The 288,358-nt window shown below is 38.5% G+C and overlaps 9 protein-coding genes and 2 pseudogenes across 14 annotated transcripts; 7 read left to right on the plus strand and 4 right to left on the minus strand.

Annotated features, from left to right (window-relative positions):
• Positions 1–34,072: 34,072 nt before the first annotated feature.
• Positions 34,073–100,441, minus strand: vwc2 (von Willebrand factor C domain containing 2). The gene is made up of 4 exons (XM_088351734.1): positions 100,156–100,441; positions 76,494–77,175; positions 69,615–69,744; positions 34,073–34,804 (listed from the first exon to the last, which is right to left on the minus strand). Exons 2-4 carry the CDS (start codon positions 77,094–77,096, stop codon positions 34,653–34,655), a joined length of 885 nt encoding a protein of 294 aa, XP_088207860.1. The 5' UTR covers positions 77,097–77,175; positions 100,156–100,441; the 3' UTR covers positions 34,073–34,652.
• A 7-nt stretch (positions 100,442–100,448) lies between these two features.
• mocos (molybdenum cofactor sulfurase) lies at positions 100,449–136,764 on the plus strand. Of its 2 annotated transcripts, XM_088351730.1 has the most exons (18): positions 100,450–100,602; positions 103,771–103,854; positions 119,180–119,527; positions 127,206–127,344; positions 127,429–127,518; positions 127,598–127,664; positions 127,775–128,419; positions 128,491–128,567; positions 129,971–130,170; positions 130,271–130,387; positions 130,467–130,826; positions 130,899–131,061; positions 131,179–131,266; positions 132,253–132,371; positions 134,785–134,881; positions 135,034–135,163; positions 135,254–135,358; positions 136,418–136,764. In XM_088351730.1, the coding sequence occupies exons 3-18, from the start codon at positions 119,411–119,413 to the stop codon at positions 136,592–136,594; spliced, it is 2,691 nt and encodes an 896-aa protein (XP_088207856.1). In that variant the 5' UTR covers positions 100,450–100,602; positions 103,771–103,854; positions 119,180–119,410; the 3' UTR covers positions 136,595–136,764. The 2 variants fall into 2 exon arrangements, 1 of the variants encoding a protein (XP_088207856.1); XR_015852534.1 differs by lacking the exon at positions 136,418–136,764 and having other exon boundaries at positions 100,449–100,602; positions 134,785–134,867.
• On the minus strand, positions 106,587–124,070 carry LOC148354019 (poly(rC)-binding protein 3). 2 transcript variants are annotated; one of them, XM_088351733.1, is made up of 13 exons: positions 123,560–124,070; positions 120,461–120,570; positions 120,337–120,360; positions 120,220–120,252; positions 120,012–120,128; positions 119,805–119,936; positions 119,255–119,383; positions 116,066–116,155; positions 115,179–115,220; positions 114,705–114,780; positions 112,923–112,975; positions 111,043–111,212; positions 106,587–107,085 (listed from the first exon to the last, which is right to left on the minus strand). In XM_088351733.1, exons 2-13 carry the CDS (start codon positions 120,536–120,538, stop codon positions 107,049–107,051), a joined length of 981 nt encoding a protein of 326 aa, XP_088207859.1. In that variant the 5' UTR covers positions 120,539–120,570; positions 123,560–124,070; the 3' UTR covers positions 106,587–107,048. The 2 variants fall into 2 exon arrangements, with proteins under 2 accessions (XP_088207859.1, XP_088207858.1); XM_088351732.1 differs by lacking the exon at positions 106,587–107,085 and adding an exon at positions 107,901–109,973.
• A 7,049-nt stretch (positions 136,765–143,813) lies between the features above and the next one.
• On the plus strand, positions 143,814–157,476 carry LOC148354020 (lysophosphatidylserine lipase ABHD12-like; annotated as a pseudogene). Its single transcript, XR_015852548.1, has 13 exons — positions 143,814–143,952; positions 146,209–146,321; positions 146,395–146,500; positions 146,573–146,688; positions 149,872–149,902; positions 150,000–150,045; positions 150,265–150,395; positions 152,366–152,403; positions 152,477–152,556; positions 152,633–152,715; positions 152,819–152,897; positions 153,775–153,896; positions 155,746–157,476. The product of XR_015852548.1 is annotated as a lysophosphatidylserine lipase ABHD12-like (transcript).
• Positions 157,477–161,013: 3,537 nt separating this feature from the next.
• tm9sf3 (transmembrane 9 superfamily member 3) lies at positions 161,014–176,301 on the plus strand. Its single transcript, XM_088350684.1, has 15 exons — positions 161,014–161,213; positions 162,548–162,743; positions 163,041–163,163; positions 168,726–168,886; positions 168,998–169,075; positions 170,548–170,679; positions 170,762–170,928; positions 170,999–171,093; positions 171,159–171,289; positions 172,875–173,014; positions 173,172–173,240; positions 173,318–173,464; positions 173,558–173,641; positions 173,726–173,802; positions 174,923–176,301. The coding sequence occupies exons 1-15, from the start codon at positions 161,121–161,123 to the stop codon at positions 174,988–174,990; spliced, it is 1,761 nt and encodes a 586-aa protein (XP_088206810.1). The 5' UTR covers positions 161,014–161,120; the 3' UTR covers positions 174,991–176,301.
• A 43-nt stretch (positions 176,302–176,344) lies between these two features.
• prdx3 (peroxiredoxin 3) lies at positions 176,345–184,859 on the minus strand. Its single transcript, XM_088350690.1, has 7 exons — positions 184,728–184,859; positions 182,016–182,106; positions 181,769–181,910; positions 180,629–180,764; positions 178,421–178,524; positions 178,116–178,281; positions 176,345–176,529 (listed from the first exon to the last, which is right to left on the minus strand). The coding sequence occupies exons 1-7, from the start codon at positions 184,761–184,763 to the stop codon at positions 176,479–176,481; spliced, it is 726 nt and encodes a 241-aa protein (XP_088206816.1). The 5' UTR covers positions 184,764–184,859; the 3' UTR covers positions 176,345–176,478.
• A 274-nt stretch (positions 184,860–185,133) lies between these two features.
• sfxn4 (sideroflexin 4) lies at positions 185,134–192,860 on the plus strand. Its single transcript, XM_088350689.1, has 14 exons — positions 185,134–185,301; positions 185,442–185,507; positions 185,587–185,643; positions 185,717–185,743; positions 185,845–185,899; positions 187,471–187,496; positions 187,585–187,638; positions 187,718–187,780; positions 187,889–187,957; positions 190,059–190,149; positions 190,553–190,668; positions 190,738–190,823; positions 190,892–191,009; positions 191,858–192,860. The coding sequence occupies exons 1-14, from the start codon at positions 185,263–185,265 to the stop codon at positions 191,933–191,935; spliced, it is 945 nt and encodes a 314-aa protein (XP_088206815.1). The 5' UTR covers positions 185,134–185,262; the 3' UTR covers positions 191,936–192,860.
• On the minus strand, positions 192,171–200,350 carry dennd10 (DENN domain containing 10). 3 transcript variants are annotated; one of them, XM_088350688.1, is made up of 10 exons: positions 200,155–200,350; positions 197,880–197,934; positions 197,438–197,634; positions 197,283–197,362; positions 195,884–196,032; positions 195,695–195,806; positions 195,532–195,632; positions 194,112–194,219; positions 193,917–194,011; positions 192,171–193,842 (listed from the first exon to the last, which is right to left on the minus strand). In XM_088350688.1, exons 2-10 carry the CDS (start codon positions 197,923–197,925, stop codon positions 193,675–193,677), a joined length of 1,056 nt encoding a protein of 351 aa, XP_088206814.1. In that variant the 5' UTR covers positions 197,926–197,934; positions 200,155–200,350; the 3' UTR covers positions 192,171–193,674. The 3 variants fall into 3 exon arrangements, with proteins under 3 accessions (XP_088206814.1, XP_088206812.1, XP_088206811.1); XM_088350686.1 differs by lacking the exon at positions 200,155–200,350 and adding an exon at positions 198,086–198,247; XM_088350685.1 differs by lacking the exon at positions 200,155–200,350 and having other exon boundaries at positions 197,880–198,075.
• Positions 200,038–213,512, plus strand: eif3a (eukaryotic translation initiation factor 3 subunit A). Its single transcript, XM_088350683.1, has 23 exons — positions 200,038–200,056; positions 200,262–200,391; positions 201,005–201,195; positions 201,264–201,400; positions 201,485–201,648; positions 201,844–202,043; positions 202,448–202,656; positions 202,734–202,905; positions 202,996–203,100; positions 203,216–203,314; positions 203,406–203,522; positions 203,587–203,772; positions 205,401–205,748; positions 205,857–205,961; positions 206,026–206,139; positions 206,211–206,333; positions 206,419–206,572; positions 207,663–207,844; positions 207,911–207,990; positions 208,057–208,637; positions 210,155–210,275; positions 210,347–210,558; positions 213,037–213,512. The coding sequence occupies exons 2-23, from the start codon at positions 200,343–200,345 to the stop codon at positions 213,204–213,206; spliced, it is 3,819 nt and encodes a 1,272-aa protein (XP_088206809.1). The 5' UTR covers positions 200,038–200,056; positions 200,262–200,342; the 3' UTR covers positions 213,207–213,512.
• A 6,144-nt stretch (positions 213,513–219,656) lies between these two features.
• Positions 219,657–227,477, plus strand: emx2 (empty spiracles homeobox 2). Its single transcript, XM_088351091.1, has 3 exons — positions 219,657–220,494; positions 222,966–223,150; positions 226,540–227,477. Exons 1-3 carry the CDS (start codon positions 220,086–220,088, stop codon positions 226,705–226,707), a joined length of 762 nt encoding a protein of 253 aa, XP_088207217.1. The 5' UTR covers positions 219,657–220,085; the 3' UTR covers positions 226,708–227,477.
• A 7,504-nt stretch (positions 227,478–234,981) lies between these two features.
• Positions 234,982–235,115, plus strand: LOC148354027 (U2 spliceosomal RNA; annotated as a pseudogene).
• Positions 235,116–288,358: the final 53,243 nt, after the last annotated feature.

The raw sequence follows: 288,358 nt of genomic DNA on the forward strand, positions 1-288,358 counted from the left end.
AAATATTAAATACTGTTTTAAATGTAATATTATTAAATATCCTATGTTACCAAAATAAAGGGTGTGGTTATCAAAGAACAGGAACTTGATTAGCCAATGGTGACAAAAAGTGCATAATAATAATAATAATAATGCATTTTATTTAAAAGCGCCTTTCAGGCCACCCAAGGACACTGTACAGACAATGAAAAAATACAATTTAAAAAGTTGTAAGCGAAATAATTAATAAAAACAAGACATAAAATCATAAAAACATAGGAAATGGAGAAGCTATGTGTTGTAGGCAGTCCTGAACAGGTGTGTTTTTAGACGGGACTTAAAAGTGGTGAGAGGTGTGCAGTTTTGGAGGTCCGGAGGTAGGTTGTTCCAAAGCTTGAGAGCAGCGCGACTGAAGGCTCTGGCTCCCATGGTGCTCAGGTGGGCAGGGGGCACTGACAGTCGGAGGGAGGACGAGGATCTGAGGGAGCGAGTGGGGACGTGCACCTGGAGAGGGTCGGACAGGTAAGGAGCCAGGTTGTGAATGGCCATATATGTATATAGGATCAGTTTGTAGCTGATGCGATGCTGAACAGGAAGCCAGTGTAGCTGTTGGAGAACGGGGGTGATGTGCTGCTGGAAAGATGTTTTTGTGATGATGCAACCACAATGAGGTATAACAGTCAAAGTAACGTAACAAATAATATTAAAAACATTGTGGCAGTACCCGCAGTTGCAAGATGGTGAGCCTCTAGTTATGTAAAATCAATACTAATTCCTCAACCTTCGAGTATTTTCCGAATAACGCACGTTTGTATGGTTCATGTATTGTTGCTGATTATTAAAATCAATATTATTTTGTTTTTAGCAAAGGTTTTCTTTTTTAACCACAAGAAGCCGCTAAATCAGACCTGGGCACTCCGGTCCTGGAGGGCCGTATGTTCTGCATGATTTTTGAGGTTTCTCTGATCCAATACAGGTGATTCCAATCACCAGTATCGTTAACGAGCACTTGCTAGCTTGCTAACGAGGTTATAATTTGTATCACCTGAGTTAAAGAAGAGCAAACTTCAAAATCTGGCAGGACGTATGGCCCTCCAGGACCGGAGTGCCCAGGTCTGCACTAAATGATACAAAATGTAACGTTGAGGGTCATTTAAAATCTACTGTACCCTCTGGAGTGGTACGTGGCCTCAGGGGTTCAAAAGGATTAAGATACACACACTAGAAATAAGCCCCCCTTCTGCAAAGCTTGTCTTTCACTAGGAGGCACTAAATAATACACACTGTCCCTTTTAGACTCAGTCTCAACTGCATTGCTCAGGATTCCAACGAGAGTAGGAGGAAGTGCAGAAGACTTTCGACTCAGCAAGTCCTGTAGGCGGTCCTCGGGGGGGCTTTGTCGCTATCTGCATTGTTGGCAGCAACCTAGAATTGTTCTTTGACCTCGCCCCAAGCGAAAGAATTTGAAATAACTCTCGTTTAAAAGTTGTGGAATCATGAATTGGGAGAGTGACAGGTAGCTCGCTGCAGACACCGTCAGTCTGTAGTGATTGAGGTCTTGATTTACTCTCAACCTAACCTGAGGTCATGAGCTGTGAGTAAGCAAAAGAAAAAGATCATAAAATATATTTTCTCCGCAGGGGGGTGAAAAATTGCTCTAAGGAGAAAAGAGGGAAGCTCAGAGTGGAGCCGTTGTTTCTTTTGATCGAGATGCTTGTCAGCGTGGAATTTTTTTCACATGGGTTTTTCGTACTTGGCAATTTCTTTTCTTATTTTACATCATTCTCAGCAGAGATGTCAACATACTTGCGTTAAGTTCTGTCGTAATATTAATATGTGCCTTTACATGCATGTACATAATTGTTTGAGTTTTCTAGTTATATCCTTTTTATTCTTTTAATCATCTCACCAATATGTTTTATAAAGTTATTCATTTAGCGGCATTTATTGCACCTTATAATTACAGTATACCTTTGTTTACATTCTATAAACCACCTAAAAATTGTACAATCCTTAAAGGCACAGTGTGTAATATTTAAGTCAAGTCAAGTCAATTCATGTTTACTTGAATAGTCCTTAACCACAAGGGGTCTCAAAAGGCTGTGCAGACCACAGATTATTGCAAACTACAGACCATTGTTATTGTTTAGATCTCCTGATCTAAAACCGACATGAGGGCAAGGGAAAAACTCAAAAACCTCAACATGAGGAAAATGATGAATCCTGTGGTAATTAGTGCCTCCTTGTGGTCCAAAAACTTTCAATCAGTTAAAAAAAAGATACCATACCAATGTTAATTTTTATAAAAAGTCATAGGTCGAGAAAATTGTATTTCTTTTACATAAGTGGAATCCCTTCCTAGAAGTCCCCAGGTTTGTTGGCTGTCCATATGCTGGCTGTGGCACTGGTTTCCGTTTGCATAAAAAAAACAGTGCCATCTGGTGGTTAAATATTACACACTGTGGCTTTATTTATTCTTTACAATTGCTATGCTAAGAAATTATTTTGTCAGAGCAAAGCAATTTGTTGAGATTAACTTGAAACTCAAACTTGCAAGAGAATTTGGATTGTGTGTATTGTAAATTCAGCAGGCTTATTGAGGTACGCGCATATTATACCGCAACATCTGTATCGATATTTTCAAGTGAATTAATTTATTTCTAGTTTTATTAACTGTTTAACACAGTGCATTCATGTAGTCATTATGCAGTCTCTACATAGTTCCAAGTGGTGTTCTGATTTACTGTTTGTAGGGAGACGTTTAGTATTATCAAACCACTTGCAGGGCTCAGTCTGGGCTGGTGTGAAACTGGGATTGTACAAATATTTTAATGACCTATGTTTTGTTTCATCACAGTTTTTGTCCGTCCCTTTGGCATATAAATGTTTAATAGCAATTTATAAAGCCAAACCATCAGCGCATTGGTCTGTACTAACAAAGGCAGAATATTTGTTTTTATTTGTTTTTATCTAATTTATTGTAGGCTGTGCGGCCCCCGTGTATGCCTGTGACCAGAGTTTGGTCTGCATTAATGGGACTCCGCCAAGGCTGCCCTTTGTCACCAATTTTGTTTATAAGTTTTCCAGACAGGATTTCTAGTTGCAGCCTTGGCGAAGAAGGGATTCTGTTTGGAAGCCTCAGCATTGCATCTCTGCCTTTTGCAGATGATGTGGGGCTGTTAGCTTTCTCAAGCTGTGATCTTTAGCTCTCACTGGAGCGATTGGCAGTCGAGGGTGTGAAGCGGCCGGGATAAGAATAAGGACCCCCAAGTCCGAGACCATGGCTCTCAGCCGGAAAAGGGTGGTACGCTCTTTCTATGTTTGGATGAGATCCTGCCCCAGGTGGAGGAGGGAGGGGGGGGGGGTTTGGAGCCCATCCCAGCCATCTCCGGGCAGTGGGCAGAGGACACCCTGAACTAGTTGCCAGCCAATCGCAGGGCACACAGGAACAGACAACTCATTCGCTCATTCACACCTAGGGACAATTTGGACCGGCCAATTCACCTGAAATGCATGTTTTTTTGGAACGTGGGAGGAAACCGGAGTGCCCGGAGGAAACCCACGCAAGCACGGGGAGAACATACAAACTCCGCACAGTAAGGCCGGGAGCTGGATTTGAACCCACTCAGGAGGTTCCCACGACCTCAGAACTGTGCCGCACACGCGCTAACCACTGCGCCGCCGTGCTGCCCCAAGCCATGAAATAAAAAATATATTTGAATGTAACAAATCACTATTTTCTAAAAAAAAAAATGATTGACAGAGGAAAACACCAGAATAGATTTGTGGTTATGTTGTATTAAAATCAAAAGTACATGTAATCAATAAAATTAACAACTAACTCATCACATTAGTCATCAATATTTTTGGGATTAATTGTTCACTTTTGTTTTAGAAAAATCATAATTCACAAAATCTTAGCTTCTCAGCATAGAATAGGCTAAAAAATGGAGGATATTTCGTATTTAAATATATAGTACAGCGGATGTAATCCTTCTTGTCATTATTTATTTTTACAGACGCAAACTGAAATCTCATTACAAATCATGAATACAGCTGCTAATGCGATGCTAATCCGTAGCATCCCTCTGGGATGTTGTTTGAGTTATTTGGACAGAGCACGAGTTGAGATCACCAGTACTTAACTATTATTTATTTTTATTGAAATTTTAAACAAGTGAGGATTTAGTGTTGTCAAAGTCATGTATAATTGTGTTGTCAGCTTTTGGGTCACATAGTAGTAAGGTCCGTGGAACATTATTGTAAGTTGTCATGTAAATGGCACCATTGTTCATGAAGAATGACGTTTTACCAACTGTTTTTGAGTCTGACTGCATTACGGGACAAAGTCCTGTCCTACACAATTCAAATTTTCAATTCAGTTTTTTTTTTGTTACTACGGGAAAATTTTGTTTTTAAAACGACTTGTGTCATAACAACATTAACTACAGTATATCTACAAGTCTACATTGTATACAGCCCAATCCCTAAAAACTGCTTTAAAATAGCCACTTACTAAAGGAAGTTTGTACCCAATAGACAAACAAGATGCTAAACAACAATATATGTAATTGGATGTGTAGATAATTAAGATAGATATACTGGTAATGCAGATTAAAAAAACAACAGTTTTAATCCATTTACTGTACTTTTAAGCAAGGCTTCGCCGGCAGACACCATTTTTGTTTTTTTGCGATCCTTTCCTTTTACGACTCAATTGTTGTTGCTGTCGTCCACTTTCCCTCCCCCCTTAACACTATCTTTCTTGGGATCTATTACTATGGGCAAAAAAGGCAATAAAACAACTAAATCACAATAAAATAAGATTAGGTCCCCCTTCAAAAACACCATTGGAACGGTGCCTATCGACTGAACAGGAAGAGTAGATCGGGCGAGGAGGGGAGCATGAGGACATCCCTGGGCCATTGCGTGGCTTGGGTCCCTATGCCTGTCTTACGCTCCCTTGCGTTCATTTTGTTTAATGCAGATGTAAGCTAAATTTCTTATTTCGGTATTGTGTTTAGCAGTTCTAAATTGGGCTTATATGCTAGTATATATGGTAGAGGTAAAATCGGGCCGAATAAAAATCCAGCCTGACTGGACCTGCTGGTATTAAAGCACGAACCAGCCCAAGCCTGACTAATTAACTTAATTTAAGTGACTGAACCCGAAGCAAACTCAAATTTTCCTATGTTATTTGTGAGGAGTCGGTAGGTGTAGGGGTGATTTTAGGTGTATCCCTCCCCCGTCTTAGCCATGTACACACTTTGCTGGGTTTGACCGTTGCGGGTTCGACGGAGCGTCACCCGCGCCTCAGAGCATGGCGACAAAATTGGCGCCCCAGCTCTGCATCTGGGGGGGCGGAATATGGATGTGTCACAATCACCCGGATCGGGAACACCTGTGTTCAGGATTTGGCGCCAACAGCCAGGACAGCTGATTGGCGCACCCTGTACATTTAAATCCCCAGCTTCCGGTAACACTTTTATCCGATTGTACTATGCGATCTGTTGCCATCTGCTCAGAAAGCCCGTACCTCCGACTCTTTGCCTGCCTCCTGTTTTTCTACCTGATTTCCGTTGCCGACCCGTTTCCGAATCTGCCTACGACCTGCCCTGCCCTGCCCGCCTGACTCCTGATCTCTCTTTCGAACACAACGACGCCCTTCTTCTCCAGCCCCAACCAACAACACGACGACTACGCCTGTCCGCGACCATTCCCGCCAAGCCTTCACCCGCCTGTCAAGTCTCGACAATCCGTCAAACAACGGATCGAAGATTCACGTCTTGTCATTCCTTCCTTCCAATAAAAACCAAGAAACGAGTGCAATTGATCTCAGTTTTCCCTACATCCTGCCTGAAAGGATGCTCCACCGCACGACACTGAGAAAAAGAAACAAAGAATAATGACAGGTGGATAATGTAAAATACAAATCTTCAAGAGAGAAGCCCGTAATGATTGACATTTTTGTCCTGACCATCCCAATTTTCGATTAAAATTAAAATTCTCATTTTTCATAACCTAAGAAGGAAAAGCACATATATTTGAGTTGAAAAGTAAAAAAGTAAAACATAAATTAATTAAAAATACCAAGGTATGGATACATGAAACAATATAAGAAATTGTAAGAAAATCATTACATTTTTAGTACATTTTTAGTGATTGATTGATTAATTTGTGTCTGTGCTGTGGTATAAAAAAGGGGGAATTTTAAGTCTTTTATTTATATATTTTTTACTATCAGACACCTGCAGAGAGGTTTGCTGAAGACGCCAGGGTTATTGGTTATTTTGGCCATTATTATAGCGCAAAGTTGTTTGTTATTTTGGCTCATTGTTTGTTGTTTTGACCATTAGAAACTGTTTACATCATTGTCTCCATCGACCAATTATGTTGCTGTTCTTTGATTTCCATACCTTAGGGCTGATCTGTTTTTCTTTAACCTTGAACATTTAATAGAAAGAAAGGTCTCATGTGAGGGCTTTTAAAACACATTGGATTTCCTAATTGAAGGTTCCGGCCTCCCCTGTTCTAATTTCAAGCTCAAAATCCATCGATTTCTTCCCCGCTTATTTTTAGTGCCTTATGCATAAACGTATGAGTAGCAAAACAGAAGTATGGGTCGTAAAAGCACGTTCTTACCCCTGTAAATGGAAGAATCACCAATTGATGGATGATTGCAATCACCAGTTTGATTTGAACACCAACAGTCTCTACAGTAGTCACAACCATGCAAAAGCAGTGTCAGAACCAAACAGTGCACATGAAAAGCAAATCAAAACAAGCTCACTGACAACACGTGGACATTTTCCTGACAATCTAGGCCGCTGTGCTGTGACTCAGAATCAACTGGACCGTTGAAGCAGTCTCCCGAAAAGGACAAACGATGATTGATGACGGATCTGATGCCGTTTGCCACAATTTCATTTGAAAGCAGAGCTGTATTTACTCCTGCAACCATGCGTGCAAACTCCTCATCATGCTTTTCCGACACTTTGATGCACGTTTTCCGAAATGAACGTCGACACCGGGCTTCTGTTAGGGAGTTTTATAAATGTCTTCTGATCATGAAGAATTCTATCCATCTGCAATAAAAGGTTCGATACTGATGAAACGGTCTGTTGACCCCAGATTGATTTTATGATCCCTCTGAGAAATTGGTTGAGTCAGAGTGATTTATATTCAAACCATCACAATTATATTTATAATAACATATACAGAAACCCCTCGTTGCTTCACGCTTCAGTTATTCGTTGTTCATTGCTTCACCAATATCAAATTGAATTGAATCGTCTTTTTTGTCATTAATAATAAACATATCGTGCATTGTCTCCTGAGCAGACAGCACACAGGATATGCTATCACGGTGACATGTTCGGAAGGGCTTTATATGTAGTGTAGGCTCTGACTGTGACTAGGCTGGTGTATGCTGTCATTCAAATAACTAGGTTAGGCACGCAGGCGCACATATCAATATGTCAGCCCACCCAAAAGAAACTGCAAATCCGCAGCTACAGAAAAGCGCAAAGAAATGATGATCCCTTGTGGGTGCTCCGTGGCTCGTTATCAGGTCCGAAGAGTGACTGAAGGGGCGTCGGGAGGGAAGGCAGCGAGGCTGCAGGGTCCGGTCACTGCTCCTGCTGGGCTGATAAATCTGTTACGCAACCCCTGCTGAGCCGGTATCCCACTAACACTAGATCCATTACCCATGAAACTGATGACCTAAAGCTGCAACTTGGAGGAACTAACTGCATTCGGGACGGTTTTATTATAATTATCACGGAGATCTGGCACAACATGAGGATACCGATGCTAAACTACTTTCTTGTACTACATTTCTTGTACTGAAAAGACAAGAACTACAATTTAATTGTACCTGGCTGGCCTCCTTCAACATCTGCAAAAAGCTCCTGAAAATATTCTATGAGACAGTAGTGGCAAGCGCCCTCTTCTATGCGGCAGCGTGTTGGGGAGGCAGCGTCAAGAAGAAGGATGCCTCTCGTCTCAATAAACTGGCTAGGAAAGCGAGCTCTGTTGTGGGCAAAGAGCTGGACAGCCTAACAACAGTAGCTGAGAGACGAGCACTGAAAAAGCTGAGGTCAATCATGGACAATCCATCGCATCCACTACACAGCATTATCTCCAGACAGAAGAGCAGTTTCAGCGACAGACTGCTGTCATTGTCTTGTACTACGGACAGACTGAAGAGATCTTTTCTTCCTCATCCCATGAGGCTCTTTAACTCCACCCGGCAGAGTAAAGGCCCACATTAAACCACACCACCTACATTGGATATTACCGAATCTTACTGCAATATGTATTCTGTGTAGCACTATTTAGTTACTCTATATAACACGCTACAGTGGGCATTTGCACGTCACACAGGGTATTTGTATATTGTATTCTTTTGGCTTTATTATTGTACTGTTCTCAGCTCAGGGATGCTGCTGGAAATGTGAATTTCCCTTAGGGGATGAATAAAGTATCTATCTATCTATCTATCTATCTATCTATCTATCTATCTATCTATCTATCTATCTATCTATCTTTGTGGAATGACAATAAACATCATTCATTCAGCTGCAATTCTGTATTTTGTGTTTTATTTATAGATATATAGATGTTATTTTGGTACAGATGTTTAATCTAAGTCGGTAAGTATGCCATCTTGAGGTAAGTTTGACCTTCGGGGCTTTTATGAGGGTACTTTCCTGATTTTCACCATTCGCAGAGTTCTGGTCCCCATTAACCGCAAAAACCGAGGAATTACTCTATCACAAAGTTAGATTTTATCGAGTGGGGGACTACTTGTAGCAAATTAATTATAATTATTAAATGATTTCAGCTGTAGAGTTTCTGTGGGGGTTGGGGTGGGGGGTTACCGGGGTTGCATGGGTTTCCTGCAATTACCCTGTGATTATTTCCTCAAGAAATGAGCATTTAAGGGAAAATGAGGACTCGGTGGTCTATTTCTATGTTTTTCAACCAGTGTGCCCTGAAAACTTGTCTAGTGTGCCGCCAATGTTATCCTTGCAAAATAAAACAATGCCATTGTTCAGTATCTTAGTTTTCTACCTGTGATAAGCAGAGTAACCGAAACGTTTATCCATGCCAGTAGGCGGCACTGTAAATTGTAACCTACATCAATATCCTTGGATTGATCTTTGACAAATCTCACATACAGTGAGGGTGGGCTGATCGATCCAAATATTGATATTAACAGTACTGAACAAGTACCTGGATCGGATCGATACTATTGTCCTGGGATTTTTACTGCGCTAGCACATTAATGATGTTGTTATTTGATTATACACACATCATGGATTTCAAATTGGATCCAATTATGTTTTTACTCTATTTGTACTACTTACTATATTTTCAAAGTATTATGTAAAGGAAGTTGTTTTACTTGTCTAGTTGACTTTGTTATACAGTAGAGTATGAACATTTTTGTTAAATTGCCCTTTTTTTACTCTATTGACTGCTCTGAAACAGTTGTTGTAGTAGAAGTATTCTATTTTTATACAGTTAAAGGTTTTTACATTGTATTGGTTGCACAATTTACACTTTCTGACTTTATTTTCTGAAAATTGCGCAACAGACGTTTTTCATGTTGACGTGGTCATACTTCGTTATGTGGACGCTTTTTTTGGTTTGTCTCTCTTGACTTTTGTTCTGAAACGATCATAATAGATTTATTCATATTATTTTAAAACTATTAAAGTTTGCAATTAAGTTTTTCAGTAATAGATAAAATATGTTTTTGGCCTACTATATTTTTTCTGTGTTCATGTAATTACAGACTAACGAAAGGTCGTGTACCAATTCTTCAATAATCATGACATTCCCACGCAAAAATTATGTATACATCATTACCACCCTGTTTTTACTTGGATCGGATCGATACCAAAATTCCAAGTACAGATGCTGCCCTACTTACAACAAGATCGTTCGTAAGTTGAATTTGTTCGTAAGTTGCTTCAGTGCTACATCGTGTATGTTTAAGGTTTATATAACTTTTTAAAGCTTGTATAAGTAACCTGTGCACTGCAGGAAAAAGGTCTAAATCTGGTGGAAGCTAGAGCTCTGGTTGGTGAGAGGAATGAATGGAGAAGTGTTGTCAAAGGATAGTGGGATGTTCGGACGCGTTCTAAGGGATGGGAAGGGCACCTGTATGATGCGGCAGGGGTAAACCAGTGAAAGCTGCTGTTGAACAAAAGAGTGTGTTGTGTCACCCTGACCCGAGTGACATGTCCGCTTTCTGGTGTCCCATTTCAAAACGAACGACGAAAGCATAACCAACTTGGGTGCCGAGGTGCCTAACTTGTTTGGGTTTTTGGGCATTTGGGTTGGCCATGGTCCAAAATTTTTTGTGTGTGTTTTTGCTCTTTTTTTCCCTTTTTATTTTCTTTGTTGTTGTATGTGTTTGTCTTGCTGTCGGTCACGCCTTTTGAGGGATATGACCAAAGTAGATCGATAGATAGATAGATAGATAGATAGATAGATAGATAGATAGATAGATAGATAGATAGATAGATAGATAGATAGATAGATAGATAGATAGATAGATAGATAGATAGATAGATAGATAGATAGATAGATAGATAGATAGATAGATAGATAGATAGATAGATAGATAGATAGATAGATAGATAAGTAACCTGTATTGTTCTGTACTAAAAATAGACATTTCGTGAAATAATATGCTCAATAAAGATAAATGAAGTTGAGTTTAACTTACTTTTGGAAGATGCGATTCAAGAGGTCCTCCTTTGTGGTAAAAAGTGGCCGAAAAAAAGCGTTCCGACCATTTTCTCAACCGCATCAAGCGTTCTTCATACCTGTCAACCTGTACGTTTTTGCCGTACAAAGTACGTTTATCATGCATTTTAGGACGTGTACGACGTACAAGAAAATCTGTACGGAAAAACGTAAATTTGTCAATGATGGGTACCATCCGGTATACACCGACTATCACGAAATGGCAAATCAATCAAGTCAAACGAGTTCGCCGCGGTAGCCCCTATTTCGGTATGTTTTTTTTCCTTGCAAACAAAGCAAGCGGTTTGATGCTACTGTGCGCATGCATCCACAGCTTGGGGATTTCCCATCATGCATCATTCTGTGGTAGTTGTGTAGTGAAAGGAAGTTTGTCTCTTTTTAGAGAACCGGCTTTTTTGGCTCAACTCATTAAAGAAATAACGACTCACTTGCTTTGATGCATTATATTACGAATTTGATGCATTATATTACAAATTATTATGTTGTATAAAGAAGTTAAGAAAAAAGGGAAGTATTAAAGGAGAAAATTTAAAAAGACAGGTTTGTGGTTATCCCTTTAATCAGTATATTACCAACAATAATTTAATGCAGAAAATGAATTAATAATTTGAATAAGATAATTCTACTTACCGGTAATTATATTTGCATATATTTTTTCCTTTTACAGTGAACGTCCAAGCAACTTAATTTTTGAACTTTTTTTTTAATAATAAACCTCATTCATGTCGAGCAACTCAGTATCTCACAACAAAATGTTAATTAACAATATATAAGATATAACGAAACACTAACAATATAACATGTTAAACTACATAAATAAACACGTTTGAAAAGAAAATATAGTGTTTGATGAGTTTATCTTATATTTTGTAAGGGAAAATATGACACTTTGTAAGGGCATGGAGCCGTGGAGGTTGACAGGTATGGTTCTTATTTCAAAAGAATCGGCTCACCTCTTCTTTACACTTTACTCTAGCCAAATTGAATGGATGCACGAGATATTAAACAATAAAAATCTCAAAGTGCTTAGCGCGCTGGAGATACATTATGGAATGTTTATACACAAACCAGGAAGAGGAAGCGGATTTGTTTTCTTTGGAGTGGATGCTAGGTGACCTTTCACAGTGCCACACGCCGGTAGTGGCGGAAAGGATTACCACAGTAATGTCCTGTACTCGAAAAAAAAGGTGCACACATTACAAAATCTAACTTACAGCAATGTCCGGATATTTTTCGACATCTCGAAAAAAATGTTCGTATCTACCGTTTTACGTAAGTCGAAGGGTCGTAAATAGGGGAGCAACCGTATTGCCTCTCGTAACATGCATGAGTTTCATCTCGTCTGTGACACTTAACAGGCCAAGTAGCAAAAGGACTCACCAAAGGAGCTGTAAACCATGGCGTCTAAAGTACTATGCAAGACACTTAGCAGCATCCTAACACAGATATCCTTTTAAATATCAAAGGAAATTATGCATTAGGCTAAGCAGCAGCAATGATAATGGATTTTCTCTGTTACCCTGGAATATCGACTTGTCTCTGGCTCGTTCGAATGCAACTTCCACCAAACTGCAAAAAGTTTCTCCCTTTGAACCTTGGTGACAGAAGAGAAACCTTCAAGTTGTAAAACCATCGCCTTCAGCTATGCTTTTTTTGTATCCGCCTTGGTGTTTGTAAATAAAATAGGGGAAAAAAATCAACACTGTTGTATGGATTCAGAACTTTATGTCGCAAAGATTCTCAAACACGTCCATGTGAGTTTACAGCAACTCTCATGAAACCAAAAGGTCATGGGTGATGTATTCGGTAGAAACTGTAAGCTGCGGTAAGGTTCATGTCTGGTGAGGCACACTCAGATCCCCAAAATTATTAACACATCATACAGTTTTTTTCATCATTTAACGGATCTTATTTACAAAAAGCATTTTAACATAACAATATACAAACTCAGGGTGAAAAGATACATTTTAGAATATTATCTATTTACATTTACCTCTAAATGGAGTGTCACAATCCTCCACTCTGAGTTAGAGGTAAGATTGGGCCTAAAAAATCTAGCCTTGACCCGGGCTGAGGATATAAAAGCCCAAAGCAGCCCGAACCCAACAAAATAACTTGATTTGAGTGAAAGAACCCAACAAGCACTTGAATTTTCTCATTTTATCTGTGAGGAGGAAAGGTGATTTTTGCCGTCTCTAACAATGAACAGCCCGGGCGTTGAGGTGCGCACTTTGGCTCCAAAGTGCACAGCTTGCACGCTGGCCTGACCACCTCGGAAGGGGGATTTTTGCCGTCTTTGACAACGAACAGCCTGGCGATGAAGCGCACACTTCGGTACCTCAAAAACAAGATATTTGCCTTTTCCAACGACAAACGGCTTGTCGGAGACGGCAAAAATCACCCTTCCGAAGTTGTCATCGTAGCTTGCATACTGTGCAGATCCTCTGCAAAGAACATAGAACAAATAACAAATAGATAATTAAAAAAAAAAAATCAGCGAGAGAGAAAAGCCCAGCCCTGACTTCATGATTGACCCTTTTGTAGTTTATCTTCCTCTCCTGACTAGTCCTCCTTCCTTTTTTAGTACCCCACCTAGGTTCCTTGCTGGTTTGTTGCTGTCCTCGTCACCATTTTCGGCGACCCTCTTGTCTATTCAGTATACCGGGCTTCGAAAACTGCCTGATGAACTTTTGGACTGCTTGGACTCACTCGCTCGCCTATTTATATGGTAAAGCTTGATTGCCCCTGGTGTTTTGGATACTGTTGCCTTGCTGCTAGCCTTTCAGAATGCCAAACCCAAAATTGTATTATTTGTGCTTCTGGATAGGGGTTCCGCACCGTCCCAAAGAGCTCCTAACATGAAGTCAGTGCGCCACTCCTTTTGAATAAGAATATAAATAAAAATAACTTGCTTGTAAATTTAGTTTGACTGTGTATGACCCGCTCGGGTGGTGCAGAAGCACAGTTCAGAAACACAAATTAGAACAGTAAGTGGTGGTCTTTTATCTAGGCATTACACCATCCCCTGATCTTAAACCAACATGCAGGCAAGGAAAACTCAAAAAACTCAGCATGAGGAAAATAAGAAGGGGCCTGCCAAGTGGTAATCCCCCTTCCAGGATAACCAAGGTGCAATTGATGTAGCATTGGGTAACAGTACAAAAAACATAGTGAACATCATTAAAAGAAAAGATGGGAAAAATGTTAAATTTGTCCAGGAAGTACATGACAGAAACGATGCCTCGAGCCTCTAAAATATTCCAAAAAAAGTCCCTTACAGCGACAAAATCTCCTACCTGTAAAATGGTCCAAAACGTCTATGACAGCAGCAACGCAGCTTCCCATCTCTGCCGGCTGGTCAATGCAGACGTTGACATGCATAAGGTCGCTGGTCTGTTGACACATCTTGATATGTCCATCTCCCTTGTATCACCACCAGCCAGGCAGTCAGAAAGGGGCAGGAAAAGACAAGTATGAGGGTATCAACCATAAGTTATTGAATAGAAGTGGTTCTTAAGTCTAGATTTAAAAACTGAGGTTGCAAATCTTATTTCCGGAGGTAGCCCTGATGAAAAATGCTCTTGATCCTGCAGACTTCGTTTTGGCCCTTGGAGTCACAAGTAGACCGTCATTTTCCAAGAGGAGGCTCTGTGCAGGAACATGGGGGAAAATCAAATCAGAGAGATAAGAGGGGGCAAGTCCATGCAAACATTTGTATGTTGGTAAGAGAACCTTTTAAAGTCACATCTTAAGCGGACTCGAAGCCAGTGCAAGTTAGTTAATATAGGAGTGATATGGTCAAACTTTTTTGTCTTAGTGACAAGAGAGAGTCATTATAGGAGGGCAATCAGGAAAATCAACTACAGCACAGGGGATGAAAATTGAACTTGTAAGTGAGTGACCAATTAAGGTTAGGTCGAGACAGATAACGGAGGGGAGAGAGTGGAATAGAGGGAGGAATAAAAAGGGAATGGAGTGACATTGACACGAGGCACCCAGTTCTCCTATCATCCCACTGAGGGCAATAGTGAGGCAAGTGATTGTTAACACTGAAAAAAATGTAACTATTAAATATTTTTTTATTTCCATGATAACAAGTCAGACCCAGCCTCACCTGCCTCCCCTGACTGCATGTCATCGATAGAAGAAAAGACTAATGAGTTGATTTTTCTTTCCTACAAATACTAACTCATAGTTTTAATATTCATAGCAGAGCTGTTTTTTTCTTGACAACCCTCTTCCAAATTTGCAACCTGAAAGCAGTATTTGCAGCATGTGGCTGAATTGACCATGAAAAAAAATCAACAGGCAGGTCACACTGGCTCTGCAAGCTGGTGTTGTGGATGAAATGTTGCCAAGCTGGCCACTCTCAGTCCTGTCACTCTCTATAAAAACCTTCAATGAATTGGATGACCAGCTATTACACAATTAAAGTTTTTACATTGGTGGGGCTGACCGAAGGTACAGATAAAAGCACAGAAAGGCAATTCAACACCTTCAGGAAGGCAGAAGTTGAATATAAAAGGTGAATACCAAATGGCCTTGGAACAGAGCATCAAGAAAAAAACTAAATCTATGAAAAACAATTTGAGGCTCTAGATGCTCGAAGATTGAACTTATATCTTGTAACTTATATGTTGTAAAAGAGTTCTTTTATTTGGACAGGTTTAAGTACAAAGGATGTCAAGTAGCGTTGTAACAATCGTGGTCAATGATAGAGGTAAGAGATCGTTGTCCCAGAAAAAAATAAACAGCACAGGCGATAGTCGGGGAATTCATCAGAGAACACTCGTGATCCTGAAGGGCAGGCAAGCTTTTGGTACACTGGAATAAAAAAAAGTTGAGAAAAAGTGCTTAGGACATGACAAGGAAGGCAAGGAACTCGCACAGTGCCAAGAGGACGTGAAAATAGTGACGAGGAATAGTCGTGATTGGGGTTAAATCAGGACAGGTGACCGTAATAACACTCTTCTCCCTGTCTCTCCTTATTGAAATCTGCAACGAATTGGTTGACCAAAGTGCTGCTCCTATACAGATAAAGTTTTTGCATTAGTGGGACTGACCACACGAATAGATAAAAGCACAGAAAGGCAATTCAACACCTCCAGGAGTAGAGAAGTCGAATGTAAAATGTGAACGTCTAATGGCCTTGGAACAGAACGGCAAGAACAATACGAAATCCATAAAAGGCAATTTGAGGCTCCAGACGCTCAATGGTGAAGCCATTCGCCTGGATTGATCAACAAACGGCCCGATCGCAAGGGAGGCAAAACGCTTGTCCCCGTGGCTTGAGCGCCATACAAACGTCAGGGGGATTCAAAGTTGGATTGAATGGATTTGTGGAGATGGCTTTAGAAATAAACCCAGAAGGTGCACTTAGAATTCTCAACGCTTTTTGGCTGCTGTGACGAGAATTTTAACCTGATCATAATATTGGTGCAGTTTTAATGAAGCAACGTGGTTTGAGAAAATCTTACCTTGGGGCAGAGACTCAAAAGTCCGACTTGATATATAGAAATACAACTTTTTCAGATTCTCACTCGGGGCAGAATTTTACTGATATATTAAAAGCCTTTGTTTGTTTTAATTGATTGTCATTAAAAACTCATTTCCCTTCTCCTCAATTGAAATGAATGCAACGTGTCTGCCATTAAAAATTTAGGGCCTGTGGCTTCTTATTGCTCTCTTCTCTAAAGATAAATGCACAGAGGAAAAAAATCAAATTCCTGCGTGGTCATTAATTTTAGCGGAATGACAAAATGTTTTATTGATGAATCACCATGGTAGCATTGCTTTTCATGTACAGTCGCAGTATTCGAGAGCTACAAAAAACACACAAATATATATTATTATGTAATAATAAAAGTAACAATAAAAAATACATAATGGATAATAATTATTAGTTAATATGAGTTATTTTTTGATTATGACAATCTTAATAATAATTTCATTTTTCTCTTTTTAGTCATGCCACAGCTTATTTCATAAAATTTAACTATGTTGTTATCAATGGCATTAAAAACAATGATAATTATATTTCACATAATTTATAGAATTAATATAGATAATATTTCACAGTATCAATAAAATAATCAATTATTAGGACACATATGATATTGAATTATCATTACTTTTCTTGTAATGGTTGTTTCTCTATACACAACAGTATATTTTCATTTATTATCAATATAATCAACTATTGTAGTTATTAGTTGTCGACATGGTCATAAAGCATAGAACGTTGCTCAGTTTCAGCTGCCGACGGACAAAGAAGACCAGGAAGGATAGAAGGCACAGTTTCTTCTCCCCAGCCATGAAACATGGCAAAACCAAGCCATGTTTCTCCTTTATCTTATCCCTCTGCAGAAGGATGCGACAAAAAGGGATGAAGAGACTTTTCTGAGGGTTTTTTTTCGCCATGAAGTCAACTCTGCCTATCATTTTCCTTGTCAAGTTATGTATTATTCTTATATATATATTTTTTTTGATTTTGTTGTATTTCAGTTTTTATGTTTGTTTCATTTATCTTCTTATTTTTTTGTTTGTTATTTTTATTGCGTTTGTTTTGGGGTAATATTCTCATTATGTTTGGTTTTGTAGTTCTAAGGTTGCTGAACACAAAACATCATAAAGTGGTAGTTTTTAGTCGATATCAAAATAAGTACCTTCTCTTCTGATATCACCCACAGCCATCATGCAATTTTTTTAAACTTTGAATGTAATTAAATATAATTGAGTAATGTGGGGAGTGGGGGAGCAAAGTCGATTTCTCTTTCTAATCAAATTACACTTCTCACATAAAAGCTTAATGATTCTAATTCTACACAGATGAATTCGGAGCGAATGCTAATTGTAATGTATTATTTTCTGGGTCAGTAACCTTCCCATTCATTTTGAATAAATCAATTTGAACATTAAAATAATCGTGAATTAATTCAGTGCAACAGCATTGTGAAATAAAGCAAGACACTTTCAAATTATCGCCGTAGAATATTGAAATCTACCTAATTTATTACTTGTGCTCAACACTTTTTCATTGGAGTTTCAACATATTTCTTGTTTTAAGGAGGTATAACAGGATGACAATCAAATGTGGAAGTGCCTTAATTGTAAGTGGCAGAGTTGGCTGCTTGCAATAAATGTGTAATAAATTTCATCAGCACCGGTAATATGATCAGTGCTGGTGCCTAGGAGTGTAGAGGGGCCAGAGCAAAGTATAACTCTAATTACGGCGTTGCTGCTTTACAAGAGCGTCTCCGACAGATGTGTCCAATTAATGGCCTTTCTGGAGGAAGACTGCTATCGATGCATACAATCTTGGGAATTTGATTTCAAAGTAAAAGATCCTGGACTTGATGATGAAATTTTACAATATGCTCTTTTTGTAGTCATATGGTGAGTATACAGTTAATAGCAGGCATTGGAACTGGGATGAGCAGTTTATTGAATGTTCTATTATCACAGAATGTTAGGAGCAGAAATGAGCTACAGGACAATGTCTTGTATGATTCATGAGTGCCCTGTCAAAATGGCTGACACTTACTTTTATACTGGGAGGATGGGTCATGATGAAAAAACAAAGCTATGGGCAGAAAAAGAAAACAAAAAAACTCACAATGAAATGAGATGTGGACCTTCTTAAACACGATGCCATTGACTGAACAGGAAGAAAAGATCGAGCAGGGCAATGTCGTTCTCACTGTGGAATTTTTACTCCATCACGTCCTTATGGAGTCCAAGCAGGCGTTCGACAGAGTAGGGCAGGACGCTTTATGACCTACCATGACCATTGAACACCTGTATGGCAATGGAAAGAGTGGAGTACTGATCAATGGTACCATTGGAGCATGTTTCGAACCACATGCGGTGTGAGACAAGGTTCGATTCTCTCTCCAACTGTATCCAACATCTTTGTGGAGACGATTATGTTTGAAGCTAAGGGCCCGGTCACACAGCCATTTGTGAAGCAGACGCTGTTGGACGCTTTGAGGTCGCCATACAGACGAGATACAGCAGTGCTTTACACGCGGTCGGAAATTCACACGCGGTTGGCCGCGCGAAAAAGTTTTGCCCTGCTCAAAACTTTAGACCACGTGTTAACCGCGGGCGACACACGTGGTACACACGAGGCAATGACGCGGAACGACGTGCTATGGCCGCGGCCAGGGCGTGGTTACACGTGGGTAGGACGCAAAATTTCAGCGGGTAATCGTGGGTGGAGCACGGTCATAGCATGTTCTGCTCCTGTATCGCGGTGTTATTACGTGAAATTAGCGTGTTACGCGTGTGACGGTCAAACGCCTTTCTCCGCGTATATACAGCACGATTTGCCGAGCACACGTCAGTTGTGCTCGAGACGTCAAGGGGTGAACATGGATCCCCGTCACCGTAGTGACCTCGTCTTAATCCATTTTTATTCCTTGACATTTCTTTTCATTTCATAACAAGATAATAAAATAAAAATTAAAAACTATTACAATAATAACATATTGGCTTCTTCGGTGCCATAGCTTGAAATGTTGATCTTCACGGGACTGTGTCTTGAGCGGTTATGATTTCTACAGCCCGGTGTTATGCCGAGAAATGTATCCCTGCCAAGATTTGCATCCCCTCGCTACTACAACCACTTTTACCTCGTTTTATCTCACTTTTATATCACTTTTAGGGAATGTAATGGCGAACATATAACCAAATCCACTTCGTCTTGCATTTGTTGGGAATGTAATACAACTTAAACCATTCTGTCTTTGTTTTTGTTGTGAACGTAATCGAACGGTAATGCACACCCTATATAAATCGCTTTTGAGAACTGTTATGCACTCTACCGTAAAGCTTATTATGCAGAAAGAAGCTTTATGGTAGAGTGCATAACAGTTTCAATACGAGCGATTTGAATAGAAAAAGGCAAAATAAACATGTTACCTGCTCAAAAGTGATTTGTATACGGCGTGCATTACCGTTCGATTACATTCGCAACAAATACAAAGATGGAATGGTTTAAGTTGTATTACATTCCCAATAAATGCAAGACGAAGTGGTTTTGGTTATATGTTCGCCATTAAATTCCCTAAAAGTGAGATAAAACGAGGTAAAAGTGGTTGTAGTAGCGAGGGGATGCAAATCTCGGCAAGGATGCATTTCTCGGCATAACACCGGCTCGGCAGCTTTTTTACACGCGGAAATGACGCGGAAATGACGCGATGAGGGAGCGGAACAGTCGCCGGCGTCTGTTTTGCGGGCATACCACTGATGAACAGCGGGTTGTTCAGTTTTGCGCATTTTTCATCGCGGGCAACCACGGGCAAAAAAAAATCGCAAAATTTTACCCGCGATACAGACGCAAACGGCTGTGTGACCGGGCCCTAAGGGGCAACCTGAAAGTACAGTCAGTATTCGAGGACACAGTGTCACTAACCACCGTTTTCTTGATGATATTGCTGGATTGACAGGAGAAGAACAGTAACTCAGAGATTTGGTCAATTGGCTGGTCAAAGCATTGCCCCAGTATGGGATGGAAATCAGCACAGAAAAAAACAAGTCATGACGAACAACCCCCAAGGTATCACAACTAACAACACCATTAACCACCAAGATCTTGAACTTATCACCAAATTTAAAATTTTACAGCTGTCATATCAGAATAGGGTCAGAACCAAGAATAATAGCCAGAATATGTCAAACCACTGCCACAGATGCCAGATATAAACCCATTTGGACGGAGAAGCAGTGAAATCAAAGATCGAACCAATGCAAGCGCAAGTTACTTACATTATCCTCGACGCATTTGAAATATTGACTCTCAAAGAAAATCCAGGCCATTGAGATTCTATGCTATAGGAAAATTCTAGGCATCAGCCACATAGCCCATGTAGCTGACAAACGGAACGACCAGAGGGCACATCGGACCCTTAAAAAGAACACTTGTCAATTGTGCGTAAACGAAAACTTCAGGTGTATGGTCATGTCACAAGATTATCAGGACTGACCAAGATAATTCTTCAGGGCAGAATCTAGGGAGGGAAGGAGAAGACAAATGTAGAATAACTGGGCCGACAACATTAATGAATGGTCGAGTGCCAAATTTGCCCCGACCCTAAAACAGGCCAGGAACCTTCAGCAATGGAGAAGTCTGTCCTGAGTTGCGTCATCAAGGGATCAGTAAACCAGGAACAGATTAATTGACCCTCCGTTTTTTCTTCTTATAGCATTAATTTTCCAGGGCAAAGGCATGCGACCCACTGAAAATGGCTCTGTGACCCACTTTTGGGTCCTGACAACCTAGGTGAGAAACTCTGCACTAAACTATAAACTTAACATTTTGGTCCTTCGAAGATGGTCTGGAACATGTCTAGCCAGTCATGAACCAGAACCGGATCAGGACCCAAACGCGTGACGTTACTCACACAAGCCTTTTATTTTACTGAAAATGGGGAGTCATGCACGTTAGGCAGCTTATTAGGAAGCCAGAGGCCGACAAGATCGATACTAATTGCCCGAGTTGATATCGGACGAATGGGCTCGATACCAGACAGGACGGGACAGACAGGATATATAATGAAACAGGATATCAAAAATAAACAGAACAAACTCGACGGGAACGAAACGGAGAGAATAATAAAAGGGAGCAATACCGGACAGGGAATACCAACAGGAAACAGGATGTCTTGCTGGGCAGGGGTTCGTTGATGGACTGACAAAGGAAAAATGAGAGCACTGAGCTTAAATAGACGGAAATCCAATATGTCAATGAGCTGCAGCTGGCGCCTCAGAGGCAGGGCCAATTGGGCGCCATGGCAACCGGTATATAGCCGAGTCCAAGACAGTACAGTTTTCCCTTATTCATCATGACTTTATTTACAGTGACACGTTTCAATATTTAATATTGTATTTTCGATTAGTTGCTGACAAATGATTGCATTTATAGAGTTTCCCCAGTAATATGTTCGCACAGGGGTGTCCAAACCTTTCAGACAGTGTGCCAGAATTGGTAAGCTGAAAATGTGCGAGGGCCGACTTTTCAACCTGGCATTCTATAGACAGTCTTGAACAAGTTCACCGTGAAAGGTTGGCAGTGCTTGGCGATCATCGTTACAACGTTGTAACTCGCCTTTGTAACGTTTTTATTTGAACCGCTGTGCCACTAAACCAGCTTCCAGTTGCTTCATCTTTTCACAGTGTTTGTTTCCAGTTAGCTTTTTGTAGTCAGCATGTTTCGTCTGGTAGTGCCTCTTGATATTTTATTCTTCCAAAACTCTTGGCAAATTAGGCAGTTGTTTCGGATTTCAGTGGAAAAAAGACTCCAATATCCACTTGTCCTAGAAGCAGCGGCCCTCACAGTCAACTTTCCTTTTTTATGTACAGTTGCGTGGAGTGGGAAAAAATTAATTTAGCCAGGGGCCATGTGGCCAAAAGGCTACTGCCATCATCTAGTGAAGGAGTGTTTTTTTTAAATTTATTATTTTGTACACATGTATTTTATACAAAGGTCAACATTACTGGCGGGCCACAAATTATTAACCTTATGACAGAGACCACAGGCCAGTAAAAATTGGATCTGCCCCCGGGCCTGACATTGGACTTGCCTGCCTTAGCACATTTCCATTTCCTTTTTGAATGGTGAATATAGTTATGAGAGGACACTAGGAATTCTTTCTTGTTAGGTCTGACAAAAAACCTAAATGAGTATGAGCCACCTTTCCCCCGGCTGCTCAGAGAAAAACCTGTCGTCTCGCATGTACATGCATTTAGCCTGATTTGCCCGGTATCCCGCTGGCAGGCTCTCAGGCACGTTTCGCTGCTGGAGAAGTTAGACGGTTGTCTGGCAACCCCACCGGATCGCATCCTTTTGCTGCAGGAACCACACATTGTGAGCGCACCGTGCTGTCCGTGCAAAAGACAGTGAGTAAACACAGCAACGCGGCATCTGCATTCATTGATCTGCCGCCTGCCCTTCAGTGCTCATTACCTGGACTTATTATGAGGCATGGCTCGGACAGACACATGCTCTCATTAGCGCCTGTTTTGGACTGCAGAGAAGGAAATTAAAGCGGAATGTCGAATGTGTCCAATTTAATTTCAAAGTAAAGTTATACTGAAATTCCCTAAGTCTGTTTCAGATTTAATGCTTGTTTTTTCCCTTTGTCTGTTTACAAAAAAAGGCTGACCTTTCAGTTTCAAAGTGACATGCTTAATTTGCTGCTATGATTCACTCTGTGAATCACTTTTTGTCCCTTTTGATGAAAAAAAAAAGCTTAACGGGGAAGGGACAGCAGCAGTTTTAATGCCAGATATCTGAAATCACTCACATTAAAGGGACAGTGTGCACTAGATGGCACCATATGGTGTAGTGAAGTGGTCGGCAACCACCGGGCCGCGGACAAGTCCCGGGATGTAAGTTTTTTGCTACTGGCTCGGACAGAAAGAAAGAAAATTGCCTTATTTTTTCTCATACCACATTTAAACAAGTGAACACGCTTTCTTCACCCCCCAAAAAACCTCCAATTTTAGGTGCGCATTATACCAAGGGATTACAGTAGTATTGACCCCTTTGCACCCAAATGACCCAACCACGTGATGACACCATGACGGACGGTAGTAACTCATTGTAAACAGTGTACAAGGGCAGTAAACAGTAGACGAGAACAAAAAGCTATACTATTTAACACCATTGCCAAGTCTATTTAAGCGAATATTGAGTAGCTGTCAGATTGTGGCATAACAAGCGCTATCTAGAGAAACGGAGGATAGCATTAGCAATACTAGCGCGCGAGCGATACAGCCCTCCTCCTAACGTATTTGCACATCTAACCAAATAGTCCACTCTGCCTAACTTCAGTCGACATCATTTGTACTACTATATTGTAAATGGAGTATCCCCATACACCAGTGCTGATCTAAAAGCGTATTAAAATCTGGATGCTTACCAGTTCTTCGTAGCTGGTCCGCGTTACTGTGCTTTATTTTGCCGACAAATGCACCCCCCTTGCGCCAACGTTGCTAAAACGACTTCCTATCTAAATTTGTAGGGAGTGTAATAGAACAGTAGACACGGGGAATTTGCACATTGTACAGTTTGGAGCATGTTTAAAATATTTATTTCGGCAAAATTAATTTGGCAGTTCATTTTGGCGTAATGAGCTTAATGGTAGACACAGAAAACTGCTTTCAGTACGTGTGACATTCGGAAGATTAGAATCGCTGTCTAATCAAAACAAGCCCATTTACATAGTAAGAAATGGCAACGGTAAGAAGCCAACATAGCTAGGTATCACTAGCAAACTTATTATTTTGAGTGTCTTTGACGTGACTCGTACCTACTTAACAAAAAATTGCTCAGGAATACATCAAACTTACCTTGTAAAAAATGTTTGCTGCAAATTCTGGAAAACTTCAGGGCTGACCGAAGGGCCTCGTGTTGCATTTCCGCAGATAAACATGGCGGTCTTCTGTCTTCATCAAAATGGATACAATTCCAAATCGGGATTAGAACCTTGCCCACCCCACAGCAATAAAGTAACATCGTAAAAAGTAATGGTTATATTCTTCTGTTGTCGTTATTGATTTTCAGGGTTGGGTAGGGTTACTTTAACTTGATTACTTTCAATACTTTTGGATTACTCCAATACCAAATATGCTAATAAAAGACAAAATAAACTAAATATGAATAAAATTACTAAATTTTGTGCAGGCTGGGGGAGTAACGGAATACATGGAACTGTCACGGAATGGCGTGGTGGCGTGGAAGGTGACCGGACCAGAACGTAGGCAGGAGGCATGAAGGGAGAACTCAAATGCGTTGACGATCCATAAGTTTTTATTTAATAAAATAAAAGTCGCCCAATACTCCGGGGCAAAACAGAACAATACAGAGTTCCTCCGGCACGAACTCAACAGGACATGGCATAACAGACTAAAACATGACAAGGCATAACAGACTAAAACAGGACAAGCATAACAGACCGGGATTGTGTATAAGAGTAATGAACCAGCAACCGCAGAACCCACAATGCAGCCTTAAGTAGCAGATCCACAATTAGTGGAACTGCTTTCAGCTGTTGCCCAGAGGGCGGGGCAGACTGGTCACCAAGGCGACCGTGACAGGAACGGCAAAAATGATGTTGGCAAGCTGTTTGGATTTATTTTCATTTTGTTTCTGCCGCATTTTACGTTAGTTTTGCCAGAGATCAAAGCCAGGAGAGAAAGCTTACCACGTGTTGTGAGTCATAATTTTATTCATATTTAGTTTCATTTGTCTTTTATTAGCATATTTGGTATTGGAGTAGTCCAAAAGTAATTGAAAGTAATCAAGTTAAAGTAACCCTACCCAACCCTGTTGATTTTTGTTTCAACTCGAATCCTAATTCCAGTGCTGACTGCTATGGTGTTTCTGCCGTACAGCATGGATGTCATTCTGCTGGGTAAGGCAACGTGATGTCACGTGCAAATGGTCAAAATCACCATGATACGGCATACGATACTAAAAATTCATTAAGTTGTTCGTATAAAGTATCTATCTTGAAAGGGACAGTGTGTCATAATTAGTGGGCACTGGTGGTACAGTGAACTTTCATTCCCTAAAAAAAAAAATCAACATTTGAATACTAGGCAAAAATACAGAAAATATCATACCAATGTTAATTTTTATTTTAAAAATTGTCATTGGTCGAAAAACTTTTAACTTTTTCTTTTACCCTGTGGAATCCACACTTAGGACGCCGCCATGTTTATCCGTCTGTGCTCTGTTGCACTGGCCTTCGCTTGCACCGGACAACACAGTGCCATTTAGTGGTCAAATATTACACACTGGGGCTTTGAGACTTACATTCAATTTGCATTTGGTGTTTTTTGACTTTGGTCTTTGAGGCTGAATTAACCAATAAATATGTTTTCATTCGGCCATTTTTTGTATTTAACGATTCTTGTTTCTTGTTGGAATTCGATTGCGATGTAAAAATATGTACCCTTGCTCAATAAGGTTTCGGAAATACCGTTGTATGCTCTCAAGCCCCTTAAGCTCAGCTCCCCCACTCGCAAATATCAGATCATTCCCTCGTGGTCTGCCTTTTGCTGCTCAGGATTTTATCTTATTCGGATTGTCGAAGGGTTTGTTACCTACTGTTTTAAACTTGTGTATTTTCTCCCGTGAAAGACAGCGTTCTGTCGCACCTCTTGTTCCCAGATGAAGATTGATTTTGTGTCTTTCTAGCTTCCCTCCTTGCGTTACCTTTTATTCACTGCAAGGTAGAAAATAGGCTCTGCAAGCCATATTAACATTGAAGTGAGCAATATCCAAAAACAAAGATTGCATGTACCAAAACAAAGGAAACTGCAGACCATAGAAGCTTAAATCCAAAGTTTAATTTGTATAATTGCATTTTAACTGAATTCAATGAGGTGTTTCCCTCGAGTGGGAAGTTCGGGTTCCAGCCAATTTTTGTTTCTTTGACTCCATCCATCCTCTGTGCCGTTTATCCTCAGTAGGGTCGCGGGGCTGCTGGAGCCCATCCCCAGCTATCTTCGGGCAGTGGACAGGGTACACCCTTATCTGGTTTCAAGCCACTTGCAGGGCACACAAAGACCAACAACTCACTCGCTCATTCACACCTAGGGACAAAATGAAACTGCCAATTAACCTGGCGTGCATGTTTTTGGAATGTGGAACCCAGAGTGCCCAGAGGAAACCCAAACAAACTTGGGGAGAACATGCAAACTCTGCACAGGAAGGCTGGTAGCTGGATTTGAACCCATGAGAACAGTGCCGCAGACGCGCTGACCACTGTTTAAAATTCAGTTCTGTAGTCATATAGGACACTGAACTCATGCGTGAACGATGCATTAAAATTGAAATAACTTTTCAGTGCACAATGTTTCCAGTGACGCGATTACACAATTTCGGTCACCATGGCGATCTCGTTCCTGCATAAGTGCATGAAATGTCAATCCTCTCTGCCCCGACTAAGACGAAGAGACTTGAGGGGTGAATTGTCCATATCTTCGCTTTTCTCACCGTACTGCTTTACTACGCTTCTTGCCATATGGGCTACTGATGGAGTTGTATTTATCCTACAGTTGACATTTAATATGTTATATGTGTTTCAGCCATTTTGAAGAGTTCTCAGCCCGTAAAATACTCTTCAAGGCCATGAGTTGTTTTTTTATGTACAGACTGTGTTTTTGTTCTCACATACCAACGAAATACATCCTGACCTGGCATCCCATAACTCAAGATTGTTCTTCACCAAAGAGCCTGGGAAAAAGGAGTTTCCCAGGACCAAGGTCACCTGTCATCATTGGATGGAAAGCAGACCTTCGAAAGAAGACTAATCAACTCTACGTAGCAAAGGCAAAAACTGAATATTAGAAGGGAGGTTTTTCGAGGAGATCCTCAGAGCCAGAGCCGAGCCGAGCCAGAGCGCAGCAAGCAGGGCAGAGCGAGCGAAAAGATGTCTAACAACAGAATCTCGGCGGCTCTCAATATGATGATTAATAAAGTAACTAATTATAAAGAACCGATTCTCTTTGTCCTATATTGCAGAGCGTTTTATTATAAATGTTGGAAACGTGAACCTAACAGCTACCTACACATTCTCAATCACTGGGTACTGGAAGCAACATTAGGAAGTGTGGGCTTCCTCGAAATATCTAATGAAAGCCATTCCTGCCATCTAACGGTAATTTTTCATACTGAAACTTGATACTTACTGGTGAAACGCGCTAAACATTTTATAATGGTATTTCAAAATAAATTTAAAGCAACAAAAACATATTTTGGGCAGCACGGCGGCGCAGTGGTTAGCGCATGTGCGGCACAGTTCAAGTCATGGGAACCTCCTGCGTGGGTTCAAATCCAGCTCCAGACTTCCTGGGCGGAGTTTGTATGTTCTCCCTGTGCTTGCGTGGGTTTCCTCCGGGCACTCCGGTTTCCTCCCGCATTCCAAAAACATGCATTTCGGGTGAATTGGTCGGTCAAAATTGTCCCTAGGTGTGAATGAGCGAGTGAGTTGTCTGTCCCGTGTGCCCTGCGATTGGCAACCAGTTCAGGGTGTCCCCTGCCCACTGCCCGATGATTGCTGGGATGGGCTCCAGCACCCCCGCGACCCTACTGAGGATAAGCGGTGTTTTTGATGAGATGAGATGAAAAACATATTTTTACATTTTGGCACTCAGTGACAATGCTTTTGTAAACACATTTGTAGGTTATGGCATTGAATGAGTTAATTTAATGAGTTAATTTCATGGTATTGGATGAGTTAATTTCATTTTAAATCCCTAAGGGGCCGGTCACACAGCCGTTTGCGGCTGAATCACGGCTAAAATTTTGCGTTTTTTTTTTGCCCGTGGTTGCCCGGGATGGAAAATGCGCAAAATTGGCCAACCCGCTTTTCATCGGTGGTATGCCCGCAAAACAGACGCCGGCGACTGTTCCGCTTCCTCATCGCGTCATTTCTGCGTCATTTTCTCGTGTGGACCACGAGTATAAAAGCTCCCGAGCCGGTGTTGTGCACAAATCCGACTCCTACGCAACACCCACACCGCCCCACCCCCTCGCGTGACTTTTTCATCCACGTTAACAAACGCATTTTGTAGAATACGATCGCACTTTATTGTTTAAATAAACGCATTATATAGACTAGGATCTCCTAATTGTTATAATTAGCTCACTTTATAGTTTTAATAAGCGTTTTATATAGAATACGATCGCTTTCGTTGGAAGCGCAGCAGAATGCACGTTCACGCGAGGGGGGGGAGGATTTTATATACGGTGTGCATTACTGTTCGATTACGTTCACAACAAAAACAAAGACGGAGTGGATTAAGTTGTATTACATTTCCAACAAATGCAAGACGATGTGGTTTTAGTTATATGTTCGCCTCTACATTCCCTAAAAGTGAGATAAAACGAGGTAAAGGTGGTTGTATTAGCGAGGGGATGCAAATCTCGGCACCGGGCTGTAGCAATCATAACCGCACAAGACACATTCCCGTGAAGATCAAGATTTCAAGCTATAGCATCATTTTTATTTTATTATCTTGAAAAGAAATGCCTAGAAATGAAAATGGATTAAGACGAGATCATTACGCTGACGGGGGGAGTTAAGGGTGGTTGTTCTATCTTCTTTATTCATTATCCATTATCGATCAGTTCATAATACGCTACAGAGCTTAGGAGCCGGGACTCTTACTCTCAACCAAAAGGCGAAGCTAAGGTCCCAGAATTAAAGCATTGCTGCGAATGCACCGAAAGAGTTATTCGAAATGAAGAGAAACTACGCTGACGGGGATCCATGTTCACCCCCTTGACGTCACGAGCACAAATGACGTGTGATCGGCAAATCGCGCTGTATACACGCGGAGAAAGGCGTTTGACTGTCACACGCGTAACACGCTAATTTCACGTAATAACACCGCGATACAGGCGCAGAACATGCTATTACCATGCTCCACCCACGATTACCCGCTGAAATTTCCCGTCCTACCCATGTGTAACCACGCCCTGGCCGCGGCCAGAGCACGTTGTTCAGCGTCATTTCCGCGTCATTACTTCGTGTTGACCACGTGTGCGGCACGCGGTTTAACACGTGCTCAAACTTTTGAGCAGCTCAAAAGTTTTGAACGCGGCCAACCACGTGAAAATTTCCGACCGCGAGTAAAGCACTGCTCTATCTCGTCTATATGGCGGTCTCAAAACGTCCAACAGCGCCCAACAGCATCTGCCCCAATGCGCTCGTGAAAGGCTGTTCACCCGCGTTCTGAAGATATGAGCAGCGCAAAACTATTTCGCGCTGCCACCCGCGCGCGAATTTCCGACCTAATGTTCAGCACCGCTGTATCTCGTCTGAATGGCGAACTAAATGCGTCCAATAGCGTCCGCCTCAAAGGCAGAAATTTCTGGCCGTGATTCAGCCGTAAATGTCTGTGTGACCGGCCCCTTCGTGTCATCTTGAACATTTGTAAGTGTCTCGGGGAGGTGCTGTTACACAAGTTGATAACCTACTTAACAGAACTGATTGAGAATTAAAAGAAAAATCAAAGAACTTTTTCGTATAACAGCGCACATCTAACAAAAGGAATTTGGGCCAATGAAATTATTTTCACATTCACTAGAGTGTTAACATGCATCAAAGGTTCTCTTTAAAAGAAGTGCTCACATTTAGTTGGGTTGAAGTTTAGCCAACCAATGACATTCGTTGTTGAACTTTTGTTCATATTCAACTTCTAACTTTTTTCTTTCCTAGATTCATTTATAGTTAGTGCTTAAAAACCTTTTATATGAGGAATATGCTTCAAGATTAAATATCAATCAATTTTTACATACTTCATTCAGCAGCTAGTTTGGAAATTGGCATCAACTGAAAATTACAATACAATTCCTCAGAACTAACAGCTAATCACTGATTTTCGGTTGTGTGAAGCTAATGGCCAATCATGGCTACTTCAGTGGTTAGGACTGAAAAAATAACTGGCATACTGATAGAAATTGCCTATACGGAATGAGCTTTAGAAGAAATATCCACCTGTCTTTATGTACTTAAAATATTTTGAAAATTGGCTTTAAGTGAAAATGACATTACAATTAATCAGAATGAACAGCAAATCACACAAATGGGACTACAAAGATTCGTCAACGGTGTTGACAAAAAACAGTTACATAAATAGTTGATAAGGAAACTTATTGTTGACAATTGTGGCTAGACACCTTTTTCCAACAGAGTGAAGCATCTCTCCATGAATATAATCTTGCTAATGTGCAGTAGTGTCTCTGTCCCGAACAGTATTATAAACATAAAGGAATTGCGGCGTCAACAAGTGGTAGACTAACCAAAACTTCTTACGTTTGGATAAAAAGACTAGAGTGAAATTTGGATTATAAGGTGCACCTTATTATAAGCCGCACCCAGTACATTTTTAAAGGAAAAAACATTTTGTACATACATAAGCCTCACCTGACTATAAGCCGCACCTGACTATAAACCGCAGGTGCCCACATTGAAAGAGAGACGCTACATAGAAAGCGTTTTAATAATACACGGTACCTTAAGCCTTTAAAGTTCCGAGGGCCCGCCGGTGGGCTGCACGACTTTTGATAAATACTCTGAAATACATCATGCCGTACATCATTAGAAAGCTCAAACTCTTGGGATTCAAGATATAAACATTTTAAAATATACTCATCAGCGAAACATCACGATCAGTCAGAAACAAGATACCCAAAATCTATAAAACCCGGGTAACTCACCATTACGTCCCCTGGCCGTCTTCAACTTCTTTGAATGTCTGCGAAAATGGCTTCTTCACATGAAAGTGATACAAAGGACAATGCATAGAATCCAACCATGTAAAATATTTACTCCAAAACACATGCCGACAGATAAATAGAAATAAAAATCTTCCCCAACACTTATTCCACCCATGTCACTCTTACCTTTACTGCTCGGGCCCCTCTGGGGACCGATAGAAAATGCACAAATTAGCCGCATCATTGCATAAGCCGTGGGGTTGAAAGCTTGGGAAGAAGGTTGCGTTGATAGTCCAAAATTTACGGTATTCCACTGGAGGATAATTTTTTAAAATGTACTGGGTGCGGCTTATAATTAGGTACACTCTATTTTTTTACTAGGTTCTAACTTTGTCAAGTATTTTTTTAATAAAAGAAAAGAATAATAAAAATCTGAAAATGTTACTTTGTGTCATATTTAATTATTTTTTGCAATGAAATCTTAAACAGCTTCAAGTTTTGTATTTCCCTGACACTACTTAACGAGCAGATAATTTGTGTATAAAAAAAAAAAAAAATAATAGTTACATGGCTGATAACTGGAAGACAAAAAAGATACTGAACAATGGGCTGTTTTTTTTTAGATAAAATTGAGAACATTTCTGCGGCACACTTGACAAGCATACTAGTAGAGCACAATGGTTGAAAAATAATGATGTACAGTACACAAGTCAAAGTCAAGGCCCGAGGGCCTGATGTGGCCCGCGAAAAGGTTTTCTCTGGCCCCAGAGATGATGTTGATTCACGATTGTTTCATACACCAGGAATGGTCGGGTAATTTTTTCACTGTATGATACCTGTTCTTGAAGAAAGTGTTGTTTATTGTTTAAGGATTTTCGCTTTTAACCGTACCTATTTCAATCCAATTCTATTTTAAAAACAAATAAATAAATTGAATGAATGAGAGAAAATTGCTATTATTATGTTTTTCTTAGAATTCCATCCATTATCTGCGCGGCTTGTCCTCATTAGGGTCGCGAGGGTGCTGGAGCCCATCCCAGTCATCTTCAGGCAGTGGTTGAAGGGGTTGCCTCCCAGTCGCAGGGTACAAAGACACTTACAACTCGCTCGCTCATTCACACCTAGGGAAAATTTGGACTGGTCAATTGACCTGACATCAATGTTCCCTCTAAGCTGCGCGCGAGCGCAATCGCGCACTGCCCGCACATTCTCAGCGCACAAGAAAATATATCCAGCGCAATATTCCCTCTAAGCTGCGTGTGTGCGCAATTGCGCACTACCCAGAGCTTTTCCGCGCACAAAAAAAGTTTTTCGAGAACCGGCTTCTTCGGCTCGGCTCATTAAAAGGAACCGGCTCTTTCAAGTCCTAAACAGCTCTTCAGGTTTTTTTTTTGCTTCTTTAATCCCAACATGACCAAATATTATGTAAAATTATGCACAAAATGACTTAAAGGAAGTGGGGAATAGAACAAAAAAGAAAAAAATAACAAAATGAAAAAGTAGTGAAAAGCTGAGAAAAAAAGAAACAAAAGGAAGAGAAAAAAGAAGAAAAAATTCAGAAAAAAGACAGAAGAAACAAAAGAACAAAGGAAAAAAAGTAAATAGAGAACAAAAAAAGTAACAGCTAAAAATAAACGCAATGAGACTTTTAAAGGAATTAAAAAAAAATTGAAAAAAAAAAACAGGGAAAAAGAAGAAAACGTTTGTGTTGCATTCAAATAATTTCCAATTATACCAAATCAATCTTGTTGCCAACATTGTACTTCCACTAAAAAATGTGATTAAATAAAGTTCTGTATCGTGCAACAGACTAAATAAGCCCCCCAAAATTTTAGTATTATGCGACAAAAGGTACCAGGGGAAAAAAGAAATGAAAATCTTGTAAAAGAATTGTTGTAAAAACAAATGACGTTTGTAGGCTGTACAACCTTTGCAATAATACATTAGTCAATTCATTCAAAAGTGATTTTTTTTTTTTTTGCATTGCCGGATACTCAGCAAAATGTAACTTGATGTCAATTTTTGGACTTAGTTGCCACACTTGGGATTGCTGTTGCTCACTGTTGTTTCAAACATTGCTCACCGACTTTGTGTGAACGCTCAGACCCGTGGAAAATTAGAGGGAACATTGCCTGACATACATGTTTTGGGGAATGTGGGAGGAAACCGGAGTGCCCGGAGCAAACCCAGGCAGGCACGGGAGGACATGCAACTCCACAAGGGGAGGCTGCGATAGTCAGACTTGAACCCTGAATTTGCCTGCTAAACACCCGTCCCACCTCTTCTTTGAAATCAATTTAGCCCAAAAAATAAACACGGCCCGTGGCGCTGATGTGTCTTCCAGGATTAAACCTCTCAATTAAAATAATTGGATAATTGAAAATAACTACACATAATAGACCGCAAAAATATTATTTTCTTCATTATTTTAAGCAGTAAGGTGATACAGTATTTGTATCATCTAGCATTGCTTAAGGGGTCGACTAGCACATGATAGCAACTAACGTTGTTTTAGCAGCTGATATATCAGAAGGCTTGTTAGCTGAAACTAGCACAACATTAGCAACAGGCATTAGCAGCTCTTTCATTTAATGTTCATGTTATAAGGCTTTTCATTTTAAGGAATGTGTCTTTTTTGTTCGTTTAAAAACAAGATTACAGATGGAACAATCAGAAAATATTGCTTTAATATTTATATGATCATATATTTCTTAGGTTTTCAGTAGCTTCAATTACCTTCACTAGACTACATGCTACAATTGAAAAATTGTGAACATTTCATCAGATTGGCCGTCGGCTTATATTTTTTATTCTGCCTTCTGTCCATTCGATTTGGACATCTCTAATGTGGGAGGGTTAATATAATGCTGACGTGAATTAAATAAATTAGACGTTTACTATTTGCATATATTCTGAAAATATATATGAATATATATCACATTTAACAATATGTAGTCTTCACCATCGTTATTCTTAACTTAGATTAATGTCAGAACCACAATAAACCCAAATGTTGGAGTCATTTGGTAGGCAGTAAACAAGCTCTGGCTATCAAACAGACAGATCGGAAGCATCTTGCGAGCACCTGCAGGGCAACAGACTGCCGTTTATTTAAAACATGAATATACAGCACCAAGATACCCAAAAAAAATCAAAGCACATTTGAAACATCCGAAATAGACGAAAGAAAATACGAGTATGAAACAGTCAAGTCGGTTCAAATGAGTCTTTACGGTATCTCTGTACTTAATCGCCTTAAGCAACGGCCCTTTCTGGGTTTGATTGCTCATCTGAACAGCAATTAAGGAGCAGGAGTCTGGTTTATCAGATATTCCAAGAATCAAGATTTCTGTGTTTTCTATACATTCGCTTGTGTTTCTTTGCAGTCAAGGACGCTTTTTATTTTTAAATACAGAGCCTATAAAAATATGTCTACCTAGTTGAACAATGGCATCTAGTCGGTTTTAGTGTATATCCATAGACAATTCAATACATAGATAAATAAATATTCTATGTGCAGATTATAAATCATCATAAAAGCCTTTTGTTACAGACTCCAAATGCTGAGCCGGATTTACCCTGATGTCCGCAAGTCCTGGTGACAGGCAGAGCGTTCGTACGGGCGTGCCAACGTTCCTTTGGGCAGAGCCAGTCTCTAACCGCGTTGGCATTCGTTCTTGCTGCAGGTGGCCTGCCGTTCGATCTGCCAGGTGCCTTCTTCGTATGTGCAGTAGCAGATTGTGCACTCGTTAATTTTCACCTCCCGTCCGGCCGGTATCACCGTCGTGTCTGCGTAACAGTTGGGCCCTGTTGGCAAAACGTAAAATCAAAATACGAAATGGAATTGGAAGGGCTTAAAGTCTGTGTCGGGTGAGTGAATAATTGAAGGCTATTCAAACACAGGGTTCGTACATCTTTTTCATGGCGTAATTCCAAAGTTTTATTTATGGCAGAGTTTCCAATTTCTCCAGTACCATAAGAGAAAAAATCCACTGTGAATTGTGTGTTCTGCAGAGCCACACAATATTTTAAACTTTTTCATCCACAAATCAAGTTAATAAATACAAATTTACAGTGGGAGTTATGTATCAAAACGCTACACTTCTTTCCGTGTCATCTGTGTCAATGCCAGATTGCTAAAGTTTCCTTGAGGAACGATGACAAGCTAATGCAATTCGGGCCAGTACCGCGGCAACCACACCTCACAGAACAGATACCTCTGCATACTGGTCGTCCCCCGAGTCAAAGGCTATTCTCCCAAAGACAGTGGGCAGGGGGAGAAGACCAAAAAAGGAACTGGGCAAACAACATTAGGGATTAACCGGTGCCAACTTTGCCAACCCTCTGAAACAGGCCAGGAACCCTCAGCAATTGAGAAAGCTGTCGAGAATTGCATCCTCAGTGGTCCCCTGATGACCCAGGTTAAGGTATCCATACACTGTGAACCGCTGCAACCACCTATTACAACCACACAAAAAGACACGTATGTGTTGCAATTTGGCACTTCTCTCCACAGTATGGCCGGGGCTGTTGTCTAAAATTATAGGGGTTCACATTTGAAGTGACGCAGCCCCCATTTGTTCCATTCTGCACAGTAGTAAATCTATGCTTGTCTTTGTAATCGCCATCTTGAATGATTCGAAAACACGTGACGTAAACTATTCAAAACAGAACTGAAAACAACCCTGATGAAAACAGCCTCAGGTGTGCGGGGGTACAGCGCTGTCGGCGTTCTAATTTAGTTTGAGGACAATGTTTCAGGTTATCTGCAAAAAAGAAGAAAAAATAAAAATAAAAATAACCAACTGGCAAATTATCTTGCTCTTTTAAGGTATTGTTTATTTATTTATTTTTAGTTTTCATTTCCTTTCTTTTTAAAAATTCAATTTTGTCTATTAGTGTGCCTAGAGATATATTAAATAAAAAAGCTAGATTTGGTTGGAAAACATTGCTGGGAATCAATCTTCATTTTGCTCTTCCATTTAATTAGTAACTTCAGAGTTTGAACGCTGCACTACAGTCAAAGTCGTATTTCTGATGTTAAAGGAACTTTTAAAACCCTGTTAGGCCCAGCGTTGCCAAATGGCAACATAACAGTTTCCAACCCCCAAACATCTCTTAATGGTTTGTTTGTTTTCCCAAACACCACATTTTCCTTTTCAATGGATCCTGTTGTACCTGTGCAGATTGTCATTGGACAGTGGTTGTGTTTAAAAGTCAAGCACTCTGGCCCTAAAGTCACAAACCAAGCAAAATGACTTCAATTTGCTTGTGATTCTTTGGACTGGATCATATCCAGGTAGTTGAAAAGCCTTAAACACATATTTTTTGTTATTTTTACAATGTTTAGAGCATGTACTGTACATATTGCCTTTCCATGAAATAAATTCAAAAAAAGGTATTTTTAGCCTATTATGTCAATGTTACCATACTTTATTGGTGCACTTCTTTGGTAGTCTAAATGTGCGAAGTAGAGACTAGAATGGTCAGACGAGTAGGTTGCTTTTGGGATGAGATTTGAATTGAATTGTTTGGGTTGGGAAGATGTAAATGTCAGAATGTAGGGTGTGCAAAAAGGATTGGTACATTGGTGTGTTATGTTTTGCTGCTTCCGTTTCAGAACGCGACTAGCAGACAGGTCATCGATTCAGTTTGCATTTGATTTCTACCATCCAAGAGGGTGACAGAACAGATACCTCTGCATACTGGTCTGAGATGGAAATAGACGGTTATGAGAATGCATTATTTTTTTGTAGTATTCCTCCATATGTGTTGGTTTGTAGTATTTTTGATTGTTGTCTTTATGTATTTTCATATGTATATTAATTGATTCTGTTCTGATTGGGTCAACTAAATAACAAATAGAGGACGGCCATCCTTTGACGATGGGAGTGGGATACCATGCAAGAAGCTATGTGCACCACCCAAAACATCATGTGGACACCCTCTATTGGATATCCGCAAGGGCCTGAAGGTACATTTACTACTGAAAACATATAAAGGACGCTGCAGGCATTGTGATGAATGGTACCCCAGCCTACAGTGTAGCAAATGCAAAGCTTGCCTCTGGCTCACAAAGGAAAATAATTATTTCGGAACAATCACCTAAAATAAGTGATGTAAAAGGAGGCCAGAATATGGCCGACCGAAGAAGGAGACTAAAAAAATGTTTTTTTACTTTTTGGGATTTTTTGGGGACTAATAAATTACTCATTAAAACTTTTACTTTGGAATTACAACTCTGGATGTCGAATACTCAGAAGTTATAGAGGCTTTTAATTTTAACTCCAGGGTTATTGATACAGAGCATTACTTTACAATAGATTTTTCACATGTTTGAAAAAGTTGTTCAATACAAAGAGTGAACAAACGTGGCTAATAAAAAGCAGACGTGTTTCCATTCACTTCGTATCGCAAATGTCTGCTCAATATCAATTAACTGAGACAGCTTCTTGGGCAGATCAATAAATTGTATGTCTTCAATCAATAAAAATGGGTCATATTTGGGATGTTTTAGCTTTTTAAGTAAGAAGTTCTAAGAATGTGATCGAATTTTTTTATGTGTCAGAAGAAACAATGAGGAAAAAAGATAATTGCTGATCATTTCTTGTTTTTCTAATGGTTTGATCCTGTTTTTACCATTATTCCTTTTTGTGCTGAATTCCGGTTTGATCTAAGTATATAAGTACACTAATTATCATACTGACACACCATAGTACATTTTTTCCTCTCTTTTCAAAAGTGAATTTGCTCCATGAGACAAAAAGCAAGAAGGGTGCTCTATAAATATTTCTCATTTAGGCTTTTCTGTCAGGACCAGAACAGGAAACAGGACCCACTCGCGTAACGTTATTCACAGTTTTGTTCCGGAAAGGAGAAAGGAGCACAGACTCGATCCGGAGATCGTTGGTCGCGGGGAGTAGGCTGCTCAGCCGCGAAAGTTCCGTGGCTAGCAATGACGGTGTCGGGAACGGAAAAAGTCAAGATCAAACAGATCGTGGCAGGAGCAAAACAGGAGCAAAAACACAGGAAAATCTGAGATTCTCAGATGCACCGACAAAAGGCTAATGACAAGACAGCGTTTAAATATTGACAGGGAGCCAATCTGTCAACGAGCTTCAGCTGGTGTCCCTGGGCCGGCCCAACTGGGCGCCATGGCAACCATGACAGAAGCTGGCACCACACGGTGGGGGCCAATTGGGCGCCATGGCAACCGTGACATTTTCAGGATTTATTTTTTAAGTTAGAAATCTGGATTAAACTTCCACTTTTGATTGGCAATTTTTTCTCATTGATTTAACACATTTTAATCCTTTGCAGAGATGATAACCCCAGCCAGCTTCACCCAACAGAGCGGTTCTAACAGGAAGAGAGTGAACTAACTGATGGGTTGGCCTATGATCAACCAATAATTTTGAAGTCACACTCCAGCCTCCCACCTATAAAACCAACACACAAGCTCCAAAAGTTCACGTGCCTCTGGTCAATGCAAGCCCAGCCAAGGCCCCCAGCCCAAGCTACTCCTGAGGGGGGTTCAAGTGGTCATTGGCTGGTATTTGTCTTCCTTGCGTAAAGAAAAAGCAGAAAAGGCCAAAACTCCATGCAGCCATAAACTAAGTCATGCCAAAATACTTTTTGTCCTCAAAAGTAAACCAAGAAAATATTTCACAACAAACTGTTTTGGTGCAGGGGCAAATTAAATTTCACTTCTTAAATGTGATGAAAGAAATCCGGGTCCTCTAAATAAGTTAATTGTTTTAACACCGCAAGTTCTTTACTCGTTTGTGTACCAAGACATTCTTTCTTTAGACTGATCACTGGACAATTTTCATGGACAGCAAAATATATAATTTAATATGTTTTGGAGTAAGTGCATTACATATTAATGGTACCAGCCAAAATCCCAAATGTTATCGTTTTGTTTCATTTTTTTCTCTTTGTTTGTGTGGTGTTCAAGTTTCTTATGCAGATTAGTAAAAAAAAAACTCCATAAATCTAAGAGTGTGTGTGTATATTGAACAAAAACAGTCAAAATAATTTTCTTAAACATTTTTTATGCAGCCAATCCTTCAAATTATGAGACCGAAATTTTCCTTCTGTTTCCCTGATATGATTTCCTGAAAAACAAATTTGGTGCTTCAAAAAGGCAAGACGATTTTTGAAAAGAATAAACTCTCTCTTCAGTTTAATTCGCTAATCGATTATTCGTTCAAATAATTAATTAACGACCCAATTTTGCCACATATTGCTTGAAGTATGCTAAGTCTGTGCACGTTTGAGTTGTCTTTGTTATTATTAATCCCATCACCTTCAACCTTGTTTGCCCGGTTTTCTGCTTTGTGAACTTATTAGCCTTTATTGCATCCTCTGAGGTGTTTGTGCCCGTCTAGACATATTTTTTGTGTTTATCGGTTCAATCCCGAGACGTCATTCTCTTAGTGATAATCATACTTTTGATTGTTGGCCTTAAAGGGTGAGCTGTAAAAGAAAATGTTCTAAAAAGGGTAACCGAAATATGTGATAACCCATAGAAGGTTTATAAGAGTTATCCGTTGCATGAAAACGTATCAATATTTGAACCATTGCAACCAAATTGACTGCTGAGCAGAATAATAAAGTGCCCACAGTAAGCTCAATATAAATAAATCGACCCCCTTTAAAAAACAAGAGCTCTCGTAAATGGTTCGATGGATGACCAAAACTTGAGAAATTGGACTTGAAAAATGTATTGTGCCCTTAATATAATCTGACAGGCATTTTATTTCACTCTTTGCGATCCAGACAGCTCAGATTTGGATGTTGTCTTCTCTGAAGTCCTTCCATATACTCTATTTGCAGGTGGATTTAGTTTAGGACTTTTCAAAATGCTTTTTTGACTTGCTCTGCTGCTCCCCCCATTAAAAGGATTATAGTACATTTATAATACATTAACTACAAATATTGAGCATTGCAGAGACTCTTTCAGTTGAGTAGTATTTTCCTTGCTTCAAAAATGTTTATCACCCTTTTGAGCTGTTCAGACCTATCAACTATTTGCCTGTGGAGTAAAACTGCATCCTTGTGTCTGTTGTTCCTCTTTATAGAAATGGAGTGTCCCTTTGTTCCTTCGCCAAACTTTCCAAACAAGTTATTTGAAAAAGCGAAACTACATTTTGGTGCAGGAAACGACGGCGCTACTAGCTTTCTGCACAAAAAATAACAGCTAGATTGTTGTGTAAAAAAAGTTGCTAGTTTTCAAGAAAGGTACAAGATGAAGTAGCTACTTTTCAGAGTATAAGAGAAGATGCTAGGTTTTGGTAAAGAAGATGACCTTTGATTTTAGTGTCGAAGAAAATAATGCTAGTCTTTGGCACAGAGTTTCATGACATATACCAACCCGTGGTTGGGAAATATGATATCTTTTTTTCATATGTAGAGGTCACTCTGGATTTTATGTCGCAGAAAAACAATTATGTGTCTAATAATTGGTAAAGTATGGTAGTAAAAAGGTAAATTGGCCATATGAGGGTGTTGTTTGTTAGCACTGTGTTTTAAAAGTAAATAAAAGGGATTTGAAGTTAATGATTTATACATGAGGTGGGTTTAGCTAAAGTCCGCAGTATGAAAACTTGAGGAGTTAAAAACATTTTCTCCAAAGAACCCATAATTCAAAATTGTATTCTCAAAGGAAACCTCGCTACAATACTGGACTGTCTCAGAAAATTAGAATATTGTGATAAAGTTCTTTATTTTCTGTAATGCAATTAAAAAAAAAAAAATGTCATACATTCTGGATTCATTACACATCAACTGAACTATTTCAAGCCTTTTATTATTTTAATATTGCTGAATTTGGCTTACAGCTTAAGAAAACTAAAAAATCCTATCTCAAAATATTAGAATATCATGAAAAAGTATACAAGTAGGCTATTCAACTTATCACCTGAATCATCTAATTAACTCGAAACACCTTGTGAGGGTTTCCTGAGCCTTAAAAACACTCAGCTTGGTTCAGTAAACTAAATCACAAGTATGGGGAAGACTGCTGATCTGACTGCTGTCCAGAGGACCATCATTGATACCTTCCATCAGGACGGTAAGACACAAAAAGAAATTTCTCAAAGAGCAGGCTGTTCACAGAGTGCAGTTTCAAAGCATATCCACAAAAAGTCTGTTGGAAGGGAAAAATGTGGCCGGAAACGCTGCACAACCAAGAGAGATGACCGCAGCCTTAACAAAATTGTGAAGAAGAGCCGCTTCCAGAATTTGGGGGAGCTTCAAAGACAGTGGGCTGAAGCTGGAGTCCAGGTATCAAAAGCCACAGTTCACAGACGTGTCCGGGAAATGGGCTACAATAGCCGTATTCCCATGGTCAAGCCACTTCTGAACTCAAGACAACGGAAGAAGCGTCTGACTTGGGCTATGGAGAAGAAGCACTGGACAGTTGCAGAGTGGTCCAAAGTCCTCTTTTCAGACGAAAGCAAGTTTTGGATTTCATTTGGGAGTGAAGGCGCCAGAGTCTGGAGAAAGGCTGGGGAGGAGCAAAATCCAAGTTGCTTGAAATCCAGTGTGAAGTTCCCACAGTCAGCAATGGTTTGGGGAGCCATGTCAGCTGCTGGTGTTGGTCCACTGTGTTTCATCAAGTCCAGAGTAAATGCAACTGTGTACCAAGAGATTTTAGAGCACTACATGCTTCCATCTGCTGAAAAGCTCTATGGAGATGAGTATTTCATTTTCCAGCATGATCTGGCACCTGCCCACAGTGCCAAAACCACCAGTAACTGGTGCACTGACCATGGCATCACTGTCCTTGATTGGCCTGCTAATTCCCCTGACCTGAACCCCATCGAGAATTTGTGGGGTATAGTTAAGAAGATGATGAAAGACACCAGACCTACAAATGCAAATGAGCTGAAGGCCGCTATCGAAGCATCCTGGGCATCAATAACACCTCAGCAATGCCACAGGCTGATTGCCTCCATGCCACGCCGGATTGATGCAGTAATCCGTGCAAAAGGATTCCCAACCAAGTACTGAGTGCATCAATGGACATTTTCAAATGTTTGATTTAGTTTTGCTGTTATAAAATTATTTTTTTTACTTGGTCTGAGGAAGTATTCTAATATTTTGAGATAGGATTTTTGAGTTTTTTTCAGCTGTAAGCCAAAATCAGGAATATTCAAATAATAAAAGGCTTGAAATAGTTCAGTTGATGTGTAATGAATCCAGAATGTATGACATTTTTGTTTTTTTAATTGCATTACAGAAAATAAAGAACTTTATCACAATATTCTAATTTTCTGAGACAGTCCAGTAAATGTACTGGCTTTTGAGGTACAGGGAGTGCCCTGCCTATGAACGACATAGGTTCCGGACAATCGTTCGAGAGTGTAATTTGTTCGTAAGTTGCTCCAGTGCTATATTTTGTATGTAAATGTATGTTTTAGGTGTATATAGGTACGTTTAAGGCTTGTAACCTGGATTGTTTTGTACTAAAAAATAAAAATTTCATAAAATAATGTGCTATATCAAGATAAATAAAGTTAATTTTAACTTACTTTTGGAGGATGAGCTTCAACAGTTAGTTAGTCGAATGGTCGTAAGTATGGGAGCTTCTGTCATTAACTTCCACAATAAAGCAAACAAAAAAGCCAAAAAACACCTCTCTGAGTGTTCTGTCCCAAAATCATGTTATGGTACAAGGAGGAAAAGGGCAGGAAAATAACATTATCGACACAAAAATTTTAAGTCTTGCAATAAGGTCTGTAATACTGAAGGTGTCATGTTTTGCCCTTTTCTGACCGGCAGTAATCAGAAGAAAACCAATGCCGAAGACATTTTACAGGATCCATCAAAGTTTTCACCTGGGTCGTTTAATAGGTGGTATTTACGATCCGACATTTTCCCCAACTGCCGTGAATTATCCAAAGGATTTAGATCTGCCTCTATCTTAGCTTTCAGCTGCCATTAACAGGCTCTTGAGACCAGTGAGTGTCCGTCCCTGTTTAATGCAAAGTGTTTTTCCTTTTAGCACCGGATTAGGTTTGCACATTTTTTTAGGACAATAAAAAAATATATAGAAACGGATGTATTATGTATTGTAAATGGTATATGGGCAAAGGCAGATCATTTAGGATGATGCTATTCCTCCACTCATTATTAGACAGTGTTTTAAAGATTAAAATTGATTTTTACTTGTAAACAATTTGCATACTTGAGAAAAGTAAAGCAATTTTTACAACCAGTCTAGTATGCCCTAGGTAATTTCCCATAGTCATTTGATCAAATTGATGGTTACCTTCGCAAAAAGCTGCCCTTTCCCTCTTTTAACGTGCTGTGTCTTTAAGAAATGACTCAATGACATCACTACGGTTAAGCGAAAAATCACACTGTTGTTGACTCGTAACACGAGCGAGACGTCATGGTTGAGACTATCCATGTTAATTTATTTTCGAGTAACATTTCTGTTTGTGACTTATCCTTCTTTGTTGGCAAAAACCGTTGTGAAAACCTCAATTTATGCCTGCTGTTCTACTGCTTTGTATTGTTTTTTTTTTTGTTCTAAAGCCAGGTCTTTGGTGATCCTTTGTTGACGTTCCAGAATCAATTTACGATGCTTTTAATCGTGTTGCTGTCGTGAAAAAACAAAGGCAGAAACTTATCAACTGTCAAGGGGACGTTACCAAGTTAAGCTCTGGCTTTTTCCTATCTGCCCCTTTTTCCCTGTTTTTTTCAGTTGTATTTCAAAGTTGTAGATTTTACGTTCGTTGCAACCATGTAATTCAACAGAATTACAGAATTAATTCAATAACATTGAATATCAAAATATTTCTACAATTATCACTCTTTAAATTACTTTTTTAACCATTGAGGAATAATTTGGATAATAAACATACAAATAATAGTTTTAGATATTAGTCTGTTTTTCATGACAATTACCCCCCATTTAGTTTTAATTCAGGATTTTGTTACTTATAATTACTTAAAATATTTGGTGATACTGCTGCATTGTATACTGCTGTCTTGTCAATTTAAAAAAATATTATCTCGAGTCAACAATTGTATCTTTGAAGAAATGTCCAGAAAAAAAGTGTGCATTTGGCTCAAAAAGGCTGAAAACAAAAGAGTAAAATAATTGTAGGACATAATAGATTTTGTACATGCGGGAAGCCACATAATGAATATCTTGCCACATATGCTGTGTGCCTCAGGCAGCAGTTTCGAAACTATTAGTTTAACTCAATAAATTTGTGTATCTTCCCTTGTTATACTATTGGACATATCCCCTTTTTTAATGCAACACAATTGAAAGGATTATAATGACCTCTGCTGTTTCTTACACTAAAACCACCTAATTTTTGTCATAGTGACAAGTAATCGAATACAAGATACGTTGGTGTGAATATGCTTTATACAGCATGACAAAGTATAAACATGAACTGTATCTGTATGAACAGCCTATAGCTTGATGTCCACATTGGAGACTCACAGACCAATATTTAGTGGGTTGCGTATCTGTATTCAGTGGGTCGCAGTCATTTGCCTTTGTAAAATAATACTGAGAAAAGAAAAACAAGTCTGAGGTTCGATTTCACTCCCTAACAAAAGATGACAATAATGCCCTACAAATGCAAGAAGACACCTGCTAATTCACACCACAGAAAAAGACTAGTAAAGTTTGTTTATACTAGTGATCGCAAGAGCCAAGAAGAGATCCGCAGGTTCGAGAGCGTTCTCCATTCAGGCCCTGGTGCTGTGGAATGCTTTGCCCACTGAGATTCGATCTGCAACCTCAGTGGAACTGTTTAAACCTAGGCTTCAAACACACTTTTCTATAGCTTATGAATGACGTGTATTTCAACTTGACAATATCTCTGTATTATTTGTTATTGCAACATCTGTATGGGGATTACCTCATGTGGAAGGGGTACCTCGTGTGCAATCCCTTCTCAAGGTTTCTTTATTTTCTTCACGTTGAGGTTTTTGAGTTTTTCCTTTCCTTTATGTAGGTTTTAGATCAGGGGATGGTGTAATAACAGTATGTGGTTTTCAATAATCTGTGGTCTGTTCAGCCCTATGAGACTCCTTGTGATTAAGGGCTATACAAATATACATGACTTAAATGTCGTGCATGGCCAAACACAAATACAGCAGAGAATACATGAGACACAGATTTGATTATGATGAAGTAAAGTGTTTCCGCTTTCATTTAAAAACTAATAAAGCAAAGAGAATGTGCATTATATGACCCCTAAATGTCGCTGTTTTGTGTCGAAAACTAGTGCACAAGGAGGAGTACTTACCACGGAGACTGAACGTCATTTTTCATCAATTTTCCTTCTCATTTTATGCCAAGCGTTTTGTGAGCTTTTTGTTTCTGATAACCGTAGCAGCATGATGGCCGACAATCATTTTGAATGTCTTGTTATGTCAAATTAATGCCCATTTCTCAACCCACGAGTATTTTAAAAAGTGCATGTTGATATGTATTACATGTATATTTTATTATTTAAATCTATTTTTTAAATCAATTACATTTTCAGCACCAACAGTCGCTAGATAATGCGCACTGTCCCTTTAAAGCAGGGTCTCAGACTCATGGCGCTTGAGACCAACTGTGGCCATCAGGGTGATAGCTTGAGGCCCTCGCCTTGATATGAAAGTCAAAAAAACAGTGTGTATTATTTGACACTAGATGTCGCTATATAGAATACCAACTAGGAGGGTCTTAAAGTGACTTTAAAACTCAAGTTGTTTTTTCATAGTAACTCCTAATTCGTTTTTAATTTTCAGATCTTATAATGTGTAAGGTATTGGAAAATATAAATGTATTTGAGAACAGTGGAATGTTTTTAAACACAACATTTTTTGTGGATAACCAGATTTGACCCAACCTCACCCAGACAATAGGTCTGGTGGCCCCTAAGCTCTAAAGGGAATACTACCACTTGAAGTGTTTTTTGGGTTTTGCAGTTCATTTTGTGAATATATTCAATTATCAATTGTTTAAACTGCACAATCCTTTCATTCAATACAATTGAGAAGGGTTAATGTTTCTTTATTCAGCTCGTAGCTTTTAATTAGGGTGAGATTGTGTGTCCTGATGTCAGACCAATTGAGAGCAACTGCATCAGAAGTCCATTGTCATTGCTTTCAAAAACGAAACTTATCTTAATCGATCTCTTTTTGTCGTCCCCAATATTTGGATGGCTGTTTTCTCCAGTGGGTGCTTTTGTCTCCTGCCCCCAGAAAGAATAAAAAGAGCCCATAAAGCATCTATTATCTCCCCCAGCTGCACCGCACAAAATATAAACTCGACAGGAATTGTTTCTCGCAGCATCAGGTATAGCATAACAATGGCCATTCCTTGCACTAACAAGCTCTCAAGCTGTTGTGTTATACATTACCACGTAATTAGGAGACTGAAAAACGAGGAACGGCCGCCGCATTTCATTGGCTGTCAGCGCCCTGAGGAAGTGCGGGGCCTAGCACATCAATCAATGCGAACAGCCTGTCAAAATGTCTGCTTTAACGCATTCATAAGTACTCTCGAGGCCGGCGTTCACCCTTGCTAGGGAATGGTTCATCCCGCGGACGGCTGTCGCTCTCGATTTGTCATTATAAGGAGGCCTTACAACACTTCCCCGAGTCAAACATGTGCAAGGGCAACAATGGAGTGACTTCTAAACTTTGTCTTGATTAACATATTTTCCGGACCTAAAAACTCCAAAGTGCCCAGAAACTTGTGAGTGAGCCTTGTAACCCGGAAAATACTGGTGGATCAATTTGGAAATGCATACATTATCTATTCTTGTGTGTTACTGTTAGGTATACTTTAGTAGACACTCAAAATAAAGCAAGAATACATTAATGGATTTTGAACTTGCAATGAGGACAGAAAATGAAGCTCTCAGATGAGAAAATTCCATCCCTTCCCTTCCTCTTTTTATTAAATCTTCAAGGTTACAAAAACAGAACAGCCCTAAAGGGTAACGATTTCAAAGAACAGCAACATAAGTCACCGATGGAGACAATAATGCAGCAGCCGAACATCAAACAAGTAAGTCCAAATAAGGAACTGGCATCCCATGAAATCTACTTTGCATTTGTCCAATAGTAACAAATTTAGTTACAGCACACGTTTTACAAAATATAGAACACAAAATACTAACCACCAAAAGACCACCACCGGTATAGATAACCCAAAGTACTGAAACTGCAATATTGGACCAACAAAAAAAAAAAAAAGCATATGTTTGGAGCTGTAACTAAGTAAAAGCTGTATATAAGCCATATGAGGCAACGCATAACGGATGAAATATTGCAGACATCTATATTCATTGGAAAACGTTATTAATTTTTGTGTCATGTTTTTCCTCCAACAGAAACCAGATAATTTTCCATTGTCAAACTATTTTGAAAAGTTGCAGAGAGCCACTAAGGAGCGCCAAAGAGCTGCATGCAGCTCCCGAAACATCTGTTGTAGACCCCTATAACACACAAAAATGCATTTGATTTGATCTCATTATCGCACTGTTTTTACGGTACCATAGACAAATGTTAGAGAATAGAGAAAAAAGTTGTCCTGAAAGATATAAATGAACGAAAAGTCAAATCACTCATCAGATACACCAAAGGCTTTTTTGTGTTTAATTCATATCTTTCAGGACGACTTTCTGTCTTCTTCATTCATCTCCGGCACTGTGGATGAAAAAAGTTGGGTCATGATATCAAATCGAATGCATTTTCATATACCACACATATCATTGGTAATCTAAAGGTTAGGTTTTGGCACTTTGTCATCGAAAGCAGTGGCCCGGGTTCCATTCCCATTGCATAAAATTTGCGATTTTGGTCAGTGCCATTTTTTGACTGATCAATGATTACACTTATACTATATAAACTGTAAGCGCACAATTATACACAAATATATTTAGTAGCTCTTATTGTAGTTTTAAATAAAAGCGCCGTGTGGTCCAGTGTATGTCTGTATGTCGGTACAGATGTATGTGTATATACGTGTGCGTATATATATATATATATATATATATATATATATGAGTATATTTGGTGGCTGTAGCTCAGGAGGTATAGCTCCATCTTGTGATCAAGAATAGAATAGAATATACCTTTATTGTCATTGTTACAAAATGGGCAGTTTCGATTCCCGGCTCCCACGTATTATATGTCGAAGTGTCTTTAGGCAATAAACTGAATCCCGAATGTCCCTAATAAGCAGGTAGTAGCCTTGCATGGCTGACCCTGCTATCGGTGTGTGAGTGTGTGTGTGGATGGGTAAGTGTGAAGCACATTGGACAGCGCTTTGGGAGATCTTCATTGACTTGAAAAGCGCTATATAAATGCAGACCATTTAAATGTATGTGTCTATGTGTATAGGATTGTATAAATGCATGTATGTAGCCTGTATATATATATATATATATATATATATATATATATATATATATATATATATATATATATATATATATATATATATATATATATATATATATATATATATATATGTGTATGTATGCATGTGTGTGTGTGTATGTGTATATACAGATATATTTGTTTTTGTTTTGTAAAGGGATGAGAGCTAATAAGCTATGCTTCTGCTTAGTCCTTTCTGAATATGTACTTTGTTTTCTCTTTTTCTTTTATGTAGCTTAATCTTTTTTCTATTTTACATGTTTTTATTTTGAGAAATTGTTTGACAATAATCAGGAAGCTTTGTAGTACTTGTAATGCATATTCAGAATAAACGACAACCACAACAACGGTGCGTCTTTTACAAGGAAAAAAACAGATTATTTTGGGGGGGTTCGCCTCATAATCAGTTGTGCCTTATAGTGCAGAAAAAAAGGCATTTTACTAAATACTGTAACGGAGTGCAGCTCCATTGGCGGCTTTATTAATATACTGCATCGAGCCATGTCCGCTTTGCTGCACACTCACACCACAAGAGCTTTTCAATAACACTCACAGAGACAAATGGACTGTACATGCACAGGTTTTCGTTCTCTACCGTCTGTTAAGAGGCGGTATGTGGAAATGATATGCCATTAGCACCTGTAACACTCCCATCCACCCAAAAAGAGAAAGTTAAAAATACATTTCAATAGACCAACGAGAAAAATAGCTAAAATCACTCATCTTAATGCACTTCTTGAGTGCATTTGCATTATAAATGTAAAATAAAAATGGCCTAATGTGTAAAGATATAAAACATGAGAAGGACCAATTTCACAAAACTAAGAATAAATGCATTCAATATATTAATAGCTTAGCGTTTCTGTAATATGTCCAGGACAAATGTTTCTTTTTTATATTTGTTTCCAGAGAGACCGCCTATAATCAGTCTTCCACTGGGGCCCTGACTGCCCGCCTATTGTATTCAATGTCCTTCTAGAGGGCAGAGAGAAAGATCCATTACTGCTGTCAGACGGCCATGTGGGCAATATTGGAACTTCACTTGGAACCCTAAAGCTGGAGAGTACATTAGCTAGCGTTCTTCTAATAGAATTAAAATGCTAACCCCAAAAAAAAAAACATTCAAATAATAATAAGCAAAAATACATCTACAATCAGATACAAGTGTTTTTAAAAATACACGTCTAGGAATTATAAAGCTTGAGCAGTTCGGGATGCCGATTCCACTTGAAGTATTTCGGTGGCCATGCCATTGATGTCGATATAGGATCAGCTTTAGGTTTATAGAATCAGAATTGTCTTTATTGTAATTGATAACAATGTACTATACATTGTTCCCAATGATATTATACATGGCATTCCAGGGTAAGCATAAAATAAAGAGAGAAAAAAAAGATAAAAAAGAACGTCAGGATAAATACTGTATTTATTCGTGAATAAATAAATAAATAAAATTCTCCTAAACAAGCTTGTGTGGGCTTAATAAACACGGTTTTATGGTAGTATCTTACGGTATTTGTGTAACGATTGATCAGTCACTAAATATCACTGACTTCAATCACAAAACATTGGTTGCAATCGGAATTAAGCCCAGGTTGTCACAGTGAGAGCGCCAAATTTTAACCACTAGACCGCCAGTGGTATAGATGACATACGAAAAGGCATTCAGTTTTATGTAATTATCACATCAGTTTTAGTCAGGACAAGATACGAATGTTGGAGAATGGAGAAAACAGAAAGTCGTCCTGAAAGACATGAATAAACGCAATAAAGCACAACGAGGGAAATCCGATAATAAATGATAAATCAGACTTTGAAGAACATTAAATATATACATTGTACATTTTATGTCGGTATTGTGTTCATAGTTTACGTTGTCAATAAACAATTTTAATGGCTGCGCGTATTCCACAACGCTTGTCACTTACAATGCTTCGTTTGAGCTGTGAAAAAGTGAAACAAAATTTTACATCAAATCAAAAAGTCGCGATGTGCGTTACACACAACTGCGTGTTTTAAAGAAATTAATTCGCTAGCCAAAAACAAGGACAAGGTAGTGCTTCAGGTGACGTCAAAGAATGTGGTTGGCCAATAAACAAAAGACACGAAACTTCTTGCTTCTGATGATTTTTAGATCTTAGATTTTTGGTCTGGTCATTATTAGCCCATTTAACATGAAAAAAAAAAAAAAGTTAAAAATAATCATAATTTTGTTTATCTTGTCCAAAGTGGTCCCAATTCCGTCTAACCAAAAAGCTCTTTTCTACGGTATTAGTTTATAGTTTAGTGAACAATCAAGATAGGGAGAGATGACGTCATTTAATTTTGAACCTGCTAGGAGAACAGTTAAGGACTGAACAATAATAACATATCCAAACTTATATAAATATAAAACCTGATTTGCGTGCGTGCGTGTAAGTATGTAGCTTGTAAGCTTTAAAAAGGATCAACCAATTTTCGGGAAATTTTACTCAGTTGTATTTTAGGCTTCTGGGAGTGTTTTTAGCTAGGTTTTGTACCAAGGCATCTCTATTAAATACCAAAAAAATCTAAAAACACCTGTGGCTCTGGAGCTGCATGCAGCTATGCGGCTCTTTGGCACTACCTAGTGGCTCCCTGGGGCTTCTTCAACAAACCACAGCCCCAACAACCTCGCCCAAGTAGAATGCCTGGCATCGCCAAGCCCTGTAACACCAGACCATTATGCTTGGCTGTTTTAAAATCCCTTCTCTGAGCCCTTTTTTAATTTAATCTCCAAGGTTAGGAGAAAGCACATCTGCCCCAAATAGTATGAATAAGTACATTAATGGCCAAAATTGACAAAAATAAATAAACAAAATAGTCTAAAAACCGAACAAAAGTCTGGTTTTATGGTCAAAATTACTAACTACCATCTAATGTAATCTCCTTTGCAGGTGTTCAATACTAAAACAGAATCAGCTTATCACAATGTCTCGTGAAATATGTTGTTTTTCCCACTTTCCCTTTTCATGCAAACAAAAAACGAAGCTGGCTATCCTTTAAATGTTTTTAATAGCGTAAAAATGCTTTCTCGTTTATTAAACTTTGTGGTGTGTGATGAGATTAGAAATTTTGCTACAAATGTATTGAAATGTCATATTTGACCCTCTAAAAGGGCAATATTTTCCAGCTAGAAAATAAAGTGAACTTTCCGTGATGTTTTGATACATTTGGCAGACAGTAGCAGAGTGTGTATTTCAATATGTTATCTTTATCTTTTTTTTCCATGTAGGAGCATCATCAAACAGTCTGACAAATAACCTTCAAGGTGTATTTTTATTTTTGCCACATCTTGAGCATCCCTTCAATTCTAATGAGTATTTATCGCTCTTGGCAGCTTGACCCCCCCGAAGTCCTATGTTTCCTCTATTAGAGGTGATATTGGCTCCGGTTCAGACTGTTTATCACATCCTTTCAGAATAGTGCCGACCCTTATGTCTAGGTCTCCGAGAACACCATTTGTTTCCTGGTACGTTACCAAGACAATAACCTGAGAGAGTAGAGGACAAGAGGTATTTGGTGGCAGGGTGGTAAAGAGTTAGTTTTCATGTCTTTATCTAGAATCTTTCATATAAAACAGTACCTTGCTTTCAAATCCGTGAGAAAAAGCAGAATGAGCATGATAATCGACTTAATACTCTGCTTAGGTTAACGAGACAACAGGGTGTCATGAGTAAATGTAGTGACCCACCACTCTTCAAGTTGAAACCAGGTAAAGAGTAGTTTTAAAAAGCGATTTATCTCATTAATGGAATAGCAATGGCATATTAAGTGCTTTGCAAAATTTCTCTCTGTGATTTGTCCAAGACAGTGAATCAATTTTGCCGAAAATCTGCAGGTCAAAGGAACTACCATTGTCTGCTTGCGAAGGTGGCTCAAACAATTCAAAATCTGGAAACCAAAGAGGGCTAGGCAAAAGGCTAACCCTTTCAAAGCCTTTGTAAGCTAATTCCTACCACAACAATGAAATGAACGACTATCACTCATCAAATGGATATTGTGATGGCAACTTGTTTGAACTCTTAAAAAGACGATTTTTTTTTTAAACAGGCACTGAACGTGAAGTGTTCATCCTCAAAATGATGCAGATATTTTACAAAATATTCCATGCACCACTTGATTCAAGAAATTGAGCCTCAAAACTGACTGATTTGGTTAGTTGCCTCTAGAGCGCGCCGTCATCGCATGAAAACAAGACTCTTAACAATGGTGGATCCTGTTGACACAACATATGAGGCAGCTCCGAAACAGACGGCGATTGTATTAAACAGTGATTGCACCCCACTCATTTCTGCTTGGAAAAAAACGAACTTTGTTTACCCTGTCGCCGGGGGACTAGTGACTGTTTTGAGTTCCGTGCTTTCATCTCCAAAAGCTGCGTGAGGTGAGTTTAAGTCGAAGTGTCGTAAGTATGGGAGCGTCTGTATTTTCTTTGTAAAACGTGCTGGAAGAAGTAAAAAAATATTTTGTCCCCTAATTTTCCCCAATCAAAGATAGTTAAAAAAATCGCTCAGATATCCGATTTGTTATAAAAATGTTAAACTTAAAGTAAACATAAAAAACAGCCATATCATTATAGCATAAACATAAAAAAGAAGAAGAAAAGAAAAATGACATAAAATATTTTGCTTTTTCCGGAGCCTTCGCTCTGAAAATGCTGGTCCACTAGTGATCCCATGAGCCAAGAAGAGATCGAGAGCGTTCTCCATTCGAGCCCCAGTCCTGTGGAATGCTCTCCCCCCTGAGATTCGATCTGCAACCTCAGTGGAACTGTTTAAATCTGGGCTTAAAACACACTTCTACTCTATAGCATATGAATAACCTATATTTTATGTTGACGATATCTATCCGTGTATTATTTGTTATTGCAACATCCATTGCAGCCTGGTCATCCTGAACGGGGGATTACCTCAAGGTCCTTTCTCAAGGTTCCTTCATTTTTCTCATTTTGAGGTTTTTGAGTTTTTCCTTGCCTTCATGTAGGTTTTAGATCAGAGGATGGTGTAATAATAGTCTGTGGTCCGCAATAATCTGTGGTGTGTGCAGCCCTTTGAGACTCTTTGTGATTAAGGGCGTCACAAATAAACATGACTTGACATTCTGACTGTGTGTCATAGAGACAGGGAAGTTTAAAATTTGTTTCACTGGTTGTATCTTGAAGATGAAGATGAAGTTTCCTTTTGGATGATGTACATATCTTTCGATTTTAAAACGTTAAATTTGATAGGGAGTTGGTTCTTTGTAGCCTGATTTATTTATGATTTTTAAAGCTATTTTCTGTTCCATAAATATAGGCACTGCAACTGTTGTGTATGTGTTCGCCGCCACACCTCCTAACAGACAAAGAACACTAGTGTCACAAAGAAGAGGAAAATGACAAAGAAAAAGAAGAACACCAAAAAGAAAACTCATAACTAACCTGGCATGTGTATCCATGCATCTCTGTCTACATTCCTGTGCACCAATTTATCTTATTAAGAAGTAAAAGAGAAAAAAAAAATCATTATTATTCCACTCCTCCAAAGTCAGGTCTCCAAGGAGCATTTTAGGGAGACAAACGCAGACTACTCCCTCCCCTGCCACTTTGTCCGGCTCATTCAGAGGCAACCTGAGGCATTCTCAGGCCAGCTGAAATATGCATTCTTTGCCAGTATTCTGACGTCTTATTCCTGACCTACAGAAAGCACTAGACCCTGGCGTCTGATTTGAATCTGCAGATACTCATCTTAACACCGTCCCCCTTTGGATGAGAAACTACTCCTTTGAAGAGCAGCTAACCTCGAAACCCGCTTACGACCGAAATACAGTATTAGCTCGTTTTTTAACTAAATCCATTCTATAATCACCGGTAGTCATTGCAATTCCGCTTTGTAGGAACTAATATGCATACACTGGTATGTATTATAGCAGTGAAATCAAAGATCAGACTCATGCAGGCGCTTGTTACTTCCAACTTCCTCTACGCTTGTAAGACATGGAACCTCACTTAAAGGCTGGAAAAGAAAATCCTTGCCATGGAGACACAATGCTAATGGAAACTTCTAGGCATCAGCTACAAAGCCCGTGTGGCATATAAAACGGTGCACAGCCTTACAAAGAACTATTGTCAACTGTGCGCTTACGAAAACTCCAGTGGAATGGCCACGTCCAGGATCATTAGGAGTAGCTAAAATTCTTCTCCAGGGCACAGTACAAGGGGGCAAGAGGAGAGAAATAGTGAAGACGGGTTGTCCATTCTCCTTTAGAGTTCAGAATCCATTAATGTCTTCTCTCCTTATTCTGAGTGTCTACTAAACTATAAACTAAACAGTCCATATGTAGTGCAAGTCTATGCTTCTGGAAAAGACTCGACATAGCAATGGAGTACATTTTTGGAGCAAGAGCAAACAAGCATGGTACTACATTTTTTCCGGTGAGTATAATGAATGAAATCACACTTTAATTGAGGTCAAGAGTTAAATGTGGAAATGATATTGGGCATTTTTGTTATGACGTATCTGTGCTTGCCTCCTGATCGAATTGTTTGCAAAAGGCGTGTGAGAGGGGTTATTTGTTTGTCACTAGTATTTTAAACATTCAATTGGATTGCTCTAATCACACAAACCAAGAAACAGAAAGCAGTTATCTGATTGGTTTGTGTGTACTGGAACGCTTACATTTCCTCATCGTATGCAATAATCCAGAGAACTAAGAATGAGAACGCACTGAAGACACAAAAGTCAAACCGTGATATGGCATGGGAATACTGTAAAGCACAAATGCCTGAGAATTTCTCAAGAACCCAGTCACATCAGAATTATATTTCAATAAAGTGGAATCAATGACAATCATTCACTGGTGGGCCTCCACAACAATGGTGGGAGAAATAACACCTCATTCAGACTCAATGCTCTTTCATGCCTTTTTGTGTTCTCAGAGTCATAATGAACCCATTATTTCTGTTTGCATCGCATCGTCCACAGATGCTCTTTTTCAGGTTTAATTATGTTCACTGAAACTCGCCCCGCATTTATGTCAGTCACAAAGTTTAGAGGTAAAACCATCAAGAGTGAGTAAAATGAAGAGAACCTGCCTCCATTCACAGATGTTCTTTGATATTCATGAACAACTGTCCGGGTGAGATGTCGGCGATACCTCACACTTTCATCTACGTCCCCTGGCTCTCTCTCAAATGTCTCCATGCATAATGACCAAATAACACATCTAAAGCAGGGGACCCTGCCATAGGCATCGATTTTGCATGTCTGAAAAGGCCACCATCATGTGAGCGCATAATTGATGAACTCATCAAACGATGCAATACATTACCGTATTTAGCAACAAAACCGATACAGGAGGAAAAATGCAAATTGGCTAAATTGCACAACAGCCGAGATACACTGAAAGAGGGGTCTTATTTGGTTACTTGGGTCTAATGTCCCCTTCCCCATTTGTTTCACTTTCTCAATAAATGATTTTCAACATTGGCATGGTTACTGCAATATACAGAGACAGTTGCAATGCACCCATGGATGAATAATTGCTTATTTTCCTATTAATGAGCTGAGCTTTGATGTGACACATTTCTGACAAGCATTAACATCTGCTGCACTTAAATGGCATATGCTAGCAGGGTGAAGACTTGTATGTCTGCCAATAATCTTATTTTACAGTAATTAGTGTTTGGGGCAAGAGTTTTCCCTTCTATTTTGGATGTAGATCTATGCCTGATTAACAACGGATAGTTTCTTCAAAGCGTAAGGGTCTTAAACAGAATGTGAGAGCACAATTAGTTATGTTTATAGATTACTTGTATTTGCTTATACAGCAAAATATATGTACTTACAAATGTTTTGTTTATTACAATGACAAGAGAACTATTTTCATTTAATCATGAGTACAACCTAATGGCACCAAAATAGGTAAGCTGAAGCTGAAGCTCGTAATTTATTTTCCCCATTCCTGTAAGCTATGCATAAAACACATACGAAAACGTAAAAAAGGAAAACAGGTTTAAAAATACAAAGGTGATACTATTTTTTAGGCCTAAAACACTGCTAACAGCATTTATGTCCAGAAAAAAACTGTTAATGACATAGATTTCCTCAGCATATCGATTAAATATACTTGTCATACATAAATATTTGTTTTAAATATTTTTCTAACTGATTCCACCAAACTAATACAATTTCAAATATAACAATGGCCCTTCAGAGTTGAAGGGGGATTACCTCATGTGCAGTCCCTTCTCAAGTCTCAAGTTTTTTTCATGTTGAAGATTTTGAATTTTCCCTTGCCCTCATGTAGGTTTTAGATCAGGGGATGGTGTAATAATAGTCTATGGTTGGCAATAATCGGTGGTCTTTGCAGACCTTTGAGAATCCTTGTGATCAAGGGCTATACAAATAAACATGACTTGACTTGACTATGAGCATTCTGGTCTTGAATGTTATATATTTCTGTCTGCTCTGAAAGGAAATCACGTTCTGGTTTCGACAGCAATTGATTCCCTTAAAAATCATGATGAATCATTGAACTAAAAACAAATAATAATCTAATTGATTATAAAAAAAAATTAATTCATGATTCATCTTTTGTTGTACGATATCAATTACGTTTAAGTAAAAGTTAAAAGGTTATGCATGCAGGAACATTGATTTTTGTTGTCCCTGATTTGCTCATAATTGTGTGGTATATAAAAATACCAGCTTGGTGGCCTTGGGGGATAGGGCACCCGCCCTGAGACTGGTTCAACCCTCGGCTGGGTCATACCTAAGGCTTACAACATTGGTACTCATTGCCTCCCTGCTTGGTGTTCGGCATTAGAGGTTGGAATTGGGGGGTTTGGTCACCTAATGACTCCCAACACATCAGTTGCATTGGGAATCCCCTTCTCTGTATCAATCTCCCAGAAAGAGTAAAAAATGTGAATGTGTTGACTCTAGCCACCTCCCACTCGGGGGATATGGCTCCGGTATATATCTCTCATCTCATCTCATTAGCCGTACCGCTTATCCTCATTAGGATCGCGGGGGGGCTGGAGCCCATCCCAGCCATCTCCGGGCAGTGGGCAGGGGACACCCTGAACTGGTTGCCAGCCAATCGCAGGGCACACAGGGACACATTTATTTGTATATATATATATATATATATATATATATATATATATATATATATATATATATATATATATATATATATATATATATATATATATATATATATATATATCTCATCTCATCTCATCAGCCGTACCGCTTATCCTCATTAGGGTCGCGGGGATATATATATATATATATATATATATATATATATATATATATATATATATATATATATATATATATATATATATATATATATATATATATATATATATATATATATCAAAAAAAAATTGTTATTGAATATATATATATATATATATATATTCAATGACAAAAAAAATTTGATTGTTTATTATTATTATATTAATAAAGTTTATTTAGTAGTTGGTGGAGGCTGATAAAAGTGATTTACATTAAGATGTGACAAGCGTGATTACATCGGGAAATACTCATGTCTATGTTTCTTACTCATGTCTATGTTTCTTGCACAATGTTGACTGCACTATGTTTACTGCTCACCTTGCACAATGTTGACTAGCTTTTTTGCACTATGATGACTATTTTTGCACCAAATGCATATGTTGACCATTTTTTGCACTATGATGACTATTTTTGCACCAAATGCATATTGCACAAACCCTACGATACCAAACTGTATGTAACATCCTATATGCCGACATTTCTTGGGTAAATTTTGTGTAAATTATTACTATAACTTTATCCTCCTTGTTTTATAACCTTATCTTCTCTGTTCCTTTATCTTCTTGGGTTTTTTACCTCACTGTGAATGTGTTTTACCTCACTGTGAATGTGTTTGAGTTTCATGCCCAATTTCGTTGTCACAATATGTTAACCCATTTTGTAACAATGACAATAAAGGTATATTCTATTCTATTCTCATCTCATCTCATCTCATTAGCCGTACCGCTTATCCTCATTAGGGTCGCGGGAGGGCTGGAGCCCATCCCAGCCATCTCCAGGCAGTGGGCAGGGGGACACCCTGAACTGGTTGCCAGCCAATCACAGGGCACACGGGGACAGACAACTCATTCGCTCATTCACACCTAGGGACAATTTGGACCGGACAATTCACCTGAAATGCATGTTTTTGGAATGTGGGAGGAAACCGGAGTGCCCGGAGGAAACCCACGCAAGCACCGGGAGAACATACAAACTCCGCACAGGAAGTCTGGAGCTGGATTTGAACCCACGACAGGTTCCCATGACATGAACTGTGCCGCACAAGCGCTAACCACTGCGCCGCCGTGCTGCCCCTATTCTATTCTATTCTATTCTATTCTATTCTATTCTATTCTATTCTATTCTATTCTATTCTATTCTAACATCCTGTGGCTTACAATTTAGAGTATTGTATGAAATTGGTTCAAATCTTTTGAGATACATTTCTAAATTAATCAAAAATCCAAAGTTCAGAAGGTAACAGCCTTAACTAGAAAAGCTGAAATATTGTGAGCGACCATTTAAAACATGGAACATGGAGCAAATGATTATATTAAGTGCTCAAAAGTACAGGGATTTACTCAAACAGAGTCGTCTCAATTTTACAGACTCCAACGTAAACCAAATGATGCAAGTCACAACAAGTAATAACAGCTAATATTGAAATTCAATATGTTATATAAATATATGCACATACAGTTGCATAGTTCAAATTATGCTGAAAACATTCACGTTCTATGTCTTATTTTTCACTCATGCAGGTACTCCTGAAAATTCTGGCATCTCAATATCTTTAATATCAATAAATAGATTGATTACATGCCCTACAACTCTCTGGCAACCAGTTCAGGGTGCCCCCTGCCCACTGCCTGAAGATAGCTGGGATGGGCTCCGGCACCCCCGCGACCCTACTGAGGATAAGCGGTGCAGATAATGGATGGACAGATGGATTGATTACATATGTTGATAGTTATCATGATAATGGTATGTTTGAAAGAGTTCTTACACCTAGGACTAGTCACGTATGGAGGACCGTTCATGCAATAAAAAAATATGAATAAATACCTACAAATATATGTCATATAAATACATGAACACACAAGTAGAGGTAAGATCTTGGGCCCTAAAACAACCCAAACCCGGCCCGAATTTTGGCTTAACATATCAATCATTAAGTTGGGCTGGCCGGGCTTCTCTCTTGCCGTATTTTTAATTTTTAATTTTTTTACCCTTTATGAAAAATTCACACAGCATGCACTTATTCAAGCAATTATTTAGATAAAGAACATGCTTACCAAACTATCAGTTTGACTCCCAATCACTTAAACCAAAGAAATTATCTTCCGCGTATCAAATCATGTTAATCCATCGCGTTTGGCCGGGTTCATGTTTATATACCTGCGACCTGGGTCAAGAAATGCTGAATTTATTAGGCCTGATCGTACCTCTACACACAATGAAATCACGTAATAACTAAATATTTGACATAAACACTATGTATTTGTTTATTGTTGCATTTTCTTATTTATTATCTCCGACTAGCAAAGCAAGCTAAATGAATGATAAATTGCATTTATTTTATATATTATTTATATATTAACGGTAGGTATTACATGATTTATTCATGTGTTCATTTATTTATTTGGCATATTTATTTATACACTTGTTTCTACACACAGCTGGATCAGTCCTATTTAAGAAAGCGTTTCCAGCAATATGGGCTTTGATGTGCAATTCAAAGAATCCAGTTAATTTTGGGAGGAAGCTGAAGTATTAGGGTGCCCCTTAACTCAGCGAGGCAGACATGCTAAATACTAATTGACCAAATAGCTTTTTGTAAATGTAATGCATCCACCTGTGCAATGATTGTATATCTAATAGATCCGCAACCAAGGAAATATAAGTCAGACACAAATACAGTAAATTAATATTCACTCAACGTTTTTACTTTAGGGATATATCAAATGGTATTCATTACGTGTCATGGCAATGTCGGGAGAAAATGTGCATTTTTTGATGAAACTCCAAGTGCCAGTTTACATTTATAGAACGCTATCAGACGCGAAAACAAAAATTGAGATAGGAAAAAGAAGCAAGAAAATGGGTAAAGTTCTTCGGTGCCCTTTATTTAAAAGTGATACACACCCATTTATAAATGACAAAATCTAATATGGAGCTACAGTATACTGTCTGTTTTCGTGTTGGAATGTTGGAGGCTAAATGAGTGTGTGTGTGTGTATATATACTCATTGGATTCGAGGGGTTACACTTTTCAAGATAAAAACATAAGTGTAGTAGCCGTGGATCATCAGATAAGAGCCTCGAAAACGGTGTCTTGGTAATCTTTCTTCCTATTTACAATCGTGTGTTTGTCATGGAAGCGGTAGCAGTCTAGTTTTTATATTTACAGATCTAAAGATATTATACATATTTAAATAAACACCATAATGGTAGCTGCAATGCACTTCGTCCTTCATGCTATTTGGGCTTAAAACCCCTAAACATCAGCAAGCATTTAATGTCTTTTAAAATAATGAAGCATTCATTTTAAAGTAAATACCAAATCTTGTATATGTTGTTTTCTCAAAAAGAGAGATTACCTTATTTTAAGGATTTTTATTTTATTTTACAATAGTTTATTTATTATAATGTATTTTCTACCAGTTCAAAAGTTCCTAAAAAGTTTATCTGATATTGGATCAATGTTTTTTTACTATTTTGCTGTATTTTAGGTCTTTTTTCTCATCATATAATCACTAAAATGTGCGACATCATCTGAAGAACTATTTTTTGCATTAAAAATATAAAATAGTCGGACAATTTGCCTCATTTTAAGTACTATCTTGTTTATATTTAAAAAACAAGTTACAAATAGTAAAATGAGAAAATAAATACTTTCAATCACCCCGATCAGGATTATTGTGTGGGTTGATTTATTTGAATGTTTTTATTGAGTTTTATTGTATTGTATTTATTTATTCAGCCAGTATAAACCATAAACATGATATATACAGGAAATCATTTGACACGCGAACCTCTCGACGTGACGCGTCGCTTTCGATCGGCGCCGGGTTTCTTAGACCCAACTGCTGTTTTGGGAGTCATTAGGTGACCAAACCCCCCAATTCCAACCCTTAATGCCGAGCACCAAGCAGGGAGGCAATGAGTACCAATGTTGTAGGTCTTAGGTATGACTCGACCAGCGACCTCCCAGTCTCGGAGCGGGCGCCCTACCATCTAGCCTACCGAGCTGGTTTTGCTTTTTAAGGAGCAGATGCAATGGTCATTCAATTCAAAATAAAACTTTAAATTTAGAATTATTGCTCCCTTTTCTCGCATCATTTATGTCTAATTATTGTTTAAGAATATCACCTTAAAAATTAAGCGTGAATGATTCAAATCTAATGTATTGATTTGTTTATTCATTAAATTTACCCAATTGAAAAAAAGCTATGTGTTTGTTAGGAGTTCTTGTCAGCAAGCATATTTCACTAATAAAATGTTTACAGCAGCTGAGCCAAAACATAAAGCTTGATGTTTTCTGCATTCATAATTTATATATACACACATATTAAAGCTGAGCTTTAATAGTTACGGATAATGTAAATGTATGAGCACAGATTGCGAAAAAAAAGGCTTTATCCTCCAAAATACTTTGGCGGGAGGTTGGCAATTGTTTTGTTTTTCCCAAGTAAAAGTGAGTTGTGATGTGCATGCAAATTTATGTGTCGATCTATAGCATTTTGAGTCATTGGGCAACGTTAAACAATTCCGCTTTTCCTAATGAAGGTCATTTGAGGCGCTCCATGGAAACATTAGGCTGAATAAGCAGCAACAAAGACAGTTCGGTAGTCAACATTTGCATTTTCCACTTCATCACAACACTCGCGGATTTGTTTTTCTTTCGGCGAATTAAACCGCTGGTTGACGGTCATATAAATCTTTGCTATGCATGAAAAAAACGCGGTGTATTTCTGCTAACTAGCAAGCAACATCTTTATAATGTCCACTGGCACAGTTAAACATGTGTGTAGTAGATATCAAATCATAAATGATCTCCAAAGTTATACCGGATACTGAATACACGAGCAAGATACCGGACAGGACAGACTGTATTGATACCGGATACACAAGCAAGATACCGGACAGGGCGGGACAGACGGAATCGATACCGGATACTGGATACACGAGCAAGATACGGGACAGGGCAGGACAGACAGGATTGATACCGGGTATTGGATACACAAGCAAGATACCGGAGGGGGCAGGATAGATGGAATCGGTACCGGATACTGGGTACACGAGCAAGATACCAGACAGGGCCTCCCTACCTACCTACCTACCTACCTACCTACCTACCTGACTGACTGCCTGCCTACACTAAGTTTTATTGCTTTTGCTTAAAATAGAATCAAATATCTTTAATGAGCATTTTGTATTTACATTTTCTCTCTCTTATGTTTTAGTCACTTGTTTGAGTTAGTTATATTTATTTACTTGTTTTTTGTAATAAATGAATGCCCTTTATTGTCAAAATTCATAACATGAGCTTCTCTTTTCAGTAGACGAAGGAAAAAAAATAAAAATGTTTAAAAAAAACATGGAAAAAACAACCTATTAAAGATATATAATAGATATATATTAAATGCTTTTATTCGAAAAAAATATTAAAATCTGGAAGGATGGCAGTCTTTGTTTTAGTTTTAAGGCCTTTTACCCAGCCCTACAATAATTGTTCATCAGTATATTTACATTGACTGATTAATGGATTGACCCAAGAAAAATGACACAAACTAGGTTCAATTTTGTGTTAAAAATCTTCAGGACCACTCGCTCACTTTGGTGAGGGATGGATTCATCATATGTTTCAGATGCTTTTTGTGTGTTCATTGTTTCAAACTTGGCTCGACAAAGCTGCACAGTTAATTACGGAGCTCGGTGTCTGTCTGGTATAATTTCCTGTCTCACGGGCTACAGAGTATATGAACAGATGATATCATTTAATATGGTGCTATTTTTTGGTGTCACGGATCTGCTTTGAATGACAGCAGGAGCGTCGGCTTTGTGTTTGTTGGATACAGGTGAGTGTGTTTGTTAAAAACTTTGTGTCTATGGTTGTGGTCTAGACCAACGACGAAGAACTAATCAACAATTGGCCCCAACTGAACTCACACCTTTTATAGCCTTGCTGCAGATAAAAGCATCAAACTGGCATTAAAAAAACAACATTTTTGTTAGGGATGCACTGAAATGTCGGCACTACTACGATCCCCTGTAAGTAAACACCCAATGTAAAAATCTTCTGCTTTTATGTACCCTCACTTTCTTGTGTAAATATTTTGTGTTCATATACATCCAAATTATTTTTGTCTTTTTCTTATCTTTTATCTTTACAGTTTAAATGTATAACAGGAGTGCCACATCCAATCTTGTTGTCAAGTTTTTTCCTCAAATATTCCTGTGTCTCTCTGCTTCCAAGTTTTAATTAAATTCCAGACAGACTTTGGCAAATGTTTACATGCTAACACTACAGTTCAAACTCACTACTGTTGAGCAGATTTAATTTAAAAACACTTACTTTGTAGGTAACATTCAGTCCGTTTGTCACCAAAGTTGATTGGCTGCCTATGCACATTGACAGTTTCATTCACCATTATTTTACTTTGGCAAATGTGCGCATGCGACCTGTTTGTTGCATTAAACTGAGCATCATCATTATTCACTCCTAAACCGTTTTTTTTTGTCACTATATTTATAAACAAAAACTTTGAGGTGAATAAATATGTTTGTGAGGATGGTGAAAACAAATAAAAACTAATAAATGGGGATACAATCCCATATGCATACATCTTAAAAGGAACACAAAACAGATATAACTGCACATCTCAAAGTTAGGGCAGACAAGTGGGAGTTTGATGCTGGAGGCATCTGGCTCAAGCTCCCGTACTTTGTCTTTTTAATGCACAGATCAGGACATTCACGAATGGTGGTCCTGCTGTCTGCTGTTACCCTCTAAGGTATGAGGTCCAAAGATACTTGTATGACAGAAAACACACATAACATAGCAGTCAATTTCACCATGGGGACCAAAGACAACTGTGATATCGTAATAGATACTCTTATACTATAATATGTTAAAAATGTATGGAGACAGTAATGATTATAATGATGATGGTTTAAAAAGTGAAGGAAGTAGTGATGGTGATAATGATTATGACGATGATTATGAAGAGACTGTGTATCCACAGGGCCAATGTAAAGGTGTATATTCATGAGTTACCGTATTTTCCGCACTATAAGGCGCACCTAATAGCCTTTTTTTTTTTTCAAAAGCTGACCATGCTCCTTATAATACAGTGCGCCTTATTTATGGATCAACTTTAAAATTGCAAAGTTTTTCAACTAACTTGCAGCCGCCGACTAGATTTTCCCCAAAACGCCAAGTAGTACGCGGTGTATGCTGGGATTTATTTACCGGCGTTTCATTGGCTAACCAATGTGTCAATCATCATTTGAATAGATCACTATTGGCTAAAGTTATTCGGAGGTCAAGGGGCGGATCCTTTTTATCATTTACAGGCTGGCATTGGCTTAAACGGCAAAAAAAAGCCTGCAATTGGCCGAAAAAGATGTGTCAAACATCAGTTTGAATCGATCACTATTGGCTAAAGTTATTCGGAGGTCAAGGGGCGGATCCTTTTTATCATTTACAGGCTGGCATTGGCTTAAACGGCAAAACAAAGCCTGCAATTGGCCGAAAAAGATGAATGTGTATAGCACGTGGCTGACGACATAGAGAAAGCATTTTTTTCTATTCTGTATTTGTAGATATTTTATTCTCCTGGATTTACTACCCTCACGGATATAAGAGGACATTGGCTGCACATTATTATGAACACAACGACTTCGGTGAGCTACTCCGGGTTTTATATTTTCCCTGTATCTTGTTTCAGACTGAACTCGATGTTTCTGTGATAATCGGTGCAGATAATGGATGGAATGGAGTGTCTATTTTTAAATTCAACTCAATTCCAAGTGTTTATTGTCATATGCAGAGTAAAGTTGCGAGCGAAAAAGAAAATAGATACTAAGGAATGGTTGGCATTTCTTGAATCCCAAGACTTTAACCTTCCGAATGATGGAACGATGCATTTGAGTGACATCGTACGGACACCGCATCCGCACGTGTTCTCGACACGTATTTGCGTCTTTGGAAGCTTTCGGAATGTTAAGGGGGTAATAAGTTGGACTGAACTATCTGACTGTTTTGTCGACGTTCCCATTGTAGCGCCTTATAATCCGGTGCGTCTTATGTATGTCAAAAATAGGACCAAAAACTATTTTTTCGGGGTGCGCCCTATAACCCAATGCGCCTTATAGTGCGGAAAATACGGTAATTTTTTCATGTAAATACACAGGGGATCTAGATGTGGGATGCAATTTTTAGGAAGTCTGAAGGGGGGGATTTAATAAGCATATGCTTCTCCCTACTCCCATTTGAACATGTAAATGTATTAACATCTTTTGTGTGTTTTTTTTTTTCGACACACGTTTTTGCTTTTTTCATGTTTGAAATAAGTTTCATTCATTCAGCCGATCCACTCTCCTGTCTGTTAAAAGCTATGAAGGCCCAAAAATAATATTTAAAAGGGAGAAAAAGATTGAGTAGCAGCGACAAGCTATTTATTTTACCAACATTACAAGGTACTTGCTAGTGTTATTTGCATTTTAGATCCCTCAAGAGTTTTACTCGCGGCATGGTTGTCGTGTAAGGGGGATTACTACAGTCCATACTGAAGGTTTCTCACTTTTCCCCATGCAAAGATTATTTAAGGTTTTCCCTGCTCCCATGTAGGTTTGCGAACAGGGGATGTTGTATGTACTATAATTGTGGCCTGGCCAGCCCTTTTAGACTATCTGTGATTACATAAATATGAATAAAAAAATAATGACCTGACTTGACTTTTGTAAAATTTGATATCTGGTTGATTTTTTCAAACACTTAAATACTGTAATGTACTACTCTTTGGTCTCCTGTAGTCCAAAATCAAGAGCCTGCAGCTGGTACAAAATGTTGCAGTGATGCTTTTAACTAAGACAAGAAGGTTTGATCACATTACCCCGATTTTAGCTAATCTCCATTGGCTCTATCTTAGCTTAAGATGTGATTTTAAGGTTCTGTTGGTATTATACAAAATCATGCATGGACTTGCTCCCTCATATCTTTCAGATTTAATTTCCCCCTATGTTCCGGTCCGGAGCCTTCGCTCTGAAAACGCTGGTCTACTAGTGATCCCAAAAGCCAAGAAGAGATCCGCAGGTTCAAGAGCGTGCTCCATTCCGGCCCCAGGGCTGTGGATTGCTTTGCCCACTGAGATTCGATCTGCAACCTCAGTGAAACTGTTCAAATCTAGGCCTAAAAGACACCTCTATTCTGTATCTTATGAGAAACCTATATTTCACATTGACAATATCTGTGTATTATTTGTTGCAAGATCCGTTGCAGCCTGGTCATCCTAGAAGAGGGATTACCTCATGTTCGGTCCCTTCTCAAGGTTTCTTCATTTCTCTCATGTTGAGGTTTTGAGTTTTTCCTTGCCCTCTAATAGTTTTTGGATCAGGGTATGTTGAAATAATAGTCTGTAGTTTGCAAAAATCTGTGGTCTGTGCAGCCCTTTGAGACTCCTTGTCATAAAGGGCCATACAAATAAAAATGACTTGATTTGACTACTGTCATTGTCATTTTATGAGATTTAATCAATTTAACACTTAAAATTAGCATCTAGTAATATGCCTGGCAGTTATTTATCAGTTTAAATTGTACTATTTTTGAGAGGTCAGTGCAAGTTCGTGAATTTAATTTATTCATTTCAGTGTTACATGTGTTTTTTGAGAAGTCTTTAACATTTTTGTTTGGTTTTGGCCCCATTTCATTTCGGTGAATCCCTACTTTTTGTCTCTTTTCAATAACAAGTGAAACCCTATATATGCAGGCTCAAAGAAGATTATACCTTGACCACAGATTTTTCCAGATTTGTTTTGACACTGAAACAGCAATCAGCTCATGTAATTGGCTCACTTAGATACATTGAACTCAATCTTATGCTAATACAGACGGAATCCATTGCAACACAGTATAATCCTTCTCGGTTGAAAGAACACGGGGGTGTGGTGCCGGTTTTAAATATCATTTTACACCCAGGCCACATCTGTCTCTAAACAGATGCGTGCAGAGCCCAGGCTCAGCAAAATCAAGTGTGCAGTCCAAAAGAGAAAAGATGGAGCAGTGCCAAAATGCAACACAAAGCTCTTCTTCATGTTCATACTTTACAGCTGAACAAATAATCATCCCGTTGTCTCTCAAAATGCTTATGAAAATGACACGGAATATGGAAATTTGATAGGACTGTTCCCAAGTGATTCATGTGAATGGTGAATATAGTACAATTAAGTGAAATTAAAATATACTTGCCTTCTTGGATTTTTTTTAGGAGGAACAGCATGTAGAATCCAGATTTCTTTTTATCTCTTTGAAAGCCATTTGGGTAAGTCTTTTTATTTCGAATTTCTCATGTGAAGATGAAGCTCTGTACCAACATGATAAGGCAATAATCTCTTTCCTACTTTGAAGGGATTTGAGTAGGATTGTTGCACAATAACTGGATTTTTGTGTGCAATATATTTTATGTCATTCTCCTCCGGTAGATTTGCTAGTGGTGTTCCGCACCACAATACTTAATAATCCCACTTTAATCAAAACATCTCATTACATTTGTTGTTCTTTTTGCTCTCGGTGACATTTTCACGTTGAGTGAGATTTCATTCCCACCAAGAGTAACAAACAGTGTTGGGACTTAAGCGTGACAAAGGAACAATTATTTTTCTCTGTAACGTTATTAATAAAATTCTACTGTTGTTACTACATGTTGCATTGCTGTGTTATTCTGCTCCTTATTAAATACTTATCTGATACTGACTACTCCTCACTCATGTTGGCAAATACAAACCTCAATCCGGCAGGAACAGTCTCCGATTGGTGGGCATGTTTACATTTACAGTACCTACAAGGTATAATTGAAGACAGTTAAGGCAGCGTCGTCCCAAGCACAGAGTACGAGTACGCTGAATTTCTCCTCATGCAGATATTTTCCCTACTGTATGTACTCGTATCTAAGCCAAATTTAAAACTATGAAACATACTCCTCAAATCAGGGGGACAGTTTATATGCGCATAATTGCTTGAGTGTCATCAGTAGCTTGGCTTATAAAGGAACAACAACGGGGAATCATTGGGGCAAATGTGAGCACTGAATTTATGGTATAAGTGTGCTGAATTTTCCATGTTTTTATTCGTAAAAATATTTTTCTAATAGACCATGCCTGGAGAAAAAAACTAAATGTCGTGGACAGTACCTAGAAAAGGAGAGATCTTCGAGGGATTTGAAGCCTAGAGACAAAATAGATAAGGAGTGTCTCAGCTAAGTGTTCATTTGCAAGAAATATGAAGGCTTCTCTACTTCCACAGGGTTGTGTACACATATGTTTTAATTATGTGGCTATTCTAAAGGAGTTTTAGCGAGTAGGCTTCTATGCTGCTATATACGATAATTTGTCTCTAGATATTAACTCCTATAGTAACGCGCTACTGTATTTAATTACTGTTTATCAGTAATGCACTGAAAACAAAGGACACAAGGGCATCATTTTCTATAGAAATTGAAGCAGATTTGACTTCAATTGATTAAGTGGTACAATTTCTTTTTTAAATGGGACAGAGCAGAATTTTATCCCCAATTAGAAAAAAAAGATAAAAAATTGACGAGTTGTTTTTTTTTGTGCCGTGAGCTTCAACATATATTTTTTACATGCATTTTGAAAGCATGTGCATGCTCGGTTGCTATTCCCTACATGTACCTGTGAGCCCAGTGACATCAGTCACTTGTGCGTACATGTAAACAGACAAATCCATATATGAAGCAGGCACTTAGATGTACTCTGTAAATCTTAAGTGACACAAACACTGTGGGAGAAAATGAATGGTGATGCCTCATCCCTTTGCTGACTTGGACGGACTGACTAAATCTGTGGGCTGCTGCAACATTCCAGTGTTGCAAAACGAAACATCTCGCACTTACCGCTCTTGCAGATGGGACAGCATTGGTCCGGCTCGTATTGCGGGTCCACACATTCCGTCTGAGGGCAAGCCGACACAGAGCACAGCACCTCTCCGCTTGGCTCACATCGGCATTTCTCACATGGGGACACCTGGAAAAACAACCGGCACACTCAGGATAATGCCACACATACGGCAATAGATCTAATTATTTCGATGGAATCGTCAATGTTGAAATGCAGAATTCAAATGCTTGCATTATTGCAAAATCGATGGTAGGAATTTACGAGTTTATTTTTTATTTATTTTCCCCCCAAGGAGCTTAGCGTAGTTTATTCGAGACCGTATATATACAGGGTTCGTACACCTATTTGTGGCCAAAGTCAAGCACTTTGTAGGGGCTTTCAAAGCTTTTTCATATTTCTCCAATACTATCCATCCATCCATTATCTGCACCAATTATCCTCAGTAGGGTCATGGGGGTGCTGGAGCCCATCTCAGCCGTTCTCCAGTACTATTGAAAGCAAAATTCGGTGTTAATCTTGCATCTGCATTTATCAAGACAGCAAAACCGCAAATACAGTTCTGTGAAAAAGTATTTGCCGCCTTACCGATATCTGAGTTTTTGAGCATGTTTATCACTCACAAGGTTTTATATAGATAGATAGATAGATAGATAGATAGATAGATAGATAGATAGATAGATAGATAGATAGATAGATAGATAGATAGATAGATAGATAGATAGATAGATAGATAGATAGATAGATAGATAGATAGATAGATAGATAGATAGATAGATAGATAGATAGATAGATAGATAGATAGATAGATAGATAGATAGACAGACGGACGGACGGACGGACGGACTCACAAGTTGGGCCAAATTTGGCAGCGATAACAGAAATCATACTGGCAATGAGTCTTTCCCAACATGGAGGAATTTTGCCCCATTCTTCTTTGCAAAATTGTTTCAACTCTGCTATAACTGCGTTTTTTTTCTAGAATGAACTTCCAGTTTAAGGTCACACAACAGCATCTCAGTTGCATTTTAATGCGGGCTCTGAGTTCGCCACCCAGAATATTCTGTTATAAAAACATCAACAGAACTGCTTAGCCCCAGTGCTTGTTTTACCCATCTCACAACCCAGAAGAAAATTCATTCCTCTTCAAGTGGAAGTCAATAAATGTTTTACAGAGCTTTACTAGAATAAAAACTGCTTTTTGTATTCTTACCTAATGAGTTAAGAAGCAATATCCACCTTGTTTTTATCCAACTCCAGGGGGTGGGCATTTTGACAATGTTTTTGAGTGACCATGCGACACAAACACTGAGGCTTCAGCTAATGACCAATCACAGCTATGCTCGAGAAGGCCACTGAAATGTGACTGGTCGTTAGCTGAAGTCTAGTGTTTATGATGTCATTTTTACTTGACAGCATTTTCAAAATGATCACCAGGAGATTGATAAAAAACAAGCAGATTTTGCTACATTAGATATAATGTTAATCTAAAGTGTTTAAATATACTCTTTTTCAGGAATCTCTTTGGTTGTCTTCTGATTTAAAGATTTTTTGCTGTTTGGTCCGTTTAATTCCTTTAGTACTGTCCTTTATCCGTATCTCCTTTTATTGGTGAAATACTAGGATGTTGTTGTCAACATTATCAATTTCAACAAAATAATCATTTTATGTGAGAGCAGAGGTCACCAACCTCTCTAAAGCTGAGTGGTAGTTCTTTGTTATTGATTAGTACCGATGTCTACCTGATATCGTTTATTTATTACGTTGTTACAATGTTATTATCTTATAACAAAGTTATTGGTTGGAGTGGGGCAAAATAGGTTCACTTGACCAAATACAAATCTTCCTTGAATAAAAGGCAATCAGCGATTACACGAAGAATTGTTCAGTTAATTCTAAAAAAGACAATGATCATGTAATGATTTTTCCATAGTTAAAAAACAGATACTGAAAATACAAAATACCAATATAACCCTTCCATACTTTAAAATCTTATATTTATTTCAGAAAATCACATCGACCCATCAGTTGGGAGTTCTGCAGCCAACCCAGGTGTTTTTTGGGGGGGGCAAAGTGGTGCATGGCATACTGGAATAAAATCTGTGAAACTGATAATTGGCGGCCCATTTACAAGTTGGCTCTAACAACCCAAAAATTGCAGTTTAGTAAATGAAAAAAATCCTGCCAGGAGGATTTTAAGTGTAATCGAGAGAAAAGGAGCAGCTGCCAGAAAGCAAGAAACAATGTGAAGTCATGCAATAGGGTTGTGCTATATCATACCAACCACAGTAATACACTGGTAGTCCACGTTCTCAAATGCCTCAGGGTATTACAAGTATATCCATGCAAAAAATTAAACGCTTTGCAGCAGCATGTCATCCTTGTAGGATGACTTCTTGTTTTAGGTTTGTTTTGCTGGGAATGATTAATATCCACTACTATGTCTCCCAGGGTTAGGCAAAGTAATTTGCAACGCATTAATACATGAGTGCGTGATTACAGAAATCATAAATTTGTGTGCAGACGTTACAAGACAGCGGAGTGTGTGCGTCTCACTTAAATTAACAGTGTATTTTTAAATAAATAAATGGAGATACAATAGCATAGAGATAACTTTTAATAAGGACACAAAACAGACATTTCTGCACATTTCTTAGTTAGGGCAGACAAGTGGGAGTTTTGATGCTGGAGCTTAAGCTCCCGTACCTTGTCTTTTGAATGCAAAGAGCAGGACACTCAAGAATGGTGGTCCTGCTGCCGGGGGCGCGGACCCCCTAAGGCATCAGGTCCAAAGATACTCGTATGACCGAAAACACACACCACATGGCAGTTAGTTGTCACCACGAACCCCCATGATAATTATTGTTATTATAATAGATACTCTTATTATAAAGTATGCTGAGAATGAATGGAGACAGCAATGATAGTGATGGTGACGGTAAAAATGGTGCTGGTTTTAATAATGATGAAGATGAGGGAGTGACTGTGCATCCACAAAACGTATGTAAATATGGATATTCTTGAGGTGTTTGTTATATGTAAATAAATAGGATATTTATCGATAATACACAATTATCAAGGAAGTGGGGTAGGATCAAATAAGCATATGCTTCTTCCTATTCCTTTTCGGACATGTTACACACATTGTTTTCATACATTCATTCATTCATTTTTTCTTAAATAATATGAGGCATATTAAGTACAGGCGATGCCTTTCCTTCTTTCAATAGCGTGAACATACATCAATGGGCAGTCTGTCATTTGCAACATGGTATACAAAATTCAAACGAGGTAAATTACAACTTATTGCAAGAGTGATTCTGAACCTTTTTCGAGCCAAGGCGTATGTTCTTTCAGAGAAAATCTTGTAGCACATGTTTAAAAATTAACTCCTGGCACCAGTTTTATACTGTATTGTGGTTTCTTTTCAATCGTAAATGATCATGCTGATTAAATTGCCAGTAATTTTAGATCATTTTTTGTGGTCACCATAGCTCAGGAGGTAATACAGGTAATTCATTTTGGTTAAATAACTTAGATGTAATTTGAAATTGCACTCAGTTTTAACCTCTTTTGAGAATTTAACTATAACTTAATTTTTATCTTGTTTTTTTCTAATAATATACTGCCTTAACTATTTAATTAATTTATCATTGTTATGTGCAGTGTAATCTTAAACCGCTTTATCAAACTGAATAAGTTATTAACTATACTGTGGTACATCATGAGCAGATCATTAGTGTGTAAAAAGAAAAAAGGGCTATTCTCCTGGCACCTACTAATATGGATTAAGGTTATAGTGAAAGATGAAAATAAATTACAATACTGTAACAGAGTGTGAGGTAATTTAGTCAATTTGAAATCTTGTTTTTTAATTTACTGGGTGTAGAGAAAATGGCTTTAAATCAGATTTATTTAGTTCCGGATCTAATTCGGTGGTTACCGATTTGGCCAGCAGGTAGTGCTCACAGTTTCCACCCGAATTAATCTGAAATAGCCTCATATTGTGTCAAGCATTTATCGTAAAGTAAGCAATACTCTAAACCTATTTTATTCTTAGATTTAAATGATTGATTGTGCAGTTAATTACTATGGACAATAATTGATCAGTCCAAAAGGAAAATAGTATAGACACAGAAATAACGTTTTGGCAAGGGGGATTCTGTAATAGGTTTACAGTACTGATCAATAAACCCGGTTTTAAGATAATCAAGTAATTCAAATATACAAGAATTGAGTGTGACGGACATGAACGATTATTTGCCCCTGTACCAAAGACAGGTTTTCTTTTCTTGCATATGTCTGACAACAAAGGAGGCCACTTGGGGGGAAGGGAGGGTTGTGTGAGAGCAAATGGCCTCACAGGACCTGAAGCAAGCCCAGTCTCTTGTCTTTACTGGCGGTTGTCCTCATTCAGGTGACAGGTAGGGGGAGAACCACGGGCGCTCAAAGCACCGTGGCTCTAGGTTTGCCCGGGCCCAACCAGGAGGTTACGGGGGGCCATTTTGATGCAAACATTTCTATGAAATTATTATTAATTTAGGTTCTTTAGTCCCCTTCAAATGAATTTAAAAGTAAAAATTAAACTATGAAAAGTAATCTATGTATACAACTATAAGGATACAATTTGTAGTGATTGAAATACATTTCTCTCAAATTCTTTAAATTTCATCTGAGGTTGCTGTCAGAAAGTACATATCGCAGTAGTAAGCATAGACAATATATCAGCAATGTCTAAATTTGACTTAGGTCAAGTAAAGCAAAGAAGATCTCTCATAATCTAATAAGCGGGACACTTAAAATCAAGAGAAACGGGGAAAAAAATCACCAGCATTTTCTAGGGGATTACTCTGGACTAAATTTAATTCCACGGAGATCAAAATGTCTGCGCTTTTTAACAGATACCAAGCGCCTCGCACGAGAGAAACAAATTCAGCTGAATGTGAAGTGAATGAATGGCATTCAGCGCTTTATCCCCTGTGAAAGGCTTGCTTGTCAGTCCCATGTGCATAGCAGCAAGCGTACCTTTGGTCGTATCAAAAGCGCTAAGGTTAATTCTGACTGTGTTGCCGCTGATTGCAGAGGCTTGCACCTCCGCATTCCACTTCACGCTGAAAAATGGAACGAGGCAGCACTTCCCAAAGAAGTTAGCAATCACGCATAATAACCCGCCTGTTGCAAATCCCACGGCGCTGCACAAAGGCCAAGTTTTTTTTTTCTTTCCTATCGCTTTTTCCTTTTTTTCTGGCAGGGAATTATTATACATGAAAGCGATTTTAACAGACAGTTGGAAACGCTTTCCTCTTTTGGAAACGCGGAAAAAAATAAAGGATAATAAATCCGCTTTGATTTATTACTTTATTTATTCGTGGACAGATATTTATTTTTATTTCAAATAAACCTAGAGCACTCAAATCCATGTTTTTGGCCTTGTTTTAAAAGAGGAATTTTAGAGACTTTCTATAAATTTATTTTAAAATCTTTTAATGAGAAACTTTGAACGTACAAGTAGTGAAATTATTCACTGTTATTAGCAGGCAGTTATATACTGTACATCAAAGTGATTTTTTTTAATTTTAACTGGATCATGTTGTGAAACTGATTTGTGCATAAATCATTTTTTTTGTTGTTGAAAATATCGGGTTTTTTATAGCGCTGCATTATCTAAATAAAATCTTGGCGACTTCCCCCTTAAAATCTTTACTTTTAATACGTTTATTTTTAATACAATTTGTTAGATGTATTATGCTGATTTGCCTGATTTGCTTGCATATACACCTTGGACGAACTGAACAGTGTATTTTTAAACAAATAAATGGAGATACAATAGCATAGAGATAACTTTTAATAAGGACACAAAACAGATATATAAATATATATATATATATATATATATATATATATATATATATATATATATATATATATATATATATATATATATATATATATATATATATATATATATTTATATATATGAAAAACTGTCAATTCAAGAAGTCAAGTCCTGTTTATTTGTATATGCCTTAATCACAAAAACTTTCAAATCGCTGCACAGGTTATTATTACACCGTCCCCTGATCTAAAACCAACATGAGGGCAAGAAAAAAAAAAAAAACCTCAGCATGAGGTAATCACACTTTCATAATGGCCAGGCTGCAAAAGATATTGCAAGGGCATCAACAAACAATAAACTGACATCGTCAACATGAAATCTGGGTCATCCATAAGCTATAGTATAGAAGTGTGTTTTAGGCCTAAATGGGCAGAGGGCAGAACATTCCGCAGGAGCGGGGCATGAATGGATATTGCTCTCGAAACTCCGGATTTCTTCTTGGCTAGGTAAGGCTCATGTTACAGCAAAAAACAAAAACAAAACGCATCAAAAACCTATAACCTACCAGTGTTTTTAAAAATGCATGGTTAAATATTACATGTAGGGGAAATAAGTATATCATTTCCCAAACGTATTTTTAGTGTGTGCATAAAAGAGCCACAAATGTTCCCTGGGCCGTACCTTGCACACCCCACATAAGTTTAAAATATGTCAACAAAAACACAATCTCCTCTTTTTTAAATGATTGAGACATAATTCCAGTTTGCTCTTCTGCAAGATTAGATTAGCATTATAAAAGTGGCTTTGCTGAAGCCGCATGTCCAAATTGAGCCTACAGAAGCTAGAACAAAAAGACAAGTGCTGACCTTTGCCATTATAAATCTGCCTTCATGCTTCCTTCCCCGCTTGCTTGCTTTGGGGCAAGTCTTTTTTTATGTAGCCCATGCCACGGACCTATTTGAACGTCAAAGGTGGTTCTGTCAGCGTTTTGATGTGCTCACAGACCGTCGGACAAATTTGTGGGCGAAATTCAGTAACTTACCTTAAACTCCTCTAATGAAGCGTAGGTCTTTCCCCGGAACTCGCAGTAATTCTTTTTCCCTTTGCACTGCGGGCAGCATTGACTCGTGTCCACTTTGATGCATCGAGGGTGGACCCTTGGACAATCTGGCTTGCTGCAGAGAGGACCTTCATCTGTACAGAGGCAAGGGCACGTGGACGGGCCCGGGGTGAATTGCTCACCAATGGAGAATACAAAACCGCTCTCGTCCATGCAGCCTTTACCCCTGTAGTCAGGGTAGGCATACTCGTCAATTGCTTCCAAAGACATGGTCACGTCGCTGGTAGGCTCCACGTCTATTTGGTTGAAGTTATCTTGCTCGCTTGACAAATCTTGTGATTTCCCACCTTTGGATCGTAAATTGGACCTTGAGCGACTCGTGCCAGTCCTGTTTAGGCCCAAAGTATCGTTGTCCTCGGGTGGCTGCTGCTTAGGGACCGCATTGTCCTCCCGCACCTGGGTCAAGACTCCTTCCAGCCGCTCGCGGCTCACCGGTAAGGTCGTAATAGGATTACTCTCCACGCCGCTCATCAGGAACCAGAGAAGGAAGAGAAGCTCTGCTGTCATGGCAACGGAGTGCAGCATCTTTCCCCACCACCAGCGAGGTGGGAAAACACCTTGGCTCACATAACACACTTCACATCTCAGGTGTGAGCCAGTCCATCTGGAAAGAGAAAATTAAACTGGGGTTATACGCTCAGTATGTTGACACTTTTTATCTCAGGTGTGGGATTTGTTACGGTGCGACACGTTCACGCGGCTTTGTTCCGTCACGTCGAGCAAACACCCCGGCGAGCAAAGGATCAGTAAATCGGATTGTCAAGATGGGGAGCATTCATGGCTCGGTGTTGGGAAATCAATACGGCTTGATACTGTAACAGTTCCCTGCATCAATCACTCTTGGTGGTGGCAAAAAGGAGACATTTGATTTAAACATTCAAAGTATCCGGTTAAAGGAGCAAAGAATGTGGAAACATAATATTGAAACATGTTACGTCATAGATGACAATAAAGGTATATTCTATTCTATAATCATAATTTTTTGAGTTTTCCAGCAATATCCTGTTCATTCTTCTAACAATCTACCGCTGCGACGAGAGGTCGATCTTGTCAACTCAAAACGATAATAGAAATAATCGACAATGAATTCCATTGTTGACTATTGTAGCCAGACATGTTTTTACAGTGAAGCATCTGTACATTAATATAATCTTTGCTCAGGCGCAATAGTATATTTGTCTCGAGCAGTAACCGACAAAAATGATAGCGTCGACATCAACAGACCTTGCGTATCATGGCAGTTCCTCGGTGATGCACGAACATTTAAAGAGAACAGTCAGCCAGAAAGGGTGTATGGCTCGCCTCCTCAATTTTCATATAAGCCAATATAAAAGACAACTTTAGTCATGCCAGACTGTGCCTGACAAATGTAATTGTAACTGAATGCTTGCAGTCCGATGAACAAACGTCAGTTGTTTCAAACTGTTAACAATCGTTGAGTTTCTTTTCTTACAGACTTTGCAGTTGACCACTGAATGAACTTCACAAAATGCACACAATATTTCATTTATTCACTGTTCTACTGTTACTAATGAGCTTGTTTTTGGTTTACAGGGATAAAAAAAAAAAAACATTATTTATTTCCCAATCCCAACAAATGGACAGAGATTTATTTATGGGTTTATGTCTCTACTGACCGAGCACTGTGCCTAATTGGTTTTAGTTTTATATTTTATGTTTTTACAAATACGTAGTATTTTCAAAAAATATGTACTTTTCATTTTACCCATATTTCCTTTGTTAATTATCATTTGCCACATAATTAATTAAACTGCAAAATTTAAACAAAAATAATATAATTATTTGATGATTCAGCTAGTTTTTTCAATTATCTGTGCGTAAAAGACAATTAAAATTCTCGTCAGTGGCAGCCCTATAATAATTAGATGAATATTTCTATCAAGTTAATCATTTAGTAATTCATGCACTTTATGATCCATATATTTGAACGTAGATTCTACTTCATATTTTATTCAATGGACGTCTAATTGTGTCCATTCCTCTAGTCGTCATACGAAATCAACATTGTTCTAAATGGTGTTCTGACTTACTGTGGGAGAGAGGCTTTGAGTCCTGCCTTAAGTTTTATCTAACCACCTGCAGGATTCAGTACGAATAAAGGATTTTTTTTAAAGCCCACCATGTTGCGCCCCTTTGGTATTTAAATAATTGTCTGCCATTTTCATAGCGCACTTGAGAAACCATCACAAACCTTGTCCTGTCCTCACAAGCCCTATTTATTTGTTTCTATCTGTTTTATTGTAAGAAAAACCTCAATAGAACCACTCAACTCCGGCACTTGTTATACCCGTCATGTCACAACCTGTTATTAAATGAACATGTGGAGGAAGACAGACTATTCTCAAACAGTAATGGGAATTCTTCAAAATAATTAATATATTTGAATCATATTAGCAAAATCCACAATTTCTTAAGGTTGGCCGTTTCGACTATCAAAAACACTCTGGCTTTGGCAGTCGACAATTTGGGCGAACAATCTTTCTCAAGCAGTTTGAGTGTTAGTGATGTCATCTTCCTTCAACAGCATTCTCAATATGAATGCCCAAAAGATAAAATGAGGTAGAAAACATGTATCCACTTATATCCTAGAAAAACAAAATGCCATTTTTAGACTGGAGGAGGCCCTCGAGTAAACGGGGTCGGGGACCTATGGCTTGCAAGCCGTATATGGCTCTGTTTATCAAAGAACAGAATTGATTCCATGTAAATTTCTCGACATAGTTCCAAATTTATGTGATTGATACCTATTGTGGGGCAGGCCAAGCCGAACCAATACTGTCTAGTCAGGCACACCTACCTGGTTTTAGCTGTACATCGCTAAGGAATACTTTATATTGAAGCTCATTAAACAAACTATGCTCATTATTGAGACACTTTGTGACGAAAAGCCACATAACTATTTTTAAATACCGAGGAGCCCTAGCAAAGCACCTAGAGTAATTTGATTGGGTGTGTGGTAGGGATGGGTGGAGGTATGCAAAGAGCGCAAGCACTCCTTCTTGTCTCTTGCCTTGTGCTGTGTGCGCCGAAGGTAAATACGTCAGGATCCCCATTTTCAGAATTCTGTGACATTTGTAAAATATGACTTTGCTCGCACCTTCAAACCATTAACCTTAACATAGTTAAGTAACCGCGGGAGAGAGACATTATTAGTGGAATATTTATATGGAACACAGGCTATGGCATTATTATTATTTCAGAGATTTTATCAAATCATCAAATGTCACACAGTGAACTGAAATGTGTTGCAAGAATTAGTTTTGTCTGGATAACAGGTTTAGTGGTTTTGTTGAACTATATTTCAAAATATATGGTTTGGCTCTTCCCCCCTAAAAAAATCATAAAACTTTCTTTTATTGCTGTTTGAGTCAAAAATGTTTCTGACTCTTGGTCTAGACTGCCAATTTTAAAGTCAATCAAGGGCAAATAAGAGTAATTGATTTCACAAATAACGTTATTCTATCAACATTTCTGAAAAACTTTTTTTCATTGTACATATTGGAGAATGAAAATCCACCCTTTGTATTGTAATCCCTTGAAATCACCCATCATTTGAACGTAACCTTTATGCACAGTACATTAATCCGCAACACCTCTGAAGAAGTGAGACCCTAGAGTAAACCGCAAACACAGCACAAATTATAAAAAGCCGTGCCCGATATTTTTTATTTTTGCCTCTCGCAAAACTTGATTTACACTGGCACTTTGAAATTCAAATGCCCGCAATGACGCTTTGCTGCGCTCGGTGGCCTATTTCCATTTATTTCCTCTCCTTTCTTTGCAAACACTGCAGTTGTATTGATATAAACAATATCATACAATGATATAATGATTCTGAGTTGCGAATTTAGACTAATTCCCTTTGAACCTTTTCGAGCAGTGTTAATTGATTCTGACTTGTGTTTAAAGTGAAGGAATATTTCTGGTGAGTTAAACAGCAGATTTTAGAGCAATCTGTGCTAAAAAAAAATCAATCAGATTTAAAAGTGTGGTGGCAAAGTCGCCATAGATTCTGAAGCATTTAGTGCTTGGGGTGTCCAATTTGGTAGAAAAATATTCTCACTGCGGCCAGACTAATAAATAACGGCATAAAAAGTATGCCTTAGCTGGGGGCTGGCGGTCTTTTTGGAGGCTCAAAGTTGAATTATGGTACAGGAATGTAAGAAATGATATTAACCTTTTTATTTTCCTCAAGATTTTGAACACTGAGAAACTCTTAATGACTGGAAAGTGACAAAAAGCATACAAACACTAATTTGAAGGATTGATTTAGTTATTTAAAAGTATTTCCGCTTCTATTTTTGATTTTCGCAAAGAAAATGTTTACCTGAGTATGGGAACTTCGCTTTTGGATTTCATATAGTTACCCTCATGCGAAAACTGTATTATGGATGATAAAGCGAACGATTAATTAAAACTAAATTTAGTGCGATAATGTGGAGTTACTGTTTACAGTTGACTCATGTGAAAATGGCCTTACCAACATTCGGTAATGCCACCTTCGGATAGAATTGTGGTGAGACGGTCTTTTTACCTCTCATACATGCAGAAAACAAAAAATCAAAAAAATGAATAATATCTTTTATAGAAGGAGATAAAGCTTATTTAATTTTCTGCAGGGACACCCAGGTGACCCAAGTGCCATTTTCTTTTTATAATTTGGATTTTTCGTATTGCCTCAAACATCACGTAGGTGACTTTCATTTAAAGTAAAATAATATAATAATATAATATGAGTTTCCTCAATGTTCTCTGGTTTATTAATGATAGTCAGCAAATACAGCTACAATGGGTGCCTTGCGAGTGGCACCTTAGACAATACAGTCCCATTTACACATCCATCCATCCATCCATCCATCCATTATCTGCACCGCTTATCCTCAATAGGGTCGCGAGGTTGCTGGAGCCCATCCCAGCCATCTTTGGGCATTAGGCAGATGACACCCGGAACTGGTTGCCGGTCAGTCACAAGGCATGCAGAGACAGACAACTCACTTGCTCATTCACACTTAGGGACAATTTGGACCGGCCAATTAACCTGATATGCATATTTGAGGGCAGTACGGCGGCGCAGTACGGCGGCGCAGTGGTTAGCGCGCGCGTGGCACAGTTCTGAGGTCATGAGATTGAACCTTCCTGTGTGGAGTTTGCATCTTCTCCCTGTGCTTGCGTGGGTTTCCTCTGGGCACTCCAGTTTCATCCCACATTCTGAAAACATGCATGTCAGGTGAATTGGCCGGTCCAAATTGTCCCTAGGTGTGACTGAGCGAGCGAGTTGTCTGTCCCTGTGTGCCCTGCGACCGGCTGGCAACCAGTTTGGGGTGTCCCCTGCCCACTGCCCGATGATGGCTGGCATGGGCTCCAGCACCTCCGCGACCCTACTGAGAATAAGCGGTGCAGATAATGGATGGATGGATGGATGTGTAGATGGGACTGTAGCCTAATGCAAACAAAAACCAGTACCAAATTAGCTAAGCGGTGCAGATAATGGAATAGTCAGAAATGTGCATATTTTGAATCTGGGAGGAAACCGGAATGCCCGTAAGAAACCCACACAAGCACAGGGAGAACATGTAAACTCTGCACAGGAAGGCTGGTAGCTGGATTTGATCCCATGACCTCAGAACTGTTCGACTCAGCTCCACGCTGCTCGCAACATCCGGTGGACATATTCAAAACTGCAGGTCATTGGGGCTCATTATTTTCTTTTGCTTTTCTCGCGGGCCACAGGAAAAAATTTTGCGGGCCACATTTGTGTTTGACTTAGTGAAAAAAGCTAACAGTAGCCAACGGTATTCGAGCCGATTTGCTATGTTCGCAATTGTAGCTTGTGACTGGAGTGAAAGTGAAAGGTAACACAGCGATGAGAAAGGAGAGACAAGACCATTAGTGAAGGAAGCTCACTTCCAACCACTTGAACATCTGTTACAAGTTGTCGCATGGACACGGTGTGCCACCTTGCACTCCTGAAGAGCCGATTGCTGACAGCAGAGCTTTCAGGTGCCTTGTAAAATGAGCACAAACGACCTAACGCGAGTGAGCAAATAATTAATTCGAGCATTCAATTTCGCTCTCCTATTTTAGGTCTTGCTTGTTATTCCACTCGGATGTGAAACAAGTGATGACTCGGAAGAAAAAATTATAAATACAACCATCAAAATGTATTTTAATGCAACATAAAAGTGGCTGGTATATCGCGTGTCCTGTATGCTCAACACCAGTTACGTGCTTTGAGGTATGTTTCTGTTGAGGCACAGTCTGATTTACAAATAAATCAACCGACATATTACACATCATTTGATAGGCAGAGCAGGGAAGTAATTTATAAACTATAGCACACGGAAAAAAATTATTATATTGTATTTACAAATGAAGTGCTACTCCTTTTGAATAAAAGCATCAATACAGTAAACAGTATCTGCCCTACTTACGAGCATTCAACTTACGGAAAATGGTAGATACGAACATTTTTTTCGGGAGGTCGAAAAATATCCGAACATTGCTGTGAGTTAGACTTTGTATTGCGTGCACCTTTTTCCGAGTGCAGGACATTACTGTAGTGCTTCTTTCTGCTAGCATCCACCCCGAAGAAGAAATGTGCTTCCTCTTCCTAGTCCGTGTGTAAACATTCTATACTGTATCTCCAGCGCGCTAAGAACTTTGACATTTTTGTTGTTTAATATCTCGTGCATCCATTCAATACGGTTGGCGTAAAGTGTAAAAAAGAGGCAAGCCGTTTCCTTTGAAATGAAAGTGGAGTATGGAAGCTTGATGCTGTTGAAAAAATGGTTGGATCGCTTTTTTTCTGCCACTTTTTACCACGGAGGAGGAGGTCGCCAGGTAAAGCTCATCTAAACTAAACTATATTTATCTTTTAAGCATAATATTTTATGAAATGTTTATTTTTTAGTACAAAACAATACAGGTTACGTATACAAGCCTTAAACATACTTATATAAACCTTAAACATAAAAAATATAGCACTGAAGCAACTCACGGACAAATTCAACTTACGAAGGAATGTCCGGAACTGATCTCGTTTGTAAGTAGGGCGGCGTCTGCATAGGTAATACTCCATTATGACAAAAAAGTCTCTGCAATGTGAAAAATAATTACTGGGTAACTTGACTTGCTGATAGGCTGCTAATTCAATTGTTTGGGGCTGAGGTGTGTGCCAAATCAGAAGCCTTGGTCTGACTATCACCCTCTACCAAGAGTCAAAAGAATTGCATGCCTCACTCTGCATCTGCAGACGCTCAGCACAGCGATACCTTACATACTAACTATCCAAATAATATTATATAATATTATAAAACGTTTAAATTCAGCAGCAATTTTGAAAATGATTATTAAAAAATTATGAAGTTTAATGAGCACATGAGGGACTCACCAAAAAGGAGCAGTGTTGCTATGAAAAATAATCACAGAACAAAACAATTGAACTCCAATGGGAACAAAAGACTATCAAACAAAAGAATATCCTTTGGTTGAAAGCATCTAAGTTGCTGTGGTGAATTTAGGTCCATCGGGTTTGTGGTAATTTCGACAAGAAGTAGGCCCAAGTGAAGACGAAGCTTCTGTTGGCATTTCACACTACCCATTACGACAGGCATGGATGATTTCATATGGCCCGCCATACATTCCTGAATATGTCAAAAAAAGAAGTGAGTCTCTAGGTCAATTTTATCAAAAGTCATGATTTTTTTAAATAAGTGCAAATGTTCCATTCGGCCACTAGAGGGAAGTAAATGTGTAAACGAGCTGACATCCTGCAGGCTGACTGAAAGAGTTAGTAACAGGATATTGAAAATCACAACTAGGTGTGACCATCTAAAAACATGGCGCAGACTTTAAAGCCCCGCTCTGTTCTAAAAAACATCGGAATGTCTTGCATACCCTGTGACTGGGTTTATGTCCAGAAGGTGGCCGGACCACTATGTACCATTATCGTTGGACATGATTGCCACTTTTTTTGGACATGATTTTTTTACTTTTTTTTTTTTAGAATACTCAATACATAATTTTCACACACCCAAAAAAAACCCATAGTTTTTAGAATAGACTGTGTCCGCATCCATGAATTGGTGTTTATTTTTAATACTAGTTTTTTTGTAGGTATATGAGGAAAAAAATCAGATTGGAGAACTTAAGTACTCAAGAACGAAATATTTCCACTATTATTAAAAAATATCAAAAATATGCCACACAATTTGTGCTGGTGGCGCTAATGGCGCAACCCATTACGATGAGCCAGGTATAAAACTGCACTTATACAGTGTTGTTAGTGTATCAGTAAAATAGCTACCTTGCTAACTGGATAATTACACTATGAGGTGCCCCAAAAGGCCCAAGCAATCGCCCCGAGCCGAAGGAGGCTCTAGGGTGCAGCTGACGTTAGCCCATATCAATTACAAAGCACAGTTTAACAATGCGACGACCTCTAATAGTAAATAAATCCACAAGGGACTTTTGACTTGCTGCTGCTGACTGGTCGCGGCCGTCGCTGAGGAACAACTTATGTTTAGACATTTAAAACTGGAAATCAGGGAGTGCAGTTACGGGAAACCATTCGGTGACTTTGTGAGATAATCACGAGACAATAAAGCATGAATTGCTTATTGCAAAGACTGCAATTGGACAGGTCGTCTGTGCAGAAAACAATATTTTTCACTTGACCTTGCAGTGAATGGGGAACAACTTAAAGGTTTATAAAGTTTAAAATTTTGTTTATATTTTGATATATCAACAATTTCTAATTTCATTGATCAAGTCACCTACATGGCACCCAAAGAAAATCCCCAGCAACCACAAGAATAGCACACAGGACAAGAAACAGGAATTTGTAATGTTAAAGACAGGCAAAGATTTATGGACGGATAAAGTGTTTCCGTATGATGTGACTGCTTCATAATGATTTGGAGAAATAGTTAATAGTCAGGTGTTCGAGGTGTCCTTAAGATGTTTAAAATTAAATACGTTCTCTATTAAGTATGTGTTAACAATGCTCAATTAAGTTCAAAGAGCCTCATATATATATATATATATATATATATATATATATATATATATATATATATATATATATATATATATATATATATATATATATATATATATATATATATATATATATATACAGGGAGTGCAAAATTTTGCTTTTTTAGTTTTAGCTATTTTAGGAGGATATCTGTGTGTGCAGGTGACTATTACTGTGCATAATTATTAGGCAACTTAACAAAAAACAAATGTATACCCATTTCAATTATTTATTTTCATCAGGGAAACCAATATAACAGCTCAACATTCACAAATATACATTTCTGACATTCAAAAACAAAACAAAAACAAATCAGTGACCAATATAGCCACCTTTCTTTGCAAGGACACTCAAAAGCCTGCCATCCATGGATTCTGTCAGTGCTTTGATCTGTTCACGATCAACATTGCGTGCAGCAGCAACCACAGCCTCCCAGACACTGTTCAGAGAGGTGTACTGTTTTCCCTCCTTGTAAATCTCACATTTGATGAGGGACCACAGGTTCTCTATGGGGTTCAGATCAGGTGAACAAGGAGGCCATGTCATTAGTTTTTCTTCTTTTAGACCCTTTCTTGCCAGCCACGCTGTGGAGTACTTGGATGCGTGTGATGGAGCGTTGTCCTGCATGAAAATCATGTTTTTCTTGAAGGATGCGGACTTCTTCCTGTACCACTGCTTGAAGAAGGTGTCTTCCAGAAACTGGCAGTAGGACTGGGAGTTGAGCTTGAGTCCATCCTCAACCCGAAAAGGCCCCACAAGCTCATCTTTGATGATACCAGCCCATACCAGTACTCCACCTCCACCTTGCTGGCGTCTGAGGCAGACTGGAGCTCTCTGCCCTTTACCGATCCAGCCACGGGCCCATCCATCTGGCCCATCAAGACTCACTCTCATTTCATCAGTCCATAAAACCTTAGAAAAATCCGTCTTGAGATTTTTCTTGGCCCAGTCTTGACGTTTCAGCTTGTGTGTCTTGTTCAGTGGTGGTCGTTTTTCAGCCTTTCTTACCTTGGCCATGTCTCTGAGTATTGCACACCTTGTGCTTTTGGGCACTCCAGTGATGTTGCAGCTCTGAAATATGGCAAAACTGGTGGCAAGTGGCATCTTGGCAGCTGTACGCTTGACTTTTCTCAGTTCACGGGCAGTTATTTTGCGCCTTGGTTTTTCTACACGCTTCTTGCGACCCTGTTGACTATTTTGAATGTAACGCTTGATTGTTTGATGATCACGCTTCAGAAGCTTGGCAATTTTAAGAGTGCTGCATCCCTCTGCAAGATATCTCATTATTTTTGACTTTTCAGAGCCTGTCAAGTCCCTCTTCTGACCCATTTTGCCAAAGGAAAGGAAGTTGCCTAATAATTATGCACACCTGATATAGGGTGTTGATGTCATTAGACCACACCCCTTCTCATTACAGAGATGCACATCACCTGATATGCTTAATTGGTAGTAGGCTTTCGAGCCTATACAGCTTGGAGTAAGACAACATGCATAAAGAGGATGATGTGGTCAAAATACTCATTTGCCTAATAATTCTGCACTCCCTGTATATATATATATATATATATATATATATATATATATATATATATATATATATATATATATATATATATATATATATATATATATATATACATATATATATATATATATATATATATATATATATATATATATATATATTTATATAAAAATATAAAAAGTATTGTATTCAACATGAAACCAGATTCGACGTCACCTTATTTACACTTTCACTGCCATCTAGCAGTGAGAAGAAGCGTTATCTTTTTTTTTTTTTAAAAGATACCTTTTGATAGAAATGAGCTCTACACTAACAGGCCGGATTTCCCCGTGCACCATATGTTCAACATGATTTGTTTAGATAAACAGTTTACTCACAAGTGTACATAAGTTCCCTTTCTTACGACCATTCGACTTACGAAAAACGGTAGATACGAATATTTTTTTCAGGATGTTGAAAAATATCCGGTCATTGCTGTAAGTTAGATTTTGTATTGTGCGCACTTTTTTCCGAGTACAGGACATTACTGTTGTGCTTCTTTCTGCCAGCATCCACCCTGAAGAAGAAATCTGCTTCCTCTTCCTAGTTCGTGTGTAAACATTCTTTCCGCCTACCGGCGTGTGGTGCTGTGAGAGGTCACCCAGCATGCACCCCAAATCCGGCTTCCTCTTCCTACTTTGTGTTTAAACACACTGCACTGTATCTCTAGCACTCTAAGAACTTTGACATTTTTATTGTTTAATACATCGTGCATCTATTCAATATGGTTGATGTAAAGTGTAAAGAAGAGGCGAGCCCTTTCTTTTGAAATGAAAGTGGAATAAGAAAGCTTGATGCTGTTGAGAAAAGGGTTGGATCGTTTTTTTTTTTCGGCCACTCTTTACCACGGAGGAGGAAGTCACCCAACACTTGAAGCCCATCTTCTAAAAGTAAAATAAACTTAACTTTATTTATCTTTATAGAGCATAATATCTTATGAAATGTTTATTAATTAGTACAAAACAATACAGGTTACTTATACAAGCCTTAAACATACTTATACAAACCTTAAACATACAAAATATAGCACTGGTGAAACTTACGAACAAATTCACCTTACCAACTATCTCGATCGTAAGTAGGGCAGCGTCTGTTTTTCATGCTTTATGAGTGTGTTCTTTCTATTTATGTTTGGAAGACAATACAACAGATAATTCATTTTTTAATATCTCTAAATCTTTAAAATATAACATTATTTGTATTGAGACCTGACTTCTTTTGGGGAAACAGCAATTCTACAGAGAGCGACAAAAAATAAATGGGGAAAAAAGGCACCAACTAATCTTACAACATTCAAGGTTGATCCGTTTACTACCTCCGAGCACCGTTGTCCCAAACCTGAAATACATAAATGTGCCTTGATCCTAACAATAAATTAAGAAGAGTTTTTCATTGAAAATCTTGTCCTCGTTTCTTTGAAAGAGACACAAAAAGAGCGGTAGGAATTGAGGACACGCAAGGAGAACAAATCCACAGCATTGGTGGACAATGAGGAAAACCGACTGTCGGACAAGCTTCATTCATTCTGGATTGAACTGTATTTTTTGCAGATTTTTCAAGGTTGTTTTTCTCTCTTGGAAACCTTGCTGTTTTATTGCAAATCACTGATTTCCTTGTGTGCTTGCTTTGTGAGCATGTAATCGCCTCTATTATAATACAAATGAGGCCTTTTGTGCAAGTGTGTCAGTATATTCTGGATGTTTCTTTTATTTAAATACTCATTTATTGTTAAATAGGTACAAATTCAGCAGAAGCATAAACCTCCTATATCAATAATGGTGGTAAATAAGGTTTTTTTTTTACATCTGGTTTATTCTTTGATGTTTTGTGAGGATAATGAAATGGTTACATGACGCAGCTTACCATCCATGTTATACAAAATACAATATTCTTTCAATTTATGCCATTAATCCATTCTATAATCATCAATATAAGTGAATTTCCGCGAGGAAGGAACCATGCAGGTGCTTGTCAAGTTCTGTCTCAGGAAATTTGAATATCGTGATAAAATCCTTTATTTTCTTTAATGCAAAAACAGTCAAGTGAAATATTGCAAGTCTTTTATTGTCTGTTTAGCCCCATAATTCTTGTTTACAAATACAGCCGAGTAAAAAATGTTTTCTCCGGGCTGTAGTGCAACCTAACTGTGATTCACATCTTTTTTGGCCAATTGCATGCTTTGTTTTGCCCTGCTTTAGCCTATGTAAGCCTGTAAATGCTAAAAAGGACCCACCTCCTTTACCTCCGTATAACTTGAGCCAATAGTGACCGATTCAAATGATGATTGACACATTGGTAAGGAAATGAAACGCCGATATCGTAGCATACACCGCGGACTACTTCGTCTCCGAGGGAAATCTAGTAGGCGGCTACTTGCCTTAGTTGCGAGAGCTTGCGAGACAATAGTTATCCATACATAAGGCTCACTGTATTATAAGGCGCATGGTCAGCTTTTGAAAAAAATAAAGGCTTTTAGGTGCGCCTTATAGTTGTGAAAACACGGTACTCCTCTTTTGCCTTTTTAAATACATTAAGAAACAAAACAAAATCATTTCTGTCAGACACATTTCAGCTGCAAATGAGTGAGGATTAACTATAAATATAGTTTGGGCTGGATATAGACTTCGTAACTGCAAATATGATTTGCCACACTTTTCAGTTTTATGTTCAGAATTACAGCAAAGACTTTTTGTAGCGAGAATCAAAATGAAACCCTTAAAACTGAACCGATGTGGCTCTGTGGACTCCGTAAAGCCTTTGTAGTTACTGCAGTCATCAGAGTTCATGTCCTGAAAGCTCATATATATTGTATATGTCTGACAGCTCCCTTAAAATGAAGCCAAATCATCTCTGCAGGTGGAGAAAGAATTCTTTTTAACATTTCAGATGCAGCCAATTAGGAACCGGTACAACACATTCAAGCATCATGACTAAACGGCGAGAAGATTTTCACATCGGGTGGTCTTTTTTCTGCAATGACCTACTGACAGGCCCCTGCTTGCTTTCTTTCCAAATGTTGGCCGCCTCCGGGGCCAACTTCAATGTTGGGAAAAATTAGATTCAAAACTGTCAATTAAAAAAGACAAATGCGCTGCATGTGAGGGTAATAATTTGTATCGCTCAGCACAGACCACAAGGGTCCAGGGTGGAAGCAGACCTCAAACTTCCATGTGTATTTTACTTTTTAGTTCAACAACATATTATCCGTCCATCCATCCATTATCTGCACCGCTTATCCTCAGTAGGGTCGCAGAGGTCCTGGAGCCCATCCCAGCTATCTTCGGGCAGTGGGCAGGGGACACCCTGAACTGGTTGCCAGCCAGTTGCAGGGCACACAGAGACCGACAACTTACTCGCTCATTCACACCTAAGGACAATTTGGACCGGGAAATTAACCTGACATGCATGTTTTTGGAATGTGGGAGGAAACCGGAGTGCCCGGAGGAAACCAATGCGCGCACGGGGAGAACATGCAAACTCACAGGAGGTTCGATTTCATGACTTCAGAACTGTGCCACACTAACCACTGTGCCGCCGTGCTGCCCTCAACATATTATGTTCAACGTAATTATTTTAGATAAAAAAATGTCACCTTTCTTCTTCAACCTTCACTATAGATGTAGATTATAAGTTATATTTTAATATGCATTAGGTTTAAGTTTAATGTGGCTTTAAATTTAGATCGAAGCACTTGAGTTTATTTATAATTAATAATATCTATGTATTCATTTATTTAAGTAGACTACAGAAATAATATTTGTGTGATTACTATTGTCATATTTTTTTATATTCCAGTACAGTTTCAGAACGTCAGCATGCTCCTAATAAAAAGCACAGTGCTGCACAAACTATGGTCCGAAAGTGATTTGTGACACTCTGAACATTTTTCGGTTCCACGCAGCATATTAAAAAAAATGTGTTTTTCGTAAACTTGGTAGATACTCCTATTTATCAAAATATGCAAGTTATATAATTTGCAATTTATTTAAAAAAAAATGCAATGCCCTACCGATGAACGAGTTTCGGACAATCGTTCGAAAGTTGGATTTGTTTGTAAGTTGTTTCAGTGCTATGTTTTGTATGTTCAAGGTTTATATTAGTATGTTCAAGGCTTGTATAAAAAAACTGTATTGTTTTGTACAAAAAAATAAACATTTCATGAAGAGATAAATAAAGTTAAGTTTAACTTACTTTTGGAAGATTAGCTTCAAGAGTCATTCCTCTATGGTAGAAAGTGGCAGAAAAAAAGCGATCCAACCATTTTCTCAACTTCATCAAGCTTTCATATTCCACTTTCATCTCAAAAGAAATGGCTCGCCTCTTCTTTACACCAACCAAATTGAATGGATGCCCAAGAAATTAAACAATAAATATGTCAAAGTTCTGAACACGCTAGGGATACAGTATAGAATGTTTACACACGAACTAGGAAGAGGAAGTGGATTTCTTCTTCGGGATGGATGCTGGGTAACCTCTCACCGCTCACACGCCGGTAGCAGCGGAAGGAAGCAATACAGTACTTTCCTGCACTCGGAAAAAGGTGCACACGATACAAAATCTAACTTACAGCAATGTCTGGATATTTTTCGACATCTTGAAAAATGTTTTCGTATTGACTGTTTTTTGTAAGTCGAATAGTCGTAAGGAGCGTCTGTATTTATAATTTATTCAAACCTTTAATTTTTCAAAATGGTATGTTTGCATTTTTTTGAAAGATAACATGACTAATTCTCTAGTTCTGGCTTTCATTATTTGACCATAACGTACAGTAAGTAAGGCTTCCTTAACTGGACCAATTACGGCTCTGATCTAAACAGCAGGTAAACCGTGATTGGTCATTGGTTGACATATCCTAATATGGATAATATGGCGGGTGGGTCTTGCTTCATTACATAGATTCCACAAAAATGAATAGTAAAAATGTTGGGTTTGGACTATAAGGAACCTATAAAAAGTTTTGGGAAAATTACTTGGGTTGAGTACCTTTTTAAAAGCCACCGTCCTGAAAACCAATATCCTTCATAAAACCTGGGTGTCAACCCAGTACCAATATTTGGTGTTAGTACGTTTTACCCATATATGGAGTTAACCAACAGCTTGTTTGATATACAACTTAAAATAAGATGCTGGATGTAAATGATCACAAAGACACTTGCATATTTCTAGTTTAAATGGTGCAGTTCCATCAAAGTTTGCAAAATCTATCCAAATTATATCATACCATTTGGGACTGTTTACATGCATAGGAAGGTCAGATTGTGATCAGAATTGTCGTTATTAGATGAATCTGAATGATCAGTTTGGCTGGCTCTTCACTGTTCGCCAATATATATTGCGTATGTGAATGACATTATTCAAAGGGGCTTATTAAGAGTGACATCGTCATGAAAATTCATATTTCCACCTTTAACTTTTGACAACAAAGGAAGATTATTGGTTGTTTCTTTCTCGTTCCAAAAGTGTGTTTCAAGTCATGTTTGTACAGAGCAAGGATTTCCACAGTATATATGGATAGAATTTCTAGGACAAATACACCACTTTATGTGAGGCTTGTTAACCAGAGCTACAGTATATATTTCATTGTTTTTGAACAAAAATCCTAAAGTCCTTTGAGGCACACACATAGAAGGAAAAAACATTCAAAGAATAAACAGAGCGTGCAAAACAGTGCACCAAAATGGGTAAACATGAACGAGTAATCTGAATAAGAAAGGGCGAACCCAGACCTCCTTTTTGACAATTCCCAGTTCAAATATGAGCCTATTTGGATTTCTGCGCGTGTTCACATGGCCCTACATAACCCAAATATAAACGATATTCTGGTCATAATCACACTCTCCCCTGCATGTAAACGTACCTTTTCTGATAGGATCCCTCTTCAGATTTTTTAAATCGAATAAGGTTCCGTGCAAAACTCGTAAATTGTCGTCTAACAAAGTCTGTGAATTGTTTCACTCAAATGTATTATTCTGTTTTGTGTAATATTTGAATGCATTTAGAGAGAATTAGATAAAAGTACCATTACATCGGATGTTCAGTTTCAGCTGGGGAAAGGATGAATATGATTATTTGAAAACTAACAGTCTCGCAATGGTAAACAGACCAGGCACTGTGATGCAATTGAGGCCCTACAAAATATATACACTAAACAAAACACTTCAACACAAAGCAACCACATTAAACACAGGTTTACAGCTCATTGCGGCAATAAAGTTTTACATTTTTGCCTTACAATAAAACTTAACCGAGATCATAAAGGTGATGAATGTTATGATGAAATAACATGAGCTGAATGTATCACAACAAAACCAGGATTGTTACAGACTGCCTAATGCTTGATTATTTTCTTTTCCCCCTATGTTCCGGTCCGGAGCCTTCGCTCTGAAAATACTGGTCTACTCGTGATCCCAAGAGCCAAGAAGAGATCCGCAGGTTCTCCATTCGGGCCCCGGTGCTGTGGAATGCTCTTCTCCCTGAGATTCGATCTGTCACCTCAGTAGAAATGTTTAGATCTAAGATTAAAGCACAATTCTATTCTATAGCATATGAATATCCTATATTTTATGTTGACAATTTTGTGTATCATTTGTTATTGCAACATCCATTGCAGCCTGGTCATCCTGGAAGGATTCTCAAGGTTTCTTCATTTTCCTCATGTTGATGTTTGTGAGTTTTTCCTTTCCCTCATGTAGGTTTTAGATCAGGGAATGGTGTCATAATAGTCTGTAGTTTGCAATAATCTGTGGTCTGTGCAACCCTTTGAGACTCTTTGTGATTAAGGGCTTTACAAATAAACATGACTTGACACACAGCTAAATTTACAACAAATAATTTTCCACACTGTTGCTTTGATCTAATGCTACTATTTCAAAGTTGCTATTGATCCACATGCAACAACTCTACTATGGTCCTCAGCTCCACTAACATTTAAATGTTACACTGATTTTCAACATCAAGAAAAAAAAACTTTTCCTACATCTTAGTGTTGTCAATTTTGATGCTCAAAAAGTCAAAGAACATAATTTTGCTTACATCGACAAATCTGCCACAGTCCACCAAGGAGGAGCAGCAATAGTGATTCATCTTCACGAGCTTTAACCTGGCCACCGATTCACGGTTCAACAATTCTCGCAGTCGCGGTGATTTATGATTCATAATAAATATTGTTGTTTTCATTACCGAGCTGAGGAAATAAAGCCCGTAAGTCTTGAGCTGCTGGAGCATATTTAGCACGAGCTCAACTAATAAGACGTTCTCTTCCTCTAGATTTGATCGACAGGACAAAATGTGAAGAAAAGGTCGACCTGTTTCTATCTTTGTCAAATCGCGTCAATCAAATATTTTCCTTACAGAGTAGCTTTGAGCAATTTAACTAACAAATGAATGCTACAAATAAAACCAGGAATTTGCTACACATGAGCTGAGACGTCTTCGCTCTCCGCCATTTCTAATTAGCTCGGATGCATTTCGCAGCAATTTAAAAGGAATTCAATCTATTGCCATCACATTTAGGCCACGTGAGAGCAGAGGAGGAAAAAACCCGGCACGGCCGAGGCGCAGCCTCATTTTCTGTGTTCTGTTCCTAGAAGCGGTGCAAGAAGCTCACACAAGTTAGCTGGCAATGAACTGCCAAAGCAAGTATCAGGTTCAAAAAGTCTTTGTAGATAAAAGTAAAAGTGACGTCCCTCTGTCACATCCAACCAAATGTCACTTGGAGGAAAAACATGCCCACAGGCTGGAATTAAATCTGAATCACAATATGCCTGCACAGCTGTCTGCACTTCCATTTTTTTTAAATCCAATCTCTTATTTCTACAGCTCCAACAGCCAAACATACCATCTATGCATTAGGGCAATGTTTTTCAACTTTTTTTCATTGACGTACCAACTTCAAAACATTTTTTTTCATCAAATTCTTCCCCTTAGCAGTGGTTATTGGGAATCTTTGCCATTAACCAAATAACAAGTCTCATTGGCAAATACTTCGGCTCTTAATTATCTTAATTTACAAACTCTTTACTAGCTTTTTCTAATATTTAGTATTTTTTTAATTACTACATTTTTAGTTATTATTCTGGCAAAAGAAAAAGCTAATTGTAGGGAATATTCTTTTTCTATTCAACTGTAGGTTCACTTTGTTTTTCTAATAAAAAGAAGAAAAACTGACCTTTTTTCCCCTTCCTACCACAATTACTTGTGTATTATTTGTCATGGGAAATAGTTTTTTTTTAAATAAAACACCCATTTTCATTTTCTCATTTTTCTACCAAAAAAATATCAGATGGGTTTAAGTATGGTCAGGTAGATTTGACTTAATAAGACTAAATACAAAATCAGAAAAATTAAACATGAGTAATTGAAATAAAGAAATTATCTGATTATTTTTTGTGTAAAATATGGGCTTTTTTCTTTTTTTTCTTTTTTCTTTTTTGACAGTGTTTTTAAAAAATTTTCGAAAAATAAAAAAGCCATTTGTAGGATTTTTTTTTTAACATTTTTTTTGTGTGTTTCAAGGGTACCCGTATGACGCGGCAGGGGTAAACCAGTGAAAGCTGGAGGAACGAGAGCATGACCAACTTGGGTGCCGAGGTGCTTAACCTGTTTGGGTGTTCGAGCATTTGCGTTGGCCGTGGTCCAAAACTTTTTTGTGTGTTTTTTGCTCTTTTTTCCCTTTTTATTTTCTTTGTTTTTGTATGTGTTTGTCTTGCTGTCGGTCACACCTCTCGAGGGATATGACCAGGGCAGATAGATAGATTTTTTTTAATACAAACTGAAAATTCCAGAAAATTATATATTTTTAAAAAATTACAAATAGTAAAGGGGCAGCACGGCGGCGCAGTGGTTAGCGCATGTGCGGCACAGTTCATGTCATGGGAACCTCCTGCGTGGGTTCAAATCCAGCTCCAAACTTCCTGTGCGGAGTTTGTATGTTCTCCCCGTGCTCGCGTGGGTTTCCTCCGGGCACTCCGGTTTCCTCCCACGCTCCAAAAACATGCATTTCAGGTGAATTGGCCGGTCCAAATTGTCCCTAGGAGTGACTGAGCAAGTGAGTTGACTGTCCCCGTGTGCCCTGCGATTGGCTGGCAACCAGTTCGGGGTGTCCCCTGCCCACTGCCCGGAGATGGCTGGGATGGGCTCCAGCCCCCCCGCGACCCTGATGAGGATAAGCGGTACGGCTAATGAGATGAGATGAGACAAATAGTAAAATAGGAACAAATGATATTTGGGTGTTTTATTTGACTAGAAAAGGTAAGTTTAAAAACAGATTAGAAATATCCTAATATTCATGAAAATTATCTAATAATTGCTAATTTTAGAAAGTTTATTTTAAGAAAATAATTTAAAAGTAGAGTAAAATATACATTTCATTTACATGTTATAAATAATACAATAAGAAAAAATAATACTTTAAAAATGTGTTTTTAACAGAAAAATAGGCTAAAATACAGTTAAAAAATAGCTTACAATTTAGGAAAATGTGATCGTTTTTTTTTCTTTCTTTAAGAAAAACAATTTTATAAGTGTGGTAAAATAACCCTAAAATACCCCAATTGATAACAATGGGTCTTTTTTTGTAGTTAGGTAGCAAGTGCTATGATTTTTCAAAGAGGCTTCTTTCCAAACATATATTGTAAAATCTCAAGTACCCCCTTGAAATGTCTTCAAGTACTACCACGGGTTTTATTACACCCATTCAAGAAACACTGCACAAGGGGATTGGAACTGTTTACTTTGGGTCAATTTGTGACAAATCACATCACTCGGGAGAAGACATGAAAGGTTAAGACAGTGTTTGCTTGTGGGCTCCAATCTGAAGGGCTGGGAGAGCATCGAATTAATGATGCCATGTAAGAAAACAATTTTTTACACAGGTGAAGGGTTGACTAATGCAATCTAATTAGAGCGCTAAGGTACATTAAAACACAATATTAAGCCATCTGTCAGTGAATACATCGCCACTGGGCTGTCTAATTGAAATGGTCCCTTCCACTGTAAATTGCGCAAGTGACCTACATCAAGAAGAAAAAAAAAGAACTTTTTCCAAGGCAACCGCTCTTGCAAAACTGTCATGCAATCTTTAGATCATGTGGCCAGGAATAACGGTGAAAATATGCTCATGTGCACAATTCAAGGCAACAAATAAGAAGAGGGAAAAATGAGTGTGTATTAAAAGGGCAGCGTGCAGCATATGACACATAGGGTCGATTTCATTTTGGAGCAGCTCACCTAGAGATAGAGTGACATTTATTTGCATTTTATGAAGTGTATAATGTAACACAGTCAACTTACGTATTCCTGTTTTTTCCTTTTCATAAGCTCATCCTGCATCAATCACCATACAATATAATCAAAAGTCATTGTATAAGCAATTTTCCAACATTATTCCTTATCAATCTTCTCATACTATTCTTTATGTAGCACATCTTAATCACTGTTTTTCAACGAGTGTGTCGGGGCACACGAGTGTGCTGCCAGACCTCGTCTAGCATGCTGCAGGAAATCACCTAATTTTGGGTAGGTGGTTGCAAAAATAGTATATTTTTCCTTTTTATATATTAATATACAATATGGTACAATACGATACGATACCAGATCAGACCAAACCGAACCATACCATACCATACTATGTAATACAGACGCTTCCCTACTTACGACCATTCGACTTACGTAAAACGGTAAGTACAAACATTTTTTTTCGCGATGACGAAAAATATACGGACATTGCTGTCAGTTCGATTTTGAATAGTGTGCACCTTTTTCTGAGTACAGGACATTAACGTAGTGCTTCTTTCCGCCACTACCGGCGTGTGGTGCTGTGAGAGGTCATCCAGCATCCACCCGGAAGAAAAAAAATCTGTTCGTGTGTAAACATTCTAGACTGTCTATGTCTATACTATCTCCGGCATGCTAAAAACTTTGATATTTTTATTGTTTAATATCTTGTGCATCCATTCAATATGTTTGGTGTAAAGTGTGGAGAAGAGGCGAGCCGTTTCTATTGAAATGTAAGTGGAATAAGAAAGCTTGATGTGGTTGAGAAAAAGGTCGGAACGCTTTTTTTCCTGACAGTTTTTACTACGGGGGAGGACCTCTTGAAGCGCATCTTCCAAAAGTAAGTAAAACTCAACTTTATTCATCTTTATAGAGCATAATATTATATGAAATGTTTATTTTTTAGTCCAAAACAATACAGGTTACATATACTGGCCTTAAACATGCTTAAATAAACCTTAAACATACAAAATATAGCACTGAGACAACTTACAAACAAATTCAACTTACGAACGATCGTCTCGTTTGTAGGTAGGGCAGTTTCTGTACTATACTAAACGATACTATACCACACTACTATCTGCTCATAAGGTACTACAAAGATTTTCTTTAAAGATTGTATTCAGTTTGATTAAGCTGTTAAAAGCAGGAAAAAATAAAGCAAATCAAGTTAAAAAAAAAAAAGATGAAAAAACCTAAAACTTAGTAAAAACCTTTTTGTTCCACTGATTTTTTTCTCTCCTTATTTTAAGTATCATTTTTGATTTTCTTTCTTTTTTTTAACAAATAAAATACAGTAAAACTCTAAAAAAAAATACAACAAAATGGTGACCGTAAATTATAAAAAAAAATAACACTGTCAATTAAAGTAACATGATAAAGCTGACTTTTTAAAAAAGTACATGGACGATAACAAGTTCATTCTACTTGTTTAAATAAATAAAGTAGTTCACTAAAGGAAATGGTGCCCCTACAACCCTAGTGGTTAAGTTGTCCACTTAGTGTTTTAGGAGCGCAGTGGCACATTCGCCTAAATGTCCCTGGTTCAAGACCGGGTGGAAACATATTTTGGCCGGGAGAGGTATGGACCCGACCAGGCTGTACTTGCACAAGAAACACCACAGGAAATGGTGCCCCTACGACCGTAGTAGTTCAGGTATCCAACCAACCAACACCAGCAAAGTAGATTTCATTGGGTGCCAGGGTTGATTGTTATTTAGATTAGTGCTCAGTGCTGTTCGATATTTTATATGTACAACATTGTCACTAGATACCCGTCAACCTCAGCCAAATGCTACCCTTGTCAATGATTGCAATTCTTATTATCAAGTAATAATAAACGCGGCACCGATTTATTTACTCACAGCAAGGACAGACTCGTAAGTATAAAAACATAGATAATTTGTGTAAACAAGTTTATTTTATTTACCAAATAAACAACAAAAACGATTATTTCGGTATTTTTCTTAGTTCTTTCCCTATTTACAGTAAATTTAGAATTGCTTATTATAGATTAGCGTTAGCTAGTATATCTATTTACGACAAAGTCTGCAACCAGTGACTGAGACAATTTGGATTAGAGCAAAAATGAGCAAGAGGAGATTGGTCTAACAAAAATGAGTTAAACAAAAAAATCAGTTCAAAGATTGTTATACTTAGTAAGCAATTTGAAATGATCATAAACGTATTAAATACAGGAAAATATGTAAAGTGACAAGTATGTCACTATTGCCCAATAATGTTGCTGTTCTTTGATGCCTACACCCTTTAAGGAGGAGCTGCTTTTTCTAGGAGACTCAAAATAAAGAAAAAGGCTCGTGGAGGACCTTTAGAACAGATATGGATTTTTGCATCTTGAAGGATTTTGGAACATTCCTCTGCTGTTCCCTAAGCACGTTCAACATTCATTGATCTCTTCTCTCCTTTGTTAGTGTGCTTACTAAACTATGAACTTAACAGATTGAGAAGATTTGGGTTTGTTTGTTTTTTTAGGAAAGAGGCGTTTTGGCTTAAATAGGGTTTAAAGCAACGCATTCAAGAATCAGGCAACATCTACAGGTGCAAAGAGAGCGCTTCCTTACAAAACTGCTCACGTTGAGCAGGTTGCAGGCTAGTTGCAATTGAAATAAAAACCTTTAAAAAGAAAAAAAAATGAGACTTTAATAATAACAACAATAACGTGAACTTACCAGTGATCAACGTTTGGCTCCCTCAGCGCTTTGGATAACCAGGACCAAGACTGGATCAACAGTAAACCCGGACAACGACAAATGATCATGGACCTGCAGACTGGTCCACTTTGTTCAAAGACGAAGATTCTATGGAGGATATTGGCTCGTTTTTCAACTTAGCTTGTTTCTTTTTAATGTTAATGCAAGGTGCTCCGCTCCCTTTGGTGCTTCGGAAGGTATGATGTGCCCCCTTCACTGCACACGCAGCCACTTTGTGCTCTCTCCCCAAATAATGACATGAACGGAGGCGGGGAGCCGCTGTTACGACCTCGTGGCAATTAACAATGAGACCGCTAGATGGCACAGTGTTAAAGAATGATCTAACGGGGTGGTAAGAAAAAAAACATTTAATCCGCGGAAGTGTACGAAACACTTTCTTTATTTTCTCAAGTTTTCAAGAAACAGGTAAGAACCCTTCTTTAAATTCATCCAGCTCAACTATATATACTGTATATACTAGACTGTATGTGGTAAGCTTTTTAATGTGTACATATTTGCTAGTCTTAGCGAGCAAATTAACCATTTTGAAGATACTCGGTTAGATACAAGTTATAAAGACAATTTAACTCCTAAACGTACTGTTAACTCTATTTATACCCAAATCAACATAAACAAATTAAATTGAACCAGTAATAATGCCTATTGGCATCTAAATCACAGAATAGAACCCTTTCCTGTTCGTTAACAAGTGTGACATCGTCTTGCTGCGCGCGTATTATTGAGGCAGAAAGGCAGAATTCATGTCAGTTTATACCAGCCGTAGCGTAGATAGTAACAAACAAAACGAGCTCAGAGTATGTACAGTCATCAAGAGAGCGATTTACTTCACTTAAGGGTTTAAAGTCAACCACAACAACAAAAAACCTTTTTACACAAATAATGTCACTTTGAGAAGCTTTTGTGTGGGAGTTTTCCGCGCCTTATACAAAGCCGGTGTATGTATTTGAGCAAAAACACTTTTATGCCAGCAAGTTAAATGGACAAAAATAGCAGCCCTTATTATTAGGTAATACCTACAGTAGCTTAGTTCACAAATCAATTAAACTGTGAAAGAATTTTCTTTCCTTGGCTTGCACCCACCGTTAAATACAGCGTTAGTGTTGGTGGGTGCAAAAATAATAATGATAACAACAATTAATCAATAATAATCATTATTAACAATATAAAAATCATTTATCATTGAATATGTATTATATAAATTATATATTACCACAAATATGTATCATTTTATTATTTTTTTGACTTATTATTATATCTATTAGCTATCTCCGGTAGTAGCAAAACTTACAGTCTATAGTAAGCATTGGTAGTGAAGGAGGATCGTTGATTCTGATCTTGCCCTTCGCGTGTTCGTTGAATTTCGGGTGAGGATAAAATTGAAAAATGAAGAGGCTGGAGATGAACTGCTTCTCGAGAAGTTTTTATTGGCAGAATATATTCTAGAGACCACCGCAAGTCTTCAATTGGACAATAATATCAATCGTCTTTCTATAACATTTTGAAGCAAGATTCTTATAACTTCTCTGAGGTGTTGTATAAGTCAACAGGAAACCACGACTTCTGCTTTCTGTTTGCTGTCTGTTCGCATATTATTGTGTTATCAGCCAATTCTCAAAGTTTCATTTCATTTTTGTTTTTTTAGGCGTGGTATAGTTAAACAGGAAACGGCAACTTCAGGTTTCTGCTTTCACCTTGGTCTCGTGGTTTCTTGACATCAGGCTGAACTTTGTCCTTTCGCTTAAAGTTCCTGACATTTGTTTGAAGTTGTACTTTGCATTGAAAATATCCATTTACAATGAAGCTGATTTACTTCATGTACAATAGGTCTACAGTAGCAAACACTTTGCCTACGTACACTTACTAAGGCATTCAACATTCAAGTAAACCTAAACCAGATCGCCACAATATTTTACAAGATATGAAATGGCCACCGCAAAGGCGGACATGGCTAGTGACGGTCTCTGTCAAGTCAGTTATTTTAATGGATTGCAACCACAGACTCCAATGGCGCTTTTGAAAAAAGCTTGTTTCTTCTAGGAATTGCAATAATTTGTGTTCCTTAAATTGCAAATTGTGCACTCGTACACACTATAGCTGGGCATGTTGTATTTGTAAATTGCGACTTTAAAAACGCAACTCTAAATACAAATTTTCTCTCATTCCATTCAAACTCGTACTGCTACTCTTGCTGTTTTGATGAGGGACTGTAGAGTTCTAGCTCTACAATACATGCTAAGTGTGCTTCTTGTTATGCCGACTGTTCAAGAAAGAATTTTGAAACAACATTTTGAAACAGGATTCTAACAAAGAATAGAAGAATGACTTTTTTCTAAACAGTTTTGTTAAAGATACACATTTAATATTGGCTAAAACCTTACGTCTAAAATATGAAACAGGCAGAGATGTGCTGTCAGGGGAGACAATTAGCAGTTGGGTGTAGAATTCGAATGGGAAAAATGAATTGAATCCATATTAGGATAAGGTTGTAACAACAAAATGTTGAAAAAGTACAGCGCTCTGATTACTCTCTAGATCAATAACGTGCAGTAGGGGAGGAATGAGATGCAGGGCTTCATCTGCCAACATAGGAATATAAATCTTAAAATATACCAACTGGTTATATTTATTCAGTGTTACATAATACTTACCGGTACTTATTTAACTTCACCCTTTTGTTATTTTATTTTTCAAAATAACAATATTTTCACATTAAAGTATATAATGAAAATTATTAATTCAATTAGTACGTAACAAATTACTATGCTAAGCGTCTGATGATGCAGAGTGAGGCACGCAATTCTCTTGCACCATGGAAGAGAGCGATAGTGAGACCAAGGATTACCATTTAGCGTACACCTCAGCCCAAAAAAATATAATTACTGATAGTATTAGCAAGCTAACAATGAGTCTACTAACAGTAATTTTGTTCTTGTTGCATGTACTTTCTTTCATAATTGAAGACTACCTATCTATTGATGGTTTTATTCAAAATGAGCAGAGCAAAGACACTAGGACCAGTTTTGTACTTTGTTGTAATATCTTTTTGTAAAACATAGCTTGAGAAAGTTACTCAAGATCAGGGTTGGGTAGGGTTACTTTAACTGGATTACTTTCAATTACTTTTGGATTACTCCAATACCAAATATGCTAATAAAAGACAAAATAAACTAAATATGAATAAAATTACTAAATTTTGTGCAGGCTTGGGGAGTAACGGAATACATGGAATGGCAAGCTGTTTTGATTTATTTTCATTTTGTTTCTGTCACATTTATGATAGTTTTGCCGGAGCTCAAAGAGATCAAAGTCAGGAGAGAAAGCTTACCACGTGTTGTGAGTCATAATTTTATTAATAATTAGTTTCTTTTGTCTTTTATTAGCATATTTGGTATTGGAGTAATCCAAAAGTAATTGAAAGTAATCCAGTTAAAGTAACCGTACCCAACCCTGCTCAAGATGATAAAAAAAAAATCACAAACCTGGCAACAGTGCTAACACAATGTCTATCAATCTTGCACTACATTTTGCATAATAAAAAATGTATTCCATAAACCAACTACGTTTTAATTCAAGGTCAGTGTAAGGGCCCGGGAGAAACTTGGTCTGAGGTGATCATAGAGTTGTATTTCTTCCAGATCTGCCCTTAGAGCACCAGGGGTAAGTCTTTATATCAAGTTTTATCATCTATCGGTCTATCAATGATTGCTTCTAATTTTAGGTTACATAATGCTTCATTCAATAAATTCAAGGACATGTGAATGTCAAGACCATATTTAAAAGCATTTTAGAACTTAGGGTAAAAAAGACCCTAGGTAACTTTGTTTTAAAATAAATAAATGACCTGTAATTATGTACCATGGTCACCGACTAAGTTAATTACCCAGCAAATAGAAGGAATGCTATTGAAATTAGCCACAAATGAGGATTAGTTGTACAGAAACTTAATGTGTCAATGGTAATAAATTTCAATGTAATTCTTATGCCTTCATATACAGGACTGTCTCGGAAAATTAGAATACTGTATTAATGTTATTTATTTTTTGGTTTGCAATTAAAAAATACAATCTGGATTCATTTTAAATCAACCAAAATATTGCATTTTATTATTTTAATGTTGGTTATTATTTCTTACAACCCAGTGATGGGTAGAGAAGAAAAAAAATACTGAAGTAAAAGTACTGTTACTTCGGAATAATATTACTCAAGTAGGAGTAAAACTAGTCATCCAAATACTTACTTGAGTAAAAGGAAAAAGTACTTGGTGAAAAAAATTACTTAAAAAGTACTGAGTAAAATATATGTCGTATTTTATTGATTTTTTTTAAACAACCAATCAGATCATTAAATTATGAAAGTCCAACAAAATTACATGCAATTTAAAAGTAGATTAAAATAATCAATGTAAATTAAAGTGCTTTAACAAACAATAAATCAAACAAATAAATTAAGCACATGTAGCACCAAGTTGCACATTTAAAGCCCAGATACTAATCTTAACAGGCTCCGCAAGCAGAACAACAAGCTAACCCATGAACTCGAACAAAGGAGACATTGCATATTTTAGCTGGTGTTCCTCTCCTTGGTTTTTAAAGTCGTTATTGGTAATCAACATTTTTCATCTGTAGTTGAATATGGTCACGTGACAAGGCTGTTATGTTTGATTGGTTAAACATGGCAGAGCCTGGTGGAGTTCCGGGTCAAAATAAATGCACCTTAGCGGAAACACACAGACGCGTACTTACGTGGAGGGGATTTATTAAGTAACGAAGTAAGGACTTCAATGTTGCCTATTGTGACAGAGTAAAAGTATCGTTTTTCTCTTCACAAAATTACTCAAGTAAAAGTAAAAATATAGGGATTCAAAAATACTCCTAAAAGTACCAAATTTCCCAAAAACATACGTAAGTAAATGTAACGGGGTAAACGTAGTCCGTTACTACCTACCTCTGTTACAACCTGATACTAGGAGTTTTTTTTTTCATGATGTAATAGTTCAGCAATATTCAAACAACAAAATACTTGCAATATTTTGGCTGATTTGAAATTGATCCAGAAAAATATGACATGTCAGCCCATGACTTTATGGTGTCTTTATTAAGAAGATTCAAAGCATACGGGAAGAAATTTCCAAAAACAATGTAAATGTGTCACATATTAAAGGTCTGAAAATTATAGATGCGCGATATGGTGGCTGTCCAGGGATTTTTTCGCGAATTAGTGATCTGTCACTTGATATTCTTAAACAGGTGGTGAATACGGACAGACTACTTGCTTGTTTGACCCGTTTCCGGGTTCGCTGATTAAAGGTCTTTTCGGGGTCTTTGGACCTTCAGTTTTAAATATTAGAAACATATCCCTCTTCTCAGGTGTAGTTCCAGCGGCTTTTGATTATGATGGCGGAGCGCATGGACGCAGCGGCTCACAGCTCTTCATCTAATTTTCTATTTATTACTGTTCTCTTGTCTTTTTTGCTTTCTTTTCTGGACACATGGGTGGCCAATAATACCTATAGTCGGGGGGAACCTATAAATTTGGGTCTGCGTCTAAATTTCGACTTTTTGGGCACTTTTTATAACACTTTTGATATCCCGCAAGAAATGCAAAGGGTTGATCTGTGCAGCCCTTTGAGACTCTTTGTGATTAAGGGCTATACAAATAAACTTGACTTGACTTGACTTGACTTTGTTAATGCAATTGCATTACAGGAAATAAAGAATTCTCCGACAGTATTTTAATCTTCTGAGACCGTGCTTCAAATTTAAAGAAATATTTGTATTATATTTTGTTGAAATTGGAAAGCATTATCACAGCATCAGATAGTGGCTTTGTTCCAAAAATGTTTTTGAATACTCAGCATAAATACAGAAGTGCTCTCTGCTATTACATATTACCTAAGGTTGAAAGTCACTTCTCACCATCATCATATTTTTGTTCCATTAACTATTGATTATCTGTATTTCAGGGTTTAATGGCCCATATGGTCTGCCAGTCAGATGGGTCAGTTCAAGGGTGGGATAAATCAATCAGGGCAATGAGTAGCTCCACTATACAGTACAGTACTAGCAGCCTGTTTGGAATACAGCAATTGTGTGTGGGCTTTATAGAGCTTAAGATGTTCTGTTTATTTCTTTTTGCTTCCCCCTGTTGAATATTTACAAGGGTTATGTATTTTAATATGAACTTGTTTCTTGTTCGCTTGGGATTTGAAAGTGTGTTTACCGTCCACTGCCTGCATCTAAAATAATTCATTTTTTGACTTTTTCTGCCTTGTCAGATTATGACCTAAATAATACAGACAAACAAAGCTTATTTTCTTTTCTTCCCCCTGCCTTGGACATACTCATTTAAGTTTTGAAAAAAAGCAAAAATAAAAATAAAAAATCTCTTAAACTGGTCCTAGGAATTAATTTTTAAAATGTTTAGATGTATCGTGTGCCTCAAGAATTTTTAATGAAAAATGTGATCCTCAGATCAAAACAGGTTGAGGAAAACTTGTCGAATATTTTATTCTGATTACTGTAATGAAGTATACATTAAAAAAAAAACGCCCACTTTTTTATTAACAAAAAGTCACATTTATTCCAAACTCATATAATAAACATCAAGCATTACAAAACTGCAATTTTTAAGCATAAACCAACGCTACAAAGGAATTAAAAACATTTTTTACAGTTACTGTGCCACGTCAGTTTCTGACGTAAATGATGGTGATGGAGTTCGGAGGGGGATACAAATAAGAAACAATAAATGAGTTGTTTGAACCATTCCGGGATTACTTTGCAGAGTGAAATCCACTAGAATCCTGTGTGGCTTTAGAATAATCCCATCAGAACTGCAACAGTGCCACGCTACTACAGAACACCCGAGCCTGTTAGCCCTGATGAGAGCCTAGAGTGACAGAATGTGGGGAAATATGACATGAGAAATAAAGAAATCCTTGTTAACTAGAGTAAACAAAAGCGCTAGTATCGTACATAACAAAGCATTCACCAGTCTGCTGCGTACCAAATTTCATTTCTTATCAAAAACAAGTCTAGAAAGGTACCAAGAAATTGAGCATTGCATATTAGGAAACACATCTGGAGTAAGCTTCATATAAAGCTAGGAGACACAAAGTCATGAGAAAACTTTTTTCCTGGGTTCAAAACAAACCTGAGTTCACACATTGCATACTGTGCATCGATACTTAATGAGTTAATAGCCATATCTGCCACCTATGATTAATATGCTCTCATTATTAAAGGAAAGCATGTGCTGCTCTGCTAAACCTTGCATTCTTGTGCCGAACTTTTGACACATTCGGGGCAATTTCTCTAAACTACGAGCCAACTAGGCATGGGCAGATATCGGGTTTTACGATTTATTTTGGTGTTTAAAAAAAGGTGTTTCAACTACTGCTAATTAGTTATCTGTGATTTATTTTGGTTGTGATTTGAAAATTCTAATACTAATATTAAAACAAATATTCATCAAGTTGTGGGCTTCTTTATAGGGTAGTCTTTTACCGTTTGGAAATAAAAATATATGACTAAAACAGCAGTGGGCAAACCTTTTGAGTCTAAACATCCATCCATTATCTGCACCGCTTATCCTCAGTGGGGTTGCGGGGGTGCTGGAGCCCATCCCAGCTGTATTCAGGCAGTGGGCAGGGGACACCCTGAACTGGTTGCCAGCCAATCGCAGGGCACACATAGACAGACAACTTTACTTTTCAGTTCAACAACATATTATCCATCCATCCATTATCTGCACCGTTTATCTTCAGTAGGGTCGCGGGGGTGCTGGAGCCCATCCCAGCTATCTCCTGGCAGTGGGCAGGGGACACCCTGAACTGGTTGCCGGACAGAGAACTCACTCGCTCATTCACACCTAGGGACAATTACAACCGGCCAATTAACCTGATGCATGTTTTTGGAATGTGGGAGAAATCCGGAGTGCCCGGAGGAAACCCACGCAACCACAGGGAGAACATGCAAACTCTGCACAGGAGGATTCGATCGCATGACCTCAGAACTGTGCCGCGGATGCGCCGCCACTCAGACGCCGCGCCGCCTTTGTTTTAATCCGATACATCATAAATACATGAGGAAAAAAGATCTAAAAAGCCCATTCAATTTTTCTCATTTAGATTATTTATATGTATATTTCTTTGTAAAAGAACTATTTCACCTAATTAGTTTCAAAACACTCTAAATGTTTAAATACATGTTTTTATATATAAATGCGACTTTAGTTAAAAGTAATTAAAGATAAGTAGGATAATATCTCCCTTTTCATTCACAATTTGATCTTTTTTTCACTGAAAAATTCAAAAAGCAATTACACTACTTTGGTAGTGTTTTTTTTAATTGCTTGGAATTTAAAGGGACACGGTGTAATATTTGAATACTAGATGTTGCTGTATTGTGAAAACAAAGCCAGGAAGAATACAAACTCCTAAGACTCAAAGTGACCAAATCGCTCCATTATTTTTCTCATTTTATTCTGCAGCCTTTGGGTTTTTAGGGGTACTCGTAGCAGCAAGATGGCGGACAATCATATCAGCTCCACTTAGGTGAGGCTGATGTTGTGTAAAATATATACACATTTCTTGACCGACTAGTGTTTAAAAAATGCACATTCATATGATAGGTAAAGCATTTTTGCTTAGTATTCAAATCAAGATTTTTGTGGGGATAAATTAATTTTACTTCTGCGAGCCGCTAAATAATACACAATATCTTAATAAATAGAATTAATAAATGTTTAGAAAAACATCAGAACAAAAACACTTTCTTATTAGTACTGTTTTTTTCACATTTATAGTGTATAGCATTCTATTTTTATCATTTTTGTTTGGCTGGCCCCCGGGCTGTATTTAGCACACCCCTGAAGTAAAACGAAAAAGTAAATCTTATAAATAAATAAATAAAGTTACAAATGAATATCATTGTTATATGTTTTCAGTGGCTACAGTGGATATTTTTTGCGGAAATGAAATAAATAAAAAACTCCCATGATGCCGTGATATTTTTGCTCATAATTATCATTCATGTCAACTAACATTTTTTTCTGTATTTCATACATTTTTGGATCATTTCTAATTGTGTACGCTGTACAACAATTTTTGTACGAGAAAAAAAATCCTTATTATTTTAAACTCATCACTTTTGTTAGACCGATCTTGTCCTGCTCCAATTCTGATCGTCTCAGTCACTGGTAGCAACGTCACCGTAGGTTGCTAATATTGTGGCAGTATTTTACATAGTCTGTCTTGCTGTGAGGGGATAGGTGCTGCGTTGTGTTTTTACAGTTTATTATTGTTTAGATATGGGAATTGCAATCATCAATAAGAGGAAAAATTGGCTGTGGTTGACAGGTATGGATTATCATACCATCAGAATCTTATATCAGCCCATGCCTAGAGTCAAACCAGTCAGTATGGAGCAAACTTCTGCCTTTCAGACTTTTTAACTCCAGAGGTTGTGATTTTAGCAGTGTAAGGGGCTAAATTCTGTGTTAGGCTGCTAGCGGCCGCTGGGTGGACAGCCAGAACGGGAAGTGTTTTCATGCCAAGCAGGCTGGAAACAGGGACGGCGTAGTGGGAATTTTGGATTGCCTGCAAGGTGGAAGGGGAGTGGACGTTAATGTTGGTAGGGGCTGAAGTGGCGGCCGCCAAAACAGCTAGCGAGGTAGCGGCGTTGGAGGCGGTAGAAGCGGACTGAGGGTAGCTCATGTTGAGGTCAACTGAGGTGGCTGCAGAAGCAGCCTGCATCGTGTATTTAGCCATCTCTAAGCTGCTCGCCGTCACGTCGCAGAGGTTGTTGAGACGGTGTGAGGTTAACAGAAGACAATGGGGGTGTGAAGGGGAGGGGAAAATGGCAGGACAACAGAGAAGGGGAGGGATGGAGAGAGAGGAGAAAACAAGAGTGAGAGAAGCAATGTGTTAAAAAGCAAAGACAATCAGTATTTTTTTTTCTGTGAGGCCGCATTTATAAGGGATGTCCTTATTTGCAGAATTTCCAAAACGAATATTTAGACAAGCAAAGGTCTGAGAATGGTGTGAAACCATTTAAGAAGTGCTCCAAGGCCAATTGTGCCCGGTAATATGAGCAGTCAGAGCTGTGCTTTTAAAATGATTTTTTGTTTAAAATTTTGGCTTAAAAGATTCATATATGGTGTAAAACGTAAAAAATGTGTATCTCATTTGTGTGGTAAACTGTATTTTAGTATCATAGTTTATTTATTGCTACTTTTGCTCCTACTCAGTTTCAGATGTTATTTTGGCCAATCCAAGTATTTTGGTGAAAAGTATGGCGCCTGTGAATGCAAAGATAAAAGCGACGGAGACCTGGCTCATCGGCCAGCTGAACCCCCACCCGATAATAAGAAAGCAGCTGCCCTCCTTGAAGGAAGTGCTGAGTCGGGTCTTCCACAATCTAGAAAACAAGACGGTTATTAAGGCAGGGAGCCTGGTGGTGGCGGAGGTGTTCTTGGCTTTTGAATATACCCGTTCCATCTGAAACTTCACTTGACATGTTTTCTCGTGATTTAAACACCATTATTTGGCCACTGCTTGTCAAAATATTCATTTTGGAAATATTCTCTTTATATAACGACCTCTCTATTAGACCGTTGTACCAAAATGGCTTTGGTGCACCTTTTAAATATGTCCTATCAATGTGAAACTTCACAGGAAGTGTTTCCTCATAGTTTCAAACCACATCCAGGCCTTTGTTGATGAAAAATCAAAAGTTCAAAAATAAGGACCACCCTTTGCTGCAATTCATCTACTCTAGTCTAACGCTTGGTTGGCTATGGTGTCAGAGTGCATTGATTTCAATGGGGTTGTGCATGATAGCTTACCTGGCACTGATGAGGTACTGGGCAACGCTAATGCTTGCCGGCGAGCCCGTGATTGTGACTTGGCGCATGGCTGAGCCATCAGCCGCGCTGGCTATTTTGATGTGAGCTCCCGAGACTTGACGAATTTCATTGATCTTGCTGCCTTGTCTTCCAATTATGCAGCCAATAAACTAGAAGAGCAGAAAAGTCAAAGATTGTACATAATAAATGAGATTGTGTTCCTCCTTTTCACACAAATACTATCACAGGGGAACAAATACAGAAAGAAAGCAACATATCGGGTCCTTAGAGAACTTTGTTCTCTGTTAACAAATCAAATGTTAAATATTTACATATTTAGAGATTATGGTAAATGGTCTGCATTTATTTAGCGCTTTTCAAGTCACAAAGGGCTTCACAGTGTGATTCACATTCACCCATTCACACACACACTCACACACCAATAGAGGTTCAGAGGAGCCAGGAGTCAAAACTGTGACCTCTTGGTCATCTACCCCCTGAGCTCCTGCTCTCCCAAACTATGCAAAACCTGTGGGATTCTACCAAACCTTTACAGAATAACATACATTAGCATTCTACTCCTTCATGTTATGAATTTCCAAAAGCAGAGGTTTTTGTTTAAAAAAAAAAAAAAAAGAGTAAATATTTATATTGTCCTTCATTGGTTCCATAAAAAAGTTATTTAAATAGTTATTGTTTATTTTTAAATCTGTCAATATTAACTGTATTGTTTTGTTTATGTTTAATATACAGTGGTGATGGGCAGTTTTCAATTGAAAGTAGGACTGGTCACTAAAGTAAACCCTCGCTATAAAGGCTAGTTACTTTCTACTGTTTTCGCTACTTTGATTGTTTATTGTCTTCTGCATTCTGATTGGCTAAACTGCCTCACGCTTTTCATTATTTGACAGTACAGTAGGTATTTGTGAAAAAGAGAAGAAACTCTGCAGAACTTTTATTTGTTAAACAAATGCTTGAACTTGGAAAAATGTGTTTTTTTGGGGGGGTAATAATACACTAATTGTAAAAAAATATATAGGTTTTCACTTCCCAAATTTCGCCTATCACAGGTTCTTTTTGGGACGTAATAAACGAGGTTTCACTGTAAATGAATACATTTATGAAATCAAGGGAAATAAATTAAAGAGTTCAATTTGAATTATTAAATGCTTATTCTGATTATTAAAACACCACTACCAATTGCCTAATTATAAGTAGCACAACCAATCAGTTATGTTTTGTTTAACTAATTTAAAATCTGGTGTTTTGCAAATTATATACATTTTTAAATCAACACATTTTTATTCAGATGAATTCTGGGGCCAGTCTTGGCATTTCATTTTTGAAAGCGAAATCTAAATTGATATTGGCTGCCGCTGGTGCAAACAAGGACACTCTAGTTCTGGTCTATATTCTTTTAAATTGTGAGATTACAGGCGGCCTATTTTGGCAACATCAGACACAAAAATGAGAACATCCAATATTGAATAAACAATTCACTTATTTGCTGCTGTTTCTACAATGCCTTAAATTGGGCCATCATAAGGACATTTTTAAGACTTCTGTGTTAACGGTGGTGTCCTTTAAGTGCTGACATCAGAAATGGATGTAACTGTTATTTCAGCTAAGTATTTCCTTGTTTCACTATGCCCAACGTACTTTTATGCAAACAGATTATCAGACAGTTAAATTGTATAACCAGGTATTAAACGAAAGCAAAACCTTAGGATACTGCTTTCACAACGTTGGCATCAAATTAGTAGTTTGCAAACATTTGTGATCAGCGCTACGCACCCAGACTGTGCTAACAAAGTACACATGATTCAGAATATTGGTGTGGATTTTTCACTCTGCCGCTACACAAACAACAAGACACTCACATCATTAGGTATTGCCAGCTCCTGTGAACTTGTGGGGGCAGATACATCCAATCCTGCAAAGTAGGACACAGAACGCTAACAAAGTGCATGACACTAACGGCTTCCACTATAATGATATAACAAGCTGACCTACTTTTAGTATTTTTTTACTGTTAAAATAAAAGTCAAAATAACTTACTAGGAACATATCTGACATTCTAGTCACATACTTCCACTGCTAAAGTTCTAATACCTTGAAATTAATTAATGTCATGTACAGTATGGTGGTGTCTGTATGTGGTGCAGGTTCAGTTAGTGATGTCACTTTTTAGAAATGTGGGTTGATGATATCAGGGATAGTCTGGGCCAAAAAACGCTGTTAGAATTTGAGGAGAAATGTTGCTTGCTGGGAGGGTTAGGGGATCAAGAAATTGGGATTCCTTTTAGCAAATGGATTTGCACTTTAAGAGGATTAAAAATGGTGATATATGGGTAGATATTCACACATGTATAAATATTTATGTCATTTTCACATATCCTTCTTTGATAACGTGTTTCGATTATAGCAACAAAATATCTAGATGTGGTTCATTGTGACTGTGAACACATCATTTTTCCAATACATTTGTGTACAACAGGGGTCACCAATTTGGTGCACCAGGTAGCCCCCCAAAGAGCCCCTGAGTAGCACGGGGGCAGATTCTGCAAACAGGTCATCACTGATAGGTTATTGTGGTTTACTGGGGAATTTAAAATTGTAAAAAATGGTTGAGATCTAGAGAGTGTATTTTAGATTTAACTGCCATAAAAAATCTATGCTGTAATAGTTTTTCTACATGCATTAATTCTTATTTATTACTTTAAATACATATTTTTTCAGTGTTCGTTTTTAAGAATAATTTTTTTGTGGACTAAGCCTGTTCTAGCCCCAATCCCAAAGCTAAATTTATAATAACATAAAAAGTAACATAGTAACAACATGGTACCATAAATTCCAGACAACAAGCTGCTACTTTTTTCTACATTGTAAACACTACGGGTTATAATGCAATGGAGCTTATTCTTTTTATTTTATTCTTTTTTTGCTAAGCAGATGGTCACAATTAATTAATTAAATTGGGATTTGTATATAGACAAAAGTGAGACAAAATATTCTCAATATAAAACTTAATGTACTGTACAGACTAAAATTCAGAAGCCTGTATATTCACAACAGGCTGTAATCATGCTGTGCTATGCGAATGATTCTAAGCTCTCCCATTCCTTGCAGACAGACACAGTGTCAATGTGTTTCTCTTGTGCACTCGACTTTTCCCCCCTTTTTTTAAGCAAGAAATGCACACGTAGGAGTTCATATTTATGGCTGTTTAAGCCTGTGACTTCAAATCCGTTCCGCCTAGCACAAAAAACAAAGTTGAGTTTCTCCTTAATTTTGCGACTTTTAATCAGGTGCACTCTGTAGTCTGGAATTTCCTCTTATAAAATGGTAACAGGTGTTATTTAAAAATTGCATATATAACTGGTAGCCCTTCGCACACATCAGTAACAAAGAAGTAACCCTCAGCTTAAAAAAGGTTGGTGACCCCTCTTCTATACAGTCTCCATGGTATCCACACCAAGTGTGTGTTTAGAGTGCCACTCGTGCTTGTTAAATTGTGGCCACAGAGAGTGAGTGACCTTGGAGATTAAATGGAGACATCCCATATACTCTCTGAATGTAACAAGGCTGTTTGATGTGGTGATTGGAAGAGGAGTGATAACAGAGGGATTGATGGTTTTCCCCGGGGAGTCGTGGGTACGTACCAGGGAAGGTAGGGTTGCTCTGCCCAAGGGAAGGGAGGGGAATATGCTGCATAGCCAACTGGTGAAGCTTGGTCAACTGCAGGGTAGGAAGGAAGTTAGAGCTAACCAATCAAACAGGATTATTTCAGAGGAGCTGACAGCTACAATGCAGAAACAATCTGAAGTTCACAAACATCACAGATGGTGTCAGTGAGACAGTTCCTTCACAAGGCATGCCTGAATCTCATGAAAGTAGTCTGTAAATACAGTCATATCTTTGGCTACAAAACTACAACTAGATCATAAAAAGGACAAGCTTCAAACTTTGATGTACAGTTATAGCATGCTGCTAATTTGCGTTAGTGTTAGTTATGTTGACAAATCAGTTTCATTGATGCTGAGAGAGGTTGAGAAAGGGGGATCGTATGAACTGGTGGGACTGGGCAGAGTTGGAAAGAAAGGGGAGGAGTTAGTCATAAGAATAAACACACTTACATCTTGATGAGCAAACGCATATTGCCCTGGAAGTGCAAACGCCTAAATGGTACAAGACAAAACATAATTTAACATCATTTGGAAAATAACCACATATAAACAAGCAGAGTCAACTAGGGCATTGCATGCTTATTGCAAAGCTATTCCTTGATTTTTTCCATCGTTAGTCGCTTTAATGAGTTTGATGGGATTTCATTGATGTGTCATCCAATGTTTTAAGCCGATTTTGGCCTTGCTGGAAGTTCAATAACAGATGTCTGATAAATCAAAGTAGCCTGTGCTAAATCTAGGACACAAGCAAAACCATTAATGGAAAACATCAGCTTGAGTCATGATATTGTTTATGTTTCACATTGCAGGGAATTAATGATATAAATGTGTGTCATTAATATCCGTCCCGCATTGGCTGCATTCTTAAATGCGTTTTAATCACGCTCGTATTTTTTGAACGTCAAGTTCACAATTGTTTTGCATCTTAATGTTCAGATTAATGAAATGTACAGATGTTTTATTTTACTTCCCTTATAGTTGCAATGTTTGTAAATATGCTAACCTTAATTGTAGTTTAAACATTTTCAGCCAATGAGAAAACTCATCTTTGTATTCCCATATAAATTCGAGAAAATAATAATTAGTTTTTTCTTATTTGTATTTTACTTTTAAGTTATCTATATCTATTGTATACATGAAATGAAATAATAAAATATAGCTTTCAAGTCAAATTAAAAAACAAAAATAGCAAAAACGAAAAAGATCCTTTTTTATTTTTTTTAATTTTTTTCGGGTAGTGTGAGCTGGAGCAAGAGAGCATAGGTGTACAAATAGTTTCCCTTTAATTGTCAATTTTCTAGTTTGAATAACAAAAAGTGACTTAAATAGCAACTTACTTGTGCAGTGTGGTGTTGTGCTAATACCGCATGGGCACCAGCAGGTATGGACTTTGGACGATAAGGAATAGTTGCTCCTTTCGGAGGAGACTAAAGACAAGGTCACAAACAGAAAACCCAGAATATTTAGATAAAGAACTCTTTCTAAGACTGATGCATTTTACATTACTCATACCCCTCGCTCAATCTTTTAATAGCAGTCTAATCGTTTACAAAGGTTACATGGACCTTGCGTGCCAAAGATGAAATCAACTCTTACAAGACTTTTCCTTTTTCCAAAGCATAAGGGTAGTAGTGTCCTTGCCGCAGGGTTGAAAAGATGAAATAATGATTCCATCTCATTTGCTTAGAAAAATACAAATCAATATGGTAAAACAGCTATCATAATTATTCTTCATGTTATTATGACATAATAACCTAGCTAATTGGTAGCCGCCCCATGAAGGCAAAGGTGAGTTGATTCAAAGCTTATTAAGTACCTAATTCATTCTGTGCTCTGAATGAAATGATCATCTTGGAAATAATAGCATAATGGTCAAAGGGTTCTCTTTGCAAAAGCACTGCCAAGTCATTTGGCACTGAATTTGCATATACATCATTATTGAACAGAGGTAGGCAATTCATCGAATTAATTGGATTCGTTTACAATTTGAAAATCTGGTCAATGGTAAAACAAGGTTAAGAATTAAAAAGATTGACTTAAATTGAATTGTTTCTATGCTCATGCTGATTAATAAACATTATTTAGGGCCCGGTCACACAGCCGTTTGCGTCTGTATCGCGGGTAAAATTTTGCGATTTTTTTTTTGCCCGTGGTTGCCCGCGATGGAAAATGCGCAAAATTGGCCAACCTGCCGTTCATCGGTGGTATGCCCGCTAAACAGACACTGGCGACTGTTCCGCTTCCTCATCGCGTCATTTCCGCGTGTGGACCACGGGTATAAAAGCTGCCGAGCCGGTGTTGTGCCGAGAAATGCATCCCTGCCGAGATTTGCATCCCCTGGCTACTATAACCACTTTGACCTGGTTTTATCTCACTTTTATATCACTTTTCAGGAATGTAATAGCGGACATATAACCAAAACCACTTTGTCTTGCATTTGTTGGGAATGTAATACAACTTAAACCGTTCCGTCTTTGTATTTGTTGTGAATGTAATCGAACGGTAATGCACACCATACCTAAATCACTTTTGAGCAGGTAACATGTTTATTTTGCCCTTTTCTATTCAAATTGCTCGTATTGAAACTGTTATGCACTCTACCATAAAGCTTATTTAAGCATAATAAGCTTTATGGTAGAGTGCATAACAGTTCTCAAAAGTGATTTATATACGGTGTGCATTACCGTTCGATTACATTCACAACAAATACAAAGACAGAATGGTTTAAATTGTATACATTCCCAACAAATGCAAGTCGAAGTGGTTTTGGTTATATCTTCGCCATCACATTCTCGAAAAATGATATAAAAGTGATATAAAACGAAGTAAAAGTGGTTATAGTAGCGAGGGGATGCAAATCTCGGCAGGGATGCATTTCTCGGCACAACACCGGGCTGTAGAAATCATAACCGCTCAAGACACAGTCCCGTGAAGATCAAGATTTCAAGCTATGGCACCGAAGAAGCCAATATGTTATTATTGTAATAGTTTTTCATTTTTATTTTATTATCTTGTTATGAAATGAAAAGAAATGTCAAGAAACAAAAATGGATTAAGACGAGGTCACTACGGTGACGGGGATCCATGTTCACCCCTTGACGTCTCGAGCACAACTGACGTGTGCTCGGCAAATCGCGCTGTATATATGCGGAGAAAGGCGTTTGACCGTCACACGCGTTACACACGCTAATTCACGTGATAACACGGCGATACAGGCGCAGAACAAACGTGCTATGACCGTGCTCCACCCACGATTACCCGCTAGAATTTCGCGTCCTACCCGCGTGTAACCACGCCCTGGCCGCGGCCGTAGCACGTCGTTCCGTGTCTGTACCGCGTCATTACCTCGTTTGTACCACGTGTGCCGCCCGCGGTTACACGTGGTCTAAAGTTTTGAGCAGCGCAAAACTTTTTCGCGCGTGTGAATTTCCGACCGCGTGTAAAGCACGGCTGTATCTCGTCTGTATGGCGATCTCATAGCGTCCAACAGCGTCTGCTTCACAGGCAGAAATTTCTGGCTGTGATTTAGCCTCGATACGCCCGTGAAAGGCTGTGTGACCGGGCCCTTACTCATGAGTGAATTGTGGCATTTAAGCAAATTACACACATGCAATAAGTAGCATTTTTTTGAGTGAGAGCAATGAGTTCTAAAGTTGCCTTAAAGCTGATTCAAAATAAAATATTCTTCTTTGTAAGGCATGTTATGTTTCATTCAGTCCACCTGTGTATAAATACATGTTTTTTGGTTTAAGATTTTTATCTGCAATTATTTAAAATCATATCCTTCAAACCTGACTGATAAAAGATTTGTTTAGGCCATTTGCCCAGACCTATAATTAAATATATAGTAACATAATCATTAACTTGTAAACATGAAGACACATTTGAAATACATACTGCAAGTACTTCAAAGTCAGGCCCGAGGGCCACATACGTCCTCTGAGAGAGTTTTCTTCGGCCCCTGAGATTATCTTCATTCCTTTTTTTTATCATGCATTCGTTTGACTTTGACACCCCTGACAGACTTGATAACTCATTTTTGGGGGGGCTGTGACTCTCATTTTGAGGTTTTAAAACACAATGAACCAAATATGACATTGTCTTGAACAAAACACGAATGTATTGGGTTTGAAAAAAAATTACAAAAACAAAATTTCCATTGTGGGGCGGTTGTTTGAATTAAAATATAAAAATAACCTCAAGTAATGTATTGTTGTACCCTTGACCCAAATCAGTTTGTTTCTTGAGTTTATTATTTTCCTTAGTGTAGTTTTTGGAATATATAATCCATTTTATCTGAAATAATTATCTCATTTAACAATTACTTTTAATATATTTTATTATATTTTCTCATTTACCCCCCGGAGTGTCCTTCCATCCCCCCATTTGAAAACATTACGCTAGGTCAGTGTGCATTGTACTAACTTTAATGCAGGCTTTTTCCCAAACAGGCTGAACAAATACACAAAAGTCGCGCTGACGTGTGTCTAAGCAAAGCTCATGAAGCGCTGCTTGACAGCGCTTACCTCCAGCATGATGGAGCAGATGTGTCGCACACACTGAGTGATGGCCTGCGGAGTGCCTGAGATTGTGACAGCCCGCTCGGTCGAATCCGGCAGCATGTCTCCAGCCACCTGAACTTGAGCCCCTGTGGTCTTGACAGCGCCAGACGACAAAACAAAATGGCTATTTATTGCCAGAAAGAGCACTCCATCAGCCAAAAATTGAAATGCAGTCTCAAGCACCTGAAGCTCTCCCCCCCTCAGATATCACATGGACATGCAAGGAGCAGCTGCACGGTAAATAGAAACGTGTGCGCCAATATTTAAAGAGGTGCACATAAATAATCTCTGGTCAGAATGGGTTTTCGGCCTCTGCACAATCTTAGATGTTCAGATTCTCATATGCGGTTACCAAAGCATTTCCACAAAATGCATTGCAGGAGAAATCACAGAGGCTTGACTGAAGTGTTTCATATTTGAGGGCACTTGATGCTACAGCATCAGGTAGAAGCTGTTCTCTCCTCATCGGTATGCAGGCAAACAACTTTACAATGGATAACACGGGTCTTCTTACCTCACGGATCTCTTTGATCTTGGAACCTCCTTTTCCAATCAGCGAGCCGCACTGGCTCCCCGGGAAAACCAAGCGGAGTGTCACGGGCGGGTTGCTTGTCACAGTGCTGTTTGTCATTGCCGCTGTGATATCCTGGGGAGAAGATGGACATTGTATTGATAATCTTAGAACAAAACTTTAAATTCTAATTCTGTCAGCAATACTGACTTCCTCAAACTTTTGCGCAATCATGGAGAAAGCTTTGAAAATTCCCTCTGTGGGTCCTGTTATGGTTACTATCCTCTCAGGAGAGGATCCCTCTGATATGTTGATGCGAGCGCCACTCTGGGGGACAAAACAAAACATTCAATCTAATTTCTATGCTGTTCCATGCAGACCTGTGAAAACATGCCAAGTGAGAATGTTTACATCTCACCTCTTCTCTCATTTTCTTCACTGTTTCACCTTTCTGTAAGTAAAGAAAGTTAACTTACTAATTCCATTCATGGTAGTGATACAGTGAAGAATGTTTTTTTTCCAAAAATCAACCTACCTTTCCGATTATACTTCCAACTTCCTGTTATGGAAAGAAGGATTAAATCACATCAAAACCTTTATTACAACATGCACTTCAATACCACAAAAATGGCGCTCTCTATTCAACATTGGTCAATTACCTTTCCATGCATCAACAGCCTCAGTGTCAATGTAACGTTCAGGCTCCCGTCTGAGGCCATTTCTTCACTCTCAGACATGCCCTGTGTTTTCTTCCTTTATGGTAAACACTCTGCAAATGGATTTAAAGATTTTAGGGAAGAGATCTATTTGTACGCTACATTTCTATCAAAGTTTAAGCAATGAACAAGTGATCTTTGCATAAATTTGATAAAGAAAAACATTTAACTTAAAGGGACAGTGTGTAATATTAAGTACCTTCTAGTGGTACAATAAAAAATTCCATCCAATAAAAAAACATTTTTTTGAAAAATAGGCAAAATTATGTGAACTGTTATACCAATCTTAATTTTTATAACTATTCAAATGTCAAGAAATCTTTATTTCTTTTACATAGGAAAATTCATACCTAGTAGTCGCCGCCATGTTTGTCTGGTATCTTGCTGCTACACGGAGCTAATTTGGTACTGGTTTTTGTTTGCATTAGACAATACAGTCCCATCTACACACCATCCATCCATCCATCCATCCATCTATTCATTATCTGCACCGCTTATCGTCAGTGGGGTCGCGGGGGTGCTGGACCCCATCCCAGCTATTTTCGGGCAGTGGACACCCTGAACTGGTTACCAGCCAGTCGCACACAGGGGGAGATAATTCGCTCACTCATTCACACCTAGGGACAATTTGGACCAGCCAATTAACCTAACATGCATGTTTTTGGAAAGTGGGAGGAAACCGGAGTGCCTGAGGGAAACCCACGCAAGCACGGGGAAAACATGCAAACTCTTCACAGGAGGTTCAATCTCATGACCACAGAATTGTGCCGCACACGCGCTAACCACTGCTCCGCTGTGCTGCCCATCTACACAATGTACCCTTAAAGGTGTTTTCATTGAAAAGTGATTTACTTGCAGTCTTAAGAGACTTCTAATATTTGTGCCAGGCTAACCGGCTGCTACAAAGACGAAAATGAAAAAGAACATCAAAAGTCCTTGTGCGTGCACTGATAACTGACTTTTTTGTTGTTGCAGATCCTCCGTAGTGTTTCCACATATTAATTATATAATGATAATAATATTTTTAATCATGACTAATGCCGTTGCTTTGCCAGTTTAAACAGAAGACAAAGGTACCGTGGCAGTCCAAAGTCTGTTCGTAATTCATTCAAAAAAGAGTGATTTGAAAAACAAGCAGCTTTTATCCATCTGTGTTAAATAAAGTATTCAACAAGATCTTATTTCCGTCAAACGTAGATAATATGATTGTGTCACATAAAGGTTGAAAATGTGAATAAAGTCCTTCTATTCTATTGGTGCAAAAAGTAATTTTTCAACACATCTCCAAAACTAACTCACAGGAGAGTTAAACTCTTTGTGATGAATGAAAAGTGTTTCAAAATAACCTTTCTCAATCATTACTTTCCCTGCTACAAGCGTCCAATTACAAAATACAGCTGCTGCCTGAGGAAATGTATTATACGTTTGCTACAGTAACTTTTTGAGGGAATGCCTGAATGGTAAAATAACACAAGAGCAATTGCTTTCATAACAAGTACGTGCCTGTATCATCATCATTCTACAGATCTCCAGCAGAAATAAAATTGATTTCTATCTGGAAATATGTTTAGAACCTCATCAAGGGACTGAGTCTAGGCCTGTGAGGTTTTCCTCCTGATCTTGTAGACCCAAGCACCAGGAAGATAAGCCTATCACGAGGTGCGATCTTCACATGGGACCAAGTCTTTGGTTTCGGCTTAATACAAGATGTGTGACTCCCTCGGATATGATAGGACACAAAGGACGCCTCTGTCTATAGACGACAATCAAATGATATGTGTGTGATGGTCTCCAATGTACTAGCACACAATTTCAGCTTGGAAGAGACTGTGAATTGGTTCTTTGTTGTCTATTCGGGACCAATGAAGACTGTTTGGAGGCGTTCAATGCTGGAGATTTTTGCTAATAACATATTGAGAGACAGAAATATTTTTGCTGAAATAGATTGTTACCAGTAAAGTTTTATTTCTCATTTTAAAAAACAAACTATGATGTCTCTTGTCTTCTGATTGAACCTCGCAAGCCCAAGTGAGTGTACTCTAAGAGGGCGATAGCGTGACTTCATGTTATTGGTGTACTTCTTAATCCAGATTCATTTGGTCCTAGCATGGGATTTTGTGTATACAGCATTTGTAATACATGACTATCGGCCCACCCACAGATCCCTGTTCGTATACTTACATCAACCAATTAATGACGCTGCCATTACAAACCTCAAAGATAACAAAACGGTTTTTACCTTTATTTTGGTGCAGTTACCAGGATTTAATAAAATAATTTCACAGGTTTGTTTCCGACATTGCTTTGAAATTATCTTGCCATGTATCCTGAATGGATTTTGACTGAATTACCAAATAACATTAATAGCTTTGTGGTTGTCTTCCTGTCAACAATAAGTCTTTTTACCCTTCTTTGTGTAAATTATAAAATTACAGTGGCAACATCAAATAAACAGCAACATCTCCTCCTAATCCTATAGGCCAGGATTTGTTTAGTTAATGCTAAAACCCTTTTGACCTATTTCTGTCACCTCTCGTTGGCAAGCGCCTACTCAAGACTTCCGAACAAAACATTGGTGCACAATGGTGGACGCAGAGTACGCAACATCATAAACACAATTAAATTAGTAATTCAGCCAGCAACAACCTACATGGATGAAGGTTCACATTGATTAAAATAATGACTCTTCATAAACACAGTGAATGCTTTTTAGGGAAGCATGTATTGTGATTTCTAAAATATAATGTTTTTGAAAAAAAGTAGGAGAAAGTAGCTTACAGTTCAGGTTTGAGTTTATAAGGTTATTTAAGTTACTTTAATGGAGCAAAACAAAGACTCCTAAACTGTTTTACCTTACTAATGGAAGACAGGAGTTTTCAATTTGTGCAAAGATCCTCGCTTATTGTTTCATTAGAAGCATTACAGTTGTCTGCAACACTGCTGGAGGTTCAAAGTACACAGTAAATACCCAGCATCTTGTAATCACACCTCCTGATGGAGGCCTAACGCAAAACAAAGAATTAGAAAATACTCAATACTGACCTCATATGCAAACCATAGACTCCTCTTCTTTGGCTGCTCCAAATGGAATAACCTTTTAGTTTGTTGTCCGAGTTTACTGTTTACTTCCTTTGTTGTCAGTTATCCACAAAGTGGACAGATGGCTCTATATGCCCTCAGACTGGCTGGAGCGGAGGCTGGCTTTGCTATTAGTCCTTCAGCTTAGCCCAAGATAAGCCCCTACACAGGGCAAGCAAACCCACATCGCCTGCCTAATTCTCCCCGTCCTAGCCAACGAAGAGGCGTTCCTCCACAAGAAGATCCACAGGCTGAACAGGCCTGAGGGCAGGGCAAAGAGTCTCTTCTGCTGGTGACTGTCCAGCCACGGTGGTCGCAGTAAAGGCCGTCACAAAAGGGGGTGGGGGACTTTTTGGAAATAAAATATTACTCAAATGATAAAAACATATTTTGAATACATTTTCAAAAGTAAACAAAAGGGTCAATTCCGTTTCTTGTAAAGAGAACTCGACTAATTGCAAGCTGGAAAGGACAATGTGGCGTTGAAGGTATTTAGTGACGTTAAGCACAATGTCCTTGCGGGGTGCTTCCCCCCATCCCTCCGTTTTGCCCTCCCCCACACCAAGCCTCTGCCCTGGAAATGAGGCCATACTAGATACAATACGGCCCTTCTGCACAGAAAAATGTATTCAGCTGAGCATCAAAATTGCGAGGGAAGTGAATCAGTGAAGCATAAGTGGCATATTTAATTACTATTCACTGTGTTGCACGGAAACAATGACGGCCGCTGTGAGGCTCATGGCAGTCTTTTTTATGCATCTGAGCGCCGCTCAGCAGTTCAATGCAACCCCACAGTAGTACTTCTGTGACTCAAACTGTTTCATTTGGTCATGAGATGAAAAAGCATATTTGGGTCCTTCTTCATGGTAAGCGAGAAAGGAAAACGAAAGGTCATACATTTACGAAAGGAGGTCATTTCAAGTTCATTTTATGATTCTACAAAGATTTATTTTACTTTGTTTGAGATGACAAGATATTTCAATTTCAGGTCGCATGTGACTAAAACCTCCTCCTGTGCTGATGGTTATGTTGAGGTTGGGATTATGTGTAATGAGATTACCGAGGAGGGATTACTTAAAACGTGTTACTTTAACATGTTCCAGTTAGATTAAAATATCTACAACAGGGGTTTAGGAACCTATGGCTCGCAAGCCTTGTATGGCACAGATATAAAATAGAACACATACAATTTCATGTATTCCACTTGCTGATTATCACATGGAAAACTGAGATTATAAAAATATGACTGATGGGTTTGGTCCAGTATATATCGCACACCATTTTACAGTTCTCAGTTAATGTGTCACACCAACAGACGCTTTGGCTGTAAATCATTAAATAATACTTTATATGGTAGCTCATTTAACCATCTATGTTCATTATTGAGACGCCTTATGATAAAAACCCACACAACAAACTTCAAGTCAAGTCATGTTTATTTGTATAGCCCTTAATCACAAAGAGTCTCAAAGGGCTGCACAGACCATAGATTATTGCAAACCACAGACTATTATGACACCAGCCCCTCATCTAAAACCGACATGAGGGCAAGTAAAACACAGATATCAACCCAAAACAAACCCTTAACCCAGATGCTCTAGCAAAGCACTGAGAGAAATTTAGCAATTTGATTGGGTGAGAGTTAGATTGGGCGGAGCTATACTCCGAATTTTAAGTGGTTCATTAGGCTCTGGCTTTTTATTCCATAGATGTTATCAAATCATCAAACTGTGAAATAAATTGAGCTGAAGTATCTGCTTTTGTCTGGTGGATTTGTTGAATTTTGTCTTGACATATACGATTGGCTTTCTCAAAAAACAAAAAACAAACAAAAAACTCCTAAATGTCTATTTTATGGCTCTTTGGCACAAAAAGTTTCCAGACACTTGATCTACAATATACTCTCAAAACAAATGCTGAGTCATCTAAGGTTGGAAGAAGTCCAAGTAATCCACCTTTTTCTAAACCTATATACGTGACAGAATAAATTTATCAACAGTTTTGTTTTTGTCAATATGTTGTTGTTCTTTTGTTTTTGTTTTTTCAAATTGACAACAGTAATGTATAAATCTTGAGTTGTACCAAAACAATTGGTGCTTTTGATAGATACAATCCAGTTCAGGGTGTCCCCTGCCATCTACCTGAAGATAGCTTGGATGGGCACCAGCACCCCTATGACCCTATTGAAGATTAGCGGCGTGGATGATGGATGAAGGGGTGGATACATACTATAAAAACGAAACAAAATAACAAAAACACAAATCTCCCTTTTCCCTTCATTCTCATGCAGTGTAGCGTTTTCCCTTAAAATTCATTCAAAAAATATATATCTTTCACAACCAGGAACTGTCGGAGGATTGAGGTGTTATGAGACGGTGGATTGTTTTCATGGAGAAATCACAACTTTATGCCCCTTTCCTTACACTGAGGAAAACTCATCAGCATGTATTTGTACTTTCGATGCGCTTGTCGATTGTATTGCTCACAGCTATCTTCACCACTTTTATTTTGTATGAAGGTATGCTATATTATATATTGTATGAAAGATGGCTTTATTTAAGAATTGTCATATGTGATCAAAGGTGATACGATTTAACCCTTTACGCTTGCATTCTTAGATTATTCCATCTGGTATTTTTTGCATACATTTCTTTCCCTAGGCTGGGAAAAACGGAAAATATAACACCTAAAAACTAAATAAATAAAGAAAAATATGTCAGTGAAATTAATATTGTTCTAATTTATCTTTATTTCTGTTTCTTAGATTTTATATCATATTTTATGTATTTATCAATCAATGCTTGGGGCCTCATCATTGCAAAAATCCATTTAAAAATTAAAAAAACTATCTTGAAAGAGAAAATGATTTTTATTGTTATTGTTATTATTTTTTTGCATTCGACCTTTTACTTGCTTTTCTTTTTCAAGTTGAATTGAGTGTGTGCAAAGATTTCTCTTTAAAAGAAAACAAAAGTTGATTGTCATTTTTAACTACTCTACATTTTATGTCTCTTTCCTCATACGGATGATCTTTGCCTGTTTTCCGTCACCACCTTGTGTCTTTTCTATTTTCTGACTATCTGTTGAAAAGAAACGGAGAATGCTTTTTTTATTTATTTAAAGTGTTGATGTTTAAACGCACACCTTGTGTTGAATTCTTTTGCACTATAAGTACCACCAAATAAACTGGATTTTGTTTGATTCATCTAATTTGCATGCCGCTTCGTTTTAATCGAATAAATCCACTTGTTTGAATAAATCATTTAAATATTTGTGCAAGTCAGCAAAGTTTAATGAGTCATTTGATAACTAACAGCTTAAGAAGTAATCTACAATGTTTACAATATAAATTAAACGTTTTATCAACAGAAATCCCCCCAAAATACGTGCAGTGTATGTCAAGCCATCAAAAAGATGTTTACTGTTTGCCTAGCCAAGCACTTGGTATATTTTGATATTGATTGTTGCTTAAGTTCAAGTTTAAACACAAGTATAACAAAGCGGAACAGTGGTCTTGTGCTCTTCGCGAGATTGTAAAAGCAAGCACATGGTCCGTGGACTTTGAGCATGGAAATCAATCAATAACTGTCTTCTTTCTAACCGCTCTCAGGTTCCAGAAGTCAAGCACAGACACTGGATGGACTTCCACAAACTGAACTCGTTGGAAACCTTTAAGGAGGTGTGTGGTTGTTATGGATACGGAGAAAACCTTGAGGACGTGCTTGAGCGGGAGTTCGGGCGGATTAAATGTAATAATCTTGTCCTCCTGTGAATTGCTATGCACTGTTTAAAGTTAACCATCACTATAGTAGAGCCGTTGTTATCCCTCAAAGGCGCCGTATATCTGGACCATGCAGCAACCACTCTGTACCCGGAATCACTGGTCAGGAGCTACTGCCTGGATATTTCAAGGAACGTTTATGGTTCGTGAAACAACAGTTTTTAAAATTTCTCAACCCATGTTACTTTATGAAGCTCTAAAATTGATGAACAACATTGTAGGAAACCCTCACAGCCACAACCCCAGCAGCAGGTTGACACATGAAACCGTGGAAAGGGTCAGATACAGGTGAGCTCCAATCAGACCCCGAGACAGATTACAAATGGGCCCATGTGTCCTCTTTGTGATTACCATGCATGAAATGAGTTAGAAAAAGAAAGGAGATCATTTTCTTTCAGGATATTGCAGCATTTCAACACCACCCCTGAGGAATACTCAGTGATTTTCACTTCTGGCTGTACCGCCGCTATCAAATTAGTGGCTGAGGTCTTCCCCTGGAGGTCGCAGACGGAAAGTGAGGCGGGTAGTCGCTTTTGCTACCTCACCGACAACCATACATCTATTGTCGGCATAAGAGGACTAACAACTAACTGGGGAGTAGTTACCCTGCCGATCTTCCCCGAAGAAGTGGAAAATAGGGCAAAAGAGGAGACTGGAAGTGAAAGTGCGGTTTCTCAGACGCCGCATCTCTTCTGCTATCCGGCGCAGAGTAATTTCTCAGGGACAAAGTATCCCCTTAGCCATGTAGAAGGCATCCAGGCAAGACGGCTTTATCCAGCATGTGACCATCGAGGCCAGTGGTTTGTGCTGCTGGATGCTGCCTCACTTGTCAGCTGCTCTCCTCTAAACCTGAAAGACTGCCCCGCTGATTTCGTTCCCATCTCCTTCTACAAGATATTCGGCTTCCCTACAGGTCTGGGGGCCCTTCTTGTTCGCAGAAACGCAGCAGGCATACTAAAAAAGACATACTTTGGAGGAGGCACAGCAGCAGCTTACCTTTCTGGGGAAGATTATTATGTACAAGCTGCAAACCTTTCTGACAGGTAAAACACTGACCATTCTTTAAAAACAAACTAACAGTGCACACTTCAACCAAAGTTAATGTATTTTTTAGATTTGAAAATGGCACTGTCTCATTTTTGGACATTATTGCCCTCAACCACAGCTTTGATGCTTTGTACAAGATCACCGGTAAGTAACAGGGGTACAAGCTTGCACATGTAAGTAAAAAAAAAAAAAAAAAAAAACATGTGAAAAAAGGAAAGCAGTTTTTCCCAAGTAAAATTTTCTTGTTATGTGAACAGAAAACCTTTACAAATGTGTTTTTTAACTTTGTTTTTGTCTTATTTTGTAGATTTTTTTTCTTAATGCTTGAGCCCCTCCCTTCAAAATATCCAGTTAAAACTTGAGGCGTAAATATACCAGTAATAAAATCAGCACATAACGATAATAAAGGAAAAAAAGAAAAAGAAATAAAATTATAATACAACTATCAAAAAAAATGTTTTAAAGTAACTTTTTCTGGTTTGCATTTATTGTTGCTAATTTTAGGTTTAATATGTTTTTTTTTCTTAGTATACTACATTTTTACTCAACCCTTATGTGTCCAGACTGGAAAAAATAAATCTGATTTGAATTTGAGTCCATACAAATATAAGAAAAATACATTTTCTAACAAATGTTCTTGTTCTACCCATCCATCCATCCATCCATTACCTGCACCGCTTATCCTCAGTAGGAATGCGGGGGTACTCAAACCCAGCTCAGTTTTCCTCGGCAGTGGGCAGGGAACACCCTGAACTGGTTGCCAGAAGAAATAATACATATGAGACACAAGAAAATAATATAGTTACCAAAGGAAATTACTACAATTTCTTAGTCAAAAATGTTTGTCGTGTTGGAAGATGTTTTCTCCAATTTTAAGTTTAATGTAGGTTTTTTATCTCAATATAGAACTTTTTTTTCAATGCATGCAGCTTCAGAATACAAACTGTGGATGGTGAAATAAGAAGTTGAAAAAGTAAAATATTAAAATAATACTAAAAATGAATGTCAGGATCAGAACGGAGACAGGACCCACTTGCGTTACATTTCTCTCAGTTTTATTGGAAGAAAGAAAAGGGTTGCACCCACGATCCGGTGATCGCTGGGCACGGGAAGCAGGTCGCTATGAACATGGTGGAACTTCCGTGGCGAGCGATGGCGGTGTCGGGATCTGAAAAACGGGTCAGCAGCCAGGACAGGAAAGCAAACAACGAGTCGAAAGCCAGGAGAGGAGAGTAGACGTGGTCAGGATCAAAAAATGGGTCGAAGCCGGGGAAAACACGGGAGAAAAAACAGGCGGGAGTCAGGGTAAAAAAAAAGCTTGCCTACAGTAAACTGAGGTTCGCAGACGACCTGACAACACGTGACAGAAAGGAATGGGTTTAAATAGGGACAGGGAGCCAATCAGAGTCCGAGGCAGTTGGCGCCAAAGGAGCGGGCACAGGTGCATCAAATCAGTTGTCATGACAATGAAAGAAAAATGTATCTGCCAAAAGAAAACTATTTGTTAGTATTTTGTGCAACCTTCTATTCCTTTTTCTGCTTTTTAGGTGGAATGCGAAACATACAACAGCACACCTTTGGCTTGGCACGTTACACTTACATGCTTCTGTCAAGTCTTTGCCATGGCAACGGGCAACCAGTGGCCCAGATGTACACACAAGGCCAATTTGACAATCCAGGCACACAGGGTGCAATACTAAACTTTAACCTTAAAGACTCGTGTGGAAGAATAATTGGATATTCTCAGGTGCATAAGTTGAATTTCTCTTGCACAATCTAGTTTGAAAAAAGCTTGTTATTTATTTGCATTAGCAGAACATACAGATCCTATGGTAATTTCATTGCAGGTAGACAGAATGGCAAGTTTGTACAACATTCATTTGCGCACTGGTTGTTTTTGCAATACTGGAGCATGTCAACGTTTTCTTGGGATTACAAATCAACAAATGAAGAATAACTATAAGGTAAGAATTTAGAGAACATTGGTTAAACTCTGTGCTTTTCTGCCTGTTGAAAACAACTTTGTCTTTTATTCTTTTTCAGGCTGGCCACGTCTGCGGGGACACCATCGACATGGTGGACGGGCAGCCGACCGGATCTGTCCGTGTGTCGTTCGGCTATATGTCCACATTCGATGACTGTCAGAAACTCCTGAGTTTTGTTGTTGAGTGCTTTGTGGAGAAGCCTGTGACGGTGGACCATGCGAGGCTCAAGAGGCTTAAAGCAGCTCGTGTGACAAACGAAGAGAAAACGATCAATACCTTTGAAAAAAAACAAGAGGTGGAAGAAAATAAGAAATTTACCTGCACCGGATTTGAACCTGTGCAGACATACAACTGTGAGGTGCCTTGTAAATTGACCAACATCTTTATATATCCCATTAAATCCTGCGGTGCATTTGAGGTGTGTTCACTTTCAGTTACTGCTTGCACGTCAATCTTATATTTACACAGAGCATTTTGTCATTTATTCTAGGTTCAGAACTGGCCAATGGGACCTCAGGGTTTACTCTATGACAGAAGCTGGATGGTGGTAAATGGAAATGGCGTGTGCTTGAGTCAGAAAAGAGAGCCTCGTTTATGCCTGGTTCGCCCACAAGTTCATCTGGCCTCAAACGAATTGCTCCTGCAGGCATCAAGTCAGTCATTCGGTCCTCAGCCTCCTGAATGTGACACGCTGCTTGAGCAACAAAAAGAAACTGTCAATCAGTCTGTTATTTTTCTTTATTAAAGTTTTTTTTCCTACTGTCCTGCAGGGATGAATACCATTTCAGTTCCGCTGGAAATCAGGACGGAAACGCACGAGAGCTTTGCAATCTGTCAGAGTAAAGTTTGTGGTGACAGGTGAGCTGTGGACAGGAAAGAAATCATATTTGTTTGCTATTTCTATTTCATTGCTTCTTTCAGTGTCTTTTTTCCTTTTACTGCACCAGTCTAGATGGTACAAGTGATATTATGAAGTCCTGTGACCCTTGTATGTTGTTATTTTCTAAGGGAAAATGTAACAATGTGCGTTTATACGGTTTTGGTCCCCATTAACCGCGATAACCGAGGTCTTACTGTATTATTTTAAAATTGGATGTCAAGTCAATACGTTCAATGCTCCCCTAAAAGTCTGAACAGAATTCAGACGGATAGTGCATTAGTGGAATCAGAAACAGGCATAAAAATGTGTTTGTATACAGCTCAACACTTGTTATGGATAGAAAATGACTTTAGAATGCCTTAGGCATCGGTGCCCAAATTAAAATTAACCAATGTTTTATATACCAAAATATACAAATGAAAAATTTAAGATCATTATCATTTTCCCTCCGAAATGGATATTTAGACAATTATCTCTTTTTGACCCACATTCAATTAAAAGAACATTTGCTGTGCAGCGTATTACAGTAATAAAAGAAAAGCACTAATTGTATCCATTGTGGTGTTCCCAGGAAAGAAGACACCTCTGGCCTAAGGGCTCGGGTACCAACCAATTACGGCTCATGTGCTTAGTGGGTATGGTCACGTGCCGGTCAAAAAATGAGTCCCTGGGCATTGTAATGTCATTTTCGGTGGAGAGCTTGTGGCAAAATAGCCCCTCTGAGATGGATAGGATTGGTCAGATTTTACCACTTTATACATGTTAATCATTTCTTCTGTAAATCAGAATGCCATCTTTAGCGTAGCCACATTACACCGATCGGCAACATTGGCTTGACTTTAAATAGTGATGTCGATCTTGATTCTTGGATGAGTTGTTGCACAAAATGTACTAGCGTACATTCAGCTATCTGACTGTATCCCCCCGGGGGTCTCCTGAACACAAATCCTCCCGCTTTCCCCAGGGTGGAAACGATTGACTGCGGCGAGGAGGCTGCCGTGTGGCTTTCAGACTTGCTAGGACAGCCGTGCCGCCTGATAAGACAAAGTCCCGATTTTACCCGACAAAAGAAATCAGATGCAGGTGAATACATAACAACACTAACTATGGTCTTGCGTCTTCAAATTCCTTTAATATGTCTATTATTTATGTTGTTATATACTTTCCCAAGACACACCACATCAAGTGGTGCCACAATGACCCAGGTGGTTAAGGGATCCGTGAATGGTTATGTATATAATATATAATATTTTTGCTCTATATACTGCAAAAAAACATACTCTGGTTGGCAGCAGTGTTTACTTTTTTTATATATGATTTTCCCATGTTTTGCTCTTGTATAATGAGATTAAACATAATACATATAATGAAACACTGACTGTCAAAACTTACCTAATACAATCTTTTTCGTTATTTATGCATAAACTATAACATTATTGATTAGATTTATTTTTTTGTTATTTTCTTTCCAAATATTATCCTACATCCCTGATTTTTATAACTGTTGTTATTGCTTTTGTATTATTATTATGATGATATTATTATTATTATTATTATGCTATACAAATACATTTTGATTTGATTTGATTTGTAAATGGGCTCTGGTTGCTCCCTTTTAGTCACGAACAGTTGCATAGAGGTGGTCTCCATGTGCCCTTGACACATTAGTGACCTTATAATCGACATAATCAGCCTGCAGGGATATGTTTGCCCTTTTTTTCTAACAGTATTTTGTGCGTGTCGATCTCTCATGGATGGAATCCAGCAAATCCATTTCTTTCCTTACCCCATATTCATAGCTGCAGCCCTTACACCCCGATTTTAAAATGGATTTCATGAATTGCTTTGATTGGCCATAGAGCAGGTCTGCCATATTCAGCAGTGGCCCAAACCACTCGATTCTAACGTATTTTATCTGTGGAAAGAAAAGATTTAGTCTATCACCTACCAGGCCTAGCTCAGAACTGGCATGTAGACATTAGTCCAAACTACAAAATGCATAGTTAGGATCATTAGTAAAAAGATGTAGACACTATTATCGTTTTTCAACCTGTGTGCTGGGGAACACTAGTGTGCCGTTTGACATTGTCTAGTGTGCCGCAGGAAGTTTCCAAATTTCATCTTTGCAAAAAAGTATGCCATTGTACAGTATCTTTGCTTTCTTCCATCAATCAACCGATTAACTGTAACATTCATCCATTTCAGTAGGTGGCAGCAGATTACTATTTGTTTTTCTTTTTATGTACTAATTATTTGCTTATGGGGTAAATATATTAAATAACCTATTTTTTTGATGAATCTGTTCAGGATTGATCCACAAAAAGATCAAATCGATTGCATGACGTAAAGACCGTGCACATATTTTTCTTGTTTTAATTGTTTTCATATTTTACCCAAAAACACAAACTAGTTAGAAACCTAGTAACGCTTTTTTTTGTTCCACTCGCAGACAATTTTTCCACATTTTAAGTATTTTTTTTGCTATTTATCCAGAAAAAAACCTAAAGTGAGAATATGATAAAACTTGAAAAGCAGGTTGAAAATGTAGTAAAATCCCAAAATTGCAGCAAAAGTATTAACCAAAGTTACCAATGTTACTTCCTGAGCCACGTCGATTACAACAACATATCCTAGCAATGTAGGCAACATGATAATTCAAGCCCCAAAACAAAACAATGAAACTGGTGCTGGGAATTTAAAAAATGTAGGAAAACACTGCTCTAATACTAACTGTTTTGAGTGAATGTACCCTTTATTAGATATTTCTTAAGCGAGAGTTTTGGGTGGAAGGGTAAAAAATTTACATACATAAGCCGCACCTAACTATAACATGAAACATGGGATATTTACAAAGAAAGACGGTAAAAACAACATTGGGTGCTTAATGTCCTTTTAATGTAAACTAAAACATATCTTGTCTTCCCTGTTTCCTGCTTACCAATCTGAACAACGTGGTGAAAATCTTGGCACTTTTTAGAGGACTGCAAGCAACTACTTGACTATGGTTTCCTCCAATTCCTTTTCAAAGTTACATTCTTCATTCATCTTAAGCAAAATTTAGTATTTCTATTTATATTGAGTTTATTTTGTGTTTTTTAAGCATATTTGGTGTTTGAGTAATCCAAAAGTAATCAAAGTAATCACGTTACATTTCTACAACACTAAAGCATCAGATTATGTTACTGATTACATTTTTAAAGGTAATTGTATCCGATTACATTTTTAAATTAACCCTCCCAAATATGGTCATCTTATACCCCCATTTGAGGATAAATACAATGGTGGATACGATATGTTCAATAAAAGATAATTTAATCATAGATATTGGTTCTACTATTTGAATCTATGGGCTGAATAATGAATGAGTTTATAAATGTGCAGTTACTTCGCAGTAATGCCACAACGCTTGTGGAATAGAACTTCAATTTTCACACTCATTGAGGATTTCCAGCAGAGAGGAGTGACTGGAGGGTAATACAAAGCATTTTCCTTCCAGCTGTCACCTCTTCGTCCCTCTCCCTGGTGAATGAGGCTCAGTATCTCCTGATAAACTGCGCAAGTGTGGAGCTCATTCAAAAATTAATGAGCAGCAGGTTTGAACGCACGCTGTCTCATTCAATATAGTCAATATGCACTTTGTACAGCGAAACACATCAGGATGTGTCAACGCCTCTACATTTACATAACACTGGATCATTTGAGAGCAAAATAATGCAACATGTAATTTTCTCAATTCCTTCCAAAGGCAAGACTGTACCGAGCTCGATACACAAAACATCATTAGCCGGTTCCGATCCAATTTTGTCATCTCTGGGGTCGGACCGTTTGAGGAAGATAATTGGTCACACTTGTATATTGGCAATATTCGATTCTCGGTGAGATGAGACTTGGATATGAGATGATGTTGACAAATGTGTTTGATTTTGAAGAAGTTAAATATACCTTTTTGTGTGATAATTCAAAAGGTTGAAGGCAAATGTGCACGGTGCCAAATGATTGGAGTCGATCAGGACACGGGGTGCAAAACAAAAGAGCCCCTTATGTCTCTTTCTGCATTCCGCAATGGAAAGGTAAGTCAAGACCATACAATTGCATGATCCAGTTCCATATTTTTGTTTGTTTGCATTTTTTTCCGGAGATATAATCACAAATACAGTGCCCCTCTACCCACAAGAGTACTGGATCGAGCTCGTATCTTGAATTTCTCGGATCTCAAACGTATTTTTCCCATAAGAAATAAGTGAAAAATGATTAATCCGTTCCAGGCCCAAATCATCCAAGTTAACCCTAAATGGCCACAAATTATAAGATAGATAAGATTATTTCAACAAAAAAAAATACTCATTTATTATGAGCACTTACGACGGAAGAAGTCGGCAGTTGCTAACTGCGTGGTGGTGGAGGAGTGAGGGACCACAAGAGACCCCCCTCATAATTTTTCTTTGGCTTCTGGTCCGGCAGCTTTTTCTCCTCTGCGGTGATAAATGTCCTGTGTGGCCGTTTTTTTTCCCAAAAAAGGCCTGTTTCGTCACAGCTAAACACTTGGTGCAGGATATATCCTTCATCAGAATTTTTTGAAACAAAGTGTTTTAATAATAATAATAATAATAATTTCCTTGTATTGTCATTCTGTGTAACAATGTACACAGAACGAAATGTCGATTGCACCTGACCCGTTGTAGCGAGCCGATGCAGCCGCAGCCAACAGAGGGCGCCGCCGACCACTTTTTAAGTCTTAGGAATGACTCGGCCGGGGCGCGAACCACCGACCTCCCAGTAAGCAACATCCTCCAAAAACTTCTCTCTGTTACTTTTCCCAGAACTTAAGGCTAGGGTTACAAAAAAAGCCACTAAAGGAGATGCAATGCCATTAAAAAAAACAACACAAATGCGCAGGATCGGGTCTGTATGGCAGGAAACGCACTTCCCAACTGGCAGCAAGCAGTCTGTAACTTGTATGTCAAGGCAAGATTTTTGCTTGAAAGACATCTCGTATCTGGAATTTCTCAGAATTAGAGTAGCATGTATGTAGAAGGGGCACCATATAGAAACCACTCCATTTGAAAAAAGTCAATTCTTTGAACATTTTATTTCTATCTCACGTGGCTCGTATTTTCTGGCATTTTCAGATTACATTTGGCGTGTACTTGAGCCATCAGATACCAGAAGGTTCATCAACAGTTGGTGTCCTCAGTGCTGGCTCTTATGTACTACCAGAGCCACGAGCATCTGAAACTGGTCGTTCTTCGCCAGCATGTCTTTCTTCAGCAAATACTGAGGACAGAAGTTGTCATGATCGCAGATAAGCAATCGGTTGAGCGTACACAATGTTTCCGTGCAGCATATTTCATATTGGTAATGTCCTTGGCCCCTAGCAGACTGTTCGTTTCTGCAGTCCTTAAAAGAACCAGGGCAAAGTGTTTCAAAAGTGTAAACATTGTGACAATATAATAAAACTTATCCATGTGGATGCAGATCTACGTTTATCTTTTTTGCTAATTTACTTTGTACTCAAGTATTTATGAAAATGTCCATCTTTAATGAACCCTTTTTGACTGGCAAAACATTTTAGAGATCAGGTTCGATACATTCATTTTAACCTGCTCAACAATTCCTCCTCCAGTTATTCCAATGGGGCTTTATACATTTTTTTATTCCAAACACACTGCCCTGCTAGAAAATCAATGGAATACTGTGCTCCGTGAAGAAGAAAGCTGCCAGACACGTATTATTTTACTTCATCATACATTTGTCTGCAAACAAGCCGTCCAGACGACTAAATGGATGGATGGATGGATGGAGGGCGGGAGGGTGTGATAGATAGATAGATAGATAGATAGATAGATAGATAGATAGATAGATAGATAGATAGATAGATAGATAGATAGATAGATAGATAGATAGATAGATAGATAGATAGATAGATAGATAGATAGATAGATAGATAGATAGATAGATAGATAGATAGATAGATAGATAGATAGATAGATAGATAGATAGATGGATGCATAGGCTCGTTATTAAACTATATATCCTAAACCCATATGAGGTCAGATTGGTCCAATTATCACTATATCTTCGTGGTCACAATCTTTCAAGAATATGTTCGGATGTACAGTGTAAGACCCAGGACTCAATGTTTTATTTTTTTTAGTAGAACAACTTTGTTGTCAGGTTATTTTATTGTTCGTTTTAGCAACTTGTCAATAGTTTGCAGCTTTATGTATCGGGCTTTAGGCTTTATCAGGGGTAATATAGATATTCCGGCATTTTTCGGTGGGTTAGGATATTCGGTGAATGACTGCGGGCTGTTATTCAAGCACTCAAGATCCAAAACAATTTAGCGCACGGATCCATAATGTTGAAAAAAAAACACTTTTGATAGGAAGTTCTACTTTTAACAGCATTGGAGGATTGCTGAAATTGTTAAATTGGGATGCGAGTGCACAGGAAATCGTGTGAATATAGTTTAAATAAGATCACAAACAGCAACTTCTGCATGAACTGCCCAAATGATGTTTACTCATCATTTGCTTGATCTTAAAAAAAATATGTATTCATATTTAGTGTTATTTAGTGGTGATTTGTAATAAATTACATTTAAAAACTAAATCATCTGACATCAACTTAAACAGTTCCCTGGAATTGTACAATTTGTATCATTTAGGTTGACATGTGTAATAGCCATCTTAAAGCTAGGCCAAAAGTGGGCATGCGTTTTTAATTGCAAATATAAAAAAAAATGCATAAATAATATATACAAATACACTATATTCCTAAATATTGCAAATATTTATCAAAAAATGCTTAATATAATAAACACAAATACACTACATACATAAAAAATGGCAAATATTTATCAAAAATGTTGATGAGAACAATAATATACAATAATAAAAAAAGACTATTTATATTCTTTGAGCAGCGCGGCGGCGCAGTGGTTAGCGCGTGTGTTAAACTCTTTGGCATGGCGGAAGGGACCAGGAAGAATTTTTTTTTTTTTATGGACAAAGGGAAATAGTAAACAATACAATAAAATAACAATAAGAAGTAATTAATGTAAAGTGAATTTAATAAATCAAATCTAACTTGAATGGACCATTGCAGAGATCTGACTCTTTTTAGAGAATAAGCCTTTTCGGCTTGGCTCACTAGATTGAGCCACCTCGTATGGCTCCCAAATGGCTCTTCTGGTTGATTGTTCCATATATTAACATTTATCATGCACTTTTATGAGTGACTTGAATAGGGTTTTCAAAATTAACACATAAACGTTAATACTGAAAAACACAGGAAGCATCAATTAAAATATTTATAAATCTACAAAGAAAAAGACAAAATAAATTCAAAGCCAACAGCACAGAATCCCTAAAAAAATGCATTTTGAAAAATAGCGTCTTGAAGGGAAGCGGCATTCGATTGGTGGGTAGCCGGCTCCCACTTCTAAGAGACGGAATAGCAAGCCGCTTCGTTCGCGAATGGCACGAGTGGTTTGCCGCATTCACCCATTAGCCTTGTCTTTCGGCGCATTAGTAGAGACTGTATTCGTAATCGCTGTCCAACTATATTATAGTCGCTTTTTTGAATGGTTACGTAATCCCAAAAGACGTAATGTAACGAACTCGGATGAGAGCGAAACAACGCGCCGATGAAAACGTCAGGTGTGCGGGGACACGCCGCGGTTGGCGTTCTAGAGCCAAAGTAATGCATATCTTTTACTGTCCGTAACGATAACAGCGGAAAAAAGTCATTAGTTAGATTACCCCGTTACTCAAAAAATAACGGCGTTACTTAAAACAGCGTTATTCCCAACATCGCATTTGATACATATTTTGATAGATAAAATAAATACATGATGAAGACATTAGCATATACAACGTGATTGCACAATAAAAAACATAATTTCAAAAATGAAATCAATCACATTATTTGAATTTACACAATGCATTAAACAATGTTTTACAAAAATAAACAGCAACAAGTGTGGCACCAATTTTTTGTTCTAATTGTACTTTTTTTACTTTTTGTTGAACAGGCCGGATTAAAAAGTGCAAGGCCGTACATGGCCCGTGGGCTGTATTTTGTTCACTCCTGCGCGAGGCATACAAATGAACCTAAAAAGAACTAAAATTGGACCATCTCAGTTGGCTTACTAGCGTTTTCCAGTTTTCTTCAGCAGCCACACTTAACCACTCTATCTACTTTTTGCTAGCTGCTTCTTTGCCGCTTCACTGAGCTATCGCAACCCGTGCTTGCCAGTTGCTAGCTTCATTATAATCGCTGGTAGTTTGCAAAATGCGGTCCTCTGAAGCATATTTGTTTATCGTACTTCTCCAAAGTTGACTCTCTCTTCACCCAAAGAAGAATGTTCTGAAGCAGTGGCGGTTTTAGGCACGGGCGAGGCGGGCAGACGGCGCGGCAACATTTTTACCCTGAAACATGGTGGGGGTGGGGTTGTGGCACGAGAGCATCCCAAAAAATTAAAAAACAATTCAAATGAATCTGCATCAAAAAAGGGGTTTGTATTATATCACAACATATGACTTTGTTTATTGTCAAATGGGCGCCCTTCGTTGCAGTTTTGATGCCCCTGCCAACTTTAAAGGTGTGCGGAGAGACTGAGGCTGAGACGAGGTAAAGTGTAGGGGTGGGGCGGCGTGGGGGACACTTCACCTCTGATTGGGGGAGGGGGGGCCTTTATTCTCTGTATTACTACTATACATAAAAAATAGATGGCGGCTCCTGTCTTCCAAGTAGAGCAAGTTGTTCTTAACTTTGAAAATACAGGCTAACTGCCGCGCAATTCTCTCACTCTGCCAGTCACGATAGCCCAAGCAGAGAGGAGGTTTTCAAAATTGAAGTTGATAAAGTTGTACCTATGGTCAACCATGTCTTGGGAACAGCTTACTGGCTTGCTGTCATCAACATTAATCATGAAATAGAGGATTACATTGCTTATGAAGATTTTATCGAAGATTTTGCATCAAAGGAGAGCCGGAAAGGTGAGGTTTTAGTTTGTGTTTTCTTTTCATTATACAACTACATTTTCATTAATGTATTTTTTCAAATATATGTGAATTTGTGATTTGCTGTTTAAGTCAAGTCATGTTTATTTGTATAGCCCTTAATCACAAAGAGTCTCAAAGGGCTGCACAGACCACATAATATTGCAAATTACAAACTATTATTACACCATCCCCTGATCTAAAACCTATATGAGGGCGGGGAAAAACTCAAAAACCTCAACATGAGGAAAATGAAGAAACCTTAACAAAGGACCGCACATGTGGTAATCCCTCTTCCAGGATGACCAGGCTGCAATGGATGTAGCTTTAACAAACAATAAAATTGAAAATAAAATATAAAGAATTAAAGTAAAATAGAAATTAAAAGGATGATCAGGTTGCAATGGATATAACATTACCAAACAATACATAGATATTGTCAACATAAAATATAGGTCATTCATAAGCTATAAAATAGAAGTATGTTTTAAGCTTCGATTTAAATATTTCCACTGAGGTTGAAGATTGAATGTTAGGGGGAAGAGCATTCCACAGCACCGGGGCTCGAATGGAGATCGTTCTCGAACCTGCGGATCTCTTCTTGGCTCTTGGGATCACTAGTAGACCAGCATTTTAAGAATATATCCATCCATCCATTATCTGCACCGCTTATCCTCAATAGGGTCGCAAGGTTGCTGGAGCCCATCCCAACTGTCTTCAGGCAGTGGGCAGGGGACACCCCGAACTGGTTGCCAGCCAGTCGCAGGGCACACAGGGACAGACAATTCGCTCGCTCATTTACACCTAGGGACAATTTGGACCGGCCAATTGACCTGACATGCATGTGTTTGGAATGTGGGAGGAAACCCACACAAGCACGGGGAGAACATGCAAACTCCACACAGGAAGGTTCTATCTCATGACCTCAGAATTGTGCCGCACACGCGCTAACCACTGCGCCGCCGCGCTGCTCTAAGAATATAACTAGTCTTTTTTTATTATTGTATATTATTGTTCTCATCAACATTTTTGATAAATATTTGCCATTTTTTATGTATGTAGTGTATTTGTGTTTATTATATTAAGCATTTTTTGATAAATATTTGCAATATTTAGGAATATAGTGTATTTGTATATATTATTTATGCATTTTTTTTTATATTTGACATTCTATGTATGGAGTGTATTTGTATTTATATTTTAGGTATTTGTGCAATTGATAAATATATCCACCTCTTTAATTCGTGATAAATATGTGTCTTGGCAAAAAAAAAAATCGGGGCGGGGGACGTTTGGAGGTGGTCTCGCCCAGGGAGTAATTTAGTGTAGAACCGCCACTGTTCTGAAGCATAAAATACTGTTGGTTGTAAATGCAATTAACCGCCATCAAAACAACCTCTTCCTGTTTTTTGTTTATCATCTGCATGATCAAATAATTCGGTATTTGAGTTACAGAGCATTTCAAATCGATCGTATGGGAAGGCACAATTAAAATTCATAAATGTATCACAGCTGTTAGAATTTAATTGAATCGTCAAGGTAGGCCGCTCGATAATTAGCTGTGATTCAAAATGCCTATATCAAATTAAAATATAATGGACACTAATTAGAGTGTGAAAGGTTTAACTGTAAAACATCGGCTGCAGCCGGATGATATATCATGCAATTAAATTCTCTTCTGAGCAATTTTCGATCAAGATATACAAGTGGTTAAATTTAGAGTAACGTTTCTCAACCAGTGTGCCCTTGTCAGAAAATTGTCTAGTTTCAACTAATTGGTGACAAAAATGTATAATTAGTTTTTGAGTAGCTGTGCCTTCATCTAGGTATCAGCAGAGTTACTGTAAAATTCTTTGTTATTAATTGGTGGTAGCAGATCATTATTATGATAATCATTTAGTCAGGGGGTACTACATTAGGGAATATAATATTTCGAGTTTACGCTTCAAAATGAAATAACTTCAACTCTCAGATAATTATGCCCCTTTAAATTTTCTCGAAAACAAGTTTAAAATGCATTAGACCTCCAGGGTATGTGGGATACTTTATTTTACTATGGACCCCAAGACCTGAAATCATACTAAAGGGAGAAGAAAAAACATGATAACCATAGACATAAAGGTTGCAATAATCAAGAAATACAAAAAAGGCCCACTCATCGTTACTCTCGCTAATATGGCCTAACCAATTGACAATCGGATAATTGGTATGAATAAGGATGTCATGGTTGCCATGGCGCCCAATTGGCCCCGCCCGTGTGGCGCCAGCTGCGGCTCGTTGACAGATATGCTTTCCGTCTATTTAAGCTCAGTGCTCTCAGTCTTCCTTTGTCAGTCCGTCAACGAACCTCTGCCCCGCAAGACGTGGGTTTTGACTCGGTTCTGTTTCCTGTCCGGTATTGTTCCCGTTTATTTTGTCCTGTTAAATATCGGTTTCCAGTTTTGTTCCCGTCTATTTTTTTCTGTTTACTTTCGATATCCTGTTTTGATATCAATCCTGTCTGTCCCAGGTAGTCCGGCATCGACCCCATCTGTCCGATATCTGCTCGGGCAATTGGTATCGATCTCCTCGGCCTCTGGCTTCCTATCATTCCACGCCAGAATGCTGCCAAACGTGCATGACTTCCCATTTGCCGTACAATAAAAAGCTTGTGTGAGAAACATCACGCATTTGGGTCCGGATCCAGCTCCGGCTCTTGACAAAGGAGGCTATAAAAAGAAACAAAATCTTCTAAGGGCATGAAAATCCTCGCAAGTTGAAGTTTTAAAACCTTATCAATGATTGCAATTCCCCTCATTAAGAGATAATAAACCTTACAAACACAACACAGCACCGACTTACTCACAGCAAGACAGAGTATGTATGATAAGAACAAAGATAACTTGTGGAAATAAATTGATTGTATATGCAAAATAAACAACACAAGCATTTCACACAGCATCTTTTTTAGTTTTTTTTCTTCAGTTTCAGTAAATTCAGTGCTGCTCATTTTACATAGCTGTGTAAATAAAAAATGTAGCCTGATAACATAATTCATGAAATATGCAGAAAACGTAGAAATTAACAGATGTGAACTCAGATTTGATTTTAATCTGATTTCTTCTCCATTGTCTGCATCCACCTTCTAACTCCACAGTACCAGCTTAAGTCACATCACACCAAAGGTAAATAAAATGTATTTTTCTTCTCTACACGTATCTTTTTATACATAATTCAATTTATCAAGATAAATGTAAATGATTCACAACAAAATTAGTCATTGAAGTCATGCACTAGCAAGTGAGCCATGGTGGTCATAAAGTATTGCATTCATAACACTTCAACAAGAGCAACACAATATCGTCAATTAAAGCTACATTATGTCCTGTCTTGAAAAATTAAAATTAAAAAGTGAAACTACAGTCGAAATTTAAGTAATTTAGTGTGTCTTTCGATAACAAAACGTTGTTTTTGTTTTGGTTTCTGTTCACGAAGAGTGCCAAGTTATAACGTAAACTCCGCCCCCAAACTGAACTTTGAACTCTCGATTTTGATGAGAAAGGGCGTCCGCTGCAAAACGAACTGCCACTGCTCTTCAAAATGAGACAAAGAATCAAAAAGGAAACTTCAAAGTCCTCTGTGACCAAATCTGGAGCTCGAAAAAAGTACAAGAACACAGAGTAAGTTAAAAACAATGTTGGTTTGTGTGAGTCAGGAAGTTGCGCGCGTGACGTCACCGTCAAACTATAACGGTTATAATGCATTGCTGTATTGGACGTTATACCATAAAACCTTCTGTGCAAATGTGTATAATGCAAAATATTTCGTTTTAAGTTTACCTCTTCACTTGCTAGCCAGTTAGCTTCAAAGGCTGAATGCATTCACACGGAAGTTGGTGCTGTGTCCGGACTATTTATTCTACTTTAGGGAGTCTGGTGGAATAATGACCTCCTATATTTTTCCCGTGAGGGGTCTGAAGAAATCAGTCTTTCCACTCAAAGGGGCTCTTCTGTCATATTACAATGTTAATGGAAGGGGGGTGTATTGTTCATTAACTGCAAAAGTCTGGAGAGCGCCCTCTTTTGTGCTCTTGCCTCCCGCAAGGTCAAACTGATTTCAGTCTTGACTTCTCCATCACATCATTCAACTCTTTCATTCTATTATTACTTAGCAATCAGAATAGAAAAACTCATGATTGTTGTAATATTAAAATATGCTATTGTTAGCATTTTGCCCTAATAATAACTTCATTTTAAGGCATGATTATAGCTTTATTTAATTTAGACATGATCATAGAACTTTTGTTCAGTGGCGCGCAGTGCATTTCACACCTAGGCCTTCAGTAGTGCTATATCTGAATCAATCCAACCATTTTAGATTTCATGGATGTACATTTTCTACTGCAGCTACAGTTGTGACACATAAAAATGACTACATAGGAATGCAATATAGTATAGGAATTCAGGCACATTTTACTACATTTAAAAAAAAAAAAGCACAAAATCCATCCATATGGATCTGTCCTCCTCAGTCTTAGAGCTTATCTGTGGGTTTCATTTCCATCAAGAAGTTATTTTCCAGCCTATCCTGTTGTATTTCTGGCATATGTGTTTATTTGATTTAAGGCTAAAAGTGTCCTTTCAACAGAAGCAGTTGACAGGGTGATTAACCGCTGAGGGTTTTTAAGAGCCATTAGAAGGTGCTGATTCACCAACTCGGAATCTGATCGGCTAAACTTACAGCTCTTAATTTATGCCCCGGCCTGCAGAACTCATTTTGAAGATTTCTGACCAGGGCAACAAGTATTGGCTGAAATGTGGTTCATTAAATGTTTTAACATACAATCACACATCTGTAAGCAGCACAACCAATGGAAGAGCAATTAAAGGAAGCTAACAGAGAGTTTGGGATAAATTAATAAGTATTCATGGGCAAAATATAATTAAAATCACATGAGTCAGATATTTTTAGGCCAGCATAGAAGGCCTTGCAGGCCCTGACAGCCCACTATTGCTTTTGTTATTTTATAGTGCCATTTGTTTTGTAGTCAAATATGGCCTTGAATGTGACCATATCAAAACCGTTTGAGCCAGTTAGACCTTCGCTTAGTCTACGGTGAACAAGTACTAAAGTTTCTATTTCCTTATGTTAAGGTTTTCGGGACATGTCATGATGGCATGTCCGCCATTTTTATATCTTGGGTTTCGTTTTGAGCTGTCCTCCAAGTTGAAAAGTGATTCTCAGCCACCTTACTTCTTACACTTGGAAAGTTCTACAACCATTGTTTTTTAGCTCATTGGGGCTGGAATGTTCTGTGGTAAAAACTTTAAATGAACTTCTCATCTCTCCAGGTTTTTTTGTGTAAAATATTTTCTTACTACTTGGATACAAACGAATACACACCTGGACACAAACTAAGCTCAGGAGGTAAAGTGCTCGTTTTGGGATCAAGAGGTCACAGGTTCGATTCCCGGCTCCTCAGTGTATTCTGTCGAAGTGTTCTTGGGCAAGACACTGAATCCCTTATGTCCCGATAAGCAGGTAGTTGCCTTGCATGGCTGACGCTCTTACTAGTATGTGAGTGTGTGTGTGAATTGGTAAGTGTGAAGCACATTGTAAAGCACTTTAGGAGGTTTTCATTGACTTGAAAAGCGCTATATTGATGCTGACCATTTACATCTATATCCCTAGTATTCTTATACAGTACATGCATGTATGTACAGTACTGTATGTTTATTAATGTAGTCTTCCAATCACAGTAGTGATACCTGTAATAATTTTCTGTGTATATTATGCTTTTTATGGGGAGGGTTTGAGAACCTGAGGAAAATTAAAACACCAAAAATTGAATAGTATAAAATAAGTCTAACTTTAAATGTAAAAGCACTTTCTGGAGAAGTCTAATGAATCCACTGCTTTTTCCTGTCCTTGCTTAGGTCTCGGTGGACGAAGAGTAATTTATTTGCGCTCTTAGTCATCCTTATTTCGTTTCCTTTCCTTCTGATCACGGCACACAGATTACTCCAGCACCTTGTTTACCAGCACAGAGGTACGCAAATTCCCAATGCGGGCATATATCTTTGGTTTTCTATATAAAAAACGTGTTATTGTTTTGTTTGCAGTTAGGGTTCCATTCTTTATTGACCTCAGCCGACCTGTTGATTTCTCCCTAAATCACACCATCAATCTGTACTTAACACCAGAGGAAGGAATCTCTCTAGGTGTATGGTGAGTTGTGTGTCTAATTGTCATTAGAAAATCGAATTTTAAGTATTCAATTATTTGTACGACTTCTGCCAGGCACACGGTTCCTGAAAATCGAGCGAGGCACAAGGCAAAGATCTGTCATGGTACCAAAACACATTAGGTGATGGAAATCCAGTTTTTATATATCTACATGGGAACACAAATACTAGGTATGTTAGACCAGTGCTTTTCAACTTCCATTTTTATTAATTAAGCTTTAGTGAAGTTTTTTTTATAGCCAAGTACCCCAACTGACCAGTGCTTCACTGGGAATCTTACATATTGAATAGAAAAAAAAATATTTTTCTTATATTTAATTTTGAATTTACTCAAATAAAATCAATACAATAAAAAAGTACTGCATCATTGTGTTTTTCAATTTGAAAAGATAAAAATAAAAATCCTTCACATTAATGTTTTGTTTTTGTAGTACTTTGAGAAAAATAATTCTGAAACTGCAAGAAAAAAAGGTTGAAAATGAAATAAAATAAAATAGTTCCTAAAATGTGCATAATGATCTGACACTCAAACTCATCTCATCTCATTTGCTACACCGCTTATCCTCAGTAGGGTCGCGGGGGTGCTGGAGCCCATCCCAGCAATCATCGGGCAGTGGGCAGGGGACACCCTGAACTGGTTGCCAGCCAATCGCAGGGCACATGGGGACAGACAACTCACTCGCTCATTCATACGTAGGGACAATTCGGACCGGCTAATTCACCTGAAATGCATGTTTTTGGAATGTGGGAGGAAACCGGAGTGCCCGGAGGAAACCCACGCAAGCACGGGGAGAACATACAAACTCCGCACAGGAAGTCTGGAGCTGGATTTGAACCCACGCAGGAGGTTCCCAAGACATGAACTGTGCCGCACATGCGCTAACCACTGCCCCACCGTGCTGTCCACACTCAAACTCATTTTACGAATAATATAAATAAAAATAAATACAGGGAGTGCAGAATTATTAGGCAAGTTGTATTTTTGAGGATTAATTTTATTATTGAACAACAACCATGTTCTTAATGAACCCAAAAGTCTCATTAATATCAAAGCTGAATATTTTGGATGTTGGAGTGGGGCTTTTTTAGTTTTAGCTATTTTAGGAGGATATCTGTGTGTGCAGGTGACTATTACTGTGCATAATTATTAGGCAACTTAACAAAAAACAAATGTATACCCATTTCAATTATTTATTTTCATCAGGGAAACCAATATAACAGCTCAACATTCACAAATATACATTTCTGACATTCAAAAACAAAACAAAAACAAATCAGTGACCAATATAGCCACCTTTCTTTGCAAGGACACTCAAAAGCCTGCCATCCATGGATTCTGTCAGTGCTTTGATCTGTTCACGATCAACATTGCGTGCAGCAGCAACCACAGCCTCCCAGACACTGTTCAGAGAGGTGTACTGTTTTCCCTCCTTGTAAATCTCACATTTGATGAGGGACCACAGGTTCTCTATGGGGTTCAGATCAGGTGAACAAGGAGGCCATGTCATTAGTTTTTCTTCTTTTAGACCCTTTCTTGCCAGCCACGCTGTGGAGTACTTGGATGCGTGTGATGGAGCGTTGTCCTGCATGAAAATCATGTTTTTCTTGAAGGATGCGGACTTCTTCCTGTACCACTGCTTGAAGAAGGTGTCTTCCAGAAACTGGCAGTAGGACTGGGAGTTGAGCTTGAGTCCATCCTCAACCCGAAAAGGCCCCACAAGCTCATCTTTGATGATACCAGCCCATACCAGTACCCCACCTCCACCTTGCTGGCGTCTGAGGCGGACTGGAGCTCTCTGCCCTTTACCGATCCAGCCACGGGCCCATCCATCTGGCCCATCAAGACTCACTCTCATTTCATCAGTCCATAAAACCTTAGAAAAATCCGTCTTGAGATTTTTCTTGGCCCAGTCTTGACGTTTCAGCTTGTGTGTCTTGTTCAGTGGTGGTCGTTTTTCAGCCTTTCTTACCTTGGCCATGTCTCTGAGTATTGCACACCTTGTGCTTTTGGGCACTCCAGTGATGTTGCAGCTCTGAAATATGGCAAAACTGGTGGCAAGTGGCATCTTGGCAGCTGTACGCTTGACTTTTCTCAGTTCACGGGCAGTTATTTTGCGCCTTGGTTTTTCTACACGCTTCTTGCGACCCTGTTGACTATTTTGAATGTAACGCTTGATTGTTCGATGATCACGCTTCAGAAGCTTGGCAATTTTAAGAGTGCTGCATCCTTCTGCAAGATATCTCACTATTTTTGACTTTTCAGAGCCTGTCAAGTCCCTCTTCTGACCCATTTTGCCAAAGGAAAGGAAGTTGCCTAATAATTATGCACACCTGATATAGGGTGTTGATGTCATTAGACCACACCCCTTCTCATTACAGAGATGCACATCACCTGATATGCTTAATTGGTAGTAGGCTTTCGAGCCTATACAGCTTGGAGTAAGACAACATGCATAAAGAGGATGATGTGGTCAAAATACTCATTTGCCTAATAATTCTGCACTCCCTGTATAATATATTAAGAAAAAAAATCCTCTGATAAGGGCAGCACGGCGTCGCAGTGGTTAGTGCGTGTGCAGCACAGTTCTGAGGTCATGAGATGGAACCTCCTTTGTGGAGTTTGGATGTTCTCCCCATGCTTGCGTGGGATTCCTCCGGGCACTCCGGTTTCCTCCCACATTCCAAAAAAAACCATGAATTTTAGGTTAATTGGCCGGTCCAAATTGTCCTTAGATGTGAATGATCGAGCGAATTGTCTGTTCCTGTGTGCCCTGCGACTGGCTGGCAACCAGTTCAGGATGTCTCTTGCCCACTGCCCGAAGACAGCTGAGGAATTTTCTCTCATTTTAAGAAGTTTTTCCCTATTTTATTGTGTATTCAACTTGTATAAAACTTATTTTAATAATTATTATTATTTTTAAAAATATTAGTTATTTATTGAATCATTTTAATATCAGATCTTTCATTTTAAGATTATTTTCCTTAATTCAAGGTTCAAAAAGGTAAAAACAAAAAGGCCAATAATGAATATAAATGAATACGAATTTAGTTAAAACACAGTCATGGAGTAATGAGGGAGCCCCTTTTAAAGTTCTTTATTTTTTTTTTAATTCAAAATTCCTTATTTTTATATTATCACCCTTAACTTGTTTTTTTTAAATCTGGTATTTTATGTTGTACCAAAAAAATTACACTTTTTAATTTGAGAATTTGACATGTTGACAATAAATAATATTCTTAGTGCCTAATTGTACCACCAGTTGTATCTCTTGCTCCAATTGAGAACCACTGTGTAGGTTTGTGGGGAAGAATGGGAAAATACAAATTCTACTGTATTTTTTACCCTTGCAACAGGGCAGCTTCTCACCGGGTGGGAGTTGCAAAAGTGAGTTGATACCCACAACAATCTATTTATTTCTTACCATTTATATTTCAGTTAGTCAAAAAAGCATTATTGGCAAGTAAGACACAATTTCCAACAGGTATTGAGTGCCCTCGGTTACCACGTGGTGATGCCTGACTACAGAGGTCGGTGAAAATAAAGATTTACATAACTTATTTACGTTTTTAATTTCAATCGGTTGCAATCATTCCCTTCACATTGATCCTTTTGTTTTCTCCAGATAATTGAAAAGCTTAGATAAGCGTTAACAGGCAATCAAGAAGAAATTTTGCCTTTGCATGAGCGCCATCTTGTGACGACAAGAGAAAACCACATCTAAGTGTCTTGGGCGGACTCTTTGACAGGTTTTGGAGATTCAAGCGGGGAGCCAACTGAAACTGGACTCACTACAGATGTCCTTTATCTGTACAACTGGGGTCAAAGAACGCAGTGGGGACAGCCTGGTGGTCTTATGGGGACACTCTCTTGGTACTGGGTCAGTTGATAAGTAATTTGTTTGGCTAACCATTGTTTTTTTCCAGGGTCATTTTCTGAAAATCAAACCTGAGGAAAAATAGCACTCTGTTGCACAATATTTCTCATATCACTCTCAGAAAAAGTTGAACTCAGGATACAATTTAAATACACCAAAGGTAGATTTTTGTAGACTTTGTGCCACTTATTAACTCAGTCTTTAAATACTCATGAAACATGTTGGAGCATAAATGACAAGTGACATCAAAAACAGTGGATATGACGAAATAAAATTGACTGTTTCACTGTGTAATTAATCATCCATGTGGTTATTGTGAAAATAAATTAAATCAAATTATGTTTATTTGTACAGCCCTTTATCACAAGGAGTCTCAAAGGGCTGCACATACCACAGATTATTGCGAACTACTTTTTCTCTTTTTCCCCTCTATCTATTTCTCTTTTCCCTTCTCTCTCTTTTCTCCCTTTCCTTGCTTTTTTCTCTCCCTTTTCCATTTCCTCTCCCTTTCTCTTTCTCTATTTTTCTCTCTCTTTCTCCTTTCTCTATTTACCTCTTTTTCTTCTATTATCACATTCTTTTTTCTCTTTTCTCTCTTATGCTTTCGCTCTTTCTATTTCTCCGTCCCTCCCTTTTCTTCTCGTTTTTTCTTCTCTTTTTCTCAATATTTTCTTTCTTACAGATAGTTTTTTAATAGATATACTAACTTGCCATCCCACAATGCGTCTCATCATCATACAAATATACGTAAAACAAATCTATTGCCTTAGGAAATATATACAGTAATCCCTCGGTTATCGCGCTAAATGGGGAACAAAACCACCCGCGAAAAGTGAAAATCCGCGAAGTAGCGACGCCCCTTCAAAAATGCTTTAAAAATATATATATTTTTTTTTAATTATTATTTTATTTTATTATTATTTTTTAGACCTGCGAAGCTCTGAACCCGCGAACGTGAAACCGCAAAGTAGTGAGGTCCCACTGTATTGGCATCACAAAGAAACTTGTATCCGATTGTCAGAAAAGCTTGCTTGTTTTAAGTGTATATTGGTTTCTTTTCGAAATATTTTACCACTTTTTGTAGTAAAATAAGAATGTGTCCTGAAAACTATGAAAATGTGTCTCATCTATTGGATGGTAGCTCTTTTTGCTCATTTAACTATATTTAGGTGACTATTACAATTAAAAAAGATTGTCAACCATTTGCTAGACGATGTAACTTTGCTTATAAGAAGTCTTTTTTTATGCAGTGTGGTTATATAAAAGGCATTGGCTACATTCCTCAGGGGGAATCGTGGTTTGCTTTCTTTCTTAATTTATTAAAATCTTTGGCAACTAACACATTTTCATTGTTCCGACTTAATGTGTTAATTTTTCAGTCTTGAAACTTAAAGGGACATCGTGGATTATTTAGCGGGTCATGGTTGCAAAAAAACCCTTAACGAATTAAAATCTAAATTTGAATAAAAAACAAATAAACGTAAATCATCATTTAAACATGCATTTTGAAAATTGCGTTCAAAAAGGTCCTTTGTTAGTCAAAACCCCCAAAGTAGAACGCTTTCTCTATTTATTTATTTACAGAAACAAAATATTTTTCCATTATCAAAAAAAAAATGCCAGGGAGCTACAAGGGAGGATTTAGTCGCTCCAGAGCAAGTTTAGCGGGTAGAGAAGTCCAACTTTGTTGGCGATAGAAAGCATCTTCCTCTCCCTTTTGTCGGTCCAGAGTGTTTGTTTACCTGATGAAACTTGACGGGTAGGTGGGATTTATATGGACAGAGCATGACATTTTTATGTGGGTTTTTGTGAATGTGTTGTTTTTTTTTAATCCTTCGGCACCTTAAACATTTTTATGATTCCCGCTGAATGTGTTTCTTTTTCAGTTTTTAAAATATAACAAAATAAGAAAAAAATCCCAGCAAACTATTGCTACAGAGTGTCTGAATCCCGCACTATTTGTGTCTTTGCAGTGTCTCCACCAACGCTGCAGTGAAATTATTGAGTGAAGGTGGGTCAAAATCCACTCCAGATACTAGTTAAGATATCTATTTAACAGAGTTGTATTGCAATTGCGTCGACAGGTACCGTTTTGGATGGGTTGATTCTTGAAGGCACCTTTCATATGCCTTACGAGAAACTACTTGGACATGTGTTTTCATGGGTAAGTTTTGCCCAAATTTGTTTCACTAAATAATATATAATACGAAACAAAATAATGTTTATTTACATTTTTGAAGTATTACTGGAGGATTCCTGGCTGGGGATACCTTTTTCCAGAGCCATGGGCTGCCAATAAAATAGTCTTTCCCACTGAGCAAAAGTAAGTATTTATAATAAAGCGAGGCAATGTATTACTTGTTAAAATTATTCATTTAGATTGCAATTTGGTATAACTCTTACTCAGGTTTTGATTTGTTTTTCAGTTTGAAACAGATAAAAAGCCCACTCCTCTTTCTTCATGCTGAAGACGATTGGATAGTTCCCATTCGGGCTGCTCAACATGTATGACGACGGACATTTCGATGTGTCAAACTCATGGCCCGTGGGACAAACGTGGCCTGTGAGACAATGCTGAGAAAAGCACGAGAGAAAAATGAGCTGAATCGCGTCAAACAATGACTTGCAGTTTTAAATATGTCCACTGAATGTCACATAAACCGGGCACCACCCTCAAAGCACCCACTATTTCTCTATTTGTTGACCACCATTATTCAACCAGAGACCATTGTGGCAACCCATCTCAATGTTTTTTTTACTTCAAAGAAATTCACGGACGTGTTGGTTAAGGCAATACAAAACATATATCAATTTTTTCAAAAGCACCTGGGTGTGTTTGCAGAAGCTTTAGAACCTTTGTATAATATACATGAACTCTAAAGGAAAAGTTTCCATATTCAGGTGAACATTGTCGTAAAATAGAAAACGCAGAAATACTTTAAAATCATTAATTTTGTGTTAGCATGCTTTTTTTTTGTCACTTTCCAGTCCACACAAGTTTCCGCGAGTTGAAATAACTGTAGTAAACATTAATTTAATCGTTGGTTTACTTTTTTATGTCTAACACATGAACAGTTGAAAACCACTACAAAGGATTAAATCTTAGTAAAGGAAAAACAAAATAAGGGAAAAAAAACATCAATAATTGTTTTATAATCAAATCTTACATCTCTGATTCATAATTTAACTGTGAGCCCCCAAAAATAGACGCCCAGCTAAGGCACACTTTCTTACTGGGTACTAGTCCGGCTCCCGTGAGAAAACTTTTTTCTACCATGTGGCCCCCGGACTGAAGTGAGTTTGACACCCCGATTTAGATATTTACCAAATGTGAACTAGCTTTGTTGAAATACCTAAATATGTGTTTTTCATTTCTCACCAGTTGTATGAGGTGGCCGTGAGTGCTCAGAACGCAGAGCGAGTCAAGCTTGTGTCTTTTGAAGGTGCTTTGGGGTATATCCACAACGGATTATACAAAGACTCTCGTCTGCCAGACATCATAAAGTAAGGAAAATATTTCCCTAATTACACTCCCTTTTCTAATTATAAGTGTTCAGTGAAGGAAAATAAATAACACTGAGAATAGAAAAAAAATTCACACCCGTACTTTACACTGGCCACAATGCTCATTTTGATCCATTTTAGAATCAACTTTTTTAATATAATATCTCACAAGAAGGTCTCTTCAGCGCTCATATTTTCAATGGGGTTTAGGTCTGAGGACATGGAAGGTCTCCAACCTTTTCAAGCTGAGTGCTACTTTTTGTTACTAATTAGCGCAAAGGGCACCCATTTTTATATGAATTTCTAAAATAGCAACTTTGCTAGATGGCTTGCTAAATAACTAAAAAGTAGCTTGATAGTTAGCTGGAAAAGTAAACGGGTAAAAAACTAAAAAGGGGGCTATCGAGCTAAAAGGGTAAAAAGCCAACTAAATAACCAGCTAAAATGCTTAAAAAACCTAGATAGCATGCAAGAAAGCAGGCCAACATTTATCTTGATAACCAGCAAAAAAGATCAAATTGGACAGATAGCATGCAAATATCTAAAAAGCTAGCTGGATAGCTTGCTAAATAGCTAAAAATGTAGGACAATACCTACAAAGCTAAAAATGTAGCTAGAGTGCTAGCTTGTTCGCTTTATAAAATCCATAAATTCGAACTTAGTTTTTTGTATTTTCTGTAAAATAAATCAATAAAAATATATGTTTTATGAATGTGTTTAATAAATGAATGGATTATCATTCTAATCTCCTATTAGTTGCTTAAAAATAATTATCATGAATAGATTTTTTTCATGGAATAATTTCCAGTTCATGGAGAAGTCCATGAACTGGAAATTATTCATTTAAATTTCTAAAATAACAATTTATCATCTTATTACCAGGTTAACTATCAAAAGATAGCGTAAATAGACTTAACCAGTAAAATAATAAATTTACTAGAAAATCAAAGTGACCCAGCACTGGCGAACTATTGTCAGAACACCATGTTGCAGGTCCTTGAACTAAATGATGCGGCTATTGAACCATTTGTGCCATTTTTAATATAAGAGAGCAAATACATACGTTTTAGTATCAGAACTTGATTAGATGGCTCAATTATTGTGAAGTGTGCTGTAAATAACTTTGACTTTCTTTTAAGGGACCGTGTGTATTTTTTAGCACCTTGTGGTGGTAAAAAAAAAATTGCATTCATTACCGTATTTTCGAACAAACGGGCACACCAAAAAACTGAATACAGTATATGCTTGAAATTTGCATGTGTGCCTTATCGTACAAAAATATGATGAATATAATTGGAAATGCATAATTACAAATAAATGCCTTTAACGTAACGAAACCGGTCATGAATGTTGATTTAGTTGATTTATTTGAAAAACTACATTTCCTAATATTCAGGTTCTATGAAATACATTTATTTGTTTATTTTTCCTAATCTTTGAAAAATTCATGTGTCATATACTCCAGTGTGCCTTAGATATTAAAATCTTTCACAAATTTTTTTTTTTCTGTCTGCCTTAGAAACGCCTTAAAATTGTGTAATTTAAAAAAAGACATGAACTGTTATAAAAACATGCATTTTGTAAAAGACTCCTAGGTCGAGAAATTTGTTTTTTTTTTTCCATAATATGAGACTTACCTGGAGGAACCTGATATAGTTGTCCACCATCTTGCTGCTACACATACCCCAAAACTTCAAAAACCCTGAGCAAAAACGGGGAATAAAATGGTGCTTGATGGTGTCTTTGAGCATCCGTAGTCTGTCTTCTTATTGTGACATCTAGTGGCCAAATAACACACACGGTGCCTTTTAGGAGTAGTGGCTTAACAAAGCTTTGCTTTTTTCAACAGAACGTTTGTATCGTCTTTGTAAGAAGGAAAGACGCCTCCACCAGAACTTCAATGTTTGTATCACAGTGATCTGATATTTGATTCGGAAGTAAGATCGGGCCTTGGAGATTCAGCTGGACCCAACCCAGGCCAGCGGGTATTAAAGCCTGACCCAGCCCGAGCCCGACTAATTTACTTGATTTGCAGGCCCGAGCCTGAAGCATACCCGATGTTTCAGATTTTATTTGTGAGGACTTGTAAGTAGGGTGGTGATTTATGATAACAAATTAAGGCCTGCCTTTTGTAAAGTAATCTATGTTAAACAAGACTGTCTTAACATTTACATCATTTCTGTGTCTGCAAAGTTAAGATCTTTCGTTCGGACCCAGAGCCGGCCCAAAATTTGGGGCGGGTTCGGGCTTAAGATGTCTATCATTAAGTCGGGTCGGTCGGGCTTCTCTCGTGCTGTTTTTTATTTGTTTTAGTTGTTGTTGTTGATGTCTTTTTTTTTTTTTTTTTTTTTTTTTTTTTTAACTTTGTGGAAGATCAACACAGCATGCACTTACTTTTACTCAAGTCATTATTTTGATAAAGAAGGTTATTACCGAATTATCAGTTTAACTCAAAAACATTAAATCCAAAGAAATTCTCCCACTTAGTGTTGGGGTATAAGATGTGCGGCTTCCTCTCTCCAACTCCCTCACGTCAGACGTCATTTTCGCTTCTTACCAATAGCTTAAAAGCTTTACAAACATTTTTTCTGTTTTTGTGGCTGAATCTTTCACTATTTGCAACCTGTAATCTGCAGAATTTGAATTTCTTTTCGGTTCCATTTTGTTCAGTTTCACTTTTGTTTGCTGCACGTCGCCAAAATGCGCATTTATGCGCCACACCGTTCATTAAGGCGCTGCACTTGCAGTGCGCACTTGAATGACATTTTACACCCGACCCAAGCCTAAATTCGTGTCGGACTCTGGCTCGGGCTAAAGATCTTACACATGGTTTTTTAAAATCTCAAATACAGTGTGCCATTTATGGTATGTATTGGCTTATACACGTGATGAATAGCGATACTACAAACAATACGACATTTAAATATTTGTAACTTTTTATCTGGGCAGAACACAAAAGCTGTAAAATACAATTACATAATCATGTGCCCAAAGAGAGTAGACTGAAGAAGTATTAGGTGCCCATTCCATTTTTTTCCGGCAGAAAATACAGATTTAAAATCAAAAGTGTAAAAAAAAACTTTATCCCTTTCAGGGTCTGTAAATATCCCGCTAGCACCTCTTATAACATTTAATACTTCATGAAATATCGTGAATTTATTTTCACTACATTTGTAAAAAATACACATTGTATGTATTTTTTTCTAAATTGATAAAAAAAACAGGGACATTTTTAAGGTCATCTCAAAATCATTCCATAAATGAATACCGTTTCGGGTGGCACAATAGCTTTTCAATGTTGTAGTAGAATATTGCACTGAGAAGTTATGGATTCCCCTTTAATGATAAGTGTAAATAAGAATATCCAGCTGCTGTGATTTTCCTGCTTCATTATAAAGTGTGAGATTTTTTTTTCCAAATGACAGATTTGAATGACAACTGTTTTATTTTTAAACATTTTATAAATTTTTAAAGATATTTTGACATGTCTGTGGAAGCTATTCCACCAATGGCTGTAACTGTCGTGAATAACTATTAGCTTGTTGTATGTGTCAAATAATATCAGCCTACTTTACTGCAACTCTGGCAATCATTCTTTTATCACCACAACACATGCATTTATTTTTTCCATCCACTGTCTGCAACCTCAGTGGAACTGTTTGAATCTAGGCTTAAAACACACTTCTATTCTATAGCATATGAATAACCTATATTTTATGTTGACAATATCTCTATACTATTTGTACTTGTCAAGTCAAGTCATCTTTATTTGTATAGCCCTAAATCACGAAGAGTCTCAGAGGGCTTCACAGATTATTACACTATATTACACAGACTATTTTTCAGCCGACAAGAAGAGTAGGTTATTCATATGCTATGGAGTAGAAGTGAGTTTTAAGTTTAGATTTAAACATTTCCACTGAGGTTGCAGATCGAATCTCAGGGGGAAGAGCATTCCACAGCACCGGTGCCCGGATGGAGAACGCTCTCGAACCAGCAGAACACTTCTTTGCTCTTGGGATCACCAGAAGACCGGCACTCTCAGATCGTAGGCTTCGGACCGGGACATAGGGGCAAATCAGATCTGAAAGATAAGAGGGAGCAAGTCCATGTATGATTTTGTACAGTACTAAGAGAACCTTGAAGTCACATCTATGGCTAACTGGGAGCCAATGCAGGTTAGCCAAAATCGGTGTTATGTGATCGTACTTTTTTGTCCTAGTTAAAAGCCTCGCTGCGGCATTTTGTACCAGCTGAAGAGACTTGATTCTAGACTTCGGGAGACCAGAGAGTAGTGCATTACAGTAATCGAGACAGGAGGTAACAAATGCATGAATTATAATTTCCGCATCAGACTGAGACAGTATTGAACGGATTTTAGCAATGTTACGAAGATGGAAGAAAGCGGTTCTAGTAATTTTCTTTACATGCATTTCAAAGGATAGATCAGGCTCAAATATGACACCTAAATTTTTAACTGAGTCACTCTGTGTGATGTGACATTTGTCAATGTTCACAGCGGTTTTTGAGAATAAGTCACGGCATTTAGATAGACCAATGACTAACATTTCGGTCTTTTAAGAGTTAAGACGCAAGAAATTGAGTGACATCCACTCTTTTATCTCAATGAGGCAGGCCTCCAAATTTCCACAGTTTAGTGTGGGGGATTCCTCCAACGGAAGATATAGTTATAGTTATACTTGCGGCATCTATTGCAGCCTGGTCATCCTGGAAGGGGGATTACCTCATGTGCGGTCCTTTCTCAAGGTTTTTTCATTTTTCTCATGTTGAGGTTTTTGAGTTTTTCCTTGCCCTTATGTAGGTTTTAGATCAGGAGATGGTTTCACGATAGTATGTGGTTTGCAATAATCTGTGGTCTGTGCAGCCCTTTGTGATTAAGGGCTATACAAATAAACATGACTTGACTTAAATTAATCACTCGCATAATATCAGAAATTGGCTTTTCAATAAATTAGACTGTTTCTTTTACTGGAAATTTTGTCAAGTTATTAACCAGCTTTCCAGATTCTGGTTTTCAGTACTTTTCCCTCACAGTCATATTTCCTTATGAAGTACAGGTGAGTGCATTGAGTAATCATGAAAGTTATGCTTTTTTTCTAATTTAAAATTGAGGTACTTTATGTCTGCAGCACACTAATGTCCACAAGTACACTTGTTGAAAAATACTAATTTAGTTAGATTGATTGGCACTGTGAAATAACTTTATTTGGATCCGCATTATTAATTTTTTACAAACCCCATAAAAATGTTTGTCAAGACCGAATAAAAATTGTTTCTTTTTAAGAAGCGTTTGTGTTTTTTTTAATCGTTAACATTTTATCCTTTAAACCAGGGGTCTCAAACCAAATTATCTTGGGGGCCGCCGGAGCTAGAGTGGTGAACAAAACTATTTCCCGCTTGCAAAAACTTTTGCTAGTAAATCAACACACCATTATATTTTCTTGTGCAGCACATTCTCTTCAAGTTAAGCAGCTGTTGGCGCTATTGGTTTGGGGCATTACCGTCCCTCCTGCCAATCATAGTTTGTGAAACTAGCGATGTTTCCCAAGGCCTGCCAGCAGGGGCTGACTCCAACTTGGAAGCTGATTTGCTAAAGCAACAGCTTTATTGAAGATTTATGCTACGTAGGGCTGTCACCTTTAAGACATACTCGTCTAATCTAAAATAATTTTCATATTTTAGAATAATTTTCATCTATGCAAATATTTTTCACAGTTGCAAGCAAACACAACCAATATCAAGCAGTATTTGGAGTCCAGGCACCGTATCAGCTTGGAAAGAATGGCAAACAGTCCATGAGATGCAGATTGTCAATTGTATATACGTGAGTGACGTCTACACACGACTTACAAAATACAAACGACGTTGGAAAATGGTGCACACTAACAGATAGTATTACACTGTACATTGCTACTAAAATTCTGATGTCATGTTAACAGAGCTTAATTGAATTTTTTCAGTTTGTAAGAAAAACTATTTTTACTTAGTTACAGGCCTTCTTTTACTGTGTACTAGTCTTTGTTTTGAAAACTGGAGAACTAGAAGCAGAAAAAAGAGACATTTTTCTACTGCTGGTAACTGCATTCACTTTAAATGTGTTCAAGTCTTAAAAACTTAAAGCAATGCAAAGGGACATTAATCTGCTTTGCTGCTGTATTCACTTTAAGTGTGTGTGATGAAATTCTCGTATTTTTTTGGCGTATGTGCACCTTATTTTTGTGCGTTATTCAAAAGTATTATTACTGAACAGTTGACTTATTAAGGTAAACAGTTTATGTAATATTAAGCTAATATTATACTAGCATATAATGCAGGGGAGGGGGATGACAATATATTCGTAACTGTGGTTATTAGTGTGACAATTGTCTCCAGAAATTCCTAATCGTGACAGCCCTAATGTTTCGCTACACGGCCTTCAGGATTTCTAAAGAAGGCCTCCTGGTAGATTCCTTAACTGAGCAACAACTAATGAATAAAAGGTGATTTGTTAAATGCTATCACGAAAGCACACATCTGGATGCAGAGAGAAGCAATAAAAGGAATCTTATAGACAATTCATGACGTGATTTAGATACTTTTTGGCCAGCAGAGAAGGCTTTGTATACCCTGGCGGCCTTTAACTCTCAAATACATAACACAAAAACAATTGGTTCAGCATCTTTATTATTAACAGTATTTCCCCACTTGCAGTACATTCACTTATGTTTATTATATGTGGCTGATTATGTTTTTAAAAAATGGCATAATTTTTTGTACGGTGTACACCATTTGAAATGATAAAAAATACTATATAATACGAGGGAAGTGTAAGTTGTCATGCATGCCTATGACTACTGAAAATTAAATAAAATAAGAAATCATATAGAAAAAAAAATTGGATACTGTTTGATTTTGGTATCTTTAATTGATAATCGTGAATCTCCGGTCCCTAGCAATCGGGTGACGTGGCTGCGCACGAAACGTAGGCACAGTTTCCTTATTCATGGGTTCCTTCTTCGCTCTCCATCGTAATTGGATGCAAAGGGTCACGTGGCTTGCTTCAGCCAATGGAAAGTGCGTCCGATGAGTAATCGTAAGCACCTACGCCATACGCGTAGAAGAAGAGTGTCCTGAAAATCGCCTCAGTCATACAACCAGGAAGAAGGTGGGATAGCCCCGTAAAGCTAGCACCGCCGATCTCTCTGCACACTTTCGCCCAAAAGAATGGGATCATCTAGGTGGAGGGTGGCAGCTGCGGCCTTCCTAGCGCTACTCCCTTCCTTATTTCCTGTCCAAGCCGATGAACACGAACACACGGTAAAGGCTGCGTTTGGAAGGCCGAATGAGAAGGGGATTCCTTTGGAATAATGGACGTTCGTGCTCCGCGCAACATGCTAACGTTTAGCTTAGTTTTCGAGCAAAGACTAACTTGAATCGTCAAGATAACACACGCTCGTCGTTTTATTTATTGTTGAACACGAAAAAGGACATCCTGGGCTTTAGCCTGCTAACCTGTCACCGCTCATCGGCCTAAGTGCTTATGGTTAACGTGCTGGTTTGTTAGCAAGGCTTCCTTAGCTCCTTGAGCTATTCGGGAGCACCAACCGGCGGAAGTGGTGCTCAAGTTTGACGAGCAAACAGTCTTTTTGTTTGACCCACAGTGTCGTCATGAAATGTAGCTAAATGATTTAAAGTATCTATGGAACTAACCGTGAGGGACTACATTTCCCTGTTTCACATGCAGGACCGGATCGCATCCTTTTCTAAATATTTTAGAAATGCATTTATTGTCATTTCAAATAAATAAGAAACCCACTATATTCCCCTAATCTGCGTTGAATAACAACCATGTTCATGTAATTTACTTTAGGGATGATTCAAAGTATACTAAAAATAAGTACACCAATACTAACGTTCCCTCCCAACACAATTTTTTAAAGTCAAGTCATGTTTATTTGTATAGCCTGTAATCACTAAGTCTCAAAGGACTGCACAGACCACAGGTTATCGCAAACTCAGGTCTATTACACCATCCCCTGATCTAAAAGCTACATGAGGGCAAGGAGAAACTCAAAAACCTCAACATGAGGAAAATTTAGAAACCTTGAGAAGGGACTGCACATGAGGTAATATTATGTGTACTGTATACTGAAAAATGGCACTAGTAAATGTGGTCATCAAGGAGGATAACACATTTATCTTCTAAAACTAATCAGGTTGTATTTAAGAACATAGTTGACATTATGTACAGTGCATTTCTTATATTGTACTGACAAAATTACATATAATTATCAAGTACCCCCATGCTTATGCTTACCTCCATACTGACATTATTTTCTCTACGTTGTTATCAATGGCAAATCTATTTCATTTGAGTAGCACCAATGTAAGGAAGCTAGTACAGTGGCAGGCCTCATTTCAGCCTCCTGTTTAGGGTTTGTACTACATGTGATTAGACATTTGTGTCAATTACTGCAAGTTCGTCAGAATCGTGATGTGTCAAGGTGTATACGACAGAATAAAAAAAAAACTATGAACTCTGTTTTTTTTTTTTAATGCAATGACAGTTGAGGTTAAATAAAGCAAGAAGTAAAATGGGGAATATCTTTTGGTTATGTACCCATACTGATATTCATTGTTTTCCCTTTCAGTACACAGATAAAGAGGAAGTAGTATTATGGATGAACACAGTCGGGCCTTACCACAACCGTCAGGAGACGTACAAGTATTTCTCTTTACCCTTCTGTGTGGGCACGAAGAAAACCATCAGTCATTACCATGAAACACTGGGAGAAGCTCTGCAGGGAGTGGAGCTGGAGTTTAGCGGCCTTGACATCAAATTCAAGGGTATTTAATCAATACACCCATATGTACTATTATTGTTTTGATAGATTATTTGTGGTTAATTATGACCAGTGTACCTGCAAATATCTCAATAATTCTTAGTTAAAGAAGCTACAAAATATTGTTAGGGATTACAACATATAACCCTGTAATTGGTATGCTAGCATCCCAATTAATCGCTAGCTAGTGTCGCAAATGAATGGGGCACTTTTGTATTATACCTGACAGCAGAATACTTCTGACTTGAGTTGCATGTCTTTAACAATTTAATTCAACTCTGCCTTTTCCCCTCTTTCGCAGATGAAGTCATGCAGTCAACATTCTGTGAAATCGACCTGGACAAAGCTAAACGGGATGCTTTTGTATATGCTATAAAGAATCACTATTGGTACCAAATGTACATCGATGACCTACCCATCTGGGGTAAGTGACAATTCTAAAGATGAGATAATAAAACTTTAATGTTGGTGTTCAGGGGCTTTCTCATACTAGCCATGGTTTGCTGCTAAAAGTCTGAATTTTAAAGGTAGTGTTTTGTAAGGATAGACCCACACCCTAGCATGACACAGATCCCCAATTTGGCACACTTGACAGAGGTGGGCCTTAGCACAGTATGATTGCGCACACAGCCACTGGAGGAGTCACTGTAACCATTATTTCATGGTGCGATGTATGTTGAGAGCAATTGTAAATTGGGGGGGGGTGTTTTTGCTACGTTGTTGTCAGGTACGCTCTCCATAGTGCTCCTGAGCTGAAAAAACAAGCACCCGACTATATTGAGCTTTTCATATTGTTGCTTGAATCAACATGAGGATGTATATTTTTTATAGCGTAAAGTCAGGCCTAATTACAGTATGGAAGGAATGGCTCGAGTGTGAGTCTACCCATAGTCTTTTATTCAGGGTTTGTGAAAGTGTTTGAAATCTTTGAAAATGGTTGAATTCTAATGTTGTGCTTTAAAGAATTGTAAAGCGCTTGAAGGTTTTGTAAATGTGTGAAATGGTTGCCGTGTTTCTCAACTAACCTGCCTAAAAATGTCTTCACTTTCCCGTCGCATTTCTTCTTCCCTTGTGATAAACTGCAGCTGTCATTAGTTTGAATGGCATTGTCCTATGAAGCGTCATTGCCCCCTACAGGTCATGCCCGAAAAGACTGGTGCGTGCTGTTACATGCAATATGAAATGTGTATTACTGCAAAAAATTGCCTGTCAATTATGGGCAATGCAATACATTTTGGTTGTGTTTCCCAGTGGTAATTCAGGGTTCGTTCAGGGTGCTTGAATTTTAATGTCGTGTTTTCTAGGTCAGGAAAAAACATGGATTTTAGGTGCAGTGTTTGGAAATTTTTGAAATTATTGCCAGTCTGATTCTTTAGGCCTCACAAGAAAAAAAAATAAAAAGTGAGTGAAAATGAATCCAACATGTCTGCTCTCGTGGCTTGTCATTACCGCGTCTTCATGTGAAGCAACACTGCCTCCCATTGGTTGCAGCCAAGAGGACAGCTCTATTTAGAAACCCGGCTCTTTTGGCTCTGCTCATTGAGAAGAGCTGGTTCCCGCAGTTCCCAAACAGCGTTTTTTTTAAGGATATATTATCGTTAATAATTAAACCGTATGTACCAAAAAACCTTAAACTAATCATAACACCAACTGCAATCGACACGAGGAATCAATTCAAACTTGAAATGTAGTAATGTGGATAGAAAAATTTTCTGTGTAGTAGTACAGCCCGGATAATTTTAGTCGATCTATCTGTATCGGAAGGGAAAATGTTATATCAGGAAATGCCAAATAACACATTTTCATTTTGTGAATATGTATGAATGGGTCTTATGTAAAAATCAAGTATACCTGTTTGCTTGACTTTAAACCTTTTTAATTGCCTTTCAGAACAAGTCTTATCCCTTGCCATTCTACCATACTTTGGTTTTGTTCTCTATTGTAATTTAGTATTGCAAGTTATTAGTTGCCATATGATCAGTTAATTTCATTATTATTTTTTGCATGTTCTTCTAAGAGATCATTTTATTGCTACATATCGTCAATATTTCAGTATTTAGCGTTAACAGGGAAGCCAATCTTGTGTATTTAATGGTTGTAATATGGATACCACACCTTTGATTGTTCAAATAAAGGCGTTGTCATTCAAAGTATATTTATAGAGTGTGTATCCTTGTGTGTCAACACACTCCATAATGAGGGTAACAATACATGATTTTGGACCTACATAGCTCTGTGTTTACTGTACAATTTAAAATATATGACAAATCCTGAATGGGCTCTCACAGTACTCCAGAATGAATACTGACTCAAGCGTTGCCTTGTACAAGTGTTTAGGTAGATGGATAGATCGATAGATACTTGAATCATCCCTGTAGGGAAATTCACACTTCCAGCAGTATCCTTGTGTTGAACTTGAATACTGAAGCCGGTTCTTTTCTTGCCATGCTTGAAATTCCAGTAGTAAAAAAAAAAAAACAAAGCTGACCCGTTTCATTGTGTAATGCTCATCTAAGTTTCTGCTCCTTTATTTATGTGACATCTTTGTATTTATTTTTAGAAACTTACTGGGAAAGGTTGCTGCTAATTCTAGGTCAATAATTTTATAAATGGTAAATGGTATATACTTAGGGTTTGTGCGGGTGCTTGACATCCTAAATACTTGTGTTTAAATTTTGATTAAAAAGTGCTTTCATTTGGGGTGAAGTGCTTGTAAATGCTTAAAATTGTTGCCTTGTTTCTCAACAAGTCTCCCAAAAAATGAGACAAAGACTAGTCTCTGGTGTCTTCACTGATAAATGGCAGCTGGCATTAGTTTTTATGGCCTTGTCCTCTGAAGTGCCGATGCCCCCTAGTGGGCTTGCTGCATGCTACACTTTAACAGGACACTTTGAAATATGGATGAGTGTAAACATTAGGTATCAATTAAGGACATTTATTATGGACCAAGAAAAAAATAATGGTGGCTTCTCCCAGTGGTAAATTGTAATGGAATGAGAACTTACTGAAAATGTAAGGTAAATACAGTATTACTCATCATTTTTGTCTAAAAAATATTTGCATGCGCTTTATTCAGATCTATAAATATACTTTATTTATTCTAGATCTTAAAATCATATTTTGATAAATGCACACGCAAGATCAAAAATTGCTTATGTGAATCGCAGCTATTTGTCGATATGCAGAATACATAATTCACACAACATTTATTTTTTTTAATGCTACCTGAGAAATTTGAAAATAGTCTTGAATATGACCTCGAGTAAAGTGTTCGAACCTTGTTAATTTTGTGTACCGTAAATTCCGGACTATAGCGCGCACCTGATTATAAGCCGCACCCACCACATTTTAAGAGGAAAACCGATTTTGTACATACACAAGCCGCACCTGTTTATAAGCCGCATGAGCCCACATTGAAAAATGTAACAGAAACACAAAATTAACCAAAACCGGACTTCAAGTTCCGCGATTGAAACTAAATGTCCTTCAATAAAGTCCACAGTCCAAAAATCACAAACGGCAAAATGAACGGTAAATGATACCGGTACTTAAGGTTTGATGCAGACCTGCAGAGTCTGGGTCCCGTTGAAAGTAATCCAAGGAAAAAAGGATATACTGGACTGTCTCAGAAAATTAGAATATTGTGATAAAGTTCTTTATTTTCTGTAATGCAATTAAAAAAACAAAAATGTCATACATTCTGGATACATTACACATCAACTGAACTATTTCAAGCCTTTTATTATTTTAATATTGCTGAATTTGGCTTACAGCTTAAGAAAACTCAAAAATCCTATCTGAAAATATTAGAATATCATGAAAAAGTATACAAGTAGGCTATTCAACTAATCACCTGAATCATCTAATTAACTCGAAACACCTTGCGAGGGTTTCCTGAGCCTTGAAAACACTCAGCTTGGTTAAGTAAACTAAATCACTGCTGATCTGACTGCTGTCCAGAGGACCATCATTGATACCCTCCATCAGGAGGGTAAGACACAAAAAGAAATTTCTCAAAGAGCAGGCTGTTCACAGAGTGCAGTTTCAAAGCATATCCACAAAAAGTCTGTTGGAAGGGAAAAATGTGGCCGGAAACGCTGCACAACCAAGAGAGATGACCGCAGCCTTAACAAAATTGTGAAGAAGAGCCGCTTCCAGAATTTGGGGGAGCTTCAAAGACAGTGGGCTGAAGCTGGAGTCCAGGTATCAAAAGCCACAGTTCACAGACGTGTCCGGGAAATGGGCTACAATAGCCGTATTCCCATGGTCAAGCCACTTCTGAACTCAAGACAACGGAAGAAGCGTCTGACTTGGGCTATGGAGAAGAAGCACTGGACAGTTGCAGAGTGGTCCAAAGTCCTCTTTTCAGACGAAAGCAAGTTTTGCATTTCATTTGGAAGTCAAGGCGCCAGAGTCTGGAGAAAGGCTGGAGAAGAGCAAAATCCAAGTTGCTTGAAATCCAGTGTGAAGTTCCCACAGTCAGCAATGGTTTGGGGAGCCATGTCAGCTGCTGGTGTTGGTCCACTGTGTTTTATCAAGTCCAGAGTAAATGCAACTGTGTACCAAGAGATTTTAGAGCACTACATGCTTCCATCTGCTGAAAAGCTCTATGGAGATGAGTATTTCATTTTCCAGCATGATCTGGCACCTGCCCACAGTGCCAAAACCACCAGTAACTGGTGCACTGACCATGGCATCACTGTCCTTGATTGGCCTGCTAATTCCCCTGACCTGAACCCCATCGAGAATTTGTGGGGTATAGTTAAGAAGATGATGAAAGACACCAGACCTACAAATGCAAATGAGCTGAAGGCCGCTATCGAAGCATCCTGGGCATCAATAACACCTCAGCAATGCCACAGGCTGATTGCCTCCATGCCACGCCGGATTGATGCAGTAATCCGTGCAAAAGGATTCCCAACCAAGTACTGAGTGCATCAATGGACATTTTCAAATGTTTGATTTAGTTTTGCTGTTATAAAGTTATTTTTTTTACTTGGTCTGAGGAAGTATTCTAATATTTTGAGATAGGATTTTTGAGTTTTTTTCATCTGTAAGCCAAAATCAGCAATATTCAAATAATAAAAGGCTTGAAATAGTTCAGTTGATGTGTAATGAATCCAGAATGTATGACATTTTTGTTTTTTTAATTGCATTACAGAAAATAAAGAACTTTATCACAATATTCTAATTTTCTGAGACAGTCCAGTATTTCCAAAGGTAAGGGTGGGGAAAATATATCAGATGAACACATTTACGCACACGACTCCTTTTTCTTAAGCCAACTTTTTACCCCCTCTTCTTTCCTTGTCTGTCCCTCACCTTTAGCGGTCCCCACTTAAACTCGGCACCCCGCGTTTGTTCTGACCCTCCTTTTACATTCACCCGTGCAAAACATATCATAATAAGTGTCTGAAATAAATAGAAACAAATACAATACAAAAATATACAGTTGCAAATACATATTATACATGGGTTACACACATTTACAAAGAAAGACGGTACACCGAGAGAGTTTTCAAAGCTTTAATAATAATAATAGAACTTTCATCCCAAACGGTGCCTGTGACAGGGCAGTTAATGATGGCAACACTCGAGCGCCGCTGGCGGCCGTTAGAAAAATTACATAAATTGGCCGCATCACTGAATAAGCCGCAGGGTTGAAAGTTAGGGAAAAAAATAGCGGCTTATAGTCCGGAATTTACGGTGTATATAGAATATATATGCACACAATATGATTGTTTGGGTCAACAAGATCACCTGATATAGGGAATTTCAGGGGTTTTCACAATTTTCAAAACCACAAAAGCACCCCCCAAAAAATCTATTACAAATTCTTATTCAAATGCTCACCAACTATCAGTATATAATTGCTTTTATTTCAAAAAGATTATCTCCATTTTGGATGTTTTTCACAAAGTCTTTAGAATTTCAGCAACAATGAGCAATTTATGTTTTTTTCTATAATTTTGTATATTTTTTGCAGGTATTGTTGGCGAGGCTGATGAAAATGGAGAAGATCACTATCTTTGGACGTACAAGAAATTGGAGATCGGTTTTAATGGCAACAGAATAGTTGACGTGAATCTTACCAGCGAAGGGAAAGTTCGATTGGTGCCCAACACAAGGATTGCAATGTCCTACTCTGTGAGTACAGTAGGAGTGACCGATCATTACTGCCGGGTCGCTGGGTTTTGTTCATAGAATTCTATTGTACATAAACTATTGACTATTCTTGTGTCCCTTAAATGCATGCAGGTCAAATGGAAGAAATCCGACGTGAAGTTTGAGGACCGGTTTGACAAGTACCTCGACCCATCTTTCTTCCAGCACAGGGTAAGCAAAAATTTCTGCTTTATTTCATGTCACATTGATAATGAGCTGGATGCGAGACTGTGTATGACTCAACTGTTGTAACCAATGAACAGGTTTGTGTTTATTTACACACTGTACTTTACTATTGGTGCCTGTGAGTACCAGGTAGATCCTGAACACATGAGAAGCTCACAGGCTGGTTCTGAAAATAGTTCACCAGTGATGGGTCATTGAGATTTTCAATGTTTTTTTTTTCAACTGGTATAGTAAATCATTACATGATCAATGTCTTTAAATGAGTTATTTTTTTAAATTAACCTATACATTTTTATATATGTTTTAGTGTTTGACTCGGACTTTTCTAATCCAACCTTCAATGTATATGGCCATAACATAGTAACTACACAGTAACAAGTTATTTTGGAATGCATATCAAACTTTTAGCCCTTCGCACTTATCAGTAACGGTAACTGGTGAACCCAGGTCTTGCATACTCCACAATTGAGGTACTCTGTGGCAAATACCAAAACGGATACATCGTAATTCCCTGTATTTGCACTTTGAAAGCATCATATTTTACAGCTGTGTGAAATCAAATGGTTATTGAGTGTATCAAATCCATCATACTTCATGCATAAATAATTCTAAAGATTGTATTAAGGAAGTTACAACAGTCTAATAAATAAGGTATTGGTAAGTAAATGGTGTTCAGACCAACCTCAAACCCGGGTGCTAAATGACGTATAAACGACCTGAATTTTTTATTTTTACACATTCATGTTAGAGTAATCTTTCGTATGGAAGATTACGCTAACGCGAACGTACGATTAGCCTGGGTTAGCTTCATGTTTACGTTCATGGTAAACATTCGGATTCGGGGTGTTGGAACGGATTAAAACGATTTTACATTACTTTTAATGGGAAAAGCGATTTTCGGTGATCGAACAAATCGTTTTTTGAACAGGGTTCTGGAACGGATTATGGTCGAGAACCGAGGTTCCACTGTACTTCTAATTGGAGCAACTGCCTTCATATGAAGAATTGTGACCGTTTTTTTCTTACCCATCTCATCCATATGCTTTTTAAAATTCATAGAATCATGAATTTGTAAATCCCCCAAAAATCTGAATTTAAATTTGATATCTATCTACTTCTCTGGTACTTTCATTTCAAGGTTCCTGTATTCATTACTATATAATTTGTTTGACTTAAGATTCTTAGATGATCTATTACATTTGAACCATGTTTTAACTTTAGCTAATTGCTAATTAAGTATTTCATGTTCGTTAATATTTTTGTGATGGATGTTTTTTTTTTGTCATCAGCTAAAAGCTTTATATATTTATAACTAGTAGCTTCCATACATAAAGAGCCTGAACAGAATCAATATCTGTTCTTTTACTGTTTTTTGGGGGTGACTTTAATGGATGAATTAAAATTTGTCATGAAAAACATCAAAATGCTTTAAAATGCTATTCACTGGTTCCTCCTAGATACACTGGTTCTCAATCTTTAACTCCTTCATGATGGTGATCTTCTTGGTGGGTCTGGTGTCCATGATTTTGATGAGAACTCTTAGGAAAGATTATGCCAGGTATAGCAAAGACGAGGAAATGGATGATATGGTAAGATCACTAACTATTCTCAAGTGGCAGTCACCTGAACTTTGAAACAGATTAACTCACGAGGCTGTTGTTCTTCTGGTAGGACCGTGACCTAGGAGATGAATACGGCTGGAAGCAAGTGCACGGGGACGTATTCCGACCCTCAAGCCATCCGCTTATTTTCTCCTCACTCATCGGTTCTGGCTGCCAGATCTTTTCGGTATCTCTTATCGTCATAATTGTGGCAATGGTCGAGGATTTGTATACAGAGTAAGTCAGTGCAGTAAAATGAAAATAAAAATTTGAATGGTTTAAAAGACTAATCCATTTATTTTTTTAGGAGAGGATCGATGCTGAGCACAGCCATTTTTGTATATGCCGCCACATCCCCTGTTAATGGCTATTTTGGTGGAAGCTTGTATGCGAAACAAGGAGGTAATGAGATTTCAAAATGTGAGTTGGTCATATTCTAAATACGGTTATTTTCGTGGCTAATCCAGGAAGAAGATGGATCAAGCAAATGTTCATCGGCGCCTTTATGATCCCAGCAATGGTGTGCGGAACGGCTTTTTTCATCAACTTCATTGCTATCTACTATCATGCCTCCAGAGCCATCCCATTTGGCACCATGGTGGGTTTACACAGGCATAGAAACTTTATTAGAAACGATGTCTAGGTCGACAGCCAGACATATATTTTTTGCTCGTCTCTATAGCACAAACTTTGAGGCCGCTAGATTGGTATGTAATGTCTCTTTTCAGCGGTGTGCATATTTCTTGTACTTTTGCTTTTTGTGCGGTACTATTGGCCTGTAACTCAATGTTTCCCAAGTTTATTGAACCAAAATGCGTAATTATACTAGAAGGAATCAACAGACCACCATATCCAACATGTCGCAAGCCACACAGGCTTCTATTGGGATGCTCTTTCATTGTGGAAAAAACAGGGAAGGTTGGAACAAAGGTGCGGTTGCATCACTGGTAGTTTGACCAATCGGGAGCCAGCTCATGTGACATTGTCGATTAAGGATCATGCTCACTTTCAACTTTGAGTTCCAAAGTGCCCACAATGATAGTATTATTTGGACAGATGTGATGATTGACGAGTCTAAAATTATTGCGACAGCAATCAATTTCACGCGGGAATTGGTGAAGGTCTTTGGCTGGGAGGCAGGTCGTTCAGGCCCGCCTAAAATGCGCAGGGGCTGGCAAAGTGCATTTTTTGGGGGTCCGGGCTGCTAGAGCATGCTATACTGCCCGCCAAGATCCATTATCCCCAGACAATTATTACTGAAAGTCGGGGGCTGCAAAAGCAAATAATACCATGCATGATAGCTAGTTTTTTTCTGTTCTTTTCACCCTAAAATAAACAGCACCCATGTGGCATAAATCAATTATTTCCGGTCAAGTATTGCTGCTGGTGGGGCTCAACATACATCATTAAGTATAGAGGCTGCCCGACCTATGAACGAGTTAGGTTCTGGAGGATCGTTCGTAAGTTGCTTCAGTGCTATATTTTATCATTTATATGTTTAAGGCTTGTACAACTAACCAGTATTGTTTTGTACTAAAAAAAGAAACATTTAATAAAATAATATTCTCTATAAAGATAAACAAAGTCAGGATTTACTTTTGTGACTTGCGCATCAAGATGTCCTCCTCTGTAGTAGAAAGTGGCCGATAAAAGCGTTCCGACCGTTTTCTCAACCGCATCAAGTTTTCTTATTCCACTTTCGTTTCAAAAGAAACGGCTCGCCTCTACTTTACACTTAACATCAACCATATTGAATAGATTCACGAGATATATAACAATAAAAACATCAACGTGCTTAGCGCGTTAGCTATACAGTATACGCGGCGGAAGGAAGCACTTCAGTACTGTCCTCTACTCGGAAAAAGGTGCACACAATACAAAATTAAACTTACAGTAATGTCCGGATATTTTTCAACATCTCGAAAAATGATCGGATCTACTGTTTTGCGTAAGTCAAATGTTCGTAAGTAGGGGAGCGTCTGTATGCACAGAATCATAAAACACTGGTAACATGAAACAACAGTTCCAAAACTTTTAAAGCCAAGTGAGTTTTAATTGTGTAACAAATCCAGCAGACCTCCCAATGATCCCTCCCAACAGCTACGGCAGTGCTACCATGGATCTATGTAGATTACTGTTTGGTTGTCATGTGGCCAAAACTGAATACCCTTCTGTTCATGCAGGTTGCCGTCTGTTGCATCTGCTTCTTCGTCATTCTGCCGCTCAACCTGGTTGGGACCATTTTGGGCAGAAATCTTTCTGGACAGCCCAACTTTCCGTGCAGAGTGAATGCCGTGCCGAGGCCAATACCCGAAAAGAAATGGTGAGCATGCTTTTCGGGTCGTTGCCGAGAGAAGCGCTGTGACGTTTGGAATTTTATTAATGTTTACATTGACTGTCTCGCGCTGCCCAAAGGAAATAAGGGGACCCATTTTTTTACCAGTGACTTTTCTTGGTGTTATCTATTTTTCCATGCGTAGGTTCATGGAACCAGCGGTCATCGTCTGTCTCGGTGGAATCCTTCCTTTCGGTTCTATCTTCATTGAAATGTAAGTCGGCGTCCCGAATGAGCTGCTGATATTTTCATCAGGCTTTCCCTGCATAAGTTGACTTTCCTCCATGTCAGGTATTTCATCTTTACGTCTTTCTGGGCTTACAAAATCTACTACGTCTACGGCTTCATGATGCTGGTGCTGGTTATCCTCTGCATAGTGACTGTGTGCGTGACTATCGTGTGCACGTACTTCCTGCTCAATGCTGAGGACTACAGATGGTGAGCGTCCGTCATCCGAGATTGCCCAAGTGGAAGAAAACCAGCTAGAATGGATTGCGTAATGTAACTGAAGAATAAATGTGCTCTTTTCAGGCAATGGACGAGCTTCCTGTCCGCTGCTTCCACTGCAGTTTATGTTTACATGTATTCGTTTTACTACTATTTCTTTAAAACTAAGTAAGTTTGAGTTTGGTCAACAGTTTCATGTTCTTCTTTGAGATTATTTTAAAATTGTTTTTTTCCCCCTCTGGTGTTTTTCAGGATGTATGGGCTGTTCCAGACATCCTTCTATTTCGGTTACATGGCAGTGTTCAGCACTGCTCTTGGAATCATGTGTGGTCAGTCCTGCTTAGTTGTTCTTATGAGGCAAAGATGTCCATACATTACAAAAAAAAAAAAAGATAAGAGGCCACTTTGTTTTTTAAACTAATTTAGCAAGCATACATAAATGTTTTTAATATATTTTAGTTGTGTTATATTTAAACTGAAACCCAAAATTTGTATTAACGGTTGAGGTTTTGTATTAATAGTGAATTTTATGAAAGTTAGAATATAATTTATTGTCATTGAAACGCAACAAATGCATTATTAAACTAAAAGGTGTCACCCTTTTGCATTTTATTGTGCAATAGTACTGTACATTACATAGTACAGTGCATAAATGTTTAAGGAACTTTTTATATTTTTACTCTTTATATTTATATAATTATGAAAAAACTTTTTACAGTGTATTAAACACTTTTTAAGGGAGTATAATTTTGGGTCGCTTTCAATTGGTCTGTCATGGTATGGCTAGGGATGAGCTGAGGCGTTCCTGACCTGACTCGGTGAAAGGGGCATTTAGCCCTTACTCTATTATTTGGGGAGTATTTGGAGGTTCTTACTCTCATCCTGAAGCTGCTCTGCTAGATGAATGGGTAAAATTGAGGAAAGGATAGTCATTCAGTTGACATTTACCTTTTAATATCATTTAACAATTGAAATGTTGAGACAGACTAACAAAATTGATTATTTTTTGGTCACACCAATTCAAAGCCACTATTGCAGCCTTAGATATTGTCTGATAACGATATTATTTGATACAATAACAGCAGAAACTTTAGATTTTATTTATTATATATATATATATATATATTTTTTTTTTTTTTTTTTAATGAGCCAAACTGATTTTCGGTAACAATACTGTTGTATTTTAGCTAATCTTATTTAACGCAACACAGATTGAATGTTTCCAATTTCTTGAGTCGATTCAGGTTAGCATTAACAACCTTTGGTTTTGCCCATTTCAATTTTGGGTTACCCTATGGACCACACCAAAAAAGAACCTCTTCATACAAAGAGTGGGCTGCTCGTACATTTTAAGTTTGGGGGAAATCTGATACTACATTTGGACACCTCTTATTAAATTTATATTTTTTGTTAGCTTGCATTTACCAAGTGTTGGCTCATGTGTTGCAGGTGCAGTCGGCTACATGGGAACAAGTGCCTTCGTGAGGAAGATCTACACAAATGTGAAAATAGACTAAAACAGCACGGAAAGGTGGAAACATGGTCGAGGAATATACCCGCGTCTCGGAAGACTGCCGGCAGACAACATCCTTTCTTGGTTTTGTTTATTGCAAGGAGATTGGGAGTATCTCACTTTGTACAATGTAGTTTTCCATTTTCTGAATGATTTACAATGCTGCAACATGAAGTGACCCAATGCGAAGCTGCGGGCAAGGCATCCCAAACAAAAATTGTTTTTATCTGTTGCTTACAAATATATCAGGGGCAAATATTTAGACTTATGTCTCTTTTGAACCAGTCCCACCTGTGACCAGACTACATACATGTTTATGGATGGAATAGTGCAGCTCTCTTCAGTGAAGAGGCCTAAGTTTATTGAAAGCCTTTATTTGTTCTATTGTGTCAGAAAAACAGTCGGCTCTGTGCCAGTATTCTGACTTGATTTCTATTTTGTATTCTTAAAGTCAACTCACGGTAACGTGTGCAAGTATATTGTTCTCATTCACTTCCACCAAAAAGACATAGCTGTTTTTTTTTTCCAGTTTTGGCGGTTCTAATTTCCCTGTTCGGGTAAACCATCCAGTTACAATGTTTGAGTCCTGCTGTAGTTGACTGTGGAAACAAAATTGAGACACTAGGTCACCAGTCAACAGCAACGGACTTTTAAATGGATGTGGCGTTGTCCCCCAGGTTTAGTCTTGGATTTTTAATGTTTGGGTTTGAATTTTGTCTACATGTAAAGATAATATATGTATGAGGGGAGTGTATATAACCTTAATGTACCTTTAGATGTAGATCCCAAGTGGATTTTCGTTGTACAGATTTAAAATAGGGTGTTTCTTTTTTTATATTTTAATCAGCTCAAAACAAATTATGTTTGATGTTCTTGGGGGTGGGGCTGATGGTGCCGTTTCTTCTCGGCTGAAATTGCATGACGTTATAACCAGACCAAATTCTATCACCAGATTCACAATGTAAAATTCATTGTGGAGGTAAGTGTTTGCTCACTTTTGATTATTTCAAGCTTTAAAAAGGCTCAAACACTTAAGCCATTTCCCCCATGCACAGTTTGCCGAATGACATGCTGTGTGTGAATGTCCAAAGGAATGAGCTTTCTCCTGTACAAAATGTACACTTGAAATTAATCTTTAAAACCACACAGAGTGCTGCAGTCTTTCAAAAGTTTTTATCCACCCTGCATATTGTGTATATACAGTATGTCTACTTACTCAGTTCTTCCCTCAAATTGATTTTGGCACAGTGTGTACCAATGTGTTTTCATCCTGCAAATTGTTGTAAAAAGGAAATAAACATGTTTATGTACAGGGGTTGTGAGATTTTGTGTTTTCTTCATGGAAATGACTTGCACAGTTCAAGGTTGGACATTTTTTGGTTTTATTCTTTCAATTATTGGACATTTTAATAGCATACTTTTAACAGTCCACGTCACAGTACCTGCGAGAAAAAGTTAAATCGTCATGTACTTCTCATGCTAAACAATTGGATCAGTTGACTTTCTCAAAGTATTCTTTGGATCCATCTGGGGTTGGCTTGATCTGAAAGGAAAAACCTTTTTTACAAATTTTGTTTGACAAAGTCCACCTGATATAAAGCATCTTGCGCAGTTTTTTTGACCAAGGTTCGGAAATGAAAAAGGTACCTTGTATTTTCACAGTAGTAAACCATCATAAATACTGGTCGAATAAACGTTCAAGTTCTGTTATTCCACAGCAATATTTTTCGGCGCAGTAGAACGATCATTGTCATGTCACCCATGTTCAAATGGCCCATTGAGATTATGAAGGAATAATAATCATGTGCAAAGTATCACTGAGCTACCTTACCATTTTTATTTTTACAAAAGATAGTCACTGTAACAACTCCCAATAATTTAATGGTATTTCGGGTAACTCATTTCAGTAAAATGTATTCTTAGTTTTAAAAGGTTTAAGCCCACCTACTGAACAAAGTTCAATGAATAAGCTGCGTTTTGTTTTAATTTCTATTAGAGAACAAGAAACTGTGCTACTCAAAGGTGATGTCTGCAACTTTAAATTTTGCACCTATTTGCCACCATCTGGCTTAAAAACATGATCACAGCCTCAGTCAGCTCATTCCTCATGTACTAATTAATAAACTTTTTTTCTTTTCTTTTTGGGGGTTTGGGTTGGCGTTTAAACTGTATTTGAAGGTCATTTTCTTATGCCACTAGCCTTGTTTCCTGCTATCTTGCATATCAAAACGTTAACAATGTTCAAGCAGTAATCTGCTTAAGGGTATTTCAGTTTTGCTTATGGAGAGACAGAAAACAATATTACACGCATATTTCATTTCTGTCCAAGGAGAATCTTGGACACAATCAACTTTAATGTCATGGACGTGAGCGCTTAAAGTCTAAAATTTGGAGCCTGTGTTTGTCTTTAAAGGGACCGTGTGTAATATTTAGTGCCTCCTAGTGGTACAAAAAATTTCAATCCCGTAATTGGGTTTCATAAAGCGAATGAGCAAAAAATGCAGGTTTTTTTAGCTAGCTATCTGGCGAATGTTTTTTTTTAGCTTTGTAGCTAGCTATCTTTGTACATTTTAGCTATTTAGCAAGGTACCTAGCGTTTTACATTTTTTTGCACGGTATCGAGCTAACATTTGAACTTTTTGTTTTTTATTTTAGCTAGTTATCTAGCTCCAATTTAGTTTTTTACCGGAGTTTGAACTTTAAAATATGAATATTTATATAATCATATTTGGCATTTGGATTCTATGTAAACCAAGTTACATATTCAATTTTTCCATATTTCGCTTAAAATATTTCCGTTCCTATAAAAATATTTTATATAGCTGATATCATATTTTAATACTTAATTTGTTGTTGTGTACAGCCCTTTGAGACTTTTTGTGATAAAGGGCTATACAAATAAATATGACTTGAACCATTTTCAGGCAGCACTAACAAAAAACTCCAGTGACGAGCATGAAATCACTCCCCCCTGCTTTGTAAATGTAGTGAGACTCCCAGAACCGTGTTGCCAAAAGTAAGGTGAAAGCAGTTAGGCGCGGTAATACATTTTAAAAAGGCTCTTTGAACTCGACATGAACTAATTAACATAGGCTCAGAGCAGATTAGTGTATCGTCTTGTCCACTCACCGTTGGTGACTCGGGGGTCCAGCTGGCTGGGCACACCTCACCGTGGGTCTCCACAAACTGGAAAGCCTTCACCAAGCGAAGGGTTTCTTCGACACATCGGCCCACTGGCAGGTCGTTGACGCTCATGTGCTTCACCACACCGTTTGGATCTATGATGAAAAGACCCCTAAAGAGGAAGTTACACGATTGCATTATACAAGGTCAGTTATACTTTCTAGCCGGGGTGAAAACAAAACAACAGTAATCATGAAGTCTCCAAAGAGTTTGTGAGACATTTGATGACGTAAAAATACTGCAGCTTGTACCTCAGTGCAATGCCAGGTTCCTCCAGCAGAACGCCGTAGTCTCTAGAAATCTTCTTGGTGAGGTCGGCGAGGAGAGGTATATGAATGCTGCCCAGGCCTCCAGCCTGCCAGACATTGATAAACATGTCATAACACAATTTCATACTTAAAAATAATTATTTGCCTACTTTATATCCCCCTGACTACTACTAATTCAATCGTGTCCTCTGTAGAGGACATTTCTAAACCTAAATATCTCCTATCGATCTAATCACGTTTAATCCTTTTAGGCTCGATAGAGGACATTTAGTTCTTTCCAATCATACCAAATTTTGGTGGGGGGCTTTGTTACCTTGGACCCCACCGTAGGAGAAAATGGCTTCATTTAAAGCAAGCACTTTTTAATGGGAAGAGAAGTTAATACATTTTATCAAACACATTTTGTCTTAGTGTGCTGTTGGCATTTTATGAATAAGACTTATGAACACGTTATTGTGTTGTTTGAGTTATTTTAAGTGTATTTAAGCCTCATATTTAAATGTTTAAAAAATGTTTTAAGTAGTGGACTCTCAAACCAAATAACATGAATCTAAATAAAAGTAAAACAATCATGGATGGTTATGTTTTATGTTGAATTTGATACTTTTGTTGGATTAACTGTTTTTCAATGAAGTTAGGATTCCCCTGTATTTGGTTCTAAAGTCCACTGAAGAAGATACATCATTGCTTAAAAATAAATTTAAAAAAATGATTTTGCAGTATTCCAATTATTTCCCATCGATTGGGAAATTTCAAAATAAATGTAATTGTACAGCATTTTTTCCTGGTAGTCGGAAGGCTATCCTGTTTTTTTCAGGGATTTGTAATGACACATTTCCTCTATGGCAACTGGAAATACATTTAAGAAGTACATCAAAGAGCATTTTTGTTGGGCCTGGCTGTTATCTTTTTTATTTGCCATTTTGTCCACCAAAAAGTGAACTGCACTCGGGTGGACGCAATCCTTTATTCTTGATCCCAAATTGCTGCGAGCTGGTTATGCAACCAGGAGAGCGTACTTTTCTCAGGCCTTGCCGCTTTTTCTGAAGCCATTGTATTCTCACTTAGAATAAAACTGCACTCATGCAGCGGTAATCCATTATCCCTAACGTCATATTGGTGAGAGCAGGGACTTGCAGAAGGCATTTTGGTCAGGAGGCATGTCGTCCTGGAATGGTTAAATTAAAAAGCACGGTTGTTGCCGTGACCAATTATCCCTGGTTGACTATTGCTGAGAGCAGGGGCCAGCAGGGCGCATTATTGTCGGGCCTGACAGCATATTTTTTGTCACCCTGTCTACTAAAAAGAGAACTGCTAGTCGTGCAGCGATGATCTATTATCCCCAATTCCATATTGCTATGAGCGGGGACCACCTTAAGACTACTTTGTCAGTAGATGTGAAGTTCTAGCCTAGCTAGAATGAAATGTACCCATGTATCAGTGATCTAGTATCCCTGGGTCAACTATTGTTGCGAGCGGGGGACAGCAAAGCAGGTTTTTTTCTTCTTTAGGGCTGCTGAGACATGCTATTGTGGCCCACCTAAAATGAACTGCACCGTTTTGGACATGATCCATTTACCCCAGACGACTGTTTCTGGGAGCAAGGGGATGAGAGGGCAAATTTGTGACATGTATGGCAACTATTTTTTGTTCTTTCCGCCTATAATAAACAGCCCTTGTTCTGCGAATGTGGGCCAGCAGAGTAAATGTTAATTAAATATGTCATATAGGAAACACTTTTCAGATAAACATGATAAATAAGGGACTTCAGTATGTTAAAACGCTAAAAACCCGTGCCAATATTACAACAGATTGATAAATTGATTAACACACAAGCAAAAAAAATGATTCAGGAAGAACTAAAACTCATATTTTTGCGATGATGGCCTGGAACAGGCACCACCAAGCTGTACTTGCCAAGGCACACCACAAGAAATGGTTCCCCTATGACCCTAGTGGTTAAGGGATCCAACCTACCAAATTACCAACATGAATAATTGTAATTTCAAAATAAAAGCCCACAATTATTAAAAAGATAATTTAGTACTCTCATTAGCCAGATAGCTAGACCAACAGACATATAGTAAGACAGACATATTCCAAAACATCTTGAAACATAATCCAGCTGAACAATATTGTTGTGTGCGGATGACTTAAATGTACAGTGAATTATTCCAAAAGGGTGCAGACCTTCCGAGGAGTGTTGGTCCACGCCAGATGCGTAAAGTGAGAGTCTACGGACACACCGACCACCTCACAATTTACGTCGTGGAACTCATTTGCCTTGTCGCTGAATGAGATAATCTCAGTTGGGCACACGAAGGTACTGCAAATAAAGTAAAAGCACACACAAAATATGCTATGTTTTTATCATTTTGAAAGACCAAAAATAACAACAAAAAGGAGATAGAAAAGCCCTAAAGTTTGCTAATTTCCGCCCTAAATCATTTATAAGAGCAAAAGCGAAGACGTGAGAAAGGTAAGCGTAAATAAAATAAAATAAGGAAATAGTGTTGTAATATTAAATTGCGTCACTGCATATCTAGTGATAATTGTACAAGTTTTCCAGTGATATCCCTTTAATTCTTTTAATCACGTCAATATTTTAATCAAGTTAATCATATAGTGGTAAGTAATACCCCTATGATTATTCATATAATTAAGTTTAGTTAATTACTAATTCAGTTCTTGTTTTAACCACTTGACATCTTGTATCAACTCACCGACTCGTTTCAGTCTTCACATTGTTCGAACTCTCTAACCACCTGCAGGATTCAGTGTGAATAAAGAACTGGTGTGAAGCTGGCATTTGAGGGAATTTTCTACTGACGTGTGTTTTGTTTTTGTCATAGCCCCGCTGTGTTCCACCTCTCAGGTGTATAAATGATTGTCAGTCGTTTTGATAGCGTATGTGAAAGCATCACAGCATTGTTACAGACAGACCTCACAGGCAGGCTTCGAAATCTATAAAGAACATGTTGTCTTTAACTTCCACTTCCTCTCTTCCATTTTGTTTCTTTATTCTTTAGTCTGAACAAGTATTTTTGTACAGTCCTTTGAGGGCTATACAAATAAACATGACTTGTACTCACAAGCCCCCCAAAAACCAGTTTTATTCGCTTTTGATTCGTTTAACTGGGGTGAAGACAGGACCGGTGCAACCTCAGTGCTTATTTTATCAGTTGTGTCACACAAACGGGATGTTTAAAAAACATTCGGAGGACGAAAATGTTATCCACCTTCGAAGGTAAGTAAATTCATGTTTTTAAACAGCCCAAACTATGCACAGGATATTTTCATAGTTAATCAAGAGGATAAATTGGCACTCACAAATCCAGTGGATAGAAGAAGAGGACCAAGTATTTTCCCTTGAAGTCAGCAAGGCTCATGTCCTTGAATTCTCCATTGTGGACCGCCGTGCCTTTAAAAGCCGGCGCCGGCTGAGTAACCGCTGCGATCCATCTGCAAGGATCTGAAAAAACAGACACTTAACTCAACAGGTGGTAACCTAGTGCAAAATCTCATTTTCCAGATGAGCGGTATCGGCAGGAATTGGCCCGGTGATTTGAGCACGTACTGGTGGAGAAGCAGGCCTTCCGTAGCGCACAAGCAGACAAAATCTGTTGGGCTGCAGCACCTCTTTGCCCACACGCTACTGCGACCCTTGCCTGGAAAGCATAACAACAATTAATAATATTATTTTATGTCCGATTTTCTCCAGATGGGCTATCAGTTGAAATTAGTTTGACATTGCGACTTTAATGCATCATTTCTTACTCCAGCCTTAGTATCAATTTGCTCTTGCACCCTTAAAGATTTTTTTGTTTTGATTGGTCATTTTAGAGATCGATCGATAATCAACCTGGCAAGTTGGCGGATATCAGCATTGGCCTTTTGATATGTTTATAGTTAATCGGTACCTCAAAATAATGAGAAGAGACATTAATAGATTTTCCACTTGCAATGAGAATAGGAGAGGACCCAAACCTCAGATAAGAAATTCCAATCTGTTCTAAAAGCGCTTTCCTGAACTCTTTATTAAACTGCCTAGGTCATAAAAGCAGAGCCACCCTAAAAAAGGTAGTGAAATCTCAATTTTTGCCGATGATGCTAAACTGTCGGCTTTCTTACTAAAAACCCAGGTTGCAGGAACAATTGATTCTCTTCAAAATTACATTAAATCAGTTTTTCTTTGGGCCGAACAGTGGCAACTGCAACTGTCATCTTATAAATGCTTAGCACAGTCGTTTTTTCATCGTTCTGTTCCGCTGTATAGCATTAATGATCATGATTTGCATGTTGTTACTGAACATAAGGATCTGGGTGTCACTCAGACTTCAAATCTAAAGTTTATCACGCATATCGCCAAAATTACCAACAAAGCCAATAATGTAGCATCAAACATTTACAGAAATGTTTACCACAAGAACCCAGCATTCTTAGTTTGAATGTTTTGCGTGTATGTTAGACCCGGGTTAGAATATAATAGCGTTGTGGAACCCTTACTTACTCAAAGACATCAACCTACTGGAAGGAGTTCAACGTCGGTATACGAAGCGGATACCTGGGATGCACAATTTGTCATATCCGGAAAGACTACAAAGGCTGAACTTGGACTTTTTGGACCTCCGCAGAATTTGATTTGATTTAATTTTTGTGTTCAAAGTACTACATCGAATGATCAATGTGCCCTTTGATCGTTTTTTTGAGTTCTGTCGTGTTGATGGTTTACGTGGCCCAATTTCGTTGTCACAATATGTTAACCCATTTTGTAACAATGACAATAAAGGTATATTCTATTCTATATAAGTTACAGGTGCCTAGACCTACCAGCAACTTGCATGGAAACTTTATTACTTTCAGGATACCAAAAATTAGGATTTTTTTTTGCCTGACAGGGTTGTTAGTGCAAATTCGGTGCAAACTTTTAAGCAAAGGTTGGCAGAGATAGATTTTTCAAATTTTCTTAGGGGAGGGGGCGTAAGGTGACCAAATTTGGCCATGCTCACTCTCAGCATTAGTTTTGTGTCATGTTTTGATTAATTTATCTAACAATACTTTCAATAAACATTACAAAGATGTGGATATCAAAGGATAGCAACACGATTGGCTAATAGTGACAATGATGTAAACATTTCATAATAGTCAAAACAAAAAACATTGTGCAACTAAAGTCAAAATAACAAACTGGTATTCTGTGAAATATCGGTGCAGGTGTCCAATATTAAAATCAGAATAAATGTATCTTGAGTAATAAGGAATCCGTTTAAAACTCGTTGAAATACTGAAATATGCAACCGCCTATATCTAGACATGACTGTAATGTAATTTCTTCATGACTTAGGTCATAAATATATCATTTCATTTGTTCAGTTGTGATTATAGATATTTTCCTTATTTGAGCTGTGCTTTATGTTGTAGATAGAAGTAGCCTTGAATGTTATACGAGACTTTTTAGAACTGGTTTAGACAAAACGTTGTTGTGCAGTGGAAATTTCTACCACGGAGGCGACTTAAGTTTCGTTTTCCTCTAAGTTTAGGTTTCGTTTGAGCTTAAAGACCGCCCTGTTAGTATAGGAGGGATGGTAAACCATTTTCTTCTCTTGCACTTGTGATTTGTCGGCAGGAATACTGTAAATAAAATTTTCTAAGTACGTTATTCGTCCCAGGTTTTATTTTGATATCCTCAATTCCAATATGCAGTTTTTAAATTCAAGTGGGGTTGTTTCAGACTAAATGACCCAATTACAACAAACTGCCCAATTTCCGGCGGTTATTTTAATAGGTGGAGAGACTGTATTGCATTTGTTTTATTTCATTGTGTAGGTTTTATGGTTTTAAATCGATTGAAACCAAAAAGTCCCAAACTGATCGATTTTGGGGTTAAATCTTCCAGACCTACTACATCTGATGAAAGTTTAGTGTTGCGCATTTTTTATACAAGACCCACGCTGGCCGGTTCAGACAGTTTTGAGTTTCGTAATCGCTTATCAGTGGCGATGCCTGAAGGGACACACAACGACTATTAAATTTTTTTAATTTGCACGTTTTATACACTAACCGTAATGGTGGATCGTTTCACATTTGTAATGAATTAAATGGTTTCTTTGGGATGGTGGAGAGGTCATTAAGTCGAGGTTGTGGCGCAGGTGCCTGCCAAGCAATTTTTGACACAAACATTGCTCGCTTTCATCACACTTTTGTCAGTGCAATTAATATAACTTGAATTGAGCAAAAATAATTCAAACAAATAACATAAATACATTTGAGTGCAAAGTTTAAAACTCACAGACGTCCCGAGTAGTCTCCCAATGCTTGCTGCCATTTTGGATGATGACGTCAGAAAAGGGCGGTGCTCAAATCATTTGCTACTTACAGTATTGGAATTCTTTTTTTTTCTTGTTATCACTAATTAATAATTTGTGTGTGGCAGTACAAAAAAAAGTTAGTTGAATACAGATAATAAACACAAATGAACACAATTGAAATGTAATCGACAAAACCTGCCTTCAGGTGCACACGAGAGTCGAACCGATCTCCTAAATGCAGATCAACTTGAGTCAAACATATACATTTAACATTTAATTGTTATTACCTGTTTTTATCAAAGTTACATTTCAAACCATGTATACTTTCCCTTCTTTTTTACCATCAAGAACACTGGTAGTGATCAACTTTCCGACTGTCCTTAAATTAGCAATTGAACACGTGACTGAACACGGAAGTCTTCCTACTTGACCTCAACAACATGTCAAATGCATGTTTGAAAGAGAGCGTTTGAATGGGAAAACAATACATTTTAAAATAATTATTTGTATTCCCTGATGGATGCCAATCTATTGTACTGGAAAGACCATGGAGGGGTAAATTGGCAAAGAAGCCATACTATTTAAATTTGTATCTGTTGTATATGTGTGATGGTGATTTTGGATTACTGTGTTTGTGTCTGATGGAGATTAGAGTTTTACAGGTGAAGATGTAAACATATGCTCTTTAATTTCAGTCTGTATTCAGTCGGTTGAAAATCTGGTTTAATCTTTTGGATCCAACCCTTCTGCTCTCATCTGACGTGAGTATATACATACCTGTACAGTTTTGGCATGTGCTACTTTTTTGGCAAACTTAATTAATGATCATTCGATTCCCAGGAAGAAGTCCAAGACGCTATCACTCAAACAAGAAGTGGAGAGAAAATCAACCAGAAGGTCAAATGTGCTTAGTTTTTGCTTGTGTTTTAGACAATCTGACCAACTACCAATATGTCTGGTCTTCCCTTAGGATGATCATGCATGGAACATCTGCCTTGTAAGTACTGTAATGCAGGAGGCAAAAGTTGTATTCATTCATTTTTTTATAACCGAATTGATGGGAGAAATCATGTTTTGATGACCAATTTCTCTTATCAGTCGTCCATCAATGCTGATTGTGGTTCTGTACTTCCAGTAGTTTTCCGGCCTCCAGGTACAGTGAATTTAACATGACTGATAAAAATCCCAAAACGAACGATTGCACAAACAGAATTGGTGAAATCCCATAATGCAGATTATATTATTTTGCCTTTGTACATAAACTATGGGTGTGAATTAAACTGTAATTGTGTTTCATTTTGAATTCTGACATTTTTATGTAAATGAAGCTGCACAAAAAAATTTACTGCCACTTCATTACTGTGACTTATGTTGGTCTTGTAATATTAAATTTTGTCACCAACCAGATTTAATCATGATTATATACTTTTTTTATTTATAACTTCTTTATTTATTTAGTCATAACTATTTCACTTCGGTTGTGTTTCATTTTATAATCAGAAGTGACTTTAAGTGCGAGTGTTAGGTTTGCCACATCTTTGAGTGGAATACACAATGAGAGACAGAAAACATCTATTTGATCTTATGCGGAGAGTTAAACAAGCACATTCTTGATTGTCAGCCCCTAATCTCATCAAGTAAAGTCCCACTCCTTCATCTTAGGCAAAAAAAATTGAGCAGTTTGATTAACATTTCCCTAAGGATGATAAGGCTAATGTCAGTAGAACAGTGCTCTTATCAAGTATTAAGGACCCCTTAATGCAGGCATGTCAAACTGGGATTTTCTGTTCTCGGGTGGGCCGGATTAGTAAAGAAATGTCAATGCCAAATATTAACCTTGATTTTCAGTATTTTATCATTAAGCTTATATTTGTAGCCTACCCTAAACATTATTATTTTCACCAAAAAAATGGGAAAAAAAATATATTTGCATGTTTGACATTGAATATGTTCACAATTCTTTTTTATTTTAAGAGTTGAGTAAATGCAGCTTTACATTCAAACCGACTCACCACAAACATGAACAAACTCAAGTCGGAACTATGAATAAAAATACACTTCCCTTTTACTGCTTTGAAATACATAAAAAATGTTTTAGCAGTGAACAGGCAATAACATGAGCTCAAACTACTTGGCTGGGCCTTCAGAAGCTGTGAAAATACTGCAAAATATTGTCTTGAAACCAGACTGGACGTAAACTTTACACCTTTATTGCTCTCTAGCAGTGGGAGGTAGAATTTGGTTTTTATTCAAAACAATCCTAACTTTTGATCAAATAACCCAGAGAGTTGCTTTCTTTACATACTCTGTAATTCATGGCTGGTCAGATGAAATCATAAATATTTGGCACTGAATGCTGTAATTGTTTACACCCATGCCCTAATGTTCATCGTATAACTTTGTAATAGATTTTCAATCAGTCTTTGGATCTCCCCTTCTGTATAAGAATGATGGTAAACCACATCAGCATTTGCAAAGTCTTACAGCCATTGCCTGTAGTTCATTTATGCCCAGAATATTCTGTAAATCAAACCTTAGAAGGAACTGCTCATCTTATTTTTCATACTTTATTTTGAAAACCTACCTGGTAATCAAAACAACATGCGTAGGGGGAAAAAATATTTCTTAAACATGCTATATACACATTTAACCAAAGATTTCAGGGCTTGTTCTTGCAAAAAAAAATCCCCTTTTTTAATACCTTCCCCTGCCTCATTTTTCCAGGGTTTTTCCCTTTTGCGGTTCCTTTGGTATGTTCCACTAATAAGAAGTTACAGTATGATACTTATAAGTGTAATATTTCAATAATTAAAAAAACAAACATGATTTAATTATCAGGTGGTTGCCAGCTTTTTGCCACATAGAACAATCAAACCAGCATTGTTTTGGCAGGTAAGGTATTTCCAACGTAAATTTTGATCAACTGCATTCCACAGACATTGATTTTCATTGATGAAACGTCTTCTTGCAGTTTTTGCTACAGAGTTATGCGGCTGGTTTCAACTACACAAACAGAAATCGCTCCTCAGAAAAGGTAACACAGTTTTCCATTATTGAAACGAGGGCCCGAAACGAAGATCTCTACTTTAACAGTTTTTGTCAAAGCATGAATGAGGAGTTGACCCTTTTTGCTTATCTGCAGGGTCAGAAGCTGACACTGAGCCAGTGTCTCTTGATAGCAGGGACAGTTTCTTATACAACATGTGCCGGGGTTTGTACAGCAGTTATTTGGCAACACAGACTAAAGATGGAAGCCATTATGTTCATAAAATTGTGTGCACATTTATAATTAATGAGATGCTATTCAAGAAAAGTCAACCCTCTTAACTCATTCAGTGTGAGTATGAGATGTATTTTCATGTCATTTACATTTTTTTCTGCTAAAACTCAAGATTTTTTTTTATAAATACTTGAAAAAAAAAAAGACCCTTTTTGAGGTACAGTTTGGTCATAAGGTAAAATAAGATACCTAAAAAAAGATCATCCTTAAGTTTAGAGTTATAAATATCAGTAAAGATATCTAAAAAAAAAATCCAAAGCGACATTTTCTGACAATGGAGTAAGATGTTTTCCTCCAAAAAGAGTGTATATTAGTTATAAATCGAAGAGAAATATCAGAAAAAGAAAAAACGAAAATGAGCAACATTTTGTGACAATGGGGGAGGGTTATCATATTTCTTTTCAATAACAATACACTTTTGCTATACACTTCAGTAAACATATCGTAAAATTAAGTCAAGTCATGTTTATTTAAATAGCTCTTAATCACAAGGACTCTCAGGGGGCTGCACAGACCACAGATTATTACAGACTACTATTACCCCAGGGCAGCACGGCGGCACAGTGGTTAGCGCGTGTGCGGTACAGTTCTGAAGGTCGTGGGAACATCCTGCGTGGGTTCAAATCCAGCTCCCGGCCTTACTGTGCGGAGTTTGTATGTTCTCCCCGTGCATGCGAGGGTTCCCTCCGGGCACTCCGGTTTCCTCCCACATTCCAAAGACATGCATTTCAGGTGAATTGGCCAGTCTAAATTGTCCCTAGGTGTGACTGAGCGAGTGAGTTGTCTGTCCCCGTGTGCCCTGCAATTGGCTGGCAACCAGTTCAGGGTGTCCCCTGCCCACTGCCCGATGATTGCTGAGATGAACTCCAACACCCCCGCGACCCTACTGAGGATAAGCGGTGCAGCTGATGAGATGAGACTATTACACCATCCCCTGATCTAAAACCTACATGAGGGCAAGGAAAAACTCAAAACCTCAACATGAGGAAAATGAAGAAACCTTGAAGGGACCGCACGTGAGGTAATCCCCCTTCCAGGTCTCTTCAGGTGTTGTTCCAGCGGCTTTTAAGCCTGCTGTTATTAAACTTACACTTGCTGCTGGACCTTAGTGCTGCCTTTGACACGGTCTACCATAGTATCTTACTAGACCGGCTGGAAAAATGGATTGGTCTCTCAGGAACCGTCCTTTTATGGTTCAGATCCTACCTCTCAGATAGGACGTATTGTGTTAAATATGGTGAAATGACATCTGAGCACTTTATTGTTACCTGTGGTGTTCCGCAGGGTTCAGTACTTGGCTCCCTTCTTTCCAGCATTTACATGCTTCCGTTAGGTAATATTATTCGCAAGTATCATCAGTTTCCATTGTAATGCAGATGACACTGAAATTAGAAAGAAAAACTACAATAGATTAAGATTATTATTACTTTTTTTGTATTGAGAGTATATCCATCCATCCATCCATCATCTGCACCACTTATCCTCAGTGGGGTCACGGGAGTGCTGGAGCCCATCCTCGGGCAGTGGGCAGGGGACACCCTGAACTGGTTGCCAGCCAGTCGCAGGGCAAACAGACAACACACTCCCTCACTCAAATCTAGGGACAATTTAGACTGGCCATTTAACCTGACATGCATGTTGGATTTGATCCCATGACCTCAGAACTATGGTGCGGACGCGCTAAGACGTGCCGCCCCCAGTGAGAGTATAATTTAGCCATGAATTAGTAAGTAAGAATATCAATCAATTACAAAAAAATAATGGATTTTTTACTACAAGCGGGTAATATTCGTCTTTATGCAATGCGGGGGAAAATGTAAATGATGGGAAAATAAGTCTATTAGACTGAATGAGGTAAAAAACACAACTTGTCCATTACAACAACTAATCAACACCCACAATAAACTTCTTAAACGTTGTCTGACCATCAACATTCAGTATTATTGTCATGTACCTGTGCACAGCACACCCACATTTGTATGATCTATGCTTATACAGTGTAATGATACTATATTTTCTGACTTGCTTGCAGGCGCTTCCTCAAATAGTTTTGAACCGACTGGGTATAAAAAGCCTCCTGGTCCAACATGTCTTCAGGTTCATCGCTCCAGTACCAGTCTCAGGTTTGTTAGCTCTTAAAAGAAAAGCAATAACATAAATATGGCAATCTTGTATAAATTATTGGGAACGGATGTGATACTTAAACAACAGATGTCGCTATTTGTTAATTGATTTTTAAAAAACAGTATGTATTATTTGATCACTGTAAGGTGTATTGCAACCGAAAAAAAGTGCTAAAAAGCACAAGGAAGACTACAAACTACGTAGACTCAAAGTGACCAAAACGCACAATTTAACTTTTTTTGGCCCAGCCTTTATAAAGGGTTTTGAATACCCATAGCAGCAAGATATTTGTTTTTCGGGTCTGTTATGGCTCTTTTGAAATGTTGGGTTGCAGACCCTTGCAATTTTAATGTAGCTTTCTGCCATACAATGTTATAAAGAACACACGTTTTGTCCTACCAGCTGCTCTGGCTTTCTTCAACGTGTTTACCATCAGAGTAGAGGAATGCGAAACCGGCATCCAAGTGTTTGATTCTCACGGGAACTCTGTCGGCATGTCTAAGGCAGCAGCCGAAAAGGTAAAGGAGGCACAAATATCAACGCAACATGTTGGTTATCTATTAAATGGCATTGGTTTCCTTTCTCAGGCTGTGATTGAAACCGCATTGTCAAGGGCTTTTCTCTTTGGCACAACTGCAGCGATTCCTACCATTCTGGTTTCGGTCTTGCAGAGGTCAGCTAACCTACGGATGAATCCACCGTTTCAAATTGTTGGAGAATTAATCGGGTTTTCTCCTGTAGAACTCGATTGTTCCAGAAGAAACCTTTCCTGGCTGCTCCTGCACGTCACATAAGTTTAGCATTGGTCCTTGGCCTGATGATCCCACTTTCATTCAGTCTCTATCCTCAACTGGGGACGGTAAGATTCAGGACACCTTCTCTGCTTGACTTAAACTCAGCTGGCTTTGATTTTAAAGGGTTCCCAGGACTCCTTGAAAATTCTTAAAAGGCATTGGATTTACCATTCCAAATATAAGGCCTTAATTGGCATTAAAAGGTCTTACATCCAATTTTCGGAATTCTTAAAAATGTGAACACAAATATCATTTATATTTGTTTGAACAAGACAGTTTTAGTAAGATTTATCAATTGTCTTTTTTTAATCACCGATTTAATTTGGTGGCAACATTGTAGGAGCACAATGTTGGAACTATCAAAACTATAATGTGATTGTACAGGGTGTGTCAAAAAAATGTACTATTTTTATGTGTTTTGCGACGTTTGTGCGTTATCAGCGTTGTACGGACAATAATGGTCATCACTTTGAACATATGCCAACATGATTCTTCAATTACATTTGTCTCATGTATTCGATGCTATTTCACTTCACTCTATGTTCATAAATAAAAGGTTTTCTCGTCATTTTAAGAGTACAATTTTTTGAGACACCCTGTAGTAAAGCCTTTTAGATAGACTTAGCAGCCCCAAGTCTACCCACAATACATATCTCATCTCCAGACAAAAACAGTTACTTTGGACCATTCCCGGAAAGTGTACATTTCATGAGAAGTGGCTGTCCGACCAACGTTTATCGCCAGGTCTTAAAGCTATGCCAGGTTATGTGTCCGGGGCACCATGTATTGTGTGCCAAAAAATTGAGTGTTTTTGTTTTATTTTTTCTTAAATTTAATTTATAAAGCTTAAATAAATTAAAATATCTTCAATTTAACTTGCCTGAAGCTATAGGAACCCTGTCTTGTTTTACAGATAAAAAAGGAAAACGTTGAGGAGGACCTACAGGCCAAGATTGCTGGAAATGAGTTGTTCTACCATCGAGGACTTTGAACAACTATTGAATACAGGATGTCAAACTTTGTTTGGCTCTGGTGCTGGATCCAGACTTCAGTTCTCAGGCAGGCCAAATCAGTAAAATAACGTCAACACAATTTTTTAGCTTTTTCAGTATTCTTCATCATCCAGCATACATTGGTAACCTACAAATTTTAATCACGGATGACAAGAATCTTTTTAAAACGCAACACATTCATTCACAACAAAAAAAAGTGTTTAGGTTTGGCACTGAATGCATAAACTGGTTTATTTTAACAGTTGAGGGAGGTCAGTTCTACACCTGAACCAACTCTCCACTCTATACAAATTCAACAAAACAGAAGAGAGCATTTGGTTTGCATTTATTTAAAAAAAATCATAACCTGATAGAAATGACCTAGAAACTTGCTTCTTTTTTGACACTCAAATGTATGTCTAGATTAAATCATCCCATTGGCCAGATCCGGCCTGCGAGCCGTATGTTTGACATGCCTGGTTTCACATCAGATCCTAGAAGACTTGTAGCATTAAATGAAAGAGCAGCATGTTGTTTTTAGAACAATAAATGTATTAAAAACCGATCGGTAGGGGTTAATTTTATGGCAAGTATCAAATACATTCAACCCTCTAAAATTACATTATTGTGGAAATTGAATATTGTGTAATATTATAACAATTAGTGAGCAATAAAATAACACCAGATTTTTCAGATGATATCAGTAAGATGTAGTCACCAATATACTAAGACTTAAAAGATGAATACTTAAGGTCCTGCTCATGAAACTTTTTTGTAAAATGAGAATAAAAATGCTTGAAAATTGAGAAAATCAAAATAGTTCATGTAATTGTTTTAGTATTCTTGCTGTTGCTGGTTAATTTTGTGCTTTATGTAATATTTTTCCTCATTCAACAAAAATAAAGGGAAATTATATTTTGAAAACGATTTTTTTTGTGTGTATATAAAGTACATTCAATTGTTTTTTTGACTTTTCATTTCAAAAATATGGATAAATTATATGCCAACAGAACCATACTTGGAAAAAAAATCCAAGTTATAGTATACTATTTTTATTAGTACATTGGACGCACGTTTTTATTTTGATTGTTTGAAAAATACAGTTTTGTCTTTAGATAACTTTATATTGTTTACTTTTTTTCATATTAAAGCTTATGAGTAAATTATATGCAGACAGAACTATTTAGAAAAATTGTAAACTAATGAGAAAATAATTTAACACCCAAAAAAATTGAATATTTTACTACGCATTGAACAAATAACCCACGCAAAAAAAACACTTTTTGCAGTGCAGGCAATGTTTGCCAATTAGAGAATAAAATGGAAAAAAACAAGCTAAACATGCTCTAAGTGTTTAAAACGTCTTATTTTATGATTGAATAATTGTGTTGAGTAGAATTTCAAGACATTTTTATATAAAACATGAAAACGTATTTACTATATTAGTTACACTTGCTTTTTGTAGATATTTTTTTCCACAGAACATTTTGTTTGACATTTTTACTGGACAAGGAGGCAGTATTAATCAGGCACATTAAGTGGCAGTGATTTAAGACAAAGAAAGCCACACAAGCAAATATAAAGTCAATACTTTGTAATAAATGTTGAAATGAGGTTAGTAAAAAAAATGCCGATTTTGGCACCCTTTTATTGTAGGGAGTCTGCTAATGTGGCAGGCGTGAATTAACCGTCACCCTTTGGGACAGCATTTGAAAATTTCTAAACTCTTCTCAAAGTCTTACATCTGTAAAATCTGCTCAGCAGCAGCCAGATGAAAAAGGAAATTTTCCGTGGCTGCAGGGAAGCTTTGCTCTTTTAAATGTTCCAGGGTGATTTTGGAGTTTTCACATTGATCCGCCAAGGTCCTCAAATGATCAAGAATCTGTTTGGTCTTCATAGAAATATCCTGGAATTAAGAACGTGTTACATTAAATGGGAGTGTTGTCTCGGTTGAGGTAAGCTCCTTTCGCTGAATCTCACCTTAATGACTTGAACGTCTGATTTCTCAGAGTCTTCAGCAGACTGGACAATAAGCTGTCCAACGTCCTTGTGCAACTTCCCCATTGCCATCACCTCTGTCGGATTAAAACGTGGGTACATTTCTCACTCCAACTTGTCAAAATGCTCCCAAGCAGAGCAATGCATGTTCATTTCTTGACTAAGACTTGACCGCACCTTTGGCGCTCGGTGACACAATGATGATGCTCTCTGGAAGATTCACATACACGTCAAAGAGGTCTGATCTGTTGCTCACTTCTGGGTCCACGAATCCTGCGATATACCCTGAAGCAATAAAGTCATAACAGTCAGAAAGCATGGTTTACAATATTGACCATCTCAATACTTAAAACCACTGATTTTCAAGTGGTCTGACTTCAGGACCCAACATTTCACCCCAAAGACCAGCTGCGACCCAAACGGAAAATAATACACTTCTCAAAGTTAACTCTACAGATATATTCTCAGCTAAGCTAAGAAATTCTAACAAGACATGCCATCATGAACACAAATCTTCATTTAAGTAATCACAATACCTTTCCGACTTACGGACATTTATTTCCCCGAAAAAACAGTAAAAGAGGTTTTTCATTTAGCGTTCGAAAGTTGGCATCTGAGCTGCCGTCGAAGTTCTGCGCTTCTTTTTTTCTTTTTGGCAACAAACAATTACCATGTTAAACACAAGAGGGCACTGGAAGACCACTCTATAGGTATCTCAAAGGCAGAACAGTTACCGTATGCATTGCTGTAAGTTAGAATTTGTATTGTGTTCACCTTTTTCCGAGTAGAGGACATTATTTAGTGCTTCTTTCCACCGATACCGACGTATAGTGCTGTGAGCAGTCACCCATCATCCACCCCGAAGAAGAAATCCGCTTCCTCTTGCTAGTTTGTGTGTAAACATTCTATTCTGTATCTCCAGCGTGCTAAGAACTTTGACATTTTTATTGTTTAATATCTCGTGCATCCATTCAATATGATTGGTGTAAAGAAGAGGCGAAACGTTTCTTTTCAAATGAAAGTGGAATAAAAAAGCTTGATGCGGTTGAATGGTCGGAACACTTTTTTGGGCCACATCAAAATATCAATGAAGTGTGTACCTAAACATCGATTATTAAATTATGAATTTAATAAAGATTAGACCACCGGTAAATAAAAGCTAAAAAAAATATAACATTTTCAAACCATTTACTGTACTTCAGTGGCAGAAACAGTTTTCATATTTTACAATCATTTGCTTCTTCGACTCAGCCCCACAGTACAAAGGTTCAGGGTTCAAGTCCAGCTACCGCCCCGTGTGGAGTTTGAATGTTCTCCCCGTTTCTGCTCGGGTTTCCTGTCCGGTCCAAATTGTCCCTAGGTGTGAATAAGTGAGTTGTCTGTCCCTGTGTGCCCTGCGACTGACTGGCAAACAGTTTAGGGTATACCCTGCCCACTGCTCAAAGCTAGCTGGGATGGGCTCCAACACCCCTGCAACCCGACTGAGAATACGCGGTGCAGATAATGGATGACTGATTAGTGGGAACATATGCTGTTTTTGACCATTAGCTCATATTTTAATGGGCTTTATTGACTAGAACATTAAAGAGACTTTCACCTGTGCATTTGCTGAGATGCTCCAATTCAGTATTAGTCATGTGGACGTAAGGATGTAGAATGGTCCAATCTTTCCTGTGCCACGCTAAAGCAGGAAGCGCTCTGCAAGAAAAGAAAGACTGCAAAGTTGCACACTGAAAACAACAACTTAATGCTAAATTTACCTTGTAAATTCCAACAAAGCTTCAATACGAGGGTGGTGGACAGCAATCCGCTTTTTCAGCATGACAGCAGTGTACAGGATAATAGTCTCCATTCCAAACTGAGACACCACGTCTGGAGAAGAAGTTTAAGAAGTCACCAACATTACTTATTACTGAAATAAAGCAAATCATTTGAAAAATTTACTGGACCTTTGATTGATCCTGCCAGGAATGCTTTCCTTGCATCATAGTCCTTGGTTAGAAATGAGCCGTTCTCTTCACTCTGGCAAATTCCTTTGGTAAGAACAGCAATGTAGACCTCCATCATTTTCACTGGACTGCCATATTTAACATACGCCCTAAAGAATTAACCAAAGTTCATTTTCAAAGTGATGCACTTGTATTGTGTCATAGTTCAACTAAATCAGTGGTTTTCAACTGGTCCGACTTGAGGCCCCTCAATTCCACCCGAATGACAAGCTGTGACCCGAATCAAGAAAACAAAATTCCACTTGAATTTTTCAAATGAAAATTGTGCAGTTTAAAACCAACGTTGTATTTTTTTTCCTCAAAAACAAAACGATCAGCAAAACCGAATTGAACTCAAGTACCATAACTACTTGCATATAGGCAACACCCAAAGACTGCTTAAAAAGAGCCACATACTTTAAGAAGTTGGTACGCAAAATATATTTCCATCTATCTATCTACCTTGATCATATCCATCAAGAGGGGTGACCGACAGCAAGACAAACATACAAAACAAACATTTTTGGACCATGGCCAACCCAAATGCCCAAACAAGTTAGGCACCTCAGCACCTAGGTTGATCATGCTTTCGTCCCTCCAGATGAAATGAGACACAAGAAAGCGGCCGTGTCACTCGGGTCAGGGTGACACAACACACTTTTCTGTTCAACAGCAGGGCCCGACGGCTTTCACTGGTTTACCCCTGCCGCATCATACGGGTGCTAAGCCCAGCCTTTAGAACAATCCCACTATCCTTTCACAACAGCTCTCCACTCCTTCCTATCACCAACAAGAGCTCTAGCTTCCATTATATTTAGACATCTTTTCTGCAAAATATACTTAAGACAAATTATTGTACCTAGACAACAATAATTACTCAACTGTAGATAATAAAGTTCACTATACTGGTGAAAAAGAAACTAGTAAATATAACAATTTAAACCGTTTACTGTACCTTCAAGCAGTGCTTCAATGGCAGACACTTGTACAATATTTTCGTATTTCGAAATACTTTTCTTCTTTCACTCGATCCTTGTAGTCACCGTTTTCAACTTTTCCTTCCCCTTATCACCGATTTTTATTCCGGACCATTATTATGGACAGACAAGGGAAATAAAACAAACAAAATCATAATAACATGAGATGTGGTCTCTCTCAAACACAATTTGGGACCAAACAGATTGCACACGGCATTACCCCCATCTACTGTATAGCTGACATTCCGTTTTGTCTTCTTTGCATTATTTTGCCAGGGCAAAAACCTGCGACCCACTGAAAACTGGTCTGACACATTTTTGGGTCAGGACCCACCAGTTGAGAAAACACTGAACCAAATCATATGATTTAATGCAAGTCATACCTGCACAATATCCGATTGAGTGCGGCGTATTTCTCTGGATTAAAGTCTTTTGCTGTAACCACTACTGACAAATGAGTGACCTAGTAAACAATACATAACTTGAGGAATGCTTTCCAGAAAAGTTACTGTACCAGATGTATGAATGTGCAAAGTACCTTGTTAAGAGCTGTATACTCCTGTGCCTCCAATGTGCTGATGTAGTACCAAGTGCGACTAAATTGCCCAAATATAAAAGTGTGAAATTCCTCCCGGTCGTGTGTCAGACAGCATTTGCTGAGCAGGAGTTCTCGAAGTTCTGTGCTCACAGCAGGATAGCACCACACCCAAAGAGCGTCCCCGTTCACATCTTTTTCTAAAAGGCATGATGCATTAGAGATGTTTTTATAAAATGGACGTATGTGAAGGGCAAATACAGAACCGGGGATTTCTAGACTTCTCATGATTAATGGTTATACAAATAAACATGACTGACTGGGCTGGAGAACTGTAATTGGGTTCACGCTGACCTCGTGTGATTGTAATTCACAGTCTTAATGAAAGGCTAATCGACTGTCTAAAAAGAACGCCATTAAAACCCTTGTATTAAAAATAACTTACCAATCAATCCAACGCTAAGCATAGGCTGTGTTTCAGGTGCTGCCATATTCCATACCTGCAAAATTCAAAGGATGATCACTGGCAAACATAAAATCACACCAATAATAGACTGCAGAGTCAAGACGCAACATGCAGTTCTAATGCATTGAAAAGGCTTGCACGAGACTTAAAGCGGCAAAAGTTACAACTTGTTTCATTTTAGTTACCTTTTCTATCAGTACTACTTCCCTCGATCCGTATTTCTTCCTATTTCCGGGTCAGGAGACCAGTGGAGGAGTTGACAGCCCACTCGTAACCAATCACATTGTGGGCGTAAAGGATGTATTTAATGTCACAAAGACAAATGATTTTTTTATGTTATGGATATAGATGTAACAGGTGTAATAATAACCTTTGATTTATTGAAATTACTGCTGAAATATGTTGTATAGTTTTTGGTAAGTGTCCTGCAATGATGAGTCCAACAGTGCCACCTGCTGGTATGGGGTAAAGTTTGGTTTTGTTCTTTGACATGTGACCGGAAGGCGGGGTTTGTCGGCAGTCTAACTGCGAGCTGTCAGCGGTAAGACACGATTTCCTGGCGCTCCCCAAAAAAAGTTAATTTTAAACATTAAATCCAAACAGCTTGACAACATCAATCACATTACTGTGCATGTTGAGAGATTTGTCAGCTGTGTTTTTATTGTTTAGAATTATTATTTTTTTTTTGGGGGATGATGAGGTTTTTAATAAAGTTGCTGCAAATGAATGAGTCACAACACGTAGTAAGATTCTCTGCTGGCTTTGATCTATTTGATCTCGTTTACAGCTCGCTGTTGGATAGATAGATAGATAGATAGATGGATAGATACTTTATTCATCCCTGCAGGGAAATAAATAAATAAAATTACTAATGTTTGTGCAGGCTTTGGGAGTAACGGAATACATGGGACGGCAAAAATGATGTTGGCAAGCTGTTTGGATTTATTTTCATTTTGTTTCTGTCACATTTTATGTTAGTTTTGCCAGAGATCAAAGCCAGGAGAGAACGCTTACCAGGTGTTGTGAGTCATAATTGTATTCATATTTAGTTTCTTTTGTCTTTTATTAGCATATTTGTTTTGGAGTAATCCAAAATTAATTGAAAGTAATCAAGTTAAAGTGACCCTACCCAACCCTGAATATCAACCATCACAATACATTTTTACATCCATTTTAACAAGATACTTTTAACAAGAGAATGTAAAGTGGGTTTTTAACGTTTACAATGAATTCAACATTTATTTTTAGTCTGAATTTTAACCAACATCATCCTTTTCATATATATGAGAAAATAGAAATAATAACAATAATGAGTATAAAAACGGGTACAATTTACCTGCAAATGAATGAGTCGCAACCAGGGTTGGGTAGGGTTACTTTAACTTGATTACTTTCAATTACTTTTGGATTACTCCAATACCAAATATGCTAATAAAAGACAAAATAAACTAAATATGAATAAAATTATGACTCACAACACGTGGTAAGCTTTCTCTCCTGGCTTTGATCTCTTTGATCTCCGGCAAAACTAACATAAAATGCGACAGAAACTAAATGAAAATAAATCCAAACAGCTTGGCAACATAATTTTTGCCGTTCCATGTGTTCCGTTACTTCCCAAGCCTGCACAAAATTTAGTAATTTTATTCATATTTAATTTCTTTTGTCTTTTGTTAGCATATTTGGTATTGGAGTAATCCAAAAGTAATTGAAAGTAATCAGGTTAAAGTAACCCTACCCAACCCTGGTCACAACACAACACGTGGTAAGCTTCTCTGTTGGCTTTGATCTCTATAAGGGGAATTAACATTTTAGCACAACATGCAACGTCCGGCAAAACTATCATTGCAGGACACTTACCAAAAACTATACAACATATTTCAGCAGGAATTTCAATAAAACATAAGTCATTATTACACCCGTTACATAGATTCAAACAAAAAATAAACAAAAACGATTACAGTTTCGTTCCATTAAAATATGAAAGGACTAAAATATGAAGAATATTTGCAATCTTCAGCAATTTAGTTTGTTGTTAAAATGACGCACCAACAATATCAAACATCCGAGTGTCAGTGAATCCGCCACACAGGTTGCACAGGACATACGGGAATTTCAGTCAGCACAAGTTGCCATTTTTCTAAAATCCCGTTCATGTAAGTATACATTTCGTCTGGCGCGAATTTAAACTTTTTTTTTAACTCAATCACAAGAAAAATATTTCAATCAGTGAAAATGTTATTTTAAGGAGTACCTGTTCTCTTAATTCAAGGTCTTTTATGTGACTGTAAATTTCGGGGGATGATGTCTGTCATACTTGGCATCCCTAGCAAACCGCTCACGAGGTTCTTCCTTTCTCAGGCGCCACCGTCACCGTGCGTGAGCCTTCGGCCTGGATGGACTGGTGGATTCTTCTAAAATAAGTAGAGATAGCCCATCAAAATGCCTGCGTACTTTCAGCACCCGGAGAATGCTCTGAAACGAGCGAATGGTGAGTGAAATTAGTTCGTCACCGGGTATTTATGTCCTTAAACTGGTGGTTAGTCTGGAGGTGCCTCGTCACCAAAACCGTTGACAATGCTAATGCTAGCGCTAGCTAGTGAATGGCGCGGTCGAAGTCGCCGTCAGTTTATTAGCTTAACGCGCTAGGCCCCTCTTGGAAATCAAAGAGAAACTAAAGAGAAGACGTTGTAGAGCGAGACAGTCGAATTCAATGGTTGTATATTAGCTTGGCTAGCTAACGCGCTAGGCCCTCTTGGAAATCAAAGAGAAACCAAAGAGTAGACGTTGTAGAGCGAGACAGTCGAATTCAATGGTTGTATATTAGCTTGGCTAGCTAACGCGTTAGGCCCCTCTTGGAAATCAAAGAGAAACTAAAGAGGAAACGTTGTAGAGCGAGACAGTCGAATTCAAAGATTGTTTATCAAATGTATTTATTTGTTTAATAGCACTATGGCTTTCGCCAACTGCCAATGTTCTCCTTTTTACAAGCCTCAACGTCTAGCTGCATTGGGCACTTCTGCGTTCTTAAGAGTATTCTGTTTTTCTAATTGAGTTGCAATCACAAGCGTTGTCCGTTTTTTTCTTGTGCACCAACGGTACAGAATTTCTCGAAGTTGGCAAGAAACAACCTGCATTGGACGTTTTATACGATGTCATCAAGAGCAAGAAACATCGAACATGGCAGAAGATCCACGAGCCTATTATGCTCAAATACCTCGAGCTTTGCGTGGATCTTCGCAAGAGCCACCTTGCGAAGGAGGGTCTCTATCAGTACAAAAACATCTGTCAGCAGGTAACATTATATGGGTAGTATCCAATCAAGAAGGGTTATTAACACACGTTCTTTGCTTGTACCTTCAGGTGAATATCAAATCCCTGGAGGATGTAGTTAGAGCTTATTTGAAGCTAGCTGAGGACAAGACCGAAACGGCAAAAGAAGAGTCCCAGCAGATGGTCCTGGACATCGAGGATTTGGACAACATCCAGACCCCAGAAAAGTGAGTTTTTGTAGTGTGCAAATATATGGTTAGCTCTTCAATTGAGTTACGTTAGCTGTAACGGTCTCTGTTGTGACCCCTCAGTGTGCTCCTGAGTGCTGTGAGTGGTGAGGACACCCAGGATCGTACTGATCGTCTGCTCCTCACTCCGTGGGTGAAATTTCTGTGGGAATCTTACCGCCAGTGCCTGGACCTTCTGCGAAACAATTCTAAAGTAGAGCGCCTTTACCATGACATTGCTCAGCAAGGTATTACTGACAGCAATGAATATTTTTCATTCTTAAACCTTGGCAGGTCGATTCCTCAAACACAATTTAAACCAAAACTTTGTGTATGACTGGTTTGGGTCTAGAAAACATATTGTTAAAAATATTTTCGAATATTTCTGCTGCAAGTCAGTCTTTACATGAGTTCTGTTATGAGTCCTTATATCTCTATTGCAGCATTCAAGTTTTGCCTCCAGTACACCAGAAAGGCAGAATTCCGCAAGTTGTGTGACAACCTGCGGATGCATCTGAGTCAGATTCAGCGCCACCACAACCAGAGCACTGCCATCAATCTGAACAACCCTGAAAGTCAATCAATGCACCTTGAGACCCGTCTGGTGCAACTTGACAGTGCCATAAGCATGGAGCTCTGGCAGGTCTGTTTATTACAGGAGTTATGACGCACAATTGTATCTTAAAATGTTGAAAACTCAAATGCATAATTGTTTTTTCCAAAGAGAAATGATAAAAATAATTAATTTCCGAGTCAGGGACTGCATTTAAATTTGATCCTCTACAAATTATGTTCAAAGTAGGGTTAGTACAAATTTCTGATTTGTTTATTTACCAATACTGTCAGTGCAAAGGTTTTTTCAGCTCGACATAGATTATTCACAAGTCACTCATTTGATTTTGCTATGACTAAAACCTTTTTTTTTAAATTTAGAACAATTAGTATGTTGATCATTATAATTAACAGTTTAGACTTTAACAATGACTTCAAAGTTTTTTAAAGTTGCAATCGTTAAAGATGTCCTTTTGAAAATATATCTCGTTCCAGGAAGCATTTAAGGCAGTTGAGGACATCCATGGTCTTTTTGCACTGTCAAAGAAGACACCCAAACCCCAGCTGATGACCAACTATTACAACAAGGTGTCAACTGTGTTTTGGAAGTCTGGAAATGCCCTCTTCCATGCTTGCACCTTGCACCGTCTATTTCATCGCTCTAGAGAGATGCGCAAGAATTTGACACAGGAGGAGATGCAGAGGTATTGTTTTCACCACCCTCAGATTTATTTAAATGAAGATTAACCTATATATAAATGTCCATAAACTCTACTTTCAGGATGTCAACCAGAGTCCTCCTGGCTACTCTTTCCATTCCCATTACTCCTGAGCGCACAGATATCGCCCGTCTTTTGGACATGGATGGTATCATTGTGGAGAAACACCGCCGGCTGGCAACCCTCCTTGGTTTGCAGGCTCCACCAACCCGCCAAAGTTTGATCAATGATATGGTATAATACAAGAAAGAAGAATGTTAATCAATTTTGTGTTTGAACATGTATTTACTTAACAGTATTCAATTATCTGTCATTGCCTTTCAGGTGAGGTTTAACTTGTTGCAATATGTAGTACCTGAGGTGAAGGACCTTCACAACTGGCTTGAGGTAGATTTCAACCCTTTGAAGCTGAGTGGCAGAGTAACTAAGGTAAACTGTTATGGAGCAACAAACGTAGTTTTCCCTCACTCAAACATTATAGAAGGGATCTCCAATTAGGTTGCTTGCCTTTCTCATTTCCATACCTCAATGGTTTCATTTCCAGGTGCTGAATTGGGTGAGAGACCAAGGTGAGAAGGAACCTGAACTTCAGCACTATGTCCCTCACTTGCAAAACAACACCATCCTGCGTCTCCTGCAACAAGTAATTCAAAACAAATTTCTTTATGAGCACTCGACTTTTACACGCATATCTTTGGTGTGGTATATTGATATTTTGTGTCAATTTCTCTCAGGTCGCTCAGATTTATCAGAGCATTGAGTTCAGTCGCCTGGCCTCGCTGGTTCCATTTGTGGATACTTTCCAGCTGGAGCGCTCTATTGTTGACGCTGCTAGGCACTGTGATCTGCAGGTAATGTCATGGCCCCTGTCTTTAAAGATTATTCCCATTCGTTAAAGTCTGTTCTTATATAAAGGTCCGAATTGACCACACTTCTCGGACGCTGAGTTTTGGATCAGATCTTAACTACTCGACTAAGGAGGATGCTCCAGTTGGTCCCTTCTTGCAGAACATGCCATCTGAGCAAATTAGGAACCAGCTGACTGCAATGTCTGCGTCGATGGCCAAGGCCCTGCAAGTCATCAAACCTGTTTCCACATTGGTGAGCTTATTCTATTTTAGCATGGATATTTTGACATTACCACCGCTATGCTTGAAATTAGTGGCTTGTGATCGCACTTTTATGTCCTTACTTTGACAAAAACAGCCGCCTTATCAGGGTAAAGCTACATTCACTTTAAGGTAATGGCTGTACGTATTATAAGAGTGCGGTCGAGGGTTTGTCAAAAAAACAATGCTGAGCAAAGGAAAATGTGTTGTATTATGGCATTTTTTTGAGTTTTTTTAAGCTGCTACATTCTAGAAGTTGAGCAAATAAAAACTGAAGCTAAAGTAAAACACTAATGAACCATTAATTTTCCCAAAACATACTTCTAAATTTAAATCGCTTTAAAAATGTATAATTACATTAAAATATAGGGCAGCACGGCGGCGCAGTGGTTAGCGCTTGTGTGGCACAGTTCATGTCATGGGAACCTGTCGTGGGTTCAAATCCAGCTCCAGACTTCCTGTGCGGAGTTTGTATGTTCTCCCCGTGCTTGCGTGGGTTTCCTCCGGGCACTCCGGTTTCCTCCCACATTCCAAAAACATGCATTTCAGGTGGATTGGCCGGTCCAAATTGTCCCTAGGTGTGAATGAGCGAATGAGTTGTCTGTCCCTGTGTGCCCTGCAATTGGCTGGCAACCAGTTCAGGGTGTCCCCTGCCCATTGCCCGGAGATGGCTGGGATGGGCTCCAGCCCCCCCGCGACCCTAATGAGGATAAGCGGTACGGATGATGAGATGAGATTAAAATATAAGTGTTGCTCTTCCCCAAAATACAATTTTCTTTACTAATTGAGTGGATACCTTTTTTATTGGGACAGATGCAGCAAATATCCTAACATTAAACAATAATCCATACAAATGCATGCTATTCATTTTGTGTGTGTGTGTGTGTGTGTGTGTGTGTGTGTGTGTGTGTGTGTGTGTGTGTGTGTGTGTGTGTGTGTGTGTGTGTGTGTGTGTGTGTGTGTGTGTGTGTGTGTGTGTGTGTGTGTGTGTGTGTGTGTGTGTGTGTGTGTGTGTGTGTGTGTGTGTGTGTGTAAAAGGCAACATCAGAGAAAATAATGCAAGTACTTATTCAGATGTCATCTTATTGTAAACCGATTTTTTTTTTTTATATACAGCACTTTGAGTATTATTTTGGTGTCTAAAAAGTAATACATTTGGATCACAGAAGTCAAGCGTTAGGGATGTCATTAAAAAAATCAGAAGATCAAGGAATACAGTACTTTTACTTGAAGTTGTTTTGGTTTTGCTGGTATATTTTGTCAATACTGTATATTCTACTAAAATTGCTGCGCAATTCTTTCATTCAATAAATTTGAGAATTATATTTTTTCTGTTTATTTGGATCGCAGCTTGGAATTAGGGTAGGATGGTGGTTCCTCAAGCCTGAACAGTTGAGAACCGCTGCTCATTGTGCATCATTGAGTGCCCTCTGCCGGACCAAAGTGCAAAGCAAAGGGGAAATTCAGTGCACTTGCTTTGAGTGAACGTGCTGAGTGCTTTATAAAATGCGCGACATGATGAATTGATGATCCGTTTCATTGCCAACGTTTTCATAAACGATTGGATTGATTCCTTTTTGTAGTGCTACTTTAACGCTTTTCTGTACTTATGTCTTTCAGCAAGAGCGTGAGGAGCAGAGCCAGCTGGCCATAGCTGCTTATTTAAAACATGCTCGCAAGGACCACCAGCGCATCCTGGCTCGCCGACAGACGATTGAGGAGCGCAAGGAGCGCCTGGAGAGTCTGAACATTCAGCGTGAGAAAGAGGAACTCGAGCAGCGTGAAGCTGAGCTGCAGAAGGTTCGCAAGGCAGAGGAGGAACGCCTGCGCCTGGAGGCCAAAGAAAGGGAGAAGGAGCGCATCATGCAAGAACATGAGCAGATCAAGAAAAAAACAGTGCGAGAGCGGCTGGAGCAAATTAAGAAGACTGAACTGGGAGCTAAGGCCTTCAAAGATATTGACATTGAGGTAATGTCTGACTGAAAGTCCAATCGTGTTGCACATTCCAAATCTTTATTACAGTAATATGTCACTAAAGTTGTCACTAAAACATTTTCAACATGGTTTATAATGCAGGACCTCGAGGAGCTGGATCCTGACTTTATCATGGCTAAGCAGGTTGAGCAGCTGGAGAAGGAGAAGAAAGAACTTCAAGAGCGCCTAAAAAACCAAGAAAAGAAGGCAATGATGAGATGCTTATTTTTCTGTTACAGTAATGCACTGGACTCACTGTCTCTGTCTGCAGATTGATTACTTCGAAAGGGCAAAACGACTTGAGGAAATTCCTCTTCTCAAAAAGGCCTATGACGATCAGCGTGTCAAAGACATGGAACTCTGGGAGCTCCAGGAGGAAGAGCGGGTTTGTTTGATAACAAACTAATCATTAGGCACCCATTTTCAGTTTTAAAACATTGTTTTTTGGTGTTTCAGATCAGTAACATGAAAGTCGAACGTGAAAAAGCCCTGGAGCACAAAAAGCGCATGTCCCGCATGATGGAGGACAAGGAAAACTTTTTGTCTAAAATAACTGCAGCTCGTAGCTTCATTTATGAGGTATGCTTGTGTAAGCCTCATATTCATTATTAGTATAATACTTTAAGCAACTGTTTTATGTATCTTTTGATTTTCATTTTTGTAGGAGAAACTGAAGGCCTTCCAGGAGCGCTTGGTAGAGGAAAGGAATACTCGTCTGGAGGAACGAAAGCGGCAGCGTAAAGAAGACCGGCGTAAAGCTTTCTACCTCCAGAAAGAGGAAGAACAACAGCGGATCCATGAGGAACAGCTCAAGAGAGGTAATGATCATTTGCAAATTACCGTATTTTCCGTGCTATAAGGCGCACCTAAAAGCCTTTATTTTTTTCAAAAGCTGACCATGCGCCTTATTTATGGATCAATATTAATTCGCAAAGTCTTGCAACTAAGGCAAGCAGCCGCTGACTAGATTTTCCCCCAACGCTATGTAGTCCGCGGTGTATGCTGGGATTTATTTACCGGCGTTTCATTGGCTAACCAATGTTTCAATCATCATTTGAATCGATCACTATTGGCTAAAGTTATTCGGAGGTCAAGAGGCGGATCCTTTTTATAATTTACAGGCTGGCATTGGCTTACACGGCAAAACAAAGCCTGCAATTGGCCGAAAAAGATGAATGTGTATAGCACGTGGTTTGACGGCATACAGAAAGCATTTTTTACTATACTGTATTTGTAAATATTTTATTCTCCCGGATTTACTACACTCACGGATATAAGAGGACCTCGGCTGCACATTATTATGAACACAACGACTTCGGTGAGCTACTATATATCTTGTTTCAGACTGGACTCAATGTTTCTGTGATAAGCGGTGCAGATAATGGATGGAATGGAGTGTCTATTTTTAAATTAAACTCAATTCCAAGTGTTTATTGTCATGCACAGTAAAGTTGCAAGCGAAAAAGAAAATAGAAACTAAGGTATGGTTGGCATTTCTTGAATCCCAAGACTTTAACCTTCCGAATGATGGAACGATGCATTTGAGTGACATCGTACGGACACCGCATCCGCACGTGTTCTCGACACGTATTTGCGTCTTTGCAAGCTTTTGAAATTTTAAGGGGGTAATAAGTTGGACTGAACTATCTGTTTTGTCCACGTTCCTATTATAGCGCCTTATAATCCGGTCCGTCTTATGTATGTCAAAAATAGGACCAAAAACTATTTTTTCGGGGTGCGCCCTATAACCAGGTGCGCCTTATAGTGCGGAAAATACGGTACGTAAACCGACCAATACTAATTGTGATGTTATTGGATGTCTGCCATTGTTTATAATTTACTCAAGTTGTTGCAGTTTACCACTTTTGGAAGGAATAGCTTGTTAATATTTTTCATTTTTTGTGTAAGAACGCGAGGAGCGTGAGCGCATTGAACAGGAGCAGCGAGAGGAGGAAGAGCGAGTGTACCAGGAGCGCTTGCGCAAACTTGAAGAGCAAGAACGGAAGCAGCGCGCTCGCCAGCAGGAAATCGAAGACCGGGAGCGTCGTCGTGAAGAGGAGAGGCGCGCCAACCCAGAAGATAAAGCCAAGGTTTGTATTGACTTTTCTCCATGAACTAGTTTAGAGCCTCATACTAACTGTCTGTTTTATAAAAAGGACTGGGGCGAGAAAGAGGAGGGAGGATGGCGTAAGCGCACCGAAGGAGAATCGGACTGGCGCCGTTCTGTGCCCGACAGGTATGTGTGCTGCATTCGCATCGGTTGTGAGAGTCTGAGCTTGTCTGAGGTTTGTTTTGTCCCTAGGGAATGGAGGAAAGAGGGTCGTGACGCAGACAAGGAGGAGAATGACACTCCTAGGCGTGGCGAGGGTCCTCGCAGGGGCGAAGATGACCCAGTACCTCGTAGAGGTTTTGAAGACGATCGGAGCGCGCGTCGTGGTGCGGACGACGACAGAGGTCCACGCAGAGCTTTTGACGACGATCGCGGACCCCGGCGCGGCTTTGACGACGATCGTGGACCCCGGCGCGGCTTTGACGACGATCGCGGACCCCGGCGTGGCTTTGAAGACGATCGCGGACCCCGGCGTGGCTTTGAAGACGATCGCGGACCCCGGCGTGGCTTTGAAGACGATCGCGGACCCCGGCGAGGTTTTGACGACGATCGCGGACCACGGCGAGGCTTTGACGACGATCGCGGACCCCGGCGTGCTTTCGGTGACGACCGTGGCCCCAGGCGTGGCTTTGATGACGACAGAGGTCCACGTCGGGGCATGGATGATTCTCGGGGTCCTAGGCGTGATGACGACTGGGGACCCAGACGCGGAGACGATGGTCCTCGTCGGGATCGTGATGATCCTTCACCCTGGAAACCCCTCGGTAGACCAGGTAAGAGACACTATTTCGTTGTCACAGCATATCCCATGTTGTAACAATGACAATAAAGGCATATTCTATTCTATTCTATTGACTATCCAAAACCTGCCTGTAAGGGTTACCTCGCAGGTTGCCTTCAGTCATATACTGCAAATTGCGGACTACAGGCCGCTACTTTGTGCTAGATTTAAAACTCTGCGGCTTTTAATGCGGTGTGTGGTTGTTGTTTTTTTTTTGTTTTGTTTTTGGTGGTGGCATCAAGGAAAAAAAGCGAGCTGCTCTTTACCACAACTCATTCAGTCTGAAAACAAAGCCACCACAGTGCCGTCTAGAAATATTTAGTACACCCTTCGAGCGAAATGAGTCCATGTTTTGCAAACATTGTTCATGTAATACAGAACTAGAGCAAAACGGGAGGTTTAACAGTAATTTGTAAAATGTTTACAACTTTCTCATGATGCTTCAACTTTTTCATTCACAAATCTGGTCCCTATTCTATACATCCAAACTGAAGAGCAGTAAAATGCATCTATCAAATACGCTACACTTCTCTCTGTATCATTGGTGTTAATGTTGGGTCACCGAAGTTTCTTTTAATCCTTGAGGAATGATACCCAGCAAATACAATTTGGTCTATTACCGCGACAACCACCAAGGACGACAACAAACTAATGGTACTGGCACTATTCTCCACACCATGGCCCTGTCTAGAAAAAATAGTTCGTATTATTGGTTGGTGGTTAGCGCGCAGCGCCACTGTGCAGAGGTTCTGGGTGCAAGTCCAGCGACCGCAACCTCCCCAGGTGGAGTTTGCATGTTGTCCCCGCGCCGTTGTGAGTTTCCTTTGGGCACTCAGGCTTTCTCCCACATTCCGAAAAACATGCATTTCAGGTTAATTGGCTTGTCCAACTTGTTCCTAGGTGTGAATGAGCAAGTGTGTTGTCTGTCTCTGTGTGCTCTGCGACTAGCTGGCAAGCAGATCAGGGTGCCCACTGCCTGATAATAGCTGGGATGGGCTCCTGCACCCCCGCATTCTTGCTGAGGATAATCAGAGCAGATAATAGATGCATGGATTTTACGCGCCGCCACCCTCATTCATGTTTTTCGCAGTAATAAATAAGTGCTCATCTTTGTAATCTCCATTTCGAATGATCTCACGATCCTAAAACACGTGACATAAATATTTCTGAGCAGAACTAAAAAAAAAAAAACATCTGAAAATGGCATTAGCTGTGTGTGGGCATGGCTCCTTTGGATGAACGCGGTTGGCGTCAGATGTGTGTCCTAAAAATGGAAGTAATCGACGTTAATTAGGTCATTTTTATGGCTGTTTAAGCCTTTGGGATCCAGTGCGGCTCGTACAAAGGCATAAGTTTTGTTCTTAAATGTAAGCATGCAGCTCTGTAGTCTGGAATATCCCATATTTAATATTGTCTGAGGTTCTTTTTTTCCCCCCTCTGTGAATCAAGTCATAATCTTTTTTGCTTGATTTTGAGGGGGAAGTGATTAACTTAGGGCTTTTGTGGCAGGTGGTTGGCGGGAGCGGGAAAAAGCGAGGGAAGAAAGTTGGGGCCCTCCCCGCGGCGGTAACAATGACGACGAAGACGAGAGGGAGGAACGAGGCAGTGACCGCTTCAGAGAACGTCAAAAGTGAGTCTGACAGATGGAGAAACTCATTGTGCCCTTGTGTGGAACTGAAGTTCAATTACTTTTGTTTGCAGAGAAGACAACGGTTGGAGGAGAGCCGATGAAGGAAGAAGCAACTGGAGAGATTCTCGCCGGGACGATAGCGACCGTCGCGGTGAGCGTAACGATCGCCCCGATGATCGCCGCGTGAACCGTGATGACCGCCGCGGGGAGCGTGACGAGCCTCCACGTGAACGAGAACGTCATGATGATCAACAAAGAGCCCCACCAAGAGAGCAAAATGAAGGTAAACACAGAGCCTGTGATTCTTGGCTCATCACAATATATTTTGCTTCCACTTGTTTCTTATTTTAAACAAATGCAGTGTGTTTTAACACATTGACATTTTGCAGAAAACTAAAATAGCAAATTAGATGTCCTTCAATTTTCAAATTGTATTTTTCAATTTTACAATATTCTTCTAGTTTAAAAGCAAAGGGTTGAAATTAGCAATTGGCCAATAATTGGTTTGGTGCTTTACTGTGGTTTGAATCCCGGCGTGCCGTCAGACTGTTGGAAATAAGATGTGTCTTGCCACGTATCATTCGAAAGTTTAAATCCTTGTGATTCAAAATATTTCAAAATGTACTCGACACACAAACATTGCAATCGGTCTGAAACAAGATACCCTAAAACTATCAATCCAGCATAACTCGTCAAAAAAGTATACCCTAGTATTCCACCGATGAAAAGATTCTTCACAAACATGGTCCAGTGAATCCAACCGTGTAGTATATCTACTCCCAATCACATAATAATGCAGACAGATTAAAAATTCTGCCTAAAGCATTTCTGCATCATTTGGCGATCATTTTTTGTAATCGGTCTGTTTTGCTCCATAAATCCCTTTTACAAGTCAACAAACATATAGGTGATTTTTAGTATAGCCGTTAGCCTGTGACCTTTTGATTGACACCACTCTGTACCAATTGCAAGTTTTTTTTTGTTTTTTGTTTTTACGGTTGACCGCTTGCAATAGCCTATGACTGCCTGTATTGAATACACAGACATGGCCCACATAATCAGTGATTAACTACTTGAAAAATAAGTCAAACATTGAAAGCAATTGCAGAGGTTTTACAGCTGTAAACTTGACTCTATATGGCCACTTTTGAAAACACCTAGACTACCCTTCTAAAAATGTGTAAAATACAATGTTTCATTTAGTTTGACATGAGACCAGGTAAGGCTTCATGCTATTGTCCCAGGTGTCTTACAGCGAAGCTGCCCATGCTACATTCTTCTGCAAGCACGTGATTGCAAAAAAAAAAAAAATCGTGCGAGAATAAAAACTCATTTTTGTCTGTTCCAACTTGGATTACTCAATGTTAGTAGCACTTGCAGTGATTTCAGTTGAGAACAAAACTTCAGAGTGTTACCTTTTCAAGTGACCAAACCCTATATTCTCCAAACGGTTCAAGAACAGTATTCAATTTACTTTGGGTACGTTTCTAATTGGGATTTTAGGAGAATTTTACAGGATTGTTCTTGGGTTACAAAGCCAAGGTTCAAATTACCGTTAATTCGGTCTGTTACAGTTAATGACCCGGCTTTTTGTTTTTAGAGCAAGAGTCTTAAAAACGTTTGTGATAGGGCAGTGAAGAGTAGCCCAAAGATTCTTTGCAATTTAATGTTTTGCATTTTACTTCTTTTCACATGCACTCATGTGTTTGGGGAAAAGGAGGGACTGGAGTGCGACAGGAAAAATGCATGAAAGGAAGGGAAGAAAAAAGGACCCAAAAAGACATTTGGCTGTCCCTAGACAGGAAGTGTTGCTATTGCAACAGCTTACACAAGCAGCTACATTCATTTACTTCTTTTTTTTCTAATTGAAGAATTGCATTTTGGGGCTGTAATTTTCATACTTTATTATATTTTGGCAGGAGGTTATCATACTGTCAGAATCTCATACAGGCCAATGACTAATTGTACGTGCCCTAGATGTATTTTCCCATCAATTTAGGTGTTCCTGGGATGACCAATTTTTTTAGATATTCCATAAAGTGGTATCATAAATAGGGATAACATGGCGTAATCTTTTTACATTTTCACCTGCAATGACTGCAACCTTTGCAAATTTACCTTTCAAACAGCAGCTTATAGGTGGTGTCAAATAGCTTTGAAAGTATTCCCTGTTATTCACATAATTCAGGTAGGAAAATCTCACTTTTAGGAGAAATTCCTCGCTTTGAATACACAGAGGGTGACCTACGTGAATAGTATAAAACCAAGGGGAAAATATATCGAGGGAGGGGAAGAGGGTATTGTGAGATTTCCCAGAGTGAATCGGGCGTTTGAGGTGTAAGTGAAATGAAATCGGTGAAGTTGCTTGGGCAGGACTACTACATTTCCCTGCATGTTACGTGCACTAGATTTTATTTCATTATCACACTATTTTTAACTCGCACTACCAGTAAAAGAAGGGAGGAAACAAAATGTCCTGAACCACGACAAGAAAAACAACTGTTTGGTCTATCTTAATATTAATGGGACTTTGAAAGACATAAAATGAATACATTGTACGTTTTGTGTTGGTATTGTGTTCATAGTAGTCAATTCGTTTGTCAACCTCAATGCTTAGTTTGAGCTGAGAAAAAGTCAACCAATCCTTTACTGATTGGGAATAAAAAATTAAATACAGTCTTTCTTCCACACCGATCTCACCTTCTGAAGTAAGCCCTAACCCTTTTTCCCGCCTGACAATTGCTGATCTTATTTTGCACAGGAGGCACTTGGCGTCGTGGCGGTGAAGAAAGGCGCGAGGAACGACCCAGGGAACGAGAGCCCGAGCAAGACAAAGATACAGAGGGAGACAAGACCTGGCGCTCGGACAAAGACGCCCGTCGCGCCAAGAACGAGACGGACGATGACGGCTGGACAACCGTCCGCCGTTGAGTCCAATGTCCTGCATCAAAAATGGTGGAAAGACCAATTGGCCTTTGCTAACAGATCCCTTATTTAGCTGCATTAAAGCTCCTCATAGTCTCTATGCGTTATTGATCTTCATATTTAATGCGTTTCCTGATGATGACTATTCCTTTACTGCGGTAGTTAACTTTCAGGAGCTGTTTGTTCATTGCAATCAGACACAGCAAACAATAAAACATCTAAAATAATCGGCAACACAGAACGCAGTACGTTACATATGTTTTGAGTGCTGCAGTTTTGTACAACTTGGGTGAATAAACAAAACGTTCTGGATGTGTTGGTTATCTCTTTTGAGTACAGACTATTAAGTGTCAAAACAATTCAAAAATTCTATTTTTCAAATGAGGTTCGTGGTTTATTCCTTTGTCAAATAAGCTATTTTAATCCTCGTGCGTTAGGAATTGTCACCACAATTTTGACCTGGGGTTTAACTCAGTCCTGACCAGGACTTCATGGTTAACTGAAATCTAATCAATGCTACGTGATTGTGTTTGCACAAGACACTGCAGTTTTTTTCTCATCGATATATAGTTTCACGTTTGGGTGCCACAGGGTTTTAATAGCCCCATCACTAGCCAAAATTTGCAAGCAGAGAGCCACCGTAACCAAACTCCACAAAAGAGGGCGCTGTTTTCTCAATGTTAAAGCATGTCAATATGATTAATGCAGGTCTGAAACATCAGAATTAGGGTTTTTTTTTTCCCTCGAATTATTCAGCCCTAGTCCTGACCACCCTAAAGTTATAGCTCCATTTAGTTAATACAACATAAGCAATATCTGTACCCATATACTGAATTCCCACTTTGATTTGATTCAATGGCCCCTGAGACGAATCAGTTACATTATCACCTTAGTCACGAGCAACTGTTGTATATTATATTGGACCCAAATGCACCATCTACGAATCGAACACCTAAAGATAAAAGTAACAGGATCTTTGAATTTAAACTCTCAACTCAGAGGGTTTTTGTGTTCACTTCACGGTCAGGATGTAAAGGAAAACATTTGTATCCCCTTCAATTAACTTTTTCCTGCAGTTGGGCTTCAAACATGTACAATAACCGAGGAAAAACTTAAACATATCTACATTGTCTCTTGCTTTGACCTATAGGGGGTAACTAATGTGAAAAAACAAAACAAACTTAAATTGTCTACCGAGTGCAGTGGTTCTCTGAAAATGCTGGTCTACGAGTGATCCCAAGTGCCAAGAAGAGATCCAGTGCTGTGGAATTCTCTGCCCATTGAGATTCAATCTGCAACCTCGTTGGAACTGTTTAAACCTAGGCTTAAAACACTTCTATGGCAAATGTGGTTTTGAGTTTTTCCCTTGCCCTTGTGTAGGTTTGAGATGAGGGGATGGTGTAATAGTATGTAGTTTGCAATACTATGTGGTCTGTCCAGCCCTTTTGAGACTCTTTGTGATTAAGGGTTACAAATGACTAGACTACATTCAAGTGGTCTGTCTTGTGTATAAAGTGTGTGTCTAAACAAGAATAATTATTTAAATATATAGTTAAGGTAGATCAATATACTGCTACGGGTAAAACAATTTTAAACCATTTGCTGCACCTTTTGAGCAGCTCTACTATGGCAGACACTTGCGCACTTTTTTTCGTATCTCGCAATCTTCCACCCGATCGCTCTTGTGACTTTTGTTCACTTCCTTTTCATTACTAACTTTCTCGGGACCCATTATTTTGGGCAGAAAAGGGAAATAAAACCAACAAAATCACAATGCAATGAGCTGCAAGCCCTCTCAAACACGGTGGTTGCCTGAGCAGGTAGAAGAAATCGAGCATGGTTTCATCGCCATCGACTGTTGGGAGGGTAACTGACCCTACGTTTTTTTCTTAATAGTATTGTAGTGGAGTGACAAAATGCCGCAGTGAGGCTTTTAACTAAGACAAGAAAGTTTGATCACATTACCCCGATTTTAGCTAACCTGCATTGGCTCCCTGTTAGCTTAAGATGTGATTTTAAGGTTCTCTAGGTACTATACAAAATCATGCATGGACTTGCTCCCTCATATCATTCAGATTTATTTCCCCCTATTGTTCCGGTCCGGAGCCTTCGTTCTGAAAGCGCTGGTCTACTGGTGATCCCAGGAGCCAAGAAGAGTTCCGCAGGTTCGAGAGCGTTCTCCATCCGGGCACCGGTGCTTTGAGATCCGATCTGCAACTTCAGTGGAAGTGTTTAAATCTAAGCTTAAAACACACTTCTACTCTATAGCATATGAATAACCTATATTTTTTGTTGACACTATCTGTGTATTATTTGTTATTGCAACATCCATTGCAGCCTGGTCATCCTGGAAGGGGGATTACCGCATGTGCTGTCCCTTCTCAAGGTTTCTTCATTTTCCTCATATTGAGGTTTTTGAGTTTTTCCTTGCCCTTATTTAGGTTTTAGATCAGAGGATGGTGTAATAATAGTCTGTGGTTCGCAATAATCTGTGGCGTGTGCAGCCCTTTGAGACTCTTTGTGATTAAGGGCTATACAAATAAAAATTACTTGACGACTAGTATTTGGGGTCCCGAACCATCAGTTGAGAAACACTGAACTGGTGGACATTTTGCAAACCTCCATACGTAAACCTTCACAAATCTGTCCTTGCCAAATGGACATGTAAAATGAAATACTTTTGTTGTTTCCACACTTGGCTAGAATTCATAACCATCAGTTTTAACTTACTTCATTGTAAGTGAAAAATATTATGTACAGGAAGAACAATAACGTATGTAAAAATATTGGATAGGTTACACATTTTTTTAAACATGACAAAATTCTTCATCAACTGCAATCATTAAAACATTAAAATATTTGCTTCTAGCTTAAAATAAACAGTGACAATAGCCCCATAACAATTCATTTTAAATCAAACCATTGTATCGGCTTCACTGAGGGGGAATGTTTAAAATCATTTGGAATATAGTTTTGGTTTGGTTTATGATGTTTTTTTTTCTCAATTAGATATTTTATTAAGCTAGTTCAAAAAAGCAGCATATTCCTTCAACCACAGTCCCAAACGGTGAGCTGGCATTGACTGAAATCGTCATATCGGTTTATTTAAAATTATTTGATCGCGTTAGCAGATTTACAGAAATCAAACACTGCTTTAAATTTTCGACTCTGTATACCTTCCAACCACTAGAGGGTGTCAAAGCTCCACGTTGCCCAGTGCGCATCCCTATATGGCACGTGGTAAACACCAAGCATTTATTAACGAAACTAAATTAATAAACTCTGCGAAAATTGCAATAGCGAAACCTTACTTAAATACAATTAATATAAAATCGAGCGTCGAATCAAGTCAGTAGGAATTGCATAATAAGGGTGTTATTAATACTCTAGATACAATTCTGTGAATTGTTATTTTAAATCGAGCCAATAAAAAATAATCGCGTATTGTTAAGATTAAAACAATGCATTATATAAATAACCCAATATTAAGAACAATTAAATGTGAATAAATCGGCATTTTTTTGTTAAAAATGGAGGCTTCAGAAATGAGCTCACGCTTTTGTATGGCAGTGGTCACCCACCAATTAAAGCTGAGCGCCATTTTGTTACTGTTTTTAATACATTTCTAAAATCCCAACTCTTTTGTGTTATTACTTTGGTTTTACCATGTTATAACCAGATTAATAATGATTCAAAGTTGAGTTCAAACAGGCCCAGGCAACCACTGAAACGTCATGCCAGTTGGAAATCGCATTTCCTAGAAAATCACAATGACCCTTCAACGTTGATTTTTCATCAGAATGCGTCCACGGGATACTCTGATGTTCTTCGGGGGCTATTTGGTGAAAGTGGGTACCGTGTTGAAGGCCTGGTTGTGTAGTTTTGTTAAAGGAATAAAATACATTTCCATTTGAAAATACAATTTAGGTATGTATGCAAAAATTGGGGATTTTTTTTTTTTACAAATTTGGTCAAGAAATGCAAAAATAAGATTATATTTTTTATTATTAGAAGACGAAGAAATGTTCTTAATTATGTTGTATCCGATTGTAACCGTTATTATATTTTGCCCGACAGTATTTGATTAAATTGGATACAGGCCAACCTTTGATAGAGTGCAATACTTGACCACCAGATATCGAGTGCTAAAAATCCCAAGGAAAAATACAAACTACTGAGAGTCAATGTGACCAGAGTGCACAGTTTTCCCTTTTTATTTGTATGCCCTGCCTTATGTGAGTGAAAGAGAGAGAAAATAAGGAAAAATAAAGGGAAAAAGAAACTAACTACAAAACAGAGAAAAGAAAAGGGTAAAGAAAAAAGATAAAAAGAAGGAAAACGGAGAAAAACAAATTGAAAAAAGGATAAGGTGTCCTAAAATGGGATGAAAACAGAAAAAAAGACAGGGAAAAAAATCGAAAGACCAAAAGACGAGGGATTGTAGAAGAGTAATATGAAAGAAAACAGGAGAAATATATATATATTTTAATGGGATAAATATTGTTTTCCATTGAATAAGTGATATTTTTTTTACCGCCAGAAGGTGTTAAACATTAAACACTGTCCCTTTAAAAAGTGGTAGATTTTATCAGATAAACTCTAGTTTTATGCAAAAAAAAAATAAAAAATACAACCCCTCTCCAGGATATATATAAACAAGAACAACAACATGTGTTTGTTTAAAACCGGAAGTAGCAAACTTTTACCATTATTGGACTCTAATCCAATCGTAAAGGCTCTGTATTTTCAAAATAAAGCAGTCGTGGACTAAAATACTCGTTTCGAGTCAAGATTTTCTGTTGTTGTTTACATTCTTGAAAGCAGTAGATTTTTGTTTTAATCGTCAGCCGTTTTAAAGAGGAGAAAAGCGGAATTTAACGTGCAAAGCGGTAGTGTTAGCAGGTATGTATTTTATTCGATTAAATCAGTTCGATGTAGTCTCAATGAAGCCGAACCGAAACCATATGCGGACGTACACAATGAAATCGGACCGATTACGTCTAGAAAACCGATCCCGAATCAAACTAAACCGATTTCGACTGAGGACGTGTCAGAGGCCTGGAGGACTCGAATGCGTGACTGCGCGTGCGTGCGCGTTTTAGCGTGCATGTCGCTATATGCTGGCGGGCGCGCGCTCCATCTTGGGCGATAGAGACGGGATTTACGGCTCTTTTTCGAGAACTGGCTTTTTCGGCTCGCCTCACTGAAAGGCGACTCTTTCTTCTTCCAGGGTGTTCTTCAGATTTTCTTTTGTTTTTAATGATTTATTATCAATAATAATGAAATGATATGCACCAAATCAATCACTTTTCAAAATGAATTACAAATACAATAAAATAATGGCGTTTCTTGTTTCAAAATACAATGGTCTTTTACTTCTTTTGAGCGTTAAAATTGTCTACACTAAATAAACAACACATAGATGACGCTACTCATACGACGAGCGCTATCGAGAGGGAGAGATGGAGAGAATGAGAGAAAGAGAGAAAAAAGAAAGAGATCAAAAAGTGAGAGAAGGAAAGAGAAAAAGGGAGAGAAAAATGGGCAGAGGAACGAAATAGAAAAAAAAGAGAGAGAGGGACAGGGAAGAGAGAGAAAAAGAGTAAATACCGAGAATAAGAAGAATAAAGAGCGATGGAGAGACAGAGAGGAAGATAAACAAAAATATAGAGAAAAAAAGGAGAGAAAGAAATGTAAAAAGATAGAAGAGCGAAATCTAGAGCATGAGGAAAAGTGAGAGAGAAAGAGAGATACAGAGACAGAGAGAGAGAAAAAATGAGAGATGGGGGAATAGCAGAGAGAGAGATAAAAAGAGAGTGAAAGACTGAGAAAAAAATCTACAGAGATCAAGAAAGAGAATCAAAGAGAAAGGCAGAGATAACAAGAGAAAAAAAGAGGGAAAGGAAGAAAAAGAAAGACAAACGTAGACAGAGAAGAGAGAGAAATAAAATAAAAATTAGATAAGGAAAGAGAAAGCCAGAGAAAGGAAGGGAGATATAATGAGACAGAGAAAGAGGGAGAAAGAAATAGAGCCAGAGAGAGAGATATGAGGAAATAGGAGAGAGAGAGAGAAAAGGAGAGTGAAAGACTGAGAAAAAAAGTCTACAGAGATCAAGAAAGATAGTGAAAGAGAAAAGGAGAGGTAAAACGACAAAAAGAGAGGGAAAGAGAGAAAAATAGAGACATACAAAGAGAGGGAGGGAAGTGAGAGAGAAATAAAGAAAAAGACAAATTAAATAGGGAAAGAGAAAGCTGGAGAAAGAAAGGGAGAAACAATGAGAGGGAGATAGAGAGAGAAAGACAGGGAGACAGAGAGAATGAGAGAGGGGGTGTACGTGAGTGAGAAAGAGAGAGAGAAAGAGAGAGAGAGAGAGAGAGAGAGGGGGAGAGAGAGAGGGAGAGAGAGTGAAAGAGTCTCCTTATTGACTTCTCCTTATTCACTTCAGCAACCTAGCCCATAAAGCCGTTCCGTTCGCAAACAACCCATCCCAATTGGACGAATCCTGTCCTCCTTTTGGCGTTCGAGTCCGCCTCTCCAAACTCAGGCCGCAATCGCCCACTAACGCGCTTTAAAGCGCACTCGCTCCTTCTCCACATTAAGCGCAAAAGGCGGCGGCCAATCGGGACGTTATTAAAGAGCCAGCAGAAAAAGAAGAAGAAGAAAAAAGATACGTTTTCTAATTAGCTTCATTTACTAAACCAGCACATCCATGGATTAAATCCGGAACACACGGCGTGGACTCTTCTTTTTTTTACATAGGGGTTTTCATTTGCGCACAACGCGCGCCCCTTCTCAACTTGACGCAACTTTCTCTGGAGTATTTCCCCCCGCGATAACTTGTATTTTTCTATATAAAACTGGGGAACCCGGAGCAGCACCGCGCAATGTTCCAACCCGCACCCAAGCGGTGTTTTACCATCGAGTCGCTGGTGGCGAAGGATAACCCGGCCCCCGTGGCCCCTGTGGCCCCTGCGTCCCGCACCGAGGAGCCCATCAGGCCGGCCGCGCTCAGCTATGCAAACTCGGGCCAAATGAATCCGTTTTTAAACGGATTTCACTCCGGCGGCAGGGGCGTGTACTCGAACCCGGACTTGGTGTTCGCGGAGACGGTCTCGCATGCGCCCAATTCGGCGGTGCCGGTGCATTCGGTGGCCCCCCCGCACGCCCTGGCCGCACACCATCTTTCGTCCCCCCATAATCCGCATCCGATTTTTGGAAGCCAACAAAGAGACCCGTCCACCTTCTATCCTTGGTTATTACACAGATATAGATATTTGGGACACCGATTTCAAGGTAGGTCTTAAATCTATTTTGGGGGAGGCCCGCTATAGTTTATTTATCATTAAATTACATGTGATTTTAATAAAGCCAAAATAAAAGTGAACTATTAAATGACTAAATAATTACTATATATTCTGTTTTTATTGTATTTTAACCATTATGTGCGTTTGTGTATTGGGTGTTTTGGGTTGTTGGGTTAGGGTTACGGAGGGGATTTTATCATCTTATTGTACGCTTTGAGAGGCAATTATTTACCCTAAAAGTGCTCTACAAATAAATTCGATTTGATTTAAATTATCGGACCGGCAAACCCCAAAAGAACTCGTTCTGAATATATGCTATGATTTCTCGTTCTCACGAAAACGTTGAATATTCTTGATCAAATTCATTTAAATTTAAAAAATCGCTACTACTTTTCTGGGTAGCTATTTTTAAACAAACCAACCAATTCGTTTAAAAATTACAACTATTTATCCTGATATTTCTAATGTAATTTTCTTTATTCGGTGTTTATCCCGGGGTGCCATGTCGAATCTCGTTGTAAACAATGTCCTCTATATTTCTATCGGATTGGTTTCTATTCGTTTTGAGGGAGATCTGCAAACATTTATTTATCATCAAAAAATACAATTTAAAACATATATGTTTACCCGTATTCTACACATTTTTCGATCATATACATTTTTTTTGCTTGGGAAATTAAAAACTATACATCGTTTTTTATCACACCAATTGTCTCTATTCCTGATCGTCTCGTTCACTGGTAACAGACGACAAGGACATTATAGATTGCCAATATTGTCGCGGTACACTAGCAAATGTTTTTATCTCGTGAATAAAATAAACTTGTTTCCTCAAATTACCTTATTCTACACGGTCTATTTGCTGTGAAGAAATAGGTGCTGGGATGTGGTTGCTAAGTACAATTGCCACTGTGAAAATGCGTATACTTTTGATATACAACTCATTAAAATATGAAATATTATGATTTTTTCAACCTTTTCCATATTTTCCATTTGTTCTTCTTGCACTGAAAGGAAAATACCTCCAAGTAAACTCTAATATAATGAAAATAATGGCCATGTATTCAATAATGAATTCATTCATTTTGTATAACCGCTTTGAAAGGGGAATTGCCATCTTTAATAATTGGACCAATTGGCTGAGCTTCACAGGAATGAAATAATATATCAAGTGTATGTATTTTGTTCTAAAGAAAATAAAAATTAGCTATTACTTTATTGCGTGGCTTTTTTCTAAATTCAAAACAATCAATTTGATAGAATATTACACACTTTTTCTCCAAGCTCTACCTTGTAAATATTTCCCCTATATATCTCCCGACATTTTTAAATATTATTTTTTCTTTATTTCCTGTTTATCCCGGAGTGCTATGTCTAATCTCGTTGCAAACAATGTTTACCCCATCACTCTATCAAGTTGGTCGATTTGTTTTATGGGGCACACAAGGTTATTTGCATTATTAAAATAATAAATATGTGTGCTAATTGTAGAGGATAATAGCTATTGCCTTTTAGCATGGATTAAAAAAAATCGAATTAATTAATTGTTTTAATAATTGCACGGGATTTCTCCAAGCACTACCATAGAAACATATCCCTTATTTATTCTTACATGGTCCACATACAAAGCGATACATTAAACCAGCTTTAACAAAGAATATCTATTAACATCACACGATTTTGGGTGTTACAACAAAACAAGTATAACAGTTTATAGTGAACCAATTTATTCCGACATTCCTTTTAACTTCTTTTCTCTTTTAAGTCTTTATTACGTGTTTATCCTGGAGTGTCATGTCTAATCTCGTTGCATACAATGTCCACTCTAGCAACAAACACGAGTCTAATTCTAATGACAGACATGTTTTGTTATCGCATTTTTTAGTGTTTGATGTAAAGAGTTGATGTTATTTCGTAAAAGAGGGGTGGGGGGGTGGGGGGGGGGGGTTCTAAATTGAAGAACGTCAACACTATATGATGAAATAAATTCTGCTTTTTTAATATAGATTCAAACTAAATGAATTAAATAGCTCGAAATTGGTCCTAGAGCATAATAGTGACTTATTATTTTGTCTTGAAATAGTCTCAATACACCGCCAATATATATAATATTATTTTATTTTATTTACATTTCTCTCGTTTCTGAATTTATTTTTAAAGGATGTTACTTGATATTTTTGCAAGTGCCTAAAAGGTAGAGTAATTTTGTGTCCAAAAATATTTTATCTAGAAATAGCTGTGCTTTATTAAAAAGTGCAATTACTCACTCTATGCAAAACCAACTATTTATCTTGCAAAATATTTGTTTACTGTTATCTTGTATTTCGTTTCTTTAAGCACACAAATCGACATATTTTTGGGCCTGTCCTGCAAATGCTTAATAAAAAAAAATAACACATGAGGCTCAGAGCGTTGTTTTTTACCTATTCTGTTTGTTTATTTTCCCCGGTGGGACTTCAGGTAACGAAACGAGTCCCGAGAGCTTCCTTTTGCACAACGCACTGGCCCGAAAACCCAAAAGAATCCGGACAGCGTTTTCGCCCTCGCAACTCTTGCGGCTCGAGCACGCATTCGAGAAAAATCATTATGTGGTGGGTGCAGAAAGGAAACAACTCGCGCACAGCCTTAGCCTCACGGAAACTCAGGTAAGATTGCCATTCTGCTTTTTAGGGATGTAGACCATATTTTTTTAGTCGTATGCGTTTCAAGGGAGGTCGCAATTGGCTTTAGTTGGGGTGCGGCCGATTATTTTTTATTTTGATTCATGCACGGTAAGACAGTAATTTTTGTTTTTGTTTTTTTAGGGTATAGCCAACATTTGTATTTGTATTCATTCCAGATGAAATTGTAATTTGCTTTTTTAGGGTACAGCCAATTAATCCTAATTGTAATCATGCAGTACTCCAATTCATTTTAATCATATTCCTGCATTTGAGCAATTGCACTATACGATAATGCACTTTTTGAATGTTATGACATTATCAGGGGGATGTTTAAAAAATACAGCAACACTTATGCACTATAAATCAATTTTAAAACAATATGTGTGTGCATGGAAATTGAAATCTTAACTCATAAAATGTGAAAAATATCATTGTATTTATTGCTTTAAAACACCGGAATTCTAATGCAATATTTGATAAAAGATAAGGCAGGGGGTTTACATTATAAATATAATCATTTTTCCACATGATGTGTACAAGGTAATTAGACTCTCACTTATTATAACGTAAAAAGTTGTGTGTATTGTGTTGATACACGTTTGCTTCAATATTAGTTATATAATACTTAAAAGGAAATAAAAGAAGGTGTTTGCGTTATAATTATTATCATCACATTTTGCGTGCAAGGTAACTAAACACAGAATTTAGGGTGGATGGTTTTGTAAGTTGTAGGTATGTTATTACACGTTTATTATACTGTAATCCATTTAATTTTTGAAAAGAAATACAGCAAAGTATTTTATGATAATTATATATTCTTAACACAACTCAATTGTTGTGTACAAGGTAATTAGGCTTACCCAATCTAAGGTGTGTGTGTTTTTATATTGTTTATGTTGATACACGGTTACTACAATACTATTAATGTAATACTTGAAAATAATTAAAGCAAATTATTTTTGAAACAATCAGTCCTGAATTAAGAATTTTTTTTTTTTTACGAATTAAAAATATGTAACAACATTTTCTGAGCACTTTTGGTTTTTGGTTGAATTTTTAAATCGAATACACAAATGTACAAACTATGTGTATTATACTTAAGGATCTCCTCGTTTGTTGACTATGGCCTAATTAATATTTATTTTAATTGTATCTTATTATATTTTCTTTGTACTTCTGCAGCAGTTTTCCCTTTGGAAATTGCCAATTTTTAGTTGTTTTTTGACTATTTCATGCCAATTTCGTTTGTGATGATGCAATGTTCAACAAAGAGCATTTTATATATATATATATATATATATATATATATATATATATATATATATATATATATATATATATATATATATATATATATATATATATATGTATATGCCGGGTTGTGTACATTTGTGTTATTAAACGCTTTTTACAGTGTTATTAATGTGATATTTGGAGAAAATACATTAAAGTGTTTGTACTATAAATCTATGCACTGTGTTCAAGACTATTTTGGACGATTACTACATTTAGGGGTGCACTGTTGTGTAAAGTTTATGTTTTATTACCCATTTCTTACAGTGTTTTCAATGTACTATTTGAAAACAAATGCAATAATTTGTATTTAAGAAATGGACACAAATGATGTTTTATGTTGAGGGCAATAAGACACTTAGCTAATTTTTGTAAATTTTATGCGTTTTAACAGCACATTTCTCACAATGTTATGAATTTATGAATACCTTATTAAATATAAATACATAATTGTTCCGCAATTTACGAGCTTTGTTCAAAGCGATTAGGGACTTTGCTAGGTTGTGTCTTATAACACACTTGCTACAATGTAATTAACACAATATTTGAAAACTAATACATCAAAATGTGTGCATTAGAAATAATACAATTTATATGTTGTGCACAAGGCAACATAGACCCTAATTCGAGGAGGGGGGTTGCGTGACTTTTTCTCCACCTTTATACTTAAAGGAGACACTGAGAATATTGCCATTGAGGCTAAATGAAGGAGTTAACCATTTTGTGGGCTTAATCGCACAAAAAAGCTTGCCATATTCGACACATTGTTCGAACCCAAATGAAGCGTCGCGTCCGTTTCAATGAGTGCACTGAGCGCTTCTTAATTCAACCTCACTCGCCATTGAAACCGATAACAAAGCCAGTGACAATTTATCGATTTGTCCTTAATACCACCCACGGGTGGATTTACGGGAGGAGTGGGACATGATTTTAGCATTCAATGCGTTGATATTTGCGGGTAGTTTCTTTTTTTAAATCATTTATTTCCCGGGGCTATCACCACCCTAAACAAGCGCGCAAAACTATGATAATATATATCTTTCGGCGTATTTGGTCATTTGTATTACCTCTTTGTTATTGCACTACTTTTCATTGCATTATTGTTATAATTTGGGCCAGTCTCTAAGCATTCGTTTCAAAGTTTCAAATATGTTGCTCATTTATCCTGACAGCCTTTTATCTTTTTTACTCTTTAAAGCAGCGGGTCCCAAACTATGCCCCCCCTCCACATTTGGTCCACCCCCTCCGAAAAATACCTGAGACCATTTTGATTCTCATTTTTGTTATCCTGAAACAACTCAAGGCCTTGTTGTGCATTTTTGGGTTGTAAGGAGATCTGAAACTGGGTGGCGGCACCCAAAAACGTACTACTGGACGACCAGTGATATAGATGACTTGCGAAAAGGCACGTTGATATATCTCATAACACTATCTTTAGTGATGATACCAGAGAAGAATGTTCATTTTGTTGACAATAAATTTGTCACTTACATTGCTTAGAATAGAATAAATGATTTTGGCATTGCCACAGTGTTATTCAATTTATATTTATCCAAAAATAATGTTATAGTTTATTTTATGTCATTTGTCCTGTGAATAATCAAGAAAAAAATATTGGATTGTGGCATTCTGGGAAAGTTGTATTTTTTTTTAGATGTATGCACTCCTGCAATCGTCACATTTTTTCAGTTACCAACTGACTTCGACCCCTAAGAAAAGAGAAAAGTTATGTGGTCCTCACAGGAAAAAGTTTAGGGACCCCCTGATTTAAAGCCTTTATTACATGTTTAGTGCCAAGTTATCAATGGCAATCATGGGTATTCTATCCTATCCTATCCTATCCTATCCTATCCTATTCTATCCTATCCTATCCTATCCTATCCTATCCTATCCTATCCTATCCTATCCTATCCTATCCTATCCTATTCTATTCTATTCTATTCTATTCTATTCTATTATATTATATTCTAGTCCAGTCTAGTCTAGTCCAGTGCATAGTCTGGTACGTATGTAAAAAGGCAATTTTGTGGACAGGATGTTTTTGCCCTGGATCTGATTCCGTTTTTTCTTCCCCGTAGGTAAAAGTGTGGTTTCAGAACCGAAGGACGAAATTCAAGAGACAAAAACTGGAAGAGGAAGGTTCTGAGTCTCAACAGAAGAAGAAGGGCTCGCATCACATAAACCGATGGAGGTTGGCTACAAAACAGTCCAGTCCGGAGGAAATTGATGTCACTTCGGACGATTAAACTGAAACAGTACGAGATGCGCTTGGAGGACCCTGATCCAGGACTGAACCAAACAAGACGCTTGGGTTGAGTTTGGGGTCCAGTCCACCCTATCTCACATTTCAAATCCCTCTTCTGGGCAGCTGAGGACAACAGAAAACCCAGTTATTTCCCGCCCAAAAAACATGGTACTGACAATTTGTGTGGCACCCCATGAAATCTTCTTTTTCACCCTTCCTCAAATTCACAAAGGATGGTTGCACTTCAGTTTTTTGCTCACTCTAAGATACCAAAACTGCATTTTTATCATACAAAAAAAACTTGAATTGCATGGTTGTCGTTTTAATTTGTCACGGGCGAAAATGAAAATCTATTTTTATTTAACTCAATTCTCCAACCGAGGTGTTGTACTTCATTTTTCGAACAGTGTGTAAGTCTTTTAATTCACCATTTTTTTGTGTAAAAGTGATTGTGAAAAAGATAATGAAGTAACAGTGCTCATCAAAAAAAGAAGCAAAAACTGGTTTTCTTCAACCACAAAAGCTTTACTCAAACATGCCACAAGGACTGAAAAATGAAATTTACTTCAAAAAAAGAAAAGACTCCAAGCACTGAGCGTATTCCATGTACAGAAGAAATATTGTTATTGTTTCTGTTAAAAAACAACTTCTTTTACAAAATGTAAATATTTTTTGTGTATGTGTTAAGTTTGCTACAATTTTAACACAAAGTATACTTCCAAGAAGTATGTCATTGTTGATATTTTGTCAATAAAGTTTTATCAATACGTTGCGCGCTGCAAACGTATACGAAGGCCTTTATTTTGAAAAACCAAACTACAAACGAAAACACATGTTTTACACTATTCTGCAGTTACATTCACTTTTTAAAATCACATTAATTAGTTGAAAATTAAAAATAGATGAAAAAGTGGACATGATCCTTCGTGGAATGGAATTTTTGAATGGGATTAGAATGGAGCCGAATATTTTAAGCCCCTATCTTTTCTTCATAAAATAAACTTCTTATTTTGACACACTTTGATATCCTATGATCAAATTTCATATTTTTATATAATTATCATGTAAAAACATGCATGTTTCGATGTAATTCAAGTCGAATTCTTATTTTCACAAGCATAACGATTTGGATAGGACGGTCTTGGGCCAATTTATCAGTCTGAACTACCGTTTTTCTTTTTTTTTAATTTAGTTTTTTAGAGGGCAATATTTTTATTTTGTCATCAAAATGTTTTATCGTCAAATTTCATATTTTGGTATGGTTATCGTGTAAAAACGTGAAGCTTTTGATTCAATTTAGGTCTTATTTTATTATGGAAGACATTATAATTCGTAGGTAAATTAATTTAATGTATTTTGTGTTGGTTTTCACATGGTAATAATCACGTTTTACATTTTTTGACACCACTTTTATATTTTATAGTCACATTTCATGTTTTTGTATGGTTACCGTGTAAAAACATAAAGGCTTTGGTGTAAACTAGGTATAGCAGGCACTTTATTTCCATTTTTTGTTTGATTTAGGAAGAAAAAAAATACAGCTAATAATTCGTATTTTGCACATTTTTTCTTCAACAAGCTTTTTGTGAAAGTGCAAATCAGTTTGTGGCAATTATCATTCGCGTAATATGGGGAGGGGCTGCATGAGATAAAGGGAGGGGGCTTTGCCCAGTGGTCCACTTTAATCTCTTAATCCGGATCCAAAGGGGCCTCAGTTGGACATAATTTAGCACAATCTGACGAACCTTTTGCAACGCGATAAGGGAAAGTTGCAAAAAAGTCATCTTTGTTCTAGAATTGGAGGTAAACTTGCAATTTTTTGTTGCATGCGCGCTTTTACCCATCGTAAAACTGCGTAATTTCGATTTTTCTCTCTCCATATGATGAGAATAGCAATAAAAAATCTTTAGAGAATTTAACGTGAGGGGGTGGGGGGACACCCTAAAAGCTTTATTACAAACCGAGCTTTGAAATCGGGGGGGATTAGAGGACTGAAAGGGTCCCACAATAGTTAGAAGAAAAGGTTTCATGCTAATGAGGTTAATGCCCTTTGTATCTCCGGACTCCACAACTTCATTACTCCTATCTCGGGCAACACCGAGCGGCTCACAGCCGCAAAATCCACTCGAGCCCCCTCCCCAAAAGCCCCCCTCGCCCATAAAGACGGATTTGATAGCGCTCCTGTTCAAACTAGATAATTATATCTTTTCAACTCGGAATTAAGATAAAGAAAGTGCAGCGGAGGCACTGAGCCTTGATCCGCCACAAACAACAAAAAAGAAAAAAAAAATCGCCCGTTCCCTCCTCGGACGAGGCCGAGTCTCATTAGGAAGCCTGCCACCGTTTGATAAATTCGATGCATATGTTTTAAACCTGCAAATCCTTCTATTCAAAGCTGATTTCATTCTGGGGAAATTTGCAGCCCAATGAGAAAATACATTTAGTGTTTTTTTGCTGTACCAAGCTTACGTTAAAGGGACAGTGTGTATTATTTATCGCAGGGGTCTCCATCTATTGCGACCCTCAGGATGATTTCGTTCTGTGTACATTGTTACAAAGAATGACAATACAAAGGAAATTATTATTATTATTATTATTAAGGTCCCTGCCTTAATATTAAGACATCAGTGAAAACTGAGCTTTTTCGTTTATTTATCAAGCATGCATTTAACAATATCTAAACGTAAATATATTATACTTTATATTTTTCTATATACTTTTTTATTATACATACAAGATCTGATCATTTTCACATTGACACAATACTGCATACAATACTTAAATTGTAAATTGTACGTGTCCCTACTAACAAAAAACAGACAGATAGAAAGAAAGAAGAAAAGAAAGGAATAGTGGAAAACAAGTAAAAAAAATAAAAAACAAAGAAAAAAATTAAGAAAAAGAAAGAAAAGGGGAAAATAAAATAGGAATTAAGAATAAAGAAAAGTAAGATATAAAGAAAAAAAAAGAAAAGAAGAAAAAAGGAGGATAAAGTGAAAAAAAGAGGGAAATGACATGAAAAAAGAGAGGAGAAATAAGAAGACAATAACAAAAAGCAAGAAAAAAGGAAAAAGGAATGAAAAGACAAGAAGAAAAATAAAAGAAAAAGGGCAAATAACAAAGAAACTAAATAAAAAAAAAAACAAAAGAAGAAAAACATGCTAAATAAAATCCTTTATATTTAAGAACATGTCAATAAAGGCCTCAATTTTCCCTGTAACCGTGCACAACAAACACTGTCCATCACACGTGCACTCGTGCACAATTTGCAGCATGAAACATTTATTGGTACCGTGAAATAATGATCCTGCAGTGAAAAGAGTATAGTTGCTCCTATCAAGTGACCCCCACTGACCCAAAACCTCTAATCTGCAATTAGTAACTCTAATGACGTCCGCTCACAGCACTAATGTGAATTGAAGGGGGGAGGAAAGAAGGGGGAGTAAAACGGGTGAGACACCGGACAGGTTCAGTAAACCGGATTGCGTTAAAAGATGTCATTTTTTTCCTTTAATAAATCTAATTTATCCATTCGGAAGGCCTGCGCGCATGCGCATTTTCGGGCCTGGTACCAGCCAAATTGCCGCTGAAATGGATCCGTGAAACGGGAGAACGGACCCCCTCCCTCCCCCCACGCTTTTTTTGCCGTCTTTGACAGGGCGCAGTGAGAAACGAGCAATTACAATCAGTCGTAAATTAAACATTGTAGCGCCCTGGTTCAGTTTCCCATTTTGTTCTTTATTTTATAATAATGAGTATGAGTATGATAGAATTTACCACACATTACTAGTATTCGTTGTGTTATCTACACCACTGGTTCGCAACTGGCCTGACTTTAGGACCTACAATTTCACTCAAGCAGCAATCCATACAGGAAAACAAAAATCCACTTTTCAAATGTATCCAATGAAAAAAAGTTTGTGTTTAAAAGCGGATAGCATAGAATATATTCACCTTTTTTTTCAAAAACAAAAGTACCAGCAGAACCAAAACGATTTGAAGCACCGAATATACTACCATATAAGCCTGCATCACATATAAGCCACCTCCTAAAACGGTATTAAAATGGCCACATACTGAAATAAATTTAAAATATTAAAAAAATGTGTACTTAAGCCTTGATAATCATTCAATTATGTATTCAGTAAACATTATTATACCATCTATCTATCTATCTATCTATCTATCTATCTATCTATCTATCTATCTATCTATCTATCTATCTATCTATCTATCTATCTATCTATCTATCTATCTATCTATCTATCTATCTATCTATCTATCTATCTATCTATCTATCTATCTATCTATCTATCTATCTATCTATCTATCTATCTATCTATCTATCTATCTATCTATCTATCTATCTATCTATCTATCTATCTATCTATCTATCTATCTATCTATCCATCCATCCATCCATCCATCCATCCATCCATCTATCTATCTATCTATCCATCCATCTATCTATCTATCTATCTATCTATCTATCTATCTATCTATCTATCTATCTATCTATCTATCTATCTATCTATCTATCTATCTATCTATCTATCTATCTATCTATCTATCTATCTATCTATCTATCTATCTATCTATCTATCTATCTATCTATCTATCTATCTATCTATCTATCTATCTATCTATCTATCTATCTATCTATCTATCTATCTATCTATCTATCTATCTATCTATCTATCTATCTATCTATCTATCTATCTATCTATCTATCTATCTCTCTATCTATCTATCTATCTATCTATCTATCTATCCATTCGCTCTTACCAACCTGACACCGAACGTTAAGAACACAGCACAACAAGAGGTGAGTTGCAACCCTTCAACAGCAGACACGGGTTTACCCCCTCCGCATCACATGTGTCAATATCAGTCATCATCAAAAATCTTTCAACATTCATGCACAACACCAGTACTCTGGGACCACTCCAAGCACAAAACATATATTCAAACCTTACAAGCCACACCTTCCCAGATTCACCTCCTCTCCCGATAAGCTCTACCATGCATTTATTCAACTCAGCAACCTTCCCTTCATTCATCTACCCAACTGCTGCTTCCACCTCTTCCTTCACAATCTCCCTCTCACTCCATTCACCAAACAAAAACATCTGTCCACTACCCACAGGCACAATGCATGCCTCGCTTTCCTCAGTCACATTTAACAGCTCACTAAAATACTCAGCCCATCTTTCACGTACCTCTTGCCCTTCTACCGACATCATGCCTTCCAAAACATCGATTTATTCTCTTCAAAACTCTCAGTCAACTTCCTCCCCCATCTATCATTCTATGCCTTTTTGCATCTCTTACCACTTACTTTCCACAATCTCTTTTCATTCTATGCATCTCATATACTTCCCGCTCGCCGCTCTGCAACCATTTCTCAAAAGCCTTTCTCCTTTCCAAAACTGCTGCCCTCACATTCTCATTCCACCACTCACTACTCTTTCTTACACCTCCACCTATCTTGTGCATTCCACATACATCAACTGCACTGTGCTTCAAGCATGTCTTCAGACATTCCCACTCTTCTTCCACTACCTCTACCGATCTCAAAACACTCCCTGGGACACTAAATCTTCCTATCACCCCTTCCATCCTTACATCACCAACTTTGGCATTCGAATCTTCCAACGACCATATGACAATTCACTCCAAAACTGTGCAACACACGTTGACAAATCACTCCGAAATTCATTCTTCTCTTACTCACATCTTTCAGCACCTGGGCCATACACACTCAAAAACATACATAACTCGCTTCTCCACTTCACCTTAACCCACATCAATCTTGAGGACACCTCTTTCCATTTCCATATTTTCTCCTTAACTCTCTCACTTATTAACAAAGCCACACCTTCCCAAGCTCCCCCTGTACTTACACCTGACTCTCTACCTGCCATATCACCAAAACAAACCTCAGCACTCCCTTTCAAATTGATTTCACTCAATACTAAGACATCCAACCTTCTTCTCAGTAAAAAAAATTGTAATCTTATCCCTCTTGCTGTAAATCGAACTACAACCACGCACATTCAGCACCCCAAGTCTTCGGGTGGTTGATACAGAGGAGGGGATTCCCAGCCCCCTCGTTTCCCCCCTTTTAGACACCTCCTATGTAATGCAGGAGATACAGTGGGAGAATTCTTGTTTATTGCAGCAGCACAGTAGTGTAAGCATATGTAAGCGTATTACTCACACCGCATGCCCCCAACTAGTGACCCACTAAAAACAGGTCCACGACCCACTTTTGGGTCCCCACCCACCAGTTACAAAACACCTTTTCTGTACGACGGACGGATTTAATGTCAGACAATATTCTCGGAGCCTGGGTAAATAATAACATCAGTAATAATAACAGTAATGATAATGATAATAATATAAAAATAAATAATAATAGGATTTATTTCATCATCACACTATTGTTACTCACTGTACCAGAGACGAATGTTAAAGTACAAAGTTATTGGTAAGTAATAAATCAGAAAAGAAGAAAGAAGAAAAAGTAAAGCGAGAAATGAAAAATGAAGAAAAAACAAGGAGAAATACAAAGACAAAAACCCCCAAAAAAGAAAAAAAGTAAAAAAAGAAGAAAAAGGCAAAAAAATAAATAAAAATAAAATGGAAAAGAGGAAGGAAAAGAAAACTAAAAATGTTTTCGTCAGATCAATCATTGTTCAAATACCATATTATAGTATTGTGAAACCTTTGCGGGTGGGCAAAACTGTGTTCTTTGGTATCGGTCCGATCCAAGAAAAATACTGGGTAGTATCATCGATACCGATCTGATAATAATTCTTTCTTGCTAGGAAATGTCATTATCATTAAATAACTAAGCCCTTCCCCTTTTTGATTAGTTTCTAATTATGATAAAACATAACAAAAATATTAGGAATTAAAAATGTTTTTTTTTTATTAAATAACTCCAGTGAAAATAATAACAGTATAAAAATACATGTACAGGCATTTATCTGGTACATCTGTTACAGAACAAAAGTCAAAAAATTCAAACCAAAAGAAAAAACATATATAACAAAATCAACATGACACAATATCTTAACAATGAAGTTCAAATAGTGTAAACAATACTATATAAACCCCTTAACAGTATAAAGACAAAATAGTCCTTCATCTGTTTCGGAACAAAAGTCAAGAAAGTCAAACCTAATGCAAGAAAAACGTAAATACTGTATAACAATATTAACAAGAATATTAAAATATCTTCCATTCCCTAATATTTTTAAAATAAAGTTGGTAGCGCAAAAAAAGTTTAGATACAATTTTATCAAACTTGAAATTCAAAATGTACGTATAACCTTATGACCCACTATCTACTTTATCATAGTGGTAGTTGTAATGGGAACACAGAATTGATTCCAAAACAAAAGTATCAATCCGATGCAAGTACTAACTCAGTATCAGAGTATCGATATCATTATTGATCCGGCTACCCTTAACATACACTGCAATGATGAGTTCCTGTGTGGGTAAAAAAACGCATTATATACACGATTGAAGCGAAACAATAAGGCAACTTTCTTCTGTAAAATACGGGAACTTCTTTTTTTTTTTTTCAGCGGCCCGGTATTAAATGACCTTCGGCTCGGTACAAGTCCACAGGCCTGTGGTTGCTGACCACTGATCCACATCAATTAAAATAAACAATGAAGACACATTTAAAAAAGGCTTTTTATGTTCCTGCATATGATTAAAGTTTATTTTTTTATGTTAAAAAAAAGCATTAAATCTTGTTGACTGGATGGGCTGCTCGGCACATGTGCCTTGAAAGCACCATGATCTAAACGGTATTTCTTCCCATTTTCTTTTCTTTTGTGAAGGCCACACACACTAAAAACACTGGGGACAAAATACGGACACTGGTACTAAAAACAACATTACATGGAAAATATATATTTTTACAGTCAAATACCATTAAATAATCAGATATTTTTAATATCGGTAATTTATATTTTGAGATCCTTATTGTCTTATTGAATAAGTGGGTGGCCAATCACAGTACCAGTAAAAATCATGACTACACAGTCAAATCGTTTAATGAACACTCTGTAAATAGGAACCATATGTTTACTGGCGCAGTGCTAAAATATGAAGTCTTTAAGTATGTGTGTGTATATATATATACATATATACATTGATGCCAGGTCCTTAGCTTGGCCAGGCTTTGATGCTAGGTCCTTAGCTTGGCCTTAGCAAGGCTTTGATGCTAGTTCCTTAGCTTGGCCAGGCTTTAGGGCTAGCTTGGCCTTTTGGCCGTACCTCTTGCCATGATCTTTGATTTTTGCATTTCGGAGATGGAATAAGAGCTTGCTCTGTCCACTCCACGCATCGGCCCGGTATTGCAGTACCTCCGGGAACGGTGCATTCGCAATGATCGCAGCAAGGCTTTAGGGCTAGGACCTTAGCTTGGCCTTTTGGCTGAGAGTAAGTGTCCCGGCTCCTAGGCTTTGTAGCGTATTATGAACTGATCGATAACGGATAATGGATAATGAATAACGAAGATAGAACAATAACCCTTAAAAACCCCAAAACCCCACATGAACTACAGTATAAACTTGCCTTTTTTTAATACTCACAGGTCAAGAAATATTAATGTATTTTACATAACATGTGGCTCACCTGGAGAGAGCTTGTCACAGTTGCCATGGCGCCAGCTGCGACTCGTTGACAGATTGGCTTCTCGTCTATTTAAGCTCAGTGCTCTCGCTCAACCATTGTCAGTCCGTCAACGAACCTCTGTCCCGCAAGACGTGGGTTCTGACTCGGTCGTGTTTCCTGTTGATATTTCCTGTCCGTTATTGTTCCCGTTTATTTTGTCCTGTTTAATATCAGTTTCCAGTTTTGTTCCCGTCTATTTTTGTCCTGTTTATTATTCTCTCCAGTTTTCGTTCCTGTCTAGTTTGTTCTGTTAAATTAGGCTATCCTGTTTGTATATCAATCCTGTCCGTCTCGTCCTGTCCTGTATCAACCCCATCCGTCCGATATCTGCTCAAGCAATTGGTGTCGATCTCGCCAGTCTCTGGCTTTCTGTCTTTCCACGGCAGACCGCTGCCTAACGTACATGACTCCCCATTTCCTGTAAAATAAAAGCATGTGTAAGAACGTCACGCATTTGGGTCCTAATCCTGTTCTGGTTAATGAAAGAACTGATAAAATTGTCCGCCATCTTGCTGCTAAGCGTTCCCCTAAAAAACAAAAACCTTGTGAAAGGCTGCGCAAAAAATGAGAAGAAATAGCGTGCTGTTTATTCAACATACATTGTATTCTTTTTTTGTCTATTTTTGAATGCACTACACCATACAGTGACATCTATTGGTCAAACATTACACTGTGTCCCTTTTAACAAAAAGGAACCGATTTGAAAATAAAAAGCAAGAATCATTGCAAAAGAACTCGTCTTGTTTCAGTTGTTCCTGCAAAAAAGATTGCAGGATGTTGGATCAACTCAACCCAAATAGTGGATCGGTCCATTTTTTGACCCCAATTGGGTTATTTTTCCGAAACAGTTTCAGAGTCTACATTGCCCAATGAAATGACATCAATTTGTGTAAAACAACCCCATACCGAGTATTTTTCAACTTAAATCAGGGTCATTTTGTATAGTTTCGTGCAAATTAATGAATTGGTTCGTTTTTGACCCTATGTTTGGGTTATCTCTGATCCACATACAGACTGCAAAAGTCCCACGGAATCCGAGAGGTTTATTTTCTCTAATGAGCGCGAGGTAATGCGATGCTGTCTCATTTGCATATAAGTGGCGTGTTTTCCCATCCGTCGGCCAGCTCTGAAGGGAGCAATTGTGGAGAACTCTGAAATTACATTTTATAAGTCGTATGTGCTACAAGGGCTGCTCCATTTCCCCCTCGATGCCTTAATGCATAACACATGGCGGACTGTACACCTGATCAAATACCTCAAGGGGGCCCTGCAGTTTGGAAAATTCTCAATTCTCTCCCTAAATAAAACAAACAATGGCTTCGCTAAATATATCGCATGTGCCTATTGTGCATCTCTTGACCTTTGAGTCCCCTCTCTCATCATGTGCACAGCAAAGTTACAGCTAATGCTAATGCTAAACGTCATTTGACTTGCTAAACATGCATTCACCTTCTTGACTGTGTTGTCCTTAAAACAGTTTTTGTTTAATACAAAGGTTACTGTGTTAGAAATGCAATACAAGGCTAAAAACGGATTTATAAAGTGTTCTGCATAGATATTTTGTCATTTTTTGAGCTTTAAGTTGAAAAATACAGTGAAATAATACTAGCCGCGGGTAGTACTGCTTCCGGGTTTCCCGTGTTACTGTCTGTTTATGATCTGGTTGTCATCAGTAGTCTCACACAATGGCTGACAAGACGGGTGCATGTTCTAATCCATCACCATCCATGTTGAAGAATTAGCAATGCAATGCCGTACATTTCTAAAAGTCTTTTTATATTGTAAATTGTAATAGTTAAGACAGATGTTATTTACTTTATTTTTGTAAAGTTATTGGCACATGATCTCAATGCATTCTTATGTAATGTGGAAGTTTTCCCCGTTTGTAGAAGGAATTAAAGCTTCAGTTACATGTGGACTGTGGTCATGTACTTTCTTTGTTGGTTTAGTTCGGTGTCATATCAATGGCACGACATTAACATCTTTCTTATAACAGTTTGATTGTAAAAAAAACACCTTTTTAGGTCAACAGTGGAAGACATTTTGGGTTGAATTGACCCAACTTTCTTTTTTGTTTTGCTGGAATAATTCCAACAGGTCTTTTTGGTCATTTTCTTTTTAAAGCCATAACACAAATGGACTAGTATCCTTATAACAATGCCAAAATGAGTTGTTTTTGTTTTACACATCCTCATTTTTGTTTTAAACATTTTTCCAAAATTGGGTTATTTTATTTAAATTATTTGCTTCTTTTTAGAAATATGATTATTTTAAAAATACACATGATAAGTTTCTGTAAACCTGATAAGTTTCTGTAAACCTCCCAAATTTTGCCATTTTGTTTTAAACAACTTTTATGCAGATTAATATTACTGCTTAGTAACACCTTCAATATCTGTATTTTTTGTAAATATATCATTTTTATAATAATAATAAAACCATGATTAAGCTTCTTAAAACAATGTCGAAGAAACTTTTTAAAAGAACCTTCAAAAAAATGTTTAGAAAAAAAAAAAAAAATGGACTTTAGAGAAAGATCCCCTATAAGAGCACTTTTTAAGATAATATTTCAATTTTTAGTTTGGTAACATCTATAATTAATACTTTTTATGAATATATTAATTTTTTTAAATACACACAAATAAGCCATTTTTTTCAGAAGTGATGTATAGAAATATGTGCAATTTACTTATTATATTCTATTGTTAAAGACAACTGGAAGTGATTTTGTTCAAACAAACAAAAATCATTAATCAAATATAAGGAAAAAAAAAAGAGCGATTTTGTTTTTTAAAATCTTCCAAAAAATAGTTTCTGTTGTTGAGTTTTTTCCCCCCCATCGATTACTTCTTAAATACCAAACAAATTGGACAAGGGTTTTCAAAATTTCACCTAAATAATGGTTAAAAGTAAACTGACAAAATAAGGTCATTTAAAAATAACCCAGCAAAAATGGTTTAAAGGGTGGATATTACTTTCTTAACTACATAGACTGTTTAATTTTGATTACAAATACACCTAAAATTGGGTCATTTTTTGCTCCCAAACATAATGACTGGCCCAATTTCTGACCCAATTGTCACTTAGAGTGTCCGGTTGGTCAAGACAGGTGGACACCTGCTTTTGCAACAGGCACAGTCACTCTGTGTCTCCCCCTTTTGGTAATAAAGTGTTGGAAAACTGTGCCCTGCCAGCCGCTCAACCACAAAATATCAAGTTTCTATTGGCAGAATTCGAGTGCAAATTGAAGGTCTGCAAAGAGAAAAACAGCAGCGATGTGAGAGGGATGCTTGTTTGGATCTTGACGGGCCGGATCATCACACTTGGGTTTCATATTGGAAGTGACAGCAAGCCTGCTATACATTCAAATAAAATCAACAGCTTTATATTTAGAAAGGTTTAATACACACTTCAGTTGCACTTTTGAAATTACACAACTACTTCGAAATTGGAAATGTAAACAGGGGGAGAACGGGTTAGCTCAGGGGTCGGGAACCTTATTGACCCAAAGAGCCATAGAAGAAATTTTTTTTTTTGAGAGAGCCACACCATATATATATCAGTGTTCATTTTACCTCTGAAAAGTGATGACTCGCACGCTTAAAAATCTATGGGTCCCAATAGAGATCTATGGGTCCCCAAAATTTAGTGTGCTCAGTGCCCTTTCCATCTGTCGTATTTTCCCTTACAATTTTTTTTTTCAAACATGTTTATTTATGTAGTTTAACATGTTATATTGTACATGTGTTTCCTTATATCAAAATTTTGACCCTGAGTTGCTCGACATGAATGAAGTTTATTATAAAAAAGTTCAAAAATAAAGTCGCTTGGACGTTCACTGTAGAAGGAATAAATACATGCAAATATAATTAAGTAGAATAATACATTTTCTTATTCAAATTAATATTTAATTTTCTGCATTATTTATATAATTATTGTTGGTAATACACTGATTAAAAGGGATCACCTCAAACCTGTCTTTTTTATTTTCTCCTTTTATACTTCCGTTTTTTCTTAACTTCTTTATACAACATAATCATTCGTAATATAATGCATCAAAGCAAGTGAGCCGTTTGAGAGCCGGCTCTTTAATGAGTTGAGCTGAAAAAGCCGGTTTTCTAAAAATAGACTACGCAACTCGAACTCGAGATCGGCGTGCAGACAAAAACTTGAACCGCGAGACCAAAACAACAATGGCGGATCTGCCTGACAAAAAGTTTGGAGTGTGGTAAATCTTTGTTAAAAAATGATAATGACAATTTTGTGTCAAAAAAGTTGACGCACGTTGATTTGACACAATGCATCCCCAGCAAAAATAATGCGTCTAGGACACAGTGACGCGGGCAAACGAGAACACTGATATACATATATATATATATATATATATATATATATATATATATATATATATATATATATATATATATATATATATATATATATATATATATATATATATATTTATTTATTAGGACAAAAATCAACAAAACCAGCACAAAAGTGAATTTATCATCATATTGCATTTCACTTTCTGTGATTTGATGACTTAATTAAATCTATGAAATAATAATAATGCCAGATCCTGTGTCCCATATCAATAATATACCAGAAAAAGTTGTCCCCCTCACTTAGTTCCTTAATAGCGTTGAAATGAAATGATCTGAAATGATCTGCATTTATATAGCGCTTTTCAAGTCAATGACTTCCCAAAGCACTTTACATTGTGCTTCACATTTCCCAATAGCGGCCGTGATCTGTGCAGCCATGTAAGGCGCTAACCTGCTTATTGGGGGTATTGGGGGTTCAGTGTCATAACCAAGGACACTTCGACATGTAACACGGACAAGCCGGGATTCAAACTGGGATCCCTTAATCCTAAAACGATCGCTCTACCTCCTGAGCTACTGCCGCCCAGTTGAGGCTCTTTTTCACCGTTCGTTTGGTTTCAAAACAAGGTGCAAGCAAAGTTCTTTTGTAAAAATGTCACAAAACACTGCAAATGATAAGGATATCGTTGTATTGACCTTCGGCGCAGACTGCACTAAGCGAGAGAAGGGAGTGCCTTACTCTGAGTGCACAGATCCGACCACCTCTAACGCTCACCCAAACGAATTGCTCTTAATGTTTGCTGGCGTTCTTATTTATTTACAGTTTGATTAGTGGGTTTTCATCGCAAAGTATCTCAACAGTGAACATTCATAGTTTAATAAATGTCCATTTTAAAGGGTTTCTTAGCTACATACTGCCAAACAGGGTATAATAATGTGACACACTAATTGTAAACTGTAGAAGAGAATGTGCCCGATATATACTGGACTGAACTTCTTGTTAAGACAGATTTGCCTCTGCTTTGCTAGTACTAAAGTCAAGATGGATACATTCTACTTTACTAAGTTACAGAGAAATGTGCAGTGGTTACCTTTTATTTCCGAGCCATATGTACTCATGAAAATAGTCATATATGGCTCGCGAGCCATTGAGTCGCGACCTCTTAGCTAGTTTGTTTAGGCCTGTAACAGATTCTACACTCTAGAACCATTTTGGACCATTTTTAAACCATCTTTCCGAAGTTTTTTGTACAAATTGGCTTACATTTTGGTTTGTTCTTGTCATGATTACTGATGTGACTCACTTGTGCCCATTCATTTGGCGCCAACCGCCGCAAGTTCTGATTGGCTCCCTGTCACTATTTGAACCCAGTCCTCTCAATCCCCTGTTGTCAGTCCATCTGCGAACCTCAGCTTATACTAGGCAAGGCTTTTTTGACCCTGACTCTCGCCTGTCACGTTTTTGCTCCTGTCTGTCTCCGGCTACGACCTGTTTTTATCCTGACCACGTCTGCTCTCCCGTCCGGGCTTACGACCTCTTTTTGTCCCCAGCTACGTTCACTCTCCCGTTCTGGTTTACGACTCGTTTCCGACCTCGACAGCGCTTTGCTCTCCCAGTCCCGGCTACTGACCAGTTTTTCCATCCCTGACACCTCCATCGCTCGCTACGGAAGATCCACTTCCGTGTTCGGATCACAGTCCGAATCCGAGAGCAACTTGCTTCCCCCGTCCAGCGAACACCGGATCGTGGGCACAGCCCTTCCTCTTACAATAAAACTTGTGGTAAACGTCACGCATTTAGGTCCTGTCAAAATTAGCTTTGTTGTTATTTAACCCAATTTTGGTGGTTGTTTATTTAAAACAAAATTAACCTTTTTTGTTGTTGTGGTTGTTGTAAACGGTATAATCCAATATATGACCTAGTTTTTAGGTGGTCATAAACAACTATACAATTTGAGCGGTTTTCAAACAATATTACAATTTTTTGTTGTTGTTTAGTGCAAAACATCAACAATTATTGAAGTGGGTTAAATACAATAGCAATTTTTTAAAATAATTTACTCGTAAAATACATTGATTAGAAAATTGTTTGGAGTGTTTTAAAAAAGTAAACTTCCAAATTTTTTAATTGCTTTAATGGTTACCTTTCCATCAGTCAATGTATCAATCTATCAAATATTTGATCAATCAATGGATTTATCAACAGACCAAGGGCTCAGGAGGTAAAGCGCTCGTCTTGGGATCAAGAGATCGCAGTTCGAATCCCGGCTCCTCCGTGTTACATGTCCTTGGGTAAGACACTGAACCCCTAATGCCCCCAATAAGCAGGTTAGTGCCTTACATGGCTGCAAGGCCACTATTGGGAAATGTGAAGCAGACTGTAAAGCCCTTTGGGAAGTCTTGACTTGAAAAGCGCTGTATAAATGCAGATCATTTCATTTTATTTTATTTCACCAACCGAACGAGCAACCGATCGATTGATCAAGGCCTAAACCAACTGACCAACCCGCTGACCGATCACTCGATCACTCGATCAATCAATCAATCAACCAATCAATCAATCAATTAATCAATCAATCAAAGCTTTAAAGGTACTTGATCATTAAATCTTTCAAGTTCCTTTAAGTTTGCTACCTCTGCTCAAAGAGGGTAACCCTGGAGTAGAGCTAAGATTCATGGCCCGAGCCCGAACCCGAACCCGAACCCGAGGCAATTTCGGGCCGGGTCGGGCCTGAAATGTCAGTCATACGGTCGGGTCGGGTCGGGTTCGGTCCTGCTTTTTTTTTTTTTAATTAATTAATAATTATAAATATATGTTCATTAAAAATATATACTTAAACTATGTATGGATACTAGACCAAGGAATACTTGTTATAAAATAAATAATTTGGATAAAACGGAGAAGGAGCTGTAATTGCTTTTAACGGAGCCAGAGCATGCTCTGTGCACGTGACGTGACGTGAATGCTGTCCTCTTAATAATCTTCCCCTCCGCAAATTCGCGTGATTTTGGCCTGGTATCCCTGATATGGAGTCGGACCAACAAGAAGTTAAGGATAAACTCAAGAGAGGAGAACTGACGAGGAAAACGCACTCTGGTAAGAGTTTTAATAAGCGTTTTATATAGAATACGATCGCTTTTGTCGGAAGTGTACATTGACGTTGGTGACATTTTCATCCGCGTTAAAAAACGCAATTTGCAGAATAAAATCACGCTTTATTGTTTAAATAAACGCGTTATATAGACTAGGATCTCCCAATTATTATAATTAGCTCGCTTTATTGTTTTAATAAGCGTTTTATATAGAATACGATCAGGGGGGGGGGGATTTGCATAGGAGTCGGAAAAGGGCACAACACGTCAACACCCCCTCAATGATAGTGCCGCGCTAAAATCTTAAGGACGTACTACTACTGCTGCTGTGGATTATGGCCCAATGATCAAGTCGTCAAAATGACGGACGCCCTTAAATGTTTTCGCTACCTCAAAAAAAAAAACCCGTCAATGACAGATTGTCGCTTAATGTAACATCTGCAGTGCAGACACAGAAATATAAAAGATGTAAATGTTTATACAGTTTTATTTAACTTAGGCCTAGATGTTGTAACAAAAGGCAGAGTTTAATTTGTTATCATAAATCACCCCTCCTTATAAATAAAATATGTAATTTCGGGCCCCCTCGGGCCGGGCCAGCAAATCCAGTTAATTAGTCGGGCTCGGTCCGGGTCGGGTTTAATACCCCTCGGGCCTGCGTCGGGCTCGGGTGCTTTTTTTGGGCCCGATCTTACCTCTACCCTGGAGCATATCCTCAGTTGCTGTGTGAAGGCCCTGAGGAATGGGCGCTACTGTAGGCGCCATGACCAAGTCCTGAAGCCCATACCCAACACCCTCAGCTGTGGGATTTGCCAATGCATGCGTCTCTGCCCAATGAAGAATTCGATCGCTTTCGATGGGGAGAAGCCACCATCGGCTGCCAAGCTACCTCACCTGGGAGATGAAAGTTGACCTGGGGAAGCAACTGAAATTCCCAGAATCAATTGCCACCACAACACTGCGGCCTGACGTGCTGCTTATCCCTCGGGCCTCCAAGCAAATCAAACTCCTGGATTTCATGGTACCATGGAAGGACTGTATTGAGGAGGCCAATGAGAGAAAGAGGGCAAAATATGCTGAACTAGTGTGAACCTATTGTGGTGGGATGCAGACGGTTCGCTGGCCAGTCTCTCTGCAGGGCTTACAGCATCACAGGAGCCAACAAGTGAAGGGCCACTACGGAGGTCACAGAGGCAGCAGAGGGTGCCTCAAGGTGGCTCTGTTTGAGAAGTACACCATGGGTGAGGTAGCACTACCTGGACACAAGATGGGGTTTGATCAACCCCAGCTGGCTCGTCTGGGTGAGGGTGTATGATGTTTGAAAGACCTGAAACACCCTGTGACTCCAGGTAACGTCACCGATGATGTGTCCAGGTTGCATCAGTCGATGTCTGTTAAAAGAGTTATGAGCTAACGCTTCAAAGCTGTCCCACTATTCAGCTGCTTAAATATTGAGTTCAAACTCCCCAGTTATTTCAACTGTTAAATTAAAGCGAAAAACTGCTTAGAGTCATAAGTTTTGACAGGACAAATTTGGACAACGCTGTACATCCTTAAACTCACTGAATTGTTCAACTAATTGCAGAATAGAGTTTGCGATTAAAAAAAAATGTTCATTTGATGTTCAAGCAGGTTTGAAACTGTAACTAAAATCGGCAATTCATATCAGTTTGTGTGTACAAGCAGCAGAATATACCAACTTGTGCCTGCCTGCAGCCTGAGGAGACATATGCCGAAATTCACAACTTTGAAATGTGAAGAAAAGCTCTCTGCCAAGTCTCATTAGAACCTTTTGGAGCGCTATTTGCGGTATCCGCGTGAAAGTGGGCCAGATCCTTGATCAGCGCTGTCATAATAGCAGCATTCCAAACACAACAAACCCTCAAAGTTAGTTTTTACATGACTAATATTCCCAAACAATATTTTCCACCAGGCTTTCTGTGTGTTCTGGTCTTCTGACGGCGTTCCCCATGTTAAGTGGAAAAACATTCTTTGCTATGTATGACTAAATTGTTCGACAGGCCTAAAGTCTGTTTAGCAGGATTTAAACCGGAATGATTTGGCCCTACAATTCTGATGACAAAGTAATTTGACTGGTCGACATAGTAATATATAAAGTATATGATCACGCTAATACGATGCCAAGGTAATATTAGGACCTTTTTTTCCGTAAATTCGTACAGTTAGAAAACGTGCTTGAGCATTGCTGTGATATTAAAAGCTAATTACATCCACTGATTTGACTGAACTCGGTTGTAATGGTAAATTTTCGGTGTGGCTACTTATTTCACAATGGATATAGCTATACAATTTATGTCAGTTCTATTTATCTTGAAGAGTGAGCTTTTTAGTTTCTAGGAATCATGTAACAATATTTAAACGTCAAGTTATGATCGTTTTCACAATAGTGTCACGATACTGCATAAAATACTAAAATGGAAATCGTACATAACACCAGTAACAAAAAATACATTTGAGTATCATGAGCTACCATTTTTGATATTGGCCAAAGTAGGTAAAATATATTTTTTGTTACGACAATATGAAACATATTTTATTTTATAATAACTTCAAGGGAAACTGTGTGATATTTAGCCACCAGTTAGTGTTGTAATGCATAGTACGACCAAGAACGAGGGCTAAAAAGCACAAAGAAGAAAACAAAATGAGGAGACTCAAAGGAATAAACTGCACTGTTTATTTCTTATTTTTCGCCAAGGCGTTTGCAATATTTTTGTTTTTGAGGCACCTGCAGCAGCAAGATGGCCAACATGTCACAGATCAGAACGGACACAGGACTCAATTGCATACGTTACTCAGTTTTTATTGAAAAGAGAGTGAGAGTAAGGCTTGCTTGCTTGCTTGATCCGACGACTGGCGGAAAACGGAAGCGAGCGAGGTGGGAGTGACACTTCCGTGTCGGACTAAGACAGGCGGGAATGATAAGTCGTTTGGCCAGGGCTGGAGATCAGAGGCGATGTCAAGTTCGTAATCAGGGTCGTAGGCAGGAGGCAGGCAGAACAGGTGTAGTCAGGTCCATGAAACGGGTCAAAAACGGAGATCAGGCAGGAGACAGGCTTTAACAGGGACGGAGTCGGAAGGGAATGCTCACTGAGTGAAACATAACAATTCGCAACGATCTGACAAAGTCTGAACTGAAGCCGGGGGCTTAAGAAGGGTGTGGCCACCAATCAGCTTGTCCGGGCTGTTGGTGCCAATCAAGCCGCCCAGGCCTAGGTGTTCCCAATTGGCAATTATGACACAACAATCACGCCAGCTCACTCTAGGTGAATATGTTATGTAAAATAAATACAAAACTTTGACTTACTAAGTTAGAAACACATATTTGTATGAAAGTTGATATATTTTTTTACTTATTATTTGAATTAATATTGCTAAATAATACGAAATATCCCTTTAAGAGGCTTGATAATCAGAAAGTGACCAGAACGTTCCTGATTAAAGCGAAACCGCAGAGAACTGGCTACCAGAGGTTTTTATATGGACTTGTTCTAATATTGTTTAATATTATATAAAGCAATTGATAGCAAAACTAAAATGGATTTAAAAGATGAAAAAAATCTAAATTAGTCAATAATGCAATTTGGTAGCAACAAGTCCATGCTCCCAAAAATCCGATTGTTTTTGCCCCAATAACTAATAAATGAATAACGCAAATTTAATATTTTAATTCTTTATTTAGTGTTTTTTCCAATTAAAGAGACTGTGTTTTTATTTAATGCTTCCTATTGATCAAAATAACTTCAATATTTAAAAAACAAAAACAATATTGCTGCTACGGGTACCCAGAAAACTAAAACCTTATGAAAAGGCCGAGCAAAAATATAAGAGAAAAATGTAGCGGTTTAGTCCTTTGGTATGTATGTTTTTCTCATGCTTTTTGGTTTTTACTCTCACTCTCACGGCTCAATGCAGTGACAACTAGTGGTCAAAAATACACACTGTCCCTTCAATCGAAACTTGATTTCTACGAACAAAGAAAGCGTTATTTCAAACTGGCTCGAAATTTTGCTGAGTTTTGTAAATGATCTGTTGTCGTAATCCAAACCGAGACAGCTCTGATTGGCTAATGAATACTTGAGCCTCCGCAACAACTTCAAATAATATTTGCTAACCATTTGCTTTAAATCACTCATGTCTCTTCCATGCAATGTCAGGTTTAGCTATTGTAGAGAGAGGCTAACGTTGTGTAATGATCTCAAGTGATGCATGAATGAAGAATGAGTAGTTAAAGTTTCTTACAACATTTGGATTTATAAGTACTTTGCTGATCCATTTTTTGCGCATTGATTGGAAAAATACAGTGTCCATTCTTTACTGACCGGTAACATTTCTGGTGTCTACCCCTATTTATCACTTTAATCACTTGCTTACTCAATGTACACACAGGCTTAATCCTCTTAAAATTGGCACAGGTCTTAAACCTAAGTGGAAAAAACATGCATCATTAAAATTAAACACTGAAGATAGTGGTTGGAAAATGAACGAATGGAAAATTGTAGTACCAGTTGCCAGAAAAGCTAGCTTTTCTAAATATTATTTTACGATATTTCTAATTTACTGAGGATAGTGGTTGGAAAATGAATGGATGATAAGTTGTAGTACCAGTTATCAGAAAATCTAGCATTTATAAAAAATATTTTACTATATTTCTAATGTACACACAGGCTTAATCCTCTGAAAATTAGCATGAGTCTCAAACCTAAGTGGAAAAAACATGCATCATCAAAATTGAATCCTGAGGAAAGTGGTTGGAAAATGATTAAATGGAAAACTGTAATCCTAGTTGCCGGAAAAGCTAGCTTTTCTAAATATTATTTTGTTATATTTCTGACCTGTTTTTACATTAAAACAAAATTCCAAAAAGTAAACATGTCTACTAATCCTTTTTAAATTATGCTTCTAATTTCATTATATGTTTAACTCTTATTCTAAAATACTAAGAAAAATAATAGTTAACATGAATCATTAACTTACTCCTTTTACATGTTTTCTGTATTTCACTATATCTGTATTTTTGTTTTCAAAATGTAATTTTGTCTTGCCATGGCGCCCGATTGGTCCTGCCCGTGTGGTGCCATCTGCGGCTCGTTGACGGATTGGCTTCCCTTCTATTTAAGCTCAGTGCTCTCACTCAACCTTTGTCAGTCCATCAACGAACCTCTGCACCCATAAGACGTGGATTTACACTCTAGCCGTTTTCCTTCCCGTGTTTCTTGTCCGGTATTGTTCCCGTCTATTTTGTCCTGTTCAATATCGATCTCCAGTTTCGTTCCCGTCTAGTTTGTCCCGTTTAATTTCGATATCCAGTTTTGATATCAATCCTGTCTGTCCCATCCTGTCAGGTATCAACCCCATTTGCTCAATATCTTCTCGTGCAATTGGTATCAAGCTCGTCGGCTTCTGGCTTCCCGTCATTCCATGCCAGACTGCTGCCGTACATCTCCCGCCCAACGATCGCCAAATCACTGGCGTTTGTTTTAACGTGCATGACTGCCCCATTTCCCGTAAAATAAAAGCTTGTCTGAGAAACGTCACGCATTTGGGTTCTCCTCCTGTCCCAGTTCATGAAAAATCCATAAAATAATAAAATAGATTGGCTCATTTGAAGTATGATTTTATAATCTTAATGGAATAAAATCCTTAAAATGTGAAATTGTATAAATTAACCCCTATACATGATAATACAAACAATTTTCATCATTTTTAGGATATTGTTTCTTTCTTTACTTTAAATTTTTGTTATACATATGGTAAGGAAATGGATGGTCTTATGATTATTTTTCTAATTTTGATATATTTTCTGTTTTTTAATGTGACTACATTCTTAAATAATAATTGAAAAAAATATTGAAATGACCAAACTGGTCTAATATGCCATTTGGCATATCAATGGCATTGGTTTAAATTAATTTTTGTAGAATATTTTTTTTTTGAAACAAGAACATGGTTTATATCATATCCTGTGTTGGATTATTATTAATATTATTTTTAAATGTTTTTTCACGTCAAATCTCTTTTTAATAACGTCCTCTATGTTGTCATTGATAGAGACAAGTGTCTTTGTTTGCGATTGAATTTGCCCATCCCAGTCATATAGTTTCACTTATTTGTGCATTGGGTTGAAAGGCCCTGTCAGGCCCAGGCTCTGTGCTTCCATCTTGCCGTCCTTTTATGGAGAGGGGGGGGCCCATGAGTCTAGTTAAAAGGTGTGCGATTCCCACCACGAATCTAATTAGATCTCTGACTGGGGTCTGAAAAGAAAAAACAGAGAGAAAAGCATAGAGGGATAAAGGTGCTATAGCAGCTACCTCACACCCCTGCTGCACCTTGGCCTGAGTCATCCCCCTGCTTCCTCCTTGCAGTAGAAAAACAAAGTCCTGCAGGCTAATGAAGTTTGTAATTAAGGAGATTCTGTCTGGGTGAGCGAGTAATTAGGACGAGGCTTCTCGGGGGTGTTAGTGGCACCGAGCGTATAACTGCAGTGGCGTGAAAAAGTATTTGCCCCCTTCCTGATTTCCTTATTTTTTTGCATATTTAGCACTCACTATTTCAGATCATTAAATCGATTTTAAAATCACGCAGAGACAACTCAAGGAAATAAAAAATGCAGTTTTGAAATGTTGATTCCATTTATTAAGGCACAATTAAATCTCGGCTTACCTGACCCTATGTGATAATGTAATCCATCCCCCCACCCCCGTTAAATCCCAAAGTGACTGTGAATAACTACAGTTTTGGGGAATCTGACTGCCACCACCTGTTTTTAAACAAGACATTTTCTGTTAGACAAAGTGAAGAAGGTTACAAAATCTCAACAACCCAATAGACATGCCACGATTCAAAGAAATACCATAGTAAATTAGGAAAAAAGGGAAATGTATCTGTCCGGAAAAGTTCACAAAGCCATTTCAATGTGAACCACTGTCAGAGCCATTATCAACAAATGGAGAAAACTGGGAACGGTGGAAAACATTAACAGGAATGGTAAACAAACTAAGAATATTCCAAATATGCAACGACGGCTCACCCGGAAGTTTACAAAAAAACTCGAAAAACCTCCAAGGAACTGCAGCCCTTGCTGGTGTGAGTTAAGATCAGTGTTCATGACTCTACTATAATACACCAAACAAAAATCACATCCATGGGAGAGTTACAAGGCGAAATGCACTGCTGTCACAAAATAACACAAGGAGTTTACTCACATTTGCCAATAGGAATCTTGATGATCCTCGAGACTTTTGGAGAAACGTTCTAAGAAGAGATAAGTCAAAAATGAAAGTTTTTAGAAGGTATTCAGCCTGTTACATCTGGCGTAAAAACGGTACAGCATTTGACAAAAAGAACATGATGCCAACACTTAGGCATGGTGGTGGCAGTGTGATGGTCTGGAGCTGCGTTGCTGCCTCCGGACCAGCACAGCTTGCTGTGGTTGACGGAATAACGAATTCTGTTGTTTTCCAGAGGATCCTGAAGGAGAACATCCATCAGTTCGTGCCCTCAAACTCAAGCGCTCTTGGGTCATGCAGCAGTACAACGATCCAAAACACACCAGCAAGTCTACCTCTGAATTGGTCAAAAAAACTGACAAAATGAAGCTTCTGGAGTGACCAAGTCAAAGGCTGGGTTTAAATCCAATTGAGATGGTGCAGTGTGACGTTAAACAGGCTGTTCATGCTAAAAAACCCTCCAATATGGCATCTCATCTCATCTCATTAACTGCACCGCTTATCCTCAGTAGGGTCGCGGGGGTGCTGGAGCCCATCCCAGCAATCATCGGGCAGTGGGCAGGGGACACCCTGAACTGGTTGCCAGCCAATCGCAGGGCACACAGGGGCAGACTCACTCATTCACACCTAGGGACAATTTGGACCGGCCAATCCACCTGAAATGCATGTCTTTGGAATGTGAGAGGAAACCGGAGTGCCCGGAAGAAACCCACGCAAGCACGGGGAGAACATACAAACAATGCACAGGAAGTCCGGTAGCTGGATTTGAACCCACACAGGAGGTTCCCAAGACCTTAGAACTGTGCCGTACACACGCTAACCACTGCGCCGCCGTGCTGCCCCCAATATGGCATATTCGAAACAATTTTGCAAAGGAGAATGGGCCAAAATTCCTCAACAGTTTCGTAAAATACTCATTAGCAATTCTCGTGAATGTTCGATTTCTGTTATTGCTGCCAAAGGTGGCCCAACTTGCTATCAGGTTCAGGGGGCAATTACTTTTCCACACAGGGCCAGATAGGTTTTTTTTTGTGCCTTCATAAATGGAATCAACATTTTAAAACTGAATTTTGTAATTTCTTGGGTTACCTCTGTGTGATACTAGAATCGGTTTGATGATCTGAGACCTTTGTGAGTGATACATATGCAAAAAACACAGAACTCCAGAAGGGAGCAAATACTTTTTCACAGCACTGTAGGTCCACTGTCACCGTCCCTTTTGGATTTACGTCCACAAAATCTTTAATGGGCTTGCTTTATCGTCCGTAAATGTGCTGATGTAAAAAGTTGCCGTATAATTTAAGATCAAAATACGCCGACGCAACAGCACGTCGCGTCGGCTAGCGCGCTATGGATCTCTGATGTGTTGTGAAATCAGATATAATTGCCGTAAAATGGCTGAGGGACACGACTTTGCTCTGTTCGCAGAGAAGACATGTCCGCCCTAATTATCACATTTACTTCAGATTGGTTGACTATGCAGCTGATAAAGAAAGTTCACCTGGCCTCAATTAACTATATTTATCTGAGATTATCCCTCCGTGAGATTTCTGTTCTGCCGGAAAGATTAGCGGCAGTAAGAGTTGCATATGCAGGATGAATACATTTTCCACGTCTTTGACGTTTTCAAAGGTAGATAAATTAAAATAATGGAATAAGGTGTAGCGGCAATTTTGTGGATTTAATAGCTGGATGCCTTAAAAGAAAGTATATAATATATATTGTGCTGAAAATATTCAGCATGTTACAATTGTAAAAAAAATCCAATTGCAGGTTATGAATGCTCATTATTTCATGTTTTATATAATTATATATATGTATACACACACATCCAGACGCTTCCCTACTTACGACCTTTCGACTTACGTGAAGCGGTAGATACGGACATTTTTTTCAGGATGTCCAAAAATGTCGGACACTTCTGTAAGTTTGATTTTCTTTATTGTGTACACCTTTTTTCCGAGTACAGGACAGTCCTGTAGTGCTTCTTTCTGCCGCTTCCGGCCTGTGGAGCTATGAGAGGTCACCTAGCATCAACCCAGAAGTAAAAAAATATGCTTCCTCTTCCTAGTTCGTGTGTAATCATACTGTACTACGTGTGCTGTATTTATAGCGCGCTAAAAACTCAATATGGTTGGTGTATGGAGTAAAGAAGAGGCGAGCCGTTTCTTTTGAAATGAAAGTGGAATAAGAAATTGATGGGGTTGAGAAAATAGTCGGAACGCTTTTTTTCAGGAACTTTTTACCACAGATGACGACCTTTCGAAGCATATCCATTCCAGAGGTAAGTTACACTTAACTTTATTTATGTTTATAGAGCATATTATTTCATGAAATGTTTATTTTTTAGTACAAAACAATACAGGATACTTATACAAGCCTTAATCATACTTATATAAACTTTAAACATAGAAAATAGTCAAGTCAAGTCAAGTCATTTTTATTTGTATAGCCCTTAATCACAATTAGTCTCAATATCGCACTGAAGCAACTTACGAACAAATTCAACTTAAGGAACGATCGACCGAAATTTAAGTTGGGCAGCTTTTATATGTATGTATATATATATATATATATATATATATATATATATATATATATATATATATATATATATATATATATATATATATATATATATATATATATATATATATATATATATATATATATATATATATATATATATATATATATATATATATTGAAGAATATGAAGAAGACAAAGCAAGGGTAAAGTTTTCTTTGTTTAAGGAAACATTTGTTTAACAAGCATCCCCAAAAGCAGTATATTCTGTTTTAAAGGTCTAATTATCTTTGTTTGAAAAATTTTCCCCCCTTTTTCCACATTTGGAAGGAATCAACAACCCTTCGATCCACATAAAATATTGCCTCCTTGTGTTAAACAACACCCAGATTCCATTCAAATTTTCAGAAAACAAAAAAAAAGAACTGTAAAAAGCAGACTTTTTATTTTTACTTTCTTTAAGGAACTACTTATTGGTAAGTGGTAAGATAAATGCTACGTTATACCGAGTAATACACTGTGTAACAGTAAATAGGTAATTTTCATCTTTTTCTAATTAATAAGCATGTACGACATGTTAAAAGACTAGTTTTTTTCTATTAATAGTAGTATTTTTTTGTGTTGCTTCAAATAAAACATCACACCTTTAGGGGGTTGTTGGTACTTGACTCAATTTGTTTAGGTTTCTGTAAACAAATAACACTTATTAGGTTGTTTTGATTAAAATCACCTAGTCTTGGGCAACTTTTTTTTACAATAGTGATTTAAAATAATTTCACAATTTTCAAGTTGTTTAAAGTGGAGAGTGTGTATTATTTAGCACCGCCTAGAGGTAAAAACCTTTGTCCATTAAACAGACAATATGACTATAAAAAATTTTAGCGTTTAAAAGAAAATGTTGGGGTTCGAAACAATATAAGATTTTTGTTGTTAACTCAACAAAAACGACCATTTTTGTGGTAACTCTAGAGCCAAATCGGGTTATTTTATTTTGCCAAACAGTTTTACTGTAAGACTATAAAATCTGCCATTTTGCCACTTGCTATCAGTTAAAAATGACACCAGAGTTAATAAAATCGATGAATAAAACAATCTTTGGAATGTAATTAAGCTTTTATTGGTCATTGCCTCAAAAGCTTTGACGACTGTTTAAAAAAAAAGAAGTGGTAAAACGGTCGAATCCAGGCAATGATTAAAAGCACACATTTATTTCAATTGCAATTTATCATTTTTTATTGTTGTCAGTGTTGAAGTTGCAATAGTAGATAGTCAGTTGGACACTCCTGATATCAAGTTAACCTACCATATCTAAAACTGCTTAACACTGTTGGGACTGGGAAGTGTCCCGCTGCGAGGCATAACACCTGGGCAGTGAACTCTTGACCTCACGTTAGTGTTCCAACCCCCACAGCCCCCTACTAAACCCAAAAAAATCAGCCTCCTGGTCAGCTGGAGGATCAGACAAGCCCAACACTCTTCATTTCCTGTTTCGCCTGCAACCAACCCGTCCCTCATAGTAAAAAATGATGCTTCCTGTCTTTCAGTTAGTGCGAAGAAACAACCTTTTTGGATAAAAGGTTCAATTTATCAATGACGTGCAGTGAGGTTTGTATGTTTTGAGGCACAGTCCGATTCACTGAGAGATGAACCTACATCTTATTCATCACTTGATGAATTTTGTTGAGGCATGGCAAGAAAGCAATATAAAAATTGTACCACAAAACAAAACCTTATAAATGAAGTCTATACACTGCATGTTTTAAAATAAATCATCACTAGATAGGTAATCTTCAGTTATTAAAAATAAAGCCCATGAAAAAATACTGGATGGCTTGACCTGCTGTTAGCTTACTAATGCTATTACTAATTATTTGGGGCTGAGGTGTGCGCCAAATTACAATCCTTGGTCTCACTATTACCCTTTGGCATGAGGCAATAGAATTGTGTGACTCGCTCCAGTAATATAAAACACAAAGCTCCCTTTGAATGTAAACATCAATGGTTTACCTATCTTTGATGAAAACAAGTTAATGCAACAAGAAATCAATGAATAGCTTGACTTGCTGTTAACTTGACAATATTTTGACTTACTCTATTGTTAGAGTTGTCCTACATATCAGAATCCTTTGTCACTATCGCCCTCTGCCATGAGGCAAGAGAATTGTGTGACTCACACTGCATATACAGACACTCAGCACAGTAATACATTACATACTAATTATATTAATCATAATTTTAATATCATGTGAAAATTCAATTATTTTGAAAAAATGCGTAGAACCAATTCCTATATTTTCTATTTTTTTGTTTCCGTCACAGACGAAGCACAGCCTCACCTGCCTCTCCTGACTGCACATCACTGATATTTATACTGTAGGATCAATTCTTGAAGGGAATTGCTGTGGTCGTTCCTTATGTAGTCCAAAAGGGAACAAGTGCAATTATTTAAAATCAGTTGCGTATGGAATTCACTTGTGATTTGGCTGATAAAGACCAAAAGACAAATGTGTTTTTTTCCATCAAAGTCAGAACTCATAGGAAATGGTCATCAGAAACAAATACTTGTAAAGGACATTCTCGATACCGATGCTTTATCTGCATGGAGAAATGCATATGTGGTAGCGCTATTTCTTGGGTACATTCAAGCAAGTCTCCGAAATTACTACCGAGTCCGTTTTAGCCCGGTTTAACAGCCAAGTCTTGTACTTACAATGCCCAACCACAGTTAATATTTACCCACTTAACCTTGTCCTGCAACAAATTAGGAGGGATTTTCAAAGTTGAACGCCAGACCAAACAAAGAACTATCTTAAGGCTGGCTAGACTGAGGCCAGTAGCAAGGTACTTTGATTTAAAACATTAGTTATTTTTAACTACAAAGAGAAAAAACAATCCTTTTGCTAGCTATATGAAAATATTAGTAGTAGCAGTTATAGAGGGCAGGAGTAAAGAAAAGTAAGTCATTTTAAACCGAGTTCACAAGAATGATCGTAGAACTAGCTAAATGTTAAAAGTTGTAGTCGTGTTTTTTGCATTAATGGCCAAAGTGAAAAATGTCTCCTTTTCTTCCCTTGAGAAAGATATTGCGCAGGGGACTGGTCAAGTAATTAGTTTTCTTTTTTTCTTTCTCTCTTTGTTTCTTTCTCTCTTTGTTTCTTTGTTTCTTTCTTTCTTTCTTTCTTCCCTTCTTTCTTTTTTTCTTTTTTTCTGTCTTACATTCTTTTATTTCTTAGTCTAAATAATCTTAAAGTTACACGGCATATTTCAACAAGATAGGGTATTATATTAAAGCATCATAATAGATTTAGAAAATGTATTAATTTGGTGCATAGTGTTTTGATTACTTTTGGTCATTGATCCTTAAACACAAAAAAATAAGGAGCCCGTTTGGGAGCCGAAAGATCCAGTGAGAGCCATTGAACCAGGCCGAAAGAGACGGTTCTCTAAAAAGAGCCGGACTTCCTATCTCTACTCGTAATATCATCATGATTTTTACCGAGGATTGCACCAAGACAGATGTAGACTCATTATAGGTTAAGTAGAGCAGGTGTTATTCAGCTCCAGGCAGACCTTCGTGGAAGAGATCATTTCATGTTGACTACTTCCTCACGCATTTGTCTTATCCATTGGCTGTGAGTGGAAGTTTTGGCCCGATCATCCCTCATCGTTCACCGTGACCTGCCCCCAAACCCGCTTTTGTGCTGCCGGCAAAATACAAAGGATAAAACGAAAACTACTTTTAGAATGCAAAATATTAGATGTTGGGTAAAATCCCCAGCGGCTGTATAAAGAGCAATCACCTTGTTTATTTGTTTTGCAGTAGACTAAAGTGCATGATAAGAGGTTTCTTTCTTGCTCATTGGCGTTGCAAAAAAATCAACAGGTATCCCGTGACTAAATTCCTGGATTACACGCTGTTATGTAAATAACTGAGCTTACTAAAATTTCACAAAATAAGGTTTTTGTAAAATTTTTTACGGTCGTTCAAGATTTAGGCTTAGAGTTATTGTCTGTGCTCATACTTTTACCCTGCCTAAGTTGCTTGCTGAACACAATATGTCATGCATGTGCCTCGAGGGGAATAGTGCAGGATCACAAGACTTTTGGAATTTAGATGATATCATGAAGTCATTTCTTATCAGCACCTTAGCCCATTGAAGCTAAGGATGTTTCAGCCTAATGGTCGCTGTTCAGTGAATGGTAAAAGCTCAAAGATCCCCACAAATTCAACAGAGGAGCTGACAATGTGCGCAGTAAAAAAATACAAGCTTGAGTCATCAGGTAGCACGTGAACAGCAGAATAGTCCATGAAAAAAAAACATCAGACATCAGAACACTTTGTCTAAAAAGTTGGCGAAATACTCATCTGGAAATCGACCAAAACTGACAGAAACAGGTAATGTATCTTTGCAGAGAAACATTATGTTCATGGACACCAACTGCTTGTCTTCTTGGATCAAACAGTATTCAATAAATCTATTGGCTGACAAAAATGTGAAACCTCACTTAGGTTTTGTAAGCTTATGATGGACATAAGTAGTATTACTTGTGTGATAAGATTTACAGGATTAAAATTCCTCACGCTATGGTTACGTCGTAAAGTTAACATCTGCATGCATAGGGAAGTCAAATGTTATGACCTTAATTGAACATGAGAGCTACTTCTTTCATTCTTATCAGTTCAAAAAGCTACCAATGAGAATGTATTTCACAAATATGTTATAGTCGTCATGTTACTACTATGTTATTACTGTGTCATTAATGTGTTTTTAGTAGGTGTCAATTCTGAGAAGTGTGGGGAAAAATAGTAAACCACAAAAACTTCTTCCTTAAATGACAGCACTGGGCGATTACATGTATTAATAGAATAGTTTTAAAAACATTTATTCAGACTTTTTTATAATCATGCTTGTACAGACACTGATGATGCTAAGCATTTCTTATGCCAGTGAGAACAGATACCAGAAATATAAATCATGTTTTTTTTATTTTTCACATTTTCAAATTGCAGCACGGCGGTGCAGTGGTTAGCGCATGTGCGGCACAGTTCTTGTCATGGGAACCTCCTACGTGGGTTAGAATCCAGCTCCAGACTTCCTGTGCGGAGTTTGTATGTTCTCCCCGTGCTTGCGTGGGTTTCCTCCGGGCACTCCGGTTTCCTCCCACATTCCAAAAAAAACATGCATTTCAGGTGAATTGGCCGGTCCAAATTGTCCCTAGGTGTGAATGAGCGAGTGAGTTGTCTGTCCCGGTGTGCCCTGCGATTGGCTGGCAACCAGTTCAGGGTGTCCCCTGCCCACTGCCCCAAAATGGCTGGGATGGGCTCCAGCCCCCCCGCGACCCTAATGAGGATAAGCGGTACGGCTAATGAGATGAGACATTTTCAAATTACTATAATCTTAGAAAATCACAATGACCCGTTTTGAGCTATTTTTGGAACCGGTCTACAGGCTACCTAGGTGTTCTTTGGTGAATGCTTTTTCAGGTGACAGTTCAAAGGGGTAGTGTGGATTATTTGACCGCTAAATGTCGCTGTATGGTGTAGGGCAACTGAAAATGAGTACTAAAAAGTGCTACGAAAAATACAAACTACGGGGCTCAAAGTGACCGAAATTTACCATTTTACCTCTTTTTGCCTAGTTTTTTTTTTTTTAGGTTTTAGGGGTTCCTGTAGTAGCAAGATGGTGGACAATTATGTCAGTTCCCTTCAGATAGGGCTCATGCTATGTAAAATAAATAATACTTTCTCAACCTACAATTATTTAAAAAAATTTAGTTTGGATGACAATTAATGTATTTTTGCTTATTATAAAAATAAAATTTTATTAACTTTTTTACATTTACATAATACACCCTGTCTCTTAACAGTACTATGCATTTTATTTTTATTATTATCATTAATCCCCAAATGCGTTTTAAATTTCAAAGTATTTACTTCCTTCTTTTTAAAATAGAAATATATGCAATTATCGAGAAGAAAAAAAATTGCATTTTTGTCTTTTGGGCCTTTAGATTGGTACAATGACATACTGTATATACTTATATTTGTAAACAGTATACAATAACAAAGCAAGTTTTAATGTCCTGTTGATGGTAAATAAACAGAAAAGGCCTTTTTTCTTTAAAGCTAAAATTGGTGCCACGTTAATGGATCCCAGCTCTGCTTTTGCCCCCCCGTGAGGCTCCACTGACTGTTCCTTTGTGCTCCGTTGAGATTCCAGACCCCGCTGCCTAATGGTCATCTCACACCTTCTAGGAAAAAATAACAAAAAAACACAGCAATCAGCAGCCATTTTTCCTCTACGAGGTGACTCAACCCCGATTGCGTGTAAAGCGTTAACCTCATTAAGCCCGCTCACAACTGAGATCCATAATTATCCCTGAGAGGATAGGCAGCCTTAATACAAATTAGAACGCTAATTAAGCTGCTGAGACCGGCCATTGCATCTCCCTGTGCAATGAACCTATGCAGCCATTATAGCGAATTAGAGAACCTTGTTTACCTTCACCGCACGCGCCTTTTTTACTCATACCGATGCCACTCGCTTTTGGGGAGCGTCCATTAGAGACTTGACATGCCAACGCTGGCAGATTTAGAAATTCCTACTCAGATCGTGATACCTACATGGCGAGCGTTATGACCTCCAACAACTTCCAACGCGATCAAAGGTTTTCTGCCCTGCCATGCGGAGTGATGTCGTTTGTTTTTTCCCAGTGATTTGCAATCTAGTATCAGTATTTTGACATGCTACAGCCAATCAATGTTGAGGTCTGGCTCATCTCTGAAGAGTGGGATGACGCTTTATATCGAAAAACAACGGCAACCAGATGATGGAGGTGCTGCATCTCAGTCAGATCATGAGACTTCTCCTGCTGTTGGAAGCCATGGAAACGAGTACTACGTGGGAAAGCAAACCCCTAAACCGGAAAAAACAGCCTGGAGAGGAATGGGGGCCTTAAGGCTGTACTGACCCATGACACACCACAGAAAGTTTGAAGACCACGACGACTCTGGCGGTTAAGGGATCCGTGAACAGTAAATCAAGACTGATGCTATTAATAATTGTCCATCATTGATACCTAAATCTAATGTATTCTCAGATGCCACACACTATTAGGACATCAATTTTCTTCCAATCTAAGAAATGAACAAATCAATTACAATCCCAACATAATAGATCTCCTTAACCCATTTAGGTCTGGAGCGTTTTAGCCCAGGTACATATATATATCAGGAACTGATACATTATAGTTCGTCCACCCATCTATTATCTGCACCGCTTATCCTCAGTACGGTCGCGAGGGTGCTGGAGCCCATCCCAGCTATCTTCGGTCAGTGGGCAGGGGGCACCCTGAACTTGTTGCCAGCCAGTCGCAGGGCACACAGACAACTCACCCACTCATTCACACCTAGGGACAATTTGGACCGGCCAATTAACCTGACATGCATGTTTTTTGGAATGTGGCAGGAAACCGGAGTGCCCGGAGGAAGCCCACGCAAGCACGGTGAGGTCATGCAAACTCCACACAGGTAGGTGCGATCTCATGACCTCAGAACATTATAGTTCAGTAGAGATTATTTTAAACTTGCAAGGAAAACAGAAGAGGACCCAACCCTCAGATAAGAAATTCCAACAAGTTTTAAAAGCCCCTACCCCGAGCCCTTTTATTTGTATTAAATCTCCTTTGTTACAAAAAGCCAATCCACCCTAAAAGGTGTGGACATCAAATAACAGCAACATCATTGGCCGGTAGCAACAAAGATGTAAACAGTGCATAATAGTCCAAAAATGACTGGCATCCTATGCAATGTCTCCTGCCGGTGTACAATATTAAAAGCAGAACCTACAAATGAATTTAAAGAGAGATTTAAAGAGGAATGTCAAGTTTTATGGGGCGGGATTTGAGCAAGCCTATTAACTCTCTCGTAGGACCTCTTTGGATTTTACAGGTGTACTTAATGTTGTGAAGTGCATATTGATTTAACCCTAGATTGATTCCCGGCGTTGTGTGTTTATAATACTACCGCGAGTAAACATTGTCGATAGCTTGACGAGCCTTCTTTGTGCAAGCAAGACAGGAGCCAAAGAGGGCAAACCTCAAGGGGTGGCGCTTCATATTCCTCTTCAAAAGGATTATGGCGGATTCTCTACACAGACACCTCTCCATACCGAAAAGAAGAAAAGGGTTTAGTGAATCAAATATACATCAAAATGGTAAGGCCTTTTTGGTAAATGTCGAAAAACACAAAAGGATCAAATGAAACGTGTTCAAAGGAATACACCACAAATTTGTGTCTGGTCGCTTAAGATTTTAAAGACCCTTTTTTATAAATATATTCAAATAGAATGTCCAAATTTAGGCATTTGAAAAATAGCATTAACACATGAGTGTTGAAAATAGCTGTTTGTATTTTTTAAGATAGAAAGACTTTTGTCAACATTTTGTTTTACTAATAGAAAACATTGCCCTTGACATGGATGGATGATGTGCAATAATCGATAGCAAGTATTGATACAGTGCAAATACTGGTAATAGTGCTTGTGTTGCCTTCTGGTAGCCATTTAACAATTGGAACCTTTAAATCATGATAAAATTTATACTCAGTACTCCATTCACTCCTTGTCAGTTCGACAGCGAACCTCCGCACACGCAAGGCAAGCACTACCGTCTGTCCCGTCCTTACCTGCTCGTCTGCCCCTGGCTTCTTGATCGTCTCCGGCTCCCTGACCCTCTTCTAGCCATCGACCCTGCTCCGATCGCCCGATCGGCTACTCGACTCGTTCCCTGCTCTTCCTGCCCAGTGATCGCTGGAGTGCTGGCGTTTGATTTCCCATACCTGACTACTCAGCTTTCACAGTAAAATTTGTTGCAAGACGTTACGCGTCAGGTCGGTAGCCTGGATGGTAGGGCGCCTGCTATGAGACTGGGAGGTCACTGGTTCAAGCCTCGGACGAGTCATACCTAAGACTTACAACTTTGGTACTCATTGCCTCCCTGCTTGGCGTTCGGCATTAGGGGTTGGAATTGGGGGGTTTGGTCACCTAATGACTAATATGGCTGCGCCCTTTTTGGCTGCGGCTGCATCTGCTCGCTACAGTGTAAATGTACAGGTCAGGTGTATCGACATTTCGTTCTGTGTTCATGGTTACGAGAATGACAATACAGTGGAACCTCGGTTTTCGAACGCCTCTCAGTTCGCACAAATCGGAGTTCGACCAAAAATTTTGAGGAATTCTCGCTTCGCTGTTCGGTCAAAAAATCGTAATTCGAACACCGTGCGATAGTGCGTACGCTAGGGTGCGATGCTGAGCGGCGTACAGGTGTTTTAGCCCCTAATTATGCCTCCGAAGAAGGTCGGTGCAAGCAGCAACGTTGCTACAGGTGAAAAAAAGCAAAGTTGTTCGTACAACTATTGCCTTTAAGAAAGACATAATAACTAAATATGAAATAGGTGTACGAGTTTCCGATCTTGGGAATACAGTGTGGGTAAATCTACTATCAGTACGATAGTGAAAAAGGAGGCTGTGAAATCGAGTGATGCGGCTAAGGAAGTTAGTGCTATAAGCAAGCAACTGCCGCTTATATATAAGTTTTGGAAGAGGTTGAAAAACTTTTGATGATTTTCCTCTCCCCACCGTCCACCACAAAGGTAAGAAATCCTATTCATAATTCTTTTCTTTATCCCTTTTTATTTTTACACGTTCATTTTAGCGTAATCTTTCGTACGGTTAAGATAACGATAACGCGAACGTACGATTAGCCTGGGTTTGCTTCATGTTTAAACATTCATGGTAAACATTTAGGGTGTTGGAACGGATTAAAACGATTTACATTATTTTTGATGGGAAAAATGATTTCGGTATTTGAACAAATCGGTTTTCGAACAGGGTTCTGGAACGGATTATGGTCGTTAACCGAAGTCCCACTGTAAAAGTAAATTCTTCGAAAGGCAGCACGGCGGCGCAGTGGTTAGCGCGTGTGCAGCACAGTCATAAGGTCTTGGGAACCTCCTGTGTGGGTTCAAATCCAGCTACCGGACTTACTGTGCAGAGTTTGTATGTTCTCCCCGTGCTTGCGTGGGTTTCCTCCCACATTCCAAAGACATGCATTTCAGGTGGATTGGCCGGTCCAAATTGTCCCTAGGTGTGAATGAGCGAGCGAGTTGTCTGTCCCTGTGTGCCCTGCGATTGGCTAGCAACCAGTTCAGGGTGTCCCCTGCCCACTGCCCAATGATTGCTGGGATGGGCTCCAGCACCCGCGCGACCCTAATGACGTTACGCGTTTGGGTCCATTATCTGTTCTGGTTCTGACATGTGGTTCTGCAAAATACATAATTCATACAGGATTTCTTCTTTTAAAGGTATTGGAGAATTGCAAAAGTCAACTTTGTAAGTCCTTAAAAAGTGCTTCAATTTGATCTTGAAGAACCCTGTATATGAGATGAAATCGAAGCGGAGCGAGGCAATGGCAGCCGTTGCCCTCATCATACTTGATAAATAGCGCGACGGTAGAAAGGTTCCTTTGAGTGAGCCGTAACTTTTGTCAGGCCCTTGCAGGTGTGGGCGATCTTTCATCCTCCTCCTCTTCCTCCTCTGCCTTCACGTCCTATCTCTGGCCTCCATCAAACACAAAGGTACCGCCTCGGGTTGAGATTAACTGGCCTCTGACAGAGCGCTCCCCTCGTCCTGCCTCTTTCCACTTCCACTCACACGTCGCCCGCAACAAGGGAAATTAGGCCTAGTTTAGCACATCTTACAGCACCACTAAACGCTGTCCCAGATTGTTTGCTGATTGCCCCGCTTATTGCATTTCCCCCCCAGCCTCACAGGCCCCACCTGCCTCATTCACCCTATGCTTATCTTTGCATTTTTTGCCAAAAGCAGCATTTAAACTAGCCTCTCTAAAACCTGTCTTTACAAAAAGATATAATATAACACTGGTCAGCAACCACCGGGTCAAGGACTGGTGCGCCGTTTCGTACCAGGCTGCACAGAAACAAAAGCAAGTTGTCTTATTTATTACCAATGGTCGGCAACCTAAAATGTTAAAACAGCCTTACAGGACCAAAACACAAAAACAAATTTGTCTGGGGCCGAGGAAAAAAATCAAAAGCCATATAGAACACTTATAATGAATGCAACATTTGCTGTGTTTATCCATATTATCAAAATGACTAAGTTGGATCTAGCAGATCCTGTGGAGAATGTTGCAACACGTAGAATACCGCCTCAAGTTTAACTTCATTACAATATTAAAACATCATTGAATGTTGCTTTGATAAAATAAAAAAATGCCATAAAGAAAGGCAATTTTTGTTTTTAAGGAATTCAAAAACGACATCGCATGCTCCTTATCTGGGTTACAAAAAGTAAGTAATAAAACACAGGATCCATTTTTACAAACAAAACAGAAAACTATAAAAGCTTATGACACCGGCCCTTTTAAAGGGGCAGAGCATGGGCCGTACAGCTCTTCGGAAACGGGACAGTGGAGATAGAGGAAAAGAAGCAGAGAGAGGAGCACCATAGTTTAGCATTGCAGCTAATTTTTCATGGCAGAAGGTCAAACTTGAGACCCACGACTTCACGTCACAATGCAAGATGTTGCTCCGTTCAAGAAGGTACCAAGTATCCCGTGCTTTTACAACCCAATATACTGTACTAGTAAGAGAGCAAAAAACTAAACTCTCCTTCCCCACCTTTTGCAATTGGTAAACATTTTTGCAAAATAGTCAGGAAGCCACCCGGCAGCGCTCAAGAGCCACATGCGGCTCCTGACCTGTGGGTTGCTGACCCCCGGCCTAGTGTATGTATCTGTGTAAACACATGTTTTATACGGTGATAACAAATCGTATTTGCACAGTGATTGATCAATCAACAATTATTGCTCAACTTTAGATGCAACGGGAATCAAACCCGGTTCATGGCGGTAAGAGCACTGAATCCTAGCTACTAGGGCACTAAAAATGTTGATGAAAAAAGAAAAGGTGACATTTGATTTCATCATCACCCTATTTTTACTCTGTGTCACGTTGTACAAGGATGTAATGGAGCATTATGGGAAACAGTTCAGCCGGATGAATTTTCTACAACGTGGCACTGTAAGTAAAAATGATGAGATGATGATATAAAATTCCCTTTTCCCATGTCATGTAGTTGGGAGGGTTACTTTAAAGAACCAGTTATTTTTGAACACATCAGTGTTAACTAAATTTCCAACAAAATCTGGAATATCTTATGTGTAAATTCAAGTTTTATTTTTTTGAATTTGGGATTACAAACCTCTAGACAATATTCAGATTAACTAAGCTAAGTAAAAATATTTTACAATATAACAGTAATAGTATATTAATTTCCAACCCTAATTAACTTCAAAATACAAAAAAGGAGACAATCGTATGTCCCTGAATGCATCATAAGCAGACAACTGCACTCCAATTTAACAAACCTGTAATGACAATACAATTTTTGAACATCGTAACAATGTAATGCAGATACATGTATTCCATTACCCCCCAACCCTGAATTAAGGTGTATAACTATTATTGATATTGTTTTTACTACTAATGTTATTACTGGTTAGCAGCGCAAAAATATAGTCAGACATTAAACCGGTTTGTGGTACAGAAAATGTTGCGGACCACTGTAATATATAACTAAGGCACAGCAAAGCCCCGATTCAGTAGGTCATTCAGACATGCGCCTTGTCACCATGTTTACCTGGTGGTTTTCCATAAAAAGTCACTTTAGGTAATGTTTCCTTTAATTGCTGTTTATTGAGAACAATGCTTGGTTGTTCTGAGGAGAAACTGAGCGACGGACACAAAAATAACTTACTAGTTACGGGACATTGTGATTTTCTTTGAAACTTTAACATTTTAACAATGCCAAATTATATATTTTTAAAGTTTGATCCAAGGCCATTTTTATATGTTTTTTTTCCCCGTTCCATCGATTTCTTAGGCATGTACTCTGTTCCAGTGTTGATTCGTTTTTGTGGTGAGACCAGAGGAAAAAGCTTAAGTCTAAAATGTCAATCATTACGTTTGGGTGAGGCTGGGCTTCTCCCTCGCTGATTTTTTTTCTCTTCAAGCGCTGTGCTAGATTCTTAAGTACCGTATTTTCCGCACTATAAGGCGCATCTAAAAGCCTTTATTTTTTTCAAAAGCTGACCATGCGCCTTATAATAGTGCACCTTATTTATGGATCAATTTTAAAATTGCAAAGATTTCCAACTAACTTGCAGCCGCCGACTAGATTTTCCCCCGAACGCCAAGTAGTACGCGGTGTATGCTGGGATTTATTTACCGGCGTTTCATTGGCTAACCAATGTGTCAATCATCATTTGAATCGATCACTATTGGCTAAAGTTATTCGGAGGTCAAGGGGCGGATCCTTTTTATCATTTACAGGCTGGCATTGGCTTGAACGGCAACACAAAGCCTGCAATTGGCCGAAAAAGATGTGTCAATCATCAGTTGAATCGATCACTATTGGCTAAAGTTATTCGGAGGTCAAGGGGCGGATCTTTTTTTATCATTTACAGGCTGGCATTGGCTTAAACGGCAACACAAAGCCTGCAATTGGCCGAAAAAGATGAATGTTTATGGCACGTGGCTGACGGCATAGAGAAAGCATTTTTTTCTATTCTGTATTTGAAAATATCTTATTCTCCTGGATTTACTACCCTCACGGATATAAGAGGACATTGGCTGCACATTATTATGAACACAACGACTACGGTGAGCTACTCCGGGATTTATATTGTCCCTGTATCTTGTTTCAGACTGAACTCGATGTTTCTGTGATAAGCGGTACAGATAATGGATGGAATGGAGTGTCTATTTTTAAATTAAACTCAATTCCAAGTGTTTATCGTCATATGCACAGTAAAGTTGCGAGCGAAAAAGAAAATAGATACGAAGGAATGGTTGGCATTTATTGAATCCCAAGACTTTAACCTTCCGAATGATGGAACGATGCATTTGAGTGACATCGTACGGACACTGCATCCGCACGTGTTCTCGACACGTATTTGCATCTTTGCAAGCTTTGGGAATGTTAAGGGGGTAATAAGTTTGACTGAACTATCTGACTGTTTTGTCGACGTTCCCATTGTAGCGCCTTATAATCCGGTGCGTCTTATGTATGTCAAAAATAGGACCAAAAACTATTTTTTCGGGGTGCGCCCTATAACCCGGTGCGCCTTATAGTGCGGAAAATACGGTACTACCCCTGCTGTGGTTTATAGTCCCATTTTACAAAATGACGGACTGCCTAAAAATGTTTCCCTCAACTCTTGAAAAATATCGGCGATAATGGAAAATTGGCAGTTAATGTTAACTCTGCAGACACAAAAATGTAAACGATCAAAGTATTAATACATTTGTTAATACTTGTTTAACTTAGATTTCGTTCCAAAAGACAGGCTTTAATTTGATATTATAAATCCACTCTCCTTCTCCCTTGTCCTCAGAAATAAAATTTGCTTCCGGCTCTGCAATTAGAGTTAATCGGTTGGGCTTGGGCTGGGTCAGGCTTTATTACCCGCAGGCCTGGGTTGGGAAGGGCTGGATTTTCTTTTAGACCCGATCTTGAATTTGGGTGAGACCCATCCAGTGCCAAGTTCAGGAGTAAAAAGACTCATTGACGGATACCATGTTGCAGAATCCTTTTCTTTGTCTTACTTGAGAGTTAAGTCACCTGCACAGCACTTTGTTCATTAGTTGACAGTCTACTTCCTGGTTCAAACGAGGGAGTCTGAGGGGGAGGGATAGCACCAGTCACACAGTCGTCTGCACCCTATCAGCTTGTTTGATGCTGCTTCTTTTATTCCTGACCAAATTTGGACTCCTCTACATATAGTGGAATATTCATCTTCTCCTTGCGCCTTTAACGTTCCAAGTTACTTCCTTTAGCGAAGACTATTCCAAGCTGAATGTGAATTCAAAGGAATCGAATAGCAAAAAAGGAGAAATATCTTGTCTGGGTCCAGATGATATTCAAAGTGAATCTGTTCAACAATGAGATCTGATTTGCCCCTATGTCCCGGTCCGAAGCCTACGATCTGAGAGTGCCGGTCTTCTGGTGATCCCAAGAGCAAAGAAGTGTTCTGCTGGTTCGAGAGCGTTCTCCATCCGGGCACCGGTGCTGTGGAATGCTCTTCCCCCTGAGATCCGATCTGCAACCTCAGTGGAAATGTTTAAATCTAAACTTAAAACTCACTTCTACTCCATAGCATATGAATAACCTACTCTTCTCGTCGGCTGAAAAATAGTCTGTGTAATATAGTGTAATAATCTGTGAAGCCCTTTGAGACTCTTTGTGATTTAGGGCTATACAAATAAAAATGACTTGACTTGACTTGACTAAAACTCTTGTAACAATTACGTTTGATGTACCTTTGTGGCAGAGCGCTTTAACGCCCTTGCTTGGGTGAGTTCTATCATTTGTCTCTCTTGTCAGTTTCCTGTTTTCCTAAGCGACTCATCTGACCTTGCTGTCAGGCCTGCCTGCCCCAAAGAGCACTTTCCCTTTCCTCATTTCTGCACAGGGAGAAGCCTGAGGAGGAGGCAGGAGGGAGGGGGTTCTAACTTAATCTGACCCATTGCTCAGGTCAGTGAGCTGCTTACCAGGTCTATCCAAACATAGAGGCTTGTTTTGCCAAAGCTGTGGAAAGAAGAAGTACCCTCTTAAATCAATGCTTTACTGAGAGCCGTGCACATGCAAGGTTGTTATGCGTAAAACCGCAGGAGTCCGAGCTGGCGTGGCACCAGCGACTCGCTACGCTTCTATGTACTCCCCTTGACATGAAGGCGAAAGCGAAATAAGAAAGCCTCTGTAAGCGGCCCAAAACTGAACATTTCACGCCAGTCTCTTTGAAGCTAACGGTATTTTCATGCGCTTTAGACTTCTTATTACAAAGAAGAGTTGTGTTCTATTCTTTTTCCAACATACAGAGATCCCTCGGTTATCACGGTAAATAGAGACCATAACCACCTGTGAAAGTGAAAATTCGCGAAGAAGTGTCAGTCTTTAATAAAAGCCCTCAAAGATCAAACTTACCTCGAGATGACGTACTTATCAACTCAGAATATACGACTTTGACAAAATAACAACTATAGATCTACAAATAAAAACAGACCACAGAATTGCAGTAGAATAAATGGTCTTTATTTTCATTAAACAAAAGTACATCGAAATTGAAGGGCTTTTGAAGGGCTTTTGAATGGCTGGCTAGCTGCACGCTAGCATCGGGTAACGTCTGCTTTAGCCAGGTCTCCGCGATGATTAATCTACAAGAACCAAAAATGTAGCAGCTTTTTCTGTAGTAGCGCCATGTCATCTGTTTGATTAGTAATGGATCCGGCATTGGTGAGATACAGGCTTGGCAGGGGTGGCCTAAGAGAAATGTTAGCCTAGCCATAGCAGTAGGACAGACCTGCTAGTGCTTTCTTTGCTGATGCCCCCTCAGTCGATTCCTGGACGTAATAACAATCCACGGAGCACCCGCTGGTAATAACCCTTTCTAACCCTTTCACGTTCCGATCTCCTGTCCCGATTACCTGACTTGTTCCGATCTCTGACCATGCTCTGATCTCCCGTCCCGGCTGCCCGACTCATTTTGCCCACCGACCACGCTCCGATCTCGTGGGCTTCCTGCTTCTCCTGCCCAGCGATCGCCAAATCGCTGGTGTTTCTTTTCCCGCGCATGACTTCTCCGCTTCCGCAATGAAGCTTGGTGTGAAACGTTGCGCGTTTGGGTCTACCGTCTGTTCTGGTTCTGACAAAACCATGAAGTTTTGATCATTCATTTTTACTTTCAATAAAAAAAAGATAATTGTTTTTTGATAAAAGACACATTTGCAAATATTTATATTTTGGAAAGGTAAAATTCTGAGGACTTGGCTATTTTCTATCATAAGGTATCGACAAATGATTATTTTATTATTTTTAAAAAACTGAACTGGAATTTGATAATAAATTATTGTCACCTCATTAGTTGCTGTACCACAAATATATATGAATAAATTATGAGTAAAATTCAATTAACCTATTTGTGATGCACAGTTTTGTCTTTCTCGCATTGTTTTTAGATTTCATAAAATCAACAAATATAAATATGTACAGAAAAATACCAAACACAGCATACTGACTTGGTAATTCTTAAGCATATTTGAAGTGTATGAAATAAAGTGAGGCTTTTATTCTGAACCCTCAGATTTCAGGTCTGAAGTCATTTTTACTATTCTGGCATTCTTTATTATTAAACAGGTGTAAAATGAGCATCAAACCGTTCCCAAGCCAAACCACAAACAGGTGTCAATGTATTACGCATTGTTAGTTCAACGTAAATAAGAGCTTTGAGGGAGTCTGTTTTTTTTTTTCCCCCTACGCCTTCGATAATGTGCTTAAGGCGGACACGCACATCTGGATGTCAGCTCGAGGAAAGGAAAAGGCGAATCTATGTTTGCCTGTAAACAGATGGTGGGATTGTGCATGGTTGTAATATGTTGGGCACCAGGGGCGATTTTAGGTCCGGAGCTTTGGGGTGTCTCATCTCTATCCCTATCCACCATCAACCACATACAAACAGCTGTCAGTCATAGAAATATTAATTCAGTCATCTGAACGAGTAATAAATAATAAGATATTAAAGATATTAGATAAATGTTCGACCTACGTGTTTTCAAACACTGGCTGTTTTACTACCAATAAGATAAGAATTCAGTATCAGAAAAAACGGTATAAATTCATAACCTTTTTTAGAGAAAAAACGGAATGTCGAGTCAAGTTAAGTGACATTTTTTGTACAGCCCTTAATCACAAAATGTCTCAAAGAACTGCACAGGTTACACTCACACCATCCCCTGATCTTAAACCAACATGCGGGCAAAGAAAAACTCAAAATCCAAGCACGAGGAAAATAAGAAACCTTGAGGAGGGGCCTCACAAGTGGTAATCCCCCTTCTAGAATGAGCAGGGTGCAATAAATTAAGCATTTGGTAAAAGTATACAAAACATACGGAATATCAATAAAAACAAAACAATGGTAATATGTAGACATTTGTTCAGAAAGTGCATAACAGCAACGACAAAGCTTCCCATCTCTGCCAGCTTGTCGGTGCAGACGTTGACATACTTTAGGTCCAGACGCAGATCCGTTGATTCATCTCGAATGGACCATCTCCTTCGTATCCCAGCCAATCAGTCGGAAAAGGACAGGAAAAGATATGTATGAGGTAGGCATCAATATACGCTATTGAATGTCCGTGCTGGTGCTGGGAGGATGACCACATACATAGCTTACATACACACAACAATTAATGGTACCGTAATTTTAAGACTATAAGCCGCACCTGACTATAAGCTGCATGTGCCCATGTTGAAACAAAAGATATTTACAAAGAAAGATGGAAAGCAGAAAGATATTTTGAAGTTCCATATCAAACACAAAAAGGAAAAAGGCACTGAGATACTACCACACAAGTAACATGGAAAAAAGAACAGTAGCAAAACATGTAGCACATCGCTAACTGGTCTGTTACCAACTTCTTATATGTTGTCACACTCTTTCCTTTTCTGATCGAGCATTCCTGGTGGCCATTTGAAAAACAGCGGTCCCACAGTTATTGCGGTAAATGGGGACCTGAACCACCTTCATAAAAGCCCCGAAGCAGCAAACTTACCTCGAGATGACATCTCTACCAACTGAGAGTACACGACTATGACCAAATAACTATATATCTACAAATAAAAATAAAGATAAAAGAATTGCAGTTGAATAAATGGTCATTTTTGCCGTCACACAAAAGTACAACGAAAAAGAAAGCTTTCATCTTTCAGAGTGAAGGAGAGATTTAGAGAGTGGGTGGCTAGCTTCACTCTAGCACTACGTAACAGCAATGTCTCTGCGTGGTTAAAATACAAATGTAGCAGTTTCCCAAGAAATCTAGCTCCTGGTCATCAGTTTCATAAACATTGGATCTGGTGTTGGTGATAAACAGGTTCGGCAGGGGCGGCTTAGGAGCATAGTAAGCCATAGCAGTAGGCTGGACCTCGGGCCTTGTTATGGGTTTCTTTCCCGACATCACCTCAGTGGATTCTCCTACACGACAGCAATCCGCAGAACACCTGCAGACGATCACCATTGATTTGCTCTCTTCTGACTTTCCTCATAGTCCGATTTAATTGATGAATTTATCTTCATTGGAACAAGCCGCTAAGGGTACTAGCTGTCGCGATGCTCCTCAGTTTGTTTTGGTGGCAACTTGTGCTCCAGCCCGGTTGTTTGATTAACAACATAAACCAGCCTATCACAGTCGAGCACGGAGACAGTCACGCCCACCGAATACACACCAAATAGTCGGATAGGACAATAAAAACAATTCAATTTAATTCAAAATCCTCAAAGCAGTTAACCAGCAATATTCTAAACGCGAAGTAGAGTATTCCATATAAAAATAAACAAATGAACAAACAAAAAAATATATATCGAGGGGCAAGTACCGATGCTAGGTATTGTTGCAGATACTAGCCTGCAACTAAACACAAAGTAGCATAGAGTCTCGTTAATGCATACATTAGGTGCATCTCTGCATGAACCTCAGGGTTGAAATTGTGTGACAAAACTTGCGGATTATATTCTGGAAATTACGGTAATTTAACAGGAAGGCTGTTTGATCACAAAATAGACAAGAGCCTGACTGAATAAAACAGTAATAGGCTCAACTTTACAGCCTTTGCACCTTCCTGCCTTATGGTTAAAGGTGATGTTTGTTAAAAAAAAACTACTTGCAAAGAAAGTTCCTGACTGAAAGACAAATAATGAGGCAGCTCAGCTTTTCTTGTGGGCCGCATCTCTCAATTGTGGACTGCTGTTGTTGGGTGTGAGAACCGGCCACTGGGATCCATTACCACATGGAGGGCAAAGCAATTGTGCGTACAACCATTGCCTCTGCTGGGATTAGTGGGGCCCTTAAGTGGCAACAAGTAGCGGCGGGGGGCCACATGCCCTCCTCGCTCATTAACTCACCAGCAGCTGCCCTCCGGCCCCTTTTTTCCTCTAACGCCAACCGAAGACCTTCGAACTTTTGTTTGTTTAGTTGCTGTCAAGATGGTTTAATTGCAGGATGTTGGGAAGATCACACTTTTTTTTCTAAACCAATACGCCAACCATTATAATGAAGCCCAATACTGCAGAAATTATAATGAAGTACATGAAAATAGTAGAATAGTGGTTGAGTACATTTAACGGTTTAATAATAAATGTTAAGGAAAAATGTATTGCAGCAGTAGGACACATGCAGCCTGTAAGGCTTTTAAATCCGCACCGCCAAACGAAAATGGTAAAAAGATAATGCAATAGTAGTGTTTTATTTACTACTAATAAAAAATGGGGGTTGTAGGGTTGTCCCCGTTTTCTCTAAGTGTATCTCCTACAAAAATACTACTAAATTACTTCAAAACTGTACATCAAATTTAGTGCTTAAAAACAGGGACCTGATATACTATTTTGCTTTCATTCAGAAAAGAAAAAAGAAATACTGCAGTAATGCTACTGAAATACTACTGCGATATTATCATAATATAAAAAGACTATCATCTGTGACGTCCAGAGCAAAGGATAGACCCAATCGCGTAACGTTTCTCACAAGTTTATTGAAAGAAAGAGGAAGGGCAGCGCCCGCGACCTGATGCTCACTGGACGCGGGAAGCAGGTTGCTCTCGCACTCGGATTGTGATCCGAATACGGAAGTGGATCTTCCGTAGCGAGCGATAGCGGTTTCAGGGATGGAAAAACTGGTCGGTAGCTGAGACTGGGAGAGCAAAGCGTGGTCGGAAACGGGTCGTAAGCCAGGACGGAAGAGTAGACGTAGTCGGGATCAAAAATGGGTCGTAAGCCGGAACGGGAGAGCAGACATGGTTGGGATCAAAACAGGTCGTACAGGGAGACAAACAGGAGCAAAAACGGGTGGGAGTCAGGGTCGAAAAAGGCCTGCCTTGTATTCACAGAGGTTAGCAGACAAACTGACAGGACTGGGTTCAAATAGTGACAGGGAGCCAATCAGAACCCGCGGCGGTTGGCGCCAAATGAGTGGACACAGGTGAATCACATCAGTAATCATGACATTCTTTAAATAAGAATAAGAAACAACTACTAAAATATTACTACAACGATTACATCACAGGAACACTAATTAAAAAATCCTACTATAGAAATACGAAGAAGATACTACAATGTTAAAACTGCAGTCATACTACAAAGGTACGACAGAAATGCTACACTAATTTCAATTTGGAAATATTACAATATACTGCAGTCAGACTACAAAAATACGAGAGAGATACTACAGAAACACTACGAAAGAAATACTACAAAGTACTCACAGTAATACTACAGAAATACTATGACAGATATATGAGAAAATGCGATTTCAGTAACATTACATAAATCCTGCAAAACTACTACAAAATCAAATATCAAATTTAGAGCTGAAAACGGTGATCTAATATATATGCTCCAGGAATGTTACAAAAATACTCCCACGATAATTCTATAAAATGCTACTTAAGTAACACAACAGAAAAACAACAAAAATCCTAAAAAAATACTTTGAGTCTAAATTAAATTGAGTCCTTAAGACTGCGAGCTAATAAACTAGTTTTAATTCTAAGCGTTTTAAAACGAATTTGAGGAAACCTTTAAAATATATAGAATATATGGATGTCTGTGTATATATTTATTAATAATGCAAAAGAGAAACATTGTATAGGTGTCCAGGACCGGGCCCCTGGCCGAATTTTTTTTAACTCAATGGGGCCTGCAACTCCAAAAAGTTGCCCAATCCTGATCTAGGAAAACTACATTAAACCATCAAGTACATGATAAAAACATTAAAATATGCAGAGCTTTTTCTTATGGAGCCCCTTCCAGCCACGTGTATGTGCAGATAGCAAAGAAGAACCCCTCTCTAAGCTCTAAATAGCTTTGAAGAGAGGAAAAAGGGGGGCGTTTCCTACCCAGAATGCCGTGCCCGAGGCTGTGGCCGCAGGGCTCGGATGAGCCGCCGCATGCAGAGCGAGTGTACGAATAGGAAGTGGAAAAGGCGTTAATGACAAGCTGCGCTGGCCTCTCCAAAAAACACCCACTTTTCTGAAGTTTGTCACTACTTTAAAGGCTTTATTTGCTCGCATTACTCTAGGAAATACAACTTTGGGTATCTGCTAATGGATTTTTCACACGGTTAGGAATTAATTAGGAGAACATGTACAGTTCTTTCCCAAGTGCCTTTACCACTCTAAACAAGCGCGCAAGACTGTTAAAGTATTACATCTTGCCATTTATAAAGAAAAATGGGTATTCATATCTAATTTGGATAAGATTAAGTGCATTCGATTTAATTTATTGGTTCCCGTAGGGAAATTCACTTCCACCACCTGAACCAAAACAACAGATTTTACATTAAACAAAACAATAAGTAGCCTAGATGGTAGTGTGCCCGCTTTGAGACTGGGAGGTCGCTGGTTCGCGCCTCGGCCGAGACATACCTAATTGGTATAATGGCGGCGCCCTCTGTTGGCTGCGGCTCCATCGACTCGCTACAACGGGTCAGGTGTATCGACATTTCGTTCTGTGTACATTGTTACAAAGAATGACAATACAAAGGAAATTATTATTATTATTATTAATAACAGAATGACAAACATATAAGACAGTTGGACAATGAGAGCCAACTGATTCAATGGGTCAGCAGGGTCTGTTGTTTAGAAAGGAAATGACAGAGGGGATCAGGCTTTTCCTGAAGCAGAACCTCCTAAATCTAAATATTCTGTACCGGCCTACTGTCGGCAGTGCGTTAAGTATTGGTGAGTGATATCCTGGACTATTATGTTTTCCAGTCGGATGATGCAAATGTATTTAAATCTAAGAGGTTAGGTGTAGGTAGGCTGATGATTTTAGCTGCTGTGTATGTCATACGTGTGAGTTTGGTCCAATTTGTAACAGAGAGTATAGTGAAAAACATGTGGAGTAGTAAAGGAGTATGTGTTGAAAAAAAGCTTTGGTACAGTAGTAACCAGTGTTAGGAATAATGCCGTTATAAATAATGCTGTTACATAAAGGCGTCATTTTTTAAGTAATGGAGTAATCTAACTAATTATTTTTTTCATCTGTTACAACGCCATCACTTGATGTTAAGGCTATGTCGTGGTGTGCAGGCTCCTTCTGCGTAAGGAACTTTAGCAGGACATCCTTGGTCAGCCTTTTGGCATATTTAGTCACCAATAACACGGAACGGGAAGGCGGCTCTCATTCAACCTAACATGGCAGCCATCTACAGTATCACAAAACAATGCTGTGCGTGCATGACGGCTGTAGCTCAGGAGGTAGAGCACTCGTCTTGCGATGAAGAGGTCACACGGTTGATTCCCGACTCCTCCGTGTTATATGTCAACACACTGAATCCCTAATTCCCCCGATAAGCAGGTAGTTGCCTTGCATGGCGAGTGTGTGTGAATGGGTAAGTGAGAAGCACATTGTAAAATGCCTTGGGAGGTCTTCATTGACTTGAAAAGCGCTATATGAATACAGACCATTTATGTTCAATGTCTTGGATGTACAACAACTTATTTTCAAACAAACAGAAGAACCGTAAATTCCGGACCATAGAGCGCATCTGATTATGAGCCGCACCCACTACATTTTAGGAGGAAAACCGATTTTGTACTTACACAAGCCACACCTGTATATAAGCCGCATGCGCCCACATTAAAAAAAAATGTAACACAAACACAAAATTAACCCAAACCGGACTAAGTCCTGCGATTAAAACTGAATCTCCTTCATAAAAGTACACAGTCCAAAAATCACAGCCGGCAAAATGAATGGAAAATAATACCGGTCCTTAAGGTTTGATGCAGACCTGGGTCCCGTTGAAAGTAATCCAAGGAAAAAAGTGTATATTTCCAAAGGTAAGGGTGGGAAGAATATATATCCACTATTGTCTGCCGTGTCCACAAACACTCACCTTTACCGGTCCCCACTTCCGGTCAGCCCGCGTTTTTTTTCGCCCCTTCTTTTTTATTCGCCCGTGAGAAACATATCAGAATAAGTGTCTGAAATAAAGACATTACAAAAATATACAGTTGCAAATACATATTATACATGGTTACACATATTTACAAAGAAAGACAGTACACCAAGAGAGTTTTCAAAGCTTTAATAATAATAACTTTCATCCCAAACGGTGCCTGTGACGGGTAGCAACACGCGAGCAACACGCGAGCAACACGCGAGCAACACAGTAAAAAGGTCTGTTGAAAAAACATACCGTACTTGTAAAAATCACGGTAAACCGTTCTCATCTTCCTCCTTAGAACTGAAGCCATCGAAAAGCAACTTTGTCATATAGACGTCGTCCCACGCTCCCTTATTCCAAAAAACGCTAGCAACACGATCGCAACACAGTAAACGGGTCTGGTAAAAAAAACATACCGTACTTGTAAAAATCACGGTAAACCGTCCTCATCTTCCTCCTTAGAACTGAAGCCGTCAAAGTCGTCTTTCTCAGTGTTGGAAAGAACCTTCGTCATATAGATGTCGTCCCACGCTCCCTTATTCCAAAACACGCTGGCAACACGCTCGCTCCTTCTTTATCGGACTGCTCGATTGCTTTTAGCTTGAAAGCTGCGTCATGTGCCTTTCTTTTTGCATTTTGCATGATGAGGGTATGTTTACGCTAATTTATTTTACTTTATGCACAAGCCAAGAAGTTGCAGTCTTCCTCGGCGCATATATTTCACTGGTCTAAATCTTACCTTTTGTACTCGAGTGCCTCCGGCGGCCGTTAGAAAAGTTACATAAATTGGCCGCATCACTGAATAAGCCGCCGGGTTGAACGTTTGGAAAAAAAGTAGCGGCTTATAGCTTTGTCTGGTAAGAAGTTAATTTTACTATAGGGTAAATCAGTTACTAACTCAGTTACTATTTGGAAGATGTAGTGAGTAACTCTAAATAACATAACAACATAGTAATAACATAATAAATTATTATCTAAAAAAGGGATATAAAACTGGAGGCCCTTTGCGCTAATTAGTAACAAAAAATAGCTCTCAATTTGAAAAAGGTCGGAGATCCGTGGACTAAAGAATGCTGCTAATCAACCACATTTGGAGAACTTGTGTGAGTGTAATTTGTTTATGCAGCAATCCAAACATTATCAGCATGTTTTTGGTTGCTAAAGTTGCTAAACTGATTTTAAACGGTTTCCCGTTATGGTAACTAGATCGTGCGTCCATATAGTTCCCATTATGCAGCTGTGAACACACACACTAAAGTGCACCCTTAACGTCAGATGTAATGTGTTATAAACATCATTCATCATTCTACCAGTCTATAAATGTTTCCATAATGAAAGCAACCAACTGTATCCAATTCAATAAGCAGCAATCAAAACATAACTGCTGGATAAACAAATGCAAAATAACCTGTGTCACTTTGCAAAAGCCGCATCATTCAATAAGAGTCTAATTTCAAGCTCATTATGACAATCGCTTCCCCATTTATTTTTTCAATTTGCTTGCCTATATCAGGGCACGGCTTTCCTCAACCCCGTTTAATAGTCAAATCATATTTGTACCCCACAAATCAGGTGAATCGCAAACACGATTGCATCTGCAACCTAATTCGAGTCACGCATCGTGTAATTACACGGCGGTTTACGGCATCAGAGACGACGTAACCAAGGATGATTACTTCTAAAAATGTAATCTGGTACAGTTACTAGCAAAGGTAAGCTCGGGCCTAAAAAACTTTGCCCGACTTGACCCGAGTGCGGGTATATAAACCCGCCCGAACCCGATGGATTAACTTGATTTGATAAATCGAGCCCGAAATAAACCCGAAGTTTTAATTCACCTCCAAAGCAAACATGAAGCTTTACTCCGGCCGTGCGTACTTCAGCACAAAACTGTGCGTTTCAGCTGAACAACGGAGCGTTGGGTTTTTTTAGGGTCGAGTCCCTCAAATGTAGTGTGTAGTGCAAGTGAGCGCCTAAACCAATGGTTTAGCGCCGGAGTGCGCTTCTTGGCGACGTGCACCGAACGAAAGTGAAACTGGACAAAATGGCATCGAAAAGAAAATCATATTCTACAGATTAAAAGCTGCAAATAATAAAAGATTTGGTCAAAAAGCAGACAGAAAGTTAGTAAAGCTTGTAATTATTGGCAAAATGACGTCTGACGTGAGGGAGGTAGAAGAAGAAATCCGCGCATCTTTTACCACAAAATTTCTTTGCATTTTGTGATTTTGAGTTAGACTGATAGTAGTTTGCATGCTTTGTAGATCCTCCACAAAGGGAAAAAAATAAAAGAATATGTGAGAGAGAAGACCGACCAGTTGACTTTAATGACTGACATTTTGAGCCTGAACCCTGCCCGAATTTCGGGTCGCGTTCGGGCCCGGGCCCATGATCTTACCTCTAGTTACTAGTTACTTTTTGAAAAGAGTAATCAGTAATGTCATATGAGTACTTTAATATTGAAGTAATGTAACTTGATCACTTTGATTACTTTTGGATTACTCCAATACCAAATATGCTAATAAAAGACCAAATAAACACTACAAATATCAAATAAATACCAAAATTGATTAACAATGTGATCTTATAAATAAATAGTGGAAACAAAGATCAGGTATGAGCTTGTTGTACCACAAAAAAAAGTGTGAAAATTGTAACCACATAGTATAGTTTATTGAGCAAATATAAAACATTCTATTTAACAAGGCAGAGAAGGTATGCTTGGTTTTAGTTTACATTAAGAGGACATTAAGAAAGTGTTCGAAATTACCAACTAAATATGTGATGTCTTGTGTCCAACTTTAAGTTTTCCCAAAACATATTTAGATTTACTATTCTCAGTAAAACATTCTTACAACATATCAATTCAATGATCAAATAGTGGATTTTGAACAACAATTAACTACAAAATACAAAAAGATAATCGATCAAATCTACCAAATGACTCTGAATGCATCATTAGCTCGCAACTGTGCTGCCCGGTGTCCCATACACACACATTAGCTGTTTTGCAAAACTGCAGGCTTGCGACAATTCAGCAAAATGCGTGCTACTTTAAAGGAGAAATAACATACATAGAAAAGGATAAGTGCTTCTACGTGCAACACAGTGTGACAAACATGCAATCTGTACAACCTGCAAAACAGATATCTCGCGCGCACGTTGTGTGTGAACCTAATCTCTCTCTGTTTCTCTCGTGTCAGTGATTAAACTAATGTTGGACACAATTTGGCTATTGGCGCATTATGTATATGTAAATATAGTTTTAAATACAATTGTAATGCTGCAATTTGATCCCTATTTTGACAAAATGTTCCTCTAATTTGATTCCATGTTTTTTTTCTGTAACTGTAACGGAATATATTTTCATTTTTTTATATCCTAATTACGTAACAACATTACATGTAACATGCCACTTAGTTACTTAGTTTCTTTCATTTTGTTGCAACAAAGATTGCAAAGATGATTGCCGCCTCTCGCTCGCTGGAATTGTCCAGAGGAGTGTGTTGCTGCTCCACTTAAAAGGGGCTAACAGCCATCAGGTAGATCAGTATCCACGCTTACATATCTGATGGAAGTGCGCCAAAGATCAAACAGTCAGGCAAACATTTGGAATTCCTTGCAGATTCCCATTGATGTCCACTCCACCACCGTCAATAGCATTGTCCTTCCCCAACCGTAAAGATGTTAACACTATTATTTGTTCTTATTATTTATGTTCGTCTTCAGGGCAGAAATTAGTCAAATTTAGAGGTATGGTCCAAAAAATCCAACCCGACCCGACCCGGGGCCCCGGTTATTAAATCCAGACCCAGCCCAAGTAGCCTAACTTGATTTGCAGGACCGAACCGGAAGCAAACCCGAAATTTCACATTTTATTTGTGAGGGCTCGGGAGGAGAGTTGATTTATGATAACCAAATAAAGCCTTTCTTTTGTAAGGATGTTTAAGTTAAACAAGACTTTATAAACATTTAAATATTTTATATTTCTGTGCCTGCAGAGGCTATATTAACTGACAATATTTACATTTTTTTTAAATTTAAACAGGAAAATGTAAAGGCTGTCAACTCTATATGTATACATATATAATGTGCTTGTGGAATATAAAGCAAAACAAACCCGTTTTTATCCATCTCAAGGACGCCCATTTTGCAACCTGACTGAAAGGTTGTTCATGACTCAGTAAACAACAAAATACTGTATTTGTCATGAACGTTTCTCACACAAGCCTTTTACTTTACGGGGAATGGGGAGTCATGCACGTTGGGCAGCAGTCTGGCGTGAAATGATACGAAGCCAGAGGCCGACATGATCAATACCAATTGCCCGCGTAGATATCGGACAAATGGGGTCGATACCGGACAGGACGGGACAGACAGGAATGATAAAGAAACAGGATATCGAAACAAACTAGATGGGAACGAAAACTGGAGAGAATAATAATCAGGACAAAAATAGACGGGAACGAAACTGGAAACCGATATTAAACAGGACAAAGATAAACGGAAACAATACCGGACAGGAAATGCCAACAGGAAATAGGAACTAGTCAAAACCCACGTCTTGCGGGGCAGAGGTTCTTTGACAAACGAAGAGTGAGAGCACTGAGCTGAAATAGACGGAAAGCCAAACTTTCAATTGGCTGCAGCTGGCACCACACGGGCGGGGCCAATTGGGCGCCATGGCAACCGTGACATTATATCAATAATTTACCAGCTCGGTAGCATACATGGTAGGGTGCCTGCTCCGGGACTGGGAGGTCGCCGGTTCAAGCCTCGGCTGAGTCATACCTAAGCCTTACAACATTGGTACTTATTGCCTCCCTGCTTGGTGCTCGGAATTAGGGGTTGGAATTGGGGGGTTTGGTCACCTAATGACTTCCAACACGGCAGTCGGGTCAAAAAAAAAAAAAAAAAAGCGTCACGTTGGGAGGTTCGCGTGTCAAATGATTTCTGATATATATGATGTTTATGGTCTATACTGGCTGAATAAATAAATAAATACAAATACAAATGTATTTCGTGAAGCAGAGCCGTGATCGGTTGTTCCTTCTTTAACTGTGACGTCGTTTCTGTGGACGACAAAAGGGCCAAATAGCCGGCCCCCTCAGATGGATATCGTATTCCAGAAACCACAAGATTAATCATATTCAGTTGGGTTTGAGAGGGCTAATTAAAAAAGCCATCTCTTCTTGTATCACAAAACTTTATTTCCTCCAAATTCATTAAAAAGGGACTTTTTCATTTTTCACTTTTTCCACCTTGATTTGACAAAGATGAAAGCTATTTATTATCTTGCGAACTACGTATAAAGTGTAGCGAATATTAATAACGCCCGTAAAGGCGGCCCAATAACTACTGCGAAAAAAAAAATTAAGAGCGGATTATTCCTGAAAGGAGGAAAAAAAAGGCGCCGCTTATTAAATCACCCCCCTCTTCATGCTTTCATGGGTGGTCAACAGTAATCAGTTTAGTGTCTGCCTCTTTCAGGTTGTTAAGACATCCACTCTTCATTTGCACAAACGGTATGATGCTTTCAAGTACCCGTATAAATTAATCCCCCTTAAAGTTTCGTTGAAAAAAAAACAAACCACCCACTTTTAATCTGAAACCTGCGCCGACAACCCCACCCCCCACTTCCTGCATCCTATACTCGCAGAGAGATACCCGCACAGACTTTTAGCACACACCCGAACCGCTGTGTATAATTTATGAAGCCTAAGCTCTTTCAATACTCTAAAATGCCAGATAAACTTTTCTCATTTGCTCCTAATTTGGTCACGCAAGATAATGCCAACATCTGAGGGCTTTTTAAACTGCTATTTAAAATGCATTCCTGAAAGGAGCTGGCGCTGGCATCCCTGCACCTTGTCAACTCCAATAATTATTTCCAATCCGGAGCTAACTGTTAATGTGCTGATTAATCCAGTCCCCTCCCCTTTTTTTTTTCTTCTACTGCGAGATTCATTCAACTCCATTAATTTTTTAAAAAGGGCCCCTCTCTCTTTGCCGGGAGCCCCCCATATGTCAGGACCGTGGCACAGAAAGCAATGACAAGTTAACACCTCCCGCTCCCTAGAGACTGGCATCCCTCATTCTGATGCCAAGCGCCCGTATTAGGCCCGTCAGCTGCCAAGCCTGGCATCCGCTGAACTTGGAGATCTCGGCCCCTCCTTAAAGGAGAGTACGGATTTAATAAGGGGTGCTTTCAAGGAAGTGGGATAATGAGGGAAAGGGGCCTTGACACGTCTCAGTTTTGGGGAGGGCAGCGGATAAAATCATGCGGTGTGACAGTGATGGGCCTTCTCTGCTGGCCTAATGTACTTTATTTAGATTTTGTCCATGGATACTTACAAAATGATTTCAAACTGTCCGTCAGTTTCATATTTTTGCTTACGTTTCCTGCTTCCAGATGTGTTATTTCATATTAAAGAAACAGTGTGTAAGATTATTGAAGATTGTGTATTGCTGCATGGGCAAAAGAGGTACTGTCAGAGATTAGAAAATTGTAAATCATGGTCTGTTTCCTCAAAGTGGTGGAGTAACTCTGTAACGACAGTTGAGTAACAGAATTTGATTAACGCGGTTACCGACAAAATTAATTGTGGTACAGGAACGCGTTTCTCTGTAACGCGTTACTTCCAACACTTGTCGAGATATGTCATTGCTCTTGACAAATTGCAGCTCACTGTAGCAGACTACCGAATCATTAGTCGTACAGTGTATTGAATTTCAAAGATCTACATATGTTTCAAAGTTCCTCTCGCTCTTGAGCTTTGAGTTGCACCCCCTTAACTAGACTAGTTACAAGCTGTCTCAATTGAGGACCCCCCTCTTTCCGTTCAACCAGCTTTTATCTGCCGATAGGTGGGTGAATGGTCGAAATTAGGATTCCTGGGGAGACTCGGGGATTGAGAGAATAGAAACAAAGGCATGCCCATGTCGGGAACCGATGTCTCTTTTTCAACAGATTTTCCCTTTCATCCCAAGGGTTCCCGTCAGACAGAGGCAAGGCAAACGGGAGCGCATATAATACCTTTTAAGAGCCTGCCAGTTTACTCCCATGCGATAAGCTCTGCTCGAATCACAATGGAGCAGCGGAACCCCGTCGTAGTCACCCCACCGTCAGCCTGAGAACGCTCCGGATGAGACGCACACTAAAATGTTGAGCGTAACATGCTAATGACGGTTGAATGTACTCAACATTCAGGTTAGGGTCAACATTACAGAGCATATCTTGAAAACAGACGTCATTTGCATTTTTGGGGGTTGGACAAGGACAATATACAGCATATGTGTTCCACAAACTACATTTAGCTACAAGCTAGTATCCAACAACAACAACAGTAACAGTTAGGTTGAATGGAACTGAACAAATTCAGATACAAAAAATGCACAGAAAATGTGTTGCACAAACAAGATGCAGCTTTTTATCAGTACATTAGTCTCACTCAAAAATAAAACAAAGACTAAACAAAACAAAAAAAACAACAGCAAGGTTATACAGAAGCAAACAATTCCAAATACAACAAACAAATGTGTAACACAAACCACATTTAAATACAAATTATGTGCATTGGTAGTCATTTGTAGAAACGACAACAGAAAAACACAGAATTGAAATAACAACAGCAAGTTTATTCAGAACCATCTGTGACTTCTGTACTCTGTCCTAGTGGCGAGGAAAGGGTCCTTTAGCCTCTTCTGTACCTTGTTCCAGCAGCAATTCGGGTGTCCCCCGGCCGGTTCTGTACCTTGTTTTGGCAGCGAAATGAGGGGGCCCGGCCGCTTCCCGTCCTGTCTTGGCGGCGAGGTCACTCGACCACTTCTGGTCCCTATTCCTCCTGGGAAAGACAATGACCTTGGACTGCCACGTGGCGAAAAGTTCCCTGTCCCAGGAGAGGAGTCCTGGCTTGCTTCTGGCCCTGTTTCTTCACGGCAGGACAAACACTTTCAAGTCATTCACTGTTCTCGTGGACAACGTCTGTTTTGTACAGCCTCTGTGATTGTTTTTTTTGTTTTGGGCCGCCTAGTATGTACCCTTTGAGGAAGGGGTAATGTCAGGTTCAGGCTGCAAACTGGAGGGAGATTGTTGAACTGCACACACCTTAGCCCAATCGTCATAAACATTTCCCTAACTATACTAAGCCTTTATAATTGACTGTTCGGACATTACACAGTGTTGGGTCATTGCCACTTCAATCCTGTCCTCTGTCACCACATCTGGTTTTTGTTTTTGTTTCTGGTTTGGAAACTTTGCTTGTTGTGCTAAGGACTGTTTTTGTTCTTAGTTTTTGGTAATAAATACCATCCGTTGTTGGGTATACCTGCCTCCCTCCCGAATTCCCTGCGTTTGGATCCACTTTCCCCAACGTGACAACCCCCCCCCCAAAAAAAAAAAAAAAAAAAAAACCGCCTCATGTGAGTACAATAAACCACTAGCCCACTTTCCTTTTAAGATGAAATCATGGTAATAGGGAAAAAGTATTTGTACACTCATTATTACTGGGTCAGTCATCGCGCTCTATTGCTACGCTGAGGTTGCCAATAACGCCACTCAACAGCAGAGCTATTATGTATACAGTATTTTGTACACAATCCCTACCGCAAAGTATTCCAAATCTGTATAAACAGAGGCCGTGTCAAAATCGAGCTTTTTTGAATTTTAATGAAAGCGAGGTGTTAAGGTGTCGGAAATGTGTCCGGTAACGATAACGTTACAACTCCTGTTTACACTGAGCACGCTTCAGCTCCCCAAACCCAAAGTGCAGCCTCATTTACGTGCTAATGTGGGGAAGCAGATAAAGGACGGAGGAGCGATCACATGCACTGTCAGAGAGTCACCCTTTGAACCATCCCTCATGCCGCTGAAGAGGGGGGAAATTAAAGAGCCTCAGCCGCTTTACCACCTTTCAAATACAACTCACACTTTTGCAATTCTGACAGTAAGAAAAATAACTGTGTGAGTTTATTCGCACGCACACATTGCTATTTTTCCCGACAATTCCGCTATGTGATTGTTGTGGGAGGCAGCAGAATTAAAGGTTGATGTAATGTAAATGACAGCGCTAAACATGGCTCTGCTTTAGAAAAGGCATTAAATAGACGCCGCACGAATAGCTGTTTTAAAAAAGAAAATTATGTTCCCTGATTGACTTACTTAGCTGCTTACTTAGCAAAGACAGAAATATCACGTGTCTTTGAATCACACAGTACTCATCAGTAAGAAGCTTTTAGGAAGAGACTAGATGCTACCTGCCAGCCAGATGCCTTGAGGAACTGACTGCTGGAAAAGCTTCACTTGGGAATGTAAGACCCAAAACTAGTAGAAAACTAGAGTGACACTTGATCGGCAAAAATTGTGACGTTGCTGAGTCTAGTCTACTAGTCTACAGCTAACATATTCCTGGATGGAAAAGATGATATCAGGGGAGCTGAGACTACCTCCGACAGGAATGAAGAACGGACGAACGAACAAACAAAAAAAAAAAAGCAGGCTAAAGACTAGACGAGGGGTTTTCAACCTTTCAAAAGCAAATACCTGCTTTTTGTCTCTAATGAGGGCAGCACGGCGGCACGGTGGTTAGTGCATATACGGCACAGTTCTTAAGTCATGAGATCGAACCTCCTGAGTGGAGTTTGCATGTTCTCCCCGTGCTTGCTTGGGTTTCCTCTGGGCACTCCGGTTCCCCCCCATTTTACAAAAACATGCATGTCAGGTTAGTTGGCCGGTCCAAATTGTCCGTAGGTGTGAATGAGCAAGCGAATTGTCTGTCCCTGTGTGCCCTGCGACTGGCTGGCAACCGGTTCAGGGTGTCCCCTGCCCACTGCCCAATGATAGCTGGGATGGGCTCCAGCACCCCCGCGACCCTACTGAGGATAAGCGGTGCAGATAATGGATGGATGGATGTCTCTAATTAGTCCAAAGGGCTACCATTTTTATATGCCTTTCTAAACACAGAAAGTGAGTATCGTAAACACCAGAAGCAACATCGTGATCCATCAGGCAGACGAGGGGTTGGTGTTTCAGTAAACCAATCAGTAACAGCAGCAAAAAATAAACATAATACAGTACTGGAATTGGGTTAAATTATCTTACATGGCAGATGCAGAGGTTAAATATTAATGAGGGTAAAATGTGTTCCAACAACGTCAATTTTCATTCTCAAAATGTCTTTCAAAACAATTATAGCTTGTTCTATTGAGATCATTTCATTCAGCTCATTTTGAATGGTATTTGCTGTAGTGCATGAGATACAAATATTGAAATATTTATAAAACAATCCCTTATCTGAACATTTTTTTGGGCAGGATTAGATTTTTGTCTTTTTCTCGATTACACAACTGTTAAAAATAGTAATGCCAACATATAACTTACCAATTCAAGATTTTTTCATTACTTTACTTAGGATACATACATAAGATAGAAATCTAGTAATGTAAGACACAAAAACTCAAAAGTGACCAAAATGTTTTACTAATGGAGCGAGACTATTATAATTATCATTATGTTATTTATGTTTTTCCAGTGTGTGTATTGCATCAGTGACTAATCCACTGTAAGTACTCAATTATTTAAAAAAATAATGTTAACATTAGGCATTATGATAATAGATCTTGACATTTTTGTATTTTTGCTCCCACTACATGATGTCCCAGAGTAGTGACTGTGTAAACGGACTTTTGTCCCCATAGAGTAATGAACACACACAAACACACCAAGCAGACACTTCTCGCGTTAATCTTTCATCCGATGACCTTTATCGAGAATTTTTTTCTCATTTCCTGCGGTCAAACTGATTAAATATTAAAAATGCAATTTCAAAACACTATTACAAGAAAACAAGTGTGTAAATTTAAAACCATACAATACATGGTTCCACTTGTGCTCCAATATGAGAAATGAACTCCTTTCCAGTGCTGCATGACCTCGTTGTGATGAATAAGAAGAGTGATGGGGCGTGTACGTGATCCCGGCTACAAGAACTTTAGGGGGAGGGTCACCTTTGAAACATGCACGTCCTCGATGCAATTCTTTAAAGGTGTGCCGAGGTCTCGGACAAATTGCTCCTAGTGCTCTCCGTCAGGCTACGCCTCTGCCCCCTTCTTCAGGACAAAAGCCCGCTAGGACATATTAACGCACCCGCGTTAAATGATCCCACATGCTGCAGAAATTTCAAGTAATGCACCTGTAATTCTTCCTCCATTTGTTAATATTTTACGGGCGGGTTTTAGGGTCAAGCTTTGTAAGCGGTCAGCGTTTGACACGAGTGTTGGCTTTTTGTTCACACCTGCTTACACTTTTACAGTGACTGCTTTAACTTTAACCGTTTTAAGGAGGTTGTGTAATGTGGACACATAATACGTAATAAGGTCCACATAAAAGCACGTAGCCTCACTTGGAGGCCATCTTGTCATGTAATGATTTCCCTCTGTAGTGGAAGGCTCATGAGAAAACAACACTTTAACCCTGTAAAATGAATAAGTTTTGTTTCTCCCAAAAAAGTGTTTTTCTGTTGTTGACCTTCTGCTAGAGTTAAGATAAGGCCTAAAAAAAAACCAGCTCGGTCCGCAGGTATCAAAGCCGGACCCAGTCCAAGCCCAACCAATTAACTTGATTTGTAGGACCGAGCCTGATATAAAACCAAATTTCACATTTTATTTTTAAGGACCCG

The sequence above is a fragment of the Urocampus carinirostris genome, chromosome 13 (assembly GCF_059441175.1).
Source record: "Urocampus carinirostris isolate Australia breed hairy pipefish chromosome 13, RoL_Ucar_1.0, whole genome shotgun sequence".
Lineage (NCBI taxonomy): Eukaryota > Metazoa > Chordata > Actinopteri > Syngnathiformes > Syngnathidae > Urocampus > Urocampus carinirostris.

What these genes read in the sequence shown, in the direction of transcription:
- dennd10 (XM_088350688.1), bottom strand. Translation starts at nt 197,925, where the DNA reads ATGGCAGCACCTGAAACACAGCCTATGCTTAGCGTTGGATTGATTG. An exon ending in GCTTAGCGTTGGATTGATTG is followed by an intron (nt 197,635 to 197,879) that starts GTAAGTTATTTT and finishes CATGCCTTTTAG; the next exon opens with AAAAAGATGTGAACGGGGAC. An exon ending in GCATCTCAGCAAATGCACAG is followed by an intron (nt 194,220 to 195,531) that starts GTGAAAGTCTCT and finishes TTATTGCTTCAG; the next exon opens with GGTATATCGCAGGATTCGTG.
- mocos (XM_088351730.1), top strand. Translation starts at nt 119,411, where the DNA reads ATGGCTATTTATTGCCAGAAAGAGCACTCCATCAGCCAAAAATTGAAA. An exon ending in ATGCAAGGAGCAGCTGCACG is followed by an intron (nt 119,528 to 127,205) that starts GTAAATAGAAAC and finishes AACCGCTCTCAG; the next exon opens with GTTCCAGAAGTCAAGCACAG. An exon ending in GAATAATTGGATATTCTCAG is followed by an intron (nt 130,171 to 130,270) that starts GTGCATAAGTTG and finishes ATTTCATTGCAG; the next exon opens with GTAGACAGAATGGCAAGTTT.
- eif3a (XM_088350683.1), top strand. Translation starts at nt 200,343, where the DNA reads ATGCCTGCGTACTTTCAGCACCCGGAGAATGCTCTGAAACGAGCGAAT. An exon ending in TAAGCATGGAGCTCTGGCAG is followed by an intron (nt 202,044 to 202,447) that starts GTCTGTTTATTA and finishes ATCTCGTTCCAG; the next exon opens with GAAGCATTTAAGGCAGTTGA. An exon ending in AAAGTTTGATCAATGATATG is followed by an intron (nt 202,906 to 202,995) that starts GTATAATACAAG and finishes ATTGCCTTTCAG; the next exon opens with GTGAGGTTTAACTTGTTGCA.
- sfxn4 (XM_088350689.1), top strand. Translation starts at nt 185,263, where the DNA reads ATGGATGCCAATCTATTGTACTGGAAAGACCATGGAGGG. An exon ending in ACTGGAAAGACCATGGAGGG is followed by an intron (nt 185,302 to 185,441) that starts GTAAATTGGCAA and finishes CTTTAATTTCAG; the next exon opens with TCTGTATTCAGTCGGTTGAA. An exon ending in AACCAGCATTGTTTTGGCAG is followed by an intron (nt 187,639 to 187,717) that starts GTAAGGTATTTC and finishes GTCTTCTTGCAG; the next exon opens with TTTTTGCTACAGAGTTATGC.
- emx2 (XM_088351091.1), top strand. Translation starts at nt 220,086, where the DNA reads ATGTTCCAACCCGCACCCAAGCGGTGTTTTACCATCGAGTCGCTGGTG. An exon ending in TTTGGGACACCGATTTCAAG is followed by an intron (nt 220,495 to 222,965) that starts GTAGGTCTTAAA and finishes GTGGGACTTCAG; the next exon opens with GTAACGAAACGAGTCCCGAG. An exon ending in TTAGCCTCACGGAAACTCAG is followed by an intron (nt 223,151 to 226,539) that starts GTAAGATTGCCA and finishes TCTTCCCCGTAG; the next exon opens with GTAAAAGTGTGGTTTCAGAA.
- tm9sf3 (XM_088350684.1), top strand. Translation starts at nt 161,121, where the DNA reads ATGGGATCATCTAGGTGGAGGGTGGCAGCTGCGGCCTTCCTAGCGCTA. An exon ending in CATCTTTCTTCCAGCACAGG is followed by an intron (nt 169,076 to 170,547) that starts GTAAGCAAAAAT and finishes GGTTCCTCCTAG; the next exon opens with ATACACTGGTTCTCAATCTT. An exon ending in CCAATACCCGAAAAGAAATG is followed by an intron (nt 173,015 to 173,171) that starts GTGAGCATGCTT and finishes TTCCATGCGTAG; the next exon opens with GTTCATGGAACCAGCGGTCA.
- LOC148354019 (XM_088351732.1), bottom strand. Translation starts at nt 120,538, where the DNA reads ATGTCTGAGAGTGAAGAAATGGCCTCAGACGGGAGCCTGAACGTTACA. An exon ending in TGAAGAAAATGAGAGAAGAG is followed by an intron (nt 120,129 to 120,219) that starts GTGAGATGTAAA and finishes TTTGTCCCCCAG; the next exon opens with AGTGGCGCTCGCATCAACAT. An exon ending in GAGCAACCCTACCTTCCCTG is followed by an intron (nt 112,976 to 114,704) that starts GTACGTACCCAC and finishes CCTACTTTGCAG; the next exon opens with GATTGGATGTATCTGCCCCC.
- prdx3 (XM_088350690.1), bottom strand. Translation starts at nt 184,763, where the DNA reads ATGGCAGCAAGCATTGGGAGACTACTCGGGACGTCT. An exon ending in GAAGGCCTGCTTCTCCACCA is followed by an intron (nt 181,911 to 182,015) that starts GTACGTGCTCAA and finishes CTGTTTTTTCAG; the next exon opens with ATCCTTGCAGATGGATCGCA. An exon ending in GGACCAACACTCCTCGGAAG is followed by an intron (nt 178,525 to 180,628) that starts GTCTGCACCCTT and finishes AATGTCTGGCAG; the next exon opens with GCTGGAGGCCTGGGCAGCAT.
- vwc2 (XM_088351734.1), bottom strand. Translation starts at nt 77,096, where the DNA reads ATGCTGCACTCCGTTGCCATGACAGCAGAGCTTCTCTTCCTTCTCTGG. An exon ending in CTTCATTAGAGGAGTTTAAG is followed by an intron (nt 69,745 to 76,493) that starts GTAAGTTACTGA and finishes TTGTTTTTCCAG; the next exon opens with GTGTCCCCATGTGAGAAATG. An exon ending in CTGTCCCATCTGCAAGAGCG is followed by an intron (nt 34,805 to 69,614) that starts GTAAGTGCGAGA and finishes TTTTGCCAACAG; the next exon opens with GGCCCAACTGTTACGCAGAC.